The following is a 237,762-nucleotide window of genomic DNA, read 5'->3' on the forward strand; positions in this document are numbered from 1 at the left end:
ATCATGTGCTTGTTTGATACATTCCTTCCACCACATGCACGGCCTGTCAAGAACTCTTTGAATGCAGTTACAAACCATTGGCTTTAATTTTGTCTGTGTCATAAATAAACAGCCTGTGAAGGCTTTTAAGAGAGTCAGTAGACTGAAGCATGGTAGAATTCAAAAATTTGCAGAGCTTGTCTAGATCACATGCTTTTTTGGCTTTGTTCTTTGTTTATGCATTGGGATTTGAATTTGTTTGAATTGTGGTCACAGGGTTGGAGAAACATGTTGAAATCTATATATAGCCAACCAGAGCCGCGCTAACTGGACCACTGAGTCTCAGGTTCAAGCCCACTGGGCCACAGTTAGTATGTTACTTGTACTGATTGGCAGATTCTTCTGTCTGATACAAACATTAAAATATAGCTCAAAGGAATGAAGACAAACAGGAGGATTTTGTACACTTTGTTCCAGGTTATGTTTGGATGAATTGTTGGAAACTTGCAAATTGTGTTAAAGGATTTCACAAATGAGCAAACAGTATCATCGTGTTAAATCCCTCTGTCTGTCCCCTATATTGCAGAGGTAGGGCAAGTTTCCACAGGTACTTTATATTTCCTGATTACAGGGACATACTTAAAGAAGTCAACATAGGGTGGTTGGTGTGTGAAGCAACAAGCTTAGAGGTTTACATCAGGAGCGGAGCGCTCATCGTGTGTTTCAGTTCTGTCCAATTCAGTTAAAGATGCCCTGTGGAGTTTTTCCTGGAAGCACACGAAAGTTCTGTTTTACATTCAGGGGTTTTCACCTAAACGTATTGCGTGTATCTTCAAGGTATAACAAACTTGTTGAGAACGTTTCCCTCCTCATTAGTCATTTGCCAAGCCAATCTTAAAAAAGCAAACAAACAAAAAGAAACAACAACCCCCTAATCTAAATCGTGCATTGTTTAGAGTTTAAACGAATAGTCAATTATTTGATAGTTCAATAGCCAGAAAAATAATCTGCAACTGAGGTGGCTGTGGCTCAGGAAGTAGGGCAAGCTTCTCTACTAATCACAGGGTTGGCAGTTCAATCCCCAGCTCCTCTGGTCCATATGACGAAGTGTCCTTCGGCAAGATAACAAACCTCAAATTAATCCCTACTTGCAGCTCTAGCATTGTTTACATCCATGTCTATTTGCTAGCAGTCTTCTTTGCCGCCTGCGTGTTTGTGTGTGAGCATGTGAGTTCTCATGCGTGAAACACTGCTACATAGCTCTACAACTCCACAGGGTATCTTTTAGTGTAAATAGAGGTTAAAATGTCCTGATGTAGCTGCAACAGAGGGTCTAGGCTTCTTCAACAACTGTTTCATTAGAATTATTTTTAATCAGTGATTGGTCTTCATTTGCCTTAAAAAGCTGGTCTAAATTGTTTTTGTGAATAAATCTGCCAACAACAACTTGCAGAGTAAAAGACTGAGAGTATGGGGATGTTGCACTGACTGTGTTGTTGAGACTATAAAATTAATTTTTGAGAAGATTATTGAAAAGAGAGACTGTGTGGAATCAAAGGATTTAAAAAAAATTTTTTTTTATTTAAAGCAGAGGAATTGATTGAGTGAGACAATCTAACAGACTCATTTTTTTCCCCCTGCAGTTCCTGGTTCGCGGGGTCTCGACTGCCGAGCTCCATCCCTCAGGCTCCAGGGCCTCTGTGGTGCTCCTGATGCCCCTCACCCACAGCTGAAGATCCCGGGTGGGCGAGGGACTGTCAGGGATCACTCTCTCGGCGTGCTACTACACAAGGTGACTGTTTTCAAATTCACACACAAACACACACACAGAGAGCTGTTGTCCAACATTTGAAAAGTTTCCTGGTGACGTCTGCAAATGTGAAACTTATGACGCAAAATGCTCCTCGCCATAAAACGGTGGTAAAATATTTACAGGCAAATATCAGGCTCATAATTCTCACCTCAGCTGCTGTGATGATGACCAAAAGCACTGCCTGAACCCCTGTAAATGTGGCACATGCACAGGTCACGCTTTCTATTTAAACTTTATTAAAGAGTTGGATGATCTAAATATTTCTCCCAGATTGGTATCTTGAAGGATTTTTTTTTTTCTTTTTAAATTTCAGATCAGTTTTATAAATGAAATGGTTTTAATGGGTAATGATGGGAATAATTAGAGTCGGCACGTGTTGCTCTTGTTCTCTGTAAGCACTTTAGGTAATAATTGTGTTAAGTGCTTCATCCATCAGGGACCACTCTGACTCAGTGCACTAAACACAGGAACACCTTGCTAATGAGTTTTGCCCTCATTTTGCAAAGTTGCTTTTTTTTTTTTTTTTTTTTAAACATAAAAATCATTTAATCTGTCTCCCACTCACCATCTGCACCTGCAGTGGATTTAGTGCCTGAGTTCTTTCATTCACCTGGTTTCCCTAAATTGTATAATATTAATTTATTCACGTAACATCTAAACATTCAGAGATACCTGACAGAACATAAGGAAATCGATCTGTTCTCTTTGTTGAATTTCTGTATTTCTTAAAGTGAAACTGCTGTGTTCCCCTCTACCGTGCGAGCGCGGGTGTGGGTGTGTGCGCGCGCCTGTCAAGTTGTACCCCCAACATGTGACTGACTGTCCCCAGGGGATTAGAGATTTAGGATCAGACAGATCAGTCACAACTGTCATATTAAGGTCCTCATCTGTCCTCAGCGAGCAAAAAAAACAACCTTTCTAACGTTGCCAGTTTATCAGATAACTCTGAACACAAACTTTTGCAAACACGGACATAGACTTTTATTTACGTTTAGACTGGTACGTGAAGTTATGTAATGCAGTATAAATTTATTCACATGTCTACTTCGGTGTTTACACACATTTACATGACAGTTGCATGACTAAGACAACGTCTGTTTCAGTGTAGACAGCACTGGGCAGCAATCAGCCCAGACAAATATAAATGCAAGAACCGCTGCAGGGAGTAAAATAATGTACCAAACTAACAGGCTACACATTTAAATTTTAGACGGGACTAACACAGAACTCGTGCCTGGCTATCATGTGCTGCAAAACCAAATGCATGACAAAATATCTGAACATCAGTAACTCAGCTGGTTAATAAAAGCAGAAGTGTTGTTTCGAATCACTCATCAGTTACAGTGCAGGATCTGTCTGCTGCAGACGTGACATTCAGTGTTGCGTCTTCAAGACACCTAAGTGAATACAACCGCTTCCTCTTTTCACATTTCACTTCACAACTGCCCTTTAATGCAGAAGGCTTTCTTCAAGCTCATCATTTCACCATTTATTAATTCCAGACTGAAGTAGTGGGTGGCACTAATAAGGGGTGTTCCCGAAACTATTTCTTAAACAGACTAGTACAGGCCTGTAAGTCAGTATTAAGTAATAGTGCAGGACCCATAGCAACCATGTACAATCTCTAATTTGAATGTAAACACTCACCACAAATTTTGACTTGCTATCACTCCCAGGTGGGTGATATGGTCTCACCAGACAACAAGTTTATATGAACAAATTATTATTATTATTATTATTTTTTTTTTTTGGAAGATGTAGAAGGGTAAATCATGTCTATATTCTGAGTTGTGATGAGTGGAGGAAGAGACTAAATGCATAACCTATTACCTCTGCCAAGGAGGTTAGGTTTTCACCCATGTCTGTTTGTTGGTTTGTTTGCCAGTGGGATTATGAGAAAAGCACAAACGTGGTAGAGGGATGGGGCATGGGGCCAGGGAAGAGCCCATTAAAGTTTGGGGCAGATCTTGATCATTTACTATGAATTTGAATTTTCTTCTCTTAAGTCTGGTGGATGTTGCTTGACATTGGCCTTGGCGGAGGTCTGCGCTCTACGGTGGGCCCCTCTAGTTTATATTTCAAACAATTCCAGGGTGTATGTGAATATAGCTCGAATTCATATGGTCAAATTATGGATTTGGTCTTTTAAGGGTCCTTGTTTCCAGACCCTTTGCTGGTCAAACATTTGCTCCAGCCAAATGATTCTTAGCATTGATGCTGAAGAATAAAATTTAATCAATAAACTAACATACACCCTGTATGAATCCAGGATGAGAAGTTAACAGTGACGCAGGCCACTCCAGTGAGTGGGAACCCCTCTCTTCTCCACTTCCACTACCAGCTGAGTGAGCGCCGCTCGGCCTTCTGGGATACGGCTCTATCAGAGGACAGCCTTTTCCTGGAGATCCCTGCCGGGTCGCTGGTTGAGGGGAGCAAGGAGGGGTAAGGATGTGTTAAGACCCTTTGCTTGAGTGATGTGAAGCCCAATGCTGTCTTTTCCTGATCTAAGTGGTAAAAGGACTATATTGTACATTTATTAAAAATGACAACAGAACTGTTTCATTACAATTAACTCTCTACAGGACACCTTATTTAAATGTATACGCCACCAAAAACCAATCTTGAGTATTGAATGATTACCTTCCGTTAGCTGCTTCACCTATAAATCACTAAATACGCTACCTCTGGCGGAGCTTTAGAACTATGAGGAGACGGTGGAGTGTCATAGAAATAGTTTATTTAGCTGTGTGGTGGAGAAAGTGTTTGAAACATAATGAATATACAGATCCAACAGTGGGGAAATGGACTATGTAGCAAAATTGTGTTTTTTTTGGGTATCTATCTGAATATATCTCAATACAGCTGCTGTCTGTCTACAAATTTTTAAAACCACCTTTCGAGGCCATAAGAGATTTGGTACTTACTTTAAAAGGGAGATTTTTTTTGTGGAGTATTCCTTAATGTTGCTGCTGCACCTTTTAGCCTTGGCTTCTCTCATTTGGTCCTGGCTTGAGCCCAATATACTGTATGTTTCACAGAAATCAAACAGTATCAGGAATGAAATGTGTTTAAAATTGAAAGAACCCTGTCAACCAGAGCAATTTATTGGAAATCTACACACCGTGTGGGTCCAAACTGCATATGAAAGGCTGTTACCATGTTTTAAAGCTACCAGTGAGCCACAAATTCAAGAGGCTGCAAATAGGTTTCTGTTTCATTGCGTGGCTTTGTGTGTGTGGCTGTAATCGATGCCCGGACAGAGTAACCTTGCATGCTGTGGTCACAGAGCCACTCCAATGAGCAGTCACCTTCACAGCTGCCACTGCATTATTATGTAAAGCTGCAGCACCTTATGTAAAGTTTTTTTTTAAACAAAAAAAAACAAACTGCGTCATCGCCAGTCCCTTCTCCCCTTGTAAACTGACTAACTCTGTCTCTCTCTGTGTTCATGTCATCCTCAGGCTAACTGCTCTGCTCGAGTTTGCAGAAGAGAAGCTCAAAGTTAACTATGTGTTCCTGTGGTTCCATAAAACCAGAGAGGATCGATGTAAGAGCTCCTGTTCTTTTTAAATAATTTTTTTTTTAATATTGATGCAAGTACGTTTAACCAGGTACACAAAGGATTTTTTTACAGAATGTAGAGTGTGCAAATGGCTGGATTTACCGGTTATGGAGCCCTAAGGCAAACATCTGTTGGGTCCCTGGACTCAGGCATAGATTAGCATACAGACTGGAAGCAGGGGAAAGCACAATAACACCGTCAGGCCTCACTTGATAACTCATTGGATCTTATTTGTCTCATCTTTGCACAAACTGAAATGCAAAAACTAGTGACAGTGAAAAGAAAACAGTCCCATAGTTTAACCTTTACTGTGACAACAAGCCCCTAAAAAGCAACTTATTCAACTTTATTGTCCCAAAGGGAAATTTGTCTTGCAGCCAATACAGGCAGACTTAAACATTAAGCATAATAAAATACATAAAACTTATTACAGATGTATGTAAAACACATGCTTAAAACAAGTTCACAAAAACAATGTTACATCAGTGTTACATCAGTTACATCAGCCATCATCATCCCGCCCAAGTCAGTGGTTAAAACAAGATCACCATCATCACTAACCAAACAAGATACGTGTTAATGAGCAGAGTTTTTCAACTTTTAAAATATATTCTCACCCATGGGACGCTTTGGCCTTGTGGTAGCGCAACTTTACTCAAGATGTGTTTTTGTCTTTGCCGTACTCGATCTTCACACAACCTCTGCAAACTATATGTTGTTTGAAAGCTCTAAGTGTCCTGTCTCTGTTTTACTTTGTAGCGGATTATCACACACAACAGATAAGTTGCTCCTTACCTTTTTTGGTTGTTTGTGAGGGGAGACACACGTCCAAGTGCTTAAAAACTCCATACCATTTTCACCGCAAGATTCAGCCAACAAAATGCCCCCAAGCTTTAGTCCAGCAAATGTGTTGTCATGGAGGAAAAGCCTCCAAAACCTTGAATAGTTTTATTTGTGATTGCTTGATTGATTGAGACCAGGGTTGTGACTTCAGTCAAAACAGTTGAAGAACAGTAACCTTTTATATTTTCAGGCTAGTGTCCAAAAATGGGTTTGTCAGGTAACGGTTCAACTCTGGACAAGCCAGGCTGGCTGTTTCCCCCTGCTTCCAGTCTTTATGCAGAGCAAAGCTAACGGCCTCCTAGCTCCAGCTCCTCTTAACACACAGCAATTACATTGGTGTGTCAGTCTTCTCATTTCACTCTTTGGGCGAAAAAAGCTAATAAGTGGTGTTCCCGAAACTATTTCTTAAACAGACTAGTACAGGCCTGTAAGTCAGTATTAAGTAATAGTGCAGGACCCATAGCTGATACTTTAGTGGCACAAATTTGCAATTAAACAAATAACCACAACCTATTGCAGTCAGTAAACCAGGGACTTTCAGGGCCCAGTTGCCAATCCAGATTGAGTATCTAAACAAATGGTTAGTCGTGCATGTATCAGACACTGGTTTTAATGTTCATGTAATCCCAGTAGAACCACTTAACACTCTGCTTGTTCCCTCCCCAGTGTCCATCATCAAGACGTTCCACTACATGGGCTTTGAGATGGTGAAGCCGGGCAACCCCATGGTACCGGCCCGGCCTGATCTGGCCTTCATGGTTTACTCTATGGACAACAGCAGCTCAGATGAGGAGTGACTGCTACATAATCTCTTGACACCTCCCTCATACAGCCTCCACCGCCACCACCACCACCAAAAAAAACCAAAAAAAACCAAACCCACGCCCTCTACCCTTTTCTCGCTCGAGCAGTTGAAACCACCTCGACTCTTGCTCTGACACAAACCCGTTCTCCCCCTCTGAAAACCTTCATCACTGACTGGGAGGTGTCACCCTTTGTTTTACAGACTTGTGATTTAAGAGGGTGTCTGGGAGTGGTAGGATTTCCATGCAATGCAGTCACCACCCCCAAGCATAACTGCAGATTGCAGAAACAGGGAACGGTGAAGGCTGAACTGAGTCGTCACATGTGTTCTGGGATTTGGGCTTTCTTTCCTTCTTTTTTTTTTTTTTTCTTCCTGCTTGGTGGTTCATCTCTTGGTCACATTATTTGTTTGTGCTGCATCAGCAGGACAAACAACTGTTAGACATTCAGGGGAAGGTGGTGTTTTACATTAAAATTCAGCATATCTCTCGTCTGACAGCTTCTACCTTTTTATAAGAAAAGAGACTTTGGTTTGTCTTTGTGTGATCTATACCTTGCAAGCTGTGCTGGTAGGGGTAAAAAGAGGGAATTATGGGTTTGGTATAGTTAATAAAATGTTGTTTTGCTCTATAATCTAGATGGGTGAAAGCCTGATATGTTACATTTAACATTAAAGCACATGTAAACATTTCTTCACATTTCTTCCTGAAATATGTCAAGACATCATTCCAGCACATGTCGCTCACTTATTTTTTTTTTTTTTCTTTCTTTTCCATCTGTCCAAAACCATCTCGCCACATATGTGGAAATACGCTGTGAGTTTCTCCACGTGTCAAAGCTAAGACACTGTGTGTCTGTGTCTGTGTCCGTGCGTGCGTGCGTGTGTGTGCGTGCGTGCGTGTGTGTGTGTCGAAAGTTGCAACAGGGGTAACGCCTTCTCTCCTGCTATAACTCCAGTGTGAGTTATTGACGTTCTGGAGAGGTGGATGGCCTCGCTGTTGTTTCACTTTGTGCATCACAAACAGAAACAAACACTTGCGGGTTTATTTTTTTCAGAGATAATAAGCTGAATAATTGTTGTGTGAGATGGTCCGGTTTAAAGCGCCACTTACTGTTATTTTCCATTAAAATTTACACATAATGTTTAAATCTAGTGACGCTGTAGCCCTGGTTTGTGGCTCTCGTGTATTGCCTCTACATTCAAGTCACAGAGCTAAGCATCTGTTTTGAAGGATAATGACCCATTGTTTTTTTTTGTTTTGTTTTTTTTTCCATTGTAAATTGCAGCTAAATTTCTAATCCAGGGTGGTCAGAATTTACATTGTGTGCTATGTAAAACACAAGAAATATTCATGTTATTTTGTATCAATATATCAAATACAAGGGAAAATCAATATAGACACATGTAACTGATAATATAACTTTTTTAATTTCATTTCATGTAGTACACATTGAGTACGGACATTATGTCATTTCTGGTTAACATCTCTGGAACAGTGGCGCAACTTGGAAACTTGGTTAAAAATCCGGTTTATCGTGCAGCAGACAATTTTCCAACCAGATAGTTCTGGAAAAAAAATTCAGAAGAGAGTTAAGTTTTATTAAACCACCTTCTGGGATTTCCAAAGGACACTGAGTATTTATTTTTCGGGAAAATGGATGTTTATCGCTGTGACTTGAATTTAACGGAAAAATACACGAGGCACAAACTGGGGCTGGTTCAGCTTCATTCAGCCCCGTAGAGTCAGTCAGTAGTACTATCCTGCACCGGTGGAAAGCTCGATTGAAACGGGGCTTTTTGTGCCTAAAAGAGGAGAGTGCAATGTTCATATTTTTTACTCTTGAGTCTTATCGAGGAATGTGTTTGTTTTTTTTGGTTTTTTTTCTTTCTTTCTCCTTCAGACCCATGCTATGTCAGGAAATGAGCTCATCGTAGGGTACAACCAGAGCACTTCAGGTGATTAACGTACTATATGCAATTAGAGTAAAAACGCAGGAGGGATCCTGCACAGGGTTTTGTTTTTTTGTTGTTTTTTTTTTTTAATAGTACTCTGCACAAAACGCCAAAGAATCCATTCTGTGTCTGCTGTCGATTTAAACCCTCTTGCTTTTAAAATTCAGCTAATTTAAACCTACTGTGGTATGTAAAGCAATATTAACCTACATTCCCCATGCCAGCCATACTTCACACCTCAGAGAAACATGATGGTAGTCTGTTCCTGTTGGGGTTGGGATGGGGTGGGGGGGCCTTTTTTTTTTTTTTTTCTTCTCTCTCTCTCTCTCCTTCCTCTGCATGTGTTCCGATCATACGAGTCTTCATTGCTACTGATTGAGCCCTGACTATAAGCTGTTAGGAAATGTCAATATTTGAATTCTCTCAGAGGTATATTTTTATGTATGTATATTTCTCAAATGTTTATTGTGATAGTTTAGGGACTTGTTTTTAGTTTTCAGTGATTAGTTAGCAGCCATTCGATGACAATCCACACTTGTATACTCCGGAAATTTTTGTCTTGGGGGGGAAAATAATAAAAGTTGACTAAATGGGTGTTTTTCTGTTTGTTTCTCTCTTTGTTTTCTCTTGCAAGGCTAACGGTTTAGCTTTAGAGTATGTCACATGTTTAACTGCTCTAAGGCTTACAGTAGTTGAAGTACAGACTCTGGTGTTTTTGACAAGCAAGCAAGCAGAGGGGAAAAACAGAAAACTGAGAAAACCAAACTGAAGGCATTAAAATAACTACAGTTATAAAAGTAGAACACCATGGCAACTGAACTAAGGCTGATATAAAATAAAACGGGGTAGAGCAGCGATGACGAGGTCGATTTTGAGGAAATGAAAGTTGTTTTATTTTTTTTCCTTCTCATGAATACTATATTTGAGAAAGCTGTGTCAGCCAATCGCTGACTCAGGCGCTAATCTCCCAACAGCTCAGCTCACACCACATTACACCTCACTGCTGGCCCCGCGCCAAGGACTGCAACAACCTCCCTAGTCAGTTGATCTAGAGATCTATTTTCAGCGCCTGGGCCAGGATGGACTCAGCCGTGCTATATCGGCCTCTCTAATAGAGCGGCAACCTGTTTTTTAACCTAATTGTCTCCTCCTGAAGGAGAAAAGCCATTCAGCCCGTGTTTAGAGTTTTAATCCGCGGTGGCCCACGCAACTAAACAGAAAACACCAACAGCATTTCACAAAACACATCACGAAAAAAAACCACAATGGCATTTTAGGAAATTCATCAACAAAGCAGAGAACACAACTTTGCAGAATACACAACATTCGCGAAAACAAATTGAAGATGCTCCGTGGAGTTTTCTTGCACACAAACAAAAAATATGTCAATCTGTTTCTAACCAAATTGCTCTATGTATGTCCGTGATGTCTTAACAAATGATTTGGATGCATTTCCATCCAAATACGTTTGCAAAGCCAATTTTTAATATTTTAAATCCTATGTTGTTTTACACACACTGCTGGAAATTTTGCTTTCCACCGCCACCAACTGTGGCTCATCAGAATAGTGCGAGACCAGCAGCAAGAACGTGCATCCCATCACCAGCGTACATGTGCACAAAACAAACAGAAGGACCCACTCAGTGAAACCGCTTCTCCGCAGGGTGACTTTAACAAATCAGAAGATAGAATAACAAAACTGTTTGGTTCTTTCTGTTGTATTTTCTGTGTAGTTATTTTCTGATCATTTAGTTTGTTGTTTCATTGTGTTATCTGAAATGCTGTAGTGTAATGTTGGATTTTCTGTTTTGTTTTCTGAAATGTCATGTTTTCTGCTTTGTTGTTGTGTTTTGCTTAGTTGTTTTTCTGAAAGGTTTTTCTAAAACATTGTCTTTTTTTTTTTAATGTGTTTTGTACGGTGGCTCAACGCACTGCAACTTAAGAAAACACATGCAGATAGACAAAATACAAACAAATTAAGAAAAGATCTTCATCAATTTGACAACACATGCACTGCAAATACACTCAACACAACCAAATACAGAAACACGCTGCAATTAGCACGATAACAACAAAGGAAGTGTTTCAAGGGGACACAAAAAAGTGATGAACCCGGCTGGGACGCTGTTGTTGTTGCTTGTTGTTTTCCAACACCACTGACAAGTAGCCGATTTCAATAACTTAAAAAAGTCCCAAAGAACTGAGAAAAAAAAAAAACGCGTGCTAGCTTGAGGGCTAGTCCCAAGCCGAGGAACCAATACAGCTAAACGCTTGATCACCCTTTGACCTTAACCTGGACTCTGGAGCAACTGAAAGGCCTAAGCCAGATCTAGGAGGCCTTCCGAGGCAGTAAGATGTTAGAAGTTCACTGATGTACACTGGCGCCTGATGCTAAAAATTCTCACTCAGAAAATGTGTCTCTGGGCTGCTGTAAATTAAATTAATCTATATATCCGAGGTGTCCCCTGCTGCTTGGGGCCTCGTATAAGTACTCCTGCTCTTCCCCCATCGAAAATCTACAGTCACGCACTCAAACTGTGTCACTAATCCCCTGGACTAAAAGACAAGAGGCAGATAGTCCCCTCCTGGCCTTAATCTTATGCTGACTTTACATAAACTCACCTCAGATTGAGGCTGAGAAGCGGTTACCACATCAGTTGCGCTCTCAGTATGGCATTTCTCAGAAACTGCCTATTTATGGCCTCACATCTCATTTTCCTGCATCCGGTTAGTAGAGTTAAAATCAGGCAACAACAGCTAATCCCCTCTGAAGAGAACACCATCCATCTGCTGAGCTTCATCAGCGGATGGAGATGTTCATATTTTTCTTTTTTTTTTAATGGGCACTTTTAGGACTTCTTGTCCATGTTGACTTAAAAGTTGACTCTTAAATTCATCCTTGTCCTCTGAAACAACAGTAAACATAAGTAACTCACCACAAGGTCCATTTAGCAGCTGTTCCGGAGCTTCAAACTTTTAAACCAACCTGGGCAAGAAGTCCTTTCAGAGCTCCGAAAATGGAAATTTAAAGCTACCAAAAGAACCTTTTGGTGAAACAGCAGTTGTGTCATCTGTAAGGCCACTTTTAGGTAAAAACAATTAATCACAAAAAGTGTCCATTTAGTGGCTGCTCTGGAGCTTTCGTTCATGGAGATTTGATCATCTGCAATGGCCAAATCCAGATTATGTGCTATGGCTGAAAGCTCCAGAACAGCTACTAAATGGACCTTGAGGTGAGGTTGCAGTTACAGAGCAACATGACCATTCATTTGGAGACGTGTGTGTGTCCACTCGGTGAATCTAAGTCCAATATTCACTCTCTTTTAGCTCTGTTTTTGGTCTCCACCAGCTCCTGAGGGAATTATCTGGCTCTTTAGCTGCTAAATGCTCCACTGTGCTCACCAGCTACTTGCTCACTGGGTCTGACGCTATGAGAGCGGTGAGAGTGAACAGCAACACAGCAACAGTTGTGGGTCGGACAACTGAATATGAAACTCGCTATAAAGCTTCGTAGAACTGAGGGGAGCTGCAGATTCAGGTGACAATCTTTTGTAGGTTCATCACTATGAGTGATGCCTTCCGCATTGTCTTCACACTGTCAGTTGACAGCGAACTGAAACAATTTGATTGTAGCTCCTTTCGATTAATGTTATTGCCACATAATGACCAAAAAGCGCACTGATTATTATTGGCATCAAGGCCCTCGCGACGATCTCTCTTCTGATCCACACTCAGCTGAACCGAGAAAAAAAAACACTTGCGGCAAAGTTCAATTTAAAGATAAACTTCCTGTTTGACAGTAAGCACTAGAAAACCCCCAGCACCCCCGCTTAAACATGAACATATGAATCATTGTGTAATCATGGTTTCCTATTTCCTAAGAGTTTAAAGTATGCATTATAAAATTCATGCAGAATACATTATGACCATCTGCTCTGTCCTAGAACACACACTTAGCTCTAATCCCACATTGATTTCAGCTGTAAATCTATAAAGCAGCAGTGGGAGTGATATTTCATTGAGATTCTCTTTAACTACTCAGCTTTGTTTACAAGTTTATAGTTTAGTTTATCACTTAACTTTGAGATAGCTGTAGATTGGAAATAAATGAATAATATTAGTTGTGATAGTGAATAAAGTGGAGAATTTTAACCTTTTTATGGCCAAAAACTACAACATAGCACAAGTGACAGGTAGTTAATGTGTAACTGATAAAACAACAAAATATGAAAAAAAAAAAAAAAAACACCAAGTCAATTATTTATTATTCTGATTAATTTTAATCAACAACACATGCAAACATACCTGACAACTCAATCTTTACAGACACAAGCTCACATTCGCTCTCGCACGCAAAATTAAGAGTGTGGACAGGCGTCTCTACTTGTCCTTCTCTTTCTGCTCCTTCTCTTTCTTGTCTTTCTCGGCTTTGGCCTCCTCTGCCTCGTGCTTCTTGATCAGCTCCTCCACTTCCTTCAGCTTCAGCACCTTGATGCAGGTCTTGCCGTTCTCGCGGGTCAGGGTGGCGATCTCCACTGAAACAGCAAACACGCAGACTGTAAGGAATCCGTAGAATGGCCATTTGTAGCCAGGTTAAGACCTAAAACCTAAAAACTAAGCTTTTATTGTGATATTAATTTTGCAGGGGATGATAATGTGTTACATGATTTTGTACACTTATTTTAATTTAGACCTTAATTTGCTACATATACTATACATACTGTATATTTCTCAAGACTCTTGCCTGAGATATCTGACTTGGACTCGCACTAAATTTCACTCTCCATTGGGGAGAAAGACTCGCCCACGAATCATGTATATTTAAGGCAAACAAATGAAACCACGTTGGTAAACAGTAGCTGGCCTTTATCTCATCCAAGTACCTTTAGTGCTAATGTTTGTGCTTGTGTTTCCCAACAATTGTCCATGAAGAATACGACCCACTTGGAAAGAAATCTCCCAATTTGCCAGAACTCCTCTAAATCTGACCTGCTGACATAGAATGTAAAAAGCTCTACAGAGGCTAAAGGACAATGATAGCTTCCAATAATATTCCTGTTAGTTTATAATAGTTTCATTAAGGGGTCTTTGTTGGCTGGAAATGTTTTATTGATGCTGAAATGATACATGAACACTATTAAAGCAGCAGTATTTGATTTTGTCTTGCTTTTTAGGGGCAGGAGAACAAGCTGAAAACACAACCCTGACATTTTATCACCTTAAAAAAAAGGTTGGTGTGGTGAACAAAGAGCTGCCTATTTACACCTCCAGCAGACACAGAGCATCATTACCATCCATCTGGAGTCGTACTCCTGTCCATCTGACCAATGTCAGTCCAACATTTACTCTGCCTTTAGCTCCGTTTTTGGTCTCTCCCAACTCCTGGGAGAAATATCTGTCTCATCAGCCACAATGCTCCCGAGCTAGTCGCCAACTTGGTCTGCCGGGGCTGAAAACAAGGCTGATGAGAGCGTTGAGAACCTGAACCAAAGAGCTGGGCCATAAAACCAAAACAATGAGCCGAAAGGTGTTAAAGATAAAGCCGAGCGGAACTGTACACCCGCATGATGCTTCTCATTACATTACATTTAATTAATGGATCCACTGTAAATATAAAAACATTGCTTAGTGCAGCTATAACTTGTATATACTTTTTAGTTAATTTTGCTGCCAGATTGTCAGATATCTAACTTTATATAGTATATATTGTATCTGTGTGCTGCTTGTATGGTTGACTGAATGTTTTTTTTGTTTTGTTTTCAGGTCTCTCTTAAAAAGGAAATCTTTATTGCAGTGAGACTGCAAGATCAAAAAAGTTAACATAATATCCAATGGCTCAATTTCTCTAAAAATATCTAGTTTTTAAAATTCTAGATTTGATTTTTGATTTATCTGTACATCTCTCTATCTGACTACTCAAATCCGCACCTTTCTCTGCAGACAGCTTGCTGACGTCCATTGTTTTATTGAGAACTTTAATGGCGAGGGCGAGGGCTGAGGAAAGGGTCATCTCCCCCTCTTTGTAGTCCTGCTTCAGCATAGAGACAGCTGCCTAGGAGCGAGCAGAGAACAACAAAGAGAGACAAAGTGAAAAAAACAAAAACAAAACAAAACAAAACATTGTAATCGCAACCGAGTCCCAAAACACCATCCTCCTATTGTTAGTTCTGCAGAGTTTACGTAGGAAGCCCTGCAGACTGGCCTTCGCATCCGTTCACAACTGTGAAGATCGCATTTCAACACTCGGTCCAAACTCTTCTGTAGACCCACCTCTGTCTACCTGATCTCATATCAGCTCACTGCGTGGAGCACAACGCGAACACTGTCGGGATCAGGTGTGTTTTATCTCACCGGAGGAAACCGACGCTAAACGTGCATGTACTCATCGTGCTGCAGGGGCTGTTGGACAGGAGTGTTTATGCAATGCTCTGAGGAGGCTCTGTTACCCACAATGCTTTGTGCGCAGCCCCGCGGAAACCCACTGAGATTAGCATAGCCACCATGAATCGAGAATTACAAAATGAGCCGCCCCAAGAGTCAGCACTAAGTAGGCCACAGCATGCCTGTTTATTGTGACTGTCCAGTCTTTGCCATGGCCACTGTGTTTAGAAACTCTGTGCAGCTGCGCCCCCTAGTGTCACCATCTGGAATATTGGTTTCATTCTTGTCAGAACACATGTACGCAGAAGCGATTCAGCCTATTTTAGATAATACAGCTGTTGCAGAGAACTGGACAGGAGCTTTGAGGCACTCCCGTGAAACCTACAGCACTGTTGTTTCCAATGCAGGTGGCTTTCCAGCCTCCGTAGTTTCCACTTGGGTCGCTCTGGTAGAGCTGGAAGCCATAGTGTTTATCCCAGCCAATGTAGAGCAGCGAGACTCCAAACGGACGCTTTCCTGTAAGCACGCACACACACACACACACACACACACACACACACACACACACACACACACACACACACACAAAAACACAGTGACATTTCAAAATACCGATTCAGCTGAGGTACTCCTAACTTTGATTTTTGATTCCAGAAACTTGCAGAGATTTGGAAACTGAAATTTCATTGTGCCATTTCAGATGTAGCATAGAGTACAAAGACAATACTCCACAATTATTCATGTGCAGTCATATTGTAATGTGACTTTCATTTTAAGGACTCACGGTGATAAGATGCAAAGAGTAAAGTCAAACAGTTTTTTCAAATAGTTACAACTAATGATGATGATTTATATTTTGAATGACAACATCAAATTAACAACTATGCAAACCAACGTGAAAACAAAGAAGACCAAGCATTCCCAAGTGTAGGACAAAAAAGTCCAAGACTAATTAAAAAAAAAGATAGATGGCTACTGATTTTCACATTACTGACGGAAAAAAATAAAAGTGAAAAGGTAAGAAAAATACTCCCAACTGCAAAAACAACACAAAGCTTGTCTGATCAGGATGTAACTTGAACTACACTCTGCATGCAAATGACTGACTTGGCTCTGTCTAAGAAAGAACTGAATGCTGTATTAGAAAGGTTCTCATTTGCCAACAGAAAGACAACAGTGAGCCTGCTTTAACTGTGTGGTGCTGCCCTGTACCTCCAAACTGGGTGTAGGCCTGTTTGATGTCACACAAGGCCGTGACCAGCTGCTCGCAGGGGATTGGCTCCTGGTACTGCAGCAGGTACCTGTAACAGCCACAAAAACAAATGTCATGACATCAACTTTTTTTTTTTCTTTTTACCTTTTAGAGGACATTTGGCCGCAGCCAAAACAAAACAAAACAAAACTTGATCTTTACTGCCAAGCTTCGGTGTCAGAGCTCACCTCTGTGCTATAAGCCTCAGCTCGTTGGTCAGTACGTTGGCATCTGATGTGATTCCCGCCACACTGCACGCCATGTCTCTGTGAGGTAATGGAAACACATTGGATCAGTGCAAAACATCTGTGAATTTTTTGTCTCTTTACATGTGATAATCTTATATAATCATTTAATGCCAGTCACAGGCTGGATGGATACAGTTGCACAAATATATCACTGCAGTTTCAATTGGTGTAATACTATGAAAGTCACTGATAACTGAATGTACCTATTTAAAGTTGTAGATCCGTAGACTGTAAGCATTTGCACGCTGCCAACTAATGACACTAAAACACAACAGTAAGATGCAAGACGAGGTAACCCACTCATTCAGCTTGTAGATTTTCTCTGAGAAAAACACTTCATCCAGCAGCTTGTGGATGTTCCTCCTCTCAGCAGCCAGCAGCACCCCATCGTTGGCTAAAATTCCCAGGCAGGTGCCGGCGTGGCCGATGGCCTCCATGGCGTACTCAACCTGGTACAGACGCCCTGCAAAGGACACACGGCGCTGTCAGGATGAGAATGGAGGGGCACAGCACTAACAGGCGAGAAATTTATGAACCGAGATGGCCTCTTCAAAAAAAAAAAAAAACGGCGTGAAATAAAATAAAAAACAAAAAGAAGTAACTAAGAGGCTTCACACAGTAAACAACTTGCAGCCTCATCAGTTACTTAACTCAGTAATTCTTACCTTCGGGTGAGAAGATGGTTGTTCGGGAATCATATCGACGGGACTGTACGGAAACAGAAGAGAGAGGAAAGCCGATCAGAACTTATTTAACTTCAAAGTACAGACCAGAGAGCTTTGGTTAATTAAGATTCAATAAGGGTACAATATGTCATCTTTCTCCTGCAGCTGTGTTACAGTCTCAATGAGAAAATGTGGCCTCAACCTTTAAAAATCCTCCTGAGTGTTTTCGCCGTCACCCCTAACCTAAACTTTGAGGCAAACTTCTCTGAAGTTTGGCGTTTTTCTTCTTGTTGTTGCTAAGGCAGGAAGCACTGGCGTGCTGGGAAGTTCACTAGAAGATGAATAAATCTGCTTTGTTTAATGAAATGACTCCCTGGGGGGGGGGGTTGTAAAGTGTCTCTGTTTAATGGTAGAGTAGCTGCTAAGTCCAAGAGAATATGACCGGCAGATCGGGTTTTATATCTGTGAAAGTGGGTGGGAGAATGGATAAACCTGCGAGCCACAGCCAAAATACACCAGCATTTAATTTGATCCTATTGTTAAGGGTACACGCAAGACTTTCATGAAATATACGGATGGGTGACAAATTGAAGAAAAACATAAATGAATGAGTGTAGAAACATAGCAAATGTAGATGTTCCCGTACATGGCCCGAAGGGGTCACAGGTTGTTTGATGGTTCGATGAGTATGAAAATGATGTGAATATATGATTTGGCCTTTACAGTCACCAGATCTCAACCCAGTTTAATAGCAATGAAAGATTTCAGATCAACGTGTTTGAAAAAATATTACAAATGAGTGAATATCTTTTAAAGAAGGACTTTCATCCTTCAGTAGAGTTCAGAGCCTTCAAAGACAAGGTGCGCCGATGCTGTTCTGGAGGCCTGCGGTGGCCTAACACGTCACTGGCACACATTATGTTAGTATTTGCTTTCATTTTTCACCCGCCTGTATGTCAAGGTCTTTCGAGAAATGTACACAACTCCTGGTTTATGCAGCATCAGCATGTTAGAATTTCTGGCCATCTAATGTAGAACTAATAACGGAAATATCGTCTGTTATCATCCACGGATCCCGTGTCAAATCACAAGACCATGAGGAGCTTCTGAAGGCAACAACACTGTACCTCTTGTCAAAGAGCTGACTGGCTGCAGAGATGCTTTGTTTTTCATCTCATAAGAAAGTAGAGAAAGAAAGAGGCCCATTACCAATACAAATAGAGATAAATATCTAACAGTCAAGCTAACTCACCATTCTTGGAGACTGCAGTCAAACCCTGCCGCTGCGGAAAAACAAATATAATGAAAATCTGATTGTCTTCATGAAGACAGCGGTGGAGGTAAATAAATGACTACATTTACACAAGTACTGTGCTGAAGTACAGTTTTAAAAAGGTATTTGTACTTGAGAATTTCCGTTTTCTGCTGCTCGATACTTATACGCCGCCATAGTTGAGTGGGAAAATTTTGTAGAGCTGAAACAATTACCCGACGAATCGATTAGCTGATCAACAGAGGATTAAATCTGAAACTATTTTGATAATGAATCAATCCTTTGAGTCAAAAACTCCAAAAATGTGCTTGTTCCTTCTCCTCCAATGTAAGGATTTTTTTCGTCTGCTTTATATATTTACAAACGGAATATTTGGGGACTTTAGGCGTTTGAAGATAAAAAAAAAGAAAAAGACAACTGAAAACATTACCTTAGGGTCTGGGAAAGTGATTTTTACTCCACTACATTTAAATGATAATTTCAGTTACTAGTTACTTCACAGATACAGTTTAAATAAACAAATAAATCATGATGTATCGGCTCCACCTTTACCAGCTGAAACATTTAAAGTGATGTACGCTTAACGTATTGACAACTACAATCATTTGCCAGTTTATTAAAACGGAATCCAACCTAGTACAACAGCCCTGCAACAAATCCTCCCCCTGAAGGTTTTCGGGGTTCAGATTTTGTCGAAACCGTTTCAGCGAGGTGTTGATCCAACTTGCAGGATCCATTGGGAGGATGTAGTCTGTGGTGCTGTAATAGAACAGGTGTTTCTATTATTTTGTCCACCTCATTCCACTCAGGGAGGGCAGGCTGAACAACATAAACACCTCTCTGCATAAGGCTGCGCAATTCAACAGCACCACAAACTAACTATTAGGGGTTCCTAATAAACTGAGTGTATAATCCAATTAAATACTAAACATTATTCTGAAATGGACCATCCGGCATGAGTACTTTAAGATACATTTTGATGCTAAAACCTATGTACTTTTGTACTTTCACTTAAGCTACATTCGGAATGCACGACTACTACTTGTAACTGTATTTCTACACTGTGGTTACATCATTTTTACTTATATCAGAGATCTTAAATAAGTAAAACAAAAACTACAGATCTGCTTTGTCATCTGCGGCTGGTTGAGCCATTCAAAGTGAAAGAGACAAAACTAGGACTGGACAGGGTCGTTTCCAACGGATAACTAGCAACCGAGGTTTGGCGTTAAACTCCTTTAATATGATCATTTTTATTATTATCTTTGGTTTTTCAGGTTTACGTTAGTTACGGCTAATTCTTTATATAACTCAGCACGAACGGCGACGAATCGACAAAAATCTTAGCCTCCGCTGCGCCTGACGCTTCCACACTCAGCTGAAAATGAGTCTTTTTTGTAAATATACCGCACAGGCACCAAGAAATAAAACACAAACGGTAAAATAAGGGTAACGATGTAATGTTATAGTTTGTAATAGTAAAAACTTACCGCTCTACCGCTTAAAGAGCTTTCTGTAGGGCGCGTTGTGATGACGAAACAAAAAAGGAGGTGCTGACGATTACGAGGCGCGCCTTTGTTTGTTTGTTTGTTTGTTTGTTTGTTTGTTTATCTATCTATCTATCTATCTATCTATCTATGAATCTATGAATCTATTAATCTATTCAACCATTCATTCAATTATTTACTAATTTATTAACTTTTATTCATCGAAAACAATAGTTCAGAATCTTTACTACGGGTCCAATATGTTCGTGGACGCGAGGAGGCTGGCTCCAGTGGCTCCTCGTTGTATCAACGCACAGAACCAATGACAACAGAGCTGAGCAGAAAAACACAAACGGAAACATTTTTGACTATTGTGTGCAAGCCAGCACGTACCCAAAAAAAAAACAAACAAAAAAAAAAACCCAAAAACAAACAAACCCCATAGATATAGCAACAACAACGGACGCAACATACAATGTTCATATACAAGTCAACCACTTTCTGAAGCTGGAAACAAGGAAACAAGTGATACAGGTATGTGACAGCGTTTGGCGTGCTGAAATAAACATTAAATGGTTAATGCAAATTACTTTATATACATACAGTAGGTTGTTATGTATGTATACACGTCTATGTACAGTATATACAGCCTGCTTGTATTTATGTTTGACATCTGACGATGATATGTACATGTTATTGCACAATGTGAGATTTTAAACTAATGTAAATGTGATTTGTAGGAGCAGTGGACATTTTAGCATCACGGGGTTATGTCACTTGACTGATGAACTGTGGATTGGGGGAGGAGAGTGTAGTTGTGTCCGGCTTTTTGGGCCTACGGCGTTCTGTAGCGCCTGCCAGAGGGCAGGAGTTGGAAACAGGTTGTGTCCGGGGTGTGAGGGGTCTGCAGTGATTTTTTTTTTTTTCCCTGCCCGCTTCCTGCAAACAGGCCTCGGAAGAATAAAGCATGAGTTCACGACAGTACAGCTGAGGGCATGACTGACCCAAATTCCGATAAACATAAAACAAATGACTTAAAATATAATGTAAATTAAACAAAAAGGATTTTTGATAAATTATGAACATGTTTCCAGTGGAAGTGATGAAAGACGAAATCCACAGTCCTCGTTCGGTGTGAAAAGGTTTTCCAAAGTTTATTTAAAGTTAATGAGGCTTCAGCAGCCTGAGACACCTCTGCCAAAGTTCCTGTGTTTTTTGGACTGTGAGAGTAACACAGAGGGGATTTCGTACTAAAACACTGTAACTGTGGAGGATCACCAGGTCATTTGTCTCAGACTGCTGAAGTCTCATTAAATTCAGCTGCAGCTCGGCCTAGATTTAACAGTACATAGACTAGCTATAAACCATTAATAACAGCTTTTGGGTTGCCAGATTGCGAAAAAGCCTCCTCCAGAATGACACTTTGGTTTTCAGTTCTTTAATTCGTTAGGGAGACCTCTCCAATGGACTGTTTGACCACTCATCTCTGCAGGATCAAAATCCATTTAGAAACTGCTTATTAACATTTACAACTTCAGACATGATGGACTCTAGAACCCACGATTTATTAACGCTTATAAATGCAGCTGATTAGTCGACTTTACTTTTACTTAATGTTTATTCATTCAGGTAGTCTCCTTGAGATTGAGATCTCTATTTCAAGAGAGACTTGAGAACAGGAAAAACATTCACAATCAGACAAACACACACAACAGTGATTAGACAACTAAGACAAAACTAATGAAAAGAATTACAAGTAGGAGGTTATCAGAAAAAAATGGAAACTTGATCATCTTCACTTCAATGTCAACTCGAAAACTCTATCTGCCAGTCTGAGGGTCATGTAATATGATTGACAGCTCCAGAAGAGCTACTAAAAGGACTGTGATTGACTCGTGGGCTCAATAGAAATTTAGAAACCCAAGACTGTTAATACTGACATACATAACTGCAAACCCGATGTCTTCCCTCTGGGAAAAGGCTGCAGGACATCTGGACAATAAACTGCTATTAACTTTCACAGCTGGGTTTTATTATCACATTTTTGCTAAACCCTTGAAAAGTACCCAAAAACAAAAAAGCATACAGTATCTACACATCTAACTTGATGTCTGCACAACTCAAGTCATTGCGATTCCAATAAATGTAGTTAGTTGTTGCTCTGTCATTGTTGCTCAGCTTTCATTAGTGGTAATTTCATATTATGAAATAAGAAAAAATCTGATTTTACTTGACTTCTCCATTCTGTGGCTGCTCAGATGTAAGTTGCTTTGTAAGACATGAAACTCATAAGAGAACATTAATCACAATTCCCAGACAGTAATGAATAGCTTGTAAATGTCGGACTAATAAAACAATAGAAAAGTGATGACATTTTAATCATTCGTCCCGGCCATGCTGGCCTTTAAGACATCCCTTCCTAGTGTGTGTAAGTGTAAGTGAGGGGGGTCAAAATCCGCAGTCCTGGTTCTGTGCAAAAATGTATTTGTGTTGAGCAAAACCTAATGCTATGAGGCTTTAGCCATCCGAGTTAGACAACTCCGGAGAATATCCTCCAAAGTTACAGCCTGTTTTCGTACAAAATTCCCCCTTCATGTTACTATCCCTCTGCCGTAAGTTTCAAAGATACCCACCTGATCTGTTTAACTCAGACTGCTGAAGCCTCATTTGAACAGATTTTAACAGATAAAATCTGGACTGTATTTTTGCACGGAGCGATGACTGTGGATTTTTTCTCCCCACCTCTGAAACAGTAAAAACTGTTTAACTGTAAATATGGGCATGCGAAGAGTGGTCGAGTTCCCTATCTAAGGCAGTCCAGTTGGGATTTTGTCACAATAACTTAATTTAGAACCAGTGACCAGATGTTTTGGTTTTTGATTGGTCTCTACTGTCATATTTAGGTTAAACGAAAACTCTGTCCCTTTGTTAGTGGGAGAGAAGGCACTGTTTTTATGTAATAAACCATTTTGACCACCAGGGGGCCCCCTTGCCTTGAGTGTCTGACAAAGATGAGGCCCGTGATGATGATGATGATGATGACTTGATAAATCTGCAGCGGGACTACTTGCAGTCTGCCTTGGAGTGAGTTTTTAAACACTCACCAGTGATGAATCAGCTTCAGGGTAGAAGTCCTCTGAGCTGCTGGGCCAGGCTGACTTGTGGTCAGTGCAGTAAATCAGCCCCGTTGAGTTTCTCTTTAGGGATGCTGCTCTGCAGCTGACCTTTGATCTCCGACCTCTGACCTCCCTCGTCAGGTGGCTGCAGTATGTGTGTGGTCGCGTTTCAATCAGACAGCGTGCTCAGCCTTTATCCTCTGATTTTCAGCCGTTCCTCTATTTCAATCTTATTTCAATCATAATGTTATCGCTGCATTTAGCAGAGAAAGATCTTTTTTTTTTTTTTTTTAACCGAGTTTTGGTTAAATCCTGTGTTCTTTAAAGTTTTTTCATCTGTTAATATTAAGGAGTTGCTACTGAAACTGAAAAGAGGTTTTCCAAAACGTATTCAGCTTAGTTTTATTCAACATCAAACCAAGCACGTCATGATTTGAATGAAAAATAATGACAAATAAACACTTTTTTTTTTTTTTTTTTTTTAAACAAATCCTGCTCAGAACTCAGTACACATTTTCTCAAAACTCTTCATCTGAAATTTCAATCCTAGACGTAAAAACGGAAACTTGGAACATCTACACCACAGTATCAAGCGGAAAACTATCTGCCAGTCGGAGGGCCATGTAATATGATCAAAAGCTCCCGAATTGCTACTAAATGGACCTTCACAAAATCACACGGTGAGATTCAGACATTGATTAATACGTCGGTCATATGATTATACAGCACGTTACCATTTTAGAGCAGAACTCTTTGTTTCTTGTTTGAGGTTTTCCTCTCAGTAATGCAGCCCGGGGTTGCCAAAACCCAGCAGCTTACCTGGAGATTATCAAAAATAATCACATCCTCACATTTTTCTCCAGGGATTGGCGCAGAAAAGTAGAGAGCCGCAGCTGCAGCACCTCAATAAACAACTCAAAACACCACACTGTTTATTCAGAGATGACTAGTACACAGTGTTTTGATTTGTTTTGCTGGCCCCAGTGTCCGCTGTGGAGCCGGCTCACAGATCCTCCTGGACAGGGTTTATATCTCATCCAGTATATTTATCTTTAAAGGACCTCTAACAAAGATTTCATATTGTTCTCGCTCCGGACTGTAAATTCTAACGTTTGAGCTGAACCCAAAACATATTCTGTGACTTCTCAGGAGTAATCTCTTTTAGTAAATAGCCACATTGTTTTGACATACAGGCTTATAGCTGAGTGATGGATGTGAACTGTCCAATCTCCCCTGGCCCCTAATTGTTTGGTATTACTAAAGGGGCTTATGTTGTTGTAATCGTTGTTTAGCCGCCAGCGCTGGAGCCTTTCTCCAGAGGGATTCTGATTGGCCCCTTATAAAACTCAATGCAGTGGCAAAAGGTGCCCAGCACCCAGGTGACATACAGGAGGCCGGGGTGGCCAGCCACCAATCACCCTGATGAGGAGGGCAAACATTTAGACGCACACACACTAAGTCCCACTTTCAGACTCTCTCTGTAACATCTCACTTTCGTGCGTATTTAGCTACCGAGCAGATCCAAAGTAAAAAATCACGGGTGCCCCAGAACCTTCCATCTGCTCTTCTGCCAAAGGTGAGGATACACAAACAACTGACGTGACAAAAATTTGTTTAGCTTTACACTATATCGTACACTAGTTTCTAAACTGGGGGATGGGTAAGAAAGACCAGAGGATAAATGTGAAGTGGAACTAAAGTTAAATATATCTTTTACATCATGGATTGGTCAAAGAAGAGGAAGCTTCTGTTTTGCTCTGAATTTTACTATTAATAAAAATCAAGCTCGGGCAAAGACTAACTTTATTTATTTTTTTATTTTTTTACAGCATTGACTGATGAAAGAAATGCATGATAACAAACACGTTCATGTTCTTGATTAAGTTATTTCAATCAACGTCAACTGGGCTCTATTTCGGCCTTCGTCTGATGTTTTACTGATAATGTGGGCAATGACACACATGGATAAACTGATAGTTCCCTGGATCTTTTTCTCTGGTGCTACAGATTAGTCCTGTACAGCATGACCGGTGTTTAATGGGTCATTAACTTTATCCATTGTTTCGAATCCGGGAAGCTATCAGTTTATCCATGTGTGTTATTTTCCACATTACCGATAAAATATCAGACGAAGGCTGTGCCAAGTAAACCTACCTTTTCAACTTGGTTCTGTTTTTGTTCTTGGTTCCATGAGTAACGCAGTCTGCACCCTGCATCACATTGTCATAGACATAACTGGGAAACTGTGACACAAAGCAAAATTAGCAGGGGATTTTGCAATGGCGGGATGTCCAAGGAAGCATGGCTGGGAGCTGAGACAGGTATCAGACAGTGTGTCATCTTAGGTTGGCGTGAGGTCCTGGGATTTGCTCAATCCGGCAGAAGAATATCTTTGATATTTCTACTTAGCCAGAAAGTGCTCACCGGAAAGAGCTGTTTAATGCCATTTGTGCCATGTTCATCCGGGAGCTAAGCAGTTGGACAGCAGTTTAAGGCGCTTACACCTTTAGGTGTGAAATGGCACAAGTATAAGACAGAGACCCGCGAGTGCCTGTTCTCTCAGTCATATAGAAGCAAAGGTAAATCACATAAATCTGCTCTGTCCTGCCGGTGTTGACTTAATAATGAAAGTGGCATTTTGAAATACAGTTGTCATTACCTATTATTTGTTTTAAAATTAAAATAAAACTGGGGTGGAAAAATAGGGACTCCTTTCATTTATTCCTTTATTCCTTTATATTCCTATAGGAATCATTTTTGAACATACTGGAATCGGCCTAAAATATGTACAACCAAGGTTGTTAAATCCCCCAGAGTCCAGGAGAAATGACATGATTTTAGTGGTACGTAGGACCCTGGATAGACTTTGGAAAAAGCACATTTTGAAATAAATACTGCCACAATTAAATAAAAAAAACAATGGAAATAATTTTTATGGTATTGTGAAAAAGAAGCAGGATGAACTGACATCTCATCTCAATGTTAAGTTTGTTAGTTTTCTCAATTTATTGGATTATTTCCACAATTTCATGGTTAGATGTATGTATTCATATAATTATTAATTACATACTTTATTTAATATATTAATATTGAGCACTTTTGAATGTCCATACAATGAGGATCAAAACACCATTTTCTAAAATCAAAAATAAGAGTTTTGACGTTTGGCAAAATACGAGTTGGTTAAATAAGAGTTAGTTGAGGTAACACTCTTATGTCCGTCCGTTACTATGAAGATGCCACTAGCAGCCAGTTAGCGAAGCTTAGCATAAAGACTGGAAACAGATGTGCACAAAGATCACATTGTGGTTTATACACTTGATTTTTGTACAGATTAAGCAAAAGAGACGTAACGTGTTAGTTGGTGGGTGTTAAAGGTGCTCATGGACAGATTTTGTTACCTGTGGACAGAGCCAGGCTGTTTCCGGCCTTTATGCTAAGCTAACCTCACTGGCTGCTAGCGCCGGCTTCATATTTAGTGTACAAACATGAAAGTGGCATCGATTTTCCCATCTAACCCTTGGCAAAAAAGGGAACGGACGTATTTCCCAAAATGACAAACTATTCCTTTGGTCTGACAGCATCAACACTCTGTTCTACACTGGATGAACTCTCAAAATAAATCCAGCAATTTTTGAACATGGACTCTTATTTCACAGTCAAAAATGTCCAAATGCCTTGCTAAAATACCAAGAGGCCCCTATTTTGCTGCTGTCTCTGCTTTTGAGGATGCTATTTTTTTTTTTTTCCATCCGATCTCGGTTTTCTGGTTGACAGAAGACTGCTCCTGGCTATGCTCCCCACCATTTCAACCTTTCCAGTCTATTGTCTGCATCAGCCCACCCTATGCCCTCAGCTACTGTCTCTGTTATTTAATGTGAAGCTCCTGTCACTTTGGACACTGACGCTGGCCTCAGTGTGCTCGCCGAGGGCCCCTCGACGCGGAGTTGGATTCCAACTTTCAGAGCCGAAGGGAGGATTTCCTTCTCAAAATGTCTGGCTGGTAAATATGTCACCAGGCTGGAAGCCGATCCCATGAAAAACAGGTGGGATGTTTTCAAACCCGCCACAGGAGTGTGTGCGATCTAATTCTTCCCTCACGCACACTCGAAGGTAAAGAGTCTCAATCCCCTGCCAGCAGAGGTATTGTCTGTCAGGAGTAAGCAGCCCTGGGGCAGTCTATCTGAGATCTGCTGCTAAATCTCCTCTAATTAGATTCACCGAAGATTCAGCGCATGTGTTATTTCTATACATTTCAAAAAGAGTTGGATTTCACTGAACACCCCCGTGGTGATAACAAGAATGGGATGACACTGACCTTTCAACTGAAAAACCCATTTTGACAATGAGGTGTGCCGTTTGAGGCGCGTAATGACTCACAGGGAGCTTGTTGTCAACACACGCCCCAAAGAGGAAACAACCTGTTACTCATTCTTACAATCATGTCACAGCAATACTTAATAAATTCTACGAAAAAAAACGAATCACCATCAAACACCCACCTTTTATGTATCATAAACTAACCCCCATACGTAGACATTTTTAAATGGGTTATTTGAATACCCCAGTTACATTGCAAGTATTCCGAGGTTATATACATTCTTTGACACGTATGATTAAAGACAACACCATCAGCACAACACGTCCATGCTACGTACCTGTCACGGCTGAGATGGAACAACACATGGCAGGCCGTCCACCTTCTGCTTTTTCAGTAAGTCTGCCAGTCGGGTCCCACTAACAGTTTGTGAAAATGTCCAAGGCTGCCACATATCAGTACCACTAATCTACATTCATATCCTAGTTTAGTTTAGTTTAGTTTAGTTTAGTTGACGCAATGAGAGAGAGGACCCCAGGTTACCACAACAAATTCCAAGACTTATTTCCACTGTGGTCCTTGATGTAAAAAAAAAAAAAAAAAATCAAAATTCATGTTCCTCAGCAACATCATACTACAATCAAATCGATATGACAAGCACAATGTGTATCATCAGTGATAAAATCAACAATAAAAATCACTCCATCTGGAATCTACAGCATTGCCAGTGCCTCTGTGCTGCCCTGTCTCCTGAAAATTACATTTCTATACGACTAAACTTCAGCAGCAAATACAGTTTGTAGGAAATATAATTGCGACCTGATTATGTTTTCTATTAACACTGTGAGGATGTGTTGTTAATATACGTATTTGGCAAAGTCGCAAACGCAGTGATACTGAACATATCAGTAAAATGTTAAGAGACAACGTGTTTGATTTCCACGAAAATATCTGATCTAGCAGTACAATATCCATTCGTAGTTACTAGACTTTTGTATGGTTATATTTTGGTTAAGGTTAAGGAAAGATGGTGGTCTGGTTTAATATAGAATACATTCACAGGGACCTCAGACTCAGCGCGTTAATTTACATATAACCAGAACCACGATCTGTCCCTAACCTTAAAAAAAGTTGTTGTTTTTTTTTGCCTAAACCTAACCACAGGTACAATGTTTACCATGTTAGTATATCATGTTAGCATGCTAACATTTGTTGATTACCATGAAACACAAAGGACAGCCGAGGCTTATGGGAATTTCAATTTTTTTAATCATACAAAATATGTTGTTGGTTCATACTCTCCAGAACGACATACAGTATATAAGAGATCAGCAACTTTTATACAACTATGTATTTTCAAATTATAATCCCTTACACCACTCGTTACTGAAAACAGTAATCACATTACTCTAAAGCGTTACAAAATAATGGGTTACTGACCAACTCTGTACAAGGTTACAATAATAACCCCCTGCTTATGGTTTGGGAGCTGCCTCACAGCTGCCTTGTGTTAAAAGCCAATGGTTATGTTGACCCATCTATCCTCCTGACAGGCAAAATTCATAATTACTGTGGCCACTAGGGGGCTTTGTCATTTGAAAGTAGAGATGCAGCATGTCATTTTTGGGCATCTGCTGAAACCCAAGTACTGCATTGGAAACTGTTGACTTTGACCTGTTTAGCACTAGATGAAGAGCTGAGGGATCACAAAGGTCAGTTGGATTCACCCTGTTGGGACCATGAATATCGGGAAAAAAAAAAAAAAAAATTCATGGGATTCCATCCAGTAGTTGAAATAACTCACTCAAAACATGAAATGTCAATCTCATGATGGCGCTGGAGGAAAACTCAGGGGGATCACCAAAATCATGTGAGGTTCATCCCCTGGGGAGCACGAATGACGTGGCAGTACATCCAGTAGCTGCTGCGGTATGTCGGGTCAACCAAAGTTGTTCGGTTGGTTTATCTCTAAAAAAAAAAAAACACCAGGAGAGTTGTCACAGAACGGGTCATGAGAGATACCGACCTGTTCTGGCATCACAAGTGAATATTTGAACATAATTAAATCGCTTGGTAACACATCTCTGATAGCAGTGGCAAATAAATCAACATTATGGTCACGTTGTGCAGCCTAGAGACCTTTTCAAGTTTTTATGTACGTGCACCGAACATTTGGCCCATCCCACATTGAATTATGAGAGTCAACGTCTTTGAGTAGCATATATAGAACACCAAAAGAGAAAAAATCCACAATTTTCAATATACGTACTTCTATATACACGTGAAAATAACAATGTGTAACATTTTAAATATATTGTGCACCAAATAGCAGCAGACATAAGAGAAATGCTGCAAGCAATTCAACAATGTTCACCCTGATAAAGAGATTCTTTTCTTTATAGGCAATAAATGACTAACTTATATGTTTTTTTTAGGTTAACAACTGTCTTTGTGCACCATCAATGTGAAAAAAACAACTTTTATTTTTATCATAAAACAAAATACTGCATGATTCCCAATAGAAAGTATAGTAGGAAAAAAAACAAACTAATTTTCTATTTAATTTTGACGGCACATTGAACAATAATAAATTGATTAATTAATAAATGAAGTGAAATATAAGGTTAAAGTGAAAACAAGTCGCTGATTATCTTATTATTGTGTGTAGTATTGCTATGTACAATGATTTTCGAGGGAAAAGTTCTACATTTATCTCCACACAAGTAGAAAAATACCATATATTGGAAATAAAAATTCAACTGCCTGTAAAAAAGTCACTAAATTCACAAGTAAACCTCACGGATACACAGTAAATCGTTTAATAGGAGGAATATAAAAGTGATTTGGGTACTTGCATCTTTGTGTGCGTGTGTGTGTGTGTGTGTGTGTGTGTTGGGGAGTGGCGGGGTGCGTGTCCACACTTTTGGCCACACCCCACGCTCATGTCAGTCATGTGCTGAGTGACACCGCCTGTTATCAGACCTAAAAAGAAATCCAAATCGAGCTGCCAGGTCTCCCCCCACCCCACCCCCTTGAAAACGTTTGCTGTTCCGCGGGAGCGTCCTCCCAAAAAAAAATCCCATCCACCCGTCGCGCTCCCAGGCCCCCACGGCTCACACCCTACGGTCCTACGTGGACGCGCGAGTGCGAGTGCGAGTGCACGCGCAGTACGACTCGCCGCCGTCCGTAGACCGAGGAGAAAAAGGGGAGAGAGAGCGCGGCGCGGAGAGGAGCTGTGGCAGGAGGGCGACGTGACGGGAGGACTCGGAACAGAAGCCCTCGGGACTACGGCGGGAGAGAGCGAGAGGGAAGGGAAACGAGAAACCGGATCATATCTAGGTCCCACAGCGGATCTGGAGGTCTGAGCGGCCGGATACGTGGTGCGGACGCTTACGCGCGACAGCGTTTCTCTGCGGTAAAATCAGCCGGAGTTTTTTGGACAGGAGGCGCACGGCTTGCCTGCTCTTCCTCGTCAGAGAGAGAGAGAGAGAGAAAAAAGAGGGTTTATAGCGGGAGGTTTACGAAGCAGCGGACTGAAGGCGCAGTGGAGGAGGTAAGCTCTCTCTTTCCCTTTTTACCTCTATGTGTCCACGCAGTTTTTTAGGTTTCGCTGTCACCAACACGGAGTCGTCCCACATCTCGGAGTGGGGAATGTCAAACGTCCGTTTTGCGGGTTGCTCGCTGTCTGTCTCACTGTCGGCACATCAGCTGCGACCGCCCGTCCCCCGTTCAGGTTTAATATCAGAGCCCTCACCCTGTATTTCTCGTGAAAGAAGGGAGTCGACACGGCCGTGGCACCTTCCAGCAGCCCTGTACGCACCCAGGGCTCCAGGCTCCCAGCCCCCCCCACCCACCCACCCTCGCATCACCCCTCCACAACGCCGCCTCGGATGAAAGTCACGCCGTTTTTCTTACATAATGCCCTAAAATGTGCAGTTGCAGATGTTGCCTGCTGTATGCTGGATCCCACATCTGGTCTGCAGTGTGTTTCTGTGGGGTCAGTGCGGCAGCGGCAGCGGCGGCGGCGGCGGCGATGAACGTGACGCACTGGTATAAATGGATGGGGATACTGTAGAGCTCGATCCAGAGCCGAGCCGAGCCGAGCCGAGCTGGCTGGCTGGGCTCACCGTCGCAGAGGACGGTCGGAGCTCTGAATGGGGTCCGCCTGACGCCGGCGCCGTACCGAGGCTGCGGGGCTTTGTTTTCGTGTGCACGGCGTTGCGGGCTGCGGCGGGCAGCTGTGACACTGTTCGTCGTGCGCGAGGCGCCGCGGGGCTGCTCGCATCAGACCGCCGCTGACTAATGGGGGCCACCGGCTGAGGCTGCCTCTACAGCTGGACAACCAGGACGCTCGGCTGCGGCGCGCTGCTAGTAAACCGCCGTCCACAGTGCCGTGGATGAGGCCCAGCGTAGGTCGGCTTACTGGTGTCTAAGCTGCTGGAAGTGACATCCTGTTGATGGCAACAAGCAGCCACTAACAAACAAGCCAGTTACAGAGGGGAATGAAAGCCCTATTGTAAAAGGGGAAATGTGCAGCCACTATGACTTTAGCCTACATAGTCAAGATCAGAGCTGACACGATGGTCGATTCCTCAAGTAGTTGATTGACAGAAAAGTGATCTGCAACATGAAGTCATTTTTATGTAAAAATGCCACAGATCCATTGGTCTTAGCTTCTCGTGTGTTACAATATGCTGGTTTTTCTTAGACCTGTGTGGTGATAAACTGAATGTGTTTGGGTTTTGGACTGTTGGTTGGACAAAACAAGCAATCTGAAGACGTCAACCTGGGCATCTGTCTGGTTTTTATCACAGTTTACTGACCTATCGCTGAATCCATTTGGTGAGACGTAACCACCAGATTAACTGAAAGTGAAAACAGTTGTTAGCCGCAGCTCTTTTCAAGATTTAAATAAACTCTTCTACAAATGAAGAGGCGGTTCATCTGAGTGAAAACACATCAGCTGTAATTATACAGGGCATATAAAGAGAGAGCACCTTTTTTTCCTTTTTTTTAAAAACTATATATTTTTCACATTTTTTTTTAAGCTGTAAAACAGACAAACCACAGCTTTCCAAAATAAAGTGCTTTAACTTTGTGAATGTGAAGAAACAGCCTGGAAATTCAAAATGAAGAGGTAGAGATAACAGGTCAAAAGTGCAAAATCGAGCATAAATGACCCAAACCAGGCGCCCTAATCTATACATTTGGCACCTTTTATGTGAATGAGAGCTGCAACAATTAGTCCATTGATTAATTATTCGATGATTGTCATAACTGATGTTAAATTGAATATCTGTGGGTTTTGGACCGACGGTTCGGTCCAAAACAAGAGATCTGAAGACATCGCTATCTTCCAACATTTTATGAACAAGAAGATTAATCCACTAATTGAGAAAATAATCAGCAGATTAATTTGATATTGAAGATAACTGTTAGTGGCAGCCTTATTGTTCATTTGACACCAGCACTCGCCTTAGAGCTAAAAAGCAGCAACAAACCAAATGGGTTTTGTTTCCCAAGCTTCAGCTGGAGCTGAAATGAGGCTACTTCAATCCAGCTGACATGTTAAAACAGGCCTTCATGGCCTCAGTCAGACCAGGCTAGACCATCGGTGCCCCCAAGGTCTCTGTCCACGAGCCCAAAAGCTTCTAGAGGAGGACCCCCCCCCTCCCCTCCTCCTCCTCCTCCTCTTCCTCTGGCTCTGACGTGCTTGTGTTGAGCAACAGCACTGAGGAGCCGTGCGTGCATGTGACAAATCTCTGCCGGCCTGTGGCACTTTACATGAAATGCCACAGAGAGAAAGAGATAAAGTCATTGCAAGTGCATTATTTTCAAATGCCAGGACGGACGAGCGCTTCTCACCTCCTGTAGGTGATCCGCAGTTGACTCGTCCGACCCCCCCCCCCCGCTGCTGGTTCAGCCAGAGTGAGAATTCCTTTATTGCGATGTCAACTTTGCCGACATTAACATTTCATTCGGGTTATTGCGTAAGTGGCAAGGCCCTTGAGAGCTCGACTGAAAACATTGCCGTGACAGTTCCAGCTGCCCGGCGAATGCACTCGTGAACGCAGCTCATCAGCTCAGACGCAGCTCGGAAATGAATCGATGTTAAACGTGTGGCAGATGAAGACGTCATGGCGGAAAAAAGGGCATCCACAGTGACTTTTTCTACGCAGTCAGTGAATACAGACATCCCAGCAGAGGTGAGGAAACTGGAATAACAATCATTTTAATAACTCATGGAGAATAAAAGCCCTTTAGTCCTTTTTTTCCCCTCCTGGTTCTGTTTGAAAACTCCACCGATACTTACAGAGTCAGCATTTCCTCTACGGATCCCCTGTCGTAGCTGCTCTTTCGACATCACGGGGTGTCCGTCTTAATCGCCAGGTCCCATTTTCCAAACGCTTTGTGACAGGTTTGCTGTCGGCTGCTCATTCAGTATTTATGAGCACAGCTCGTCAAGAGGAAAAAACAAGACTGCGTTCATGTTTGGAGAATCTCCACTGAGATTTGATGGGGTAATTTACATTTAAAGGCTTAACTGGGTGTGGAAATGATGTAAATGTACTTCCCATTTAAGAAGTGATGTCCATTCCAAGCCATGATTTATACCATATGCTTTCAGAAGCCAATCGGGTTCACGTAGGTTTGTTAATTTTGGTGCATTGATGTGACTGAGCCGATCTCAGAGGGTGGGAGAAGTTCTTGGCTTATGCGCTTTCACACCTGCTTTTTGGTTTACTCGTTCTGGACCGAGACAAAAACAACATACAGTAGCCTTTTAATGATGAACACATATAAACAAGCTGGAAAAGAGGCATTTTGTGTTGTAATGCAGCTGCTAAGTTTCACTCACTTTTTAACAGGGATCTCCCTGATACCGCGCTGCTGTTTCAACAGCGTGCGGTGGCACACGCACACGGTTGCCAAATGATCCTGCACAAATACATAGGCCGCTATAAGATACGATCGCCACCTCGGCCGTTCACAGTCAACAAAGGGGTGTAACGGCAGTTTAGCGTCTGGATTAGTGCTAAAATCACACATCTAGAATGACTAAATCCTGTGGTTGGTCTGCTTTGCTTTCATGCCTCAGATGAGCTGCACCAGAGTCCGCTTGGAAGCTTGGAACCCTGTCTCTTAGAAATAACGCTTATACTGTACTAAATTGTTCTCCCAATAACATTGTGGTGACAAAAGCAATGGCTGGCTGGATTATGTTCAGGGACAACGTTTTTGTGTTGTTTGGCTCAAACCGCAGGACTCCGAGACCTTTCAGAGACCGGGGTTTGCATCCCGAGCGTCGTCTGACGTGTTGGGCATTTGGAATTTTTTGCAGCCTGTCAGATACATCACCCGACAACATTTTCTCATCATGTTACTAGAAAACGTAAATCTGGCCAGCATTGCATTTCCTTCAAGATGTTTTTTCTGTTGCAAATTAGCTGTACATAGACGTTATTTCTGGGAGACAGGGTTGAAACAGCGGTAAATGTTTTGTTGTTTTTGTTTTTTTTAGTAGGAATGAGATGTGTCGAGCCTAAAGATTTGGAACTGATTATACTGATATACACCTGAGGATTACTGATTTATCTCTGAATGAGAAAATCAAGGATATGATGATTAAGTCGAACTGTGTAATTACAGTCGACGTGGCTTGACTTAGCTTACCTCCTCTCTATTTCATTTTTTTCTCTGCTTTTCTCTAGAGAAAAACAAGTGGCCTATATATGATCTCATATTTGACCTTGCTTCATATTAACGGACATCCAATCATTTTCCTAAAGATTTATCGTAATCTACGGGCTGTGATGATGGTGATGTCTGCATTAGATCATGGAGATAAGCCCATCAGCAGATTTAGGGAGGAGCTAAAGAGCCGATCTACTGTAAACGGCCGTAAATCATTTGAATCCACAAGCCCTCTGACCTGCATTTCTGTTTTGAACCGAGGGCTTTGAGAAAAGAAAAAGGTTTTGTCGTAGGAGGGTGGCTGCCGCTGGATCCCAGCATCCTTTCTTGGGCAGTCCAATCACGTTCAGACCTGCTGCTGCAATGCTCAAGGCTTCGTGTAAGACAATACCAGGATGAGGTCAATGTTACACATACCATGTCAGTGTGGCTATAAGCATCTCTAACCAGGTGTATTTATAGAGCCTTTTACAGTGGTGGAGGCGGTGGTGTGTGTGTGTGTGTGTGTTTCTGTGTGTGTGTGTGTGTGTGTGTGTGTGTGTGTGTGTTTCTGTGTGTGGGATTGGGGGGGGTCATCTTAAATAGCATCTGTCTTTGTCCTGACACAGACTAGGGGAGACTTGAGAAGATACTGCAGTAGTCAGGTTTCCATTGTTGTCACTGGCTTTTGTCAGTGAGATAACCTACACGACGGTAAAGTTTGAAAATAGACCTAGTGGGCTTTCATGTTTCATGTGTTTTTTTTCGTGGATCATGTCTGCTTTTTTTTTTTTATATCAAGAGAAACAAGGAATCTCCCTCACAGCTGTTAACACAGTCAAGCTGCGGCAGAAAGTTTTATTATTATTGTTATTATTATTTTTTATTTATTTAAAGGAAGTGCACACTGTTATATTATTAATCTGTGATGTTAAATGTATTCCAAGAGTATTGCAATTTACTTTTCAGTTGTACCTTTTGTGGAGTGAGAGGGAAAAAAACTCTTACAGCCCTCATTCAAGAACAGTCTGTCGATGTGGCCACAGTGCATTATGGACTATTGAGGCCTCTGTCATGCTTTTATCACTGTATGTTTGTCAGATACGTCTATGAAAAATATATTTATTGTGACATTTATTAACAATTTTTCAGATGCAGAACTCTGGGTATTTAAAAGATCGGTCCGGCGAGATTCTGTATTTCTTGTCGTCAGCAAATCCCAAGAAAAAGCCAACACTATCATAAATTCACCCTACAGACAAGTATTGTTTGTATGCCTTATTCCTCTGTGCCATAGAGCTCCAGAAACTAAAAAAATTCCCACAAATTCCGCTGTTGAACTGGCTAACATACAGTACTCCTTTAATTCGATCAACATGGACACTAGTTTATTCTGAGCCGATCCCACATACGCCGTCCTGCTTCAATAAATACTCACTAGAGCTCCATATGTGTAATAATCCGCAGCTGAAAAGAGTCCCTAACAAATGCACCATTTACTCCTGATTGGGTTAGTTTTGATAAAAACAACAGTGCCCAGCTGTCTTAAGAAACTACTGAGCCTTTTTTTAAAAACGAAACCATGTGCTTGTGGCTGTTTTTCAGAGACTCTTATCTTCAGTAGGAACCAATGCACTTGGAGCTGAGAGCTACAGATAATGGAAGTCAGAAAGAACTGAGAAATGGACTAACACATTGTTGGTTTTGGTCTTTTCATGGGGTTTGTTGACCATTTGACAAATATAGAATAGCACCAGTCTTATCCTTTAACTGAGTAGTAGCATGTGTTATTTTTCAAGTTATCTAGGTTTAATCACGTAAACAATATCCTCCCAAACAAAGATTTGCTCCATACAATTCCCAAGAAATGCAAAAATACAATGTGACCGCTGACACCCTTCTGCTGTTTTTATGCTGCTAGTTGAGGTTGCCTGGTTGACCCGCCGACCTCGGTGACACTCATGTGACATGAAGACTGGAAGTGATTTGTCACAGCGTTGATGCTCCGATAGACACACTCTTTAGGGGTGTTTAAGTGAAGTCCACCGTATTGACCACAGTCTGGACTAAAACGGCACTCAGTGGATCGCATACCTCCGCCAGGGGCGAAAAAGTGCCCCGTCTCGTAGTGGCAGGGAAAGTGATGAAAAAAAATTCCTAAATCCGCCCCCCTTCAACCGGAGTCAGCTAAAATTGAATGGGTTTTTCCCTGGCCCACGCTCCATCCCTCCACCGTGTTTAGTGCAAATTTGCGTGATCCTGCTCACAAATAAACCAACAGACAAACCAACAAACAGACACAGGTGAAATCATATCCTCCTTGGTTCCACGTAATTAGATGAGGGTAACCTTTTGGGGAATCACTGAGGTACATTTACTCCTTTTGAAGCCCTTCATCTATAGTTGAGGTTAATTCATAAACACGTTTTCCTTGTTCTGTTTAACATATTCTTAAGAAAACAACACTCAAAGGAACTATGTCCAAAACAAAAGAAAAGACAGCCAGCGAGAAATCCTACCTCTCTCTTGTGCCGCTGTCAGACGATATTAAAATCACTTTTTCCACAGACTTCTTCAAAGGAGTTTCTGCGGTACAATATGTGTGACAGGCGCAGATTGGTAGCATGATAGCGGAAGTCCTTTTGATTCCAGCATGGCTTGATTTTTAGTAGGGCGCTGCTGTTTGTTATTGTTTCAGCTGTTCAAAGCCGAGCCCTCGGTGAATTTCTGCATCCATTATCGCTTCACACATCTCTTTGTATTATTCATTTAACCTCATACTATGGCTGTCACTGCTTTAGGCGTAAACACCATTTAAAGACTATTGTCCTTTTGCAATTAAATTTGTCTCGGTTTTGTTGCTGAAGTCGCTTTCACGCAATTGGAGCACCCGATTTTGTTTCTTGCAACAGGCAGCAGCTGGTGAGGGCATGGATCAGTTCCCTGGCACTGCCTTGGGCAAAGAGCATTGGCACGCTCCTCCGTCCTGCTCGGCTGGTTACGGATGCGGAGACGGCGAGAGAGAGTTTGACAGGGAAAAGGGATGATTAAGAGAGGGAGTGCGGGCATTAATACATGTTGAGGGATTCCTTTCAAATAGAGCGGTGGACCATTAGGCCCTCTCTGCAGATTAGGACTCTGCCGCAACATGAAAACAGGTAACTGGTTTTAACATTGTGGCTGATAGGCGAGAGCTTCTGTGTGTAGTGTGTCTCTGGGATGTAAAAGGAAAATTCGGGTTTATTACAATGAGGGGCTAAATTTTGTGGTTTTGTCCATCATTTGCATCCATTATGAGAACATGGCACTCACCAAAGTTATTGCTTAGATCTTTTAACTAACTGTGCGTTCACATGTAGGAATACAAAGTCATGAATATGTATACTTCGGTGTGGCTGTTGTGTTGAGCATATAATTTACATTCTCTGCAGCGACTGGACAGTTGTTTTCTGACATATCCACCGCTGCCCGCACACCAGCGGTTTGTTTCCACACGTAGTTCTTCTTTCTTATGTCCGTTAACTCATTAAAGGCACATTGTAGTGAACCGGGAAGCCGGATACCGCGAAAATCAGCTTTTGCCTCCATTTTGATGGATGTTAAAAAAGATTGAAGTTCCATTGTGTAGTGGAGTGTAGTAGTAAACATTTCTGTACTTCTGTTTCTGCAGGAATCAAGATAACGGTGACTGGCTCTCGCCTGGCTGTCGCTTGCACGGTATCAGATTGTATTTACATAGAGTTGAGCCTTTCTCAATTTTGCCCCTGTAATGTAGTTCGATGCTTTTTGGGTCTGTCAAACTCAGTGGGGGTTCAGGGCTGCAAAGTTAGGTCTGATTCACAATGAATAGCAGTCCATGTCCCATGACATAGTCCATGTCCCAACTTTTCAAATCTGTATGCGTGAATGGCCCATAACCTCCAGTGGCATTGCTAATTGTAACCCAAAATTGCGTTCATGAATATTAGGAATCATGTCCATATCTACGAGCAGCATCTTATCTAGATCCAGCTCATGTTCTCCATGAGAGTTCCAACTTTTACCCTTATATATATCCCTGCATGGATGGGTACAGTACTAAATGTACTTGTGTATCATTTGTCTTGGTTTTGAGTCGTAATTTTTAGTAAAACATGACCGTTAATTTTTGACAGTCATGTATAACTAAAACCGCATTTAAACAAATCTCCATAAACTTTTTTTTTTGTGGTCACTCAGGGGGCAGCAGAAAAATGCTATAAACACAACATGGACATATCATAATCTTTTAGGTCGATGCACAAACTTGTTAGCAAACAGCTGCCTATTTACGCAACCAGCAGTTACAGAGCAACTTTAGCATTAGAATTTGGAGTCGTGTTTCTGGTCAGCTGATAAATGTAGGTCCAACGTTCTCTCTTTTTTAGGTCCACGGTAACTCCTGAGGGAAATATCCTGCTCTTGAGCCGATAAATGTCCACCAGCTAGTTGCTAGCTGTGTCTGTCTGCTGTTTGGTGCTGAGCGGGTAGTGTACAGTGGGGTTTTTTTTTTTGGGGGGGGGCGCTTTTCGCTGAAAGCAACTGCCTGCTGCTTCTGGCAACAACATTGATTAGAGTGGTGACCCAAAACAGTTAAGCTGCGGGTAGGGGAACCAAAACAATGAGCTAATAGACGCATAAAAAAAACTACAAACCACTGAAAAGAAATGCTGAATCAGGTGACAACTACCTATGGGTTTGTCAATGTGAGCAACCCCTTTCACATAACACATAGCCATTTGATCAATTGTTAAGAGAAATGTTGATTATAGCAACTTTGGAGTATATTCTGTTCTGTTGTACTGTATCTGGGAGCAGTGCAACATCTCTAAAAGGAGTCTGTCTGGGCAAGAAAGAGGAGTGGTTGGACAATGAGGAAGGCTTTTGACAAGCAACAAACCAATTTATTTGGAGGTAATAGTCCCTCATTGCACAGGAAAACTGTTTGCATTCATAACTAAGGCAACTACATTAGGTCAAAGACGTCCCGTCAACTTTCTCTTTGGGTCATAATTTCAGTGTTCAACTTTGTTTTCTGCTCCAAATAACCCAGTATTGGTTGAAAACCTATATCATCTGAAAACTTGTCTGAAAACTTGTGTTTCTTGCCCCATCTGACATCTTTTTGGTGATGTCAGCGATTTCCCAGATCTTAGCAGTGCACTCACCAAGTTAACTACTATCAGAATGGATATGAATGATGGCCAAAAGGACAAACGTAAGACCCAAATCGTATGAAATCGGAATTTCCCTTTACACCTTGCCAGTTTATCTCCCTTCCCTTGTCCAATTCTGGGTGGTTTAGTGTTCAGAGAGCCCATCCACATGATCCACATGACCTCAGTCCAAGTATTAAGCCGGCAGTCATCTCCCCTGCTGAAGTGTCTTTGATCCGTCCTCTGAACCCCTAAAAGCCTCGAGGTCACTGTGTTACATCTGACCCTGCAGTCAGAGGTCTACAGACAGGGGCAAGCAAAAAGGAATTTCCCTGCAGCGATCAATAAAATATCACATTAATCATTATGTTTACCAAGGCGGGAAGCTGCTTTCTTATTGTGTTTACACCATGAGTCGAGCAGCTGCGTGCAGCCAGTAGCCCAACCACGACTGTCGCAGCTGGACATTGGTTTTAGGAACCCACAGAACACAATGGAAGGAGGTTCAGAGGATGTGATGCACGAGTACTGAAAATGATCAAATTCCTATTTATTCCAATGTGCGATGTTGTGATGCTACCAACAGCTGTAATTTGTATTGGTTAGGAAGTGGGCAAAACATGATGGAAAACATTCAGAGCCTAAATGCTTGTGCTTCCACTTAACTCAGGTGGTTAGTATTAGCTCTAAGTCTGTGTTTTAGCCCAGCTTTTGAATGCTGACGCTGGCATTGTTTGCCTCAGTGTGTTGCCACCAGAGTGATGGAGCTGTTTCTTAGATTGACAGATCTAGCTCAGCAAGCCGCTCTCGCCTAAAGCCAGCCAGACCCTCCGTGTGAAAGAACTCCCGGGAGGGTTAATCAGTAGTAAGAAAAACTCTCACCCCCCTGCAATTAGCACCATGTCATTTTTGGGTTCGGAGGCAGCCGATAATCCCACATCTCACTTATGTCTGTGGTTCAGTTGTTAAACATTTTTGACGGGGTGCCTGCAGACTCAGGAGGCGGCGTTATTCAGCGCTCGTGTCACTTCCCTGAGAGCTGAATTACTGTCTTTAATAGGTGCCTGTCACATATTTGTGCCGTCCGTGCTGTATGTTAGTTTGCGAGCAGCATCTGGTTTCAGCAGCCGTGAACCGGCTGCGGGTTTGGGAGTCGTAGCCAAATGACACCCTGCTGAAGAGCGCTGGCAGCAGAAACGCACGCGTGAGGAATTTGAATACATGCACAGTACGACAGACAGGCAAGACAAGCGTGTGACCTACTGTCTGCCACTGCTTTGTTGCAATATGCTGCTGGCAGTGTGTGTTTGTGTGTGTGTGTGTGTGTGTGTGTGTGTGTTCGTGTGTGTGTGTGTGTGTGTGTGTGTGTGTGTGTGTGTGTGAGACAGAGGGAGAGGCAGCAGTGGCCAGAGCCAGAACAAAGCAGTCTGAGACCAGAGGACTTGGGTGTGGCACACTCAGTTTGATGAAGATCCAAACGAAGTCTCTCTCTGTCGTACTGTCCTCCACCCCTCTGCTTTAATACATCTGTTCATTGGTTCAAGGAAACCGCAATAGTTTCTGTGTGCTGACCGAAATGTGGCCGTAGTACTGAGGATAAAAAACTGGGAATGATCAAAGCACCAAATGCATTTTCAGGTGTGATCAGATATGTCCTGGAACCAGCGATTTGTTTGGCGTATTAACCACGGGGCAATCTGACAGTACATAACTTTTCCAGTTTTATACAGTTTTATTTCTGCAGATCTCTTGCATGGCTATTAAATGAAGAACAAAAGAGTTCAGAATAGAGCTGCGGTGATTTATCTACTATTGGAAAGATTTTACTCAAAATTATTCCACAACTAAGACACTTTGACTTATCATTTTTCAAGAAAATATGGTTCCAGTTTCCAAATGTAAGAGATTTCTGATTTTCTTGGTCTTACATCACAGTAAATTTAATATTTTTTGGTTTGAAAAAGCTGGTCGGACAAAACAAGACATCTGATGACGTCGCAAGAGAATTGTGATTGTGCTTTTTCACTGTTTCCTGATGTTTTACAGACCAAACGATTAATTGAGAAAATAATCCGCAGAATAATCAGTAATGAAAATAATCGTTAGTTTTAGCCTTAGTTCAGAAGAAAAACATATCAAATACAGTAATGACACTCTCACTGAAAAAATCAGCATATACTCAGCTCCATAGCTCTCTTTTCATCCTCCTTTTCCTGTTGTTCACGTTTTCTTGCAGGTCTCTCCTTCTTTCCATCTCTTTCTCCTCTTTTCTCTGTCTGGCCCTAAAAGCTTAGTCACTCCTCCAAGGTTGTCTGAAAGTCTGTCCTACTTTGGCGTTCAGCTCCAAAGTGGGGTGCCACAATACGAATATAGCAGGTAGGAGGCGGTGGTTCAGTGGCTCAAAGTCACATTTTGTGTATACTGGACGATGCAGGTTCGGACGTTGCAGATATCTTCTGTTGTCATTGGCCTCCACTGTGTTGTGTTGTTTTGTGTAAAGCGGACCGTTTTAATGGTGCTTTGCAGGTTCTGTCCTGTACGAAACATTGAACTCAGTTAAAGTTTCCTCTGGATAAGAGCTATTTGACTAAAATTAAAAAAGCCAACTACTATCTATTATCAGATCAGTTTCGTCATCAGCTATTGAATCAGTTACTTTTTAAAATAATCTAAAGATTAATTTATAATAATAATAATGATAATAATTGTTGGTTGCATCTTAGCAACAGTAATTAGCTGATTTCTGTCTTGTTGGGCTCCACAAACATAGCATACCATATTAATTATTATCTACAGAAACAAGGAACTGTTTTTTAGGCTCCCCCCTCCTGTTTTAATCATCTTTATATGTTAAATATGCTACATGTAAGTTTTGGCTATCGCTACATGGCCAACGTTAGCATTAACAGCTATTTACCTACCAGTCTAGAAGAAATGTTGTGAGTTCAGCATCAAACTTTATTCCTTACTCACAAAGAGCTGTCTCCAGCGGTGGAAAGCAACGCCATTGTTAACTGATGTTTTGCTTCTATTTCTCTCACTTCTTTTCTTCTACTGAAGTTAGCATGCTAACCAGCTAGCCCTGGTCCAGTCAGCCCATCTCATCACTTTTATTCTGAGCTCTTGTCTTGTAAACACGATGATGGCTGAAGCTCTTGGCAAGCGAGCATCACCACCACCACTGGCAAGAAACCACGTTTGGCGGCAGAGAAAACTTACATATAGCACCTTTAATAAAGCAATTTAGAGCAGAGATGAGTATTTGATCAATCAATTAGTCAATCATTGCCAACAATTTGATATATATTATTATTATTAATTAATTTTAATATTATTTCAGATATTTATCAAGCAAAAATGCTGGACATTTGCTGTTTCTGGCTTCTCAAATATGAATATTTGCTGCTTTGTTTTAAATGATTGTAAATTTAATATTGTTGGGTTTGGGGCTGTTGGTCGACCAGAACAAGACATTTAAAGACTTTTAAAAAAAAATTAAGCATTTTTTAAAAATACAAAATGGATCAAGTCATTTGTAAATTAATCAAAGGTTCAATTGATAATAACGCTAATCATTAGTTGCAGCCCTAAAGCAGCTCAGCAACAGTCAGCGTTGTTCTTTACGCTCTATTAGGATCCTCATTAGCTGATTTCTGTTTTGTTGTGCTCCATAAACGCACGACGTAACAATAAAGACCTACAGCAGCAGTGTTTTCAGCACCGTCTTATTCTGGCTCCTTTTTTTTCCCGTTTTTTCATCGTCATTATAAAGTATGTTAATGAAGCAGTCAGCGCTCACACACGTTTTCTGCAGGAGTTCAAAGCTTGGCCCATTTTTAGTCTTCTCTCTACGACAGATCACTCATTCATTCATTCATTCATTCATTCATTCATTCATTCATTCCTTCTTGGTCTGTGCATACCTCTTCAACCTTCCCTGTCAGGCAGCAGTTGCTAGGAGCCAGACTCACTCACTTGCTCTATAATAAGCAGCTAGTTGGTAACAATAAGGGTCACTGCTTATGAGCTTCAGAGAGGTGTTTTTGCTCTATTTATTAACTCTGAAGGAGCAGCAGGTAAGAAGGATTCTTTTCATATTTCTTTTTATAACAGATTCAGTAAAATTTAATGATAAAATTTAATATTCACATTTTCCTCAAGAAATGTGGCATCTTCAGTTATGTCATTGCCGCGTTTCTCTTTTTATTGATCTGTAAATGATGGCTGGATTTACAAAGATGGATCTACTGTAATATTTCAAGATGCAATATTAGTGGAGACAGTATTTTAATTTGGCTTCAGTGGGTAGCTGGAAATATTTGGATGGTATTCAAAATGCTGTGAGCTTATTTTTTTCCCATTAGTCATAAATCGAAACAATAGGAACTAGAGCTGAATTTAAGTCTTTTAGTCGATTTGTAAATCAACAGGAATTTAGTTGGCAACTATCATCTTAATTGATTAAACGCTGAAATATTTTCTTTGTAAAAATGCCAAATTTTGCAGGTCTCAACTTCTCAAATGTGAATATTTTCTGGGTGTCCTAGTCATCTATGACAGTAAATTTAGCCTTAATGCAAACAAAGGGGCACTTTCATATATCAGTATAATAAAATAAAGATTTTAGCAACAAGGTACAAGATATGTACACAGGCACAACATGGGGCAAGGAAAACTGGTAATAAACAGATTCAAGGGACCGTTCAGCATGTACAGTGGGAATAAAGAGGATTAATAAGGAGCTCCAGTTAATAATAATTTTTGGGGAAATTTGCTGTATGTATCCATCAGGGAGTCAGTCATCTTTATAGCTGTGTTGTTAATGAAAAGCTCTGTTTCATCTGAGGCAGCGGAGGCTCTTTGGTATAATACGGAGAGCGGAGCAGCAGCAGCAGCAGCAGCAGCAGCACCACCACAGTCTCATCTGGAACAATAATGAAAACTGCTCATGTAAAACAAGATGCAGACGGAGCACTCTCATTGGCCAAAGATGAACGAAGGGAGGAAGGCGATTGGCTCGTGGTTGCTGAGTAGCCGCGATGTGGTTGGCTGTTGTCACGGCGCTGAAAAGTCTCACCAGAGAGAGTGTGTACAAACGAGGGTGAGGGTGGATCGGTGGCGGTGATAAGACTGTGTGTGTGTGTGTGCGCGTGTGTGTGTGTGTGTGTGTGTGTGTGTGTGTGTGTGTGTGTGTGCGTGTGTGTTCTTGTGTGCTGAAAAGCTTTGGTCAAGGTGGGCACAGTGGGGTTTAATTTACTCTGAGCAGGGTGTGAAACCTCCCCCCGCTGTTGCTACATGGGTGTGAATGAAGGGTCTTTGAGTCATGACACAATCTGAACACACACACACACACACACTAATAACTAATGTCCATATTCATACCTCCTCAGAGATCAGACGTCATCGCCCTGCATGTGTTAATTTCACTGATGTTTTATGATTTTTATCTACTTGTCATTATTAATTTTATGTTTTTTCTTTGCTGTCTTGAACGCGATGCAAGCAAAACAGTTGTGGAGCTGCAACAAGTAGTCAGTAAATAAGATAGTTGCAGCAACTATAGTTGACTACTATTTTGATAATCGCTATAGTTTTTTAGGATTTGATGCTTTTCTAAAGTGAATCTATTTGGATTTTGAACTGTTGGTTGGACAAAAAAGACCTTTGAAGACGTCAAATTGGTCCTTGGGAAATTCTTATTGGGCAATTCCTCTTCCTCATTCACCAAACTCAGGACTTTTCCTGTTACAGCCTAACTTGGTCTGGTATGACCAGTAGCTTATGAACGTAAGCAAACCTTAGACAGATATTGTCATATAACTGGGAATGCTTAGTCAGTTTTCATGACTTAATCACTCTACGTTTTAGCATTTAACATTCTCCTGTATTTGCCACTTACAGCCTCTGTTCAGCAAAAGTTACATAGAGTTGCTTTACACCTTCCAGCCTTGAAAAATGACTGGTCTGAACGATCAATTAATCCGTTTTACTTTAATTATTTTGTTCTGTGTTTAGTCCAAAGCTCAAATATAATCATTTTACAGTGATACAAAACAAAGAAAAGAAGTGAATCCCGTCATTAGAGAAGCTGAAACAGAGAACCGTCGGTGTTTATGCTTGATAAATAAGCAATTTGTAGATTGTGTCTGCTGACTGTCGATTAATTGTTTCAACACTACCCTTCAGGATATTTGTACTGGATTGTATATTGCACAGGTGTATCTTTAACGTAGGCTGAGTCATGATCATCATAGTTCATAACCGTTTTCTAAGCTTAACTGAGTCACTCCGTCCATGTCGTCCCTCATGGTTTCTCTAGACAACATTTAGTTTGCAAATGTCTGTGTGTTTGTGTGGGTGTGTATACTTGTATTCAACCCAAACTCATTAGTGCATAGTGTATACTGGCTTATGGAAATGAGTGTCAGCCTCCATCGTGGCTTCTAATTGTTTGTCTTATCACCTCCTCCTATCTGTGATTCCTCCGCCATTCATAATCACTGGAAAACAGATTTTGTATCATCACATCTTGTTTGTGTGAGTGGGAAAGGCCTCCCCTTGGCCTCTAAACCACACCTGTCACTTCCTGTGTGCACCTGCGGCATTTTGAGAAAACTAAAGGTCCCATAAACAAGACCTGATGCGTCTTAAGCATCAGTGATTAGGTTCAGTTTTCCCGTTTCAGCTCAGTCATCCTGCGTAGATTCAAAATAAGGCAGTGTTTCTCAGTCTGTAACCTGTCACCAGACACATCAGTTTCTGTGCACGAGCCCGAAAGTAATGTACCCAAAATAAAAAGTTTACTGTTCTTCGATCTCTTCTGATACCGTGGTCTCCTTTGAAAGGTAACAATTTAAATTTTAAAACCAAGACGTCAGAATGAATCTGAGAGATACTGAACCAATTTTAAAGAGTCACAGACATTGAAGAAATACACGTTTTTTTTCCTAAATTATTATTATTATTATTATTATTTTTCCTTTTTAAAAGGGGAATATAAGGCCTGTAGTAGTACCTAAAATGTGGAAAACACTTTGTAGCCGTAGCAACAAGTCTGAACCAATTCTGTGCCAACAGCTGTTCCAGTGATATGGGGATCCTAAAACGCTTTGCTCAGATAGAATCAGGAGACCTAGAGCTTTCAAACAATGTGTGTTTTGTCAAGGTTGTGTGAATATTGAAGTAGTGCCAAAGCCAAAATTAAAGTGTTGGAAAACGTTTAAAAAACACCAACAGATGTTTGTTATTTAAAAATCCAATGGTTCCTTACTTAAAATTCTTTGTTCCTTACACTTGTGTTGTAAATGAAAGCTCCAGAAAGCCTGGATCTGTTCATTATTGAAGGAAATTTAAATCTCCCACCTCTTCAGTCCATCTCCGCCTGACTGACAGTTGATTAGGTGGTCGAGACAGAGCAGCTGCCGCCCGGGAGAAAACAATCAGCGAGTCACACGCTGGCTTCTAAGTGGATTTGGTGGCTGGATGGAGGAAAGAGGGAGGAAAGAAAGAGGGGGAGGGGAGACAGCATCTGCGCTACATGTCTGGATCTCCTTGTGGACTGTGTGTGTTATTAGATATGCCTTTTGTTTTCTGTGTGTGTGTGTGTGTGTGTGTGTGTGTGTGTGTGTGTGTGTGTGTGTGTGTGTGTGTGTGTGTGTGTGTGTGTGTGTGTGTGTGTGTGTGTGTGTGTGTGTGTGTAAGATGAAATGTTAATGATCCATGTGGGGAAACCGGGTTTGTTCCACCAACAAATGAATTAGAACCAGTAAACAAATGAAGCATTTATTTTGACAGAAAGATTGAATATAATCTACAAAAACGTATAATAATAATTTGTGTAAGTGACAGTGTTAACGGTAAAACATGTAGCAGGCATTGACAAGGATTGGAAATGTTTGGGTGACTCATTTTAAGCTTATTTTATGCTGCTCTGTCAGCGCAGGGTAGATGGACTAGAAATGCCTGAGCCATGCCTCTCATGCAGTGCAAGGTCCGACCCCGAATGGGATTAGAGGTGTGGGATGGACGGATGGACGGATGGGGATGGACGGATGGATGGATGGATGGCAGTACAGGGACTTTCGACCTCTGAACCAAGACTTTATATTTCCAAAGAGCGGGTATTACAGGGCAAAGGAGCACGAGCTACAAACTGAACCCGATACCTTTGTCTTTTGCTCAAACGTGTCTGTCGTTGCTGCGGCGCACCGTGATGGCCCTCTGCTGCTGTGTTTATCTTTGTTTTTATACATGCTGGTGCGTGTGTTGAACGTGGTAAGAGTTTGTGGTCGATCTTTAAAGGAAGTGGGAAGAGCTCTGCCTCTATTTGTCACTCAACTCTTGGCTGGTACCGTAAAGCAATCCACTCGGGGGATGATAACAGACTGCTAGCAAATATTTAAGTTCCTACGGTTATTCATCACTTTTCTTGCCTCAGTCTGTCTCTGAGCTCAGTGCAGTAAAAACATTAATATCACGGTGGAGTGGAATCGGAGTTGTGTGGCCCAGAAAACAGTTTTTTCGTTCGTTTCTGATCACGTACACTCAGAGTGGATTTTCGCCTCCGCCCTGTGAGGGCCCTCATGGTGAAGCAGACTTCCTCTTTATTTCCCCGACCATACGTGATTTATTGATGAGGATGTGTTCGTCTTTCTGGTTCCCAGAGCGGATTCACACATGTCCTTTTGTATTATTCATCTCTGCGTGTTCACGTGTGTGGAAATTCACAGAATATAACCATTTGTGTTTGTCTGGGTAAATGATTTCATGATGATGGCTGAGACGACAGGGTTATACATAGAGGATGATGATGATGATGATTTGTGTGTGTGTGTGTGTGTGTGTGTGTGTGTGTGCGTGTGTGTGTGTGTGTGTTCACCTTTGGTAACGCCCTGTTTTTTGAAATGTACCCTGAGGCTCATCCTTGTGGGAGACGCATTTGGCCTAATGGCTGCATTCTTGGGACTAAATGGAGTGTACCTAATCCACGTCATTGATATCTCCACAAGCGCGCATACACACACACACACACACACACACCCTCATACAGAGCCTGTGTCTTCCCTCAGGGCCTCTGTGTAGGAAGCGGACTGGTGGTCAGTGGTACAGACGGACCCTCCGTCGCGTTTGCAGAGCTTCTCTCTTTAAAATGTCATCATGAATGTGATGCATCTAAATGTTAACGTCCCTTTCAGAAATAGCTGTTGGCCACGAAGCCTTATTACTGCAATAAGTGTGTATTTGAGCATCTCTGACATCATCCGTTGGGATTTGGCAAACAATCCTTTCCTTTTTTCCCGTCTCTTCTTCTTCCCTTTGGCCTTAGCCACCATTTTTTTTTTTTTTCTCCTAGCTGACAGAAAACAGACATTTGGTCTGCAGGTGACATAAGGGTTTTTAAAAACGTCTTCTGAGTTGTTTGGAGGGTCAGCTGAGTCCGGAATCTGTGTGTAGAGTGTGTATGGCTATGAGTTGGTCACAGTGTCTCTGTTGCTGTGACATAATCCTCAGAGGATTCGGCTCCTATGTATGATGGTCATATCTAATCTGTACAGGATTGTAATGGGAGGGCAGTGGCGGTGACTGAGCTGGGGCTGTTGCCATGGCAACCACAGGTCCACGGGATAATCATCGGGCCACGCGTCTGATTTCAGGAAAAGCGCAGTGAGATGTCTTTGAAGGGGTATCTGTAGCTCGGTAAAAGAGAATAATGCTTCAGACTCAATGTGAGAAAATCGTGTCAGGCACAAGAAACGCTGTGCAATTTCAATTTTTCCTTTGTTTAAAACCCCTATTTAATTTGAATATGAAACCACGTAACAGTCAACTGGGCAAAAAGTAGCGCTGCTCTTCTACGAACTGAGGTCCAAGTCGGTAATTAAGCCACAGGTATGAACAACAAATCCCCTACGTGGTCCCTTTTTGTTGGACGAATGCCACATCAGGACACAGGTAACATACAGGATGGAAACCAAAGCAGCAGGAAGATATCAACTCATTACGTGACTGGGTCTTTAAGCACAATAGTGTTCAATCCTTTGCATGAATCCCTTAAACTTTGCATCTGTCAAAAGAACTCCAAGAGTCAGCTTTAAATACATGCATGTAAGAGTTAATTTCTCTGCAGGAGTTTGTTGTTTGGGGTTTGAGTGAGTAATTTCACCCATTGCTGCTGCTCTCGTTGAGGTAAGACCTTGATTTATGACCCTATTTGGACTCAGCTTTGCCAAAGAGGCTTTTGTGTTCTCCTCTTAGCCTCCAGGATCAGAACTGAGCACCATCTCTGCGGCCGTTTCTTAGCGCGTCACCCATTTTTCAATGATAGGACGCAGCGGAGCGTTCAGTGCCAGAGGTCGTCACTTAATAACATAATCACTTGGCCGGAAAGAGAGGATGAGAATCGCTATCAGCTCCCCATTCAGCTACTTGCTTCAGTCGTGCAGCCCTGAAACTGTTGTTCAGGATATATTTGTTGTAGAATTAACTCAAAGTCTCACGGCTCAGTCACTGTTTCCACTGTTTCTCTCTGTTTTTTCTGTTGTTTGCCGTCCCAGAAGGAGATATTTACAATCACACAAGCATGGACATTTTGAAAACAAAGCACCCTTTGTCCAGATCTGAGCAAAAAGTGGACGGACCTTGAAACAGAGGCGAATAATAAGGGAGATTTTCTGCAGTGTTTGCCAACCCGGCTGAAGAGTTCTTTACAGCGAGTAGCGGGGAGTTTGTGTTTTTTCACTCCTTAGTCATCACCAGTCAATCTTTTTGAGAGTTAGGCTGTATTCAGACCAACAACAACACTGCGTGAAAAAAACTCAGCAGGGTGCAGATGTAGACGGCTTTGGAAGAAACAAAGCACGTCCCTGGTGTGATTCCAGCCAGGGACTTCTGTTGCATGTTGTACAGAAAAAGTTGAACACGGCTCACCTTATGCTGCAACACAGTTCATCGTCTGGCATGCTGCTGTGCTTGCATTCAAATGCATGCAAGCTCACATTCCTAAGCAATCATCGCTGTGAAAGATAAAATTATTGTTGCACTGATAACTTTCTAAGCGTGTCTCATAGTTTCAGAAATCATTGCAATGTGTTTTGGGGTATGATAAGCCCTCCAATTCCCCGACCTATTACTCAAACTGGCCTTCCTGCATGGTAATTCACCGTCCCACCGGTGCCCTTAAACCTTAAAACCTTAAACCTGCCCTAAAATTTGTCATCAAAACGCCCCCTTGCGTTGTTTTCACTGTTTGTGGTCTGAATTGGAGCTGCAATGATTAGTCAGTTAATCGATTAGTTGATCATGAGACAAGTAATTGGCTATATATTTTGATTCATCATTTCATCATTCATCATTTAAGTCATTTCTTTTGATGAAACGTGAAGATTTTCTGTTTTTCAGTTTTATATCACAGTAGATTGAACCTCTGTGGGTTTTGTGCTGTTGGTTGGACCATCAAGACGGTTGAAGATGTCAGCTTGGGCTTTGAGAACCTGGGATAGACATTTTTCACTATTTACACTGACATTTTATAGACTTTTCTAAATGATTAATTTAGAAAATGATCTCCAGATTGATAAATAATGAAAATAATTGTTGCAGCTCTGGACTGAACGTCCGGGTAGGCAGGGGTATATTTTGAGTTTAGAGGCTTTGGAACCACTTAGTAAGCTTTGGTTTTTCCATGTGCAGAATATGTCCCCCTGCTGGCCTTGCCCTTGCCTATGACGCCTCTTACAGAGTATCTTGAGTCAACCGACTGACCATTGTCTGAGTTGTCTGTGACACCTAAAATAAAGCCTCGGTTTATCTTTCTTTTCGATGGCAGTCTCATTTGAAACAAACCCTGTGTGCTGTAATGAAGGGTTGAACCAGCTGTGCAGCTTGCAGAGCCCCGTCATTACCTGGCGTTGCTCCACAGCCTCAGTACTCCGATCTGCAATTGACATTTGTCTCTTCTGCTTGTTTTTTGCCCCCACCCCCAGCGTGAATGATCTGCTCAGATCACTGCAGCAGTATAGAAAGCAATGCAGCTTCTCAACGAGACTTGTAGGTAATTCGGGCCTGCCTGCACCTTCACGCTCTCAGGTTTCTCATGATTCTATATCCACTGCCCAGGCAGCTTTGAGGAAAGGAGAGGCAGTACAGAAACTGTGAAGTATAAGAAAAGGATGTGCTAATCTTTTGCTGGTCCGCATATTTAAACTGACCATCTCGGGAAATGATTCATGTGAAGGTGGCAAACACAACCCAGGAGCTCTGTGGTTGAAAACTCAGAGGTGGAAGTGAAAGTGCCGTGTCTTGCCCTGGCCTCTTACTGTGTCACGTCTCACTAGAACAAAAAAGAGGACCTTGAAACATCTTCCTCTTTAGCTAATTGGAGACTCATTTCCTTGTGGATTTCAGGGTGGGAGGGAGGTTTGCTGATGCGGAGGGAGGTTCGCTGATGCGGTTCAGTGAAAACTGAGAACCGAAATAAACCTCTACTTTCAAGAGAGAGAGTGGAAAAAACAGGGAGCAAGATGATGTGAGTGGCTGCCAATGAATGTACAGAAGCAAAGCCCTTGTATTGTTATTGTGTCCAGCCCGGTTGAATTTGCTGAAACACACGGTCTGGTACACACAATAGGTGGGGTGAGGCAAACAATACAGGCTTTTCCTCAGAAAACAAATCAAAATGTCAAACGGACATTTCTTGGAAACTGTAATACAACTTCAACATGTACAGTAATGACTTTCTCTTTAATGAAACACCTTGTTTTTTTGTAACTGTGTTCGAAAAGTAGCCACAGGACCCGGTCAAACATGTAGTCACCTTGTGTAAAGAGCTGCTGCCAAGTCAGAGGTCAAGGCTGAGATCTTCTCCACCTCGACGTTTGAGTGTTTACAAGCCTGTAGACAGAGCTTGTCAGGCATCTGGTTGGGGCACATTTTTCTTATTTTTGTCCAGTGATCTCAGATTCTTGCATGTCACCCCCCCCCACCACACACACACACACACACACACACACACACACACACACACGCTTTTACAAACATGCAGTCTGCCTCAGGTTGGATTAAGGCCCAGACAACAACAATACTAAACTTGGAGCTTAGAAATTCAGTGAATTGCCCTCAGTGAATGTGTTTGACATGGCTCTTTCACCAAGTTTATTTCACCTGCAAACTTTAAGTTTATTAGTTTTACTGTTCTAGGGGAAATGTTCAGCCCTGCCCTTATCTTGTAACCGTGAACTCCTCCATTGCTCGTCTTATATCCAACTTGCGTAATAGCATGTTCTTTAAATGTACCGGATGTTTTTAACTGAAGTCAGTGCTTCGTCGGGAGCGGGTCGACCTTGAAGATCTCAGACCTCCAGCCTTGCCCTACCTACGTCTGTCTTTGCTGACTGCGGAGGACATGACGGTTCCTCTTCCTGTCACTTGAATGACGCCACTTCTCGACAACCGTGTTTGCCATGGTCAGTCTCATGACTCATTGTGACAGGAGTTGACCCTGGAGCCTCTTGTCTTCTTCATCTGTTGCGTCCTATCAAGGCTGCCATGAGCTCTCATATCAGTACCTCTGCATGCCTGGGGGCTTTCCGTACCTTATGTCTTGCCTTTCCAGTGTGCGATATACCGCCTTTTTTTTTTTTATAGATTTTAAAGGATAATTTTTGTCTGTCATTTTCAGCAATTACTCTGAAGAGACTAAAACTATTTAAATATCTAAAACTATTAAATATATCCTACTAACAAGTGTGACAAGTGTGTAGCCAGAGGCTAATATTGCTTATGCATTGTCATCTAACAACTATTAAAATGCATTTAAGAGCCATACAGTCTCGCTGGTGAATATGTTCCTTCACTGTGATCAACACAAGGAGTGTAGTTTACTAAAACAATGCAGCAACTGCAGTTTGGATTTCAGAGAGGAGCTTTGTCATTTTCCTACCCGATCACCCGACAGAACATTGATGTTGGACGGTTCCGCAAAGCCACAGATTACATGCAAACACAACACTTTCACATTACTTACATAATTTTTTCACCACGATAATCCAATCAGTGTCAGTACTGCTTTCCAGTGAGTCCTGGATACTTACATTAAAGAAAAGAATCAAACAAAAAGACGATAAAAAACATTTAAAACAATAAAGTTGAGAAAGTCGATGAATCAGGTGATCTGTGCTCTGGTGTTCTCTTGTTGTCCTGTCCAGCTGATTCCAGATAGTGGCTCCATAACACTGCAGGCTGCTCTTGAACGCTACCTTTTTGGCTGAAGGGATTTCCAGGATATGGGTCCCACCTCTTCCAGAGCCTTTTTCTGTTGACATTGTGCAGCCATTCGTGACCGGTGCTGAAATCCAACTAAACAGTTGCGGTAGGTATGGGAGGCCAATGTTGAGCACAGATTTAAATACCGGTTACTCGGTAACTGGTAACTGGTTTAGGCAAAGGACAGATTGCGGTTATGGTGAACTACAGTAAATACGGTTAAGGTTAGGGAAAGATCGCTTTCTCTACATGTTTCTTATTTGTTTGGAAAAAAACCCACCGGCCTGTTGTGTCATGTCTATTACATTGAGATAATGTCACACATATTATAGCTTTTCATCATGGTTTTAAAAATTCACAACACAAAGAGTAGTAATTCACCGTGTCTGCAGTTAAAGGTGTCCTCCCAACAGTCTTACTGACATCTTCTTTGTAATGGAGGTCTCTGGAGAAATTCTTTTTGGGCTGCAGAGGATTGTTGCTTTGCAGTATTGCGTTTGCCCATGGAGACAAAACAGCAAGGCTGACCTGCTGCGCTTTATCCGGCTCTCTTAATCGATGGCTTTCAGTGTTTATACCACTTTTCTGTTTTGACAAGCTGAGAGGACTCAACTCCATCAGGAGAGTAGAGTTCTCTACCAGTGGCTGATGAGGCAATACTTGTTATTTAAGATAAATTCAGTGTTGCTTTAGTCTCTTCAAGGGAATTGCTGTTATAATTAAAAAGATGAGTAATGCCTCTCTTCTCCTTTTAAGGTTAAAAGAAGGATCAAAGAGACTAAATGCCTTAGAAAGCCAGTGAGGAAGGAGAAACTTGTGCCCCAGCAGACGGGATGTCATTTTAGATTCCAGTACTTCTGCAGAAACCTTAAGAGCCACTGTCAAAGGCAGTGCCCAAACTGTGGGCGCAGACATGCAATTCGACATCCACTCTGCTGATTGTCAAATACCATCTCTTGCTCGAGAGACATGCCTCTGGCAATTCTTGTGGCACCGTTGTTTTGCTTGTCTTTGCCTTTTTTCTGGCCATGCAGTGACCAGTGTCATGTTTCAGGCGACTTTTATTGAAGTGCTTCAGACCTCCGCATCTTAAAGCTGTTTGGCTCCCTCCACAATGACAGCAACTGCTTTTCTGTATTTTTACACACACACACGCACACAGACACGCACACACACACACACACGCGCGCGCACGCACACACACGCAATCAAACATACACACCAGTGCAAGCATTAGGTGCTGACCTGTTTTGTCCATCCACATGCAAGGCGTTGGCAGGTTGTTGATGTGAAGCCAAGGTAACAGGCCTTCAGAGAGGAAGTGGCCAAATGTTCAGGGTAAACAATCATTGTTACCGGTCACACTGTGTGTTCAGATTTCACAAAATCTGTTCAGAAAACGTCATGAAAGCCAGTACAGCGAGGAGCCAGACTTTGGATCCCCTGTTTTCCATGCAAACACATGCAGGCATCCTGTTGGTCGTGACATGTTTGGTTCTTCCTGGTCCAGCACTGTGAGGGCCATTATTAGGGCCAGCTTTGCTTCACTTTGATCTTCCCAAAACGCCACGGCCCTACCATTCATTACAGCGCAGAAATTATGCATGAGGAGCTGTCAGTCTGCAAGCATTACTCAGCCTGAGCCCCTTTGGCTATGACTGGAAAGTAGCAGAAGGAAAAAAAGTGGTTTTAAATTAAGGGTTAAAAGAGGATTGCATCCTTTGTGGCCATTTAATTGGTCCTGACGTTTTACATCTCAGACCTTTCATGGACAGTCATAACCAGGGCAGCTTGGAGTGAGTAATGCAGTAGAAAGTAAGTTCTGTTGTACTGTATGTTCTGTAATATCTCGTTTCTTCATGTTACTTAATTTGATGGAAATTTCTCAAATTGCTGTCGGATTATTTAGTCTAACCTTCCCCGTCCACTTAACATCTGGAGCTCTGCAGCAGGAAATAAGCATCAGAGTGTATGGGAGCATTGATTGTTTGAAATTGACAAATGTGGACATCTAATGCACAAAACAGAGAGGCTGATAATGATCATGGTCCCGCAGACACAAATCCCAGCGCAGAATCGTGGAGCCAACAGGAAACAGAGGTGGAAACTGGAAGATCAATGAGGATGATGGAGCCATTAGTGACACTGTGACCCTGGTAAGGTTGGATGGGTTTTTGGATCATTGCTTGGAAAGTAGGACTGTTGATGTTGGGTATCTGTGCAGTTGTTGCAGGCACAGCTGATGGTACGACTGCGGTCGGTCTGTTGACATTTCAGACGCAGGTTTCCTCGCTTGTGTTGAAACCCGTGCATCTTGAAGCGTGTCTGCTGTTCATACCCGCCTTATTAAGTTCCACTTTTTCATTTTCCACAGTTCTGCGGTGTCCGGTAGTACCTCAGCAATAACTCTACTGGATAGCGTTCAGCTGACCGCACTTGGAGAGCCAAAGCTGCGGGCAGATCATGTCTTGTTCTGGTGCAGAAGTCCTGAGCAAAGCTGCCTTAATGCAAACACACTCGGGGGTGTTTCTGTTGGCCTCAATCAGGTGTCAGGAGAGAAACATATGCCGAGCTCGTCCTTGGCTCAGACTCGCGTTCACTCTTAGTCTACATGGCAGCAGCAAGAGAAGAGCAGGAGGTTTTGGAATAATTGATTTAAAAGCTTGGTGGAGGTTCAAATTTTATTTTAAAAACTTTCTTTTTGCAAAAGTTAAGGTGTCAACCATGTTTTTGACCATTATTCAAGGTTATGATCTTACATTTTCACATTTGTGGTTGCATTCTTGCCATACTAGCGGGTATAATGGCTTTAGGAATGGCAGCGTCGATCAGTCCGCTACTTTGGTTCAGACTGAAGTATGTTAACAACTATTGGATGGATTGTAATGAAGTTCCTTACAGACATTCATAGTTCCCAGCGGATGAAGGCAATTGCTATTTGTACAGCACCTTTCAACAACAAGGCAACTTAACGCACGGCAGTGTAGACAATATAAAAAGAGTCATATAGCACCAGCAGCAGGTACAAATCTTTATTTGTCCAATATGTTCCTGAGTGTAGCCTCACAGTCTGTCTCTTAGCCTGGATTGTACCTATTTTATACACTTTAGAAAGAAGCGGCTATGAAATAAATAAATGTGAATGTTATAGTTTTGTTAGCAACACAGCTGCTGTTTGGGATTAACCCTCTGACAGGACTGTAACTGGTGCTAATTAAGTGCCCTCTTTCTGATCATTCTTTTTTAAATGGATCCATTGCTAATACAATATGAAGCGACAAACCAAAGAGAGCTGCCGAGACACGAACTCAGGTACACACATCCGTTTCAGCTGCTCTGCTCCTCCTGCATGAAAAGAAAAAGTCGTTATCCCTCAACCCATCAAAATAAGGTCACTGGTCCGGCAGCGATAGGCTGTCAAAGTCTGAAATATTGACTTTGATTCACAAAGTTATGGTATTTTGTTTTGTTTTTAAAAAAAAAATCTGTGCTTTCTAAGAAATCATGTTATACCTCATAATTTTCACGTCAGTCAGAATTGTAGTTTTGACCTTTGTTTTGACCATAATAGCAGCATCATTTTGGTAATACACTAACCGATACGCACCATCCTCCATGTTTAATCAGAAACATGATGTTTGAGTGGTCACATCAAATAACACAGTGCACACAGAATCAAACCGCCCGGACGGGAGCAGACCGTCTGTCTGTCTCAGGCTGAGTTTCTGTTGGTCAGACTAAACGTCAGGCAGAAGGCCTGCAGGACACACCCAACAACCCTGCAGGGAGGTCGACATTTTCTCTCTGCTCGCAGGCTTGGATCAATAACGACTCGCTGCTCATCACTTATAGAGTTATCTTTGTCTCCTGGGGGTTTGTTAGCTGCATCCTGAGAAAGGAAGAGCGAAAAGGCCAGATGAAACACACTCTTTTGTATGTGCAGTGCAGGTTGCTGACATTCATACGCTGAGAAAAGACTCTCTATGTAAGACTTAAGTATAGAAATCATTCTGTGATTACAGTGTATTCACATGACTTTTAGTATTATTCTGAAAGTATTAAAGTTCTGGCACACAAGACATAGCAGTGACATAGTTTGGCCGGATACAATTATTTTATATGATTTGAAAGAACTTGTTGTCTTCTGCTCAAAATAACATTTTATCATCAACAAAATTACAATAAAGCACAAAAAAGGGCAAAAAAAAAATGGGGCTGTAACTAACAATTGTTTTTATAATTAATATTATTAGTCTGCCTACAATTTTCTCGATTCATTAACTAATTTGTTTTGTCTATAAAATAGTGACGAATGCCCATTATCATTATATTTATTATAATTTCCCACATGATGTATTCATTTTTTTTGAACAAGGCTAAAACCAAAAGAGCTTCCTTTTATTATTACAAATGACTAATCAGAGCATTGAATCTGAAAATTTGTGAACCTGGATAGTGGCATTTTGCTTGAAAAATGACACTAATCAAGAATCAGAATAGTTGCCTGTTGATCTTCTGTCGATCGACTAATTGATTAATTGACTAATCGTCGCAGCTCTACCGAGAAACAAACCCGTTCATTCCGGAGAAAAGTGTCGGTCATAGTGACAAACTCACACACAGTCTGCTCCCCCTCAGCTCTACGTAGCGTTTTATCGTCTTTTATCTCATTGTTTTGGTTTTGGGGGCCCACAAAGTTTAAAGTTTTAGTTCAGTCTGACTGTTCTTGCCAGCAGTTGTGCATTTGCAGCTTATTTTGCTTAGTCCTAAAGTGGCCCAGTATAATGGGTAATTGCTGGCTCTTTTCTTGATGTGTATGGATTTTGTCCTATTTATTAATATTATGAGTATTACGAGAATGCGGGTCTAAATATATTGGATGGAGTCGAATGAAACACTTTTTGGGTAATTTCATATATTTTTACTTGCACTGACTTTGTACCAATCACCATTAGGATATATTTATGTCTATATAACATTTAAGTGTTCCCAGGCTTCTTCTGGGAATTGTAGATTGCTTGGTCCCTAGGACTGGAGGATTTTTTTTCTGTGAGTGCTGGATCTACAGCTGTTATGTAGCTTAAAAAGAAGGACTTAGAGGGAAGGAGAGACGGAAGGGAAAGATTTGGGAAATAGAAAAACACAATGATTAATACCAGTCCCAGTGTCCTGTTAACCTCAAGGGGATAATGCAAAAAACAAACACTTATTTCCATCAGGATCCTTGAGTCAAGACATTGTAAGAAAACATAATAATATCACGTTGAGAGGATATAAGATGACGCATGGCATTAATTGATTACAATCAGCCTGTAACCATGGCAACGCATGCTCAGTTGATGTCTGATTGTAGTGGGGAGGGGTCTTTAATCAATTCAACTCCCAGCGCTGGTCTTTTTCTGACAGTAATGCACCATTATTGTATGTGTGTGTACTTGTGCTTCTATCTGTCTGAGGACCACTGAGTTTTAGACCTGGGGAGTGCGGACATTTTGGGAAGGCCGGTCCTCACAACGTTAGAGGGCTGTTTGAGGGGTTAAGACTCGGTTTTAGGGCTCAGGTTAGAATCAGGTTTAGGTTAGGCATTAGGCATTGGGGTTAGGCTCGTCCTTGCGACAGTTGAGGTTAGGGTACGAGGCACGGGAACGCATTATGTCAATGAGGGTCCTTACAAAGACAGAAGTACGTGTGTGTGTGTGTGTGTGTGTGTGTGTGTGTGTGTTGTGCCAAGAGAGGAGCACTGCAGGTCAAAGTGATATCATCCCCCAACTGGGAAATGTAATAGTGCAGAGGATGGAGAAGTGGCTCGGCACCATGTCTTTAACAAGCCGACACACACGCACACGCACACACACACACACACACACGCACGCGTGTGTGTTCCTTTCCTTATCTCATCAGTGTATCCTCTCATCTCCTCTTTTGCTTCCTCTTCTATCCTTGTTCCCTTTGCTTTCCTCTCCTCTCTTCCTCTCCTCTTCTCTCCTCTTCTTGTTTCCTGTCTTTGAATCCTCTCCTCTCCTCCCCCATTCTTCTTCCTCTGCCTGTTTCCCTTTCTCTCTATTCTTCATCTTCATCTTCCTTTACGTTCTCATTCCTCCCCTTCTCTACTAATCGGGCCAGTCGAGGGTAAAGAGGAATACAGGAGGAACAGGAGGACTAGATGTGACATGAGGTGTTGTCAGTCATCATTTTAATTTTATGATGATTCTACAGTACAAAATTTTGAAGATTCATTATTTTTTATTGAGGGAAAGTGTTGCAGCATCTGGACCGAGCTGAGGGCCAGAGCATGATGGGAACATTTTTAAACAACCTGACAGCCCTGAGTGGGTTTTTTTTTTTTTTTTTTTGGAATGTATATCAGTGCAGGAATTGCGACTTTCACATACATTTTTCCCTCGGCGCATTCAAACACACACACCCCAGTGCTACGCTGAATGACTCGGCACTCTGTCTCTGTGTGCATGAGTTTTTCTGGCAGATGTTTGTGTCTGTGTGGGCTCAGTTCCTGTGAGCTCTGCTGGCCCGCTGGAATTCAGGAATTCACACACACACACTCACACACTCACACACTCACACACACACACACACACACACACACACACGCGCACACACACACACACACACGCACGCGTGTGTGTTCCTTTCCTTATCTCATCAGTGTATCCTCTCATCTCCTCTTTTGCTTCCTCTTCTATCCTTGTTCCCTTTGCTTTCCTCTCCTCTCTTTCTCTCCTCTTCTCTCCTCTTCTTGTTTCCTGTCTTTGAATCCTCTCCTCTCCTCCCCCATTCTTCTTCCTCTGCCTGTTTCCCTTTCTCTCTATTCTTCATCTTCATCTTCCTTTACGTTCTCATTCCTCCCCTTCTCTACTAATCGGGCCAGTCGAGGGTAAAGAGGAATACAGGAGGAACAGGAGGACTAGATGTGACATGAGGTGTTGTCAGTCATCATTTTAATTTTATGATGATTCTACAGTACAAAATTTTGAAGATTCATTATTTTTTATTGAGGGAAAGTGTTGCAGCATCTGGACCGAGCTGAGGGCCAGAGCATGATGGGAACATTTTTAAACAACCTGACAGCCCTGAGTGGGTTTTTTTTTTTTTTTTTTTGGAATGTATATCAGTGCAGGAATTGCGACTTTCACATACATTTTTCCCTCGGCGCATTCAAACACACACACCCCAGTGCTACGCTGAATGACTCGGCACTCTGTCTCTGTGTGCATGAGTTTTTCTGGCAGATGTTTGTGTCTGTGTGGGCTCAGTTCCTGTGAGCTCTGCTGGCCCGCTGGAATTCAGGAATTCACACACACACACACACACTCACACACTCACACACACACACACACACACACACACACACACACGCGCACACAAGGCATTTATTATTTGGCTTTTTTTTTTTTTTAATTTTAACCTTTAACTTTCCAGGGAAAGTTGCCTGAACACATTTTCTGTTCTGTAAAAACACTGTGCATCACATCCACACTTATAGTAAACCTGTGTTCGGATTAGGGGGAGCCGGGAAGGGGGGGGGCGTTAGCTCCCCCTAATGAGACCTGAGCTTCCCCAGAAACTGATCAATAACCATTAACATTTCTGCCGGTCATGCTGCAGTGAATGATAAAAGAAATCCATTAGGTCTGATTAAAAAGATTAAGAAAATTTCAGACCTGGCGGATTTTGCGATACCTGTAGTTACTGGTGGCAACAGCAAATGTGGTTTAATAAGACAGGTCACAGACTTCTGGGGGCAACAAAACAAACTATTGTCGTTTTAATAAAGAAGTAAAGGCAATAATTGGCGTTTCCCCATCTTTCTGTGAGCAACCGTGATCTGATTTTACGCTTCACAGGGCATGAGTCTGCGAACAGCAGGACACAGCGAAAGGGGGCGGTTGCCTGGCTGAGAAGTAGGATCCGTGCAGCCTGTTGCCTGCGGCTCTTCATCTAACATCTCACTGTGGCTGCTCCTTCTTGTTCCATTACTCCCTTGCAATATTTCAAACTGATGTACCGTCCAAAAAATGCGCGAAAGGACCGTTGTTTTGTAGAGGCATTTTTGATGAACGATAGCAGTAGGTGCTAAGCTCTCTGACCAACACGTTGCATTTCCTGTGAGTACTTCATAATAAGAGGCAACTCATGTTTCACCAGTTAAGTGTTTGTAATGCAAAGCTGTGGCGGTAGGAAATGTTCGGTTTGCATTAGCGGTAAAGTAATACAGCATTTTTTTCGGGAAATGTCGTCACAGACACCCAGTTGGTAATACTACAGATATATAAATATTGCAGTACTTTCATCAGTGGGCAGTAGGCTCAGTCACCATTGTGTTACCTCATTTCTTGTGTTTTTTATGAATCATGGCTCATGAGCTGCTTCCGAGCATTGTTTTGTGCGCCCATGCATGATTACCATGTGTGGATTTGCCATCATATCGGCGAATCTTGCCAGTCGGCCGGAGCGCATTCATTTCAGCAGCCCCGCTGTCGTCTTATCAACACTCCCCGAGCAATTTTTCCATGCGGTGATAAATGAACTACGAAACAAATTAGCTATGAAACTGGCTGTCTAACTTCCCTCTCTAGCCCTTTCTGTCTCCCCCACAGAAGCCACAGTGAAATTCGAACCCCGAAGTAAACGCTGCAGGAGAAGCACGGTCTTAAGGGCTCAGTATGCTTTAAATGAACTCCGTCATCCCACCTCATCTGTTGCTGGATTTGTAGTTGATGCAAGCGTTAAAGGGACTCACGCCGTACACACCTACATTGTAGGGTTTGATTTATGGTTGAGAGTTGAATTCACCCGTGATGTCACCTCTGCAACACTGCACCCGTTTGTTGTATGTGGTCAGGCCACATGGTGCTTCGTATACCCCACAGTAACTGTATTTACATTCTTTCATTTACTTTGTGATACGGAGCGATGGTGAGCCACGCATATAGATTTTTACCGAACTGGAGATGCATCCAGGCAACTTATATCGTTACTTTGCTGAGTCTCGACACTGAACAGGAGGCTACGGGCGTGCAGTCGCCGCGTTTCATTCATCCATGCAGGCCGATCACGGTGAGCTGATGGTTTGCAGTGTTAACGCTTTGTTAGATGTTTGTTACTGGATAGAAGGAGAGTCCTTTCTTTAACGTCCTTAATGTTGTCTCCGCTCTCAACAAACTCCATCAGCTTTAGAAAACATGAGGGGAAAAACACAAGCAGCCAATCGCAGTTCTTCCTGTCCCCCCTACGTGATATCTCCGTCGACGTCGTAGCCCACGTTGTTTAGTTACATTTATTAGGGGGCACACATCAGCTACACAGCAGCCTACTGAAGGGGGGGGAAGCCTTCACAGAGCCATAAATCCTACAAACTGAGATAAGAGCACACATTTTCAGACACAGTCTCTCCCCAAAGACCTTTATGATGTTGTAATCAGTTGTGCACATGAAAGGTAATGGTTGTGTGAAGACTGAATGGTTGTCAGTATGTCTGACAAAAAAACTGTCAGGCGTGCTGCAGAGATGTACTGTAAAGATAGGCCCCTTTTATTTTTGTTTTTTATTTTGAAAATGTAGGAATTTGCCAGTGTTCATGTTGATTATTTAAAAAACTGGCTGGAAAAGAACTGATAATCTTAAACAAATTAGACAAAAATCCAGGTGACAGTTGTATGCAGCTGTATGCAAATGACGTACTCTTTTTAGTTTTGAATTCAGGGGACGCTGGTAAGACGTGTGAACATTTGGTGTGTTCGTCTGATGCTTGGGGAGTGTGCCTACTGTACATCGGCAACACTACCGGCAGCCAGCGATTGAGGAGTGTGCCTACGTACAGTAAAAATATGCCCGTAATCCTGAAATGATCTTCTCTGATGAGTGATCAGGGGTCGGGAGCAAGAGTTGTGTGTGTGGAGGTAGAAGAGACTTGACGTGTAATTTAACCAAGTAGTTCCCATCCTAGTAATGCATTCCTCCTTTGGTTTAATTTAAGTACAGTACAAGCCTCAGTTTTAGGACGAATAAGAAAACACACCTCCTGCGTTGAAAAATTTGAAGTTAAGTGAACTTGTGTGTGTTTATGTGCATGTGAGCAGTGTCGAGGAATGCTGAGGTTTGGTGTTTATTGCTCTTGTACTGGTGAGAACCAACTGTGGGAGAGGAGGGGGTGTTACTGTTTACCCGCCAGACTGCAGCAAGACGAGCGGAGCTTCTCGTCTGCATTTAATACCTTGAATGTGTGCCGGTCCCTGGCAGCTTTCTGTACTTTTATATGATCTTAAAAACTGCCTGTCTCCCCTAATGCATTTGTTTTTAGAAGCACAGTAATTTACTGTATGTTTACGGCACTGCTGCTGCAGTAAAATATCACCATTTCTGTGCCAAAGAAGTCTCGAGAAGAGAAGAGGCTGCAGTGGCTGTGTCTAAAGCCTTGTCTAAATCTAAAAACTTTTTCATTAAAAGCCCCTTTTCAATCAAAGATTTCCAGGAACCACTAGGCCACGGAAACTAAACTCAGGAACAAAACAAGGGACTAAGAGTCTGTTTTACGTAATCGTGTTTGCGTTTCCTCCACATGTGAAGAACTTTTTTTGGCCGAGGAACTACATTTTGTTGCCGTTAAAACAAAAGTTGTTAGGACTTTGCTTTGGTGAGCTCATAGTACAACAGGACAGATGGGACAACGTTTAACACAACACACCAATAATAAAACCATCAGATACATAAGAACATAATTAGCTCTAGGGCTGGGCGTTAAAAGGATCTTGAAAATTTATTGCGAAAACATTTTTCTCACAATAACAATGATGAACATCAAGCGTTCCCATTTTTTTTTTTTTTTTTTTGAACATCTGTAGGTTGGCTTTAGTAGCATTCACCAGTTTTTCATGTCAGTAACTATCATGCACCATCAGGGCCAACAAAAGGCAGGATGGGTGTGGGTGTATAGTAGCAATTAAATTGAATTAAACAGCGTTTTGTTTTTGTTTTTTTCTTTCTTGGACATACGTAACAGTGAAATGAACAATAAAAGATGAACTATGTAGCCGAGTCATTACGCACGGCGGATCAACAGACAACTGAAACACGGCGAGTCGGCCCGGCAGCATGGAATCAGTTGTCTAGAAATTCACACTAACTTGACTCATAACCTGTCTCAACAGTCAGGAAAGGAAATGAACGTGTTCCTCCCCTGAGTCTTTCCTTTCACAGTTTGTAAACACCATAGTTCTTTCATTTATACCAAATTATTTAAAGTCTCTGAATCCAAAGGATTTGATTTACGGTACAGAGTTCAACTAAAGCTGCCACTGAATGTCTGGTCAGATTTATAACATCATTCTTAATTCTTGTGTGCTTTTTTTTTTTGATAGTTCCACATTTAAACGAAGATTTAGCCAATTTTTGGACTATTTTATTGTCCCTGTCTTGTTTTGGTATCAAATCGGCAACAGTATCAAAATTGAATTGCATTGTACGCAGCCTTCGTGGATTCAGGTGGAAACAGCTTCACACCTGATACATTAGAGGAGTAAGACAAATCCAAACGTTGCCTCGGTAGAAATGTTTACGTGTCTCACCAGTATTAGAAAGACTCTGCATAATAATGAGACTGAAGTCAATAAAGACTAATGTTGGTCACACATCATGCTTTTATATTTACACAAAAACAAATAAACGCACACAATAATATTCTAATGCATCAGCTAATGGACATGTGCAACCACAAAGTAGACATGATGGAAGAGACGGCATGTTTTTTTTTTTTCTTGAAGTTATAGTGGATAATTACTTTACAGACGATATCTGAAAGCATCCAGAGGCACTTTTGAACCGACGCGAAATGAAATTACATTATTTCCCCAGCTCGTCACACCAGGCCTGGATCTTAATATGTTTAACACAAGCATGTCCATCGGTATTTACAGTAAAATATCCTGAAACTTGTATTCGTTCGTACACAGTGAAGACGGTGAAGACATTTGTGAGTTTTGGATCATCGATCTGACAAATAAAAAGACATTTACAGGCGTCACCTTGGGCTCTGGAAAAACTGTGAAGGGTAACTTTTGTTATTTTTGGTCATTTTAGACGATAATCAGTTGATCATTAATGAAAATAATCATTAATTGCATCCCTCCTATCCGTCACTTTCTCTCTCTTGCTCCTACTCCATCTTTCCCCACTCTAAACTCATATCCTTCTCTCCTACCTGAACGTCCTCCCTTTTATCTCCGTGCGTCTCCTTCTCTTCAAATCTTAACGGATACTTGGCCGGAGCTCTGTTTCCTAACATTGGCAGTTTTCCCTCCACCTGAGCGACGGCTCTGAATGGCCACGACCCGGGGCTGAACCTGTCCACCAGTCGGGTGACTGGCATGCACTCATTAAGGCGCCCTCTTCTCTTTCAGTCTCTCTCCATTCTAAAGCACAAGCTCATTCCTCCACTTCATCAGTGTATGGCCTTATCTCGACACACTGTCAGCGCTTCAGGTTCAACCGTGTCAAAACAAGACGTAAAAGACGTTTAGTCTCCTCCACTTCACCACCTGTTTCTACTTCTTTTCACTTTCTCTTTCTATCACCTCGTCTCCTATCGTCCCTTCCCCACTGCGCCTGACATGTATCACTTTCCAGCTTCATCCATCATCATCAAAACTCCGTCAACTACAGTTTTTTGCAGTAAATGCTGAGCGTACAGTATTAAGGTCACATCCATCCAGTGTGCTCAACATGTGTCATAGCCAACCAGATCCTGCCCGAATGGCTTCACTTCATGCAGTTGTTCAAGGAAATGCCAGAAAAGTTATTTTTTTCATCTCCCCAAAAATTTGGGCCAGCTTTTTTAGCTCCACCCCATGTGATTTACCAGAGCCTTAGCTGGTATGTAAACCTCGGCTCCTCACTTTGAACTTTGACCTCTACGCACTGTCCATCAGTCCCCACCCCTCCAGCTTCTCCTGATGTCTCCTGCTGTCCAGCGGACAGGCTACTGAGAGCAGGAACAAAGGTAAATTTATCTCCACGCTGCTCTGGAGATTTGCTGTCCAGTGATTTTTCTGCCTCTCTCCAGTAGAGTTTGGAAGGGTGGTGTCAGTTTAACTTGAGGTTATAGCTTTCTAGGCAACAATGCACCCAAGGGAAGAATTAAAGTTGCTGTATATCCTTTTTTGGGAAGAAAAAAAACAAAAACGTCATTACCCGAAGTAGGGATTTGGCTTGCCATGCTATCCTTTTAAACTGGTAATCCGCAATATCCTTTTATTTTGGTGACGTCTATGGTGTTTTTGAGTGGAATTTCCCAGAGATCATTTGTGTTTCAGAGTGACTTGTGCTGTAATGTCTTTTATGATTTATGCTGATAAAATGTTGAATGAGTGTAGGTGGGGGTCATTTCTACTCAGGCCTTCTTCTGCTAATTACAAACAACCCGCTTTTTCCTGCTGCTAGAAAACATATAAACTTGTGACTTTCTGTCTAAAATAGATTCTCCAGCTCTTTAGAGAAGCTGCTGCTCTCTATCAATCAGTGATAAGAAGAGGGAAACAAAAGCATACATTCATATTGTGTCACGGTGGATTTCACACGTTTTACCTGTATAGAATTGAAAGTTTCCTGCTGGTTCAGGACGAACATTTAACTACAAAATTCGAAGTAAGTCTGCATAGTTTTGTTAATCCAAGCTCAGTATTCAGGAAAGATTTGCTAAGGCCAGCTCGGAAGTTTAATTTTATTTTATGTCTGTTTCGTAAATTCCATCTTTGTCCTGACATTTCACCCCCTGGTTTTAGAGTTTCAGTTGAAAATGTATAACAGCATATATTATTCTTTAGGTGTTTTTTGATATAGGAACAGTGACAGTTGGTGCTTTCTCACATTCATCCTGTACACACTCCCGCATGCCCACTGCGTCTGTATCTTTTCATTCCTTCTCATCTCGACAGTAGCTTGTCTTTCGCCCCCAGCGGCTAACGTTTGAGCAGTGACACGAGGACATGTCGACGACAGCCATAAGTCACTATTTTCCAGCTTAATGACTGACTGAGTCGGACTGACAGCTGGGATCAGCCAGCTGCAGAGAGCCGATGAGGACGAACCAACTGGAGAGCTGAATGAGGGCTGGAGCAGCTGGATTCACTAACTGCATTTTTGTATCAGACTGACAAAGCCAGCCAGAATGGGGAATGTCGGCACGCAGTCAGGTTTTCTAGCAGCGGAGTTACATGATAAGTCTGAGTGATATGATAACTGAACTGGTAACAGTTTGTTTATCCATCTCTCTGTACGTTCTGACCCAAGCCCGTTCGTTACTACTGAAGGTCACAGGTCACAGACTCCTATTTTAAAGAAGCATAAATAATTTTCTTTTAACATCTGGTCACTGTAGTTTGTAGCAAACGTTACTCAAACACAAGTAAATATTTGCAATTTTTGGGGACTATTTTGTGCGCTAGTTTCGTAGCACAGTTGTTCACTGTACAGGAACATGTCGTCCAGTGAAGCAGCGTGGCTCACTGATCCATTTTTGGACAACAATGGAGCTCTGTGGCACAGAGATATTACAGGCTTTGGCTACACAGACAGTACTTGTTACTCGGATCAGCTAATTGTTGGTCTTGGTCTTTTCAAAAGCTTGAGCAACCTGTTAAGTCAGTACTCGGTAACCTCCCCCTTTGGCAGAGCTTGCAAACTCTTTTGGAGGCCTGCTAAGAGTCTGTCTGTTCTTGATTTATGAATTTACGTGCACTCTTCCTGCAGATCACTCACAAGTTCTGAGCCATTTGTGGGCTGTCACGCAGCGTGTTTAAGATCAACCTACAGATTCTCAATGATTTTCAGAACGTTCTGTGAGGGAGGTTCCTAAAGCTTCAGCTTATGTTGGTGTTGCTGGCTGGTGTGGTGATTTTGAGGTGTGCTTTGGATCATTGTCCCGTTGCGGAAGGTCACTTTCTTGACTGACTGCAGGACGTTTGCACCCAGAATTTACTGATATTCAGTAGAAATTCATTCTGTTGCCTGTGCCGCTGTCTGCCAGTACTGACTTAGGAGGGTGCCCGAACTTTTGCACATGCCACAATTAGTTTAATTTTTTGTACTTTTTAGGTTCACGAAATAAAAAAGTAACAGTAACATTTGAAGAAAGGCTCGTTTTGTGTTTCATTCTTTTCACTTTTCACTTCACTCGGAATCAACACAATGTGTAATTTGCTGTCTGAAGCTAATGTGTTGCTAATACAACATTCAAGGTCGCTGTTAATTTACTGTTTGGCTAACAGTCTATGTTTTTTTTTTTTTTTATGCTTTTTAACTTTACTCTGATGGTCTTTGGCAGGTTAACCCTGCTGTGTCTGCCCCACTCCTTACCAGATGTTGGCTGCAATGCACATTTTTCATATTGTTTCAATGTTTCAGTGTGCAGGAGGTCTCAACAGAAACTGTGGATCCACGTTGTTTTCAGATTTAGCTGGTTTAGTCTGGACGTGGTGTGATTTGCCAATTTACAATTGGCAAACATTTTGTTGATTTGTTTGTTAATCAGTTCGTCCATTGTTTACATTATTTCACACACTATACTGATGAGATTTTGATAACTCTGCAGTTTGGGAACTTCGGAAGTCACAAGTAGGTGTAATGTATTCTTCAGTGTTTTTTTTAATTTTTTTTTTATTCGTACAACAAACGCCCAGAAAGAAACCACCAGACAGCACAAATGGACCATGAATACTCACTGTATTTACATTTCTGTATAATAAACGTGAAACTCTGACCTTTTACCCATTTGAACAGCTCATTAGCGTCCTAACAAGCGACTGCATCAGTCGCGGGGGACGTCGTTTTGAATCTTGTGTACTCTCTCTCATCTCCGTCTGTTTCTCAGCTCTGTCTTCTCTGCCTCCGCTCTGCCTTTCATCATGCACAGTTCACTTCTTTGTTTCTTACAGACACCCAGCTGGCTATTCCCTCTCTCTCCCTCTCTCTCTCTCTGGCTCTGTCTGGTGGTGGTGTGCTCCTGCAGACTGATGTAGGTGGTCAGGATTGCTCCAGACAGCAGGAGGGAGAGGAGGGTCTGTTTGGGGTGCTCAAAGGACGACGGGCTGGCTCACCCTCTCCTTTTTCTCTCTTTCTTTATCTATCTAGCACGTGCATTTAGCTGAGAGAGCCTTTGAAGTAAAATGTTATCATGAAAATAAAAGGGAGTCAGGATTCAAGAGCAGTAGTAGTTTTCACTCAGATAATTCTGAATTGAGTTTGAAATTTGGTGGAAATTGTGCAAATTTCTGTTTGCTTTAGGACCTGTTATTCTCAGTGCCACGGTTCCAAATAAACAGCCACGTAAACAACATTTGATTTGAGATTTGATCTGGGAACTATGAAGTAAATAGTAGGAATTTATTTATGTGATGTTTTCGTATGTTTGTGTTGGCAATGAATATTCAGAGCACAGTCAGAGACAGAAATGGCATGGGAGCGAGAGGAGCCACGTAGAAAACCAGTAAAATCAATTTTAAAAAGTACGATTTTGGAAAGGAAACGTACAACAGAAGATGAAAGGGCGGCTGGTAGGGATCAGTTTAGCTTCTGTTTTTACATTTTGAGCTTTAGTTTTTCATCCTCTCCTCTTCTGGCTCTACACACAGTAATATTGATTTATCTGTGTGCAGAATACACCGTTGGTCGTTGTCTGGTATTGGCATTTTGTATTTCCATGGAGACTGGTGTCTGGCAAAACACAACTGTCAGAATTTTACATTTTCTGTATTCATGACTGTTGCAATAGAGTAGAATATGTTTCAATTCCCAGATCAGAAATACTACAAACAACTGACCTGCAAAAGTCGGAGCCACAGTTTCCTAATACTCCTGTCACCAAAGAATTATCATTGAATAGAAAATACTGTCAGTGATGCCAGAAACAAACATGGCAAAACCATTACTCCTGGTTTTTACACAATGTGTGTGTGTGTGTGTGTGTGTGTGTGTGTGTGTGTGTGTGTGTGTGTGTGTGTGTGTGTGTGTGTGTGTATATGTGTAAAGGTGTATATGTGTATGTATATGTATATGTATATTTATATATACATATATATATATGTATGTATATATAGCTATAGTTATTTCTCATGGTCAGTGTTTTTTTTTTTTTTTACTAACTCTGGCAAACAAAATTGGGGAGACAAAATTCCACAGTTACAGTTTCTATAGCTTGACTTCTGTCTCACAATCATCAGCATATCCAACAATTTTTCTTCCCACATCACATCTGAAGCTTTGTAGTCTGTGAAACTGGACTCTGTATGTGTGTACGTAAAAAGAAAAAGGGACGGAAAATGGAGTGCTATGTCCACTATCAACAGGGAAGTGGTGAATTACACCATTGTACTCTCATTACAGCGACTTTTGTGTGGAAGGTGGCAGCTGTTAATCTTGGCACACGGTTAGAGCCCTTGGATTATCACATGAGTACACACACACACACACACTCACACACTCACACACTCACACACTAACACACACACACTCTCACACACACACACACACACACACACACACACACACACACACACACACACACACTCAGAGGGTATGTGACTCTGATAAGCTGTGGCCAGTAGCCTTTACATTCATGAAGCAGCTACTGTTCCTCATTGTTTTGAATAGCTATCAGTTCTTGTCTGTCTCTTTGACTTGGTCTCATGCTCCTCTTTTGTGGCGGTTGTGATAGTAGTTCCCTTTACGGTCTGAAACAGAAAGCCTATTGAGTTTTCCTACTCTGTCATGGGACAGATGAAATCGCCGTGACTCTATTGACCCTGTTGTGACTCAATGTAATGGAAATGCCCGAGGCCGTGAGGACACGAACTGATGTCTGAAACCCCTAATTTATCCTCTGAATCCCTATTGTTCTGTTGTTTTGCCATAATCTTTAACCATTTGTCTGCCTCTCTCATCTCTCTCTTCATTTCTGTCATTGTCCTCCTCCAGTTGGGATGTCCTGAGTCAGTCCTCTGGGCCCAGAGAGCGGTGTGCTGATGGGACCTGCTGCGCCACCATGAGTTTACAAGATGGCGGCTGCAGCTACGCCAGCAGTGCCAACATGGCCACCGCTAGTGGCAGCATGCGGCGGCGCCTGGAGGACCAGGAGTTCACCCTGCGCGTCTACCCAGGCGCCCTGGCTGAGGGCACCATCTATTGCCCCGTCAGCGCCCGCAAGAACACCACAGCTGCTGAAGCCATCGATTGCCTCATCGACCGGTTGCGCCTGGAGCGTACCAAATGCTATGTGTTGGCCGAGGTGAAGGAGTTTGGCGGGGAGGAATGGATCCTGAACCCCGGCGACTGCCCTGTCCAGCGGATGATGTTATGGCCACGAAGCGCCCTGGAGAATCGCAGCGGTCTGGGCAGCGGCGATGACTACCGTTTCCTCCTGCGGGAGAAGAACCTGGATGGATCTATTCATTACGGCGGCAGCCTGCAGATGTGGCTGCGGGTGACTGAGGAGCGTCGGCGCATGGTCGAACGGGGCTTTCTCCCCCAGCCAGCAGGGAGCGACCCTCCGTCCGACCTCTGCGCTCTCCCGGAGCTAACAGAGCGCGCCCTTTTGGAGAGCCTCCGTGCGCGTTTCCGCCAGGAGAAGATCTACACTTACATTGGGAGTATTCTTATTGTGATTAACCCATTCCAGTTCCTGCCAATCTACAATCCTAAGTATGTCAAATTGTACGACAACCACACACTGGGGAAGCTGGAGCCCCACATTTATGCTGTGGCAGATGTGGCATACCATGCCATGCTACAGCGAAGAAAGAACCAATGCATAGTAATCTCTGGTGAGAGCGGGTCTGGGAAGACCCAGAGCACCAACTTCCTCATTCATCACCTGACTGCACTCAGCCAGAAGGGGTTTGCCAGCGGGGTGGAGCAGATCATCCTGGGAGCCGGGCCTGTGTTAGAGGTAAGAAAGTAACTCGACAACACCTGCAGTATTATACAAATGTTACAGAGGACATGGTTCTGCCCATGTTTGACTGACAAGATATCTCAAAATCACATAAATTACATTTACATGGTATATTTGTTCTGGCCAGGGAACAGTTGATTTGATTTTTGTTGTGGTTCAGATCTGGATTTTCAAGCAACAAGCAAAAATCTAAGTGAAGAAACCAGCCAGAGTGATAGGGATAAAGTCCTTGGGTGAAAGAACCTTTCGTTGTTGTTGTATTTATTTGCCTCTCGAGTGCCTTCCACCTGATTGTCTAGTTTGATTTGAAGACCGGCTCAGTTGAGTCTAATAGCCCGTTTTCACTGTGGGAATATTCCTAGAAACAATTTCATTAGCTATGGAACTTTACCTGCAGTTTGATCCAGGGGAACTTATGTCTAAATTTCGATCCTGGTCCATAGTTCCTGCCCCCCAATTTGGCAAACAGGAATTCACAAAGGGAACTTTTATTTTGATTTAGTTCCCAAGAGTAGTTAGTGGGAAAACACTTAGTTTGGTTGTGTTTAGTGAAAAATTTCAGCCGATATGGTAGAGCTGCATGTACTGTGACAGCAAGCTCAAGCCAAGATGAATACGATTCATATGCTGTGAATTAGACAGTCCGGTTGTAGAGAGAAACTGACAAAAGCCTAAGGAAAATCTGAGGAGAAGTCAGCAGGTTATGTCTGTGGCGGTGGAATGTCAGCTCATGAGACGAGGCATGAAATGGATTATAGAAATGTCCCTCTGAAACTGGAATGCCTCCACACGCAGGGAAACCTATATTTAGCCCCGGATTTAACACATATGACTTTTATATATTTTGTGACCCAGAAAACGGGTTTTCTGTAGTGTCCAATCTCTTCATTGACGGGGGGGGGGGGACCTAATGGAATGCCGCCTAATCCGCCCCGGATTATAAATCATAATGGATTATGGAATTTCATTGGGAATTTCATGTTTGAGGAAGGTCTATTCAAGGGCGACATGTTCTCTTCAGCCTGACAAATATGGCTCTGTGAGCCTCCAAACAGTTTGTTGTTTTCTGGCTGCTGTTTTGTTCTGCAGCTCGCAGCTTCCTGTCAGGACGTATGGGAATGTCATATCAACGCGCAGCTGTGCATGTTGACACCATGTGGCTCCCATGTGGAGGTTCTGTACAGTAAAATGAGGCTGTTGGATATATGGTTTGTCATCTGGAAATCATGAATCACCTTTTAGACCTCCTCACTGCTTCAGGGGAGGAAACAAACTACAGCTGCTTTTGTGTTTCCACTTTTGTTATGTAAAGAATAAATGGTCTCCTGAAATTGAAGTTAAAACCTCAATTTTTTTTTTAATTTCCGATGAAATAGAGGCTTTGGTGGACTCCTGCTTTATACAGCGCCATACATCCTAAAAACCTCTTGCAAGATAACAAATAAGGGATATATTACATGTGTTGAAAATGTAGCTTTAGCACATAGCTGTTGAACCCGACCGTCACATGGCCACAGGTGCACCTCTCTGCAGGTGAGGATTTGACAGTGATTACTGAATACCTGTCAGAGCGTAGATGCCAGAGGCGACAGTGGCTGCGGGGACCGAAAAGGCTTGTGTTTGATTTTAACACAGATAGAGGAACATTACTCTCTGAGGAACTAGATACTATTCGTTGGCTCGTGTGTGTGTTTGTTTGTGTGTGTGTGTGTGTGTGTGTGTGTGTGTGTGTGTGTGTGTGTGTGTGTGTGTGTGTGTGTGTGTGTGTGTGTGTGGGAGCATGACTGTGTCCCATGTAATCACTTCCCCATCAATCGCCTGTCTGACCACGGTGTGAAAAACAAGATGCACAGTTGAAATGTTACAGTGGCAAACAACCAAAGGGTGATATAAGGTAACACACCATATATTTGATTTCTGGCTCTAGTTTGTTGTGTTTGTTAGCGTCTTTTTCTTGTGGTCTTTTTGACAATTTGCCAGATGTAGAAAATATAATGTCACGAGGACAATACAAGAAGAAGAACTGATTTTAATGAAAAATATTACAGTCTATGCTTACCTAAATTACAACATGTTTAAAGTTGCAAATAAATGATCTATAACGCTGATTCCTGGCTGTCTCTTATCTCTAAGGAATAGTTTCTGGGAATGAGAGTTAGATGGGAAGATTGATACCACTCTCATATCTGTTCAATAAACATAAAGTTACAGCCAGCCATAAAGTCTGGGAACAGGGAGAATCAGCCAGCCTCTGTCAATCCATAGATAACTAAATCCACCTACCAGCACCTCTAAAGCTCATTAATTAACACGTTATATCTCGTTTGTTTAATTCGGTCAGAAAAGGAAACTGTAAAACCAACACAAAAACGCCAATTTGCTGTTTTACGGGGAGTTCCTGGAGTCTCTCTTGGTAGCCTGGCAACTACTCCAAGAAATATCCCCCCTAAAATGGTGAATTATTATTTTTACACTTTGGTTTTTTGAACATATTTAACAAACAAGCTGTAACATATTAATTGATGAGCTTTGGAGGGGCTGGTAGGTGGATTTTGTTACCTTTGGACAGATTCAGTCTATCTGTTTCCATCTGTTTCCAGTCTTTGTGCTAAGATAAGCTAAGCTAATCATCTCCTGGCTCCGGCCTCACATTTAACAGACAAATATGAGAGTTGTGTCAAACTTGTCATCTAACTCTCAGCAAGAAAGCAAAAAAGCGTTTTGGCCAAAACGTCAAACTGCTGCTTTAATTCTCTATCAGTGAAAATAAATCTGATGTCCAGTCCAGTAAGATTGGTGCATTAATAATACAGATTTAACACAGCATTTAAATATTTTATTAAACTGACATTATGGAAGCCACAATTACCAATATCACAAAATGTATATAAATAAATTCACAAAAAGCATTGGGAAAAAGGCTGCCTGACTGGGTCAGAAATGAAACATAGAAGAAAGGAAAAGAGCCATTGAATACAGAAATAAATAGCAATATGATTTTTTTTTTTTTCTCTGATTGAAGAACCCTTATATTCGCGGTGTTCCCGTTTTTCCGAAACCAAACCTTACGCCCTTACATTGTCTTAGGTCATATCAGTGAGCAGTAGCAGCAGTACTGTGATTTGGAAACGAGTAAACTAACCAAGACTAATTCTATAAATCTCCAAGAGGAAGCAGGAAAGCACCAAGTTCATAGATGTGCTCCATGTTCTGGATATTGACTACTTGCTTGGTCATTACAGTATCTACTTCAAAGTGCTGCAGTGATATACAGGCAATTAGCCTATATATCACTGACTCTACTGTCAGTCTGTCTAAAATCTGTTTAAAATGCTTAATAATGTTAAATGGCGTAATCTTTTAATGCCTTTTACAAATATAATGACAGTCATCCAAAGCTATTAAGTGTAAGTCACTGTTTTGATTAGAAAAATCCTAAGTAAAGCATTTAATCAAAAGTTAAATATAGAGATGATGTTGTTCCCAGATCGGTCACGTCCAGATTCCCTTTTTTTTAGGGCCACAATTGTTCGGCAGCATAAATAGCAGTTTGTGAGGGAAATTTCAGCAATGTTAGTTGGAAACATTACATAACATGCAGAATATGTTTATTTATAGCATGGAATAATCACAAAAGATAATGTATGCAGTTTTGCAGGAATAAAGGTAATTTGATTTTGTTTAATAAAAATTTAATAAAAAGCAGGAAGAAGGCTCCATCATACCGTATCCACCATCTAACAGCTCACACATTTTCCTGTGTGCTGTAGTCTGTCCAAATCTCCCCAACAGCTGAACGTGACGTCCACATTAATGCACCGTTTGCATCGCATGAACAACAGCCGGATGCAGAGATATTACGGGCTGCCATTCATGCCCAGTGGCCTGACGTGTTTCTATGAGAAGCAGCTCTCTAGGGTAAAAAACATTACTGCCAACAAAGGCACAAGGCTGCAGAGCTGAACCAGTCGAATTCTTTGGTTTCCACAAATTGTAATGCCAATTACAGAACCATTCGCTTCGGTCAGATGCTGCCACTGCTGCGCTGAAGCTTTGTGGACATTTGAGTGTTCGCCCTGAGCCAGTCTCAGCTAAAAAATATGAGGTCAGCAAGGCTTATTAGATAGATTAAAAATGCATGACAGTCTTGAAGAAGCATTAAAATTCTGGCCAATTTGCTGGTTTCCCAATGTGTTTAGTAGCTGTCAGGTTCCCATTTGTCTCCCTTTATAAAGCTATACTCTCTATTTGTGATCCATCCATCTACTCTAATCTTCCGTCGTAATGCCTGTAAATGGGTGTGTGTTTTGTCTATTTGCAGATATCGAACTTCATTTACACAGTTGGGCAATTTGCTTGAAAAATGTAATCTACTACGTTGATATAGTTCTATTTTTGAAAATCATCTGAATACGGGCAGGTGCACACTGGTTGGCTCTGAGTCTGTGGCTATCATTTCGGTATAAAACTAGACTGGCACTCAGTAGATCGCATACCTCCGCCGAGGCGAAAAATTGCCTCGCACTGTTAGGGAAAGTGGAAAAAAAATGCTGGTTGAATGGGTTCTTCCCTGGTCCATGCCCCATCCCTCCACCAAGTTCAGGGCAATTGGATCGGTGCTCTTTGCATAGTCCTGCTTGACAAACAAACCTACAAACGGACATGGGTGAAAACACATCCTCCTTGGTGGAGGTAATTACTCAACATCCCATCTAAGCAAAAAGTGCCTTCGAAAATCTTTGCACATCAGCTGTACAGCTTGTAAACCCCAGATGTGTGATTTTGGGCTCTGTACTTTTCTCCGACGCCTCCGTACTCATACTACATATTCTGTATTTAATGCAAGAGGAAGTAGAAACAAGACATTATGTGTAAAGCGCCTATAATTGATATTTTCATAATAACAATGTTTTGACATGACAAGGTGAACGGAGTCGCTCATAGTGACGAACCCATAGAGATTTATCACCTGAATCTGCGGCTCCCCTTGGCTTTGTGAAGCATTGTAGAGAGATGCAGCTCACTGTTTAGCTGTCTGGCCCACAACTTTACTGCTCTGGTTCACTCTCACCGCTCTTATAGTGTTGTTTTTGCCCGCAGCAGGGCAGCTGTTTTCATGTGGAAAAGCTCTAAAAAACACATTGTACGCTGCCTTCTCAGCACCGAACGGCAGACTAGTTAGCGACCAGCTGGTGTACATAGCGGAACATCTAGCAGCTAAAGAGCCAGATATTCCCCTCAGCAGTTGGTCGAGACTAAAATACAGCGGCTTACTTCTTCCCACATGCAGACCAAAAAGTCAGTTATGGCTTATTTAAACCGGCAGTCAGCATAGTTTTGGAGTTGTTTATTTACCAACGACAGCTAGCTCAACGTTGGCCAGGTGACTGTATGCAGCACTCCTGAAGTCCCGGCCCCTCCAACTCAGAACTAAGTCCCGAGTGGAGGCGCATCACTGGCTTCAGGAGCAAGCTCGCTCACACAACACGTAAATAAGGTAACTGTCGGTAAGAGGACGGACCCCAAAAGTCCCAGAGCGTTCCTGATGTGAGTAACTGCGGAGTTGTAATCCTTTACACTACCTCACTGCTCATGTGTAACGGGATTTTATTTATACTTTATTTTAGAGCTGAAACCATTGGTCGATTCCTCGATTAGTCGATCGACAGAAAATTAATCTTCAGCTTTCTTTTAAAAATTTAATCGTTTTGGTTGTTTTTCAAGCAAAAAAAGTCAAACATTCACTCGTTCCTGCTCCTCCTTTGTGATGATTTGCTGCATTTGTCAGTTTCACATCATTGTAAACTGAATATATTTGGGTTATATATCTGAAGACGTCATCTTGAGTGCTGAGAAATGGTGAGGGGCACTTTTGCAGCCCTAATGTATTCTTTTGACCTAAATTCTCATCAAAATCGTCCCGTAAAGGAAAACAAACGGCCTCAAAAATCCAGATACCACAGCTGAGGATTCATAGCTGCGAAGAAGTACAAAGGGATCTAAACCTGTACACAGGTTTGCGTCATGATAATGGTTTTATTTGAAAACAAAAAAGCCTGACAAGTAATGCAAGAGAACTGTGACAAAGCCAATGGTTTACTTACTTGGCACGTTACTTAAAAACACACGCAGCTTGTGTGAGCCATATTTGTTGCTCAACAAACAAATGAAAAAAAAAAAGAGGTGGAGGCGTCCAGACTTTGACCTTGACCCTATCAGCAGTAGAAAGAATGTCTGGGATAAAAATGAAAAACACCTCTGAGGAAGAACTACTGTATGTCTCACTGGCAAGAGAAGCTGTGGTTGGGCCTCGATTTGAGAACATTTGTGATCCTGTGGACTCAGACTCACTTAAGAAGCTTAGTGCCAACTGGATGAATGGAGGGAGGCAGGGGGAACCTGCAGTTGAGTGAAATATTATTTTTTTTAAAACCTTGTTCTTTATAAATATTTTAAATCAATTATTTTAAGTCTTGTGCCCACCACATTTGATTGACAAGATTTAAAGGTGAATTAAATATCAGTACAGGGTGTACTCTGAGGCATTCAGACTATCCCGGTCTTAAGGCTTCTTTCTGCTCAGGGGAGATGAAAGAAAATAAGCTCTTAGTGAGTGTGAAGGTAAAAATAAAATGGAAAAGCTGGATGAAGGCTGAGTTTGTTCCTGTTGTTCCTGTTTGAAATTGGATGCAGATGCTAAAATGTGATGCCAAGCTCTTATTTCCTTGCACTTCTTCACCTCTGGACCTCACCTCTCTCCTGCTGGATCCAGCTGAGCCGCGTGGCCATCAGGTCACAGGGTCAACAGCATTGCAGGCGGAGGCCTTTTTTTAGTCATTCGTCGAGGAGGACTCTTACTCCTACACACCAAGGGACACGGGCACATATGCTCAGAGACACAACACAATGCACGAAAACCAGCTCGCAGCAGAGCGTGCAACGGACAAACCCCAAAACAGTCAGTTTCACAATACTGACATAAGCACAAATGCATACCAGAGCAGAGTTCATTTTCATCTCCTCATGATCTGCCTTTCGGCCTGAGTTGTTGTTTTTCTTGCAAAATCTCATCATTAAACTATCAAATAACACAACACTTGATATCCATATTGGCAAATAAACCCCGAATTTATGGTGTTAGTTTTGGTTTTATGTTCATTCCCACTACTGGAAACCTTCTCTGTCCAAAGTCCTTCGCTAATCGTTTCCGATTTGCTTTTAATACGTTGTTGTTTTTATTTTCGGTCAGTGCATAAATTTGTATGCGGTCTGCACTTTGTCTCACTACTGTCTGCACTGCTCCAAAAAGCTCAGCCGCTTCTGGCTGCATGATCACTTTATTTCTGATCAGACGTAGAGACCGTTTTTGTCAGAGCGCTCTGCCAGCGGGGGGAAGAAAAATCCTGGAAGTTTTTGAACAGTTCAGTGAAAAAATGTGAACAAGCTTGAACGCAGGAAAGGTTTTCATATTTCGGGCTGGGAGCTTTTTCAGTAACATATTTGTCTTACTGATTAGAAAACTGACAAAATGAGTTGCTAGGGTTTTGGTTTAACATGTGCAAAAAGATAGTGCTTTGGATTAGATCAGACCTATCTCGATATTGTGAAACATATCAGTGAGAAAAATGTTTGTATTATTGGGGCTGCGGGTCGCGATCATTTTCGTTATAGATTTAAAATTCCAGTTATTTTGTGACGATAAATGGATTGTTTAGTCTACAAAAAAAAAAAAAAAAAAAAAAATTTTTTTTTTAAAAAAAAAACAGGTGGTCTTCTTTCATTATTTTTTTTGTCCAACAACACAAAAGAAAAATATATATACTGTATTCAGTTTGCTATAACATAAGACGAAGAAGAGCAGCAAATCTTCACAACTGAGTACCTGAAACAAGGTAATTTTTGCTTGAAAATGACCATTAACATTTGTTATAGTTGCTGACGAATTTTCCGTCAGTGGACTAATCCGGTAATCAACGAAATGTTTAAGCTCTACTTCCTACCTTAATATCCTGTTATCATTTTTAACCATAATACCCAGCCCTACCTGTATTTCATTTTGTCTTTAAGAGCATTTTTATCCTGACCCCTTTGGAAATTTCCTACGCTTTACACACTTCCAGACACACATTTACATGCACACACATTGCCAGCTTATGAAAGCGACCTGACTCTGTTCACCTTTACTCAAGGTAAACTTCAGCGGTGGAGACGGTAACTCACTGTGACTGACATTGCTCTTCTCTCAAGGACAGAGTAGACTCTCTGTGCGTGTGTTTGTGGTTGTGTGTGTCTTTACAGGAGCAACACCGCAGTCTCTCTGTCCGTTTACCGATTTGAACAGTTAGCTGACTCGCTGTGACTGAACACACAGAGCTTTATTGTCCTGGCTGACAACCCCTCAGCTCTTGATGGACACGTCGGCTGCTGCTGCGGGGATCAGTCCCGTGGCCTTTTGGCCGCAGTGCTGCATCTGTAGCCACGGGACCACCGTGTGATGCTTCTCAGAAATGCACCAGTGCAGCCACAAAGCAAACAGTGACGATCACAGCATTACATCACGCCAGCGGTATCGTCTGACAGTTCTTTATATGCTCCGATGGCCCGCTGGAATCATTTCTTGTCATGAAAAGCCTTTAATAATGCACCGCAGATGGCCAGTAACTGCAGTCGTGTGTAAACTGAGCTGCCTTCAGAGCCAGATGACAGTAGAGATATTAGTAGAGTGTACAGCAGGATAGCGCTGACGGGAAGACAGCTGGCTCGCTCGTGGGAAGGACTTGGCTTCTGTGGCCGTTGTGTCTGGTAGTCTGGACATTGTTGTGCAGTCAGGTTGATCCAATAACAGACATACAGCCACTGTTGTCATGCTGGTAGTTTGATGTGAAATTGAAAGCTCAACTTAATCTATTTTGCTTTGATTAAATGTAGCATGACTGAATTTACTCGGTGATTCTTCTGTTACGGGATTTCAATGTTATGCAGTCCTTAAAGATTTCTGGTTTTGACTTTACATGCTCTCTAATCCGCTCTTACTGTATACTGTAATGCACACCCCAATAGCTCGTCGAGTCTGGCATTGTGCTAGTCATGCGGAGTGTTTGCAAACAGTCGTGAGTGACAGGGAGAGTGTTAAACAGGGCGGATTCAGTCCTGGGTGTTAGCAGATAATAGCCCCCTGATCGTCGTAATATGAAGACCAGCGGGAGAGATAAGATAATATACAAGATATTCGACACCATGTTGGATCATAGAGAAAGACAACTAAATTGTCTAGGGAAGGTGAGTCAGGAAGGAAAGACATGTCTTCCTCGTCCTTGTCTCTCATGTAAGTTGGAGAGACTTCCACACGGACCCATAAATTGGAAACAAAAGGCAGGTTTATCCAGAAATCTCATGCTCCGGGTTGGAAACAGACATTATTCCTGTCCAAATTTTGGATACACAATATACACATTCAGTAAATGATTTAGGGGGCCTGTCTCATTGAAAGATGTTTTGAAAGGTCGCACAGCTGTTGATGGACACATCGCCTGCAGTTGTTTCAGGTACAAGACTTTCTAGCCAGTGGCAACTGATCTGCAGTATTGTCCTGACTTACGCTCAGTAAATGCTGGAATAATCTTGAATGCCCTGAAAATAATTAGTAGGCTGACAAAATGAGTAAATAAGTACATTTCACATCTACTCCCATTCACAGTCCTCTTTTTGTGTATGATACACTGTCATTTGAACAGTAAAGGAGGCTCGTCCTTGCCTCAGACATGGCTATAGGTGAATCGGGATCATGCATTCATGCCTCAAATCCTCCTGAAGGCCGACTGTGTTGTGCTGTGTCTGGGGGCAGCCAGACTGAGGGCTCCTGCGGGGCCATGGGGGGCCAGACTACAGCCTGCCTTTGTTCTGGTGTTGTGGCCAGCAGACCTGCCTGCCTGCTGCAGAAGTAGCTGAGCAGACCCCCAGATGGTTCCCATCCAGATGTCCCCCCCTTGCTCTTAACCAGGGCCCTGTGGGACACGACCTGTCTCCTGTGGCTGATAGATGGCTCCAGGTAGTGCATCGGCCCTCTGGTTTTAAAAGTGTGTGTTCAAAGGCCTGTGTATCGTTAAAGTGTGTGTATTTGAGTGTCGAGGGGCTTGAGAAGCTGCCCAGTACCCTTATCCAGAACAACAGAGCCTGGGATTGGAGACAGCTACTCACTTTAAAGCTTTAAATCCTATGTAGCCTGGGCATATGGACACACTTATGTACAGTAACGATACCACGGCCACTGTGGGTGAACCCACTGAACCTGACCGGCCAAATGAAAACCGTAATGCCTGTGACAAGGCTGGCAGTCTGGCGAAGGAGGCATGCATTACGGCACCTTTGCTCAAGGCATGAGTGTATTGTAGGGGAGCTGCTTTTATTCCCAGTTGAGTGAGGGCAGTGCTGCTCCGCACCGTCTCCACGGCTGTGTATGTGTGTGGGTGTGTGTACCTGTCAGAATGTTTTAGCGCTCAGCTCTCCCAGCAGCCGGGGAACGGGAGATGTTCACCTACGTCTGAGTGTGTCCTTGGTCTTTAAATCACAATGAGACATCCAAAAGCTCTCTACTATCAAGGCAGTTTTTATTGCACGGCACTTTACTCTGTGGTCCTGTGCATGAGGGAGCGCCTCTCTTAGTTAATGGTCACATGAGCTTTCATTCACCTTTTGCAGATGCTGGAGTTTTGACCTGGCCGTTGGTCTGAAAGAGCAACACCCCTCTCGATTTAGTAATTACCAAGCACAGGTAGCACGTTGAGCCGAGCCCTATTTCTTGGCAAAATGTCCTACTTCTGTATTCTCACACTACTTCCTCTGCAGGCTGCTTTTGTGCATTGCTTTACCAGGGCTAGTTTAAATCCCAGCTTTTCTCCAGCAGCAGGAGAATGAGTCTTCCTTTCATTACATGTGGCTTAACAATAGCTGCTGCCTTTACCTCAGAAGGTCGTGCATTGGCTAGCTGTCACGGGTGTGTGTTGGCTAATCATTTAGCCCACCGCAGGCCCTCTATGTTCCTGTTAGCAATTCCATCCCTATAATCCGTATCCTCTGGGCAGCGAGGGCTCTTCAACGCGCTCGCAAACATCTGTCCGCTGGATTATCCCCATCTCCTTCTCGTTCCGTCTTTCTCTAGATCATTCCCACTCTCCTCCCGCAGGAGGCTCAGAACAGTGTGCATTTATCCCTGCAGACGGCTTTACACGGTGTACTCAAACGCTCTGTGGTCGTATAGTTGACCTGGACAAGGTTCAACCTGATATCAGCAGCCAGGGGTTCTGCTCTCGCTTTCTGCAGCCCGGGAAATTAATTTCTGCTGTTTGCTCAGTCTTAACTTTTTAATATACATCTGTTACTTATTTTCTGTCCAGTATTTTCACTGTGTCCGTGAGCAATGCTTTAGCGGCTCTGTCATGTATAAAATGCAGAGTCATCGAGCACAGTATTTCCACAGTATTTCCCTAAAACCCAGCACGCCGGGGAATTCTCCCGTTCAAGTGTTAACTGATTGTCAGGATTATTTGTGATACAGTACAGCTTCTTTTTCAGTAAAATCATTATTTCAGATTCATATTCAGATTTGATTAACTCAAGGCTGTAGTGCAGTGTTTCAACTAATGATTGTTTTCACTATCGATTCATTTTTTGATATTTTTTTAAATGATTAAACGAATCATTTCTATAAAACATCAGGAAAAAAGTGAAAAATGTCCATTTCAGTTTCCCGGAGCCCAAGGTGGTGCATTTTAGATGCCTTGTTTTACGCAACCAACGGTCCAAAACCCCCCAAAAAACCAGGACATTGGAAGAGCTTTAAAAAATAACCGGTAAATGATTAACTGATTACCAAAATCGTTATGATTCATTTTCTCTCAGTTGACTAATCCACGAATCAACTAATCGTCGCAACTCTGCAGTAGTGTCAAAACAATGGTACCTGGAAAGGAATGAGGTGCAGCATAACTTACTTAAAAAAAGGAATTAAAAAAATGGATAAAACCTGGATTGGCCTAGTATAAAGTACTTCTGCCTATTACTCATTATTCCTACATTCAAACAGCCTCATTTCAGAGGCTGCCAAACACTCGGATTCTTATCCTGGCCTCTATTTTCGGTTTTTGTACGTTTGCTACTTTTCAAAGTTAACCATGAAGATCAGACGCTGACATACTCTGGAGCCCACTTCTTTCATGGTGAAACGATGCAGAGGGAGTGTCTCACCTCCGTACGAATGTGCCGTGGTGGGTCAGCCCGAGTTATGCGGCGTCTTCGTGACCGCCATGGCAGTTAGAATTTGAGTTAAATACTGCAAACTTAACTCCAGGAAGTATAAAGTTTTACTCTTGGGTAGCAATGCGTCAGTGCATCAAAGCATCAAAGCAAACTGACTTGACTGTTGGCTTTATATTAGAATAAAAACATGTGGAGCTAGATTTTCTGCAATATAGGGGTTTTACATATTTAATGTAGTAAAATATGTCTTTTTCTTAAGTGCAGTGAACTTGAATAAATGGGATATCATTTAAAAATAATGGCTAACCTCAGTATTTGTTATCAGGCCATAATGGAAGTGGTGTGCTGTGATAGTGGAAGAGGAAGCCATGTTTCACATCGTCTCATTGTTGCTCCTTTTTTCTTTAGGACTCCACGTCACTCCGCCCACCAGATTTAGTGAAAGGCTTGCAACAGGAAATTGATAGTCCAAATGGGCCTGATTCAATCTGAGCCTGCTTACGCGCTGTCACAGCAGATCAGACCCAGATGAGATTACAAACATTAGCAGTCTTAGTTGGACACGAGACCATCTGGGTTGATGGGAGCAATTTAGCAAACTGCATCTGTGTTAGTGATCTCGTCTGTTTGAGCCGTTCAACTACAGTGTCATGAATCAGGCGAGCGATTTAATTTAATTAAGCATCATTTATCAAAAAAGGAGTGGTTTGTTTTAATTTGTGATATCAGTTTTCGTTACTCGTTACCTTTTTGTCTCTGTATTCTCCGGTTGTGATCCACCCTTTGAAGAGTTATTTTAAAGATACTTTTCAAAACGCAATTACAAAGCACTTTATAAAAGAACGCCAAGGAAGTTGTGCACTAATCATTTATGTTTCACAGTTTTTTCTTCTGTCTCTCCTCTTAAAAGTTGATAGGTTTTTGAAAAAAATAAAGAATAAACCAAAGATGTTTGTTTTTAAATTAGTATATGTATGCCCTAGTAAACATTTGGGGTTGAAACAATGCTATTTATATCAGTGCAAGTGCCGGTGACACATCAGGCAAAACTACACAGAGACATATCATTGTTATAACTTAAATGATTGTTTTTATAACTGAAATTCAGTTTTGATTATTTCCGTCTCTTCTATCGTGGAAAAAGAGCACAGTGCTGCGTTGATGTATGTGTTGAGAACAACTTATCAGGGCTGAAAGTTGTTTATTTTATTTTTATTTATTTATTATTTTTAGGGCTACTGCTTGAGTTGTCATCAAAGATAGACGACATTGAATTAATAAGGACTGTTTAAATAAGAAAAGATCAAATCGAGACCAAACTGTAAATGTTTGAATGTTGCTGATGGAAATATCAGCCTTCCGATTCAGTGGCCAGGCTTGTAACAGAAATGTTGTGTTGTTAACAACAAACATATTGAAGCCTTTCGGGCTTTACAAATGTCATTTCACTTAGTAATCAAAACAGATGGTACTCGGCTACAGCCACAAGAAAGAACCTCCTTGATAATGGAGGTTCTTTCTTGTGGCTGCTCCGTCTTTCTGGTGAGATCGCCAGTTGTGTCGAACTGTGCAGCCAAAATCCCGCTTGTTTGTATTCACTTAACAGCTACAGTAATTACAATGTCTCCACAAACCCTCCTGCTTTTTTCTTTTTTTTTTTTTATCCTGCCATTCCTTCTTGAGAGATAAATCTGTCACTTACTAAAAAAAGCGTAAGACAAAGCTGTCTCAACATGTTATCAGCCATCTGACAATGAAACACTTGGTTCAGGTGGTATAACCCGCACACTTAGTGACTCACACCTGAAGTCTCTGATCTTTTGACGACAAATAATAACAAATGTGAGCGCTCCTGATTCTTCTCTTTTTCTCCCGTGTCACATATTGCTGATTTTAAATCGATGACAGATGGTGTGTTCGCTCAAGGGTTAGAGCATCATTGTTACGAAATCAAAAAAAAACAAAAAAAAAACAACTAATGGTAGTTAGAAAGGCAGATAGCCTTGATTTTATTTGTCCATGTGTTTATGACAATGACAACGCTAACATGCGGATGTTTAGCATGTCAGCATGCTAACGGTTGCTAAGCCTGCCAGCTAGTTCAGGCTGACCGACTCGTGTCCCCTGCTACACTCACACGAAACGCTCCTTTCACTGCAACACACATCCAATGCACCCTTTTAATCACGGCGCTGCATTTTAAGCCGTCACTGCTCTGCTTTTTTTCTTTGGCTGCGCGCCTGCTGCCACATCGCTCACCCGAAAGCGGCGCTGCTGTCAGCATTTCAATAGCCCCACCTACGCCCCGCCATCCACATGTAGGCTCTGAGTCTGGCTCTAACCCTAGGGGGAAGTCAGTATCGAGCTGAGCTCAATGTTTCCTTCGGGGAGCGATCAAATTTCACGGCAAACATGAACCTGCTGTGGCGCTAGAGAAAAGAATTCAGGGGACCACTAAAGCCACTGAGGTAACCATGAATGTCTGCACAAAATCCATCCAGTAGTTGTTGAGATATTTCAGTCCGGACCGAAGTGGTGGACCGACAGACCAACATTGCCACAGAGCCACGTCACTAACATGGCTAATAGAAATTCAGCAGAGACACCTCTTTCCAGAAACAGTGCTATCAGCATAGAAAGTGGTTCCAAAGAAAAATGTTTACAGTGAGGACGCTGCAGTAACTGCAGGTTGTTGAAGCAGTATAATGTTATCGTAGATGTGCTTTTAGTCGTACTGCAATCTCAGTTTAGTGTGATTTGGTTCCGCTACTGTACAAGTTGAGTAATAGTTGTTATCAGATTGGCATGAAGTCTTTGTCCAAGCCTCACTGGTTTGCTTATCTTCCCTGTTTGTGAGCGTTTTTATGTGTCTCTGTATATCTGGATCATTGAAAAGAGTCTCAGACAATAGAAGTCGCAGTCACTATCTTTGTATCTTTTTGCGTTTTCAAAAAACATAACTTTACACATGAAGCACCTGAAAACAAAGCCTCATCCCATAGGTTTCAACAGGTCTGAGTGGAAACACAGTTGAACAAAGCAGAAACCCCCCTCCCTTAAACCAGTGAAGTACATATGCACTGAAAGCAAAGCAGGCTGTTGTGTATAAATGAATGAATGAATGAATGAATGAATGAATGAATGAATGATGGGATGAGTGGTGCAGATGTGCCATTGAGAGTGCCCCACCGAGTGTGTGACTGGGTGGCTGAATGGAAAGGCGGGGAGTGGCTGTTTGGATGTTTGAACATGTTCCCATGCTTTTTGTCATTTTAATGTACACACATGCGTCTGTGTGTGTGTGTGTGTGTGTGTGTGTGTTGTAGTGAATCATTGCTTTGTATTTGATGCTCTGTATGACCAAAGCTGCACTGAACCCACCTGACAAAGCAAAGTATGTTGTATTCCTGCTCTTTCCCTCTGCAAAGTGGTTATTCACCGTCTTCCTCTTTCCTTTCACATCTCTTTCACCTACTAAACCCTCTATTGTACTTTTCTTTACATTGATCAATCCCGGCTCTCTTTCTCTTCCTGGGGAGGATGCAACAAAAGCTAAAAAAAAAAAATCATATCACATTAATCACCAGATAAATCTTAACCAAACAGTGGAGTCTTTTTAACCTAATCTGTACCTATTTTGTGCTTTGAGAGGAAAAGTTTGGAAACCTGGGAAAGGGCAGTAATCTTGTTTTTTCCATATTTTTTTTTTGGTCATAGTTATTTGCTGTATTTTGCTCGGTGCTCTGTATTTGTTCTGTTCTGATCCATACCCTGTTCCCTGCTGGTGGCCCGATTTTCCCCCATGGGAATCATAAAAGTTTCATTTAATCTAATAGGCCATAGCAGCACGTTTGACTGATGCTACCGTGGCCATAATCTGTGGCGATATAGTAGGTTGCTCCCAGTGCCGCCATCCAGATGCAGAAGGTGTGTTGCTTTGCATTCCTGCTTTATCACGAGGGAAGTCTTGCAAGCTGTAGTTTTGAAAGAAATCCGAGTTGTCAGGGCGATTAGATCTAGCCACAATCTTTCAGAGATAACAAGCTGCAGAGTTTGGATGCGGTAGTCCGGAGAAAGTTCAATCCAAAACACTGGACTGAAGCTGTGGTTAAGTTTCAGTCAAAACTCAAGTCAAGTGTTTTGGACATAGAAGCTGCAGCAGAGGTACTAGGAGATTTTTGGTGGCACTACCCAAAAATGTGAGTCTTAAAATTTAAACCAGAGACTTGACATGTCATGGGTTAAGTCTGAGGCGACTGGCTACTCTGCAGGTGCCCTGGACGGAAGTGCAATTGGACAGAGGTCATGATTTATACAGTATTTGCCATAATTCAGTAATAATGTCGAGTATTTCACCGCCCTCTAGCTCCTGCGAAAAGTTGAATATTGGCCCAGACTGGCAAATTGGAGTCAACTTGTTATTTCTAAACTAATTTAACAACCTGTCTGACTGCTCATGTTGTCTCCCCTAAAACTGAGTCTAGCCAGCAAATTCTGATCCGGGTGCAGCACTAGAGTTACAATACCTATACATCTGCAAATACAGTGCTAAGATGTTATAACTGCTATGTAAAATTATATGTAAAATTCCTCTGCGCTGTACACTACCGGTGTTCTGGTTCTGCTGCATCACTGCAGACAGTCGCCGTGTCTTCTCCCCGATGCAACAGCGCCGCAGAGGCGAGGATGACAGCGCTCTGTTGCGGCGCCCTCGCTCTTTGTCTTTTATCTTCTCTCCATCCCACCCACCCCACCAAAGCACCGTGGGCACATGGGAAATGGGGGAAGGAGGGAGATCAAAAGAAACATAGAAAGAGGAGAGTGACGGAGGAGAGGAGAGAATGAGGATGAAATCCTGGCTTAAATAATGTACAGTGAGAGAGCCGTTTTCAAGTGAGTAGGCTCACAAGTGCCCCAGTTTCAGGGGGGTTAGTGAAATTCAGATGAGGCAGGCAATTCTGCTAGATTTTGCTCTCTTGGAGGCCGTTTCCTCAAAAGTAAAGCCGTGCTGCAGAAACGCTTCCTCCAGGGGTAAAGCAATTCTCCTGCCATATTCAGTCGCGTCTCACCTCCTTAGCAGCCTGTTCCCCTTGTAAACAAAAGGAGTTTTTCTGAGCGCCCTTGCAGCACTGACTTCCGTAGAGATCCTTTTAAGGTGTTTAATAGGCCAGGACTGCTGTCTGGGCTGTTTATCGCTTCCTCCCAGTAAACACTAAACAATCCCTGCCTCATTCCAAGGACCGCGGCACTCACAGGGCAGGGGTCAAGGAAGATGACAGAGCAGTGTCGCTGTCGATTCACTGGACGTCGCTCACTAAGCAAGATGTGCACATTGTGCATTTTCAGTGATATACGGCGCGAGGTTCAGATGTAATGCGCAGTCTCTGAGACTGGTTCTTGTCAAAAGGATTGCGGGGTGTTTTCAACCTCAGCTCTAAAATTGTTGGCAAAGCACAAAGAACCCGATAACAATAATACTGAACAAGTCCTCAGAAAAGCAGAGAAGATGATCAACAACTCCACACATGTCCTCTATGACTATTTTGAGCTGATGCCGTGCGTTTTCGATCGCCTGTATGTAAAACAAGACATCTAATGACGTTTTCTTGGGCTCTATTGAAGTTTGTGTTGGATATTTTTTATTTATTTTTTTTTTAGACCAAATGATTAATTGAAAATAACTGGCAGATTAATCAATCCCGAAAATAATTTATAGTTGCAGCCCTAACATGCAGGATGTCACGCCTTTTTCAACCCCCCTCTACAAATGTTGTCCCCCTCAAAAGTCAGGCGAACAGAATTTACAGTGCGATTTTGTCATGGGACATGCTGTTCGACATTCATCCTATTATGTTCATGCTTGTTAAGATAAAACCGCGTGCCTCGCTGCTATCACTGCACCATCGGGACATGGTTTTTAGTCAACAGCAGTTGATGATCCTGTGGCATAGGTGTTGTGTTATTGTTAAATGTGGATTTACTCTAAATGAACACTCTGTTTTTGTTGTGAAGATCCGGGGGTTTTTGCTCTCATGACTCTGAGTGTGTGTGTTTGTTTTCTGTGAGCATATGGCGTATGTGTGTTTGTTCTGGGATTACATGTGGTGAGTGTTCCAGTGGTCTGTTGTAAAGTTCATGTTGGCGCCGTGCATTTTTGCGGCGTCGTCGGCTGCCGCCTGGTGTAAAAATAGACCGTGCTGCTACTACCGCTGGGTGAAGCATCGTCCCGAAGGCTGAAACACGTCGGGTCAGAAAAAGGAGACACAGAGAGATAAGACAGAGAGGAGAAGTGAATGACGAAAAAAAGATAATAGGGCTTGGAACTAGTGGAGAGGGGTAGAAGTTAAGGTGGCCAAAAGAGGCAAAGGAAAGAAAGACATAGAGAGGGGCAGAGTGGTCTGATATTATAAAAATTTTAGAGATAAAGATAGAAGAGGAAAGAGTTTTCAGGGAAAAGCAGTCTCACAGGAAGACCAGAGTGTCTTGCTTTAGGTGGCTTCACCTCCGTCCCCCGACAGACACAGATAAGACAGGAGGAAATGCCATGCTCCTTTATTGAATTAGTTTGCCAAATCCACTGTTCGTACAGAGCACTAATTCAACTTCCCCTCTCTTTCTTCTCCTGGCACTTTGGTAACACAATACCCCATCCACGAGCACAGAGATCGGACGATAATTCCACGAGTCCTGCCATTTTGGCTCTCAAGCTGGCGTTCACTGACTTATGAGAAACAGTAAGGAGACTCTCAGTTTAAGCTGGAGTCATTTATTGTATTTTTGGACAATGCGAACACAGAGATGGCCAAACTGGAAACTGTATTTTTTGGCCAAAATACCTAAAAATCCACGATGTTTATCTCATAAATTTGAAAGAGGGAGTGAGCTTGCCTCTAGAAATGTTTTAGCTGAATATGGCAAGATGCTCGGCTTAAAGCTGCCGACCCCGGTGTTCAGTCTTCTAAGATAGTGTTTTCTCCACAGCTGCACTGTGACAAGGGATGCAGAGATTCAACTTTGCGTCTCCCGATACCAATTCTGATACCGAACCTCCGGGTTTCTGCCAGTACAGACTACTGATCCAACACCATTTCTCTCTTTTTCCCAAACTCCAAAGCAGCCTCCTTAATGCGTGGAACTCATTGGGATAAAGAAGATGGTATTGAGCTGTGTGACAGAATTACTGGAATAATAGCAAAAACTATGAATTTTATAATGACATTGACAAAGAAACTGGATTCAGTGTGGACTGTCTCATCTGGTCGATCCCTTTAATAAGCTCAATACTGGGCAGATACTGGTCTGGCATATTTGGTAGGTGCATTAAAACAGTGCACTCCAGGTATGGGGGAGACATGTAATATGATCCTGGAAGTCTGGTCTAAGTGGCAGATCTGTGCATTTTATGGCTTATCAGATGCCACAACTCTATGAGACTATTTCTCTGCAGCGCAAATCTTAAATTAGGAAAATTTGTTGTGTTCACCATCAACCGTTAGCTCTGTCAGAGTATTTGAACCCCAGTTGCTCAGATGCTGTGTGTGTCTGTCCCTGAAGTGGTATTTAAATGTATTATGCCCTTACCAGGCCTTTCTTAGCCCAGTTACTGATTCCCATCCAGCTCCTTTATTTTGAAATTAAACTTAAACATCAACGTTGTGTTTTCCTTGGCCGGACACGATGTTGGCTTCGCCGACTCAAACATACTTGTTCATCTGAGCTGTCAGTAGACCGAAGGGCGGGAAACGATAACCCGAGAACAGTTACATAAAGTATAACTGGAGGCCCTGCTCGTCCTCAGTTAGATGAACCCGACAAGCTGGAGAGTGTGTATCATCATCCCGCCGTCTGTGTATGTGTGTGTGAAACCCCTGAGCGGAGAGCCATTTTCTTTTTTTTCTCTCTCTTCGGTCAGGTCAGCGAAGGGATGAAGATCACCTCGGTGCTGTTGAAAGGGGACGGGCATTTCAAGACAGACATGAATTACAGCAGGCAGACACATCAGCGTGAAGTGATTCAGTGGGGACAGTGTGCTGTGAGGTTCGGGGTGTAGAAATGAGGTTTTAGCCCACAACTAAAGATAAAGAATGACTCTGCTGCTCAGAGTGAAGTGGCCATTTTTCTCCCGATCATATTTGACCTTTCAGACACAACAAACCCGACGTGATTGATGACATTCCTTGCACAACTTTGTCTCGCACCTTTTGATGCCGTGTCCCTTAATAATGTGTCCTGTCTTTGCGAAAGTGCTTCATCATTCCCTGCATGATTTCTCAGCATTTTTTCCTCAAAGCCCGGCTATCACTTCTCTCCATGTGCGCTCCATCAATTCCAAACCTGTATCGTAGAAGGTTTTGTTTTTTTGTTTTTTTTTAACAAAGGTCACCTTTTCTGGCTACACTTAGCTGAGCTCTTGAGGGCACGGAGAGTGAGTAAGCCAACATTTTAAGTGCAAAGTAATGCCAAGAGGGTCATGATAAGATTTGGAGAAGTTGGGAAAAGTCAAACAGGGAAAAGGAGGAAGTTGTCAATCTTATTTAGTGGGCAACTATATATATATATTAACAGGGTAAAAAAGAAAAAGATAAATAGAGGGTAAAGATGTAAGGTCGGAGCTTTTGTGTGTACATTTTTGGCTTTTGTTCATTTATTTACTCTTTGTCTCACAATGTGTGTCGTGCATTTTCGAGTTAATTTTTAGATGCTCTGAATGTTTAACCCCAACAAAGATGTTACATAAGAGCCTCAATTCACTTCTGTATATTCTATAAACAGTAGTCCTTAAAAAACTACACTGCTGACGAGGAAATAAAAAGCAACAATGAGCCCGCCGAGGCCTGGTGAGCCGAGTTAATGAAGGGACTTCAGAAGTGTAGCGTAGGAGGAAAAGACGATGAGAGAGAGGAAACGCCTGAGGTTGTAACCAGTGTTCCTTTCCCCTGCAAAACCCCCCCAGTAAACAAAGCACAAGCATCTACACACAAATACCAAAATCTAGTCATAGTACATAATTCCTCTTCCCTGTATGCAGCATAAAAATTGCAGAAATTGCTTCTTGTGAACCTAAGGTGTCAGCTTTTCAGAGACGCAGACACGGTTTGACCCTGAAGACCAGTGTGCAGTCGTCTTTTCAATCCTGTAATAATGCAAATAAAGACTGCATAACTGCTACTCAAACAAACGACTATGCCTTGAATTCTCTGGAGGCTTCACTCCCACTCTTGTGGATAGAACTTTGGTGTGATGCATTTGCTTTTTGTTTTGTTCGCCGATATTCAGATGTCTTGTTTTGCCCAACCAACAGTCCGAAACCTAAGTATATTAAATTTACTATCATGGGCGACTAAGACAGTCGGCAAATATTCCCATCTGTGCAGCTGAAACCAGCAGATTGTTTGGCATTTTTACAAAAAAAAAAAAAAATTAAATGAATCAACAACTATGTTCAAAATAGTTAATTGATTAATAGAAAAAAATTAATTGTTTCTGCTTTATTTGCAAGTAAATATATCTACTATCTACCCCTATATATATATATAGTTACAGCTTTCATACAGTCTCCACACACAAATCCCAAATTAATCAACTCTCACTGCAGCACACACACTACAGCATGTAGGAGTCCAGCTCTCAAGGGATTAACACTTCAACACACTCAGTCGTGGGATTTTCCCACACCACCTCGCACGCTGAGTTACATTTTCTGTCAGTCACACCGTGCTGCGTTGCAGGCTCGTCGCCAGCTCCCAGCACACTCCCAGAAACTCTCAGGACCTGCCAAACGTGGAGAAGCTGTGGTGCGTTAGAGCGCTGGATTGAAGCGAAGGTGGTTTGGGGTCGATTAGGCATCTTAATGTTTGTCGAAAAGTGTATATTTTTCTTTGCCTGTTTTTTATTAGAGGGCTTGTAGCAGAGGTTGAAACGCACGCACACAACCTGCTAACAGCTACCCTGGCAGAGGCAGACAGCATGAAGCTAGGGCAGTGATGAGGGGACGGGTGGACTGACATAGACAGTAATTACAGTCGCACACAAACACACACACCGCTCTGGAGCCAGTTGTTCAGGGTTGGCTGAGTAATGAACGTTTCATCAGGTGGAGTTAAATACAGACCTGCATCTCTCTGTGTCTTTGTAGGTTTTCAGCTTAGCTCTTTTTATGCACCATTGTTTTAACATTTTGTGCACAAGAAAACCAGAGTAGAAACATCAGAAATTAAAAAGAAAAAAGGAAGAAATATTGAAAAAAAAACTTTATGCTTTGGTTAGGTGGAAAAGTTGGCCTTTCAAAAGGGCCGATATGATAAAGACTGGTAAAAACTGATGTTTGTTGCCTCTCACCATTGCATAGCTCCCACTCCACCAATGAGCTCAAAAATAAATAATAAAAAGTGTTAATGTACATGACCCTCAAAGACCCTTGTGACTCATCACCCCCGTGACAACCTAAAGCCTCAATTATAGTCCCTCGTCCCACACAGACAGCTGCGGACACCACGGACGCGTAGCTGTTCTTATTATACCACTTTTCTAGTCCACTTGGAGTCCGCTTGGAGCAGACCAAGTGCAGCTGGTGCCCTAACAAATGGGTGGGCACAGGGACATCCACGCAGACCCTCGCGTGCACCCTGTGATGACGAAACTTACGTCAACCGTTTCCCCGTTTTTCCAGTCTTCATGCATTTAACGTACAGACATGAGACTAGTATCAGTTCTCTCAGCAAGAAAGCAAATATGCGTTGGTTTTTTTTTCACAAAGTCAACTGTTTCTTTAAAAGAAAAAAAGCCAAATATTTTGGTGGGATCCAGCAGTGAAATACCACAGTGTATGGGAGGTACTAGTGGTCAGTAGTAATTATGCAATCTCATCATGTCCTCATAAAGGATGGTGATGGAAACATACACCCATGTTCATTACAATTTTCAGAAAATCTATTTTACAACTTGCACGAAATTTTAACGATAGATAGATGGATAGATAATTATTAATTGTATATAATTTCCATTTATATTGCAAGATAAGATGTTCTGAAAACAAATCCGCTGTCTGTGAACATTTTACTGATACGTTCAGTATCAATATGTAAATGAACAACATATCCTCATTTTGTTGATAGAAAACTTAATCCGGTCGCAAACACGTTTCCCTCTATTTGCTGTTGCAGCGTAGTTGTGTGTAAATGTAAGTTCTAGGAGGCGGGGTAGGATAGATAGATAGATGAAGGAGTGGAGGTGGGGACCGAGGGAGGGATCAGTGTCAGTTGCTGTTATGAGTGCTAGGTGTGTGGTGGCTCTGTCGCTCGTGTCTGAGAGACTGGGTGTGGGGAGGCAGATTATTTTGGAGTCAGTCCAGTGTGGGTGGTGTTTGATGTGCTAATGACCATTTCTTTTGTTTTGTCCACGTTTAACTGGAGGTTGTTGTGAGTTGTGCAAACGTCTCTCTCTACCTTTCTCTGTCGGTCTCTTCCTCGTCCTTCTCCTTTTCCTCATGTACCTCTCCTCGACCGCTTCCTTTCTCACTTACCGCCCCTCCAAACTCTCGTCTCCTTCCTTTACCTCCTCCTCGTCTTCCTTCCTCATTTTACCTCTCCCCCTTCTTATATCTCCACGATGTTACTGTGCCTGTCGTCCTCTTCCCCTTCTCTTCCCAGCCTCTTTATCTCCCTCTCTCCCTCACCTCCTCACTGACGGTGGTGGAGGGCCTGTTGACAGTCCTGTGCAGTGGAAGGAGGCTTTTATTGGGCCTGTGTGTTCAGCCCTTCCTGAGGCCAATGGGATCCAGATGTGGACCGGCACTCTAGTGACAGCAGCCATTTATGGAGAGAGAGAGAATGTGTGTGTGTGTGTGTGTGTGTGGGAGAGTGTGAGAAAGAAGTTGTCATCTTCTCCACGTGCTACTTAACTTTTCCCAACACGTGTACAGCTGTGTTGGGCTACGTTGGATGTTTACTGTAGTTTTCTGTTCATATGAGAGCATTAAATGCAACCAGGCACGTTTCATGAATACAGACGAGACCCTCACACAGAAACGACACATCACACGGTCGCAGGTTTGAGACATGAAGTGGCCACTTCTCCCCATAGTGCCCTTGAGCAATACAGTAAACTGATCGTTCAGTGTGACACTTTATGGTCAAAGCTGTCGGCTGCATGTTTATTGTTATGTTGTCTTTCTTAAGCAACACCGAGTTAGACATATTGGATTTTTAGGAGGCGTTCAACTGGGGATGTTTGTTGCATGTCATCCCCCTGTCTCTCTCCCCAGGTCCCCTGTCTGTCTCTGCTGTTCTGTATTAAATACAGGCAACAAAAAATAAATCTTAAAGTTGAACTGTAAATGGACTACACCTAACTTTGTGTGTACGGAAATGTAAACTGTGATGATACTGAAGTTTTTGTGCATATTTTTCCAGTTTTCAAAAGAGAATAAGACCTTTTTTGGGCATATTTTGTGCAAACAGTGACTAAAGCTGTGTCCAAAATCACCCCTTATTTACTATGTAGTCCGCTACATTTTCTGTACACCACACTATTTGAGTGTCGGAAATTCATAATTGATAAAAAAAAAAAACATTTTTAACCAATTTCCCAAGTTGCGCCTCTGCTTCCAAATCAAAACAAAGAAAATGAGTAATAAATCTTTTTTATTATTATTATTGAATGGATGGAAAATTTTGTCATCCAGATGATTTTGGAGATGGGATGGGATCGAAATGGGAATCTCGATAATACCCTCTGGGTTTTTTAAACTTTGTTGGTTAATGATCTATTTGAGGAAAGTGATGGTTCCCTCGGTGACTCAAATGTATGGTAATACATGAGAGGCACAAACTGGGCCTGTATGACTGATTAACACTGATTTAAAATGGGTTTTCTTGTTGTTGTTGTTGTTGTTGTTGTTGTTGTTGTTGTTGTTTTTGTTTTTGTGTTTTTAACCCTTTTTCTGCAAGGACGTGTAGCACTGTTGCTCTTTACAACATTCAACATTTGGGAGGAAAATGGAGGCTTGTTGGTAACGTTAGCACTGATTTCCAGTAGACATTACTCTATCTGTTGTAGTTTTTTCAATACCTGCTGAGTCACTGGCAGCTCCTGCACAAATCAATCCTGAGTTTGTTCGACAGTACAGGAGAGAAGGAGTAGTTTTAAGGGTTAGGTTTTCGATTCATTATTTTCTCAATTAATCATTTGGTCAATTTAACATCAGAAAACAGTGAAAAATGTCCATCAAAGTCTCCTGAAGTCTTGTTTCATCTGACCAATAGTCCAAAACCCAGAGACATTCAGTTACACTAATGTTTAGTCAAGGAAAAGCAGCAAATGTTAACATTAGTGAAGCTTAAACAAGAGACTATCTGGGCTTTTTCTTAAAAATTCAGTTAAATGATTACCAAAATACTTGCTGATTATTTTTTTGTTGAAGCACTAATTGATTAATTGACTAACTGCTGCTGCGAGCGCATGTGTCTGTGTGTGAGTGAGTGTGTGTGTTTGTCATGTATTCTTCTGTGTCCCTGGCTTCCTGGACCATTAAAAGGAACTCGCATGACTTTCTCTCTGCAGAGGTGTGTCCTATGTGTGTGTGTGTGTGTGTGTGTGTGTGTGTGTGTGTGTGTGTGTGTGTGTGTGTGTGTGTGTGTGTGTGTGAATGGAGTAATGGGTCCCTGTTGAAAAGACGACCCTGAGACAGCCACAACACACAAGCATGAAGAGCTGCAGGTGACTAATACCGTACATTCATGCGGGCACATCCTGGATATGCACAGAGACACTGTTCTTTGGATACAAAGAGAGCCCACTTTGGCCTCTTTCTGGATGATTCTGAGTGTGTATGTGCGGAGAGATCAGGCTGTTCTTGTACGGCGCGTTCTTAATCTCTCGAAAGTGTCAGTATTTCCTCTGTAGCAAATGCAGATGACTGCTGCTTGTTTATTTTCTACTTTTTCATCATGCACAGCCGTGTGGCTAATTTCTCGCATTTGTTCTTTTGCTGATTTTATGTCTATGACTTCAATAATGCGCACTTGCCGTCGGTGCTGTATTTCACTGTAAAGTATATTAACACTCACTTGAGTACAACCGCATATAATTCAGAGCAAGCCCTTAATATTTTACAGCTCTGTCTTTTATACCCTTTTGTGGATCCACAGGCCAAAATCAGCTCATTGCCTCGTTTTAAACCTCCTTGTGGTCAAACTCGGCAATAAATACTGGGCATTTACTCAACTGGATGATAGTCAGCAGGCAAGGGTTTTCATGTCAAGCACCAGTCATTAGGCCGTGACGTTAACGGCTTGCGCTCACCACATGAAACGAACCCCCGTCTCACCCCGTGTGTCACCTAACAGCGGCGCACTATTAACCAATAACTACACCCACATTGAGAGCCATGATGAAGCTGGTTCCTCACAAAGCTGAAACCAAAGTAAGTCGACTGTAGGCGATGTCATGTTATGTCTATTATGTTACATTACAGTATTTTTAGCATTCATGCCTTATTTTTAAGGCTGTATTCAACCAAAGGAAATCTTGGTTGACTGAATATCGTACGTACCCTTCAACCAGTCGATTGGTCACGAGGAAAGAATTAATCTGCCAGTTATCTCTAGATTAACTAAACTGGCCACAGTGCACTGAGGGCAAGCTACCTGGTAGCCTTATTAGCCTAAATGAATTATAAATAAACATAAAAAGCTAGTATTTGCAGCTTATTAAATAATTTTAACCTAATTATTACCTTATTACCTACATTTTGGTGTGGATCCATTTAAAGGGGGCAGGATTTTTTTATCACTTTCCTTAACGTTTTTTCGCTTTCCTTAACGTTTTTTCGCCTCGGCGGAGGTACGCGCTCTACCGAGTGCCAGTCTAGTTCTATCACTGAAATGATCACAACACACTCAGAGCCTACCAGCGTGCACCTGCCCATATTCATATGATTTCCAAGAACAGAACTGTATCAACTCATGATCCCGGCACACTTTGACTTTCGGGTCACCAGTTTTAACAAAATGCAGCCACAGCGACGACTCCTCTTTGACATGGTGTCAGTTTGTTTGGAGGCGACTTCAAGTAAACGTTCAATAAACATTCAGTAAATGCTGAATAAGTCATACCCAGCAGTCTCCATTAGGTTGGGCGGGTTCAAAGTTGTTTTCCAAGGTAGTCTGTCCGTCCCCACTGCCAAAGTAAATGATGAAATAATCCCGGAAGGCTCCTGATGCAGCACTTTTCTTCGTATGAAAGTAACAACGGCGACTGTCTGACCAATGAGAATTATATCGACCGACCAATAGACTAGTCGGCCGGGAGACTACAGCCCTGCTTATTTTGGATCAAGTTTAATTATCCATTAAGGGGAAATGTAATTAAAAGTACGGCGTTAAAAGTACATGACAATACACAATAAACTCCCACTACATACACCATTTATCAGTAAACAGTTTATTAAAGCGAGTAGGCGTACAGCAGCTCAATACTGTGCAAAACTAGTGGCTCATTGAGGGAAATTATGAAGGTCCTGTACAGAATTAGATGCTCATTTCAAAGGAAAATTTACTAAAACTGTAACATGGTTTTAGTAAAACTATGTTTAAAATAAATAGATAGATATTTTGGGTAATACACATATTTGTGTGTTTGCTGATAAATGAAAATATTGATACCACTCACACATATCTCTACAATTAGCTTGACTTGTCGTTTTTACACTTTGTTTTTTGTACAGATTAAACAAACGAGATATATTGTCTCAATCAGTGAGCTGGAGCAGATTTCTTCACCTTTGGACAGTGCAGCTGTTTCTCCCTTTTTCCACTCTTCATGCTAAGCTAAGCTAATTGCCTGCTGGCATAGATTAATACATAAGAAAAAAACAAGAACAAGGAATCGCACTTCTTATCTGACTCTGGGCAAGAAAGCGTATTACAGGCTTATTTCCCAAAATGTCAAACTCTTCCCTTAAATCTGGAGTTTGTTACAGAGAAAATATAACAGTTTGCTTAAACTTTTTCCTGACCTTTAAAAATCAGATAAGAATCACTGGCTAAGTACCAATGTAGCTTGTTTATTTATTCATTTATTCATTTATACATTTATTGGTTTATTTAACAGGGACAGTGTACGTTGATAAATATTGCTGTAAATGCACCCGGGTTAGCCAAGAGGCTATTTTTTATTTGTAGATGTGGACAGATGTTACAAAGTCAGTGTAAGAATATGAGATTAAAACAGCAAAGTTATTGAGATCATTTATAAGCACCAGTACTGTTAGTACTATTTAGAACATGCAACACACAAGCACATTATACGAGACATACATATCATTGAAATGGGGAATATTAACAAAAATAGAAATATAGACTAAATAAGCAAACATTGTGCTGCATTATTAGGCACTAACAGAAACATGCAAAGCAGAGGCATAGACATACAAAGCAAGCACGGTACATAAAATAGGCTGAGTCATTCTCATGAATAATAGGGGACAATAACTGGAAATAATTTTATGTTTGAGTACGTTGAAGTGACTGTAGTGAATGTTTAGCCAGTAAATGAGACAGATGGTAAGTTAACATTTAAACAGGAAATAAGGAAAGGATGGTCTTTGATAAAAGCCAGGGGGAAGTAAGGAGGTGCTTGATGGCCGTTCTCCGGCTGTGTGTGTTGACTCGTATTAGTAAATATTTGCGTGAATATGTCCATAATTTCAGGCCATATCAAAAACACTGCATTCAATTTCCCAGTTTCTCCGTCACCCCAAACTAACCCGCTTCCTTTCCACAACATGCTGGCTGGTAGGAGGAGGCCGCTTCAGCGTGTGACCTGTAGGGATTACGTAACTGTGCTCCTCCTCCTTCTCCATCCTCACCTCACTTCGCCTCCCTTCCTTCCTTTTTTCCTAGAAAGGAGGACTCGTCCCATGTGTCTGAAATAAAGTAAAGAAAAAGAACTGAGAGAAAAAGAGTCCGGGGAGTGGGATATTATATTAGATGGACAGAGAGAAGGTTGTAAAGATCATATTGAGAGAGAGGAAGATCTGACTGACTTGACTTCATCAGCTTTGTCCACATTATTTAGAGTCCTTGATGTTTTAGAGATACACCCACTCATGCTGCCTTCAACACGTTCATTTTGTCAAATCAACTGTAGTACTTTGTTTCCTGGACTAGTTGGGGGTTTAGTGTGTCTCTGTCAAATGTGGCTAAGAAGATTTTAAGAATTGCCAATCTTGGTGTTATCACGTAGTGTAGGCAACATTGACACTTTTTTATTCTGTTACTAAACCAACATCAGTGTATGTTTTCTATGGCGCTCAAAACACCACCCACCAAATCCACAATTTGCCGAATATTGTCAGTAAAAATCAGATTCCATGCTGTCAGTTAGAGCCGTTTTACACTGTACATTGGTGTAGATCGATTAGTTTTTAAAATATCATTAAATATCTATGGCCGCTTGGTGGGCTAAAGAAGCGATCTCAAGACTTCAACTAAAGCTCAACTAAACTAAAAAACAACTAAAAAAGTGATGGCCATTTTTACTATTTTTGATACTCAATCACCCAAACAGTTTATTGCAAAATAAAAGTCACCAACTGATTAATCAGTAATGCCAATAATCGTTGGTTTAGTGCTTTGCTGAAGGGCATTTTGCCAGTGATGAAGGGCTAATACCACCTTGCTTCCTCTCTCTTCCTGCAGAGGGTCGAGCGTTGCAATCTCCTGTTGCTGTATGAGTCAGGCTCCCAGCTGCTTTTGACAAACACCAGTTCAGTTAATGAAGGCCTGTGAACGCATGCGATAGCCGTTTACCAACTCGGTGCTGAACGGGTCTCAAAGAGATTGTGCACCTGAGCTGAACGCAAACGCAAACACACACAGACACACACACACACACACACACACGATGTTGTCATTTGTTGCATCTTATGAATGTTACAGCTTGCTGCTATTGCTGCTATGAGGGGCAGAGCTCTTCGCAACCACCTGCTCTCTTGCGTGAGTGTGTTTTTTCAAGCCGCACACCTAGAGGAAGGGCTGGCATTGAAGTTACTTCAAGCCGCACACACACACACATGCGCGCGCACACGCACACACTTACACACACAGTCTGTTTGTCAGTCTGTTTACTCAGCGTGCCATGTGAAGCCGAGCCGCACCTGTTAAAGGAGGAATGCGATGTGATGTCATCTCGCTGAGCTGCGAGCGCCTCTGTGAATGTGAAAGTAGTAAAGCCTTAAAAGAAAAAAAAAAAAAAAAAAAGCAGACTCAGATGGCCCTCAGGCAGAATCCACACTACGTGAAATCATTCTGGAAAAAATGTTTTCGAACCATTTCTGCTACTCCAGATTCTGTTTAACAAAAAGAAAAGGAAGTGATTCTGATTATATTGCATTTTGCAATCCCATTATGTGTGGTAATAATTCAATAAGGGCACATCTGGCCCATGGAACAAACAGTACAAAAATGATATACAAACAACACAGATGTACGGACGAGATGAAAGAAACTATAAAAGCATCATGCGGTGCGCAGACTTACATAGTGGGCCCACTAGGGGTTGAACAGAACATAGTTGCATCTGAACGAAAAGGTATGTCAACAATATGATTTGTAGATATGTGTACAAGCTGTACCCTTTTTCAAGATGACTTTCTCATTAGGGCATCGAAAGGTGTCTGTGTGGTTGGTCACGAACGTCTCGTGGTTCAATAAGGAAGTGAATCCAGGAGGTTGAAAATACATGCAATGAGTTTTAGTTTCACTGAGAATAACATTGTTTAAGCGACTGAAATCTCCACAAATGGAAATAAGTTGAAATGGCCGGTAACCCGCTGCTTATCTACATCAGCCGCTACCAACATAACGCACCCGAATCTGCGACCACACTGTCGGCAGTCGAGTTGCGTCAATTTCTAAACCTTTTTTAAAAACTGTCGTAAATCCGACAATGCTAGAGGAGGGAAATGCTAAGTCGGTGGAGTGCCCTTTTTAGTGTCAGCCCGTAAGGTAGATTAACTGACTCTGTGACTGTGTCTTGCCGTGTTTTCATAACACTGTAACATGCTTGTAGGGCAGAGAAACGCTAAGGAGCAGACGTCTGCCTTAATAATGGCCCAGCGGGCTGAAATTAGCCGCTTTCGAGTAAACCGGTGCTAAGCAGTCTAACTATTGAGTAAGTCTTTGAAAGCAGAAGCCTTTGATTAGTGGACAGGGCTTTAAAGGGCGGTAAATCCCTTGAATCTTCTTTTGGAAGCATTTTTTGATAATAAATTAGAAATATTTCCCCACTCTGTCTGGTTCTCATTTGTTTCTCATAAATATCTTAAAGCCATGATTCTGGAGAACTGTCTGCATGAGGATTTTCTAGTTGATATATGGCTATTTTACCAGGGACGAAGCTGTCGAAAGTGCACTTCGGCATGTGCAACTGTGCAACTTGACGGTCTGCTCCTGTCCCGTTATGGTTGTTTAATGAAGCAGTAAATGGGGTTAGTGTCTTCCACCAAGCCTGCGATCTTGAGTGTGTGTGTCTATGTAAGTGTTGGCATTTACTGTATCCGCTACTGTACTGCATCTTTCAGTGCGTGGTTGTTCGATAGAAGACGTGTGCATAAGCTTGACTGACACACTGCAGAGGGGTGGTTTCTGGCTTGGTTTTGATAGGATGAACTTGGTGGAAGAAGGTTAAGCACTTCTCCCTACCCGCCGGTTTTAAAAGCAAAATGTACAAGCAGCAGAATGAAACTAAAGTGACCTACTGATTGGAAGAGCTCTGGCCAAACACAAACCTCTCTCTGAAGCAATATCATCTAAGATCTACAATGCAGTGAATTAGGAATGCAGCTAATGATTATTTTTACTATCGATTAATTTGCTGATTTATTTTCTCAGTCATTTGATTAGTCATTTCGTCAACAAAATGTAAGAAAAATAATGAAGAAATGTTAATTACAGTTTCTCAAAGTCCAAGCTGATGGTTCAAATGTCTTATTTTTTCTGGACAACAGTCTAAACCCGTAAGTTATTCAACTTAAAATGATACAAAACAGAGAAAAGCGGGAAGTCTTTATATTTGAGAGGCTGAAAACAGCAGTTTTGGCACTTTTGTGTGGAATAATGACATAACCAGTCGATTATGAAAATAGTTGCAGCTCTACAGGGAATGCTAGAGATGTCAGTCACGAGTTTAATTTACGAATGACAGCTGCAAGCCAACATGGTGTAGCCTGCACTATAAATGTGATTTAAAAAAAAAAAAAAAGTTGAATGCCACTTTTGCTGTCTTACATTGTTGAACTGAAGTCTTCAAGCTAGCCTCTGTTCTTGTAGCCTCAGCCAAAAAAACAGGTGGATGGATTCTAAGCCAAATTTTTATTTGAGCCACTGTGAAAGCCAGGGCTGTAGCTGTTGAACGCTAACAAATTAACTTCTGATTTATCTTTGTTATGACAAGCTGCACAAATTTTACTTGTTGGTACAGTGTGTGTGCGTGTGTTTAGCTAAAAACACAGTATTATTTATAAGCCTTTAAAAATTATTAAACAAACAGGGTAGGGGCGAGCCGACTAGAGGCTAACGTGGAAGGCGGATTGGATTTTGGCTAACGTAAATCTTGTGTAACGAAAAGAAGCATCAAGTTGAGGTAACTTATGCGGTAATTTTATTTTTTGGGTTGTTTGTTTTTCAGTGGTGATGATAAGCCTAGAGGTAGATTTAAAAAACAAGTAATAATGTAAAACAGTTTTACCATATATTTAGCTAAAGTGTGAGGAATGCACCTTAGGGAGAAGTTTCTTGCTTGAAAAGCTGAGGGATTGTTGCATTGTATGCTTTCCAAATTTCATATTTTTCATGTTCAGCCGATGCTTTTCATCAGCTAAAACACTAGAAACTAATTAGAATTAATTAAAAGGGGGTGCAACAGTAGCACGGCATCTCTATTTCCCCTGTAATTAGCACCAAACTACATTTTCAGGAAACTTATCAGAAATGATTGGAAAGTAATTCTGAAATTATAAACCCGCAAAAAATAAAGTCTTACCAACCAATGTATTGAAGTCAAGGATAATACTGGTGGCCATGTTTACCTTCCATACCTAGATAACAGTTTGACTAACAAGGGATCAGTCTACCGAGAAACATCTCAAAATGTGAGCTCTAAGTACGTCTGGATAAGTAAGTTTTACCTAGGTCCCCCACGTAATGTCAGCTCCCTCTGCCCTGGATATTCATGCAAGCAAAAAAACAAAAACTATCCTGCTGAATAAAGCAGTCACCGTGGTCTGGGCATCAGGGCACTGCACACAGCATCAATAGTTTTAACCACTCAGCTTTGCACGAAACACAAAAAACTAGCTAATGGAAGCGAGCCCAGCAGTCTTTTGGCACGCCGCCACTTGTTTTTCATAATCTAGGTCACCTAACAGTTTCTGAGAGTGTGTGGGGAAATGCTGCAACGGCACTGGGGAAAAAGACAAAAAAAAAAAAAAAAAGAAAAGTGAAAGAGGGAGGGAGCACCAGGTTATGAGCTTTAGTATTTGAGCTGATTTTTAGCCCCTGCATTGAGGAAACTCCTGACATGCTAATTAACAGGCGAGTTCCCATCTTGCCCCACCCCCCCCACACACACACACACTTAAACTTAACACGCTAAATCCTGTTCTGAAATGGCAGCACCACTGCTTGCTTCCTCTGAGGCTGAGGAGCTGGGGCTTTCTGCAGCGGCGGAGGAAACAACTGGCTAACGTAATGTGACAGCGTGGAAGAGCCCACGGGGGGCTAACGCAGCCCATAAGCATACATTAGCATACTGTCAGTAAGCTGGAAATAAGGGTTCACACACACACACACACACACACACACACACACACACACACACACACATGGTCAAAGCAGGATTAAGCCCTGGGGTCAGCGCATTTGATTCAACATAAAATCTAACATATGGCCAGCTGTATAAACGCTATATCTTTGATTTATGTAAATGGACACTGTGGTGTGCTTTTTTGAACACACTTAGGCCAGACTCCATATGGCACCAGTGGCTCGACAGTGAGGGCCAGGGTTAATTCAGTTTGTATTGAGTCGTGTTAAATTTCAAATCGAAATGACAGTGTCGTCCTTCCAGGTCTATGGGAACTGCAAATGTGCCCGGTCAGTATTCCTTGTTCTTGGACGTTTCCTCCAGACCACATGCTCTTTTTAAAGAATCGCAGTTTGCTTAATGCCTGTCATAGACCAAGATCCAAACAACAAATCCAAGCATTGTGTCAGGAAAAAAAAAAAAAATGCTGATAAACTAGGCCGTTTGTCTGTGCTGCTGTTTCCCTGCTGCTCCCAACAACAACATACCGATTTTTAATTAAAGTGGGTCAACGGCTCAAGGTAAACAGTCCGCCATCACCATCACCTTTCTGCATTCATCAGTACAGTCAGTGTTGTTATTTGTTGTTTCGTTGGATGCATGGCTCGACAAAACATTAGACTTCGCTCCCGTCATTCATGTGCCGAAACAGCTGAAGCTGTCGTTCATCTGTCGCGAGTGCAGCGTCACGTTTGCCTTCGTTCGAAAGCAGACAGTAGAAATGAGAAAGACGCGAATGACACACAGCGAAGGGAGTAAAAAGGGGCCAAAGTGCTGCTGAGAGGTAGCACAATGACGTAGACCAAATAAAATGAAGTTTCGGTTTTTTGTTTAGTGTCGTCCTCATGCTTGCCCAATCTTTCCTCCTTCTCCCTCCCTCTTTCTCTCAGTCTCCGTCTGAGTCCATCCCCACACCTGTACGCTTAGCACACACTCATACACACATACTACATACACACAGAGAGTAATCACTGATTCACAGTGTGTGTTTTCCTGTGCTGCGGTCACAGCAGGCGTTGACCATGAAGCAGGGTTCACCACTAAATCATCCAGACGCTGCCGCCCCGCTCGTTAATCTCTTTCACACACACGCAGAGAGCGCATACGCAGACTGCACAGGGCATGCTGCATGCAACCGCACATGGCGCACATGCGTACAGAAGTGCATGTCCCCAAACAGTACATACATCTTCCTACGTACACACACACACACACGCATTATGTCTTCCCTGCGCTCTCTTCCCTCTGTGTTGTCTTCTGCCAGCAGTGGTTTGGTTGTCATTAACAGTTTCAATTTGGCCAGGCTAAAGGCAGGAAGTGCATTTTCCTGTAAAACTCAAAAGTGGAAATATTTTGCCTCAGAAGGGCTCTTATATCCAGAAATTATTGAGGATAAAAGGTCTGCCATTATCTTGTGAATTGCAGTTTTGATTGAGATTTTTGGATTGATGGAATCGGAGGAGAGCTCACTGTTAGTCCGCTCTTTCTCTCTCTCTCTCTCTCTCTCTCTGTGTGTGTTGTTGACTGTGTGTCTCAGCCCTTGGACTTTTATTTTCACGGCCCCAATAATGATCCGGTGGAGAGAAAAGAAAGATGGACTGATTCGAAGGAGAGGAGAATGAGAAGAATGTAAAGGGATGGAAAACGGACAGGAAAAAAAAAAAGGAGGGCAGACGTAGAGAAAGCTCGGGCTGCTGAATGTGTGTCAGGTTGGCGGTGTTTGTTGGGGGTGGGTGGTGGTGTTGGGGGGGTGTTTTTCAGTGAATCATCACAGAGATCAAAGCCTGGTTTGGGAGCAGGATTATACTTTTATTAACCGTGTTATTCCAGAGCTGTAGTCTTCACCCAGCAGCCACAATCAATTATCCGACGCCCACTTCCCTCTCTTTCTCCGTGTCCCCCTTTCCCTCCCTCTTCCCTTGCTTCGCCTGCTCTCTGCTGTTTCTCATTTAGTCATTTATCATACCTCCCAAACACTGAATACCTTTTTTTTCTTCTTGCTCTCCTTTTCCATCATTCCCTCTTCCTAATCTCATTTATAATTCTTTTCTCCTTTGTTTTTGATCGTCTATCCTGTCCTCATTTCCTCTCTTCTCATCTTTTGTCTTGTCTTCTACTCTTTGCCTCACTCCTTCTTCATTCTTTTCCTCGTCCACTTTGTCCTGGATGACCCCCCCCTCGACCTTAATTGCCTCTCCTCCCACTTTTTTCTGTCTTTTCCTGCATCTTTGCTTAAACTCTCTTTAAAGTCTCTCTTTCTCCTTTCATGCCTCTCAACTTGTTTCTCATCTCCTCTCCCTTTTTCCTCTGCTTTTTCTACTTGTCACCTCTCCTCTCTCCTCTCCTTGTTTCCATCTCTTTGTTTCCTCTCCTGTCATCTCCCAACCGGCTCCGTTGGGGCCCATCAAACGCCCTATGGGAACCTGAACGAGTACTCCAGGGGCCACTAATGATGCACTCCCTGTGTGCGTTGTGTGTGTTTGCAAAAATGCCCACAGACTCTCACGAGTTGTGACTGCGTCTGTTTTCAGCTTTGCAGCGTGTTTGCCCTCATAGGAATTTGGCAGTTTAGCGCATGGCTGTCTGTGTGTGTGTGTGTGTGTGTGTGTGTGTGTGTGTGTGTGTGTGTGTGTGTGTGTGTGTGTGTGTGTGTGTGTGTGTGTGTGTGTGTGTGTGTGTGTGTGTGTGTGTGTGTGTGTGTGTGTGTGTGCATGCCTCTTGCGGGCCCCATCCTGAGTCTCGTGTCCTCTATTACGGTGCTGTGATCGGTAGCTTTCTCCCAGTACTCCTAACATATTTTTTTCACTTTGGTCCAGAGTTCTGTTCCCATCATTAAGTTTTCCCGTAGATATACAGTATTTTAAGACCCTGTAGACTGTGACGTGATCCTCAAAATCTTCTTTTTCTACTTGCTGATGATCCTATTTGGTGATTTGATCCATTTGAACAGACTTTGTGTCACACGAGAGACAGAGAATGACAGGAGAACGACGCATGTTCATCTTAAGCGTTATCTAAGCGTCCAGCTGCTGTACCTGCCAATCATCAACTGTCTCCATGCCGATATGTTGACCTGGAGGTGACCCTTTCCATTTTCCTCCTCAGGCCTTTGGGAACGCCAAGACGGCCCACAACAACAACTCCAGCCGCTTCGGCAAGTTCATCCAGGTCAACTACCAGGAGAGTGGCACCGTCAGGGGGTGAGATTCACGTCCAGGCAGACACATTTTTAAAACATGTACAGAAATGGACAGAGGTGCACTGTTCACACACCCACAGCAACAGGCATACACAAAACAGCCAGGATAATTCATTTTTATTAATTAGTCTCTGATAAATTCACACTTAATAGTTAATAATCATCATAATAATCATGTAATTAATCTCCTGCATTGCTCACATGAGGTCATAATAAGAAATCAGTCATTTAGAGGCTGTGTTATGACTTAGATCATTCAAATTAAATCAACCACGATTGAATAACTAGTATTTGGTGATACTTGAAAAATGTATTATTCAGGTTAAACGTTTTAGAATATGTAGTTTAGTGTTTGTAGTAGCTGTAGTTTCCTCGTGGGAGAGAGAAGTTCCTATGTTTAATATGACGAGTTATTGAAAACACAGGGAATCAGTTAACTATGTCCCTTGAAATGCGTTGGTCAGTTTGCCTGCCTTCACCTCTGCAGGTTTCGTATCTTTCCTTCTGTCTTTATTCAGTTATTCAAGTGTGTGACTCTGTGACCCTCTTCCCTGTATTTTGTTAGCTTTTTTTCTGACATGGCTCTTTTTAAGGTGTGTATGTGTGTGGCGTTTTTCAGAGCCTATGTGGAGAAGTACCTGCTGGAGAAATCCCGTCTGGTGTACCAGGAGCACAATGAGAGGTGAGTGGGGACAAAAAGGAGGATTCCCAGGACAGTCAGACATCGGACTGACAGCAGCGTTTGTGGTTCATGTAAACTATGGGTTCTTTTATCGGGGCCGATAAGCCGCCTGGTTACTCATCATTTCATCACTGGTGCATCTGCGAGATTTTGTTTTGACATATTGTCACCTAGTTGGCTCAGTGATCACAGTGTCTAGTCATGCCACTGTCATGTAGTACACACACGTCTGACGCGCTCACAAGGTAAGAGTTTGTCCCGGCTTCCCCAGTGTGGTAGACTGTAGTTTGAAGATATGAAATAGGAATTCATCTGCATTTATTTTGATGGCTGACGGGATGCAGCCATAAATAATCTACATCAGAAATTGGAAACACTGAGAACCATATTCTCGCTTGTTTGCGTGTAAGATGTCAAATCCATATCTCTCTGCATATGTGTTCTCCGTCTAAGAAACTCAATACTGAAATAGCCTTCATTTCCTCTGCAAGCCGAAGATATATCAGGTGTCCATCGTCTGTGAAGTAGCCCTCTGCCCTTTCCTCAACTATCAGGTTTCCATCGGGGTCTGGTTATTTATGCAAACGTTACATGTTTGTCTTTTAAGCGTTTGCTTAATTGCGCATCGGGAGTCTTCCGGAATATGAGAAAATATACAGATTGTGAGATATTTCATAGAGAATGGGTATGCCTCCCGTTTAGTGCAACAGCAACACTCTCTGTCTCCCACTCCTTGTTTCTTTTCACATACTCACATACACAAAGCTGAACTAGTTGAATCGCTTAGCATACAACAGGAGCCCGCCACACACACACACACACACACACACACACACACACACACACACACACACACACACACACACACACACACAAACACACACACACACACACACACACACACACACACACACACACACACACACACACACACACACACACACACACACACACACACACACACACACATGCAGGAGGCTCCACCTGAACCCACATCTTAAAAGTCATTTTTTTTCTCCCAGACAACACACACACACACACACACACACAATTTCTTTTCTCCACCAGCTATGTCCCCATATCTCTCCCAGCAATAGTAAAAAAAAAAAAAAAAGTCACTGATCCCACCAGCATAACGGCTTTGTGAGGGGAGGAAAAAAAAAAACCAAAACAATGTAAAACCCTCCACTGGTCATCTAATCCCTCTAACCCTGATTGGCCTGAGGTTTCTATTTCATCCTGATGACAGGCCCTGGCAGCCATATTGATAGGGTAGAAACTAAAGACAGGACCTCCCAGACGGCTCAGACCTGGATCAGAGAGGTGGTGGGAGAGCAGGCAGACCGATGATAAACTACAAACTATCTTAAATCTTAAAGCCTGTTCCGTGACAGGCTGCCTCTGCACAACCCCGACGAAGGGGGGAAAAAAAGGGGGAGGGAACTAGCTCAGCTTTCCATGGATACTGTCGAGCATTTGTGACCCTGCACTTTGATGGGACGGTGGTCAAGATCATAAAATGTTCCACAAAAAAGTGCACAAATGGTCGACGTACCTGACATTTATTCCGCAAAAATATTTCTTTCTGAAATTGTTCATAGTTGTAGACACTGTCCTGGTGTCAATAACTGAGGACAAGTATAGCGCTGGGTATCATACTGTAATTTTACTAAAATTAATGTGACTAATGTCATGTTGAGAATATTTAGTTAGTTTAGTTGTTATGCTGTCACTTGTACACAACACAATATCACAGTCTATCTGTTGCAAGCTGGGACAAGTCGTTTAAAGCATTTCTTTTGGAGTCATCGCATGTGCAAGAGCAGGTGATGGAAATAAAGCAGAACTGTGGTTTGAAAAAAAAAAAAAACCCCAAACAAATCTGAATCTATTGTAAGTTGGGACTGTTTCACTGTACGTTCAAGAATAACAAGCTGACAGTGCGGACAGTGCAATAGCCGAATTGTTTCCATTCGCCATGCCTTACCCATGGGAACCCAGCATTTCAAGACTGACTCACAGAAATGCAAGCACAGAAAATGACCGCAAGCTCTGCCTGTTGTTTATTTTTTTGTTGTTGTTTTTTTTTCACTTCCAGCTAGGAACACGAGTTCTATCTTGATAAACACAACCTCAATGTTCACACTCAAAACAAGTGGTACTGTATTTTTATCGAAGGCCACAACGAATACAATTGAACAAATGCGTGATATTTTGTAACATTTTAGTGGTTGTGGGGACAGTGTACTTATGTAATTCATCGATTGCACTGGACTTATCTGGCAACATTACCAGTATCTTTGTACAATATGCACATATGACCCATCACAAAGAATACTTGATTCTTGGGAGACTTGGAACATGGAGGTATAATATGGCAGAAAGACGGTTGTAAAACACTGTTTCAAGACCTGTGGCAGGTCAGCAAGAATCTTGTTTTTAACAAGTTTGGTTTGGGGTCAGGGGCACTGGATTTTACTTTAGTATCCATGTCGATAATGGCTGCATTAAGGGAAATAACAAGTGCCCTTTGCCCTGAAACGACCAGATCCATCAAGCAACCTGATGTTCATCTGTGTGTTTACATTACAGTGTACTTCTGTGACTTAAGCTAACCAGCCAGCTAACGAGTTTGGCCACTGTTTTGGTAGCTCGTTCAGTGTTCATTACTAGGAAGTGTTAAAGTGAGAGTTATTTGAGGTGTTCAGTCCATTAATTATTTACCTGTAAGTTTGTAGCACAAGGAGCTTGGAAAGAAAAAAGTGATCTTGAACCTTGAACTAAAGCAGCTTGGTAGAAAACTTGTAAAATTACCATTTAGGGGTGAAGTTGTATGCAACACACATCCTTGTATTTATACCTTCTTTTTTTTAATAACTATTATGATACATATCCCGGTGAGAGACGGCAGCTAGTAGCAATGATAATGCTAACACAGACCGCAGTAAGTTAGCTCTACAGGTAGAGAGAAATGAAAGAGCACAAATTAAAGGCACAGAAGCCCCTTCCCATTAATGTTAATGTGAGAAAACACATCGTCTTGCTCAAGGTAAAGAGAACTGGTGCCCTCATTCCGGTTAATATATTTGTGACATTAGCATGTGTGAAAATCATGCTTTTTCCACCAAGTCTACCATGCAGTTGCAATATGCCAGATGTGTTACATTAACTCAAAAACTCAGGCAGCGCTTCACTCCTGTCGCACAGGAGTCGTGCGAAGACACTCCGTACCGCCTGTTTAATTTGTTTTCCTCTGGAAAATTATGAGCCTACCAGTTGCTCCTCGCATCAGCGGATTCCCAAACTGGAACGCAACCTGACAAACGTCAGCGATATTCATTAAGCAGCCATGAACGCACTTACCTTAAAACGCGAGTTCATTCCTGCAGTTTCAGCCCAAAGCCGCCACATCTGTCATAAAATTCCGCGGCCCCGACCAGAGCGCTGGAGCTAACAGCTAACTCTGCCCTCTGAGCTGACAGGCAGGTTTTCCCTCTTGAGACACTGAGCGTTTTCCGCGCGTTACTTTTGTGATTCACGCAGTTTTTGACACAAGAACAACTATTCATGTTGATCCCCTCTGTTTTCTGCCCCCATGCCTGCGCACATCTCACTGATGATGTTTGTTGGCCACAGTAAAGTTGCTGTATTAACAGCAGGAGCAGTGACAGTTATGAAAATAATAAAACTTGTTATAAAGGTGTTATCGAACTTATTAAAATTCAAGCTCATTAAAGGATATTACTACATCCCCTGTGTACAAGGACTGTATTCGAGTTTCAGTTAAAAAACACTCATCCTTCCACCCATCTACAGCGTACACTTTGGGATTCTTTAATATCCTTCCCCCGGACTTCCTAACTTTCCACCACTCCATCAAGCACTAAGTGTCCCTGTGCAGAGAAGTGAAGCTCGTTTCCCGCTGTAATAGAATTACATCTCAGCGCGTTGGCCGAAGCCCCAGCCTTTGTCACGGCTAATCAGTGGCCCTTACCTCCAGCCCACACACCACACTGCTGCTTTGTTTGACTTGAAATGCGAGCCTGCCGGGTCGAAGGCGTGACTTATTTGTTACATGTTGCAGGTTTGGGTTGGGAAATAGGCTGCAGCTAGTTTTTTTTCACTGTACTCCGCTCCAAAGCTTTGAGTGGAGTCTCTTCCCTCTGGAGACGTTTCAGTGAAAGCTGATGTCCTCAGTTCACCTCCGAGGGAATCTTTCAATATTCAAGAAATCAATACGGGAAAAGTTTGTGCTGTAGAATCGTACCCTCTAACTTGTTGTGTTTGTGTGTGTGTGTGTTTGTGTATCTGCAGGAACTACCATGTGTTCTACTACCTGTTGGCCGGAGCCAGTGAAGAGGAGAGGAAGTCCTTCCATCTGCTCAAACCTGAGGAATACCACTACCTCAACCAGGTCCGCTCGTGCAAACACACCGACACCGCACAGAGCAGTGTATTCAGTGAATATAATTATCAAGTATATCTCTATGCAAATTGCACATCTAGATATCCTTTGTTCTGTTGTGTTACCTGTCAGATGATGTAAATCCTGTTTCTGACACAGAATTTGTGTAAATGTGATTAACTTTTGAGAGTCACCAGCAAGGTTTCCGTTCAAATGTAGCACACATTTTGAGTGAATTTCAAGAAAATCGGCAAAAGAAAGTGCAAATGAATGCACATTTCCATCAGTACTGTTATGCCAATAAGAGAAGTTGGTTCATCCAGATAAACTTTCCGGTCAGGTGCCATTAAACCTTTGTAGAATAAGACGGCGCAACAAGATGACGTAGTTAATGGATGGAAATATGGTCTTTATGTTTGTTACAGTGTCCTCATCGCTCATCAAGTGGCATGGTTCACATACATACGTCTTGATTTATTCACTAAGTCTGTTTCCATTTCGCTTCATATTTTGCTTTCATCAGTACACCCACATTTCCACCTTTTTATAATATTTTGATGTGCCACTTTCTTTATTTCAAATTTCTGGGGTACGGCAAATTGCACTTGCACATAAAAACAGGTGGATGGAAACCCACGTGCAGGTGATGTCTGCAACTTGCTACCGGGCCTCTTAAATTTGTCTCATCATCTGCGATTGTGTACAAATTGACATTTTTCAAAATGACAAATGGTCATTCTTTGAGTATGTGCAAGTACAATCAACGCTAATCAGTATGGCTGGGTATTCGTTGTCAATACTCTTTGAAAGGGATGGACAACATGAATAGAGTTCTCAATTATGGCGTGTGTGATTCCATGTCACATAATATAATATAAATTGTGATATGATGCATTTTCTGAATTAAGTATGTAGTAACAAATCATATAAAAATCCAGTAGGAGAACATAACAGTCCTGCTCATTTATTTGCATCATTACCCACAATGGCCTAAATCACCCGGACATGCAGTGTTGAAGGGAGCAGCTATCACGGTAAAAATGGTACGGTAGACAAATTTATGGAGTACTCACGTCACGTGTCATCACGTTTCCCATCCCTGCTTGATTTAAGTCGTTTCGAGCTGTTTTGTTTCAACAGAACTCAAGTAATGCAGTCAGAGTCAAAAAATGTTCAACCAATACCCAGCCCTACTAATGAGTCCTGTCTGCTGGTGACACGTCACCATGTAAATAGTCCCGCACGGAGCAAAGACAATCCTGTCTCTGTTCTGTGCTGCATTTACAAAACACAAGACACAACAAGTTAGAAGGGATTGAAAGCTCAAAGTGACAAAAAGCCACTAATGTTATAAGTGCTCGCCTCGACATTACTTGTCTCGGCAGTTACCAGAGGCGATAAACCAGCATTTCTTACTGAATCAGAAAGCCATTTCACGTTAACAAGTTGTTCGTAGGGCAGTGTGAAACTGTGACCCATGCAAAAAAATTAAAAAGATCAGATTTGTAACGTGACGGAAACATTGTGAGGTTCAGATTTTACTGTGCTGAAAATAATTCAGAGTAGATTTGAAGTGGAGATGACTATTTTCTCTTTTAAGAAACGGTGAACATTCATCCCAAATGCAAGAAAAGGATGAGTTATCATTAAAAAGTAGAAGCCAAGGCACCTTGTAGAGAGCTAGACGGAGACTCTGAAGATGATGAGACACAGTTTCTCTGTCTCCCCTCCCTACTTAGCTCTCTGTCGGATCTTATTTACTTATTTATCATAACTGGAACGCACTTCTCAACACGCTTAAGTGTTGATTGCATCACTCCAAAAAATTTCAGGGCTTCATTTGTGTATGTCTCATATGTCCATGTGTGTGTGTTTGTGTGTTTGTGTGTGGCTGTGTGGCTGGGTGTGCTTACGTGCTTGTGTACATGCCAAAAGCCCCCCACATGTGTGCTGCTTTTGCGGTCGGCAGCAGATGTTTGCAGGATTCATATTCCCCCTTCGTATGGCAGCACACTGGGGAGGCAACAAAAAATAGGAAGAAAAAAAAAATTATTTGTTCATCTTTTTTTGGCTTCCCCAAAAAAAGTAACATTTTTTTTTTTTTTTAATGTTTTGTTTTTCCCTTCGTCGTCCCTTAATCCCCACAACAACAAACCCCCGCCTCATTTGCTGCCAGCCGCCTGTTACTCCGCAGCACTGTTTCCATGGCAACGGCAAGACTCAGGAGTTCATCTGGCACTGTCTTGCTCTCGTGCAGAGGGCGCCGACGGTCGCGTGTGTTTGTGTGCACGAACGTTTGTCTGAGCGTGTTTGTGTCTGTGTTCCTGACAAACAGGGGCACAAACACACACACACACACACACACACACACATATATATATATATACACACACACACATACGAACTCCTTACACAAACAGTGTCACACAGGAGCAAAAATGATAATCCATATTTACCTCAAAGGACAACGTGAAAACAGCTCGACAATGCGAACGGGGTCACGCATAGCGATGAACCTACGGAGAAATATCACCTGATTCAGCTCCAGCTCCTCATTCGCTTTTATGGAGACTTACAGTGAGTTTCAGCTCATTGTTCAGCTGTTCGAGCCACAACTTCACCGTTCAACCGCGGTACGATTTCATGCTCATCGCAGCAGGGAACAGAAATGCTGCTGAGGGGCTGGAGGAGTGCAGCCTGTCGCCTGCAGCTCTTCATCTAACAGCTCATTATGGCTGCTCATTCTCGTTGCCAAAAAATTAAATCAAAACATATGACGAACCTATAAAATAAGACGCGTTGGTACAGATTTAAAAACCTGACAGTATATGACTAATACTTGAAATTGGAGTACTTTTCTACTGTTGTATTGCTATTTTAAGATCCGAATCTTAGTATATGTAGTGTGAGAAACGAGGTTCTGTCTCCTTGAACATACAGTTTTCAGACACTGATTGAGATTGTGTGGTTTCTGAAATTCAGACCGGTTGTGTCCACCGTCATCTCTGATTAGGTCACGTCATAGATCAAATAATTGCAGCTCTGGAGATGTGTGTGTCTGTTTGTGTGTGCGAGGATTGGTACTTTTTTCCCCTCACATCTTATCAGCATTTGTAATCTTTCTCATTCTCCTGAACTTGTGCATATTCTTGTGTGTAATTCTTGCCCTCTTAACCCGCTCTGCCTTGCTTCCAGATGACAAAGAAATCGTACAAACTCCACTGGGACAATTACTATGAGAGCGAGCTGGTCAGTATCACGTGGATGACAAGTTGTTTGTGTGCGTCTGTGCTCATGGGTGTGTCGTGGTACTCTGGGTTTTTTGGTGCCAGTCTTGGTCTTATGCTCTCTCTGCTGTGCACACACACATCTGCTTACACTGAAATGGACTAAAGATGGAGGCAACCTGGACTGACCTCAGCTGCTTGTGCTCCATTAAAAAAACCTGCCCCTAAAGTGTTTAAAGGGATACCTGTGTGTATCTACTTTATTATCAAGAGATTTGTGTACTACTGTGTACTTTCTTGTACTAAATTCAGCATCTCATTTAAAGTGAGGTATTTGAAGAATGACTGATAGCAAAATTAACTAATAGGTAATTTACTATATGTTTTGAAAATAATGTCAGAGATGAGGTTTTCTCTTAAAAGGTATTGTTATTTCAGAAAACTGGCTTCTTCTTTTTTTTTTTTTTTTTTAGAAGAAATAGAGCTCTTAAATCTCCTCCTCATTTCTGTTTGAAACCAAGGAGCATAACAAAATATATGCTCATTAACCAAAGTCAAACATAAGGGAATCCCTTTAAACAATTTTTTTGAGTTTGGATGTTTTGCTGTTGGGAAATGAGTGATGCTGTCAAATCTGGAAATCACCATCTTTAAAGGGAAGGTTCAGGATTACACACGCATATATCACACAGGGCAGGAAATAAAAATTTGACAGCGTACCTCGAACAAACCAGGTGGTTGTCGCAGAGCGTAGATATACGTATTTTAGTTTTTGCATTTGCAGTGTAAATCGCAGCAACCGACGGCACGTTGTTCAACTCAAGGTCAGAGGAGACAGGCAAAGCAGGAAACACTGTAAGCACTGAGCATTATGAATGTGGTTTCTGAGGCAAAGATAGTTCAAAGTGACCACAGTGGAAAATGGTCAGTGCCATAGTGGCACATGAAAACTCCTGCAAGCACTGACAGTTGTAGACAAATTGCCTTAAATGAACTCCTTTTTTTTTCAATTTTAACGGTGTAACCTTTCCTTGCAATGCTAGTGTCAGTCAGTGGGGATCGATACTGGATGTTTTGGGCCGATACCAAAATTAATATTTGAGAATAACAAATCTCAAATCAGTTTATTACCTCTGCCACGGAGGTTATGTCTTCGCCCGTGTTGGTTTACGTGTCAGCAGGGTTACGCACAAAGTACTGAACTGATTTGCACCAAACTTGGAGGAAGGACAGGGCTTGAACCAGGGAAGTACCCATTAAATTTTGAGGCAGATCTGGATCATTTACTATGATTTTTTTTTTTTTTTTATCTGAAGTGTGGTGTATGTTGTTTTGAACTTTGGCCTTGGCAGAAGTCTCTGCTCTACTGGGCACACTTTTTAGTTTCTTACTGTATTTACAGAAGATGCCGTAAAAAAAGGAACAAAAACCAGAACAAGGTAACAATTATATGATTAAAGGTTTTCAGTCTTAAATTAAAAATCAATGGAGTTTGGCTCTTTTATTGGGAGAGGTAAAGTATTACATAGATTGCTTATAAAAATAACAGAGTATTTTTCGGCTGGTTATAACAAAAGTTAGAAGTTATACCAAAAACATGTACTAAGACAGGTAATTCTATAGCTAAACAGTAAACTCTATTATCAAAGATAGCAGTAAAGATCAGATAATAGCAAATTTTGAACAGGAAACCGATAGTAAGTAAGTAATAGTTTTAAAGAAAGTATAATTTCCTACATACTGTTTATTCAATGAGACTATTTCAGTAGTGCTCAATAGGCTTCACATCCTGCAACTTCCCTCTAAGTGTGTGGACCGTTGTGTGTGTGTGTGTGTGTGTGTGTGTGTGTGTGTGTGTGTGTGTGTGTGTGTGTGTGTGTGTGTGTGTGTGTGTGTGTGTGTGTGTGTGTGTGTGTGTGTGTGTGTGTGTGTGTGTGTGTGTGTTTGCCGTGTCACCGGTCTTTGAGCTTGCCACTGTCTTGCCAGCCTCCACCTGAAGTAAGTAATGTTTGGTCAGTGGGATTTGCTGTGTGTGTTTAAGGGATCCAGTATCTCCTAATTGAAGATTACGTTACTATGACTTTGCCAGCGAGCAAACAAATGAGATGAAGTCAGTTAGTGTAACACCAACTGGTGCGCTAGTCTCACTGTATTTCCCTTTTGGCTTTGGCTCTTTGTCTCTGACTTTTTCAAACTGTTCTTTTATTCAGGAAAGGGTCTCTGAGCACACTCAGTTTTTTTTTCAAGTGCTTTAGTCATACTTCAGATTCATCCAGTTAAAGAAATACAGCCCCAAAAATCTATCTTTTGAGTACCAAATACTCACCTCTTGTAGGCTTAAAAAGGTGGCTTTGAAAAGCTGTCATCATTTTGGATTCACTGGGTGTATGCCTGCAGAATAATCTGAACCTCATAGAACACCTCGGAAGTAGCATGTTTAGTAATTTTTTGGCAAAATGAGGATTGTTTGGGTCACACTGAACATGTGGATCAACGGTGAAGGGGTGGATTATGCTGCAGGAGTGGTTTGAGCAGTTTCTATGGATTTATTAATGCTTCTGTTGATGGTTTTTCATTTGTGCTTTTTGCTCTGACTCTGGGTTGTCATTCGAAAATCCCTGCAGCCTTTGTGAATCCAGGCTCACTGCAGCTACTGTCCTCTGAGAAGGAGTAAAGTGCCAAACTTTTCGGCCTACAGCCTACATGGGGGGTACAATTTGGCTCTCGAAAGACAGGATTTTTTTCTGTGACAGTTCTTTTCAAAGAATACTTCAACATTATTATAAAATTTTTATTTCTTAGCAAGAGTGAGATGAGAAGATTGATGTCAGCGTTTTAAATATGGAGTTGGAGTCATGACGCATTCAGCCAAGCTTAGATCGCAGACAGCAGCTAGAAACAATGAGCCTGCCTCTGTCGAAACTGAAAAAATTACACCTGCTAAGAGCTCTAAAGCTGCCTTGTTCACATGCTGTATCTTGTTTGTGTGACTCGTACATAAACAGAAATGTAACAAAGACTATCTGGCTTTGTTGGAGCAGCAGGATGCGGTGACACTACCCAGCTTCCCAAAGTACGGATTCACTACACCTTCTTTCAATGTGCATGGAGAAAGGAAAACGTCTGACGCGGTCAAAACTCCAGCAGCACTTTGAAAGAACAATTTTGTTGTGTAGGATGACCCTGTTATTTATAGTGAGAGCAAGGTTGCCAGGTTTGGTACCATCGTCTCAAAACCTGTGCACACCAACTGTATTTGAGGACACATGCTATAACTGAAACTGCTGCATAGTAGCACTGGACAGATACGGTAGATGGACTGTTTGTTTAGAAATAGTTACACCATGTTACTTCCCATAAAATCACAAATTTTACATATTTCTGTTCATGTATGGGTTAAACAAAAACAAGAACAAGATCTAGGCCAGACAAGCTGCTTCCCCAGTCTTTATGCTAAGCTAGGCTAACCATGCTCTGATTCCTCCAAACTTGACTTTTCAAGGATCAATCATTCATATCTTGCACAGCGCTTTGTTTATATCTTTCTTGTTAAATTGGTTTTAACAAGTTGTGGTATATTTTATCTTCTATTTCAGTGGTTCCTAACCTTTTTCGTCCAATGTACCGCAAACGTAACTATCAGATAAGCTCAAGCACCCCTTCATAGACCCCACCTGATCATATATATATACTTGCCCCACCTTAACAAAAGACATGAGATTGTCATGTATCTTCTCATCTCACCCTTGCAAAGCGCATTTCCCAAAACGTCCAACTATTTCTTTAACGTCACCGACTACTCCCAGCTCTCTCCGTGTCCTCCTTTTTCCCCTGGCTCCTCTCTCTCTCTCACACACACACACACACACACACACACCCAGACACACACACACACACCCAGACAAACAGACACACACACACAGACACACACAAACACAAACACACAGCTTGGCAGCCCTTGACAGCTGTCTGAGCATCTGACAAACCCTTTTGGCCTATTTAACCTTTGACCCGTGCCATTGGTCAATGTACGGGGGGCACGCTGCAGTAAATAGAGACACTCAGCACTTTGAACAGTGACAAGTGTATACAGATTCCAGATGCAACGTCTGGAGCTGAAAATAGAAAATAAACAAATGCGAAGAAAAAGAAAAAAAAAAAAATCAAGTGTTTGACAGAAGATCCCATAGACCAAACATTTTCTGGATGTTTTTTATTTGGTGTGTGCAGTCGGGTGTTTGGTTCTGGGCCTCGGTGGCTGTGGGTTTGCATTTTGTGCCTGTTTTGGTGTCTATGGGTTTTGGTCGTGTGGAATGTCTAGTGATGGGGTGGCATGCTGTCTTTGGCACCGAATCGACCGGGTCGCCTCAACGACGTAAATCATGATTAAGTCATGGTAAGTAAAAGGAAAGCCGAGACTGGATGCACATACCTTTTAACTGGATCCACGAGGCATCTGTTAAAAAGCTCCATGTGCAGAGTCAGCTGGGCTCCTTACTTGACTCAGTTTAGTGTCAGCGTGCACCAGAAGTGTTGCAACTGGCATAAAATTACAATTTCAATTTCTGAAGCTAAAAACCATTCTTTGTTTAAAATAAGTAAGAGAACCAGATTGTTTCTTAATCATCCCTTTACTGCATTCAAGAATCCCTTGTCCTTTTTTTTCTTGTTTTTTCTTAGTACCAATAGCCAAGGTTTTGGTTTCTGACCAAAGTATTCCCTCGCAACTGGCCAGAATTGATTTCTTTATTTTCTCAACTTCCTTCAACGTATCACATTGTGCTGCTTGGGCAGAGGTCGAACATACCCAGCAATTTGAAAGCTGGAGAAGCTCGCTGGAGCAATGCGCCGCTCGTTGGCTCTGCAGTTCCTGACTGTTCTAAGCCAAAGGAAAACAATGGAGAAGCAGAGAGGAGTGTTGAACGTTAAAGTGTAGAAGAGGCAGATCCAGAGTGTGGATTATGGGTTCCTGTGTCTCCTCTCGCTGGCCGGTTGCTGTGGTATGTGCTAATTACAGCCTGAGAGAGGCTCGCTGCTGGAGCAGAGACATGCTGACCCGACCGGAGGGCTTGAGGAGACACAAACACACACACAGGCAACGTAATGTACACATCCTCACTCTATAACTCCTTATTTAATACCACTTATTTAGTATCTCAGTCATGGCTGCACTAAGCTCACAAACAGCAACTGTATCATATCAGTGTCTCCCGGTTGCACAGGAACACTCTTGTGTTCACTTAGCAGGATTTTCCCCAGAAAATTTGCTAACAGACGTGGCTTGCATCTGCTCAACTGAAATAAGCTCTGAAGCATGCTGCTTTAATTAATTACTTGACTTGATAGATGAATCGACGTCATCTGCTGCGCTGAGTCAGACGACCACGACGGTATCTTATCTAACCATGATCGACTTATTTTCTATGTGGTCGGCTAAACACTACGTTTTTGACTTGGAATAACTCGACATTCTCCCCAAGCCCAGCAACTGCGAATGATGTTATAAACAAAGTCAGCGAAGGAAGGACAATCAATACTTTACTTTCCTGTTAATTGAATCAATCCGACAGCAGCCAATCACGTTGCATGAGCAGGAGGGAAAGGTGCGTTTCGTGTGCGTAGCAGCACTTCAGGACAGGAAACATCGAGAGTTTTTAATTTGCTAAAATTTTTTTGACTTTCATGAATGCAAATGCTTTGAAAAGCAGTTATTATTTCTGTTTCAACACAATTAAAATGGCTTTAAATCTGATGACAGGCGCAAAATGACTTGTTTAGGACTCGAAAAACAAAGTTTAGGACTTGACTTGGGACCTGATGGCCTTGACTTGGGACCAGACATGGGACTTACTTGTGACCTGCAAAGCCGTGACTGTGTCATATCTCTGATTTAATGTTTTATATAATTAATACATTTCATTATCAGGTGTTGTAATTTCCTATGATGTTAGCATAGCAAGGTGGCCCAGCTCCTACACGAAAAAATGTGTGAAACCCCGCTTAGTCAAACACGTACACACACACACACTCGTTCAGCCTCCGCAGGACAATTGCACAGTAGATTCATCCATCGGTTTCACAGAGCACCAAGTCTTCACCCTCTGCATTGGAACCTTGTTGATACTCATCAGACGGGTTTTAGTCAAGTTGGTGCGTTATATATTTGTCACGAAACCCTTTGTGATGCTGATGTCTCTACCCCCCGTCTTCCTCTCTTCCTCTGTCTTTCTGTGTTTCCACCTGACACCAGCAGGACTGCTTCACGGTGGAAGGAGAGGATCTGAAACACGACTTTGAGCGGCTCCAGCTGGCCATGGAGATGGTCGGCTTCCTACCCAGCACACGCAAACAGTAAGACGAGTTACCGTTAAGTGATTACAGAACCTCAGCCCCACGGTCTGTTAACATCAGGGTCAGAGGGAGATATAAGTAGACGAAATGTGCAGAAATTTATTTCATTACATTTCTGTGGAAACGTATTACCAGCTCAGCAGATGTGGTCACATAGTCAGCAATATAAGGGGGCTGAAACAAACCCTGTAGTTATTCCTACTCCTCATCTGATGTTCTCAGAACACATCTTAGTTTCTCTGAATTCTCACATACTCTTGCAGCTTGTCAACAGCTCAAAGCATGTCTTCTTTCCAGATTTAAGTCTTTATAGTGTTGTGTGTTTGTGGGGGGAGGGGTGGGGGTGGGCGTGGGCGGGTGAACAGGGCCTCTGAGGTATTTTAGTTAAATTTGTAAACAGGCATTAGTCAGGAAAGGAGGCTGTTTTTTTTTTTCCGGTTTGTTAAATCAGCTTCTTGGAAATGCACGGCTCCCATCTAATCCTGCTCAATGAGTGGGTCAGTTGCACAAAATAGTATAAATGTATTAACAACACGGTACGTGTCTCCCTTCCTCGTCAGGATCTTCTCCCTACTGTCGGCAATCCTCCACCTGGGTAACATCCGCTACAAGAAGAAGACCTACAGGGACGATTCAATCGACATCTGCAACCCAGAGGTCCTGCCCATCGTCTCAGAGCTGTTAGAGGTGAGCAGTGTGATACAGCCTTTTCACCGCGGTAGCTCGACAGTGTCAACGTTCGTGTATGGAGCATTGGTACAAAATCAAAGTCTACACATTTGATGGAATTAAGGGCAACAAAAAATACTTTTGTACAAACTAATCTTATTCTAATTACAATCGAGTTTTCGTCTGAATACCCAGTAGAAAATAACGCAATGACATCTCTGCGTCAAAAAATACAGTACGTTTTGTCTTGCTGACTTTATGCTGAAATGCAATACTCTAAATACTTTGAAGGATAATAAAAATGAAGAATTGGAACAGGGCTTTACCACAGGGCCTGTTTATTCTCCCTAAATACTTTCTTTGCCATTTTGTCTCCCAAAGTTATTCCATTACATGCCCACTGGAGATGCATAAAACTCCATGGACTTGGTGAACTTTAAAAACAAGGAGCATCAATTTGAGCAAAGGAGTTTTCTCTCTGCTCTGTATTTTTAAACACCCTGACAAATGATGATTCCTATTGCCAGAGTTTACTTCCCAAATGCGGGTTATACAAAAAGGCTTTTAGAGAAGCTGAGGGCTCTCCGCAACCTAGCGCAGCTTGTGGTGACAGAGGAAGTTAAGAGGTGCTTCAAGTCCCAAAGAGCCGTCCAACCGCCCAGTATTTCCACAAAATACTGTTTGTGCAGAGGCTATTTTCAGAGCTCTTGTGCCGGCGTGCTGTTGCGTAGGCGAGCTTTTCCTACCAGAAACAAACTTGTTGTTCTCCCAGTATCACCTTCAAAGTTACATCATATTTAAATAATAGCAGAAACATATCAGACACTGGTACAAATCCCAACAGTGTTTTTTTTTTAAAGAGTTCTGTTGTACATGACTTGCTTGTCGACAACTCTTTGTTCCGTATTTTTGAGGTCAAATGTTTTTGTAAACCACTTATTTTACAAGATTTCTGCCCCTGGTCAGCTGTAAATTGTCGGTCGGGCTTGACAGTTCCTTGGTCAGTGCTCGTCCAGTCAGGTCCTTGATTGCACACGACAAGCTGAACTTGTCTAAGTGCATATTGGCATATGTGCAAGCAGGTTAGTGCTTGGTGGCAGCACTCTGTTGCTGTAAATAAAGGTAACGTGAAAGTCAGCTGACCTCTGATTTCAGCAACAATATTATAGTCAAAAGGTAGAAGTAAAACTGCTTGAGACTATTCATAGGCTACAGTCTCATGTTCATTGTTCCTCTTGTTATTTTATAAACATTATTTCAACATTGTATTTTTACAACCTCACCTCTGTTGTATCACTGCACAAACAAACTTAAAAGCAGCTCTTACAAACAGTCATGAAGGAAATAATGAAATCATGTACTCTGGCATTACCTCAATGTAAAGTTGCTGCATTACATCCTGCATTTTTAATTTAATTTTTTTTTTTTTTTTTTTTACTTATTGTACAGAGAAAACCGGGAGTCTTATCAGCAAAATGTACTTGTACAATAAAAAACGGAAGTACTCATTAGGTGGCAGAATGACCCAAATAGAATAGAATAGAATAGAATTACTGTCTAAGCAGTATTTTAATGTTTTAACTGGTCGAGGTGAGGCTACTTAAACTGTTTTATTGTTGGGTACAGTAGTTTAATCTAAAGCATATTTAGTTTTATTTGTAAAATCTAGTAAATAAAGCGGAGTTATAAGTACAATATTTAGTAGAACTATAAAGTATCAGAAATGGAAAGTGCAGGTACCACAAAAATGATACCTAAATACAGTACGGTGAGTAAATTAGTTACTTTCCATCAATACCTTAAAAGGGTTTATCTATGCATAGAACAGATTTTCCTGACCACATTTCGTCAAGTCTGGTCTGGTCTCTGGGTGTAGACCGCTTTGGTCATGTTTCTTTATTGTCAACATGACAAAGAGAGACATGGAAAAACATTTTCTGGCATGGGTTAAAGTGCCACACAGCTTTTGCCAGTTTATAGTGTTTATAGTGTTGTGCTGACGTCGGGTTCATTCTTGACACTGAGAGTAGACCACATACAAACACGCACAAACACACACAGAGGCGCACACGCACGCACACACACTCATCAGAGTACACCGTGGGGACAGCTCAAACATCCACATGCTGTTCTGATTTACCTCGGGACTGAGGGATGGTGTCACTTCCCAGTCCCGGTTACAAACTGCAACGATTAGCCGGATGTGCTTGTTGAGTCACTGACAAAACAAAGTCCAAAGTGTGCCGGAGACTCCTGTCAACAGCACAGCAGGGATGTTATGACTGTGGAGAGCCTGCAAGGGTTCCCCTTTAACATCCAGACTGCTCTCTTTCTCTCCAGAGGTCCAGAGTAGCAGTGACGTGAGCTGAGCCACATGTTAGCCACATGCTCGGGGGGTTAGTGTTTTAAGTTCAAGTTTATTTGGATGTCTGTTAGTTGGTGCAGAGGCAGCGGTCATTTGTCCCGAGGGACACACAACACATTCTTAAAGCGAGGAAGAAGAAGGAAGTCATAACATAGCTTCCTGAAATGGTACAAAGAACGAGTCACAATTAAACAGCATTTTGGAGGAATTTTGCCTCTTTAATTTTGCAACAAAATCCCCCTGAAACGTATTGTTTTTGTGGGATGATAGAGGGGTCAACTAATGGGAAAACAATGTCATTTGATGTGAGGAGTGTGGTGGTGGGGCAGATAAGTGAAAACTACGTGATGGTTTGTAACTTGACAAAAAGCATGTACAGTATTTACTGTGATTTACCCCTTGAAGTGCCTTTTGAATTAAGTTTAAAATTTGCCTGATGCTATGATATCAGATAGGTGTATTGACCAGACGGGCGTAATCAAAAGTACTCAGCACTCATGTTGTATAGCTGATGTATGACTTTATTTTAACGCCCTTCGCATAAGCGAGACTGCTAAATAGCTAAAATGGGTTCTTGAGGTTTGCTAAATGCAGTTATGCGTGAGTCATGCAGGGCTGGAACCAGCCAAAGTGCACACACTGGCTTGAGTGAGGTCTTAATTTGCATGGACAACCAAAGCTGGAGTCGGTCCATGCTTCAGACAGGATGAGCTGTGATACACTGCTCTCGCTACTACTGCGGCACACTAATGTGAAGCGGCTCTCGAGGAGAACTGATTGGCACGAGTGTGGATTGATGCATGAATAGGAACGAAACTGGCTGGAACCTCCTGTTTCCTGTGGAGGTGGAGCTGGAAGAGGAAGTAGAGCTCACTGGGGCTGACGGACGGCTGACAGACTGGATCCTCCGAGCTGTGGAGTTGAGTGATTTGACCTAACCAGAAACATTCCTCGGCAAGCCCTACACCAGTCCAGAAAGAGTAGCTTTGAGTGAGCAACAAATCCCATAAAGCCTGAATTTGTTGATGGTATTTTAATGCTGAAAACACTAGCTTTAAACACAGTTTTTGAGCATTAGGGCCAGTCCAGTCCAAAAGCTCTGTTCAGTCAGCACAAGCTGACATAGGCCAATACATTTTGATAAAGTCCTGTCAGGTTATGGTTTTATTGTCCTCATCGATAACAAGAAAAGAATCAGTAAATCCTGGCAAAGTATGTTGTTAAAGGTAAATAAATGCTGAAATTTAATAGATATAGTGCCATATTGAACAAGCACAGTATTTTTATACCTCACACGTCCAACTCTGCAGTAAAACAACCATCACTCAACTATTAGACTTTGTTCCAATTGGACTCCTGTATAATAGCGCTTAAACACAAAAACAGTTTGATTGATAGGCAGTATGACGTTCTTTGAAGAAATGTAGTCAGCGTTTGTGTGTTTCCATTTTGTTTCGTTGGTGTTTATTTATTAAGGCGGCTGGTAGTGCGTGAGAAGCAGTGGCACAAGCAGGTTGACAGTTGAGTTGTCCGATTACGTGAACGTTCGCAGGTTTCTGAACACGGTTATCTTTCCCATCATTACCTTCCCTCCCACATGACATGAACGTGGCATAAATACAGATCTGGCCAGTTTTCTGATTTCTACAATACTTCTAGCCTCCTATGACACTTTTTTTTTTTTTTAATATATATTTCATGTCAAATTTATCAGTTCCCACGGTCTCCTGCGGCTTTATATCTGCGTCTTGCATTATTGAATATCAAAACCGGTTGGGGATTGACCCATACAGCTGAATATGAAATGTGGCAGTGAGTGAGTACAGCTAATAGCCCTATTGACCAATAGTCATATTAGTCACTGTTGCTATGCCAGACAAGTTTCAGTCAACACTATAGCGACGTGCATATAATGTTTACCACCGATCACAGGTCAGTGTTACTTACTGCTACTGCTGCTGCTAACTGTTAACCAACCCTGGTAACAGCTGTTTAATCGGAAAACACATAGCTTTAAAGGAGAGGTTCACATTTATTCAAGTCCTTATTGAAGCAATCGTCAGGCGCCCATAAATACTGAACATTGAAACAGGTTTTTCTTGCTGTAATCGTTCCTCCTGTTCAAACCGGTCGTTAGAGATCCTTTCCGGACGCCATCTGAATGTAAGGGATGGGGGACATAATCCACAGGTGACACTTTACTTTAACTCCCCCTATGTAGCAATTATAAGCAATATATAAACATGTAATAAATGGTTCATAAAACACTGTGATGTAGTTGTAAGCAGATGTATTTGTTAATAACTAGGCCTATAACTCTTCCTGTGGACACCCATAAGGGGTGAAGAAATAATATAGTAAAACACAGCTGAAATCATGTAAAATATGTCTTAATAAGAAAAGTTACAAACACTGTCCATAAACACTTATGCATGTCCTTGTATCTCCCTATAGCTACATTATGGTTTGTTTTAAACCATTTTAAGTGTTTATACAGTGCTTAAAAAAGATAAATAGGGGGACTTAAAGTATTACCAATCCACAGTCCTTGTTCCAAGCAAAAGCATTTTCCAAAGTTTATCTGATGAAGCATCACCAGTCTGAGTTTAATCAAATCACGTACATATCTTCCAAAGTTACAGACATTTTGCTTCTAAATGTCCTTTTTTGTGTCTTCTCCCCAGACAGTGTTTCATTGCCGAACTGCAGTATAGACATACAAAGAGGGAATTTCATACCTAAAAAAAACTGTAACTTTGAAATACACTCACTTGATTTGTCTAACTCAGACTGCTAAAGCCTTGTATTTATTTTATATAACTTTTTTTTTTTTTTTTTTTTTTGCACAGAACCAGAATTGTAGCAACATATAGTGTAGATGCAGTTACTAAACAGCCAAAGCTTACGACAGGAAAGATTTTGTGTTGAGATGTGATTGGTGCATTGGGGGGAAGATACTGTGATAAAGATCAGTCAATTCTAATGTGGTTGTGCCTGTACAAATAAAGAAAAGAGATTTGCTATCACAGAATCAGACTTGAGGTCTGCACGTCGCAGGGCAAAAAAAAAAAATTGCTGATTTATGAATGGAATCCCTGACCCCAAACCAGTGCTTAAAAGACACAGAGACAGAGCAGCAAGCCTGTTACCAAGTGACTCTTACATGAAAATGTACTGGCTAAAGACCAATCACCGGGCTGCAGAATAGGCTTTGCTCTTAGTGGAGGGATTACCAGGCAGTGTGAAATGAAGTCTGATTATGTCACCCCCCACCACCACCACCACCACCAACCCACTCATCACACACACACACACACACACACACACACACACACATATGCAGCCCTCGTCCTGTCCTCCCTTCTCTGTTTATGTCAAAGCCGCGACAAAGTAGGCAACTGACAAAAATAGATCCATAATTGTATTAACTATGGCATTAACACCCTTGCCTTTTATTCATGAAGACACCAGGGAATCACACAAAGACATGCTCTCACATGTATTCACACACACACACGCTCACAAGCACGTGGTCTCAGCGGCAGCTGTTCGCCCCCTCTCCCATAATCCCTGTTGATGGAGGAGACGCGTGTGGTGACATCTGTCTCTCCCAGTGTGGCCCTGCCATCAATGGCCTGTCCGAGGCCAAGTTTAGAGTCCGTGCGAGCTCGCATGCAAGGCCACATAGTGTAGTATCGTACTGTATGTGTGAGGAGAGAGAGAGAGAGCAGTGTGTATTTGCTCTCTGTGTGTCCTGAGAGCTGCTAATCTTGGCCAGCTATGTTAGTTAGAGACAGCAGGGATATTATGAGCTTTAGATGAGTCGAATGAAGGGTCAGTTACGGATAAGTGATACGGATTAAATGTTCTGTCACGATGTACGTCATTTTATCACTATGGTAATGTATATGTCGACTGAGAGACTGCTTATAGGTAAAGTAAACAAATGGGAAAATCTGTTTTTGACTAATCCCGTGAATTAAATACCTGATAAATGTACTTCGTCATGCTGATGCAAAAATCCCATCAATCCAGTATTGCTAAAATAAAGCAGTCCGGCTCTCTGATTTGCAAAATCGCCAAAATCAACCTAAAATATTAAAAGAGTAGCTACTTACCTCTGTGTAAATGCTTCAGTAACTCCCTACAGGCGTCATTTAATAGCATGTATCATCATAACGCAAGTTTAACTCATCAGCAAATGCCACCTCCTTTTCAAAATGAAATGATAGTCAATATTTTGACACTGATGGCATCAGTAATTGTATTTTCTCTGACCTTGGAGAGCTGCCCTCCATAGCCACAGAAGATATTATACAACCGTTTTAACAAGCTGAGTAGTACTCTGCATTATGAGAAAACATTTAATCCCTGTCATAGAGTTCAGAGTTAAAATCCAAAGCACACTCCTGTTAAAATATTGTTTTCCTCTGATACACTGTCAAAATGTTCTCTTGGTCAGAAGTTGGAGTCAGTTGCACCAAAGCTTCCCTGATAGAGTTTCAGTTCCTTGCTTAACGATCCTCGGGCCCTCTGGTAGCAGCGTTACGGTCTTGCTGTAAATGTCAAAGGGCGTAAAAGGGAACTCCGCCAGTTTTACACTGATTTTAAGGATTAGTTTACTGGTCATGTGTTTGTACTATTCAGCCTCTGAAAAAAGTTGTATAATGTGTTGTGTGGCTCTGGAAGACTTTGTCAAGTCTGAGAAAATAACTTCTGATGACATAACGAGAGTAGTCCCAGCTTGGGCTTGGAGACTGCCAATGGAGACTACTGTTTTGACAATCTCGGGAGCGCGGCGTTTGAAAGACACGGACATACATCCGGCAGGAAAGGTCCAACCGGCTGCATTTTGGAAAATGTAGGATCCAGTGCTGACTCATATTAAGGACTAAGAGTCAAGATATTTAAATCACTGCTGCTTCGGTTTTTGTAATTTCTTATCTCTTTTAAGTCCCTCCGCTTTATGGAAGGGCAAATTAAATGGCTTTAATAACCTCTTTAATAAAATAATTCCCCATAGAGCATCCGAGTGCCTAGTGGTCACGTACAGCACCACATAACTGCAGTGTCCCCATTCAAATCTGTCCTGGAAATGGACCATTGCTGAACGTTATGCCATTGTGTCTCCTCATGAATCCTGCCACTCTTTACTGTCAGACTGCCAAAATAAAGGCACAGTGCCAAAAAATTAATCGCAGAGAAAGATAAGTCTTCCTTCGGCATCAGAGGTTTTCATGTATAGTGCTTATAATAGGTTTTATTCCATCACATGGATTCATTGAAGGGTATTGGGTCTCACATAAAACTGCACATCCCTCCAACAGCATGTAAGAGCTGCTGGTGACACCACAGACTCTCGTTAACACTCCTCCATTCTAACGCCGTGTCTCTTTTTCCAGTGATCCTGATCTTTCTGATCCTGATGCTTCTTCTCCTTGACAAGTTGTTTTTTTTTTTTTTCTCTCTTTTTCCAGGTAAAAGAGGAGATGCTGCTTGAAGCGCTTACGACCAGGAAAACTGTGACTGTTGGCGAGAGGCTGATCGTGCCCTACAAACTTGCTGAGGTGACCTTTCAGTAACCCCACCATCCACACGCAGCAAAAATATGACACCTCACCCACCCACCCACCTGAATCACAAGGATTTTATCTTATCTTCTAAAACTGATGACCTATTACTGGTAAAACCCCAGTGAGCTTGTCAGGTCACTTATTACCACCACCACAAAAAAGCCTAGACATTGAAGGATATTTTAAACATTTTATTCTATAATTGTCCTCTTTCTAAATTATGGTCAAAAGGGCCTGTGTGTCGTGGAGGTGGGGCTCGAGCAAATTCCGGTCTGTCTCAAGAAAGCATAGTGGAGACGAATGGAGATTTGGAGAATGGAGATTCTGTGTTTGTGTGCGTATATGCTTTTAGAGCTTGTCTGGGGAGTTTGTTGTGGCACTACCCCAGCCCCCACCTCTTCTGTCTAAGGCTCTTTTGATAGGGGTCTCTTCCTCTGCAACTTCCTGTTTCCTGTTGAGTCAAGCAACAGTGCAACTTAACCCTGTCCATACAGCCCTCTGGAAGTACAGTCTGTGAAATTTACCTCCAGGATGCCTCGGCTGACCCAGATAAACTCCTCTGATGTGTATCATGGTATCTGTCATTAATATTCAGCGGTTTTCGTTTATCTCTCGCTTCCCAAAGCCTTTGATGGCTCTGTGTAGAATTGAATTTGGTCCAGAACTCGGCTTGTGGCCGCAGGGTCTTTTGTATGAGGAAGGAAATGCTACACATACAGTAGATAGTCTGTTACTCCACTTGGCTCCATCCCCCCACCCCACCCCCAATCTGATCTATGGGTTAGTTCTGCCCAACAATGGTTGCTCCTGCTATCCCACACCCCCATCTCTGCAGTCATGTGGTCTTGTCTCAGGAATGTGCAACCTCCACTGGAATATACAGTACAGAGGCCAGAAACCAGATCCCAGGCCTGTCTGTTTGTCTCCGTCTCTTTCTCTCTAATTCTCCTTCAGTCACACACATATCAAACACATAAATTAACTTTTTCTACACTAGCTCTGCAACAGAGGCTTAGATGATGTGATCAGAAACCTAATCCTGGGCGGGGGACTGCAGCCATGATAAACGCTGTTCTGCAGCTTCTGGTGTCATGCCATGGAAGTTCTTTCCTGACCCTCTGAAGCTGGCCCTATCTTGAAATGAATGAAAGGTAAACGGTTATACACCAACCTGGAGAGAGTGCGTCCAAATCCCTGAAAGTCCCCCATTCAGCAGAGGAGGCAAAGATAAAAAATAAACGTAGAGTAGCATTAGAAGAAACCTGCAATTGTATACTCAAAGAGAGTAAAACAGTGTCATGTATTGCCTGTTACCAAACCACTGCATGTCTGTGCCAACATTAAAGTACCCCATAGTGTTTTTGACCACTAGCAGAGCTATGAAGCAATGTTTTTATGAGTTGGCTCCATTTTGTTAGTATAATGCACACATGAGAGAATGCAAGAATCCATCATTTTTATGCTTTTCCAGATATAGACAGTTGGTGGTGACAGCGTGCCAACAAATGTAGCAATACACTAACAAAGCTAGAGAAGAAGATGACTGGTAGTAAGTAAATATGGATCTAGAAAAAATGTAGGATTTAAAATATATGTGTGTTAATATATATATATTTACAAAAACTGCGTTGAAAAGCTCATAAGTCCTCTTCATACACTTCTTTGTATGTGTAGTACCATTGCTCCAGAGCTCTCATGTTACTCAAAGTTAATATGTGGACCTTAGATAAATAGGTTATTTATCAATCGGTTCATCCATCCATCCATTTGTCCATCCATTTTCTGCTGCTTATCGAGGTGCAGTTTGTGTTTAATGGTTAATTAATGATATAAGTAATAATTGTTATATACAGCTGGGAACTAGTGACAGAAATGTGATACAAAAGTTAATAAATTCAACACTGGGTAAATAATTCTAGGCCATACTTTGGTTTGTATAACTGATTGGTATGACTGTGAAAACAGATATTAAATTGCATTCTATTTGATATTTAAAAAAACGAAAAACTAATCTTTCTTTTACAAGAAAACTCCCCAGGGCACCTTAAAAGCAAACAAGTGGGCTTTGACGTTAGAATTAGCTGCCACATGCACGGTGGTGCTTCTATACTTGTCAGTACCCTCATTCATTTAATGCCGCCCCCTAGCCCAGAACCCTAACCTTAACCATCACAACTATGAGTCTGACCCCGAACTGCACCCTAACTACACGTATAACTTAACCTAATTCTAACCTTAAACCTTAAAACCAAGCCTGAACTCTCCAACAGCCTTCTGAAGGAGTTAGGACCAGCCAAATTGTCCTCATATACACATATACACAGACACACAGAGACACACATACACACACACACACAGACACAGACACCACAAAGGTAACGAAATTGAAGCCCTGCCCTGATCTGACCGAGGGCCATGGGAGCGAATGAGGCCACCTGTGAAATCCATAACATGCCTGTTTTTGTACAAAGGAAAATATGGAAAAAAGTACCTGGCAAATGTTGCTGGTTCTTCTCAGAAATGAATTCTTCCTACTTGTATGAGAGAGGCTGAAAAAACCCATGCACACACAGTTGAGATGGGGAGACTTGGATGAGGTGTTTGACATGCTGAGCCTCCGTGTGCTGCAAAGTAGACAAATCCCCTGAAATCGTTGGATGGACCCTGGTTGAGTCAGGTGGAATGCGTTTATTAATAGTTTCGGTTTGGTTCCAGCGTAATAGCGAGAGTAAGAGTAATTCCTTGTTCATGAAGGGAAACTGTGCTTGGCAAAGAGGCCAGAATCTGGAGTTGAGTTTGCTACTGTCTTTGAGCCCTACCCGAGGACACCAACGACGGGGTTTGTCGTGGCTGAGCTGAGGGTACCGTTAAAATCTTTATTAGTTTTAGTAACATTTTATTTGTGAATCCTGCCTTTGATCCTTTTCACACTTCCCCAGATTTTGTCCTTTTGTTCTGCTTCTCTCGAGCTCAATAAACCAAGACGTCAGGCTTCACACAGGTCCTCAGATTAAAAAGAGCCATATTTCTAATGAGTAACCCACTCCACTGCATCTATTACTGAAATCCTGGTCTGGACTGGAGAAGTGAGAAAACATGAGCGTGTGTGAGTCTGTTAAGGTGCACGCGTGTTAGTCTGTCTGTCAAGATAAGACGTGCTGTCTGACTTTGACATTTTTTTGATGTGGCTCCAGATAATATGACTCCACCGCTTCCTTCTTCCTGTGTGAAAGACAGACACGGGGAAGGGGAAGTGAGGTGGGGGCAGTCAGACCCTCATTCATATACTTTGCATTCATACAAAAGTTGCTGCTTCATGTTAGCAACTGTTTCAAAGTGGTTGTAGCTTCATAGGGAGGCACAATAGTGTAGAGGCACGGTCCAGTTGCTGGTGAAATGTACCAGTCGAAATATATAGACACACAAATACACACACACATATATGTACACTGATAGACAAAAACAACTACTAGAGAAATACTAATTAAAAACATATGCAGATTGGCATATTGTGGTGAAACACACACAAAGCATCCTGCAGCGAGGAAGCTAGCAGCCCAAGTGCAGTGTGATCTCATGCTGGTGTTTCACACCTCCTGTGGTTTTCAGGAGGAATAAAGAGAGAAAGAGACTGAAAGAGATAGAACAACAACTTCCCCTTTAGCAGACCCTTAGAATCACAAACACCAGTTAAGACATGGTAACAGCGTGGATCGTTACAAGTCTCTGATAAAGTCCTGCTAATTATTATTGTCGGTTTCTTCGGTGGCCCTCTAGAAAAACATTTTCAACCCATTTGCTTCCAGCCATTTTCTGGTCCCATTGTGGTGAATAATTTAATTACATGGCAAACACAGAGACAATGAATGCTCAGTGAGCATGTCAAATGTTCACATAAGATCTGTCAATTCCCCGAGTTCCTGCTGAAGCATTTAAATGGTGGCTCTTTTTTAAACATTGTATTATTCATAACAATCTTATAATCGCAACTTCGTGGGAAGAGGGACGTCACAGGCCTGCTCGCTAAAAATAACCCAAATGATCAATTATGCAAGAGCGAAGAGGCAGCTTTTAAAATGCGCAGTTTTGCTTCATCACGGCTGTTGGCTGCATGTGCCCCGGCAGGCAGTGTTTCGAACAGTCCTTTAAAGAGAGTGCATCCGCAGTGGGGCTTGATAAGGTTCACAGTGTCCCAAAAAGGCCTCTGAAGGAGGAAGGATATTTTTAATTTTGTTGTTATATAACTGACTTGAAACATCAGTTGTTATGTTCTTTTAAAAGTGAGTCTTTGTGCCTGCTTTAATTAACTGTTTCAGGAATCGTCACACCGACTGCTTGTGGTAACTTTTCTCCTTTATGTTGCTTCCCTCAGAGTAAGGGTTATAAACAGTGTATGGGGGATATGTTTAGTTTAATCTTTATTTAACCAGGCAAACCACAAACACAGAACACATCTTAATTTTAATAACAGCGTAGAAAAAAAGCAGAAAGCATTGGGCCCATTCATATGACACAGCCAGGCATGTTTCATATAGTTAACTGGTAAACCAGAGAATTACATCGAATTACAACGAATAATTACCAGGTCAAAGTTGGTCTCCTGAGTTTTGACAACAGCCTGAAAATCAGACTGAATTACCACTTTTGTATGTCAATGTCATTCACACTTGTTGCCATTTAGCTAGCTATCTATGTAGAAAGATGACCCCCCACACACACACACCCACACACACACACACACACTCTTAATCTTGCCTACTAAACTCCGATTGGTTTGAGAAAAAATCTGAGAACTGGACTGGGCTATATGTGTCTCGCATCTCAGCATTGATATGAGGCAGATGCCTTAATGCTGGCAATTCCACTGTCAAGAAAAGTAGAGAAATTAATTTTGTGCATCATGGAATTCCTCGTGTTATGCAATGCAATGCTACACATCAATCTCAGTTGGTCCTCGATGAGAGGAGGGGGGATACAACTTTGGAAAATTTATGTTTACATTCAAATGTAGTCTGTGGCATCCTAGTGAGGTGTTTAGTAGGATGGTAATGCTTTATCTAGACTGTGTGACTGCACGTTTTGGTGTGAAACCAAGACTCTTTCCTGACAGCTAGCTTGATACTGGTGTTGTTATTACTCTCTGCATTTGATATAAAGAAATCTGAGATCTTCACTAACCTGTGGTCAACTGGTTAAGCAGTCAAGTGTATGGTAAAGTAGAGGGGTGATCCAAAGGCCCTTGTTAAGGTTTTTTTTGAGTTCTTAGTATTTATAAAAAGCTGTTTGAGTTTGTGTTGTTTCACTCGCCAGAGGTTGACACAATAGTGTCAAGTTTCACCTTTCTCTTTTCGTAGTCATTTTCATTCTGCTAAATTAAATCTACTCCGATTGGATAACGCTGAACAGAGTCTTTCCAAACGGGGGTCTCTGTTGCAATGCACAACTGTTTTGGGGTTCCTGGCATGAAAATGTTTTACCCAGTTGAAGTAAATTTCTTTTGTCTGGTTCCACTCCCCAATTCAAACACTTGGAGCTGCCAAAGAACGTGCTCCTGTATCCAAGTCTCCATTCAAATCTGCTTATGTTAGCTTAGCAGGCCTCTCATCATGTCTTAGGAGAGAGCATAGTTGGTCTTGGCTGTGTTGTTTTTTTATGGATCAAAAAGTGATCCATAAAAAGTTGTCCAAATAGTGATCTGCAGGTCTGGAGGCACTTAAGGCTCTGGCTCCTGACTGAAAGTAATACTGACCTTAAGTATTACAGCACTGCACACAGCAAGACTACCAAACATACAACAGTAACTTAGAGTTGTGAGCAGCTAATCCCCTCCTGGCTCTAGCATCTTATTTAGCATATAGATATGAGACTGGTATTGATCCTCTCACTTAATAAAAGAAAATAAGCTATTTCCTAGAAAGTCTAACTAGTCCTTGAAGATTTCACACTAACCAATATGCCAACAATGTGTTAATGTGTTAATTTCTTTTTCAGTTAAAATAAATAGTCAATACAATGTCTGAAGGTAGTAAAAAAAAAATGGCCATCTCAGTTTCCCAGAGCTTTCAAATTGCTCATTGGGCTGACCGACAGTCCGAATGCCAAAGATATTCAATTCACATTCATCTAAAACGATTGTTGGTGTTTCATTTCCTGTTAATCAACTGATCGATGATTTCACTATAATCAAAGCAACACTGTGAAACTAGTCCATTGATCGATTGTTCACCAGGACATTTCTGGCCTGTCCATCTCCTCTTTTCCTGGTGGTTTCCTGATCTTTTTCTGCCGCTCAGTCAGTCCCGTCAGATGACTCAGCTGCTGCCTTGTGCAGTAGTTCATTAAACCCCTTCTCTGGCCACTTCACACGTTTAATATGACACTGATCCAGTTCCAGAGAAGCAAGAGGGAGCACTAATGTTGCGTTTGTCTTCTTGCACTGGCCTAAGCGACTGCAGTTGGCAGGTGTTTGGATTTGACATAGTAAAGGCGGCAGGTTTCTATCATGTGCTGCATACAATAGTTGTTAAAGACATAACCAGTAACAGGACCCATGCTGCAGCATCACTTTGTGCTGCTGAAGAAGAAGAGTAGTATGGAATTGTTTTACTGGCTGCATAAGTTTTCCCACTTTAGTCTTCGAACACCTGTGGGCCAGCGCAGCAACGCTGTCACCACTGAGAAATACAAACGCTTGACCAGCGGAGCAGAGTTGTGAGTGATAAAACACATTCAAAGTGGGCTTAAACAATATGGGCTCCTGTTTGTGATTAAAGTTTATGACAAGGAATAAAGTGACATGCTCTGTGTTGGTGTGTGTGTCCGTGTGTCTAGGCGGGCACGGTGAGAGACTCCATGGCCAAGTCACTGTACAGTGCGTTGTTTGACTGGATTGTGTTCAGGACCAACCATGCCCTGCTAAATAACAAGGATCTGGAGGACAGTTCAAAGGTAGGAATGAAAACAAACACACACACACACACACACACACACACACACACACACACACACACACACACACACACTTAAGACTTAGACAACTCATGTGCTCACATACAGAAACACACCTACAGTGTCTGTCTGAGAGCCAGATGCCGTAGGTGTAGACACAAAAACCAAGATTTTCCTTCTCTAAACTTTATGAAACCAATAACACATACATGATATTGGCATCACATTACCTGTTCAGAAGAGGTATGTAACAGCTCAATTCAACATAAACGGTGTACACATACACTGAAACAGATACAAACTTAAAAAGTAAGATTATGAGGATATATGATTTCTAGTGACAGTGTTGTTCTTTGATGTCATTTGCTGTGTGTGTTTTAATGAACTGCCAGATGGGCCAAAGACAGTGCTCTTTAACATGCATATAAAAAGTGTTGAAGGGTTTCTACGAAGTTATTGCCTTCTCAAACTAAGATAGCACCTGTAACCACACTCTCAAAGTCATTCTCACCACCAATTTACATGAACCATCTGTGCCACCAATGGGGGGGGGGATTCTTCAAGCAGAGCTCATAGAGGAGAAGTTTTTCTATTGCTAAAACAATGTGCCTGAATCTTTTTTTAATATCAAATCAATCTTACGGAATGTATAGCAGTTTTTGTCCAAATGATATTGCCTCCCCAAAAATGTAAATATGATTTAAAATTCTGAAGCTACATGTGTAATTATCTATACTAACTAGGACCATTTAGTTTCACCAGTTTAACACCCTGCTACTATGTAAGATGGCTGACTGATGCACTTGAATGGCACAGAGCCATCAATAATGTTATTAATAGCATCTGTGGTTTCCTATTATGACAAGTCAAAATGTCTGCTGTGACAAAGGTCTGTTTTACCGACAGAGGAGAAATACTTACCTCCTAATTGAAATACAGTCATTTTGCATCATCCTCCCTTTGTCATGTTCATGTCCGTCTGTCAATCAAGACTTGATTCCCTGTTTTCTGGCTTCTTTTACTCCCACAGGCAGGGAATGGTGTGATGTGAAATACCACTGTGTGTGTGTGTGTGTGTGTGTGTGTGTGTGTGTGTGTGTGTGTGTGTGTGTGTGTGTGTGTGTGTATATATGCAAGTGTGTGTGTGGGGGGGGGTGGCAGCTGGCAAGTCATTCCCAGAGGGGGCATCTAAAGGATTAGAAAACAGATCGTCTTGTGTATATATTTGTGTGTGTGTGTGTGTGTGTGTGTGTGTGTGTGTGTGTGTGTGTGTGTGTGTGTGTGTGTGTGTGTGTTTATGTGTGTGTCTGCGTGTGCGTGTGTGTGTTTATGTGTGTGTCTGCGTGTGCGTGTGCGCGCGTGTGTGTGTATATGCATGCCAGGAACATTTGGGCAGATGGCATCAAGTTCCCTTCAGCTCAGTTTATCCCCTGTGGTCCTCTGCTGTCCCAGTGCTGTGTGTGTGTGTGTGTGTGTGTGTGTGTGTGTGTGTGTGTGTGTGTGTGTGTGTGTGTGTGTGTGTGTGTGTGTGTGTGTGTGTGTGTGTGTGTTGGCACTGACGTCATCTGTTTGTGTTTGTCAGGGGGTCGATGAGGTTGCACTTTTTGTCAAGGTCATTGTTCCTATGTGCATATGTTATACATTGTGTCTTCATGTACTGTATGTTTTAATGCCAGACATAAAAAAAAATCACCCTTCAAGGAGAAATAAAAACGCTGCTGAATAAAATAAAATTAAATTGGATGCAGCCTTCACGTTCCATTTCATAATTAAAGGCCTTCTCTGCCTCCTTCAGATGGTGCATATTAATGATATATGATGACATGAATTTTACTGACACCCAGGGAGCAACTGGGTCATTGAAGCTGTAAAGAATGGGACACAAAAAGACACAATAAAAATGAAGACAATAAAGAATCATACATTTTTACTGATGTTTACAGTGATGCTAGAGGATTTTTTTCTGATAACTGGTCCCACGAATGTGTAAAACATAGATAGAAAATGATCTGTCTGTGTTTTTCCGCCAGATCCTGTCCATAGGAGTCCTGGACATCTTTGGTTTTGAGGATTACGAGAACAACAGTTTTGAACAGTTCTGCATCAACTTCGCCAATGAGCGTCTCCAGCACTACTTCAACCAACACATCTTCAAATTAGAACAGGTAGAGTGGTATTACCACATGTTCTTCTTTCTCATTTTCACTTCTTTCGCATCCTTTTATTCTTTTCCCTTTTCCTTTCCTTTCCTTGTTTTCTTTCCTTTTTCTTTCCTCCTCTTTCCTTGCCTTCCCCCTCCCCTCCTTTGGTGTTTTCTCTTCTCCCTACCTTTCCTTTCCTTTCCATCCAGACAATGAATATTGTGCAACTGCTGATAACACATTGTTGCACGTTTTGTTATGCCAACGCCAACAGCATGCAAACATTCGTATGTGATCTGCCACGCTGTGTCTTGGTAGTGATGTCAGTTTGTGCACTGGCGTCACATTGTTGTGGCTGCACACATTCCTCAGAAATGCCTTCAAGCTTTTGATTTGTTGGCTGATTGAGTAAAGAATGAGTGCGCCTTGCTTCCGTTTTGAACAGGGGACTTTTGTAGTTTTCCTTTGTACGTCATACTGGTGACAGCAAATAATTTTCTCTTGAGTGGAAAGCTCTGAATGCAGTACAGTAACGTTCAACACACTGTGAGAGAGGAGCTTGCTTTCATAATGCTGTCCCTGTTTTCTGAGATGTTTTTTCACACATCCCGGTTATTTAATTTGATGCTTGTTGTTGCTAAGCATTTTCTTCTGCCCCCGCTATGCTATGCTGTGCTAAGATCACTGTGCTAAACATGTTTCTAATAAAGTCCAAAGACAGTAGTTGGCCTTAAAAGTTTTGCTGGCACAGTATCAACTGGATTCACTGTCAGATTAGTTAACTTCTACCTCAAGTTTTACAAATGAAAGAACAGCCAGTTGGCTTGGCTTAGCATAAAGACTGGAATCGGGGAAACAGTGGAAACAGCCACCACTGCTCACTAATTAACACATTGTATATCCATTGTGTAATCCATACAAAAAAACAAGTGTACAAACAACAATTGTGCATTTTGCAGGGGGTTATGTGATGGACTGTTTCTGGGCCAAGGCTAGTTTACTTTCTGGACATTACCAATTACTGCTTTAAATCCCTATAGGGAGACAACACAGTAACTCATCTAGCAAACATATAGTCCATGGGAGTAAAAAATAACAGTGAAATATATCCACAGTTAGCCCAACAGTAAATTAACAGTTCCTTAGAATTCTGTATTAGTGTCACATTAGCATCAGATAGCAATAGCTAGCTCGGTTAGCACTAAACTGCTGAAAAATTAAACTGAAAAATCAAAAATCAACAATTATCAACACAACATTATTTACAAGAGTTACTACAACTACTACTCCAGCAATTTGGAATTTGGAGAGTGAATAAAAGATTTTTGTCAATATTTGCGTAGTCGCAGATTAGACAAAATGGTGGATTTAACAATGTCAGTTAAACCGTAGCTGCCATGGTAACTGCCATGGATCTGTGCCAGTAGTGGTTGCTATAGCAACAGAATGAAACTAACTTCCAGTGACAGAATAAAATGAATTAATCAAAATCTAATATCCATATATATGGATGTAGTGTGGAAACTGACCAGGTTTGATATTAGAGTTTAATTTTACCTAAAATTCAGTACATTCTAGCACCGTGTCATCTCACATTCTGATAGTCATGTAATTTGGGCCAAGGAGTTTCTTCAGCAGTAGATTGCACTTGTAGCACTGTGTGTGGTGTGTGGCTGATTTGGCCCGGATCAATTTAACAGTTACGATTTTGGCAGTTAATGTTTTTGGCCACATTGACGTAAACTAAGTGCAACACAAATACAAGCTCTTGGTCTTCAGACCCAACAGACGCTGACAAAAGTGGCATCACTTGGGACAGTTCATCAGGCCTCAAGCAGCTCCCCCTGGAGCCACAAAAGGGCTTTATGCAACTTTTTTCAATATGGAGTTGTATTTTCCAAGACCCTTAAACAGACTCTGATGTGTAAAATTGGTGCAGTTCCCCTTTAAGTGCAACCAGTGGTAATGATTACAAGCTCAAAAGCCTATTTCCATGACAGTGGAACAATAACACAAGAGAGATGCTGGGAAAGAAAACAAAATTAAAGCTAAGGCTGGAAATTAGAGAGGAATTTGACTGGCTGCTTTGCTGTTTAGACGCTGTTGTTCTGCCTGGGTTCTCTAGTATTTGAACAAACCAACTTGGCTCTGCAGAGGCATTTCTTAGCCTTGCTGTGCTAGCTGCAGAAAATCAAGCCAGTGCATATGAGAATTAAGGCTGTCTTTTTGCTTTCATTATCACAACGAATTCAACCGCTAGGTCCTTATATCTCCTTCTGTCATATGTCATCACTCCACGAGGTTCAGTGTAGTCCAGGAAGTAAGTTGAGTATCTGTGATTCTCAACCTGCCTAATTTACTTACAGTTCATTTGGTGATCTCTGCATTTAACATAATGCTTTCTGACAACCACTACCTGTAGATAAATAGCCTTACCAACCCTTAGCAGCTCAGCTCAGTAGCACCAGACTAGCACATACTTACATAAGCAAGGCTGGGTTACAGTGCAGGAGTCCAACAGAGCTGGATGTTTTCTGGCAGCTAAGTGCTATTAAAAAGGGCAACACTTTTAGTTTCGCAAAGAGCCTTTTTCTTTTTTTTTTACGTTACTGGATGTGTGATTTCTGACTGGGTTTGGTTTGTTTATGTTCTTGTTTACTCTGTATGCCTCTGAATGGCCTCATTCTTCAATTTCTTTCATTTAATTTTAACATCAGTATTTCTCTCACAATCATGGCTGTGCTGATCAGAGTGATGTCAGCTCCGGCATCATAACCAATGATGCCGGAGCCCCCCCCCACACACACACACACACACACACACACACACACACACACACTCAGAACGACCATTACTGAACCACTAATACATGACCAGCTATATTATGTATTCATTATGTGCATTTATTCAGATACGAACTGCCAAACCACTTAATATTCTGTGTGCACATTTTATTTTTTTTTCACGTCATATCCGTGGAGCAGGCGAGGGAGCGCTGAGAGGGAAAGAATAATGATTCTCAATCAGTTGGACTGTGTCACAGTAGCTGTCAGCTGTCGTCTCAGCTCTCGCATGCGGGCCCATCGCTGAAGGCTAAACACAGAGAGGAACCTAGTTGAAAAAAGAGCAGCGTTTCAGTAAACGGGTGCAATAATGTCCCTTCACCCTCGATGGAGATCACAGACTGCCGATCGGCCCGCGCTGATGGTTCTGTTATCTGTTTCTGACAGTTAGCCCTCAGGCCCTAGCCACACGCACACGCACACACACACACGAAACAGGCATGTGTAACATGTACTGACAAACAGGTTGTGTTACACTGAATGAAAAATTGACGGTTAAGCACTCTGGGACTTAACCACAGCACTTCTGTGGACAAAGTTAACTGCCATCAAACAGGAAAGAAAATACTTTAAATTTTAATCTATATATATATTTATATGTATGTGTGTGTGTGTGTGTGTGTATGTGTGTGTATGTATGTGTATATATGTATGTGTATATATATATATATATATCTATATATATATATAGATATATATATAAAAATAAACGTATAATGAGAGAGAGAGAAACATAGTTATTGTGTTTATTGAAAGATAATCTTAAAAGTAAAATACTCTGATATCTTCGTTGTACGTGTTTGTCTTTTTTTAACTATATTTTTTTGAGCAGGAATCCGGTCAAATTTAATTTTTATGTGTCTAATTTTTCATCCCTTTACAATCTTTTTCTACTGAGAAAAAAAAAAAACAAAAAGAAAATATGAAATTGAAAAATAAGATCATTAAAAAAGGGGGAATGGGGGGCACCAGTGACCAAAAGAAGAGCATCAGTAAAGGTGGAAATACATTTATAAAATATAAATACTTTGTATAAAACAATAACTATTCCCCATTATCATTGCATTTGTCATCTGAATAGCCATCACAAAATCAGTACAAATAAGTATACATATTTATTTTTAAAGTTTCTCACCATCTCTGTAAAGTGGTAAGAAGAGAACTGCAAAGAGAACTGTATTTGTTTGTGGAAGTGAAGTGGAAGTCACCTCACATACACTTACACATTTTAAATTGTGCTCAGAGACAGTGCCACTTATGAAAATTACCTGTGTCATTTTGTTTACAGGAGGAGTAACCACACACAGACTTGCTCTCCTCATTAACTTTACTCAAACAGCATTTTGCTGAATCAAAGCCCAGTTTTTTCAGCTCATGACTTCATCATGGCTTAGAATACCTCTTTATATATATTGTCATTAACTCATACCAGGCATCAAACAGCGTGTCATTTTGTTTCGTTTATTTTTATTTTTTGGTAACTTTCTTTATTTTACGAGTCTGTAAATTCCTTTTCCTGGAAAGAACCCTATAGTTTGGTACTAATTAGTTGATACACTTCCAGTTATTTCTAAATGCCAAGCCAGCACAACCTTGAGACTTTTATTCGGAGGACAGCAGCTGAGCCACACATGCAACATGTCAAGTGAGTCAGCAAACAAACAAACAATTCAGCATAAATGAAGCATAGTTTCCAATAATAATGAATGAATAATAAATAAACTGGGGTTTAAATGGAGCAATTTACTTCATGAAAGCCAGTAATAAACACAACAAATTGAACCAACAAAATAACAGTCTCATTTTTTCCCTGTAATTGGTACCAAACTGCATGGTTCTTCCCAGCAAACTTTGAACAGAAAGAAAAAAGTGGACCTGTAAAATAAAGCATTACCGTTTTTTTTTCAATAAAATACATGTATGCTCTCTCTTCTGCGGTATATTGACTGACAGTGATTACACAGCGAAACCTGACCTCTGTCTCAACAGTTTCTCTGTTAACGGGTGTAATCTATGCTTAAGTTAGTTTTCAGAAAGCCATACATTTATCATAAAGGCAAAAAAAAATTAGCTCTGTTGACTCACTCATTAACTTCAGAGTCTATCAAAGTGTTTTGTCAACAACAGCTAACAACTGTTCTTTTAAAAGTATAATTACTAGTTTTATTTTAGTGTGGTCTGTCATTCTGTGACAGCAGGTGCTCCTTGATGGATGTCTCTGTTTTGATTGAACCTTTCACTTTCAAGGTTTGTTCCTGTGTTACGTCCAACTATTAAGTGTCAAAGTGCTGCTGAGACGCTCGCCCTCACAGGACGATGCCCAATATTGTTTCAGCAGAGTTCACGTTTATTATCCTTTAATCACTGGGGTCCTCCAAACCTTTGGCTCTGTGCTGTTCGTGAGTTTATTTGACAGAACACAACAGTTGAGGTGGAGTTGAGCTCCGGGGCCCCTCCGGTTGTTATAGCTTCCTAATCGAGGGTTGCCAGATCTCTACTGATTTGTGTTTGTTTGAAGAAAGTCGCGCAGTTCACGCCACGGGGCCCCTCTGCCCTCACTTTGACGTCATTAGGAGAGAAAAGCTCTCCACACCTTGACTGTTGCATTGTATTGAGTCTTTAAGTGCTGACCTCAGATCAGCCAGATCATTCACTTGCCTTTTCGAGGATGCAGAGTCTTGACCCTGGAATTAGCGGTTTACAAACGCCAACGTTGAATTACTTACTTGTTCTGGCGCTGTTGACCGTGTTGGCGTAATGATGAGAAATCCTCCACTTTAAAACACCGCAAAGGAAAATGTAAATCGTTTTGTTTTGTTCATTTTTCAGTTAATTCAACTTAGAGTGTCTGGTTTTAATTTTCAGACATGAGTTGTTCTAACTTGAGGCCTTTTGACTTGAAATTATGAGTTTAATAAATGAATTGCTGATAGTTCACTCAACTCGTTAAATTAAGTTTTCAAAGAAACAAAACCAGCATATTACCAGACTTGACTTGACGATCGGTTAGTATTGAATTCAGTCGCTACCCCCCGTACACCGATAAATTACCAGAGTCACTGGAGGCAGCCCCGCATGTTGACTCGGTGACTCAAAGTGGTTTCAGCAGCTGCAGCTGCTATTTGCGTCAAATGAAGAGCTGAATCTGTAAACCGAGAAAATGTAAAAGGAAAGCAAATCTGTAAAACAGTCGATTCAACTGAATATCTTAAGTTTACTGAACTTGTTTTAAAAGTTTACTTTTTTGCTTTTTTGGTCAAGTCGTCCCACACACACTAACTAATCTGAAGATCAGACCATGTAGTAATATAGCAGAAAAGAGGGAAGGGGGCTGAGAGTAGGATGGATGGTTTTTTTTTTTTTTTAGAAAATCCCTCTCTGCTCATTTCAAAGAAAGAAGATGATGTCTCCATGTGAGCATTGAGTTCTCGGATTTCTCCCTCCGCTTGCCTGAGAATTGTCTTTGTCTTAGTGTATTTTCAGCTGGAGATGCTAATAGTGAGGCTTATTTTTTTGGTTAACTGAGGGAGTAATACAAAGACTTAAATTACAGGCTGTCAGTGATGTTTCAAGAAGATATGTATCTATTTATAATGAATAAATCTACACACAGCATATACTCAGCGGAAAGTTTGACTTAACCCTTGTGTTTGGTTGACTTTAGCTTTACCTCCTCATTGTTTGGGGTCCTAAAGACCGCAGTGCTCTATGTGCAGAAATAATAATATTAACGGTGATTTATTTTTCTTTTCTTTTTTATTAAAACATGTACAAAGTACAATGTATTTAAGTGGTAACCATTTCTGTTGCCACAAACTGGTCTTGTTCATTTAATGGTGACAAAAAAATGACCACAATGTATTATATATACACCAAATAAGAAAATATTTTACAGCTAATGTGTTATATGTGCTATGCATGAATAAATATACATTTATCTTGTTTGTTAAAAAGTCCTATATGAAAGAAATGTGCAGTATGCTACAAAGTGACGTTACTTATGTTTGGGGGCAGTTAGATTAATTATAATTCTCACACAATTAAGAAATGTAATGAAGTATCAAGCTGCGAAAAGAATGTTAAGTATGTTTTTTGAGCTGTTAAAGATGGCGTGGGGTCTCCGGGACCCCAAGCAGAAAATCAATCAAAATCAAGGAAACTGTAACTTGTGAAAAAAAAGCATAGACCACTGCTTTTTGTTAGACCGCCATCCAGATTTCGGCTTTCCATCAGGGGGGATTTTCTTCTTCTCCTTGCTCCTGGCTTCACCCCCCTTCCAGCCAATCAGTTGGTCTTATCAGCAGTGCGTGTTTACCTTCTGAGCAGCGGCCAAAGCTAATAGGACCACACCAGCCACAGCCCTCAGCTGGATGGAGGAGAGTGTGTGTGAAGACTCTCCAGTCCTGTGTTTACACTCAACATGCCCATTGGTGCTTGATTTCTCTTCTGTGTGAGGACGGTATATCAAAGTGAGAAAATACACGACGGCCACCGCCTTAGGCAAACACTGTATCACGTTCAACCCGTGAGAATTCATACGGACTCCGAAGAAATAGAGAAATATAAGACGATGTGGCCAGGTTTACCTTCATCTGACAGAAGTGGAAGACTCCTGCTGCCTACTGTTGTTGAGTTTATTGTAGGAGTCCAGCAGCTTCTAAATGTAGAAGGAAGTGCCGGGGGGTTCTCTAAATCGTGTTTCTCCTTCCTCAGTAAGAATTGCAGAACTTTAAATGTTCATACTGACAATGTAGCAGTTAATTATTCATACATCGGAAAAGCGAAGTTGACATTTTGATGCAGATTTTTCCACGTTCTACGCCCCGATCATACAGCCGTGCTCACTCCGTGACGTAATTTTTCTGAGTCATGCTGGGCAACGAATTACCAGCTTCAAACCAATTTACAGAGCACGTTGAGTGACAACACACCGTGCATTTTTTTTTTGTTTCTCATCTGTGTCTTCATCAGTTTCTATGTGTCTTTCTCTCTGGTGCTTTTAAAACCACCAGAACTTGCTCCAGCTCCCATGATTGCACCACCGCTCCTCCCGTCTGCTCAGTAAAAACACTCTGCTGTCATAACAGGAGAGACGGGTGCTCAGGGAGGGAGAAATAAAAAGAAAGAAGGGATACAGAGATAGCAGGAGAAACGGAGAGTTACACACAAACACACGCTACCTCCCTCACCTCTACAGCAGGGCGTCGGGCCAAACACAATTCAGGCTGGTTAAATGCTGCACTGCGTAACGCAGCAGAGAACAGACACGGAGTTGACTAATGGATGGAGGAATGGCCACAAATCCTGACAAGCCTCATTGACCGCAACAGAGCCCCCTGCTCTCTTCAGGGCAGCAGGAAGTTTTAGGGCTTTAATGGCTCACAGATTGGTTTGGGTCTTGGCTTTTCACATCTGTGTCTGTCTGTTCTATGCCACAATATCTGTAATGTCTCTCTATCTTTACGTATTCTCGGTGCACACTTTAAATGGTCAATTTACCCAAATTACAGAAAGACTTACTTACCACTTAGTTGTATCTAGCCAACCAGATAGGTTTGCCAAGGTCTCCACCCCAGTTTCATAGGGACTATAACTATGAAATCTGCTAACATGGTGTTAAAGGAAACTCCATTCACCCTCCTAACTAACTAACTCACCAGCTCTTGATCCCCCGTTGACTGCCGACATGCAGATCCACCTCTGCCGGTTTGAGGCAACTGGAGTTAACCACTGCATTCCTGGAAACGGGTGCTTTGTGTGCTTTGAGACATGGCACTTTCTGTCTTCAAATTTATTGATTGAACACGTGGTGCACAGCAGGGAATGTACGTATGCAGAATGCTCCTCAGGTAGGCTCTTAAAGTGCCACACAAGTAATAAGTATTGAGAGGGGCACCAGGAAAACAGTCAAAACACAGCTTTGCTGTATCATAACAACCAGCCTGCATTATTGACCCCAAGACTCGTCCATCCACATTTTAAACGTACTGTACAGTCAGAAAACCTTAAAAGAAGCCAGGATTTGTTAAGATGGTTTTCTTGTTTCTCTTTCACTTAAAAATCTTCCAGTTGCGGTGTGCGCACTTGCTTATTTTAGCTTCGTCTTCGCCTTTGTGGTCTTGGGTGACAGGAGTGAAGCCAGGCGGGATCTGCTGCTGCTGTAGGCTGTTCCTTTTCGCAGGCAACAAGTTGTGTGCACTGAGATGCTCTGAGTCACAAGAGCTGCACTGCTGTTGTCGTACTGTTCCAGTTCAGACGGTAGCCGCCGCTGTTCATATGAAAATGTAAAGACCCGTTTTGCGGCGCACAAAAAAAAAAAAAAATCTCCTACAGCAGCTGTTTCTTAGTCACTGGACCAAGTATGTCTGCTCCTTAATGATGAAACTGCTCAAAATCTCTCAGCCATTCTGCTAATCAATTGAACCGTAACTGAACCAGGATCTGTGCATGCTTCCCATGCTGAGTAACAGCTTTGTAGTCCTCTGTCTGCTGGGCCGAGCTGTTTACGTAATTATGTGTATGTAATAAAATGGCTGATGAGTTTGTGAGCTGATCTCTTTATCTGTGTGTCTGCATCTAATTGTCGCTCTCCCCGGGTCAACAACACGTGTTCACAAACTCTCTCACAGACACAACAGAATTAGCCAGATGAACTGAGTCAGTAATCGGTCGGTGCTCGGCTTGATGAGAGTTAAACAACAGCACACGCATGCAACTTTTTTACGGCTCTGTTTTCTCTTTGCTTGATCCGGTTCAACCTCTGAATAAAACCAAACATTCCACATGTTCTGAATGCCTTGTCCTGTTATTCAGCAGCCTAAAAAAAGGCCGAGAGGGCAGACGTGTCGCGTATGTAAAAGTATGCTCCAGTGCTGCTTTGAATACTTGAATTTTATCTCGTTTAAGTATTAGTGGAGCATGTCTTCCAACTGATTGTAAAAATAATTTGCATATTTCCCTCCGTTACCATAATGCAAGTTCAGAAACACTAGCACACTCTTAATATGCACTCAAAAGGATTCCCCCCTGAAAATGTAGAGACATAAATACACTCCAGCACCTACAAATAGACGCAGTATGTACGTATTAACACAAACTGTTTCATTTACATATATACAGTACACACCCTCCACACACACACACACACACGCACACACAGACACGCGCGCACACACACACACACACACACACACACACACACGCACACAAATTTGTATCTACAGCTGGGTTTATTTTAGAGCTATTCCCAATCATTATGCACATTCCTTTGCATGATGGTTGTTTTTTGTGACTGCCTAAAGCCTGGCGTACACTTGAAGTGAACTCATTTGTAAGGGGTGCCATCTTACTTTCTCACCAAACAGATGCACTCCCCACTATTCTGACATCGGAAAGGTCCTGGTGGAGAGGGGGTTTAAGACCCTGGCAATCTGACAAGCAGTTTGTTTCAGGCACATCGCCATTTTAAGGATGGATATGAAATTTTGTAATGAATATTTATGGTCCCCAGAGGATGATTCCTGTATGATTTGTTCAGTCTTTCTGACCTTTTCTTTTGCTGGCTGTTGTTTCTTGAACTTAGAATAGCCCTCTTCAAAGTTTTAGAAACGAGTAAAGGGCACATCCTCAAAAAGCATTTTAAAGCCCACTTGTTGTCTTTGTTTATAACTTCATATTTTGTGGTTTACACAATATTGTCCTCTCTGTGTCTTCTGTTCCCTCTTTCTCTTTTTGTTTTCCTGTAAAGCTCTCTGTTACTTCGGTTTTGCAAAGTACTATATAAATGAAGTTTGCTTGATTTTTTTTGACTAGCGCCAATATCCGCTCAACGTCTACCTTCAGAGACATTTTGGACCATGATATTGGTATCTTGGAAATCTGAATTCTGGCTGGATATCAGTAAAATTTTCCGTGGACATCCGTGGTTAGTCTCGTGGTTTTTGGTAACCCATTTTCTGCAACATCACCGACAGCTCAAAATTCCAGAGGAGCATTTGGCAGCGTTACACACAAGATATGACATGAGGCAGATTGCCATAACATTTTCTCAGCACATTTATACTTCCAAGAGGGATAATCCTCTTGTTTCCAGTGACCCCAGTGCTTTTCATCCAACCACCAGCAAGGCTCTAAGAATAGCACAATAAGCAGTGTCATATGGCGGGATGTGAAGAACATTGCAGCATCTAGGCACTGCCATAAAGCACTTTAATCGTTTTTGTTATTGACTTACGTGATACAACCCCCCCTCCTTTTCTTCTATTTTTGTTCAGCTAGGCTTCCTGAATAGCTGGTGCTGTCCCTGAAGATGTAGAGTTGTATTTATTCAGGGAGGGTTTGCTGAGTGTGCGTGCTCTTTTCCAGCAGTCCAACAGTAAGACGCACCGTGACCCGCAAAGCTGCTGGAGCAGGAACTGCTTACACACCGTGCTCCAATGTACCTCCACAGAAGCTTTCCAGGGAGAGGAGAACATAAACCATGTACCAACCTTTCCACTTTTTTTTTTTTTTTTCCCCTCCAGTGTCCATCCCAACTGGCAGGGGTATTGTAACTGGTGTCTCTCACTGGTGTCTCCCTTAGGGGTACTAAGAGGCCATGGGTCATATACATCATCGTCATCATTGGCCCCTCGGGGCACATGGATGTTACCAACTGACTGTGGTGTTACTGATACCAACAAACAGCCAGGTGTTTTCCATGGCGGGGATGAGAGTTTTTCGTGCTGGGGAAACGTTGCCTGGACTTTTTGGCCTGATTCACACAAAAGTATCAAAAATTCTGTCCCACGTGAGCCACGCTTTACTTGTTAAAATACTCAGGGTGCCTCTTAGTCAAGTTGACAGCAGGTTTCTCATTTGAAAGTTGATGAAAACACGCGAAACAATCAGTCCTAATTGTCTCTTTCCTCTGTGCCGTGAAATTGGCCTTGACCAAGGCACCAAACTCCAAGTCTGCCCCTGTGTGACTGCTCGGTGACAAACAGCAGATGGCAATTGTTATCCTTTTGTTGTATGCGTATGCTAACATCAAGTGCTCCTGAAAGGTGTTGAGTCAGTCTCATTCGGGTAAAAGTTAAAAATAGTCGATAGGGTCAACACAATGGCTTTCTCTCTGTAACAGCTTTAATTCTGTTTCATGTATTTACTGACCTAAAGTCCTCATTCCTCCGTGTTTCCCCCCCTGCAGGAGGAGTACAGGGCAGAGGGCATCACCTGGCACAACATCGACTACATCGACAACAGCGGCTGCATCAACCTGATCAGCAAGAAACCCACAGCTCTGTTCCACCTGCTGGATGAGGAGTGCAAGTACGCCACCTGCTGAAAGACAGTTGATGCTTTAAGAAGCAGCAGTTAGCCAGCTGCAGTTGCTTTGGAAGAGAGTTGTTTATTTCTGGTTAAGATTCAAAAACACAAATTTGGGAGTTGCTGGAAACAACAGTGGCCTGGCTTAGTTCGTGATGGATGATAAGTTGATATTGTGGTATACTGTTGAACTTGGGGATGAAGTACAGGGTAAATCCATCTCAAGACAATTCAGTGACCTGGTTACCTTGTTAATTACATTTTATTTACTTATTTGGGCAAACTTTTTTTTTTTTTTAAATATTCAGAGACCAAATTAAATCATAAAAAGTTATATGAAACATGAGGAGGAGGATTTATTGGAAAAATCAGGTCATTGTCATGGTTTGCCCCGGGAAACTGGTGAGCATCAGATCACAGCCACTGGTAACTGGTTTACAAGTAAAGCTGGTCAATAGGAAGGTGTAAACTTCTTAAATGATGCAGACTCTATTGGGTAAGCCGTGTTTCCAGCTGGTGATTATCAAACTAACTTTAGCCTGGTGTCTGACCTGGAGTACAGCGATGATTTAAAAAAAAAAAAAAAAAAAAAATTATGTTCACATATCAGCACCTGGCTGTGAATGACTGGGCTGTTTGTCTTTATTTTTCCCAACTTGCAAAATCGCAGGTGTCATTTTTATCTGACATTGCAATGTGCTGTGTAGTTAGTGCAGATCCTGATCCCATCTTGTCATCGATGTAGTTACTAGATGAAGGTTAAAGCAGTCGTCTCACTCATCAAATACTTGGCCTTTGCGGTGTGGTTTAGCGCCACTGCAGGTTTTCCTAAAACTCAATAAGTCAAATATTAGATTTCAAATTATATTTCAGTATATTCTTAGCTTTAGGTGCTCTTTATTTGAGCCGAAGCAGGGTGCGTCATTATAAGACGCTTCAGGAAACCCTGAGTAAAATACACCTGGCTATTGGTGGTTATTTGGCCTGTATCAAAGGTGCCAATTTGCTTCATTGGAAATGTTAACTAATGGCTGGGTTTCCATGAAACTTGCTATGGACATTCATGGTCCCCGGATGTTTTTGGCGGCTTCCTGACCTTTGATCTATCTCCACTATTAAGGTACACAAAATATCCACCATATCCACAATATTTTATTGGAAAAATAAAATCTGTACTTTCTAGATATGCTTGGTTATTGGTGGTTGCTTTGTGTATGAGAGGTGCCAGTTGAAAGGCAGAGTATTGACTTGCAAAGGTTTATTTGTGATGTCTCGGACTATAATGATGAATATCTTTAAGTACGCTCGCTGGACACCTGTGTGTAGTTTAGTCATGCTTTTTATGCTGTTGGGGCTTGGGCTTTTTTCTTTGTGCTGGTTTCCAGTGCCTTTTCTGACCTATTCATAATTTAAATCCCTAGCTTGTCAGTATGCTGTGGAAAGCATCATGTATTTCATCGCCGCATGCTTTGTTGAAATGACCTCGTGATCACCCTGCACAGGCACGTTTTGCACCCAACTGGTGAATCGAAGAGACATACTGCTCCCTGTGCAATCCATTTGTTCATTAGCGTGATTGATACCAACACTGGGACTTCTACCAGTACTTAACTGAAACATAAACACATGCTGGTTCCCTCCACCAGCATCTCTCGATCACGTTTTAGTTTTTCTCTCCTTTCTCTTTTATGAAACACTTTCCTCCTACAGGACCGCACGCTGCCTTTGCATCTTTCTTCTCCGTAAATCAAGTCCAGCACTCTCCCTCCCACCCCCCTTGCACACATCAGGCGGTACACACACAACCTTATTTATCCGCGTTAGCTGTCATGTTACTTGCCACTTAGTGTAGCTGGTTCATCTGGATGTAATAACTGGAATGGACCAAACGGTGCATTTGTGTATATACATGTGTGTATGTGGAGAGGGGGGACCACTTTAGGAGAATTAGGGTCAAAGGGGGATCTCTAAAGAAAAAAATGAGGGGGGACAGGACCTCTCCTGGGGTTTATGCTGCCACAGGAAGGAGCTTCATGCTAAATGATTACACAGAAAGAAAGAAAGACGTTTAGAGAGCTCATCATTCACAGTTAGTGGAGCTCGCGGAGCTTCGGGGCCTCTGGAGAAGTGGATTAGGTTACTGCAGGATAGGGAGCGAGTGTGGGGGTTCATTTCTACAGTAACAGCATCAAGCTTTAAGACCCCTGCGGATATACTTCAGCCAGAAGTGTGTTTCAGAGGTGTAGGGAAGAGAGCTTTAGATGATATGAAACATCCCTTTAGGAATGTTGATCCAGCCAACCGAGGTCCGTGGTAAATGGGTAAAACATCCATGGAGCAAAGGTGAAAACACAAAAGACGAATGTGCGAGTACAGGCGCTGTGTTGGTTAAATCTGAGCTGTAACGTTGAGTACGCTGAATCCCTCTAACATTGAGTTTGAATCCCTGAGGGTCAGGGGAATAGAATTAGAAATTCCTGTATCCTTTCCTTAAATTTAAGCAAGGTGTGCTTAAAAAACGCAGGGCATAGTCATCAGAAAACAAAAGTAAGTAACTTTAGATGGAATCTACGGGGATGGTTGTGTGTGCTACTGTGCTTGGCTTTCCCTTTTTAAATAGATGGGGAATTCTTGGGGAGATAGAAAGGGCTGCTTTAAAATAAATGCCAGTGGAGAGTTTCCCAGAGGAAGCGTTTTGCGTGTTGTATACGGGGCGGCTGTGGCTCAGGAGGTAGAGCGGGTCGTCCACTAACCGGAAGGTCGGTGGTTCCTCCTCCAGTCCGCATTTTGAGGTGTCCTCGGGCAAGATACTGAAACCCGAATTGCCTCCCATGTATCATCAGTGTGTGAATGTGTGTGTGTGTGAATGGGTGAATGTGGCAGTAGGGTAAAGTGCTTTGAGTGCTCGATAAGACCAGAAAAGTGCTATATAAGTACAGTCCATTTACCATATTAGTACTTGCCTTGTTGTGCATAGAGTCTAAACTCAGAGATTTTATTCATTTTAGAGTCTTAGGTTTTGGCTTTGTGTTTTGAACCTGAGCCTGATTACAAAAAAAAAATCTATGTTTCTCTAGTTTTCCCCAGGCTTCCAATCAGACCTTGCTGGACAAGTTCAAGCGTCAGCATGAAGGAAACAGCTACATCGAGTTCCCTGCTGTCATGGAGCCTGCCTTCATCATCAGACACTACGCTGGGAAGGTCAAGTACGGAGTCAAGGTGAGACGCGCGTTCCGGTGAGAATGTCCATCAGCTAAATGTAGATGTGGTCTTTGCACATTCGCTAACCGATACTGTAAATCATATTTGACTGTAAATCAAGTCAAGTAACTGAATTGAGACACCTACCAAATGTGAGTCTCTATTGTCTTCCAAAGACAACCAAGTTGCTTTTAGTACAGCATGTCCCTATGGATGATTCTTGAGCCCTCAAAGGTGCAGTATCACCATTTCTCTGACCCTGTCTGTGTCTTTGGTTTCTAGTAATCTTCATAAAACCGACTGCAACAACGATCCACAAAGGATTCATTAGTGTACTGTTTGCAGCCCTGAGTTTGACATTGCGCTGAGCCCGGTGGACAACGCAGTCCTCTGTGAAATACAAAGAAAATGTCAGACAATACAAGCACAAATTGCGTCCACTGTTGCCTGAGTTTCTCTAACTTTGGGAAAATAAAATTTAAAAACAGAAAAAACCTTCACGAATAAAAACAGTCTTTCTTTGCGACATCACAGCTGCTGGCCAAGGAGTACCCCTTACAGAAATCAGAAAATTTTGTGCGTTAAGCCGAATGTGTTGGCATGTTAATTCAAAGGTTTTCCATGCTAACGTCAATGTGTCAGTGAAGTCATCGACTCATAACAAACGAAGCTTTCTGCAGTTCCGGATCTGGGTGGTCGGTGCCTCACCGAGAGCATTTCTACACGTGGAAATTTTCACAGTTATGAATTTTAATGATGTTTAACATCTCCCAACTATGTTACACTCTAACAATGACGGGAAAAACCTTGAAAAGCATGATACGGCTCCTTTAACAGAAGTGAAGCTGGTGTCTTACTCCTTGTAAATCAGGATTGGATCTGGATTTAAAGTGTGAACTAAATGCCTAACATCTCGGTTAAAAAGAGGTCCTCTGACTGCGTGATAAAAGTCTAAAATTGAAGCCCTGAACCGTTGAAGGAAAGCATCTCCTCACTTCACATAAACCTTTATGGACCCTGAAAGTCTGCATCAGACCTACCCGTCGTTCTGCCGACCTATTTCTCCAGCTAAATCTAATTCTCTGTTCACCTCCCAGCTGCGTTTTGATAAGAAGCACATGTGCTGGAATTGGCCGAGCATATTGTCGTCTGACTGTATAACATAAATCCATAACAGTTGGTTATCGTGGATGTGGGAAGGTGTCCCATATCTACCGAGAGCCAAGGAGCTGTTTGGTGTGAACTGCGCAGCGAGAGCCACAGTCGGGAAATGTGTCTGACGTTGGCTCGGCGGTGAGCACGCAGCTGACTCGTAGCATATGGGGAGAGAATACGTTGAAGGGTTTATAGTTCATTGCGCTGCTATCGTAGCGTGCCTTCAGTCAAAATACTTAATCACTTACAGACAAATGGGGCAGAAGAAGATGTGGTGGTTTCTGCAGTATGTATGTGAGAGAGGAAGGTTTTCTCCACCTCATAATAATGTAAAGAAGTGACAGGTTTACGGAAATTGTTACGAAAACTTACTTTCCTCGCCCCAAACGGGGGGGGGTGAAAGGAATAGTTCAACGTTTCGGGGAATTTTGGTTTTTCAAAATGAGTTTTCTTGCCAAGTAGAGTTGAATGAAGATCCACTCTCCTGTCTGTAGGCTCAATATGGAACTAGAACAAGCTGCTGCTGCATAAAGCATAAAGACTGGAAACAGGGGGAAACTGCTAGCCTGTACCCTCTCAGCACCTCTAAAGCTCACTAACCATTTGTTTAACCTGTACAAAAACCAAACTGTAAAAATGACATGTGGTTTTTTTTTTGGGGGGGGGGTTCTTTTTTTGGGGGGGGGGGGGGGGGTTGCCTTTATTGCCAACAGTCAGTGTAGAGATAGATGGGAAACACTGATGTTGCAGTTAAATGATATGCCGAAAGATCTTCACATCTAACTCTCTGCAAAAAAAAAAAACGGAATAAGCGCATCTCCCAAAAATTTCAAACTACTCCTTTAACTGTGGAGTAATGGCAGTGAAACATTTGCCCATAAAAAGTCGTAATAGCTGTAAACCGTGCTGCCAACTGGCTTTCCACTGTTTCACAAACAGTAAAAAAAACACAGCTCAGCAGAAGACAATAACTTCTGCTTCTGTTTGTTGTGACACTTGAGCTGCATTTTTTTTAAATTTGCTTAAATAACTAATGAGTTTTGCAAATGTTCACCTGTTTTAAAATGATAAACTGCTAATTTTGCTCTTTTGATGTGAGACGATAAGAATGAAGAGGATAAAGAAACACACAGATCTTTGCCTAATTATGATGATACAAACTTAACTGGATGCACATGTCTTTCCTTCCTTCAGGACTTCAGGGAGAAGAACACCGACCACATGCGTCCCGACATTGTGGCCTTGCTGAAGAGCAGCAAGAACGCCTTCATCTGCGGCCTGATGGGGATCGACCCCGTGGCGACTTTCCGCTGGGCCGTGCTGCGAGCTTACTTCAGAGCCCTGGTGGCTTTCAGGGAGGCCGGCCGCAGACACACCCACAAAAAAACTGGTGAGGGAAGGTCTAGAAGTCCAGAATGGGTCAGCAGCCTAAAGGTTAAAGGCCCCGAAAACCAACAGTATATTCTCAATCAGCTTCGTACCACGAGTGATTGGATCCTGCATGAACACACTATTCTCTGCCAAAGTTAGAGCAGCAGAGAAATCTCTTTTCTTCGGTTTGAAATTATTTTGAATAATTTCCTCGAAACTTTCAAAAAAATATGACGGTTTCTTTGCCCACATTCTCCATTGATTGTATTAGTCCTTTAGCTCCACAGAGCCTTGCATTTGCGCGAGGTGCGGCACGTACACGTCGACCGAGTGTGTCCCACTGAGCTCTGATGAACAGCCACACGCTTGGAGTCTTAATGGCTCTGACCACAACACAAGTGGGCACTCAACTGCTCGTAAATACCGTGAAGTGTGTGTATTGGGACGGATCCTCAGATGACACACTGACTTTCTTGGTAGATCCGGTGACTTTTAAGACCCCTTAAGCAACTTCTCTCTCAAAGAAAGAGCCTGACAACAAATGCAGCGGCCTTTTGGGCAGACTTTGAGTCGCCTCTGAAGGGAGCCTCGGTGACTGTGCTCTCATCCCTGCTCACTGCGGCTGTGGCTCTCCGGGGGTGACTCCGTTCAGTGAGCTGCAGAGCTGCAGTCTATCAATCATCAGTCAGACAGCAGCGTGAATGAGCTGCGAATGCGTGTGCCCGTATTAACGACCAATCGCGGATCTTCGTTGCTTGTGTGGGGAACTCCTCCTTCATTTTTGTGCAAGATTAAATAACTTGGCAGTTATCTTTGTCGTAATTTACTTTTTTACAAGAGTTAGTTTACCCCGGCGTCTGGATCCTCTTTACTCAAGATCATTTTGTTCCGCAGTATATAACAGACATTACAGGCCGACAGAGTTTGTGAAGTTACAGGTAGATTTAGGTGCATATTGAATATTGAAGAACTAGTCGAGCTTAGCTTGACTTCATTTTCCTCGAAGGTTTTAAAACTTAAAAACTTGTAATCTGTTACGGAGGTGCAAATGTAGATGTTTCTGAGTGTTTATAAATGATATGAAATCTGTTATTTTAAGCGATTGTTGCTCACTTAGTCATGAATATTTGATGTTGCAGAGAAATACTCAAGATTTCAAGCCACTATAATACCAAACTCACCTTTTGTAGAATCCAAATTAGGTAACAACACATCATGCAAATGATCAGCAAACAGCAGACACCCACAAGAATATATATAATATAATTATACAACTTTGTCTCATTACAACAATAACTCCATAAATTAATGACTGGACTGACAACACGTGTTCTGTCCGACTTCTCATATGAGAGGATTTGCTTCTTTTCTATGTTTTATATTATTGTAAGTGGTTTTGGAGAGCTTGTTGGATAAAACAAACCATCTGAGGATGCTGCCTTTAGCGCTGGGAACTTGCATTTGGCATCTTTCATTATTTTTTTGAAATTTTATAGATTTAACAGTCCTTTTTATCAAAAAAAAAAAAAAGAAGGAGTCGCAACAGTTTGAACCGGAGATACACACGTTTTTCCTCCTGCATTTTGTCAGAAATAGGAATCACCCGGAATCTCCCGGATGTTTTTCATCTCCCAAGGCTGCAGCAGGCGACAATAACTGTGCGCGCTCCATGTGACTGTCAGCATGACTGTTTGTTTGCCATTAGATGATCGTGACTTCGCTGCTGGACACGTGCTCGTATGCTTAACTGTAATTCATGACTGTAGAGAAAGCTGTGCTCCGTGCTACCATGTCCACATTCCTTTTTTAATTGGGCCAAGACAAACAGGGTGTGTTTTGGGGAGGCGAGGAGTTTTAACTTGGAGTTGTCTTTCCGCTGTTGATGATGAGGAGGAGGAGGAGGAAGAGGGGTTTTGATCTTCTTCTCCAGTGTTTATTTTCAGACACTGGGAGGAACGTTACAGTACAGTGTTGGAAAATGTCGCCACCGACTTATCTCAGAGGGTTTTGTGTCTCTGTTCTTTTCACTTGAATTCCCTCTTTAATTCTTATCTGCCTCGTCCTTCTTTTTTTGTTTTTGCTTCTCATGTTTCTTAATTCACCTTTTCACCCTCCTTTGCATTTTATCTCCTCTTTTCTACCTTTTCATTCTCCCTTTTTTAACGTTTAAGCTATTTAAAACAGTTTTTTCCTTCATGACCTAAAATGGAGATGTTTCATCGCAAACATGAAGTCTCTTTCTCTCTTTCTTTTGCTTTCTCTCTCTCTCTCTCTCTCTATCTGTATCATCATTTTAAGGGAATGATGCAGCAGTTCCCTGTACTGTTGTCAAAACCGTTGACAGCTTCAGTTTCCTCCACCACCCGGTTCACCAGAGGAGCCTCGAGATCCTTCAAAGGTGCAAAGATGAGAAATACAGTAAGTAACTCCCCGGGGTCCACTTGAGGTGAAAGCACCTCAGAACGTGTTTCTGCAAATAGGAAGTGAAAAACAAAAACCGAGAGAAAAGCAAAAAGTCCTTCTGCTCACCCACTGTTCAGTCACATAACTTCAAAGTAATTTAAAAAAAAAAAAAAAAAGTTTTTTTTTTTACGTCCAATTTCTTAAAACATTTATTCGAAATGAATAAAACATAAAGGTTACTTTTGTTTTTCTTAAATATATGTCATTTTTTTCCAAATTATGGCCTAGTGTCTAATTTAATTTTTTTTTTTTTGGTTAGATGAATGACATTGTAGAGTAAAACTCCCATATGGCTAAGCAGAGTTTGAAAGGTGCTCCTTGTTAATGGGGTTTATAATGAAATCGTTGGTCTGTTGAATTGAGCTGAACTGAAGAGAAAAGTGCTCCCATCTCCCTTTTAAAAAAATTAAAAAAAAAAAAAATCCCCATCAGAAGCTCTTCATTACGCTCCACTCAATCAAATAAATCATCTCCGGGCTGTGCTGAAAAAGTCCTTTGTGGTCAAGTTGAGACTAATGCATCGCTTACGATTTTCAGCCACAGTAAACTGGTTTTATTAAAGCTTTTATTAAGATGTCGGGAATCAGACATCTGGGTCTTTCTGAGCACTGTTCAGATTGACTCACTTAGGGAGCAAAGCTCATAACCAGACATATTCCCATGCATGACAGATCAGACAAATGAATCAGCCCCATGTGGATCAGCAGTGTTTAATGAATCCCCCAGATTTTCTGGTCATCCGTTATCACTTGTTTTACCGCTGATAACCATGTATTTGCGGCGCATTTTTTGTGTGGTTGAGTGTGTCATCGTGTGCCCACACGTCCAAGTGTGTGTGTGTGTGTGTGTACATGTCATGTGTCATCGTGTTGCAAAGCAGCAGTTTGCTTTTAAGGCACATAACCCCAGCGAATTTTAGCAGCCGCCTGCGCTGAAATTGACTCGCAGAGAAATTTCCAGGTCAATTCAGTCAAAGAGTTTCCTCTGTTAAAGGGAAACTCCACTGATTTTACACATCAAGATGGGTGTTTTAGTTTTGGTTAGTGCTGCTCAGCCTGTAAAAACAGTTGTAGGATGTCTTCTGCGGCTCTGGAGGATCAGTCAAGTCTGAGAAAATAATCCCTATTGATGTCATCAGGGGTCTTATCTCTGCTTGGGTTTGAAGACGGAAATGGAAATCATGTGTTACAAACTGATGGCATGGGGCTTGAACAACGTGGGCACTTTTACGAGACTTGTAGATTCTAATGAAAAGACGCCATGGAGCTGCGTTACAAGAAATGGAGAGTAAAGCGTTTTTGGCATTTGACCCATAACAGGGACTAAAAGTTGGGACAAAACCTCGGCCGCATCAATTTTGACCATTCTGGTTTTTAAAATCTGTCTCTTGTAAAGCCCCCAAACTTTATGGAAATGCAGTACTACACTAATGAAGTACTCAATTAGTATTCCAAGTGGACCACACAGAAACTGGAGCACATGAAACTTCATGTGTCACTAATGTTCTGACAACCAGCAGCCTCCCGGTTAAATTAAAACATTTCATTGGTTTAAAGGAATAGTTTTTGGGGAATTAGATTTATTCTCTCTTGCCGAAAGTAAGACGAGAGGATTGATACCGCTACAGTTGCCACCCTCCGGGAAGTAGCTGGTCCCGGCCAAGAAATAGTCTGGCAAATAATCCCCTTGTAAAACAGCAAATCGTCATTTTTACACTACGATTTTTTTTTTTTTCCAAATTAATCCAACAAGAAATGACATATTAATCAGTGAGCTTTAGAGGGGCTGGTAGGTAGATTGTGTTACCCTTGGACAGAGCCAGGCTAGCCGTTTTCCCCTGTTTCCAGTCTTTGTGCTAAGCCGAGCTAACCAGCTGAAAAATGAATGAGCGTGTGTCGAACGGTTTCTTTAATTCCGTCCAGCATCTCGGACAGTTTCGGGAACTACCATCACTCAAGCGTCTGCGTGTCTTCACTGTTGAAGACGACAACATACAGAGTTAACTCTGGTTTTGTGAAATAAGTCATTGCATGTTGAAAGCAGTCACTTTAAGCTTTAACAAGAGAAAACCGCCTTTGTAAACAGGAAACACCCAGCTCATTAGCTGCGTTTTTTTATATGTAATGACTCCATACGCGTTAATGTTCCACTGCCAAAGCCACTGAGGAAAAGGGAAAAAAACCTTCTTTTGCTATGATCATGGGGACCCTGCATTGACATAACGCATTCCCTAGTCCCTTACCCTAACCTTAAACATCACAACTAAATGCCTAACCCCAACTCCAACCCTAACCTAAACCTCATTCTATCCTAAACCCTAAGACCAAGTCTTAACCCTCAAACAGCCCTTTAAACTTGTGGGGTCTACCATTTTGGGTCCCCACAAAGCTGCCGGACCACACAAGTACAGCGGGCCCCTGTTTTTCGGATCCCACCAATGTAGTCAAACAAGCCCACACACACGTAATCCTCGAGGCTGACTGGGGAAAAGTAGTGCCAGGCTAAGACAAGAGCAAGATAAAGCTTTAGTAGTGGATAAAAGTAGGAAAGAAAACACCAACCCAGCAGGATCAAAGACTAAGGAGGCAGAGTTGGGAGGAAGCAGCTGAAGAAGGCTCTTTATAAAATGCAGCGCATTCATGGTGAAAGTCGGGTGGTGGTTGGTTTGCTTCAGAGACGTGAACGTGAATGTAACGGAGGAGGACTGTGGAGGTCTCCAAGTGCCCGATCAACCAGGGTGTGACTGGGATGCAGTGTGTAGATGATTCCAGCGAGCTCATTTATCTTTCCTTTTCCTTTTTTTTCCCTCCCCCTTGCTTTTATTTTCTTCTCTCCTCGTCTCCTTCCACACAGGTATCACTAGAAAGAATCCCCGGACTCCTTTGTCCGATCTTCAAGGCACCAACGCCCTGAACGAAAAAGCCAGCTGGTGAGTCCAAGATACACTACAGGTTATAGCACGATTTTTTAAATAACTTCAAACCTAGAATATACTGTAGACAGGTTTAGTAGATTTGTCGGCCTGGTCAAGAGATGGCCAAAGATGTGTATGAGTCAAGGGCTTAGAGTTTTTCTTTTTCTCCATTCATCCAAAATCATAAAAATTATTTTGGTGTGTTGTATAATAAAAATAAGAATATAATAACACACTTTATTTATATAGCAACTTCCTTAGCAAAGTTACAACATGCTTTATAGAAAAAAATAAAAATAATAAAGGCAGCAGATAAAACAAATGAAAATAAAAAACAAACACAGGGATCATAAAACACCAAGAGATAAAATACTGGGTGATAAAATATAAAATGGCAAGAGTGGGATGATAAAACCCAGCAGCATATTAAACACATGTTAATGCTTTAAGAGGGGGATTCACAAGGCGCTGAGGATGTGGCCTGTCTGGTCTCAGTAGGCAGAGAATCCCACAGTCTGGGGCCCGGTCGCCTTTGGTCGCTACCCGAGACCTTGAAATAACCAGCGGGAGCCCCAACCACCAATCTGAGGGAACACTTGGGCACAAAGGGAGTCAAAAAATCCTTGGTATAAAACCAAGCTTACTCTTTAGCAGGCTAAGACTGTGACCTGAAGATTTATCATCATTAAATTTTTATAAGGTTTTGGGACATCCAACGTCCTAGTACTTGTCACCGATGCAGGCAAAGAGGTCGTCTGGACTGCTGGAGTCACCGGATCGGAGAGGGACACGCAGCTCAATTCTTGATGCTAACTTTGAATCAACTACCTCTGTGTGTAACAAGGACCTGTCGCCTGTGCTGCCGAACCTGTTGTGAATCCACTCTTTACTGTCCCCCTCCCCCCAGGGATGGCTACGGTGTCGGCTGCAACGGCCGCAGCTCCAGGTCGAGTCGTCTCTCCTCGACGGGAAGTCCCGCCCTGGAGGAGGACGGGATCTTCCTCAACTCGACCAACAGCAAGCTCCTGGAGAGAGCTCAGGGTATCCTGCTGTGAGTGAGACACGCACCGAGCCAAACTCACACCAGTGTTTCGCCGGATTTATGTTAGAGAGCCCGTATAGCCCATAAACAGCATTCAGTTATTTTGTCTACCCTTCCCAAGCTGGTGGTCCGAGCTAACGGACATGAAAATTACAGTCTGAAAACGCGGACGTCACTCAGCTTTAGCGTCTGATATTATTATCTGTATTGTGTGCCAGGGATTTTCCCCAACATACAGTTCTAGGTGACAGAGGAAGCGGGAAGATGCCATCCCATTGCATTTTGGGTAGCGTAGACAGAAGTGTTTAGGGGCTAAAAAGCAGGAAATCTCAAGGAACCGTGAGGAATGGGTCTTTTCAACTCCAGGAATGTCGATGTGTAACATTAAATGTTAACCCACTTTTAAATGGTACCGCTGTGCCCAGACTGTCCATGAATTCTGCATTTACCATCTGCCACTGAAAACCGCATTTCTCATCTTTAGGAGGAACAAAAACTGCAAAAGCAAGCCGACCCTTCCTAAGGTAAGACACAAACCTGACACGACACAAAACAACAGTTTTAGAGGCACCAACTAAAAACACTAATATGCCTGTTCATTTCATTTCTGTGTATTTTTTATTTATTTTCTTCTTGCGTGCAGCACTTGTTGGACGTTAAGTCTCTGCGCTACCTGAGCAGCGTGACGCTGCACGACCGCATCACCAAGTCCCTGCTCCACCTGCACAAGAAGAAGAAACCGCCCAGCATCAGCGCACAGTTCCAGGTCGGTGCCTCCGTCCCCCTCTGCTGGACAATCAGAGAATTACAAAAAAAAACCCAAAAAAACATCAGTGACACAGCAGATTGATTGTTTGCAGGATTGAAAATGTTCAAGTTTATCCCATTCAAAAAAGTAAAAGGTAATTAAACATACAGGTTTAGAAGTCATGAATAGCGATTTTTATATACCCCTTATACCTCTACTACACTATAAATATAGTACATTTTACTATACTCCCTATACATATTAGATATTGGGGCACAAATAAAGACTTAATCAGAATATAAGCTGTTAACACGTTATTTTATGTGTGTTTTCTTGATTTATTGTTGGCTATGGTCATTTTATGATTGTGTCTCAGTATAGTTACTGTATGCGATATGCTACATTTTTGCTTGTTTTTGCTATTGTTTCACGTTGTCTTTGCTATCGGACGAGGGCGTGATGTCACTTGCTTGCGTTCGCAGGCATCCCTCAATAAACTGATGGAGACGCTTGATCAGTCGGAGCCGTATTTTGTCAAGTGCATTCGATCCAACGCTGAGAAGGTAATTTCTGCTGCGGCAGGATCATGGCATAAACGGAGCGTCTTGTGACGACTGACCGGTGGTGGCTTCTGCCTCTGTTACATTCACCCTCTCCCCTTGTGTCTCGCTCAGCTGCCGTTGCGTTTCAACGACAGCCTGGTGCTCAGGCAGCTCAGATACACAGGTATGCTGGAAACCGTCCGGATCCGCCAATCCGGATACAGCATCAAGTACACCTTCCAGGTAATCCCCTCCTGCCACAGTGTACCGTGAAACAGCAGATCTGCAGTCAGTGCCATGTTAGTGTTGCCATGTTATTTATTTGTCCCGTGGTCTCATTAGTTCATAGTGCAGTGATGGAGATGGCCAACAAAAAACAGTTGGTTGTTAAAGAATTCAGTAGCTCGCTTAAAATGCTTTTTTTTCCATATTTAAACTTTTTTTTTTTTTTTAAATTTGCTTCGATGGGATTTTTAGTTGATTTGTATGTGTATTTTTGTATCTCTCATGTATAGGTTGGGGTTTGCGTGTCTTTGTTTGGCCTCGTTGTCCTTTTTTTAAGCGGCATGTTTGTGTCTGTCCCTCTGCACAGTACATTTGTTTCTTGGCACCGTGTGTAAGTTCCCTGAGAGCCACTGAAAACATGAGTCAAATTCTTAGTATGCCTAAAACATACTTGGCCACTAAAGCAGGATTCTGATTCTAATCTTGCTTTTTATTGCTGCACAAATATGGCTAAATTATTCATCTCAGTTATTTAGTGAGACGTTGAGATTCACAGTTATTAGTCTGCTAGGAATACAGTTATTTTACTGCCATTTTTGACACATGGTTTTAAAAATTGAAGGTCGGTCTCTCTAAATACCACGAAATGTTTTTCTGACCACATACGTACACTGCGTTGCAGGACTTTGTGCATCACTTTCACGTGCTGCTGCCTCGAGGCACGAGCCCAACCAAGTCAGGTATCAGGGAGTTTTTCAGACGGATTCACCTGCTGCCAGCTGGGTATCAAGTGGGCAACACGATGGTATGGATTCCGGAAACCACTTCATCTGCTTTCATCGATGTACTGCTGTGGTGCGCGACCCTGAAAGTTTGAATGTTCCCGTGTGACGCAGGTGTTCCTGCGAGAGGTGGAGCGTCAGCGACTTCAGGCCCTCCTCCATCAGGAAGTCCTGCGGCGAATCGTCACACTGCAGCGCCGCTTCAGGGCCGTCCTTGAAAGGAAGCACTTCGTGAACATGAGACAAGCTGCCTGTGCCATCCAGGTGAGACGGTGGGATGGGAAGAGGAAAGGCGGGGGTCTAAGAAACGCTCACGCTGGCTCCTGTGGACTCCTTCATGCGTTTGAAACAATACTTCAAATTCTGATTAGCTATGAAATTACTGCTGTAAGCGTGTCACGAATCAGCTGAACAATCCTGCACAGCAAAGCTTCTTCCACCCACCATTTCGGGAGGAGTTTCCACAGTCCATTATCGCTATGCAGCCCTAGACTGTGTAAGCTTAAAGTGATTAATAGTTGTGCATTTACTCCAGATATATAAGGAACAGGGCTCCTTAAATATGGTGATTACATCTGATAAGCACTTATCCCCTTACAACATTTTCCACTTATTACTCCGGCTATTATTGCTCTCACTCTGTAATATGAAGCATATACTTGAGGGATTGACTTCCGCTCCAAAATGAGTGTTTTACCATTTGTAACATGTTGTAGAACAACAAGGTAACATTTAAAACGTATTTGTTCTCATCGAAGAGTAACTGAACAGGCCCCGAAAACCACCTGCAGTGCTGTAACTTCTTACCTTGCTGTTGGCCTAGAGTTTTCAGCTGCACTGGAAATTCCTCAGTTTCGTGCTTCAAACTGACGGTGATCGACAAATAAAACACGCTCCAAGCTATAAAACTTCACCGACTCAGCAGTTATACCCACAGACCTATTTCTACCTGATTTCCACAGACTGGACTTGTAAAATAAAGCGTTATCAAACTTACTCTTTAAAGGGCAGGGGGTTACTGAATGAATTACTGAATGTGTTGGTTGACAAAATGACTAATAACAATTTACACAATTAAATTTAAACACTATTTTATTTTCCTAACTGGATATAAAAGTAGCGAGCCGTTTAATACAAATCATGTCAAGCTTGTAGATTCGGAAAAAAAAGGGGGCCTTTATTCACCCTTTTTTATTCAGAGATTTTAAGAAAGGAAAGAAAAGATATGTTACAGACTATGTACATGTTATTTCTCTGAGGAGTGAAAGAAAGAGAGACAGAGGGAGAGAAAAAATTAAATAAAGCAAAAGGTGAAAGGACTGAAAGAGGACGAAAACGCTGCATTCAGGCCACTGTCAGTATGTTTTTCTGGAGGAGCCCTCAGAGGGGAGCTGTCCATATCTTTGTCAGGCTGAAAGAAAACAAACCCCGTCGGTCCACAGTGAAACACTGAACTGCACCAGTTTGATTTTGAATAAAGTTTTGAATTGGAAGAAAATGAAGTTATTCCAAGGTCAAATCAAAATAATGCAAGGTGTCCTCAGCCTGTTTGACTTTTTTAAAAACATCCTGGTGATGTCTGCCAGATGCAAGCGCCAGATAAGTCAGTCGTACTGTATCACAATGGCCTGACATACTGTAACTTGCCACAAATAACAAAAATATCAAATTCCACAAACTTCAGTTACTTATTTGGGTCTCACCTAAAGTTGGTGTTGGGTCAACCCGGCAGGAAGTGAGATGTTTTTAGAGGGTTATAAAGGGAAATTAACGCCCTTTCCTTTTGAAAAATATCCACATTTGCTGCACAAAATTCATCAAGTATGTCAAATCTAAAAGGGAAAATCCGTCATTTCTCTGAGGGGGTTTGGTGTGTATCACAGAAATGTTTTTCTCAAATCTTTAGTTGAAGAAAACGCAAGAATGATTGGTCCTACAAGTGGCAATCTTGTCATTACTCCATTCAGGTTAAAGTTGTAAAACTGGGATGTTTATCTAAAAGCAGCATGTATTTCCACCTCTCACCGTAACTAAAAACATTTTCTCCTTTTCCATTTTTCCTGCAGCAATGGTGGCGATGCTGCCTCTTCAAACAGTCCACCATAGACTCGAGCATTGAGGAGGGGGCGGCGGTTTGTCTGCAGGCGGCCTGGAGGAGCTACATGGAGCGCAGGAGGTTCCTGCAGTGGCGGGACTCTGCCATCGTCATACAGAGGAGCTGGAGAAACTGCTGCCATCGCAGATCTTTGGCAGCCGTGACGGTTCAGACAGCGTGGCGGGGATTCAGAGAGAGGAGCCGCTACTGTCGGATTCACAGGACTGTGACGCAGCTGCAGACGATGGGCAGAGGATACCTGGCGAGACTCAGGTGAATGGAAGCGTTAGAGCACAAGTGGGTGTGTGGTTGGTTTTTTGGGTGGATAGTAAGTCAATGAGGCTTTTGTTGCTTTTTGTTTTAAAATGAAATTTAAAATACTTTATCCGCAACAGCTTCCGTTATGATAATGGGTGAAAATCAGATTAGATTTAGTGTCATCTAATTCACACCTGGCAGGCAGATGCGTACGACAATGAAGACACGTGCAAGGAAAGGTTGAATCCTGAACACTGTCAGCACTGAGGTTATTAGCAACACAACGTTTCGGTCGAGGACATTTGTCTTTCCCCCCATTTTTATTTTCACTCTCTATTTCCCCAAGCCTTTCCCGAGCTTTGCTTGTTGCGACAGGACCTTGTTAGCTGTGAAATACAGTGATCGCCATCTTCTTAGAGCAGGAAACACAACAGCTTTGGGTTGCAGATGCTTTTGTATAAAGTGTGGGGGTTTTTAAAGCCGCAACAATAAACATGGATATGTGGGAGGTGTCGCTCGTAGAAATAAACCCTCAAAGAATTATCACCTGACCCCGCAGTCAGCTCGACTGATTGTTTTAGCATCTTTCAGCTCATTGTTTTGGATCTCCAGCCCGTAACTTAATTGTTTTGAGTCACTGTCACTGCTCTCACAGCACCATTTTTGGCCGCAGCCTGGAAACTGTTTTCAGTGGAAAAGCCCTTAAAACTAGCTCTATTCTATTCTGTAAGTGCTATGCAAAGGCAACTTTACTTGTTTGAAGTTCATCAGTTTATTCTGAAGTGAACCGAACTGAACTGAAGAAGCCTTTCGGGTGATAGGCGAAACGTCTTCAAGAACTTCTAGCAAGTTCAGTTGCCTTCGCCTAGCACTTACACAATTCAATGACCTGGATGACTGAGAATCTTCACAGACATATAGCTCTGTTCTACCTGATCAGCACAGTTAGAGACTAGCCGGTAAACACAGTCCGGCATTAAGCACCTTAAGAGACAGATGTTTTCTCTTGGGAGGAGGTGGAAACCAAAAAATAGAGTTAAAAGATTGAATATTAGACTTATGTTTCTTGGGTGGCCAGAAACATGGCTCGAAATTAATAAAAATGTACGTAAATGAGCAATTGTAAGCTAACCATATAAACATGAAAGGTGATGATATGTCAGTGTTTTGTTCACAACATGTTTCCAATACCCCTAAGTGGCCAAAAATCTGTGAAAAACTATTTAAATAAAAAAAAAAAAAACAATGGGCATATGTTTTCAGCCTTTTATGTAAAACCATGTTGGTGTGTGAAATATTCTGTTTTCTGCCTGCTTTTATGACTCTTTTGCCTTTTCCACCAATAATGTCTTCAGGTTCAGAAAACTGACAGAACAGCATGAAAGAGTGCAACTCAGCAGGCAACAGAGTCCACCGGCGGAGATGGACGCAGGAACCATGGAGGACCTCACCTCATCAGGACAGGAAAGTTATGTCCCTGCAGAACTTCCTGAAGACTCTAAGCCAGTTTTCTTCGATGTAGGAGAGACAGAGAAAGAAGAGGACTCAGAGCGGAGTAGGAGCGTAGATGAGACAAGCCATAAGAACCGTTCAAAGCGTGAGAGCAGACGAATGAGAGAGCTGGAGCAGGCACAGTTCAGCTTGGAGCTTCTGAAGGTCCGGACCACCAGCGCGGGAGGTCCTGTGCAAGAAGACTCGGTCCCAGAAAACAGTTCCTCTCAGCTGGAAGAGGATCACAGACATTCACCCCGAGGATCCCCAGCTAGTCATGAAAGTTTTGAAGTGCTCAGTGTAGAGGACATGGAGGCTGAAGGCTCTGGAGCTTTTGGTTCCCAGTCGACAGCACCTCAAGAACAATCCCAAACTGTAGATATTCAAGTACATGAGGGTCTGAGGGATTCAAACCATAATGAAAAGCCTATAACCGAGGGTCCCAGGGCAACATTTTATATCGCTTCTGACCAAAGTCCAGTTCATGAACCAAAATTTGAAAACCCCAGCAAATCTCACAAAGAGAGAAGGGAGTCCATGTCTCGAAGGCCAGTAGTGGTTTTAATCAGTATGCAGAAGGAGAGCCCTGTGGAGGAGGGGGAGCTGCTGGCAGCCCAAACCCTGGAAAGAGCTCCTCAAACAGGAACAGCATCATTCAGTTCTCAAATGACCCCCATTGTGGGCTTGGAGGTGGGATCAGAGATCGAGCAGGCTAATGGGACTGGAACCCAGGCCAAAAGAGATGTAAATGGGGTGGACAAGTCCTCTAAGGTCCCCTCTTCAACCACTCGTGGATCAAGTCCAGAAGTACCGGAGATTTCCTCCTCAGAGGTGGATATCCAGATCATCCTGGAGCCCAGGCCCACTGTTCCCAGTCAGCAGGACAGGAAGGTGGGGCAGCCTGCACAGGAGGCTCCCAGCCCGATCCTGGACACCAAACCACCCAAAGCCCAGAAGAAGAGCTCAGGCCAGACTGTGATTGTGAACATGGTGGAGAAACCGTCCAACACAGTGTTCTCCCCACCCAGACGCAAGCTGCCCTTCTCCAAGTAAGTGAACCCTTATCTTGAAGGTTGTAAGTGCAGTTTGGAGAAGCCCCAATCATACCTTTGTGATGTTTGTTTAGCTGTGCCATGGTTCACATACATACATGCTAGTGTACCAAGTCTGCTTTAATAGTATCTCAAAACACATTGTGGCTGTTTAATTATATCCCTTCTCCAGGTGCAGTGCGAATTCTGTACAACCCCAAACCTATACCGTCAAGTCAAAGGACTTTTTAAATAAATATTCTGTTCAGATAATACAAGAAAACAATATTATGTGATGTATATTCAGCACTTAAAGCACTTAGCCACATTTTTTACCAGGCATTTTCAAAAAGGTTGTTTGTTTTCAGTAGCTTTCATTTGAGCCTTTTTGTAAAACTTTGAACGTCTGGTTCTGTGCTGCAGGTCAGATAAGGATTTGGTGAACCAGGAGAGATCCCTTGCCATGTTCAGGGACGACTCTAAATCTGCTGGATCCAGAAACAGAGAGGTAGGACCCACAAACGTATGTGAACACACCCACATACTCCCCCCTGCGCTGTGTGCACATCGTTTCATTCTTACACAGTGATCTGTTGATGTGTGCAGAATGATCTCTTTGCAATTAATAATGAGACACACACATGTCTCCACACACATACAGTACAATAGTTCTGAGTGAGTTGGTTTGGAGTAGCTCTCATTGTGCTCACAAATATACGGAAAAGAGCAGACGTACAGAAATCAGAGCAGCACAGGCATACAGCAGATTTACTTAAAAAGTTTACACAAGATAAAGAAGCACAGATGGAGCTTATGTACAGCTGATAGGTATGAAAATAAAACTGTCGAAATATATAACTTAATTTGATGAAAGATTTAAACAGAATTTTATCACCAAATCACTTTTGTGTGCAGACCTTTGAACAGTCTTGTCTCCCAGAGCTAAAGTAAAATTTTTATAAAACGTCTAAACATAGTTACATATCCAGGGTCAAATAAGGTTTACATTTATTTTTCAGTAGATTCATAGTCTTGTACACATGAAGTCAATTCCAAGATCTCATGTATATTTACACACACACAAACACAAACACACACACACACACACACACACACACACACAATGTAGCAGCTGACCTGGTGTTCCTGTGGTTGCCTGGAAGCAGGTGGTCCGTCCGGGCCCCAAAAAGAAAGCTCGAATGTCCCGGACGCGCTCCGACTTCCTCACCCGCTGTAACTCTGAGGGGGCGACCCAGTCAGACGACGACGATGAATACTACATCCCCGCCCACTCCCGCACGCTGCCCCCCGCCCTGTCTTCCCCACACGCCCACCCCGAGGCTGACTGTCACAGTGACTCAGAGATGGTAAAATACCGGATCTCTGGGGGTCCCGTGACCTCCAAACAAGTTTCCACTCCGCTGCCCTCCCCTTCCACCTTCTTCTCAGGTGGACCTGGCCGAGCAGCTGGGGTGGAGGGGGCTTTTTAACATTGCTAACTCCACTTTCACTGGATTGTTTCACTACTGATGAACAGACTGACGCTTCTTCGCTTCACTCAAACAGACCGTCGCCGTGGTGGGTCTGTAGTGAAGAGCTTTGCACGTCGCTCTGGTTGCTGTTGGTTTGAAAACCAGCCCAAGCTGATCACCTCACCTCTAGGCTTCAGCCCCCTTTTCCGTCTCAAGAATATCTCTTTTTTGTCAAGGGATACTTCAACATTTTCGGAGTTAAATTTCATATTTTACTTCAGTTAACACAAAACAAACAATTATTTTTATTATGTATTAATTTTGGGATGTTTTTTTTTCACATAACTACTCCACTGTTTAGTATGAGATGTGAAAAACATTTTTTTCATGGTTAAACAACATAAATAATTAATTGATTGTCAAAACTGTTGGCAGTTAATTTTCTGTTGATTAAGTAATCGAATGATTGACTACTTACTTGTTTGGAAAGGTGTTTGTTAGGTAAAGCTGATTTCTTCTATCAATATATAGAACATCACTGAAAGCAGTGGCTACAGCCTCAAATCTTTTGTTTGCTGCTGTTGGCACCTTTATCGGAATAAATGGGGAATGCTACCAGTCACTTTTAGGAGCAGAAGAAAACTTCTCACAATGTGGCAGTTGTCCTAAATGAAGAATATTAGATTGAAACTTAAAGTGCCAAGACATTAAGGTAGCCCTGCACCTAACTCTTCTTTAATGGTGAACAGATTTTTACAGTAAGAACCGTTTGACCTACGGGCTGCGGATCTCCGAAGATCTCGTCCAGTCCCCGCATATTTTGACCCCCGACAACTGGCCTGTGGCGCGCTGCCCGCCAACTGCTGCTCCTGCATGCCGGAGCCGTTCAGACCTCGGGCAGAGCAACTTCTCACTAACGACGTCATTTTCTAACAGGCTCCTAGAGCATGACCCTCTGTTCCTCTCTTTCAAACACTCTCAACATCAACATTACTCTCTGTGATATCACTGGTTTCTTCAGTCTCTTCAGAATAAGTAGATCGTTATACCAGTAGATTTAGTAGAATACACACCAGGACAAGAATATTTATAACTAATACTTTACTTAAATGTTGAATGTAGTTACTTATATTATTTACAAACATTTACTAGTAGTGATTTGCCATTATACACTATATTTTTCTATGGTTGTAGAACAAATGATAGAAAACGTATTACTCCATAATATAATAGAACTGTCCCTTGTGCATGTATCCCAGTAGTCCACATAGATGAACCAACCTGTGTTAAACAGGAAACTGCGCGCCGCTGAATGTCGCTAAACTCAACCCATCGAAACTTCAGCACCTTTGACAAGTTTGAAACCAGAAGCCAGAGATTGGGCAGCCGATTGAAGTAAAGTGGTTGTCGTTGTTCTCTGCTCTCCAGCCTTCTCATAAAGACCAGAAGAAGATCCATAAGACCATGTCATCAGGAGACCTGGGCAAGGTGGAGGTCCTCAGGAAAACCTCCAGTCAAGATGGAAGGTAGATCCCCGCCAAGTGTTTCTTTGTGTATCTACATAGAAAATCTTCTTGCCCCTGAAAGACTTCAGTACATTTATATGTCTTGTGCCTTTGGTGGTTTAACTGCAATGTGACGTAGACGGGACATGCTTAAATTGTAAATAATCAAAGACATGGACACTGGATTATTTTTAAATTGATCTTTAATTAATCAGCCGTGTTTGTCATTTAGCAGGATGAGAGGGAAGATGCGATTCTGGAGTAAGACGAAACATGGAGAGAAGAAACTGTCAAGAGAGAAGCAGGCGAGCAGGACTGAAGCTGGAGAGACACATGGTAAATCCCCTGTACACAAAATGTGCCGTCTTTAGCCTTTGGGTGTAGATTTATAGACACACATCTACAGCACACACAAATACAAAACCACACAAATGGTTTCCGAACAACTAGCATAAATGCTCCTTGCGGTGTAATTATTAGTTTTCAGAGGCCAGAGGTCACGATGAGAAACAGAGCAGCAGCAGAGCACCCTAAAGGAATTTCAGCCTTTCACTCCTGGATTAATAAAATCACAAATTAGCTTTAGTGATCCCTCTTTTCTCCACCTCCTTCTGCGTCTCTCAGAAGGCCCGTCTCCTCCTCGCAGTCCGGACCTGGAGGCGGCTCCTTCCCGGGGGGTCAGGGACAGTAAGGAGAACAAAGAGCCGTCCCCCAAAATGAGGAGGCGTCGCAGTGTGAAGATCAGCAGCATCGCTCTGGAGCCCGCCCAGTGGCAGAACGACGCTCTGCACATCCTCACGTCGGCCCACGACTACCGCAGCATGAACGACTTCCTCATGAAGAAGGTCAGAGGGCAAACGTGCGCCTGCACGCATTAAGCACACACACACACACACTCAATGTATAGAGAGTTTCAACAGACCCACTATCTTTGTGTGGGTCCCCCAAGGGCCCTGTTGTTCTAGTGTCTGTGTGTTAATAGTGTCTGCAGGTCCTATAAAATGGTTGCGTTATATTAGCCGAAACACAAGGTACAAATTAGTAAAGGTACATCCCCTATTTATGTTACAGCTACAAAAGAACTCCCTGTGTCCAAAAGGGTAAATTCCCTAAAATTGGATGGAAATAATTTTGGCTTAATTTGATTCTACCGACGACCTCAATATAGTGGAGGTTAAAAAGTATTGTGTTTGTCGAGCTCAAAGCATCGATAAGTGAACGTAAATGAAAAAAGAACTAGCATCATCTTGATCCAGAGACAGCGTACCCGTTAATGTGGATAACCCGCGGGGAGTGTATCAAGTCTCACCTGTAGTTTACAAGCCCTTACCAGTGTAGCAGCCTGTTGTTGTGCCGAAATCAAACACAAAAATAAACCTGTATCTTGCAAACATTATTTTAGTCCATTATGTGAACAGTGTCCTGATTTAGCGCTTTGCCTTTTTTATTGTCAGATTTATTGGTCAAATTCATTAGGTTGCCATGACCTCAACTACTACTACTACGTCTAAATTACTACAGGCACACACGCAATTAGACACACTCCAGGACTCTCCCCAGGACTTGTGGGTATGATGGTGCTGTGATCAGATTCAAAATAGTATTTTATCTTCATGCTTTGCACATTTGTTGGCTAAAATTGCATTAGAAGATGCCTTTACGACCTATTTTGGATTGGAATAATCATGCTGCATTGGCACAGGGTCCAATTTTTGAAGCAAACCTTACATTCCACGTTACATTTTAACATGAAGTCGTCTCAGTGACCAGTACTGTACCGTTTGCTTGAAAAGTATTTGTCCCTCCAGATCGCTGACCTGGACTCTGAAGATGGTAAGAAGGACACCATGGTGGATGTCGTCTTCAAGAAAGCGCTGAAGGAGTTCAGGATCAACATCTTCAACTCGTACTCCACCGCTCTGGCTGTGAGTCCTCGCTTCTCTTTTGCCTTTGTTTGCTCTCCGCTGCTGCAAACACAACAGGATGTGCGAGACGGGGAAGTCGGGGAAAGTTTTCAATCACAGCGAAGTATACTGAATTGATACTCGGATACTTTCCTGTGATCGTCTAATCCTTCTGACATGTGCTGTACCATTTTGGCCAGTCAGACACCGCACCCATGTGGCAGCTCAGAGGGCTGGAATAAACGGAGAAACCTGAACGATCTAAATCGCAAAGAAACCCCTTGAATAGTAAATGTAACTGCTGCTTTGCTGACTTTCACGCAAACTATAAGATGTATCTTTTCTTTTCTTTCCTTTGCCCCCACCGCCAGATGGATGATGGCAAGAGCATCCGTTACAAGGATCTTTACGCCTTGTTCGAGCACATCCTGGAGAAGACCATGCGTCTGGAGCAGAGAGACTGGAGCGAGTCGCCGGTGAAGGTGTGGGTCAACACCTTCAAGGTCTTCCTGGATGAATTCATGACTGAATACAAGCCCATGGAGGGAACCATCGGCAGGGTAAGATGCATAAATCCCAGACGGATGGACGAGAAAATAACTGAGGAGTACTTTCTTGAGCTGTAAGACTTAATTGATGGACAAGTACGGGGCTAGTTGTAGGTCTGGAGTGATTTTAACAGGTTTATCTATGATAAATATAGGAAAATGTAAGCAAACAAGCAAATAAATAAATAAATAAATAATAACTACTCAATAAATTCCAAGAAAAGAATGCAGATAATGGGAATTTAAAAGTTATGCTGTGTACCTTTTTGCCTAAAATGCACACTGTGAACTTTAAGACTGTGGAGCACTTAATGACTTTTGTCTAAATAATATATATATATATAGATTCATTCTTTACATGTGCAGCATTCACCAGAAACACACAAAATGCACAAAGTAACAAATGTGTCTCTTTTCAGGCTCCTAAACGTGAGCGCAAGAAGTCGAGGAAGAAGGAAACTGACATTGTGAGTTTAGCAATACCCGGGTAGCATGTGGGAAAAAAAACCAGCAACTTCTTGAAGTAAATCTGATCTGTCTGTTGGCTCTACCGCCCCCTGCAGGTGGAGGAACACAATGGCCACATCTTCAAGTCCACCCAGTACAGCATCCCTACCTACTGCGAGTACTGCTCCTCCCTCATCTGGATGATGGACCGAGCCTGCGTCTGCAAACGTGAGGATTGGAAACATTAAAAAAACACACACACATAACAAAAAGTCTTCTTCTTTTGTCACTTTTAATCTATTTTAACTTCCTTGACAGCCTCCTACAATCAGCAAATGGCTAATTTTGTATTTAGGTGTTCAGCTTTTCACATTGATCCTAAGTTCATGAATCTCACAGTCCTGTGGTTGGTCCACTTTGTGTTCGCACCACAAATAAATGGGAGTTTGCTTGGAAGTGGACCAGTACCCAGGTTTTCATGCAACCAACTCTCTGTGGTTGTTTAGTCCACAGTAGAGTTTGAACGTCGGCGCTCGCACCACCCTGAACATTCATTTTAACCGCACCTGACTAGTTGTGGCGTGAAGGCACCACAGGGCACGCACTGAAAATGAGCGCCGTCACTGAATTATATGTGTTTCAAGTCGTGTCAGACATTCTATGGATGTAAAGATGTAAAGCTTTAAATGTTGTGGAAGCCAAATTGTCCACCACATTATTGCAGCACCATCAACAAACTTAGAAGGAATCAGGTTTAAATGTCATGTATTTTCTCTGACTAAATCAATGGATATACTTATTACTCCTACTACTGGAATTAATTGAAATTCAGGACAAGGACAGTTTATATGATGACCTTTACCTTTGGGTAAAGATATTGAGGAATACTGTATAACTCACGTTTTTTGCCTTGCCTTGTTTTGCACACTTGGATTTGGCCTAAAAGCAGGCTGTAAAGACCTGCAAGTCTGCCCGATATCACACACACACACACACACACACACACACACACACACACACACACACACACACACACACACACAAACATATATACACAGCTCCAGCAGTTCCTAATGTTCTCCTAACTCACTTAGCCACACGCACTCACGCCCTTGTCTGTAGTTTTTATTTCCACCCACACAGCACATTACACCCCCTCCTACTCTTTTCTCTCACACACACACACACACACACACTCACAAAGCTCACACACTCGCCCCGGCTCCCTGAGTGTCTGAAAAATTCGATTAAACCTCCCGCTCCTTTCATAAATTCATCTCCTGTCTGGTTACAAAGCTCCATCTGCACCTTCAGAGAGCAGACATCACATCCAGACTCTCTGCAGCTCCCGACTTTTACCTGCCCCGATCCTTTGAGGTCGTGGCTGGCGGCGGCTGTCGTGGCAGTGGTTGTGGCGTCAGGGGCGGGGGGCGTTTGGAGAAGCGTCGCCAGGCTGACTGTGTTGTTCTGTCGTTTGCAGTGTGTCGCTACGCCTGCCACAGGAAGTGCTGCTCCAAGATGACGACCAAGTGCAGTAAAAAGGTAGGAAGATTTTTTTTTTTTTTTTTTTTTGTCTGTTACCTCAAGGCGTCGTGTTTCAGGATGCTGTTGTATCACAACAAATTAACGAAGACAGCAATGAATATGGATATTACAGCAAAATCAGTTTATTCAGAGTACTTCTGCCTTCGGTATAGACAATGGCTTCTGATAGTATTCAGACCCCTTTACTTTTTGCACACTTTGTGTTGTAGATTTCATTTTAAACGGATAAAATTGCCATTTTTTAGCCTTAAAGCTCTTTGCTCGTTTCAATTCGCTCAGATTTTTTTTGCAGCCACGGGCTCGTCAGGGTCGGTCTATACTAAGCGAGTTTACGGACTCCCATCGGTCGTCGCCATGCTGCAGTTGTCGCAGGGGCCACGGCCCGCTGCTCAGCAAAGGTTACGTGCAGTAGCTCCGCTTTAAGTTGACCTATTTCCGTGTTTGTATTTTTCCGTGCAAGTACGATCCGGAGCTGTCGTCTCGACAGTTCGGCGTGGAGTTGTCCCGCCTGACCAGCGAGGAGCGGACGGTGCCACAACTGGTGGAGAAACTCATCAACTACATCGAGATGCACGGCCTCTACACGGAGGGGATCTACAGGAAGTCGGGCTCCACCAATAAGATCAAGGAACTCCGGCAGGGGCTGGACACAGGTGAGACCGACACCTTTCATTTCATTTCTGTATGATATCTGTGTGTTCATGCTCCTGATGTTCATACTTAAGTGACTGATTTTTTTTTTAGTTCTGGTGTAAAAGCAGCTTTAGCCAATGTGATGATATTGGAAAGTTTAAACTAACAGATTTTGGAATAAAAGTCTTTATATAGTGTAAATATTGATTTAAGTTTGAGATGCAGCTGTTTGAAGATAAAGTCTAATTCACGTCTATTCAGGCTCCTCTAACAATAAAGTACTACTACTACTATTACTACCACAACTACCTAATTTACTACTACTTCACCCTCTACTATTACTATTTCTTTTACTACTACTTCTACTGCTACAACAACTACTACTACTACTACTACTACTACTAACACTAATACTACTACTCCAAATGCTACTACTTCTTCTACTACCTCCTCGTCTTCCACTACTACTACGTCTACTTCTACTACTGTCACTAGTATTACTATTTCTGCTACTGCTTCTTCTCCTGCTAGTACTATTACCACTTCTACTACTACTTTTACTATTGCTACTACTACTACTTCTACAACTAATACTACTTCTACTACTTCTTCTACTACTACTACTACTACTACTGCTACTTTTACAACTACTAGTGCTACTAGTACCTCTACCACTAAACTTGTAAATATACTGTATACAGTCGCAAAAAACAGAAATATGAATGAATGTTAATTCGCCCGAACGCATCTCTCTGCTCCAGATGTGAACAGTGTGAACCTGGACGACTACAACATCCACGTCATTGCCAGTGTTCTCAAACAGTGGCTGCGTGACCTGCCCAGCCCTCTCATGACCTTTGAACTGTACGAGGAGTTCCTCAGGGCCATGGGTGAGCTCATAATCTGCCCCTTCAGCGGCTGCTTTTTTTTACGGTTTGTCAGTCCAGAGGTTCCTCCAGCTGAGAGACAGTTTGATGATTTGTGTGATTTTTTTTCGGGGGTCTTTTTTTGTGTCCGTTTTCAGGTCAGCCAGACAAGCGGGAGGTGATCCGAGGGGTGTATTCGGTGATCGACCAGCTCAGCAGGACACACCTGAGCACACTGGAGCGCCTCATCTTCCATCTGGTCAGGTGAGAGATGAGATGAGAATCAACGTCAGCGGTAGAAGCTCAGGCGAGACAGCCTGAGTCTGAAAATTAGGTTTTTGAAACAGGATCCGAAGGATGAATCTGCCTGCGAGCAAAATGTCAGTCAGGATTTTTTTTTTTTTTTTTTTTTAAATCTTGGCTCCAGAGGTTTCAGATTCCCTTTGTTTTTTTTTTCTCACTGATTATCAAACACTCTGGATTAGCCGTGTCAGTCACACGCCATCCTCTCTCAGTGTTGTGTACGTTGGGAACGGGCGTCGTGTTCTCTAAGGATCAGCATCAGGATTAACAGGACTATGTTGTGGTGCGTTACAGGATCGCCCTGCAGGAGGAGACTAACAGGATGTCAGCCAACGCACTCGCCATCGTGTTCGCGCCCTGCATCCTTCGCTGCCCGGACACCATCGACCCGCTGCAGAGCGTCCAAGACATCAGCAAAACCACCGCGTACGTCCACTGGCCTTGATCTTATTACTCAAGTTATGCAAATTGCCACTCTAAACCATCAAACAGGGCCCGTGATCAAAGCAACTTCCTGCAACAGAGAGCAAAAATAATGAGCCGAATAATTTCTTGTTGGTGGCCTCACACAGCACAAAAATAACATAAAGTTTAAACCATCCAGGCTGTGGCAAAACAAATGTTTGGATACTTTAGCGTTACGACTTTATATCAAGTGGCATAACGGGAGTCCTTTTTGATTGGCTGATAGAAAAGTGTGTATGGAGGCCTGTAGGGACAAAGTAACTGTGGCTCTGAAACTGTTATCTTACAACATTATCCACCTGTTTGGCGGGAGAACCTTGTAGATGTGCTTTGATGGTGTTAATCTTAGGCGCGGCTCTCTGAAAATTCAATCTTTACCTAAGTTATGACAGTCTAATAGTTCTTACTTAGAGAGATTAGTTGCTACTGAACATTTACACCCATACCGCCAGGTGTAAATGCTGCGTAGCCAGGTGAAGCAACTGATAAAGCTAACGTTAGCTGATATATAAACCGTCGAGACTGAATACTGACGTCGGGCCTGAAACTTAATATTAAAATGCTGTTTAACAAAGACGTCAGCTGGAAAGATTTTAAACGACGTGTCACAAAACCAGCACAATTTGTGTCAAACATTAAGCCCATAATGACTGACTGACCGGATGGCATTGGTTAGATCAGCATGATTCACTCTACACTGCATGAATACTAACTCTGACACACACATACGACTGCATCTAGGCACAGATAAATAAAACAAAGTAATACATTAACAAAGGATTGGTAGTTTGAGATTTCATTTCTCAACCTTTAACTGTCATTTGTGATGCCACAGTGACTTTGTATTTAAATGGTTGATTACTTCTGACTTGACAACGCACATTTTCTTGGCAGCCAGTTTACACACACTAGCTAAGACATTTCTTTCTTTCTTTTTCAGCCATATGTTTATTAATAGTTTCAAATATCTTCCAACAACAAGGAAGCAAATGTGTTGACATCGAGTGTGAGGGGAAATAGGTTATGGTCCAACGTTAGATCAGGTCTTCCGCTATGTGTTGGAATTTTTTAAACATAAAAAAAAAATGTAAACAACAATAACAATAATAAATATATACAAATCATAAAAATCTGCTTTTCAAAAGGTACTGTTATGTTTATGTCATATTTTCATGATTTGTACATTGCTGTCAAACTCAGAGACATAGTTCCCATAAAACAGAACAATAAAATATTAAAAGTTCTAGTCAAAAAAGCCCACCACTTACATTCTATACCTCGAGACGTTATGACTTTGCTTAAGTTTTTAGTAAATTAACAAAGTGAATTAGCAAATCACTCATTTGCAACTAAGTAGTAGTTACTGAGAACCTAGAAAAGACCTTGTGCAGCCCGGCCCTCTGCGCTACACCTGCTCTGCTCTAAATACGCCTCTCCCCCGTAGGTGCGTGGAGCTGATCATCAACGAGCAGATGAGAAAATACAAAGCTCGTCTGAAGGACATCAGCAGCCTGGAGTTTGCGGAGAGCAAAGCCAAGAGCAGACTGACCCACATCAGGAAATCCATGGTAAGGCCAGGCTGTGCCTGCTGTCAGTCGCTCGACAACAGGCTTCTGCGATAAGCACTGGTCATGCTAAAGATGCTCCGTGAATAAGCCTCATTATCTGCCACTGAGGTGTATGTTTTTCCTACTTGTTCCTCTCACTCATCCTTTAAATGGCGACAGGTTTCGGCTCCACGAGCAGCTGGCATGGCTCTCGCACGGCCATGCCAGGAGTTCATTCCTCTGTGTTTATTTACATCCTTCATCGACAGATTTTCTCGTGTGTTTGTTACACAAGCAGAAAGCCGACAGAAAACACAACCAAAGGGGATAGACCTTAAAAATGTACACGGCAGGACACGGTAACATTTTACACAAGATAAACTGCTATATACATCTCTATTATTAATGCATGTCCCTACTCTCATTATCTAACATACTTCAAGGTCACAGCGGGTGTTAAACAGGAGCTCCCAAAAGAGCTCTTTTTTTTAAGAGAAAAACATTGTCCATGTACAAAAGACAAAGGAGGGAGTGTAAAGAGTGACAACGAATTAAAGGCAACTGACATTATACCGATCAGCCACAACATTAAAACCAGTTACCGGACCGGCAACTGGTTTTCAGTCTATTTGCCATCTGGGAGCATAAGCTCATGGATATTACAGCACATCAGAAAAGCACATCGGAAAAGGGTAATGTCGCTCATGTTGGTCATTTCAATGCATACATTCAAATCATAAGTAAGAAGGAATAATGAGGATTGAATTAAGACAACTTCAAACTATATCTATCTATATATATATAAATCAAATTTGAACCATAAAATAATTATTGAAAGGAAAAACCTGCAGCAGCAGAAACACTGACAATACACTAAGTACAATATGTAACATCACATAAGATCTACTACTACTATTGATGAAATAGTTTTTAAAAAAAAAGGCTCTGTACTTCATACCTGGTTACAAACATGTCAAGGATACATACTGTACAACTGTTGTGTCAACAGCACTTCAATGAACATATTTAGTTAGGATTTGCCTCCACTTAAGTACATTTTGATGCCAATACGGCTGTACTGTTACTGTTAAGTAGTCATTTGAATACAGGACTTTTACTATGGAATGGAGTATTTTTACTGTGGCATTTCTACTTTTATGTATGTGAAGGATTTGAGTAATTTTTCCACCAATGTACACGGCAGCTTAATTATTTCTCCAGGCACCCAGAAAGCCACCGGTACTCAGAAATAAATAATTCATCAATCAATTAGTCACTTGAGAGAGAGTGAACCGGCAACAATTTTGATACTTTTAACCTAATATTTTTTGCCATTTTGTTTTAGGCAGAAATGCCAAAAAAAATAAAAAATGTGCCACCTTCTCAAATGTGAGTATTTGCTAGATTCCCAGTTTTCTATGAAAGGAAACTCAAGATTTTTGGGGTTTTTGACTGTTGGTCAGACAAAAAGGCCGTTTGAATATGTTAACTTGGGATTCAGGGAAAAATGGCGGGCCTTTTTCACCATTCTGGCATTTCAGTAACTAAAAAAATCCCTTCATTATTAAAGAAAATAATTCTCAGACACATGGATAATGAAAATAATTGTTGTTTGAGTCTTTGCAATACCTCTATGACGGAGTAATACAGCTTTTGCCTGAGGTCTTCTGACCGTTAATTACTATGATGCATTAAAAAATTGAATTTGATTAAACACTTTATAACCAATGACCACAAAATAAACTAAAACAATCAATGTCTCAGAAATGTCGGAGGTGCAATTTTTTCCAACAAATTTTTCAATTCATCTGATATAGAGCGAACCTGGACAGTTGCCCACTTTGCCCGGTTGGTGATCCAGCCTTGACTTAGATGTCTTGAAAAAAAACAAAAACAACTCCCGCTCTCCAACCAAACTTAGCTCAGTTTAAATGTAAATGTCAAGACCTCTTTTAACCTGCGAATCACAAAAGCCCATGCTTACTTGATTACCTTCACCACTCCCTAACCCTAATCTGTCCTTCCTTCCCTCCTCCCCCCACCCCCTCCTTCCAGAAACCCGTACTAATTGCTGTTAGGTTTATGAGCATAACCCGCACTGCCACCCCGGTATGTATGCCCCTCTCACTCCATGTGCCCGCCCACCACCAGTCCTGTCCAGTCCTCCAGTCTATTTGCTCCGTCCACTCATACTGTCTGTAACGTCCAGTCCCAGTGCTCATCACGTCTGTCTGTAATCTAGTACTCTTTTAGGTGTCTGCCTCTCTCTTTGTGTATTTGTCACTGTTTTATCAGAAGTGGGTTAGTTGTGTTGTGTCGTTGCTTAAAACTGTTACTTTATTGAATCGTTCTTTACTAAAACCCAAAAATTTGCTTGTTGCATATTTATTGTACGTTGACTCTAAAAGCAAGTTGATATTGTTACATATGTGATTCAGGTGATGAAATGTGGCCCTCAGCGACCACGTTGGAGGTTTAAAGAGTATAAAACGGACACAGGTAGACTCACTGGAAATCTTTTTGTCGCTGTTGTCTTTATGTGTCTAGATAATGTCGGCTCGGACCAAAGTCTGAAATCAGCTCCAATTTTATCGCCTAGAGACTCGATAAATTCTTGTGCAGAGAAATGACTTGGGTTCCGATGACCTTAAGCTTAACTTTTTGTTTTTTTAAGAAATGTACTGAACATGAAACAGATGAGTTATTTATTTGCTTAATTTAAAAATACCTTGGACTTTCACATAAAAACACGCCACCATGGCACTGTGTAGACACGGCCGTTTTTCGTGCCGGGTTTTGTGTGGCGCAGATTCGCCTCAGTTCAACTTATTTCGCCAGAATATGCTGAGAACTCTGGCTGAGAACTTGACTTGGACTCCATTACGTCTCGACACTTGAGACTGACTTGTTTCTTTACGTTGACTCGGTCTCATTTCTGCCTGTCAGCTGACTGTTGTGCGAACAGATGGGATTTTAGCAGCAACTAACATTGGCTATGATATAACAACAGCAGTTATACAGCGAAACGAATTTGCTAGTTAATTAATGACTCACAAATAGCCACGCGATTGGGCATTAAGTGAAATAAGTTGATTCTCATGAAGCCACAATTTGTACATTAAAACCGGAACTGTTAAATGACACCACAGAGTAAGTTTTGAAGCTAATCTACCCAGCTACTGCTAACAATGCGGATTTGACCTGCAGGATACACACACTTTCACACACAGTGCGCTACGTTATGTGCCTCTGCTGATTGTGTAAAGTTAATTTGTCCAGAGAATTTCCATTGTGGTGTTGTTGCTTTGTCTGCTCTGTGGAAAGCAAACCAAGCTAACAACCTGCTGGCTACATCCAGATGTTTGAAATGACAATGCTATCAAACTAGTGGTACTGTTCCTGTGGGACAAATGAAGGTTCCTCTTTTTTTTTTTTTTTTTCCAATTTCAAGACAGGTAGATTTGTCTTTGGTTAATGTTTGTTTGTGCCGAGTGCTCAGAGAGAGCAACAACTCTGACTGTAGCTCCGCTGACTCCACTGACCGCTCTCTGCTTTCTGTTTCTGCTTCGCAACTTATTAACATGCAGCCTAACACAGCTAAACTTAAGGTAATGCCTACCTGTGTGTGTGTGTGTGTGTGTGTGTGTGTGTGTGTGTGTGTGTGTGTGTGTGTGTGTGTGTGTGTGTGTGTGTGTGTGTCATAGTTTCTTAGCAGTGGTGGTGTGTGAACTGTGGTCAATACATCCAACCGTGACTATGGCGAGTCCGCTGTCTGTGCTTCATCACTGTCACCGTCAGCGGTAACCTGATTTGTGTTGGTCAACTTCGGCTGACACGCGCTCTCACGCTGTGCAATTTTGTGTGTGTGAACCTGCAGAGCAAAGGCCGTGTTCGACAAAGCAGCACCCACACGCCCTCGCCTCCTCTCAGCCCGCGGGCGCCCCCTGAGGTGGATGGAGAGAGTGCGGGAGGAGGCGGAGGCGGAGGAGGCGGAGGAGGAGGAGGAGGAGGAGAGGATGCAGCAGAGGCCGGGCTGAACGAGCAGCAGCAGCTGGCGATGCAGCAAGAGGAGCGGATCCTCACCGAGCAGATCGAGAGTCTGCAGAAAGAGAAGTATGACGTCTCTCTGGATGGATTGTTCCGATCAGATGACTCTGGGGGTGTTTTTGTGTTGTTTATTGTGTGACGTAAGTGGGAGGAAGCTTCTGCATAAACAAGATATAAAAGCATAGCCTTTCTGAAGAAAGCTAATTTTCTCCACATAAAATATGACTTCAAAAACTCTGAAAGAACTTTTCCAGTAACAGCTGGTAGCTCTGAGTGAATGTCTGTCTGTTCGCACCCTGTTGTTTTTAGGTCATTGCTCAGCCCCTGTATGTTATATGGATCAAATTAGAGGCACACACAGTTGCATGCCGTTTTAAATTCCCAAAGGCTCAAATGTAAATGAGCTCATTTGGATAAAACACCACCCAACCTGTAATTTTGTTTGTGTGTGTGTGTGTGTGTGTGTGTGTGTGTGTCTGCAGGGAGGAGCTGACGTATGAGATGTTGATCTTGGAGCCGCGGGCGTCCGACGATGAGACTCCTGAATCTGAGGCCTCCATCGGGACAGCAGACAGCTCTGAAAATATCACCATGGAGACCAAGGGAGCCACCTCCGACCCCTCTGGTGCGCTTGTGTGTGTGTGTTACACTGTATTTCTGGACATGCGTGTATGTTGGGTTGTGCTGGTTTGTGTCCGATAACTCCTCTGTTCCCGCCTTACTTTGATCGCAGCAGGTGCTGGGCTGAGCACTGCTGGCAAAACAAAGTATTTATGATCACAGTCGCGTTAGCTTTTGTTTGTGCATGCACACCATAACTTGATCACTGTTATGAAGTTAATTAAAGCAATAGCTTAAGGTCTGCTAATTGAATTGTGTTTACTCTAATTTCAAAGTTAATGGAGTGAAATCTGGTTAAAGTCTTTACTTGACAATTGCAGTTACAGAGTATTTTTGGAATCTGGCTATAATTAAAATATTAGCTGTAACCTAAATGCACAGATTGACCTGTAGTTATCTCTTATCTCTTGCTGTATATTTTCAGCATGTGTCTTTTCTAACCTTTTTCATGATGTGTCATTAACACCTCTCCACCACCACTGCTGCTCTCTCTCTCTCCGCAGAGCGCGGAACTTATCGCGCCAGAAAGTCGGAGGCAAAGAGCAGACGAGCTCTGCGCCGTCAGCCGGACTCCCAGGACTCAGCAGACTCCACCTCCACCATCTCCTCCTACCACCCCTCGTCCTCTCTCTCTTCTAACGCCTCCGGCTCTCCGTCCCCTCACTACCGGTTCCGCTCCTCCTCCTCAGGGCCCCTGCTCACCTCCTGCGGTTTGGGGGCCCCGTTGGCCGAGGCGGAGGGGGGCCACCGAGCCGGCAAGACCCAGCACAGGCTCAGGCTGAGCCGCAGCTCGCCACGCGAGCCCTCGGGAAGCCACCGCAGGGAGTCGGACTTCAGCTCGGGGCCACAGCAGCTGGTTCTGTACGGCAGCAACGAGTTCATGGTGTGAAGCCGGGGAGGGAAGGAACGCCGGCCGCCGCCTGTTCGAGCGCAGGAGGGTGCGCGAGAAGGGGAGGAGGGAGAGTCCGGGGTTGGACGAGGCTGGTCGCGGGGCGAAGTTCGTGCCCAGGGTCGCCCGCTGCCCCTCCTCGGTGCCCACCCTCCTCCTCCCCTGGTCCAGTCAAAGCAGAGAGCTGAGGGACTAAAAGAAGAGAAGACAGGAAACATTACACGGAGGGACAAACCAACAGACTAAACAGGTTGAAGGAGGAAGACTGACGAATAATGTGAATAGCAGAAAGAGTGAAGTGAAAAGCTTGTTGACCCTCTGATCTCAGTGCTGTTTGGCCCCTGCTGGAGCACCAGGGGTCGGTTAAAGGAGAGAGAAGAAGAAGAAGAAGGGAAGGACGGGTAGTGAGACACAGAAAGAAACCCACACCTGCAAAGCCAAATCTTATAGTGCCCTGTCTTTATTTTTTAGCATGTGGGCAGGTGGTTAAAGCCACCCAGAAGAAATGTAGCCATATTGACTGAACTGGCGGACATTTTGTCTGTAACCAGCACCAAGCTAAGTCTGCTTTTCACGTTTACACAGGACACACCAGCCAAGAGGCTGCATGCTTCTCCATCACATTTTTTCCTACATCAGTTTGAAGAAACTGTACAGAAATATGTCACAGCTGTATGTTACATATTATTATTATTATTATTATTATTATTATTATGTTACAGAGGAAAGAAGTGTACATAGAAAGAAACTCCAGTGCTGCTCCTGGGTCGTTCATTGTTGATTAGTCTCTATTTCCCGTTCTTTGCAAAGTGAAGTGTCTGGAACTCAGGTTCCACTTTTGTTTCTGTGCTGGTTTTGTTCAATTTCCTGTCATTTGATATTTTTTTTCTCTTTTTCTATTTCACAATGAACAGAGCCAGCTTTGAGTTGTCCTTGGGTTATACTCTTGAGAAATAATAGAAGGAAAAGCTGTCGATCTGCGCATACGTTGGGTTTCACCCGTACTTGACCCGACGTGTCAAATGCCAGTCAGCCATAAGTGTTTTAAATCTGCCTTTCCCCGCAAGCTTTCTGTTTTTTCCCTCTGTTTTACTCAGAAACATCAGTGTTACTTTGTCAGGACTTGAATTTTTTAAATATATATTATTGCTGTATTATAGGTGTTGTTATTGATATCAAAGATGTCATGTTTTTGTCGTCAATATTGTTTCACGGTTTATTTTTGTTCAGATGAAAGCCATTTTTTCTTTCCTGTCTGTGTCTGTGTGTGTGTGTCTGTGTGTGTGTGTGCGCGTCTGAATGAATGAGTGAATAATTCCTGCCACTGTATCAGCTCCCATTCTGAGAATGTGTAGTCGTCACTAGGCACACATACGCTAGTGTTTCCCCTGAAATATTATTCCTAGGAGGGTGGAAAAAATCTCTGCAACCATCAAGTGACACTTAAAAAAACTAACTCAGACTTAAGAATTATTTCATTAGACTGAGTTTCATTGCACCTGTGGGGGAGACTCTTGCATTCGCCGACTCACTCGAACCGTCCACGTTGTCCTCTGAGCCATCCAATATACTGTCTTCTTCTTCTTGTTTAACAAACATAACGGTAGCTCTTCCATCCTCTTCTCTCCCAGCTCTGGCTGTGAAAAAGTAGCATTTAATCTGCCTGTTAACCAGACAAAAACAAGTAGCGCCTAACTCAGACCGTCCTCGTGTTTCTGCATAATCTTACTCTCTCTCCGTCTCTGTCCATACAGTAGCAGTGTAGTATTCAGTTTTACGGGCCTACTCAGTAGCTTAACAGCAATGATGTCTCTGTACTAAAGCTGCAATATCTCTCCTTGCTTGCTGCGTCTGCGATCAGATACTTTTGGGCGACCTTTGCTCCGATCTCACCAACACAATCAGTATTAATCAACTTTTCCCCGAAGCCTGAAGTCTCAGTGAAGACTGCGCTGATCTCAGTTTTAATGCAGGTGTGGAGACTTGCAACATGTCGTCTTTTTTTTAGAACATTAACTGTAGACCTGTTTAGAAGAGAGAGAACAGTTTGGGAGGTGAGCTGAAAAGGACAAAAACTGATTCCTGGTCAAATATCTTTAAGCTGGTATTTGAAGGGATGGTGTTTGTACATGTCCAGGCTGTCTATATGGCATTCTGCAAAAAACAAAAAAAAAAACCACAAAAAAAAAAAAGAAAAGAAAAAAAGTGAATGTAACTGTCACTGGAAGGCATGCTCTGCTTTCTCTGGTTGTTTTTGTTCCTCTTTTATACACAGTGTATGTACTATTTATGATCATGCGTTTGGGGTGTACATTGGTTTAAAAGAATCTGTTATAAAAGGTGTTATAAAAGGATATATTATCCTGTGTACGGTTCATTATCTACTATTAATCATGGCAACATTTTAACAGGCCAAACCTGGTCTGTCCTGTTCGTGCTACGAAGCGAAAAAAAGAAAAGCATTGTGTCTCTGTCTGCGCCACTCTGGACACGGTTATGTATAAGGTGCAATTTGTGTTATATTTCTTTTTTTAATGATATAAACATGTCTATGGTTATAAGAAAAAAAAAGACTTTATGGGGGAAAATTCATCTGCTTATTAAAAAAGCAAAACTGCAGCCAAACACAAGTGAGTTGTGTAATATTTTGCCTGACCAGAAATGTGTATTTGTACTGTGAAAGGATGTCACTTTCAACTTCTCCTTATTTCACAAGTGTTATCAACATCACAGATGTGCTTTTCTTTTCAATATAAGATGTACAGTTTTAGTTTTCTTGTAAAACAATCGAAGTTATATTTGCATTCACTGTTACATACCAAAACACACTGTCTGTATCGTCGAGGCCTAAAAAAACCAAAATGTTGAATGCATTTCCTTCCTCATAAAACATTTACAAAGCCGATTTTTAAAACATTTTAAATCCTTCGTTGTCTGCATATATGTTGATAAAGTGATAAAGGCACACCGTTGGTCAGCCGAATGCCACGTGACTGAGAGCTGAAGTCACACCATTGGTCGGCCGGCCGAGTGTTGGAGCTTCCCCATTGGCTGTTATTACTCTTTCAAAATGAATCGGCGCAAACATTTTGTATTGCGTCATCCGGGGGGGCGTTTACAGGCAGTGTTGCCGACTTGTCGCCTTGGTCACTAGATATACCGACGTTTCACACCCCTTGAGCGACTTTCCTTCACCAAAGCACCGAGCGTCATCTAGCGACTTTTTGGACGAACCTCAGCTACTTTCCGTAGAAGAGAGTCGCCAGTGGCAAGCACTCGGTCGGGCTTTCCGTCTGCAGGCTCACCTCTCGACGCTTCTCGTTTAACCGACCCGCACGGCGGCGGACACAGACACCAGTTAGCTTTGAACTTTCTCTCTGGGTGATCAAGCAAACGTGGCCTAAATCACAGCACAGTCGTCGTCCTTGACGTATGTGTGTGTGGTGATTTTGTCAGGCAACATTGCGGGAATAAAATCCGGATCCTAGCAGTGCAGAGCAGCAGCTTGGAAGTGGCTGCTGGTTAACACGTGGTCTTAATGGGCCACTTTCAGTCACTATTTCGTAAATGTTCCATTGTCTGACAACAGAAACAGAAAAAAAAAAAAAAAAATGCAAATGAGATCAGCTTTAATGGGCATCCAGCTGTGTTCAAATACTGAATATGTGAACACAGAGAGTAGGAGAGAGGCAAAGCGATAAAGGGCGGTCCTAGTCTCCTTAAGACTTTTATTTTAAACTACTAGTTTTGCATGGATTTAAATGATCAGGTCGGCGTAAATATTAGTTGCAATTTTGCACATTTTACAGTAAGAGCTCTTACCTCAAATCGTTTAGTGGGGGGGCAACTTCAGAGCCAACAAGATGCGATGTGGTCGGTCTAAGAGCTGAATTTCAAATGGGGCCACGGTACATGCGTCTTTCAGTTTCAAATGCACGGAAACAAAAGGGAATCTACGCGCTTTCAGACCGCTGGCATCTGGATTTTGTTTTTTCATCTTATTTTATGAAAAGGCATTTTTTAACAGTATTTATTCACTCATTATTTTAATTCATTATTTCTCAACCAACACAAAGCCTCGCAATGCGGACCGCCCGCGTGTTGCAAAACAAAAGCCGCCGCTTCCCGTGGAAAAAAAAAAAAAAGAAACCAAACGAACAGCGGGGAAGATTCCACTTTCACAGAAAATATCTTTTTTGTTCTGCAGCTGCGGCATGTGGACGGACGAGAGGGGGGGAAAAAAACCCGTTTCTCTTCCGCTAAAATGAAAGTAGAGCTCAGCGCGATTCAAGCGGTGGCGGTGAATCACCTGTTGGTCCCTCCCCAGATGAGTCGCTACGCCGAGATAACTGAGGTTATTAACAGCTGACTTCACATGAAATCTGCCGCGGGACCCGGCTGACACCACGTCCAACTGTAACACGGTGAGTTCCCACTTTGTCCTCGACAGTTCAGCCGCAGTTGTTTTTTTTTTTTTAACAGTCGACTGTTGTTGTTATTATGCCCTGGGCAGAAGTTCAGCACTAACCCAGGATGTCTCTCTCTTCTTAAATCCCGCAGATGTCTCACAGCAAAACCATCGTTTTCTTCGACCTGGAGACGACTGGATTAGGTAACTGCTTTTCCAACCTCCATCTGTCATAATAATGTCAATCACATGAAAAAGGTATCTTTTATTTACTTTATTTGAACAGTCAGTGCCAGAATAAGCCCCTTTTAAGAATATTTTCCTATGTATATGTTTTGTTATATTTATATATATTCTTATTTTTGACTTTTAAAGTTCATATTGGCTCTTGGAGATAGTAGATCTTAATTAGCACACATTCCACTGACTAGAATTTACCAGTGATTTCCCAGAAATCTTCCAGAGCTTTCAGTATGGTAAATGGCCCTTTTCTAGGCCTTATCAACCGCTCAAAGCGCTTTACACTACATGCCACACTCACCAATTCACACGCACATTCATACAGTGCTGTTCTACACACACACACACACACACACACACACACACACACACACACACACACCAGTGATACATCAGGGGCAATTTGGGCCTTCGGTACCTTGCCCAAGGACACTTCGACATGTGGACTGGAAGAGCTGGGGAGCGAACCGCCCAGCGTCCGGTTAGTGGATGACTCGCTCTAGCTCCTGAGCCACAGTCATCACTAAGAATTTTTTTTTTTTTTTTTTTGGTGTCACACTAATATCTCAGGTTCTACCACTGTGTGCCGGGCACTTTGGGCAACAGGAAAAGAAATGTAATTTTTATCCTCGATCAACGTTAACTCTGGGCACCATTTCAGGTCATGGGTGGAAGAAAGTACTCTGGCTCTTTACTAAAGTAAAAGTACGTGATACCACGGTGTAGAAATACAAGTAAAAGCCCTGCAGGTGATAAAGGTGGGTCTACCGGTAGTTACTTCATATACTGTTGAGTAGCTGAATCGATAACATCCCATCATAACTCATTTGTTGATCATATTTTGTATCCTTAGACTAAATCTAAAAAAGTAACTGAAGTTATCAGATAAATATAATGAAGTAATAAAGTATTATTTACCACCACCATTATGTTCCAGTACTGCGGCATAACAATGAATTTCTAACATTACCCAGAGTCATAATTGTGTTTATGAGTCCAGTCTGAGGGCTGTAGCTGTTAACAGGCACACATAAGGTGGAGTCTGGAGTCTTTATACCATAAGGGGGTTCAGGGTGCGTTCCGGTTTCGAATTTTATTGGTTTGCAATCTCACACCTGCCTCTTCTAGTCCGTGAACGTGTCGAGAAATTAAAGTAAAGTTTGGGTGGAAAAGGATGGACTACCGTTGGCCTGTCATTACACTTTGAAGCAATAAGAACACACAACAGAGAATTTGTCTGTGCAAAACCACAAACCCGCCAGAGATGCTCTTCCTGTGTCTGCCACAGGATGCCTCTGATTACTTAAAAGACGGTTTTGACATACAGATTGAATTATCATACACATTATTCTAATAGCACATATACTCAAATATTGATTACAGTCTGCTGTGAGCTCGGCGAGCCTGGATGCAAAACTAGCAACTGCTTTAAATCATTATTTTTATATAACAATGGATCAGATGACTACAGGGCTCTTTGAACAGCTCTTGTAAATTATGATGGAAGTTTTTCAGTATCTTCTGACAGTTCAAAGTCCAAATAATCGATTGAGAAAATAGTTGGCAGATTAATCAGTAATGTAAACGATCATTAGCTAAATCCCTGGTTTTTAAGTGTCAGTTAAAATTACCCTTCCTGTCGAAACTAAATGCTGAGACGGCTGATTTCATTGTGACGCGTAAGTGACGTGCAAGAGTCTTTGGTTTTGACTGTGTGTGTGTGTGTGTGTGTGTGTGTGTGTGGGTGGGTGGGGGGGGGGGTGTATGTAAAAGGACTCACTCCCTCTCCACTTGTGGCAGCCCTTCATAGCAGAAAACTCTTTCATGTGTGTTGAGTTTGAGAATGCCGTGGCTGCACAGGTGAAGAGAGAGCGCCACCCAGGAAAAAAAAATAAATAAATAAAATTGCTCTGTCAGCTGATCTCTGAGGAGTTTCGAGAAACAGCACAGCGACAATTAGCAGTTTACACCAGAGATGCTTACAAAGAATATTGTGATCTACAGGTAAGTGATGATACCTAACAAGTTGTACATTCCACAATTACAACTTCGAGGGTATTATCCTGCGGACTTGACAACAAAACCGATATGTGATCAAATTGAAAATATTTCCCTGGCAACATCTATCTTAAGAAGAAATAAATTGCACAACGTTCTCTGTATGGAAATGTTTGCCACTTTTAGCCTCATCTCATTGCCTTCATCAGTGTAAGGGTCAGATTATGCTAAAACATAAGTAGTTCATCTGCTGGCCGAGCCGGCTGACTTCCCGTTAGCTCCCGGCACATGCTAATGGGATAAAATGAATCAATCATACGGCTCCTCTAGACTTTCCAAACATCATTGGGTCAGACGGATCAAATTCTGATGATAAGAAGAGTAATTTCTTGTAATGCATTCACCGTTTTACAGCCACTCCTTTCCCAATGATTCGAGCCAGTGTGCTTCACTTGGTGTACATGGAACGTGCAATACCCTGTGTGGCCACTAGGCTGAAATCCTTTCGCAGCACAGCTTCGTTCCTGGGGGCTCGTCTCCGCACAGCTGCCCACTCACGGAGTGAAGTGGGGGAGAGTGCCGGACCGTTGGATTTTGAAAGTTACAGAGTACAAATTTCGGATACAGCCCCCTTAATCCGGCGTCGGAAAGCTGTCGGACAGCACCTCTGAAGAAGCTAGCTTAGCATAGAGACCAGTAATAGGGAAATGGCTAGCTTGGCTTTCTGCTTAGGTAACTAAATCTGGCCACTGTTCCCAGACGAGAAGTAGTCTGGCACAAAATCCCTCATAAAGCCACAACTTGACATTTTTACACTGAGGTTTTTGTACAGTTTAAACAAAAGAGACATAATAATTACTTTTGCTTTAGAGTTGCTGGTCGGTGGATTTTGTTACCTTTGGACAAGAGTGAGGCTAGCCGCCACCCCCCCCCCCCCCGTTTCCAGCATTCATACTAAGCTAAGCCAACCAGCCGCTGGCCAAAGCTTCATATTTAACGGACAGACACGAGAGCGGTATCGATCTCCTCATCCAACTCTCGGCAGGAGAGCAAATAAGCACATTTACCAAAATGTCAGACTACTGCTTTAAAGTGCCAGCTGCCACAGTATAAACACTGTGTTAAAATCTCAGTCGGTGGCCACGTGTGCGCCACGCATCAACTCGTGGTATCATCATATCGTCCACGTCACACTGTCAGTAGATCTCTGAGAAGTGCAGAAATAGCACAACAATGACAAAAAGATGATGCTTTTATAACGTGGAATATTCTAACCTTTATTTGTGGATATTTTATTTTTCTCTCAACCCACATTACTCCGTCCCTCCTCTACTTTCAGACACCAACATTTGTGACATCATCCAGTTGTCGGCCGTCTGTGGAGAGAAGGTCTTTAACGTCTACACCCTCCCCAGCCGCGCCATCACTCAGAGCGCCATCCAGGTCACGGGCTTCACCGTCAGTGATGACTGCCTGTTTCGCCACGGGGTGCTGATAAACACCGTCCCTCTCGGTGTGGCGCTCACCTCCTTCATCTCCTTCCTTCGCTCTTTCCGCCACCCCGTGCTGCTGGCGGCCCACAATGCAAGGAGGTTTGATGCACCTGTGCTAAACAGAGTGCTGCAGCAGTGCTACCTCTGGCAGGAGTTCCAGCAGGTTCTGTCTGGGTTCCTGGATACCTACCTGCTAAGCAAGAACCTCTTTCATCATCTGGCCAGTTATTCCCAGGCGTATATGGTCCAGTACTTCCTGGGGGAGACCTATGACGCCCATAACGCTGTGGAGGACGCCAGGATGCTGCAGGAGCTGTACAAGTTATGGAATCCTAGAAAAAGCGACGTCTCAAGATGTACATTCAGGGCAACCCTAGTGTAGAAAAGCTACAGAAAAAAGAAGGAACAATCTGACGAAAAGAAAATATGCTATTTAAAAATCTGCCTTTTTTATTGCAGTTTCGTACGCATCATGTACCCTCAGGTGGCTGGACAGACTGACATTTTTAAGACCCAGAAAAAAATGAAATGACGGTTAAATGAAATTTCTTGTGATCAGAGATGGATAATGAAAGTTACAGCCCAAACTAACGGATATGTCATGTTCATACTGTATCATGATTTATATCATTTAGTTTGTAGCTTTGTTGCCTAATGTTTTGTAACATGTCTCATACTCACAAGTGTTGTTGTCTCTCCAGTTAATAGTAGCACAGTTTTCACACAAAAACCATTAAACATCTAATTAAACCTTCTAGACATCTTGGTATTTTTTTTGAATTATTATTTGCACCAAATTTCAGCAACCACACAGGGGCAGAGCTCTCTCCGCAGACGGTAGCCTCAGTAGACCAGCATGCAATGCAGCTGCAAGGCATGCTGTGTTTTGTTTAAAGAGCACGACTGTCGTACTCTTTCCCTGCTGTCGTTATTTTCATCACCTGCTGGACAGTAGTGTAAACCTGTAATAAGCCACAGAAAACCCTCAAGTCTTTTTTCCAAGGGGTTGTTGCACAGCATACTGGGAAATGTAGGAAATCTCTGTCTAGGATGAACAGACATAGATGAGTTAAACAGGATCCACCAAAAATAACTATATTGTTTCAGTATAAATGTTTTATGCTAATTTGCATAATAGAGACCTTTGTGTTTGTTTTAGCATAAAAATATCTAAAATTATTTCTACATAACATACATATTTAAAGGTACTATGCTTCTGATAGTTGTACCTGTTTCTATATTGTGGAATAAGAAGTGAGTCTGTGTCTTTAAATGTAGAGGTTTTCCAGGATGTGTCATGTACAGTAGGTTAAAAATATTTTCGTAAAGTGAAACGTAAACAGATGCTTTGCTGGATATATACAGTATTTAATTTATTTATTTTGATGTCTGTCTGCATCAGTATAATCAAAGACTAGGGGTCATAGTTTGTTTTTTTTAACCTATTTATTCATAAAACCAATGTACAACAATATATGCAACAAAATTATATATCTAAAACCAAAATACCACAATCATGAGAAATTTAAGAAATACCTTATTTTGAAACAACTCTTTCTCTTGACCCCTTTTATATAGAGGCGGATATAGAGGAGGGTAGGTATCAAGTACAGCTGTACATCATAGATAAAATTTGAATCACGATTTTTTTAAATCAGAATTGAGAGAACAATTCTCTCAAGATTCTTGAGCAACATATTCTTTCAGGTAGATGGAAAAGCAATACGATCATTACTGAAATGTGTGACTCATATCAACTTTGCACAGCCAGGGTACCCCCTTCTCACAATGCATAAGACAAATTTAAACAAAACAATATGTACTGTTCTGTATGATCTAATGTGACAGCGCTTGGTTTGATGCAGTGGTTCTCGCTGCAAAAGCAAACGTGGCAGAGGTGTTGTCATGTGAAAATTAGATTGAAGAGGGGTGCGAATCGAGTTCCCGATCCAGAAAACAATTAATCGTGGGGCCCTAGTTTCGAGCAGAGTTAAGAGGAAGATATTTATATCATCAGTGTAATGCAAAAAGATAAAAAATAAAATAAACACTAATTATGGCATGTTTACAAGTCTGAGCACTGAGTCAGTACTTAGTAAGCCCCCTTTGCAAACTGTTAAGCAAAGGGGTGGAAAAATTCCCTGGGGTTGTGTGTGCAAATTCTGGATGCAAATGTCCTGCAATTGGTCGAGAAATTGAAACAGGAAAGATGCTGGCTTCTACAGAAGGGCAATGATCCAGAGCAGACCTCAAAATCCTCCGTGAGCTACTTCAAAAACACAGTCTGAAGCTATAGGAAACGGCCCCTCACAGTTCACTGACCTGAATGTCACTGAAAATCTGTGGGTGGATCTGAAACTTGCATAGTGTGTGTGTGTGTGTGTGTGTGTGTGTGTGTGTGTGTGTGTGTGTGCGCAGAACAGCCTAAAAATATCTCAGAACTTGACGTGATCTAGAGGAAGAGATAGAAAATTCATAAATCAGGAATAGAAAGGTTCTTAGCTGGCTACAGAAAGTGTTTTCAGGCTATGATATCTGCCAAAAGGGGAAGTTACTAACTACTGACTCAATAGAGTTCCGTTTAGTTGTGTAGTTTTTTTTTTAAGTTCATGAAACAAGAAGTTACAGTGCATTAGCATTTGAGGAATTTCATTTCATTCTTTAATTCTAAAAATGGACAAAAATATGAACCAAACTATTAAGTGTACGTTTCACACAGTTTCTTCCTGAAAAGAAATGCTCAGCCTTAAGTCTAACACCCTTGCTGTTGCAGGGAGATACAGCCGGCTACTATAGTCACAGGTCAGAGGTCACTCGCCGTCTTTGTATGTGGATTTCGCTTGTATTTTTCAGAAGAACAAGGGTTTAGTTGAAGAATAATCGATATATTAACATATAGCGACCTGTGACTTATTGTCGGTACCCTTGAGGAATAATAATTTCATTTTTCCACGCGTTTATTTATTCAGTACTTGTTTTGGGCGCGTTTTTCTTTTCGTCCGTCCGTCTTCAACGAGGCTTTTATCTTGAAAGTGTTGATCTTCCGGCCGGGGCTGTCTCCCCACGCAGGTCCCCCCCCCCCAGTGGAGGGAAAATTTTCAGGAGATAAATCCAAGTCTTTACCGACGTCGCGTAACCGTCGTGCAGCTAAATCCAAAACCGCCAGAGACTCCGGTCGGTCTTTGCTTCGTCTGTTTTACAAAACCGGGTTTTGGGGGGGGAACCGCGGGAGCCCGTGGCGCGATGCAAAAATCCGGGTCAGGCGGAGCCGAGGAGTCCGGACAGTCGCTGGTTTTCTTTGACCTGGAGACGACAGGGCTGGGTAAGCTAACCTGTAGCGGGCTGTCACGTGACTTGCGGCGGCTAAAACTTTTAACGGCAGCGGTGGCGAAGCTGCGGTGCGTCGCCGGCCCCCGGTCGCAACCGCCGCTTGAGCCCCGTTTTTTTTTTTTTTTTAGTTTTTTTTATTTAAAGCCCAAATTTGTTTACGTTTTGGAAAATCACGTACGCCGAATTCCCAATTAGCAGCCCCTTGTGTTTGCGACAAAAATGCCCTGATATGTCAGACGCATGTTTCACTGAACTAGCCAAAACAGACATTACTGTCTGGTTATTTTATCCAAGAACCGTTTCTCAATTGACTTTCGAGGTAATTTACAACATCATCGTGACATAGTACGAGTTGTAGTATGATTTTTATTTTTATTTTTATTTTTTAACCCATATCTCCCACGCCTACTTGATGCATTTCTGGCTAACACGACGGCCTTCAGTCATTTCACCAAAGTTTTCACATATGCTGCTCTCAAACACCCAGAGTCCGGAGGGACTTCCCAGAGGCAAACATCCGTTTTGTTTCACCAGGTCAAGGCTGTGACATCGTCCAGCTGGCTGCAGTGAGCGGAGGCCACTCTCTCAACCTCTATGTCATCCCTCGGTGTCGGATGCAGCGAGGGGCGTCCGAAGTCACCGGCCTCAGGGTTCGCAGACAGAGGCTGTACCTCCATCGCCGGCTTGTCCTCACCAACTCCCTGCGAGAGGTCCTGGTCTCCTTCATAGCTTTCCTCCGGATGCTCGGACGCCCGCTCGTCGTCGGCCACAACATTCGGCGCTTCGACTGCACGTTGCTGGCTCGGGCTCTGGATGAAATGGACCTGAGGGCAGAGTTCGAGTCTTCGGTCTCGGGCTGTGTCGACACTCTGCCCCTGGCCCGTGAGATGCTGAGGGGCCGCTGCCTCCGGAGTTTTCGACAGGAGAATCTGGTGAGGGAGCTGCTGGGTGTGAGCTACAAGGCCCACGATGCGTTGGAGGATGTGCGGACACTGCGGGCGCTCTATGATGTGCTTCAGCCCACGGCAGAGTTGGTTTGTAGGCATATGTTTACTCTGGACACCATGGAAAGCAAGCCGGCCGGGACAGCTGCCAAAGCTAAAGCGCCATGCAAGATGCCAGGACAGCACTTCAGGCAGACATTGAAGGTCACGGAGAGCAAAGCAGAAGACCATAATGGAGAAATCAGTGGATTATAAAATATTTTACATCAATACTGAGGCTTTTTAAAAAATACCCTTAACCAATGAGACCATAACCCAGAAGACAAGCATTCTCCTCCACACTGTACATTTTACTTCGTGTGCCCCACAGCAGAACTCATGAAACTCGCCGCATTACTTTATGGTGCAAAACAAGGGGGAGGGGTCTTGTTCTTCCAGCTTCCTCCAGTTGTTGATGGTGGAACATGACTGATGGGCAACGATAACTTCAAACATGCCGATCTTCTCTAGTGAGGTACAAAGGGAAAACAAGAAAACTCCGGCAACTATTTGTGGAAGATTTTGAAATGTGAGGGAAGGGTAAAGACACATAGTGCCACCTCACCCCTCTGCAGCACTTGCACATTAGCCTATTAGGGTCTTTAGTTCTTCTACACTTCTTTGATTAGCTTTGTCCATCTGCAGTTTCAAATCTGTAAACATCAGATGAGACATGAGCGTCTGTTGCAGCTGCATTAAGACTCTCGGCATACAGTCGTGGGACTCTTCAGTTGGCTTTTGAAATCAGACACTCTTAGCTACATCCTCGATATTTAGTTCAGTGACAACAAACAGGCAGACTGTCTCTGTCCAAAATCCGTTTTTTTTTTTTTAACAAAAAGCCAAGAATCTGAGGTCTGTTTATGTGACTTATTAATGGTGGGCAGATTTTAAAATGTATGTCAGTTATTCCGCTTTCAACACAGCAGCCTGACTTTCAGTCATCAATATGTGGAAATAATGACCACTGCTGGAAATTTGTACTTTCCTTCTGTTTCAGGGAGCTCTGCATAATATTTTTATTGGAGGTAATTTAAATCTGCTAATAAATGTATTTCTACACTGTGTCCTACATTATAAACTACTACATTGCTTATTAGTGCTTGATAAATATATTCATGTTTCAAGTAGTCCTGGGAGATATGGCCGAAATCAATATTACATTATGAAATAAGAATAATTTACCATGACAGATTCCACTTCATATATTATACATGAAATACTGCAGAGCTGCAACGATTAAGTTGGTCGACAGAAAATGAATTGGTAACTATTCTGAAAATCGCGATGCTTTTCTTTGTTTCACATGATAGTAAACCGAATACCTTGTTACAGGTTGCTCAGCAAAGTCATCCAGATAACTCGGTTAACTTCTTAGAACAGGCCTGCAATGGTTTAAACAACAAAACGGTACAGACAAAACACAAAAAATAAGGAGTTCAACAGATCAAGGCTTTATTAAACAACTTTTACATACATGTTTTCTGCAGTTCCATGCTACAGCATCACCAGATTCAAAAATGCTAAACCATGCCCTCACTAGAGGAATATCCCAAGAAATCTTCTCACAATAGTTAAATAAAATAATTAAGCTAAAACAGTGTGGCCTTCAGTTTTGTGTGCATTTGAAGGACACGAGTTAAAAGTGGACGGAAAAAAACATAAAAATCAAAAAAATAACCTCTGTGCAAAGCGCTGGACATACAGTACTAAAACTAGAAGGTGACTTAAAATAACATCAGTAACAAAAGGTTAAATTAAAAGTTAAAATTCAAAATCAGATAGTTTTTGAAATGGTGACCTCTACAAGACTAAGTCACTAAAGTTAAACATTTGGAAAAGATGGCAAATAGTTGGTTTGCTGACAAAAATAACTGGAGACTCTACAATTTTAGATATTGACGGATGTATTTGAGGTAATGATTCTTTAATCAAAAAGATGCAGTGATTTTAACTATTAACACCCTTCAAATCTCTTCATATTCTTCCATTTTTCAACAGTGTTTAGCAACAAAAAAATAACTAAAAGCTTAGTGCATCTATATTAGGGACAAGCTAGACATCAACCCACATCACTAACGTTGTCATGAAGTAGGTAAAAGCTTCAGCAGCATTGGCTCAATACACTGTGGTCAAAAGAGAAATATTTAGTCACTGGCAGGTTGGCAGGGTGATAGAGCATTCATTCTCAAATATTTGATTCAGGATAGCCTATAAAAACTATTATTACAACAAGAAAATCCATGACTTCAGATTGACCCTGGTTTGAACTGGAATATATTAGGTAGAAGTTTGCACCATACTGAAATAATCTAGTTACAATACCGAAATCAACATGTTGGAAAGTGTGAAGATTATACTGTGAAGATAAACCACTCACTCCATGATTTCATAATATACATGTAAGACCTTATAATACAGTTAGTTCAGGGATATTTTCTCTTGGTATGTAATGTCTCATGTTGATGGATCAGTACAAACAACAAAACATACAAATTCTGAAAACCCTGGCTTCAAATACTCAGAAATACGGACATGTTTGTTCCTATAATACTATAAAAACTGAATGCAGCATTTAGTCGTACAAATGTACAAGACGTGGATGTGTTAACGGGCTTGGGTTAAATCGTACAAGTATGCAACGAGCTGGACTAGTGCATTTTCAGTCATATAGAACAGACGTTTTAAACAATATGAATTCCTGATTCCCATGTAGTTATGCTTCATGAGACGGATCTAGTTAGCCGCCCTTCTTGCTTGTTCCCTTTTTGTTTTTTAAGCTTTATGATTGTTCACTACTTTGACGAGAGGTTTCCAGACCATAAACATGCGCTGGTAACAGTTAAAAGCAGTAATACTCAGCAGGGTCAACTTCATTTTGACCGGTGTGGCCAGTACCATTATCACAGTCAAGACTGAAGCCGCTCTCCAGTATTACTGCTCTGAATAAAACATGCACAGGCATCTCAGTATTACACTATATACTCTCAGCTTTTGATATACTAACAATGCATTTTTTCCCCCCGTAGGTGGATATTTACTTGTTCAAGCTAGAATTAAAATGATAAAACAGGTAGCTGCACCAGTGACGATGGGGGAAAGTCAACTTCTGGCCCATAAAACAGAAGTCACTGTAAGTGAGTGTTATCTTTATCCCAGACTGAAAAATAAGAATGTACAGCTGTAGGTGTACATAGAACAAAAAGTAAAAATATTTGGAACACTGAAGGGCTCCCAATAAAAAAACTAAAAAAAACAAAAACAAAAAAAACAACAGACAACCTCACCAAAAGGTTTTTTGATCATTTGAACTTCATCATAACCAATCAGGTTCTTCATCAGAAACCTGATGAGTGGTCATGTGGGGTCATGTGGGGGGGTGCGTGTGTGTGTGTATACACACACACAAACTGTTAAAATCCAGCCGCAATGGATTACTGCTGGATTTTAAAGCTGAAGAACATTGCCGCTGGTATAAAGGGGGGACACAGCAGTCAGCATGCTGAGTTTGGGTAAGGGGTGGAGCCGCGGGCGCACACGGACATCAATACTCTGTCTGAAAGCTCCCTTAACATACAACCTACTAAAAAGTGCACATCAGTCATCGGGCTCAATCCATAACGCAGTCTAGACAAAGCTGAGTCAAACCAGAGAAGAAACAAACAGGTAGTATGAGGTTTATTCACACAACCACAGACTCACGACTACAGGAGGCAGCAGGCTCGAAACATGTTCATCCCTGACGGGCAGGTGACGTGCAGGGAGACGCTCTCATTGGCCGAGATAAACAGGACGGTGCCCCGCCTCAGTGTGACATCAGAGAGAGCAGCGGCGGAGGTTGCCGTGGCATCGCCTTCGATGACCAGGAGGATGCTGGCACTGTCGACTGGAGCCAAGGTGTACTGCTTCACCGAGGCTGGGACCTGGGGGAAGGATGGGACAGACCAAGGTGAGCATGTTTGTATGTGAATCTTAATAAGACATTACTAATAATTAAAGACTCGTTTCCTTGTGTGAAAATGCCTAAATTCTTTGACAGAAAGAGGTATTTTAAAGATGTTCTCATGAGCACGAATGTCAGAATGCTTTTAATAGGTTACATAAACGTTAATGTTGGATATTTTTCATGTGTGAAATTCTCTGCCAAGTCTGTTTTGAATCCACCTAGGTTGTCCAGTTGTGGTCGGGTCTCCAGAACTTTTGAAGCCGTCCAATACAGGCTGTTTTCACGGCCGACATTATGACATCACAGCAGGAAAACAACAGATGTAACAAATACACTAATGTTTGCTGCATTCAATTCAAGTTTAACAATCCAAGGCCCAGGTATTATGTAAGCTGGCCTTGTGGGATTGCTTACTGGGGGCTGTCCCTGCAATTACAAGTCAGAATGTGTGTTTTGAAAAGGGTCTTTCAGAAGATATTTAGAAAGGGAACAGTAGGAAACAGTTGGAAATAGAAAAAAAAAATAATAAGGTATAAAAAGTTGTAAATTAAAAAAAAAGAATGATGGCTGAATTCCATTGAGCTGCTTCGGCTTCAGGGTCCTGGTACTATACATGCTGGCTCGCTGTAACACTGTCATGGCTCACTGGGACACTTGAATAGAGCAGAACCATCGTTGATTGTCATTAGTATCACCTGTGCTTTTCCTGCTCTGACCAGTCAAAATGTCTGCAGTGAAAAAGGTCTGTTGAATTATGTTTACGATTCATTCAGTTTTAGACCATGGGTTGCACACTCTCAATATGCAGTACATCATCTGAGAGTGCATAGTTCAAAGTATCACAAATACTGATATCAACCTAAATATTTTATCACAACTGATGCCTGGTCAGGAACCTCATGAAGGCAATTTGAATGTCAATTTGTGATTCTTCAAATTCATGAATCAAATTTGAAAATGAAAATCCTCATCATGAAGAAACTGTGCCGGTCATTCCTAAATATACGTATCACTTTTTGTATCACCACCCACTATTCACTCTGTAATGAACCTACCAAAGTGCAATAACCTAGTTAAGTTAGGTTTCCTACCTGTATCCTCATGACAGTGAAGTCTGGCACTGGGGGGTCGTACAGGGACACACAGGGGTCTGAAGCATCCTGGACACATGGGAAGATTTTGGAGCTGGCGGGCGCAGGGCTATAGTTCAGCATTTCACACAGAGTGTTGACGTCGATGTATTTCGGCGTGAGGCCGGCCCTCACCGTGTTGTCTGAGCAGGCCATACACTCGATACAGTCTAGATGGATGGATGAATAGACAGAGAAGGAAATCAAGTTTTACATTTTTCAAAATTCCACAACACGCCTTACTTTATAGCTGCACTGCATTTTGGTCTGCTGAGCAAACTGTTAGTGAAGATATATCCTGTATTTCTTTGTTATAGAGAACGCTGACTTCAGAGAAAAGCACTTAGCATGTGTTTCTAAGGGACTGACAACAAAACACAATCGTTGCTGTGTCAGTTAATCTAAAGAATTGTTTTTCCTGTTTTTGTTTTTTGAAAAATTTAGATTTAAAATCACATTTCATTGTCTAGTAATAAACACAGAAAATGAAAAATAAAGTATTTTACTTCTACACGGGTTGTTAAAGGACAACACTGATGATATTCTGTATTTTTCTTATGTCAGAAAATCCTGAAAAGACCAACACCAACAATGAATTGATCCTACTGACAAGTTTTCTCTCTCTGTATCCACAGCCTAATTTATCTTGTTCTTTTGTACCATAAGAGTTCCATTGTCGTTCAAGAACCCTTAATAACGTTAATGCAGTCACATTGTTACACAGGTGACATGTTCCTTTATTACACACTGTAGTTTGTAGTTTGATTCAATCCCACACACACCGCCCTGCTGCGGTAAATACTCACTAGCGCACCAATATGTATTAATCTGCAACTTAAAGCAGTCCCCAACAAATGCACTATTTAAGCCTGTATGGGTAACCTTTGTTTAAAACTACAGTGCGCAGCTGTCTTAGGAAATTACTGAGCCTATTTTAAAAATGAAACTACACGTGTGACCTTCTTTTAAAGATTTACATCTTCAGTATGAACCACTGGGTTTGTGACTGAGCGCCAGAGACAGAGTAGGGAAGTCAAAGAGTGTTGACAGACACAGACGCACTAACACGTTGTTTTTTGGCTTTTCGTGGGATTAGTTGACAAAAATAAATACATAAAAATTGAATAATGCCTGACTTATCCTTTAACATCTCTCCTGCTCCTTCTCTGTCATACAGGAGCACTGTAGGGACGCTGGAGTGTCAACAGTGTAACGATTCGGGCACATTCTACTGTAGTGCTCATTCTTATGCAGTCTGGATAAGATCTAGTGCGCCAAATCTTGTGAACGTAAACAAAAAGCACCTGCTGACCTCCATAAAGATAAGCGTGAGGCTCACTGGCTCCCAGGAACATGGCCTGGCCCGGATCCAGGACGATGTGATTGAGGAAGTAGATGGAGAAGCAGCCGATGTCTCCAGGATACTGGGAGTGGAGACGGAGCAACAGGTCACCGTTGCTGCTTGACGTGTCCTTCCCTGCTGCACCTGCACAGGCCGAACATCCACAAGTGTGACTGTGCCGGTAAAACATGTTAAAAAGCACAGAATAACTGAGCTTTGCTCTTTCTAGGATTAATAAATGTCTGACTATGATGCCTCCGGGTTGTATAAAAAAATGACACCACCAGACAGGGATGCACAGCACTTTTCCCTTCCCCAGAACCATGCACACTGTGAATGGGCTGAAAGCAACACATTCAGTGGACTGCACCTATTCTCAAGACTGTCTCATACAAACAAAATTCCGTGCCATCAGTATAATTGGAAAGTGGTTCCATGTCTACACTCACCTTTTTTTAAATTTTATGTCTTACACATTTTTCCATAAGCCTCTGAGCTTTTTTGAGTTTTTCTTATTTGAAGGAGAGTTGGGTCGTATACTGTACTAATTGTAAAGTCCTTTAAGGCCAATTTGGGATTTTGGGCTATATAAATGAAACTGACATGGCTTGACGTGAGGATGCTGGCAGTAAACTACCCGTTTTGAAAAAAACCTTACACAGGGGTAATCATTTAACTTTCTAAAAATAGACACCTTTCTCTCTCATAGTTTTTTTTTCATATATTTATGTTACTTGTGCTTCAGCACCACAACTTTGTGGATGTTTTCCCTTTTTCAGCTGGTGAATAGCTCACTTTCTGGTACCAGATACCATTTAATTATTGCCAAATACTGAGCAATCCTCTCAGGGTGAAATGTCAGTACTAAAAATACACTCACAGCAAATCCTGAATTCCTTATTACAAATTCCCAAAAGATATTCTAAAGCGATTCAAAAAAATAATTCAGTTTAACAAAAAATACTATCTTTAGACTTTTTTACATGTGAATTTCTTCTCTCATTTATGCCATCCACTCAAAATGACATTATCTTTGAGCAAAGACAGGAGGTGCATGTGCAACCTGCAGTAAGACTAAAGCAGAGCCTGAAACAAAGCAAAGCCAAAGCTAAAAATGCTACAGTTCTACACCCAGTCCGTGAAAACAGTGGATGAAAACTTTACGCTTAAGTATATTTATAGATAACACATCAAGCAGTCATTTGAAGCGTAAGTGCTGATTGTGAGTGCTTTCTGACTAAGCTAAGAATTTTTCTGCTAATCAGCTAATTTCCTCAGTGTCCTCACCCTCTTCAGTGACTCTCTTCACCAGCATGTTAAGCTGGTCTACGAACACCTTCTTCTCACAGTTCATCATCCTGGTGAAGCACTTCTTCATTGCCTGACTCGTATGAACTGCATCTCCAATGCTGCTTCGCAAGTCATCCGCCGCCTCGTACCCCACCAGAGCATGGAACTCTGGGACACCTGATGGATGAACACAAGTGCACACGGTATGAATTTATCTTTTCTGAAATATTTACCAAGTGTACTTTACCTCAATATAACATACTGTATATTTATGGATTTGACATCAAAACACAACATCATCTTTTTTGCCCTTGCTCCTCCAGTTGCTGCCCAAAATAAATCCTCTAGTGTCCCTGTGGGACTCACATTTAAGGTATCCGAGGATCTCCTCCACTGGTCTGAAGCCACAGAGGCCCTGGAAGCGGGTGAGAGCGATGGCCATCTCTGGCTTGTGGTTGTTGTCTGGATAGTGCTCGGGAAACTGAGCATGGAGACGAGCGGCTAACTCCTGAGAAAACCATAACGACATAAAGGCTAATGGTTACACTTTCCAAACCAATTGTACTGAATACTGTGGCATACAGTATACTCAAAATATTAGCATGCAGATTGTGGACTTTTTTTTTTTTTTTTTAAATGGGGATTAACTTCTCATTATCAGCAACTATACTGATGAATGACCCAAATGCTACACGTTTAACATATAACCCTCTTCTCTTAATAAAGGCAACATGTCTTTAAAGAGTAGTCCAACAATATAACCTTGTATTTCTATGAAGTCGTTGGACTCAGGATGGAGGGTTTTCCTTAAAAAGTATCAGATTTAATGCAGCATACATACGTTCTTATGAAAACCTGATGCCTTCATTACACACAACGTACCTTAACCACCAACAGTTCAGTCGGAGATCAGTGTGTGTTAAGCTAGGAATGACTAATGTACCCCTTGGGTCATAGCTCCCTCTGGAGCAAAAGCTTTATTTAACTTTTTTCACATATGCAGTAGTACTCCCCAAGACCGATAAATAGACTGATGTGTAAAATCGGCACACTTCCCCTTTATGGTTTGGGTAACAATCAGCCACAACTTTAGAGAAAATTACATTTCCTTAGCATGAATGTCTACAGTTGGTAGGAGGTCACTACAGTTTGTGTGTGGTAAACAATAACACAGTACACTTGAATACTAATGGTACTTGTCTGAATCTGTATTCATGGGATTCTGATGATAGTGTGCAAGTGTAGGTGATTTTTGTTTTACAGCTCTTCTTTTTCAGCTCTATTCAAACATAGAAAATTGCATTAGGTTGTATGTATTTAAAAAAAAAAAAAAAAAAAAAAAAATCTGCTCAGCAATTTCCCAATCGCAGAATTTGAACTCTGTGTAGGTGTAGGTGTGTGTGTGTGTCTGTGAACTCACCCTGTTGGGATGGGCCTGTATGGACAAAGCTGTATTGACAGAGAGGACTTTGAAGAGGAAGGGCAGCTGACCCTGGAATGTGTCTTTAACCTTGGAGCCCAGGCAGGCCGGGAAGTGGGCGATCCACTGGCCCAGCGTGGTCTGTGCGATCCTGTTGTCTTTAATCTGGGCATCACCTTTTGGATGGGCACCCATCCACAACTGGAACAGACAACATTGCTTTCAGGTGGTCAGGTTACGTCCAATCATTAATTTTCAAATTCCTTGCGGTGGTGTTAGTGGGTGGAGGCAGAAGTACACTTTAGGTTACGGAAGTGAGTTTGTGACTGGAATATGACTGGGTCAAAAACCTGATCTTAATGGAAATCATGTAAGTGGGAAAATGAATGTGAAACATAATGTACCGGGGGCATCCATACCACCCTCTGTAGATAACTATGAAAGCTGATATGACCAACCACAGAGTGTGACATTAATATGGCTTGTGTTACGTGAAAATGTCACCACTGCCATAACCCGAATAACAACCTCTATGATAAACCCCCCAGAGCTGCTGTAGCTAAATAAAGACGGACTTGTGAAAGGCATGAGGATAAGAGAGGCATGAGCGTCTCTGCCAAGATACTGAGGAACAATAACACATTTAAAACCCTGAAAATTGTACCAGTGTCACGCTGCCCATCTGATTCGTCAAATTTGGAAGAAATGATGCATCTTTGTACTGAGGTCAAGTGGGAACCAGAGCAAAATTTCAAAATCTTAAGGATCCTATAATGCCAACAGGAAGTTTTAGGCGATATCTCAGAAAACAGGAAGGAAAACCAATTTTCCAACCCTGTTCCAAGTTTAAAAAATTACATGAATTGACCTGGTACTGCTGCTTGCAACTGTTTAACTTGTGCTTACTCAGATATTAGTGGTCCAACTTTGACGAAAACTATTATTTTAAAACAGTACACCCATTAAAAATGTACAGCTCTGATATAATTTAAAGTTACAGCACATCCTAATTTCTGAGGGCGAGGGATTAAGTGTCTTGCCCGAGGACCAGTCTAGTGATACGAACCAGTAGTTTACCTCTGCATAGGGCTTGCCATCCTCAACGACAGCTAGTGGGTCCCCACCAATCACCAGTTTGGCCACCTCGCTGTCCAACCCACTCTTCCCCCACGCATAATTTTGCACAGCACAGGTCAGGGGAAACACTGGGAAGGGAAAAAAATTTTAGAGTGTGAATTTCTAGTGCCGCCATGGTTAGCTGATTAATCGATTGGGAAGACAGTTAATCGGGAACTATTTTAACGATCAAATAATCATTCTTGTAATTTTCTAAGCAAAAATGCCAAAGATTTGCTGGTCGCAGCTTCTCAAATGTGTAGGTCTGTGTTGCTGTTTTTCGTCAGATGTGATTTTTGACTGAACATCTTTGGGTTTTTGACATCTGGTTGGACATAAGATATCTGAGGATGTCAGCTTGGACGGCAGGAAATTATAATGGGCATTTGTCATTTATTTTCACTATTTTCCTCACTTATTTTATAGACAAATCGATTAATCGAGTGAATAATATGCAGATTACTTGATACCGAAAATAATCATTAGCCCTAATCCGGTATATTCCAGGGGTCTCGTTTACAACCGTAAAAAACGCAACACTCCTTTGTGACCCTTCCTACAGGTGTACATAATTTTGTATCTTTGTCTGAGAATGTGTGTCGATCACTCTTTGTCCACCTATTAAATGATCAAACTGTTACCACATACTAATGACAGGCACACACACAAAAAAAAAAAAAAAAAACAGAAAGCACAACTCCCAAAACATGTTAACGTCCCCAGTGGCGGAATGGCTTATTTTGACAGGGAGAAATAATCGACCATAGCCTGCCTGAATACATGCCCTCATTATAAGACAGTAAAACGGGGTCTCAGAATCCGCCGGGGATGCATTACATGGCTGAACACCGGCCGGCTGACGATGCAACGTCCATTGACAGAAACGCATACAGTAAGCAGGTTCACATTTGCTTTAACAAGCTGTGCGTGTAGAAGCGCTTATAGGTGTAGATATTTCTGTGCGTGGTCAAAAGGCCAAGCGACAACGCTATTTAAACGACAGCGCTGCTTTAAACTGTATCTGCTTCCCATTAAACGGACAAAAAACGCCGGCTGAGGTAACGATGTGCAGGCTCGCCGACGACGAGCTCTTTGTGCAGATACATCGCATTCGAAACCTTCCCGGGGTGTCATTAAATGTAGATAAACCTTCGCGACATTAGCTAACTAGACGTATATCGACGAAAACGGGTGATTTGCAACGGTTGCGAAGGAGAAAACCTCACTCACCTCTCACTTCCTCCATGACTGCGACGTCAGAGCGTCAGTGATGTCACGGCTCGACGAACGACTTCTTAAAATTTTGTGTTTTGTTTTTCCTAATATCACGCCCAATATTGTAAATTCACAAAAACACAACACTAATTTATTTTTTTTTTTTAAAGGAAATTGATGAACTACATAGATTGTAGTAGGAAATCGTCCCAATCATTGGTTCCAAATAAAATATTTTACTTAATTATTTTATTTCTCTTTTTAAATTTGATTTTTGTATTTATTTATGTTTTTAAATCCCCGTTACATATATTTGGCTTTTGACATAATTTATAGCATGTCATTGAATTTATATCATAGTCTGCTGCCTGTGTTGGTCCATATTGTTGTCTTGTTTTCTGTATTGTTTGTTCCGTGTTCAATAAAGAGAACGAAGCAAAACCATATAACTCTGCAGGAATATCACAGGATTCTAATCAGTGATATTAGGTGAAAAAAAATGCTATGATTCAGACAATAGTCTCTATAAACTTTATCCAGAATACCACGGGTAAGCTTTCCATAAATATTGGCCAAAAGTACTCTTGTTAAATTGAGACTAGTGAGAGAGAGATTTTAAAAAAAAACAAAAAAAAAACGTGATTACAATGAATGCAGCAGGGGCCAAGACATCCTGACTTTTATGTGTTAAAAAGCTTAAAAAATGCTGAATCCTACACTTCCCATAATGCAACTAAATAGAGAGCCTAAGTCGTGATGTCACGTCCGGGCAAGCCTCCGTTCCATTAGCTTCCGTAACTCAATGCAATCTCTTATTTAGCATTTTTTATTCATGAGTCTTTCTGGAAAAAGCACAGAAAAAAACCCTACAGCTCCCCTTGAAAAGTACTTACGTTCTCCTAACTTGGTTTCGTCAATGTCCATAAAACTCACCAACACTCTTCTCTTGTTTTTCAACTTTGCAGTTATAATCTCCGCTGATTAAAAAACTTCTAAAGCGTTCAGTTATTTCTGTCCTACAGACACTGAACTGCCTGTGACCTCTCGACCCGCTAATGGACTCATCTCTTCTTTCGACCCGCCGACATTTAGCCTGCGAACGTCTCGGGCTTATGTAAAATTACATTTGTTAAAGGGCACTAAAAAAAAAAAAAAAAAAAAAAACAGTAGTACTGTGTTCTGTTTTTTTTCTCAAAATAATTAGCGTACGGTTAGGAAAGGCTTTGTTCCAAAGCTGTATTTTTAGTTAGTTAGCATAGTTATAAATGTCAGTCGGATTTTGAACGAGTTCTTATTACTTCATCTTTCCCCCGACCTTCCCTGCCTCATCTCTCAAACTCCGTGCACCCAGTATACCACAGATTTCTGACAAAGATTCCTGATAAAAGTAAGTCTCAAGTCCTCTCAGACTTTATAAAGCTCCCTCCGCTCACATCATTATTTTCCAACATACACAAACATACAACATGCGCTTTGTGCGGGTGCCATGTATCGACTTGGTTCAAACACTGAAGAATTCGAGGGTTTAAGTGAAATTCTTTAACCGGCACCCTTGTAACCTAGGTAACCGACTTATTATTGCTTAGCAACTACGTAACGGAGCTATACTTCGGAAGAGCTATGCCTTCGGGCAGGGGGATATCGTTTAACCTTCGGTATGATGACTTACTCATCCTTGTGGCTGATCCCAGAGCATTTCACGCTCAGGGGACGGGAGTCGAAGCTTCACATTACACTGACGCGGTGAAATTCACAGGTGGCGCGCTTTTGCTTCGTAAAAGGTTAGGTGTGTAAACTGACGTACACGTCAGTGTCCGGCTGCCTGAGTGCGCCTGCGCCGTCAACTTCATTCGAGGAAGTGGATAGGAGAGGCAACTCGAGCGACAGAGAAGAGATTGTTGTTTATTCCCCGCTCAGAGAGGATAAAACAGCCCCGCAACTTTTTCAAAATGTCGGAATTTGATAGTAACCCGTTCGCAGAGCCTGCCAGCGACAACCCTTTCAATGTAAGTGTGTTTAGTGTTAGATTTTGTGTAATAGCTGGTAAGGCACAGTCGAGCCTGGCTGCTGACATATCATTCGTTAAAAGGAAACTTGTTGGGAGGATATGGGGGCGGGATCTACTTCTGCTCTCTGGAAAGCCATTTGGCAAAAACGGCTGATTGGCAGGGCTTCATCCAATCAGCGAGCTGTGTTAGAAAAGAGGGCGGGGTATTCTTTGCGTTTAGTTGCAGGAAGTTAAACTGTAGCCAGTTAGGAATGTGTGTCAAACCTTTTTTTAAGCCACGTTACAACTATTATCATTCATTTCAAAAGGGCTTTGTATCATTTTGTGGATTTTATAATATGTTGAATGTGATTTGAAAAATTTTGGAGTCTTGTAATCTGTAATGTCACCTATATTCAGTGGTGGAATAAGTACTCAGATCCTTTACTTAATGGGAGAGGAACGATGGAAAAGGACATTCTGATAAACAAATCTGTTTTCAGTTTTGGGACTTTTCTCTAATCTTTGATTTTTTTAGTTAAATATTGGATCATTTGAACAGTTATTGAAATTAAACCATGTGAGAATTTTAGAAGCCACATCCCTCTTTAGTGCAGCTGCTTACTGCTTGTAGACATCTGTGACAATGGGCCCCAACTAGACACTGCTTTTTTTGTAACTTGTCACATTTCAGAGTGGTTGGAAACCACTGATTGAATATTTAAGAATGTGTTGTAAAACCTTAACGTAGATAAATAGTAACTACAGTTGTCAGATAAGTGTAGTGGAGTAGTGGAAGTACAATACTTCCCTCTGAAATGAAGTGTAGTAGAAGTATAAAGTAGCATAAAATGGAAATAATCAGGTAAAGTACAAGTACCTAAAAATAGTACCCAAGTACAGTACTTGAGTAAATGTACTGCCTCCATTACCCAAAGATACTACATTTCAGGCTTACTAGTGTACCTCCATTGGTCCTGTGCTGTGAATTTGAGAATTCTCAAATTCTCACATTTGAGTAGCTACAATCTGCAAATTCTTGGCATTTTTGCGTGAAAAATGACTCAAATGATTAATCGATCAGAATAGTTGATTAATTAACTTCTGTCGATCGACTAATCAATTAATCAAATAAATGTTGCAGCTCTTCTTTCTAGACTCTCCAAATTTGAAACAAGTTGCATGCAATTTTATTATTGCTTACATCCTGTTAACATTTGTCTTTAAAGGGGCCCTCCACAGATTTAATGTTGCACTTCTATAAAGTTTGGGCACTTATAAGAAACACGTCAAAGAAGAATGGTCAACACAGAGGCAGCAAAGGGCATGTTATCCTGACTTTATGCCCTAATATGAGTTAAGCTCCAAAAATGGTGGATCCTGCATTTCCCACGATGCAACTTGAGTGCATTTTTTTTTTTTTTTTGCTAGACCTTCCCTGTCTGGTAAATACAGGGTTCTTTCAAACTCCATGTCCACCAATTTTGTGAAAAAAATTTAAATATCAACTCCAAAATAATTATTCATTATTATTAGTACAATCTTTTTATTTTCTAATACAAGAAAACCTTTGCAGTCTGTTTAGAGTCCTACATGTGTACCTTTTCTAAAGGTTATGACCAATTTTTTATTTGTAGCAGTAGAGCCATAAACACACGAGCCCACTTTTCTGCTATAATTATGAATCTATATTTAATTATTATTTTTTTTTTTTCCTATTATGTAGTATGTATTAGCTGAAGTATTAGCAATTTAGACACTCAGTTTAACATCTAATCTAAGTTATGGCACCATTTTAAACAGACCTGCTGTTATTGGGTCTTTTAAAATCACGTTTGCATCATTTGTTAAGTATAAAATGTAGAGGAATGCAGCTTGATGCAGAAACTCTAACAGTTTGGAACGTACAATTAGTACTTCATGACTCAAAGGCAACCAGTTTTCACACACAGTATAACATATTTGATGGTAAATTACCCATATCACACTACAGATCAAAATTAAGAATCTGTGAAAGCTTTTATGATTTCAGTGACATTACGTGTCGCAATCACTTTTACGGTAGTGCAGAGTCACACTTTGTTATATCAGGTGCACAATGGCGGTGACGTCAGAGGAGACCACTGTTTGTTTGCTGGGTGTGGAAGTGGCTGAATAAATAACCCAGTAGCAACCCTGAATATTTTTTCAATGCCGAAGTGCAGATCACTTGAATAAGAACCGGTTAAACACTGTGGCTACATTAAAATAGTTAATATTTTGTTTAACTTTTGAAATAATTTCAGGATACTACCAACACATAAAAGTGACTGAATCTGTGCACCCTTTGTTACCTTGAAGTTAAACCTGGTGGTTTTTTTTTTTTTGTTTGTTTTTTTTTTTTTTCCCCAGTCATCTACAGTGTGCTCTCATGATTGCGTGGTTCTAAAAGGTTGTAGCAATGCAGGGCTGTGGTATGCAATATGAAGAGTGGCTTAAGTCTTTTTAGTAGCAATATTCAACTGTAGTTATGAAATGAGTACAACAGCCACACCTAATTATTCAAAGGTTATCACAGAAAATCCTGTTTCCTGGTACAGAGACATTTATGTCAGGACATCATGCTAATTTGATTCCGAATTTATTTTTACAGTCTTTTATGTTAAAATTAGTAAAAATTTTAAGCCCACACTTCTTATCTGCTGTTTTAAACGTGGTGCCACCTTGTTTTGACTTGTCCCAGCTTAGCTATTATTTCAGAGAGGTTTAGTGGTTGTCATCACTTTGGTTATAGTGTTCTTCATTTACCGCCGCCTGTACTGTGTCCTCAAATAGCACAAGCAGTTCTTCAGTTGTGACTCTGCAAGATATTTTTCCTGTCTTTTACATATGGTAAACACATTTTGCTTGATAAGTTCTGAATATTTCCATAGGCTGTGGTGATCAACAAAGAATTCCATCTTGAAAGACGTCATCTGTCATTTAAAACCCACCCTGGGAAGATGATTGCTTTCATAAGGATATATAATTTAGAAAATGTTTCGAGTTAGTAGAAGTGGTAGTGGAAGTCTGAAAAACAGTCGGAAAGGATGTGATCAGTTGCATTTTTTTAACTGTTTATTGAACCAAATTTTTTTTACCCATAATACCAAGCGCTAAGGATTGAAACTGAAGTTATACCCCTCTTTTTTTCTGCTGGGAATGTTTACAGGTGTTTCAAGAGCAGATAAGTAACATTGAGGGAAATCAAAATAAATTTCTGGATTATCATGATTTGTTTATTTGTATTCTGGACAGTAAAGAAAAAGCAACTAATACTCCCTGGTACTGGTACTCAATGGACATCAGAGGCTATTGGGTCAAAACCACATCATATAAGACAGATGCATTTTTTGCACGGCTGCTGGGCTTTGCAGGGCTGGACTCCAGATCTACAAATAACACTGATCCCTTCTCAGTCAAATGCCATTTTAAGAGGAACATCCCAACAAGTGATTGTTTTCATTATCAATTAATCTGTCAGTCATTTTTTTTCAATCAACACATTCACTACACATTCATTTCCTTGGAGGGTGGTTTTCAGCTCGTTTCCTTCGCAAAAATCTAAATGAGTTAATTCACTTTCAACTGGAAAATGGTGTTAAAAATCCAGTAATGTGTGCCATTCTTAGGTCATTGGAGCACTTTGATTTAGTCATGAATGTCTTGGAAAACTCATGGAATTCAACATGGCCAAAGCTTTGCAAAATCTGCTTTTGTCAGACTTTCCCTTTTCCTACTCAGCAGTTGGTGGCTTCACCTATCAGGTAGAAACAGTTGACCTAATTGTGAGGTCTTTGATCGTACAGAACCCACTAGAGTCGATTAATGTTTACCGATGGTCCGTTCCTGACCTCTGTTAAGAAATTAGTTCTTCCAAGGTAATGATTCATCAGGACTTCTGGGGGTTATTGCAACAATGGATATTATTGTAGTACACTTCATAATTTCAGAACATGGTACCAGATTTTTTTTTTTTTTTTTTTTTTACCTTCAGTGTATCAGGAAATGAAAGTCCCTAAGATAGAGTTCCTCTTAAGATAAGTTGAACAGTAGTAAATTTTTATGCTTCCGCGTTGGCAACTGCCCCGGCCGGAGGCATTATCTTTTCGGGTTGTCTGTCCGTCCGTCCTGTCCATCCATCTGTCCGTTCTTCCCATTCTTGTGAACGCAATATCTCAAGATCACCTTGAAATTTCTTCTATAAAGACTTAACAAACGTTCCCTTGGACTCAACGTCCAGTAGTCCGTCCCATTCTCGTGAGGGCGATATATCAGGAACGTCTTCAGATTCGGCTCAAATGTTCAGTTGGACTCAAGGATGAAGTGATTCGAATTCGGTGGTTAAAGGTCAAAGGTCAGTGTGACATCACAAAACATGTTTTTGGCCATAACTTAAGAATGCTAATTATGATAAAATACAAGTAATACCTCCTTCAATGTTTTTAGTACATATATAAGTCTGGACAGATGTGGATGTAAACTGCGACTTGAGTGGTTGGTGGAGGTGCACAAACCACGAGGCAATAATTCTAGTTTTGTTTGTTTTTTCAAAGATCGGATATTGGGGCCGCTGTGGGTCAGGAGGTAGAGCGGGTCGTCCGCTGACTGGAAGGTCGGTGGTTCGCTCCCCAGCTCTTCCAGTCTGCATGTCGAAGTGTCCTTGGGCAAGATACTGAACCCCAAATTGCCCCCGATGTATCAGCGCTGTATGAGTGGGTGTGTGAATGGGTGAACGTGGCAGTACTGTGAAGCGCTTTGAGTGGTCGATAAGACTAAAAAAGGGCTATATAAGTGCAGTCCATTTACCATAGCAAGTCTCATGGTTAAAGTACATTTGAAGTCCACTTAATGTTAAAAGTACCTGCGCTCCAGGTGCTGGTCGGGTGCAAAAAAAGGGCTTTTCGCACTCTGAAAAGATTTTTCGGAATTCTCTTTTATTTTTATTTATTAACTTACATGGCTGAGCACAGAGCAAGTGGTCTTGGTTTAAAGACCTTGGACAGACAAACCATATTGCACTTCAGGCATTTCTACCTACCCAACAAGACCAATGCAGGTGATTAGTACTGACTCATGTCAATCAGACACTGTGACTCAATTTGAGAGTCAGTATAAAAGAATTTTAACTGCTTAAATTCAGTATCTATTGTTCATTGACGTAATTGTAAGATTATGTTTATTGGTAACTTGTTTATGACTTTGCTTGCTGTTTTGCAGTACAATTTCATTTTGTATTTTTTTGTTCTTCAGTTATTCACTGGTTTAGCTCGGTCCGGTCTTTGTCTTGAGTCTCTCAGGTATATTTGTAGTTTGTGTGTATGGTGATTAGCTGAGTGACTGATAATGATGACGTGTTTTATTGTTTTCCAGGATCCTTCTGTCACACAAATGACCAACTCCAGCGTAGAACCAGTTGACCAGTACAACCCTTTTCCTGCCCAGACCACAGTAAGACATCTGAAACCAGTGTCATTATCTTTATTTTTTTTGTATTCCTTTTGTCTTATGTTTTTTTCTCACTTTTTCTCCTCTTGTTTGATCTTGATTATCATTCCCTACTTGCCGTTTTGTCTGCATGTTATAGTTTTGTTCTCTTCCTTGTTAATCTCCTGTTTTTTCTTTCACTTACTCTTTTCCATCCTCCTGCTTTCTCTCACCCTCCCTAATTTTCATTCCATTGTCCATCTTCATTTTCTTGTTTGTCTTGGGCTTGTTGTCTCATCCTTGCACATCTCCTCACAACAATTGTCATTTATTTGATCATTATTATTTTTTCAGGGTGGCCTAGCGACTCATACAGCTCCAGCCTCCACCTCACCCTACCAGCCCGCTGTGTTACAGCCTTCTACAGAGCCCAGCCCACAGGTGAAACATATTAGTGGAGACTACATACTCGCTCTTTTTTGCCAAACACTCCATTAATCTGCTGCAGTTGAAAAATACTACGTTGACGTAGATTAAGGGACAGTGCTACCCTGGATCTGATGTCAAATACTGTATATTCTATTGCAGCTCTGTTATTATGCACACAGTTGGTACAGCTATATGCCTCAGTTTTCTACAAAATAAAGCCAGTACAAAAAAAACAAAACACAATGAACCCAAGAATGCTTAGCAAATTCAGAAAAAAACAACAACAAAAAAGCACAAAGGGATAGTGTTGAGTTCATTCCTCTCACAATATTCTCCTCAAAAAAATTCAAAGGATGATTATGCCAAAGATTATAATAAAGGTGTCATGAATATGAGAGAATTTGTGTTCCAGCATTCAACAACACACTAATGAGTCTAATGTGGGCACTACCATCACAAGATCCAAAAATATACCTCATATGTGATACCTGAGACGCAACTAAACCATCTTTTATCAACCTTAAAGGATTATATGAACCTTGGTGCGGGCTTCTGGGCCTGTTGGTAAAACAGTTAATAATTAAAGGTCAAATGATGACCCCTAAAAGGTATAACAGACAAAACCCACCTTTTTTTTTAAGAGACCTGGAGAGGTAATGTATGGTATTGCTGTTTGGCCCATGGCACAGCTGCATTATTAAGGTTGTTTACTTAGCAATTACTTAGAAATAAGATTACAGAGCTCAACATCATCTGATATATATATATATATATATATATATATATATATAAAATTTTTATTTTTTATTTTTTTTTTAGCCAACAGTTTGCTTTTAGTCCTCTGCATGTAATTCCTATAATTACTGGATGTGGCTAAAGAGCTAGCCAGCCTCCCAGTACTGAGAAGTATTACCTGAGGATGTTTGGTGGCTACACTACATCTACTCAGTTTATACAATATTACAATGAGCCTCCCTATTCCACTTGGGATCTCATAAATTTTTTCACGCATAGCACTATAGATCACCTGTGTCCTTCCATTTTCTCCCTGGTCAGACATCAGATATGATGACCTTGAATATGTATTTTAAGAGTAACATACAGTATGATAGCCTTTTAAAAATGCCTCTATAAACACTTGTGTATAATGCGAGTTGCTGCCCTAAGGTCACCAAAGTCGCCGAGATAAATTCCTGCACATCTAATGCGTTTGTTGACTGATGTGTTTCTGACTCTCCTTACTCAGGCGACTGCTGCTGCAGCTCAGGCCAACCTGCTGAGGCAGCAGGAGGAGCTGGAGAGAAAAGCTGCTGAGCTGGACCGCAGAGAGCAGGAGCTGCAGAGCAGAGGCCCGACAGGTCACTACAGACAAAACCTCTCCTCTGTTCAGTAATATCAGAAGCAGCACATCTTACTGAGACAGGGAACACGTGCAATGTGTGAATTACGTATCAAAGTGCAAAATATAAAACTTGCTACGTGAGAAATTACATCCTTGCACTCAGGATGTGGAAAGAAATGCTCTGATATCCACTTGAACAGGTGTGCAAGGGAACACGCACTCACCCAAACACAACTTTTTTATTATATGATATTGTGGCAGAGAATTAAGTTCATATTGAAGTTGAAATCGCAAAACAATGCTGGTGGCACCTAATGGCAACTACAGATGTTGCATCACCTTTCAGTTTGGTTTTACGTTTACATGGATTTTCAACTTTGTTGTTCGCTCTGTGTGGAGTTAATGTTGTCGTTGGAAAAACTATAGCCTCCATTTACAGTGTGTTCGCCCCACTGTTGTTCTGAATAAGTTACTTAATTAAACAAACGTATTATCAGTCAACATAAAAATGCTGAATTGCGCCCACAGATTATACATTAGACATTTGTCTTTATTTTGACAGTAAAATAAATAGAAATAATTGTAATATAATGTTATGTACAGATGTGCTTTTCTGGATGGAGGAGGCTAAATGCAGACACCATACACCAGCTACGTGAGCAGTGTTGTATATTGGTTTGTCCAGAGCCGAGGCAATCTATACACACACCACCATACTGTACTTGACCTTGTTACACATAACACTTTGGATATCTTATCTAACTGCCACAATGGCTACTTCCAAATAACTGCATTTAACCTGCAGCATGGTGAATCCGCCAGTCCTGTTTGTCCGCATGCTTATGTATATTACTGCTAAGCTGCTTAGTAAATGTCGGCCCTATGTCAATATAATATCCATAATAAAAATCTAACCCGCTAGAATAGAGATGCCACTGTATATTGACTCCCACACATTTGATGAATGAAGGTGTCACCAAAAAGATCCCCTGTCATTGAGAAATACAAGTTTGTAACGAGACTTCAGGGGTTTTACTTGTATGTCCACCATGATTTGAATAGAGCTGGCTCCCCCCTCTCCTGCGGTGGGGGATATCTTGTTTTGAAGACAAGCGCTGCCTTTCTAACAGCGAGGATATTGTCTCTTTGCTGACAGGTAAAGAGAACAACTGGCCTCCACTTCCCAGAAGCTTCCCCATCAAACCCTGTTTCTATCAGGACTTCTCAGAGGAAATCCCCCTAGAGTATCAGAGAGTCTGCAAGATGATGTATTATCTCTGGATGTGTAAGTACATAAAAGTGATGAAGGAATGCAGTAAGAATTGTTGTGTACATTTTTATGTATGTATTCTATGTATTAGCATTTTTACCTTTGTGTACAGAAAATGGCACTTGCCTCACTGAACAACATTTTAAAACTCAAATGTATTTTGATTCTATGAACTATTTTAATACTAAACCTCAGTGTGGCACCAGCATGCAGCTTATTGTGTTTCAGTAATCGGTACGGGTGTTCAGAGGAGCCGTAGCCACCGATGTCGATGTGCACGGTAGTAACGCTGCTGCTGTAAAAATGCCACCTTGTGGCAACATAAAAACTCTGCATGCAGATGAACCTGGTACCTGCTGACGATGTGGAGCATGGAACACTTAAGAAAATGTCTTTCTCCTTTTGTTCAGTCAGATTTCTTTAGTCCTTTAGTCCTTAGTCTATTCATTTTCACTGATTTATGACATGTCACCTTCTGGTTTTTAGATTAACTCCAGTTTGGTGTTAGCACCTCTAAACATTGCATCAAGGCTCCGTAACAGTTACTATAATGTTATTACAACAGTGGTATGTGCCTCAGTATTTACGGAGCCGTTTCTGTTTGCTGTATAAATTTAGATGACGCTGACATTACTGGTGTTATGAGTGTGATCGACATGTGGCTCTCTCCACTGTTTTCCCCAGTCAACTGTGTGACTCTGTTCCTCAATCTGCTGGCTTGTCTGGCGTACTTCACCATCGGCACGAACTATGGTGTGGATTTTGGCCTCTCTATTCTCTGGCTCGTCCTGTTCGCTCCCTGCTCCTTCCTCTGCTGGTACCGGCCCGTCTACAAGGCCTTCAAGTGAGTGTGCCCGCCGTCCCCTGCTAGATACACCAACAAGTGAGGCTCCTCGTGCCCGTTCCTTCCAGAGGAAATCAGCGTTAAATGACTGCGAGGAGAAATCTATTTCCTAAACCTATTTCATGCAATTACAATCACTATGTTTCCATGCCAACCACTCATCTGTGATTATGGACAACACATACAAAGTTATTTGAGGACTTTTTTATTAGAGCTCCCTGGCTAGTTGTTTTATCCTGTGATGCACAGTAAGCCAAAGAAGAAGATGTAACTTGAAGACAAAATAATTTTAAGTGTTGTTATACATTTTACCAATAGGTACCTTATACATGTATGTTAGTGTTAAATCTAACTTACTAGTGTAGTAATGTAGTTTTCCTCATCTGCATTATCTATTTATTTAACCATGGCCATGGAAAATACTGTTTTCTCTTTGGTCTGCAGGTGTCTGTTAAAACTGTTTTTAACACCTTAATTGACGCCTCAAACAACACCTTCATTTCATAATTCAACCGCTGCACATAAATATAAGTCAGTGCACAAGATCCGTTGAACGGTAAAGTAGCTATAGCAACAAAATATATTTTTTGTGCTATACTGTAAGTTATTAGGCACCGCTAGGTAGAAGTAACGCAGTGCAATAGAATAGTCCTGCAATAAATCCTCCCTTCGTGATGGTTATGATGTTCAGTTTCAGTGAGAAACTGTTTTAGAGAGGTGTGGATTCAACTGTGTGATCATTCCGGAGGGTTTTGAGTTCGTGGTGCCGTTGAACCGTATTGCATCATATTTAATTTGCATTAATTGCCAGCGTTCCTTTGAAAATATTTCCAATAAAGTAAATGCAATATTTTTAATGCGCTGCGTGTGTTCTCATTTTTAGGACTGACAGCTCCTTCAGCTTCTTCTTCTTCTTCTTCGTGTTTTTCTGCCAAGTGGTGATCTTCATCATCCAGTCTGTAGGCATCCCCGGCTGGGGGAACAGGTGAGTCAAACACTGCATGTTCAACATCGACACATGGAGAGATTAGAAAACGAATTTTGAATTATATGGCACCCTCAAGGGTCGCGTGAACGCCAGGGGTAGGCAGCTAATTGAAAATTTCCATTTTGGCCTGATAAAATTCATACGATAAATGAAAAATATCCAATTCCAAATCACATTCATTTAGTTTGGAGATTTGGCCACCGAATGAGACTAAACCTGATTCATAAACACGTCCTACTGTGAATAAATAATACTTGGTTAGAATATAACCAAAACAAACTGTCGATTTATTCACGTCTGGTGAATTTAATGGAGTAATAACTAAGCTGAACACATTAATGACAATTAACGGGATTCATTGGTGATTTTCAACACTCCTCCTGACTGATTCGAAGAAATCCTCTATTTACTTGTGGTTCCTTGCCTTTAGTGTCTGAATTACTACCCGCTGGCCTATAAGCTGCTGTGCTCTCTCTTTTCTTTTTTTTTCTTTTTCTCATTTTCTGCATTCTTCCATCTCTTCTGACAGAGACTTTCCATCCTTCAGCCTCTAGCTGGCTGCCTCTCTGTCTGCTGGTAACTGTAAGTTTCTGCTGCTCACTGTCTCTGCTGCCTTCTACCAACACTGACCTTCTTCTTGCTTTGTCCGCGTAAACTTGGATTTTGGTTTCGGCGGAACGAGTTAAGCGGTAAATGGAGGGGCTTTACACTTAGTGAAACAAGCCAAGTATAAAACTGGCCAGGGTGCGAGTCAGATTTCAGAGGTCCCTTTTAAAAGCAGATGGCTGCTGTTTTAGAGGGCAGATGACTTGGCCTTTGCTTTCAGGCTGCTGGACTTTGGAAGGACCTACCTGATGAGTTCAGGCCGTTCACTCATTTTTATATAATTTTTATTTTCCTCCTTTATCATTCTTTAATTTTCACTGTAATTTATGTTTGGTATGTTTGTACATTTTACTATTTCTTTTTTCTCTTTTTCATTTTATTTATTCCATCATAAGTACTTTGTGTTTTGAAATATTTTATCAGTTAATGTTGTTATGAATAGGAATGATAATAGTAAGCAAAGCCTGTTTTAAGACAAGTATTAAAAAGGAATACGCAAAGACACGTAGCAATCTAAGGCAGACATGTTTTTAAAAATTGATTCAAGGTTTAGATTTTTTATGACAATACTTACTTTCGAAAATCCAGAGCAGAGGTCTAAAAATGACAAAAATACGTAAATATACCTTCATGAAATAAGTAAAATATTGGGTCCAAAGTCTGATTGGTCGTCCTTCCAGCAGGTTCTCGCATCACTGCACAGACCCTCTGAAGCCCTGTTAGATTGTTTTTGATTTTCAATCAATTTACAAAAATTTCTAAAAACAAATTTTCACTTTGTCATTATGGATTGTTGATTTGTACATTGACGAGCAAAGATGGCAATTTTATCCATTTAAAATAAAATCTTCAACACGATAAAGAGTACAAAGAAGTGAAGGGGTCTGAAGACTTTTCTGTAGCCACTGGAACACCTGCCCTGATGCATCTTTGCATTGGCTAACATTACAAGCAAAAGCTGATTTCAGAATCCTCCTCCTGACTTAAAAGGCTTCAAACTGACCGGCTCCTTCCTGCATCTCCTGTCGCATTAGTTTTCTTGAGGCCGTTTTATTTAACTGCTCCTGGATTTAACAACAACCCTTCAGGGATAAAGCCTTTGTTCATCGAGCTCTTTTTACTCTCTTCAACCCCACATTAATTCTGTTCTTGTTGCTATATGAACTTTTTTTAAACTTTCCTAACCTCAGCCCTGTTGTTATGTTTGGGATTCTACCCCTCTGTGTGTGTGTGTGTGTGTGTGTGTGTGTGTGTGTGTGTGTGTGTGTGTTTTTTTTTTTTTTACATTTAAAGTCTCGTAGTTGTGTGTCTGATGTTATATTTTAACCTGTGGAGTGTGCAGACTCTTTTCGTGAGGGGCACTTTAAATATAGTGAAGTTGAATGTTCAAAAAAAAAAAAAAAAAAAACCCTTTCATTTCAAAATGGCACTTTCCAGAATGACCCTTGTCCGAGTGGCTCTTCATTTCCTCCTTCCCCTTTTACATTTTACAATGATACTTGTCACGTCATCGAGCAAGTTGCATAATAACAAAAAAGACATTCAAGGGGATCCTTTTCTGTTCTTTTGATATTTGCCGGCGTCGCAGTAGTGAACTAGTAGCTGTTCCTGTGCTGATGAGATGCAAATCAAGAAGCAGCGCAACTATAACAACAAAGGGGCTTTTTGGGATATTAACATGAAAATTCACCCACACTCTGAAATATGATTTATTTGATCTTTTAGAACATGGATTCATGTTGCTGTAATATCACTTTTATTATGTCCATGACCTATTTATTTGTATTTAATTCATTATATCTTTATCATGTTTTATTTAATGTGTATTTATTTGTTTATTTGGAATTGAAATTTTTTCAATTTATAAAAAACATAATGCAACACAACATATTACAGTAAGTCAATGAAGAACAAGTAAAAAAACAAATCTGGGCACATATAGTAGCGAATCCACATGACCATTAAAATAATTTTTTTGCCATAATTTTCCTTTTTTTTTTTTTTTAACTGAGGCGGATTTGTGCAAATTAAAATAGGATAATAGTTTTTCTCCTTTTCACTTAAAGTATCGTAAAATGTCTGCCCCCCACACATCACCAACTTTCCTAATATTTTTAGTCCAACTGTGATTCCCACAGCCCAAAGCCGGCAACCAGCTCATTTTCTGTCTGTGTCCATGCAAGTTGACTATTATCATGATGTTGATATTTTATGTAGAGTTTTATGAATTTTTTTTTTTTTTTTAAATCACAATTTTACGATTGCCTCCTCTTGCATCTTCTCAGCTTTTCACACTGCTTCTCCAACACACTCTTCTTCTCTCCCTAAACGTAACCAAACTCCCATCAGGGATACACGTGCACTGTATATGTACCCGTATACAAACGTTTCATGCTGTTGAAAGATGACGCTCAGTTTAACTAATATTGTTTGGATAAAATCACCTGAAACTCAATGATGTCTGTTGACTCCAGTGGCTGGATCAGTGCCTTCAGCGTCATCAGGGAATATAAGGCAGTGGGAGCCATCATGATCATAGTGGCCATCCTCTTCACCATGTGCGCCGTGCTGTCTGTCATCCTGCTCAAGATGGTAAGGGTTCATTCTCTCTCCTTCATATTTTCACTTCTAATTTTTGGGTCGGCAGCAGTTTCTCAGAGGGACTTCGGTACAGTTTTACTTTAGAGTTTGACCAAAACGAATTTAGCATGACAGCTCGTCCATTTTATGTTAATTGAGTATCTTTTCTCGGTTACAAATGCTTGATAACTGCTGAGGCTAAAACATGTTTGCACTGTTGTTATTGGGTAACGCTTTATTTGACGTGGGCCCATATTTTCCAGCTAATTTCCTGGAAACTTTCCTCATAATTTCTTAAACACTAGCTGGTATTTAGCTGCAAAGCAATGAAAGGCCTAAACGGTTTGGTACTAATTGTAAGGGAAGTGTAAAAAAATGTTAGCCGCTACAGTTATTAAGTACCCGCTTGTTATATTTGAGTTTTTAATGAAAGGATAGAAATTATGTAATAGGTAAGTGAAAAATAGTTCATAAACAGACATCATTATCCATCTGAGTTCCCTAGAAAGACAAACAAAAATTACAGCGGGACACTAGTTTTTAGCTAATGTTTCTCAAAAAGGAGTAAATGGTGCATTTGATGGGGATTATTTTCAGATGCAGATTAATAGAGAAATAAACTTTGGCTTTACAGACCATACTTGTTAGTAGGACAAATTCCTTGTTGTTTTCACTTTTTTCCTCTTTGGGATTTCGGGACAGTAAGAAAAATCCATAGCATCACCAGCCTTATCCTTTAACATACTAATGTTTAGAAAAACATGTTCCCCCTGGCCACCATAATTTAGTGTGACTGCACGAAACACAAAGTACAGCTGAAGGTGATGGAGAAGCCATTAGCTTTCTCGGCTATTCGCTCACAAACCATATTAGCAAAATGAAATTTTGACCCGCTCGTGGCCAAGTTACTCCAAATCATCCTCAGAGGAACACGAATGTCTTTACAAAATTTCTTGGAGATCCATCCAACCAATAGTTGTTGGGATATTTCAGTCTGGACCAAAGTGTGGGACCGACGTAACCATCCAGGGAGCTGTTCTGCTATTAACTATTGAGTTTCTATTATCAATCAACAACCACAGGACGTCCCCACTGTATTTCATAATCACTTTATGCAGCGGCTTGTCAAGATCTCAACCCAGTGTAGCTTTACACTGTTTGGCTTCGTCCAAAATCAAAGGGAGTGATTCCGGACACAGCCTTTGTCAGCACTGATACAAACGCAGATGTAGATCAGGGAAGAATTCAACGAAATATAGGCATTTTAGCTGTCACTCTCCCTCACCAGTGTGACCCCGGGCAAGCCATTTGCTCACCATCTTCTCCCCTTCAGGTCCACAGCATGTACCGCCGGACAGGAGCCAGTTTCCAGAAGGCCCAGCAGGAATTCTCGCAGGGCGTCCTCACCAGTAAAACCTTCCAAACAGCCGCCAGTGGTGCAGCTTCCTCCGCTGCCCAGGGAGCCTTCCAGGGAAACAACTAATGGTAGATCGAGCTAAAATAAGCTCCATTTAACAGGTCAAGGTCTATATGTTATCAGGTCTAGATGATTAACTAAACCATCCCCAAATCACTGAGGAAGTTTAGGTTCACTGAGAACTTGGCTGGCACCAAAGTTGCGGTGATTCTTCCTGGAAGTTATTGACACTCTGGGAACGGCTCCTGCCTTTTGGAGCCAGTGGCTGCAAAATTATGATCTAACCTTATGACGTATAGACCTTGAGCTAGGTGAGGCTACATTATTAGCCTCCCTCCTCTCGCCCTCACCATCAGTGCACATGTAGTTCCCCGGGGTTAACTGTGCTTTTCACAATCAGGCGCGTCTCCTGCAGAGTGACTTTGTCCAGCTCTGTTTGCGTGTAAAAAGCAGTCGTGGGGGAGAGTCACGCACGAGGTGCATTTTGAGGTGGAAAGCATGAATGAAGTTGACTGATTGCTATTTCATTGTGTCCTGGCTTTGTATATTTTGTGTTCACTTTTTGGCAATGCTCTTCAGTGTAATGTGTGACTGTGTGAGCGTGAGTGCCTGCGTGTGTGTGTGTGTGTGTGTGTGTGTGTGAGTGAGTGTGTGTGTACCTTCATGTGGGGGCTGTATGCTTGTGTATTTCCACTCTGATGGTGGCTCCAGATCATGTAATATAAATAAGATGAAGTGTTTCTGTTTGTCATTGATTGGCATTTTTTTTTTTCCTGTCTTGAAAAGCATTTCTCTCTATGGTTGAACCCAGTTTGGAAAACCCTTTCGTTTTGTGTGCTGCAAATTTCAATCTAACGGGGAAGAAGACAGATAAATCATATTGTGAATCGTAATCTCTGAGGCCTTAGATTTTTGGATATTACTCTTACTGCAACTACTAATTTAAATCTGGGGTCATTTATTAAATAAAGAAAAAAACTAAGACTGGACTGGCAGCCTCCCCCACCTTCAGACTGTAATACTGTGCTGTCAGCTTTTAAAACGTGCCTTTGACGTATGTCTGGAACCAAAATTTTGCTTTGCCTTTTTGTACAAAAAAAAAGCCACTGTGGTTAAACTGGTGGACGTGTTTTCTACCGAGTCTCACATGACAGTTTCTACTTAAAGATCACATCAGAGTGTTACGCTTCACTTAATTTCATGCTTGTAAACAGCAAATGTAATTCTTTCTTTATTCTAGAATACAGAAAGAATGTAATTTTATTTTACTTTAGGGCAAATTTTCTTGCTAAAGCAATAAACCGTTGTTGTTGTTTGTTTTTTTTTCTTTATCAGTATCACATTAACGGGTTTCGAAGCGGCTTCAGCTACATCTTTGAACACTGCCTTGCTCTGCAAGAGTTGTTTCCAAGGAAACCAAAGCAATACTCACTATAAAAATGGAAAATTTTGCCAGTAAAATAAATAGATTTACAGCAAGTAGATCAACACCAGTTCATACAGTTTGCTTAAATGGGCTCAGTCAATCCAATCTGAGACCTCCCTCTCTTCATTTCACTAATAACTGTAAATGCAGGAGCAGGGCCAGTTCATTTTTTCACGTATTCGGGATTTTTAAATGCAGCAGCAGCATATTCAGACGGGGTGAATCGTTTGAAGTGACGAGAGAATATCTCGGAGGTTTTTTCTCGGAATTCACGGTGCTCGAATGAGGTTTGATGGCCACGGGTTTTAGAGGAGAAGCGGGACGCGAATCCCAGAATTACCCGATGTGCGTCTGATTTGTAGTTTCTAGCAGAGCAGTGTGAATTTGCCGCAACGCTTACCTTCCCGAGATCAGACCCAGTGTCTCGTCATCGCCAGTGCACAGCTAAGGTTGTGCATTTTCACTTTTTCTGACAGATCATTTCACTTCTCAAAAGAATTTCAATTCTCAAAACTCTCCCCTAACCCCCTGTAAGACTACCACCCAGCTCTAAATTATTTGTGTACTGATGTATATTTTCTGTGTGACTTCTTATATGGGAAAACACGCATATGTGTGTTTTATTTGATGTACTGTTTTAAAACATTTGCTCGGATGTAACATATGTTGGCATTCCTAAAGAACAATTGCAAAACTCAGATAATCGGTGTGATGTTCTTGCAGCAGATAAATCAATTACCTAGTACAAGATTTGTATTAATTCACATATCTCTGTATGCATTGTATTATGAAAACAGAATTCAGTGCCTTCTGTATTTCAATATTGAATATAGCATCTAATAAAATGCTTTGCTTTCATTTAACGCCGTAAAATGTTTTTTTTTTTATCTATACGTTATCACAGTAGTTTGACAAACCTTCTGTATGTGTACAACTCTAGACATAAATGGGAAATCTCTGATGCTTTTACTTCGTCTCCGCCTGTAATTTAACTTTGTCGTATCCGGTTGATGAACAGTTCTCTGGCACTTTTTTTGCACAGGTGATATATTTAATCACCGTTTATGTTTCACCATATTGTTCTGTTCTTGCAAACATTCATTCTTTGTACCTTAAATCAAGAGAAGGGTTGATTTAGGTCACTTGAATGTGGAAGCGTTGTAAAAGTAAAGGCAAGTAATTTTTTTTGACTATCGAACGACGTCATGGAACTCACACATTTCTTTTTAGCAGGCTGCAGATTGTCCACAGGGGGGAGCTGTCTGGTCATCATCAGACCAGCTCTGCACATGCCAGCCGGCACCATCTTAACTCTATGGTCACATTACTTTTGCGCCCTGCAAGTACCTGCTCCGTTTCCCTTTCACTTCTGTTGAAGCCCGAATGACGGGCGCGTTCAAGCACGTGTTTCCTGTCTCGCTGCGAACTCCCTCTACCGCCCCCGCCCCCCCCCCCGTATAAGCACCCTGACACCGCCAATCCTCCTGCGGTGGAGCAACACTTCATATCTTAAAACTAGATTTTGACAAAGGACTTCTCCACAAGACCGAGCCTGATATTGAGCCAATAATTCAGGACCCACGGTAGTTGATATTTTACTTTAGTGGTGCAAACAACTTCACGCATTTATAACTAATCAAAATTACCAAACCCAGTGAAGATTAATGGATGTGTGACCTTTGGGGCCCCTCAGGATCCGTGGCCCCTGGGCAGTTGCCCTATTTGCCCTGTTCCTAATCCAGCCTTGTGGGTTGGCTCCGGCAGATTTGCAGTCACGTTTGTTCACATTTTGACTGAAAGGATGCGGCCGATGGAAACACTGATGCACTGTGTTTACCGTTTGGTACTTTATCACACAACCATTAAGTTTCAGGTGCTCTCACACACTCTTTAGTCTTTGATCGCTCAGATCCCTCACATCCACCATGAACTGCTCCAAGAAGCACAAGCTGAAGCTTGAGGAAAACGGCCGCCACAGCCCCCTGACCTGAACCTGAACATCGTCTGTGGGTGGATCTTAAACAGGCTGTGTGTGCGACTCTGAACTTGGAAATGGCTGAAAATTCATAAATCAGGAATAGAAAGACTCTTAGCCCGATTCAAAAATCAACAAAATTTGGAATTTGCCCGGGGGAGCCCAAACTTTTGCATAAGGCTGTATTACTTACGTCAGAAATGTGACATTGCGTCGATTTCTGGGTCTCAAATGCAGAGAGATTTCATTCAACAAAAACATAACATACCCATACCTTAAAGCAGCGTTTTTAGTGCTCTAAATTAGAGCTGCAACGATTAGTTGATTAATTGATTAGTCGATTGACAGACAATCCGCAACTATTTTGATAACTGAAAAAAATTGTTTAAAAATTTTTTTTAAACAACAAGGCCAAACATCTGCTGTTAGATCGGTCAGTAAAGAAAACCATTAGGTGCAGCCCCGCTCGGCATATTCTTTAAATAAAAGAGAAATTCTGAAAATAAAATAGTGCAACCACTGACGGTGACTCACAAGTAGGACCTGCCTTGTCTGAAGGGGTCGCAAGTCAAAAAGGAAGAAAGATCTAGCGTCTGCAGTAAAGACTTGCAGAGGCAGACATGTTAATGCTGACTCCCACATGCACCACCTGCAGACATGAAGCGTTGCAGATTTTTCCTTTTTAGAAATATTTTTATTAGATTTTAAACAGATATGGCAGTTTGATTCAGAAGACAGAAATGACAACTTGTCTTGCCCATGTTCCTCTCATCCACGATTCCCGACCCCTAAGGTGGTCAAGGCCACCAACTGGGGGAAAAAAACAAAAACAAAAAAACTAACTAACTAAATAAAGAGGAACTAATAACAAGGTGGATGATAAGAGAAGGTGCAGAATCAGACATGTAATAGGTAAAGATTTCTCTCTCCCCAGGATGTCGTGTTCGAGCAAAACCGTCAGAGTCAGGAGTGACGGTGAGGCTGCGGATAAAGTCTAGAAGAGGACTTCCAAGTCTTATGAAAGTCCTTAAGGGATCACTTCATTGAAACCCTTAACTCTTCAGATTTTTCTCCCATTTTGTGCATTTCATGTGAGAAGAATATCCCGTAAAGGCAAAGACACCCTGTATTGTGGAGGGCATGTTTATAATTTTTTTTTTTGGGGGGGGGGGCTGTTAACAGGTTAGGGTTGACATCTGTCACAGGCCTCACTGCCGCAGGAAAACGTCCACGACAATGCAGATTTCTTTTCACTTTTCTCCCCTGTAGGTGGCACTGGTTGGACTGGAACCGCAGGAAGCTGTGCAGTTGGATGATTTTTATGTGGTATCGGGGGATTTCACATTAATTACCCTTGTTACTTAGCTGATGTGTTTATGTGTTGCTGGACTGAAACGTCTGCCCTTAGCCAGAACATTAAAAAAAACAAACAAACAGCAACACATCGATGGCTGGAGATGATTTTCTCATCTTGAGGGCTTTTCTGTCAGTTTCTTCCTCTCGCTTTACTTTAAGATGGACAGAGGCGACTGGGCACAAAACCTTTGTGACCACTCTGTGTCTGCGGTGACACAGACAGTCTGTGGGGAATCTGCACTCAACACCAAACTGCTGCCTCGACCATCTGTCACTCTGCCCGCCTGTCAGGCCTGTGCCTCCTCCTCCAGGATCTGTCCGGAGCTCGGAGAAACTGCAGCTTCTCCCCGTCGAACACGGCACAATTATACGACTGGTACAACTGTGCGGCTTCACTCTAAGGTTGGAGACAGTCACATATAGAAAAAAGGGGCCGTGGCCACTGAGCAGTCACATTTGTTGTCGGTTCGGTCATGTTTTTTGACCAT

The 237,762-nt window shown here is 41.8% G+C and overlaps 6 protein-coding genes across 15 annotated transcripts in view; 4 read left to right on the forward strand and 2 right to left on the reverse strand.

The window, feature by feature from the left end:
• The window catches only part of oaz2a (ornithine decarboxylase antizyme 2a), a 15,807-nt gene extending 6,258 nt beyond the window's left edge, over positions 1–9,549 (forward strand). Inside the window, 5 exon segments of the mRNA XM_040133233.1 lie at positions 1,623–1,689; positions 1,691–1,771; positions 4,062–4,234; positions 5,254–5,339; positions 6,864–9,549. Of these exon segments, the coding sequence (XP_039989167.1) occupies positions 1,623–1,689; positions 1,691–1,771; positions 4,062–4,234; positions 5,254–5,339; positions 6,864–6,994 (538 nt within the window). The 3' untranslated portion in view covers positions 6,995–9,549.
• A 3,672-nt stretch (positions 9,550–13,221) lies between these two features.
• psma4 (proteasome 20S subunit alpha 4) lies at positions 13,222–20,370 on the reverse strand. Its single transcript, XM_040131895.1, has 9 exons — positions 20,265–20,370; positions 18,754–18,784; positions 17,502–17,544; positions 17,137–17,299; positions 16,777–16,854; positions 16,549–16,637; positions 15,722–15,852; positions 14,884–15,007; positions 13,222–13,490 (listed from the first exon to the last, which is right to left on the reverse strand). Exons 2-9 carry the CDS (start codon positions 18,754–18,756, stop codon positions 13,336–13,338), a joined length of 786 nt encoding a protein of 261 aa, XP_039987829.1. The 5' UTR covers positions 18,757–18,784; positions 20,265–20,370; the 3' UTR covers positions 13,222–13,335.
• Positions 20,371–30,850: 10,480 nt separating this feature from the next.
• LOC120793171 (unconventional myosin-IXa-like) lies at positions 30,851–194,540 on the forward strand. Of its 9 annotated transcripts, none has more exons than XM_040132969.1 (43): positions 30,851–31,248; positions 72,785–73,754; positions 110,985–111,079; positions 111,698–111,760; positions 116,075–116,174; positions 119,361–119,414; positions 125,643–125,743; positions 126,304–126,430; positions 134,255–134,344; positions 141,182–141,298; positions 143,329–143,463; positions 155,470–155,591; positions 158,666–158,807; positions 161,139–161,334; positions 163,614–163,733; positions 166,632–166,707; positions 167,600–167,743; positions 168,219–168,258; positions 168,378–168,500; positions 168,965–169,045; positions 169,157–169,267; positions 169,932–170,054; positions 170,146–170,295; positions 172,098–172,399; positions 173,740–174,924; positions 175,330–175,414; positions 176,070–176,273; positions 177,807–177,904; positions 178,116–178,219; positions 178,508–178,728; positions 179,692–179,808; positions 180,159–180,347; positions 180,755–180,802; positions 180,899–181,010; positions 182,263–182,324; positions 182,788–182,980; positions 183,722–183,850; positions 183,985–184,090; positions 184,424–184,555; positions 186,039–186,162; positions 190,019–190,254; positions 190,671–190,813; positions 191,313–194,540. In XM_040132969.1, the coding sequence occupies exons 2-43, from the start codon at positions 72,852–72,854 to the stop codon at positions 191,696–191,698; spliced, it is 7,389 nt and encodes a 2,462-aa protein (XP_039988903.1). In that variant the 5' UTR covers positions 30,851–31,248; positions 72,785–72,851; the 3' UTR covers positions 191,699–194,540. The 9 variants fall into 9 exon arrangements, with proteins under 9 accessions (XP_039988903.1, XP_039988906.1, XP_039988905.1 ...); XM_040132972.1 differs by having other exon boundaries at positions 178,119–178,219; XM_040132971.1 differs by having other exon boundaries at positions 176,073–176,273.
• Positions 194,541–202,921: 8,381 nt separating this feature from the next.
• On the forward strand, positions 202,922–204,977 carry LOC120793831 (protein PML-like). Its single transcript, XM_040134262.1, has 2 exons — positions 202,922–203,159; positions 203,702–204,977. Exons 1-2 carry the CDS (start codon positions 203,081–203,083, stop codon positions 204,364–204,366), a joined length of 744 nt encoding a protein of 247 aa, XP_039990196.1. The 5' UTR covers positions 202,922–203,080; the 3' UTR covers positions 204,367–204,977.
• A 604-nt stretch (positions 204,978–205,581) lies between these two features.
• On the reverse strand, positions 205,582–217,410 carry mpi (mannose phosphate isomerase). 2 transcript variants are annotated; one of them, XM_040134260.1, is made up of 8 exons: positions 217,279–217,410; positions 214,356–214,483; positions 213,279–213,479; positions 212,225–212,366; positions 211,856–212,035; positions 210,539–210,712; positions 209,188–209,396; positions 205,582–208,073 (listed from the first exon to the last, which is right to left on the reverse strand). In XM_040134260.1, the coding sequence occupies exons 1-8, from the start codon at positions 217,280–217,282 to the stop codon at positions 207,855–207,857; spliced, it is 1,257 nt and encodes a 418-aa protein (XP_039990194.1). In that variant the 5' UTR covers positions 217,283–217,410; the 3' UTR covers positions 205,582–207,854. The 2 variants fall into 2 exon arrangements, with proteins under 2 accessions (XP_039990194.1, XP_039990193.1); XM_040134259.1 differs by lacking the exon at positions 217,279–217,410 and adding an exon at positions 215,625–215,680.
• On the forward strand, positions 217,385–234,801 carry scamp2 (secretory carrier membrane protein 2). The gene is made up of 9 exons (XM_040134261.1): positions 217,385–217,615; positions 222,988–223,065; positions 223,396–223,482; positions 224,717–224,828; positions 225,969–226,097; positions 226,767–226,926; positions 227,810–227,911; positions 230,995–231,112; positions 232,434–234,801. The coding sequence occupies exons 1-9, from the start codon at positions 217,559–217,561 to the stop codon at positions 232,581–232,583; spliced, it is 993 nt and encodes a 330-aa protein (XP_039990195.1). The 5' UTR covers positions 217,385–217,558; the 3' UTR covers positions 232,584–234,801.
• Positions 234,802–237,762: the final 2,961 nt, after the last annotated feature.

Source organism: Xiphias gladius, chromosome 8 (assembly GCF_016859285.1).
Source record: "Xiphias gladius isolate SHS-SW01 ecotype Sanya breed wild chromosome 8, ASM1685928v1, whole genome shotgun sequence".
NCBI classification, from domain to species: domain Eukaryota; kingdom Metazoa; phylum Chordata; class Actinopteri; order Istiophoriformes; family Xiphiidae; genus Xiphias; species Xiphias gladius.

Coding starts and splice junctions, on each gene's coding strand:
- LOC120793831 (XM_040134262.1), top strand. CDS start 203,081: ATGCAAAAATCCGGGTCAGGCGGAGCCGAGGAGTCCGGACAGTCGCTG. Junction 203,160..203,701: donor CCTGGAGACGACAGGGCTGG/GTAAGCTAACCT, acceptor TTGTTTCACCAG/GTCAAGGCTGTGACATCGTC.
- mpi (XM_040134259.1), bottom strand. Junction 213,480..214,355: donor ATGGCAAGCCCTATGCAGAG/GTAAACTACTGG, acceptor TGTCTGTTCCAG/TTGTGGATGGGTGCCCATCC. Junction 212,367..213,278: donor TACAGGCCCATCCCAACAGG/GTGAGTTCACAG, acceptor TGGTTTTCTCAG/GAGTTAGCCGCTCGTCTCCA.
- LOC120793171 (XM_040132969.1), top strand. CDS start 72,852: ATGAGTTTACAAGATGGCGGCTGCAGCTACGCCAGCAGTGCCAACATG. Junction 111,080..111,697: donor GAGAGTGGCACCGTCAGGGG/GTGAGATTCACG, acceptor GGCGTTTTTCAG/AGCCTATGTGGAGAAGTACC. Junction 180,348..180,754: donor TGGAGGGAACCATCGGCAGG/GTAAGATGCATA, acceptor GTCTCTTTTCAG/GCTCCTAAACGTGAGCGCAA.
- scamp2 (XM_040134261.1), top strand. CDS start 217,559: ATGTCGGAATTTGATAGTAACCCGTTCGCAGAGCCTGCCAGCGACAAC. Junction 223,066..223,395: donor CTTTTCCTGCCCAGACCACA/GTAAGACATCTG, acceptor TTATTTTTTCAG/GGTGGCCTAGCGACTCATAC. Junction 224,829..225,968: donor GCAGAGCAGAGGCCCGACAG/GTCACTACAGAC, acceptor CTTTGCTGACAG/GTAAAGAGAACAACTGGCCT.
- psma4 (XM_040131895.1), bottom strand. Junction 17,300..17,501: donor AACCATCTTCTCACCCGAAG/GTAAGAATTACT, acceptor TGTCCTTTGCAG/GGCGTCTGTACCAGGTTGAG. Junction 15,008..15,721: donor GCATTGGAAACAACAGTGCT/GTAGGTTTCACG, acceptor GCTCGCTCCTAG/GCAGCTGTCTCTATGCTGAA.